A 242,701-nucleotide genomic window follows, 5' to 3' on the forward strand; every position below is an offset into this window, starting at 1 on the left:
ACTTTTCTTGGTATTTAGAATGTGTTTAGTGAGAAGGATCATCTGTCAAAAGCGGTAACCTAGCTGTTAGTCAAAGAATGCGCTCTCTCCATGTCTTTACCATTTCAGTGGGAATCATCAAACTATTCTTGCAAATTTGAAAGGGAGTTTCGATATCTCAGAGGCACAAACCATACCCTACACATGCTACATTATTAAAATGCTGTAAAGTTCTGCATAGCAGCAATAAATGGCTAAAATAATAATAATAAAAAAAAACTGAAACTACTTTCTTTTTATTATTATTATTAAAAGTACTTTCTTTGGGATAAAAAAAAAATATTAATATGAATGATTATAAATTATATATTCAAGTTTTATAAAATAGTTTAAATTTTTAGGTTGAGATAATTATTTAATTAATATAATATTAGTGTTTTATTAATTAATGGTTATGAGTTTGAATTTCATTGTCATATTCTATTTTATAGCCTTTACTATAAGATAGTGATAAATTTATATATATAAATTTTAAATTTAAATAATTTTTTTTTAAGATATGTATTAAAAAATAATATAAATTATATTTTAAAATTTTATCTAATAATTTAAATTTTTAAATTAAAATAATTTTTTGAAAGGAATCAAGTTATTTTGTATTGACCATTCGGTGCTGGGTTTAAACATGCCTCAAAGAAAAGTCAATGTAGCTAAATGTAATTTTATTAAAAATAAAGAAAAGAAAATTTTCTCCTCAACGTCAAGGTGCTGAATTAATTGGGTGGCATGATTCCGATTTTTTATAAAGCAAACGTTACCGTCAAACTTGATAAAAACTGAGCTCATATCATTTTCCAGAAAATCATTTCGTCTGGGACTTGATGACAGGACAGACAACTGTTTCGATGAGGATAAACTACTTGGGACCTCAAAAATTGATAATTGAGCTACTTCCATTTCTATGAATTCATTCCAACTTTTAAGCCATCTCTAGGAATTTGAATATGAAAAATCACAAAATATATTGCGATCTTAAATCTTAGTTTTCATAATTTTCTATGTATACCAATAGTGGAGATTTGTAATTCTTTTTGTGTCATACAACTAGTTATTGAGGTCACGTTTGATTAGTATTTTAAGATAGATAAGGAAATGATAAAAACATATATGGTTAGAGGGTTAAATACAAAGATAAAAATAAAATTCTTGAAACAAAAATGTTTTGTAAAAAAAATTATGAAGTTGTAATTATATTTATGAGATTCATATGGCATCAAAGAATTGTTCCTAGAATGTCAATAGTTAATGCTCTATTAAGACTAAATATTAATTAGAGCTATTGAAACTAATACATATTATGTTCTTTTCTTTATGAAATTAACAATTGTTCTCATAAGCTGAGATATAGAGGATACCTAGAACTAATATGTAAATGTTTGTCAGATGACATTTACACTGAACCGACCCGCATTATTGGAATTTCATATGACGGGATCATCTGTGTCTATGCAAAGGCTCATGTGATGGTTGTGTAAGTGATCATTAGACTTGAGATCACTAAATTATCTTATATATGATGTGTTATGTTTTGATTCTACTATATGTTGTCTTAATTAAGGGCAACACATAAGCAGTTATTCAGTATAACATGAACTATATGAAAGTATTTAAGTAATCAAGAGATGATTCATCACCTTAGGTGTATTAGAAAAAATATTTTATCTGTTCTCAAATAACATTGATTTTAAATTATTGCGTAAGGCAGAATGAAATATAAAGAGTTTCAAATATTATTAAAATAATTAATGACTATGATGTTGAGAACAAACATGATTTGATAGAGTAGATACATTTTATGCTATAATGTCTAAATCAGAACATTATTGATGAATGAATAATAATTATACTGAGAAACTAGTTATTGAAAGGTTAACTCAAACTATTTATGACTTTTCTAATATTTAGAGAATCATGACAGGTTGCTAGATATTATACTTGATCTTCAAATATAAATCAATTAATTATTAAATTGATAATAAAATATTTTGTTTAATTTATTTAATCTTATTTTATTTAGAATTGTGATTTATATTTGGGTCAACTTATTAGAAAATCTAATGGGTCATACACATAAGAACCATTGATCAAAAATCAAAATAGAAAGATTAATCAAGTGTTACTTGATTATAAATAAGTTTTAGAATTTGAGAATTAGAAAGTAATTTATACAGGGAATTGCAATTTTAGACATAGAAAAATCAAGTAGGGACTTGATTAAATAAATTTCTAAAAATTATTCTAAAATAATATATGTGATATTATTCAGGAGAAAATCGATATTTTACCAATTATAGGGTTTTAAGATTTCTCTATAAATAAAATATTATGCCTCTTATTTTTTGCACTTTTGAACAAAGAGAAAAACTACATAAGTTACAAAACACCTAAAAAACAAACACAAAAAAAAACTAGCACTCAAAGGCATAACAATCCCTCTATCCTAAAAGGGTTTAAGAGATTTTTCAATGGTGCTTTGTGTGAATTACTGTTAGAGGTCGGACACTTAAACAACTTGTGGTTTACGACAACCTACTCATGAAGCAATTATTTAAAGTCAAAAAAAACATCTAATCTTCAAGTAATCTTCGTATAAACCTTAAACAATTTTAGATTTGTCTAACGAGATCTTTGAAACTTTTTAAAAAAATTAAATTTACAATTTCCGCTACATAAATATATTTCGGGAAATCAACAACAATGACACATTAGCAGGTGTCAATTTTTTTTTTAAAAGTTATCCAACAAAAGGAGTGAGCCTAGACAACAAAGGCAATAATGTTGCATGGCTTTGCTTGAATGATAAGCGGGAAGCAAGGCAACACGAGAACTTCACATGGGTAGTTTCATGTGCTATTCTAGAGAATAATGGCCAAGAAGTGGCTATCATTTGAAGTTACAAAGGCCATGAACATTGTGAAGTATAAATGAATAATTCAGTTTCTGGCAGATATCCATAGCAATCACAAACAGAATCACAACATCAATGAAGGCAGAAAAATTATATAGGATCCTCGATATCCATTCAAAATGCTCCCCAAGAAAGCTATAAAATATGTTCACGTTATAGTTTTATGCATTCATTGTGCTGCCTATACATTTGTGGTTGAAATTTCAATATTTATGGATTTTACACAAGCAGTTTAGTTTCTAGTTACTGTATTTGGATAATAGAGATAATAATAATGAGAATAAAAAGGATATATTTTCTTTTTGTTTTGAAAATATATAAATTTATTTTAAAATTATTTAAGTGACGAATTTATTTAATTTCTTGCCTCAATCTGTTTTTATAACTAAAAATGTTTCTTTCATTTTATATATAATTAGGCTGTGGAGTTGGTTTTTGAATATATATATATATATATATATATATATATATATATATATTAAATTTACCAGGCTTGTCATAGTAAATTATTTATCCAAATATTAAGAAGTTTATGAAAATCTAACTTCCTATGTATATTTGTATTATAATAATGATAAAAAAAACAAATATTTTAACCATTTTTTTCCATTAAAAGGTTAAAAAAACAAAAAACATAGCAATGGATGTCAACAACAAAAACGATGCAATATATCGTACTAATGGGTTTCTTATTCAAAATCTCTCCTCTTAAATCTCTCATTTCTAGATTCCATCCTAATGTTTTGAAACAATATAAAAATTGCTTTCAATAAATTAATTGTGTTAGATTAATTACTCCTAGAGGAAAATTATCCATGATCAAATTGCAATTATAATACTAATTCATTTTTCATGGCCTATGGTAGGCACGTGAAGCTGTCGGAGGATTAGTGGTCTCTATTATAGTTGTAATCTCTTAATATAATCTAGTTACAAGCCTCCTAATCTTGATCTTATATGGTCGGCTGTGCATGATATATTTATTATCCATTTAGTTTATAGGTAGAAAGAGATGGCCAGATTGAGGTCACAATCCCAAGATACTTTCACCAGGTTGCAGCCACAAATCATGCATTATTGTAAGGAAAACTATGTCTTCTTCTGTTGGCAGGGCGTGGATTTTTTAATTTAAACCCTAATAGAATGCATGTGGAGAGGAGGCGATCCACCTGAAGCCTGAAACCATTCAATTTTCTATTACCAATTAATGAAAGAAATAAGAGGAAAGCAATGAACAATATGAATAGCAGCTTGCTAGGTCTTCAAAACGAGGGAGCAACAAAACTTGTGGTTCTTGCCAAAGAAACAATGAATGCATTCCACCATCACCCCCAGAGTCAATGGATTCTGTCATGACCTGTTATGTTTCTGTTCATATTGGTTGAAGAATCTAAACAATAAGTGTGTATACGATTGGACGTTGTGGTTCAATTATGTTTTTAAAAAAATTTAAATTTTTTTAGTTTTAAATTATTTTTTAATGTTTTTAAATTGTTTTTATATATTAATGTTAAAAATAAATTTCAAAAAAATAATATTATAATATATTTTAAAAACCAATATCTAAGATGATTTCAAATATAACATATAAAATGAAGAAGACAATAGTATCCACAGTCCTTCTGGAGCAGGGTCCCACTTTCACCAGGGGGCTAAATTTGCACCATAGAAGACTTAGAAGTGTTTGGCATGGATCTTTCCAACACCTGGTGATTCCATTCTGTAGTTGATTGAAAATCTAGAGCAATTTCTTGAAGGAAAACTAAACCATAACATCTTAATTTTAAATAAAACTTTAACATATAATTTAATTATTTTTAATATTATTTATAAGATTAGCACTGGTGATCAATTGATCAACAACACTCAGATATTATATTAAAAAAAATATCTTAATATAAAAATTTATATTACCATCTAAAAGTATTGTACATCTAAAATTTGACCATAGAATCTGAATTTCAATTCGGAGAAAGATATATGGATATGCCTTGTTACTGGAAATTGCAAAACATGAACTTATGACTAAATAGAAACTAATAAGGATCAATCAATATCACATTGAAGTTATGACAACATTTCTATTAAAGGAAAAATACATTCAGGTTATGTTGCAATAACAAGCAGATTAGCTATAGCCTAAGGGATTCTGATTCAGAAGAGAAAGTTCTTTCATTACATCTTCAACATTTTGTCAGGACTGGATGAAAGATTTTGATCATCAACAATAACATCAAATATAAAAGACTGGATGAGAATTACTAGCCGCAGGCGCAGTTCTGTGCCAGCATTTCGAAGAGAAAGCTGATCTTGTTGGAGATAATCCTCCATCACTGTCACAAAATCTGCTTGAACATTCTTCACTATTATTAGAAGAACTTGAAACAGGGAGGAGGTGGCGTAGAAGACCATGGAACTACTTGATTTTCTTCATCATCTTCGCTGCCATGATCATTACCACCATCACCATTTTCATTATCTTCACCACTATCATCTTCTCTATCATCATCATCATCATCATCATCTTCTCTATCATCATCATCATCATCATCATTGTCGACGTCTTTATCATCTTCGGTGCTTCTTTCTTCTCTACAACTTGAGTTGCTTACGCAGTTGTCACAGACAGAAAGCGTAGGGCCTAACTTGGGTCCGGTTCCGGTCCATGGCGTGAGGGATTGGCAAACATGACAAAGAAGTGTTCTTGAATGTTTAGCGACAAGAAAATTTGCACTATGAACATTAGCATCACAATCCCAACACAGGCTGGCTTGATCTGATTCACAGTACATCTTTGCTAAAGAATCACAGAGCTCACACCTTTTCATTTCTTTCCTCTCTATTTGGAGAACAGGCTAAATTAAGCTGCAATTTTCTGTGCATGCTCTGCTTCTATTTATGTCTTTGTTTAGGCCTAAAAAAACAGAACACATGGTTCAGGACAACTTGCAACTGTAGATATTTATAATAAAAAAGCTATCACATTAATACAAAAAATTATAAATTTAAAATATCAATAAGCTTATATAGTTCAGTGATACTCTCTTCCATAAAAGGGATGTGAGTTTCATATTTATGAAGTTAAATCTAATAAAATTGGATAACACTCATAAAAAAATGTTGATTAAATTTCAGGATAAACAAGATTCTGTAAGCCAAATCAAATCAATAATGTAGACTTGCTGGACAAAACCAAGCCTCAACCAACGGATCGTTCACATTATCGTACTATAGAAAGTAGAAACATGAGCCATTGTGAGGCAAAATTGTGAAAGAAATGAGAAAAAGATTGTGGACAGGGAAAGAAAGGGATCTTGCATGTTGTTTATTGCCTGGGAATTAGGTTAACTATCGGACAAATCAGTGCCCGCTAAGATCTCACAAAATCAAAATGCTAAGGTGGGGATTGAAGTGAAGCACTTGAGTTCAAGCACTAGACCTAACCTCTCTTCTCTCAGGCCCCTCCTCTTCTCGTGCTCTTGTGCATGCGTCAACTTATAATGCCCATGCTATGACAAATTGAATTGCAGATAAGTTTTCTTGCTGATTCATTAACAAATCTTGGTTTTAATATCGACAAGAAATTATATTTATTGTTCTTTCCAATCCTAACATGTAATGATGCAGCTCCAATTCCTGTAAACTAATATTATATACTTTGATCAGGTGGTGTGGTCTCAATAATGGTATAATAAGCTATGAGCTGAATCGTCAACGGAAACGAAATTCCTGACATGTATTTTACTAACAACATTATTTTGTCAGTAATTAAAATACTAATAAAAATCAAATATAAATACTAATGAAATATTTCATCTATGTTTAACAATTTTCTAGTGGTGTAAGTACAAGTTCAAAATCATTTTAATACACATTTATTGTAGGATTAATTAGGATGATATATAATTATAATTTGAATTGGTTAGATACTAATTTTTTTTAAGAAGGATCCCTTAGTTTTACGAGCTCTAAAATGTCACCTATCAATTATAAGTGTGATAAGGACTTTGATCTCATTTTCATGAGCATTGGTTTTATTAGATGAGAATATGATACTGGTTGTGATTTAAAATGTTTTTTAAAATATATTAAAATAAATATTAACATATTAAAATGATAAAAAAAATAATTTTAAACAACTTTTAAAAAAATATAATTTCAACCTCCTTCCAAACTCTTTCTTCTGATCATTTTGTCTCACCATTTTATTATAATGGAATACCATATGTAATGAGATCTTCTATTCCTCATCTTAGCCATGCATGCCACTCCCTAGAATAACAGATGTCTAAGTTCTACTGAATGATGAACTCTGTGGCTTTCCTACAATCTGAAGACCTCAAGTACTTGGAATTGATTTTGTGGCTGATCTCGACTCCAGATGGCACAACAAAACAATTAGCATTAGATGCAATTCCTAGCATGTGGCAAAGACCTATTATAGCCTGTCTAATCGTGTGGAAATTGCTGAGCACTAGCGTGGGTGTCGAAAGGAAACTGGGGCTGTCGATGTTCTTCCTGTAGCTGGCGAAGTAATAAATTGGGATCAAATTGGGGCCTCAAGAAATTTAGACGAGTAGTTGTTGCTTTATAAGACCTTAGGACATCTAACTAATATTCTATTGCAGATATTCATATACTGTGATGGTGTTGTCATGATATATAATAATTGCTGGTTAGATCTCTCTCGCAATAGTGAAGGTGTTAAATGAAAATAAAATAAAATTGGAGAAACAAAATAGCCAAATTCATTATGTGATAGTAGAGTAGGGTGTTAAAAGTTCCAGCATATGTCTCCATCCAATAGTAAGCTAATGTAGAAAATTAACTGTAGCCATCACACACACACACACATATTTTATTATTCACTGTTATAAAATAATCACTGTTATAAAATAATTACCATTTTGACTTTCAAAAAAAAAAATCAAATGCTTTTATCTTGGAGGTATTTTGATATTTTCACATAGCCAATTATTCATTAAATTCATTTAAAAATTGATCAGTGTCTTTTCCAAAATGAAGTTTACCCTTAAAATAAAAATAAAAAAACTAAATCACGCATCCATGGGTTTTTTGGTATTTTTTGCTATTACTAGGTTTATTGAGGGCATTTTGGTCATTTAAAAATAATTAATTATTATTTAAATGGAAAACTTTGTTGGCGTGTGGGAGGTGCTAGCATATCTGGCACCTCTCGGTTGCAAAAATACCTTTTTACCGTGTCATTGAAAGCATCACTATGTCATCTTCCTGTTGGTAAAGTGTGTGTCAGTAACGGTGGAACGATTTGATCATGGTGGGGCTTTTTTCCCTTCTTTTCTATTTTATCCATGAAAATTACATCATGATTTTCTTTGTTATTGGTATTTCAACTTCAAACCTTTTTCTTTTCATTTCTAATTTTTGTTCTTGATCCTTTTGTAAAAGTTTTATTTATTTAAATTTCATCCTTCAATCCTAATTTGTTATATATTATTTGTTTTTTCAATTTGATTCTTATTCTTTTGATTTTTATTTTTTTCCTTGCCCCTTTTATAAAGGTTTATTGGTTTTAAATTTCATCATTCAATCTAAATTTATGGTATATTATATTTTCTAATTTAGTCCTATTCTTTTGATTTATTTTTGTCCTTTTGTAGAAGTTATTTTTCTTTTTAATTTCACCCTCCAACCAAAATTTTATAGTTGTTTTCTAATTTATTTTTTATTCTTATTTTTATTCTCATTATTTTTATTGTTGTTTTTCCTGATTTCATTCTTTAATGTTTTATTTATTAGAGATTAAGCTTCATGATTTTTTCATGTACAGTGCTTCTGGGCTAGTAACCCGGGTCTCAGATTTGAAAGCTAAGGGAAGTTGACATCTTTTTTTAGCTTATTTTCTTTTCCAATTTAATCGTTTGATATTAGTTTTTTTCAAAAAAATAATTTTGTGATTTTCTTTGATTTATTTTCTATTGGGTCTCAATCTCATGATTTGAGACGAGATTTTGACGGGTTAATTCAGGCTAACTCGTCATTTATTATCAAGGGTACATATCTATCATGCTAACTTAGGTTGACTCATACTGGTTTTTTTATTTATGTTTTATTCAATTTCATCTTTTCATATTTAATTGGCTAAAAATTGAACAATATCACTTTTTTGCTTTTTAAAAAAGTTTTTTTTTCTTATAAAGTTATCGTTGTAGCTTTTTTTGTTTTGTTTACTATTGTTATATTTTTTTTATATGATTAAAATAAAATTAGCTTATTTAACTAGTGGGGCTATAACTCCAGTCGTGGAGTTTTCTTTTTTCTTTAAAATAAGCTTACAACACCTATACATTGGTTTTTACAGAAAAAAATAATGCGGATCTGCGCCGTAATGCTGACCCATTTCTAGTTATTGTTGAACTTGTTCTAATTTGGCTTATCATGTAGATCATTTACTATAACACATGTATAGTTTGATAAATATATATAAAATACAATCAAGAAGTTATAAAGTGGTTAGTGCATAATTTTAGAAAATAAAGGTATCATGGTCAAGCTTCAAAAGCTACAATTTTGTTTTTTTTAAGAACTTCAATACTTGACCCACTGGTCCAATCAGCTAGGTTTGATTGAAGTTGATAGGATTTGACCAGTTTCCACTATACTGTCGTTTATCTAGTTAGTGACATCCATCTTGGCGAATTAGGTGGCATTAATAATATTGGATTTTCAATCGACCCGCTTGTCCTTTTTAAATTTAGTAACATTAATTACTTGTATTGAATTTTCAAAACGAAAAATAAGAGAGAGAAATATAAAAAAAAAGACAGAAAGGACGCTATTGCGTGGACAAGGTATGATAAGAACAATGAAGATCACTGTTGCACCCATATTTCTATTATAACAAACAAAATAATGCATAATACTAACGGATTATTTCATCATTATTTAAACACTGATTTTGTTATAAAATAATTTATTGATGAAATCATCAACAGTAAATGGTTGTTGAAAAGCTTATCATTGATAATTTCTATTTAATGAATCATAGCATTAGTAATATAATCACAACAGATATATTTATAGATAAAAAAACGCATAAAAAAATTTATCGGTATCATTTCACCGATAATTCTATCTACAATGAAATTAACATGTTAGTAAATCAAATATTGTCAATGAAAATTCATGTAATTTTTTTCCAACTCTCTAGAAATTTTCGATGAGCTTAGTCCGTCTCTAATTCTGTCTGTATTTGTTAGTGGCAAAGTCTTTTAATTTTTTTTCTAACTCTCCGGAACTTTCCGAAAGACATAGTTCATTAGTCATAATCACCGATAAAATAAATCGATGGTAATTCCTTCTGTAATTGAATTCATATTACCGATGTAATTAACTCATTGGTGAATCACATATTGCCGGTGGCAATTCTTGGAATCTTTTTCCACTTCTCTGAAACTTTTTTAGGGACCTAGTCCATTGGTCATCTCATTAGTGATTTCTTTCGTATTTTTTATTTAAAAAAAAACAATTATAATAAACAAAACAAAAAAAATTAAGGAAATAAAACTAAAATAAAAAACCAAAATTTTATTATTAATTTAAAAAATATTATTAAAAACAATTTATCCAAAGGACATAAGCTGAATGAGGAAGAGGAGGAGGCAGAGGTGGAGGCGGAGACGGATCTTCACTGAGACGAAATGGGTGACGAGGTACATCATATGAACCACCGAGGCTTGACAACAGCTACTTGTATAATCGCCTAAGTTCAGTTGTCTTGAACCTAAGTTAGGTTGTCTTAACACTAAGCTAGGTCATCTAAGCTTTAACTTGTTCTCGTAAAATTGCTTGGACAACCAATCATTAAGAGCTTGAACCCGATTGCGAGAAACCAATAATCGATACGCTATGACCAACGATCGAACCTGATCGTAGTGTTTGAGATACCATAAAGTCGATTTCTATCAGTTCCACCATATATATAATCCAGCCTCCAACCACAAATCTAGATCAAGTTCTAGATGGGTTGAAGGATCGTCATTGTATCTCTCCTACAATCGGATGTTATATGTTTCATGGAAAAAAGAAAAAAAAAACAAATCAGCTCAAAAAAATAATAACTTAAGAAAAAAAATATTGAAATCCAACTTACAATGAACTTCTGAGCTCGGTTATCCACGAATTGCTGCTCACTTTTTCAATAGTTCTCATTCCGCATGTTAGTTTCAACAAAAAGCTCCATCGATCTTAGATTGTGTCCAAGAATCATAGCCTGTAAAAGAAAACTGTTCTTAGTTAAATATTTTCATATAAAACAATAATTTTTTAAAAAATATATGTAATTAAAAAGAATCTTAACTTCCGCTTCACATGTGAAACAAATGAAATAGATGCGCTGGTGTAAGTGATAATTGAACCATGGATCCCCCTATTTTAGTTCTCCGCACCGGACTAGAATCGCCACATGAAACGCTCAAACGTTATGTGTTGGATATAAGCTTCCTATATCACTTCCGAGATGTGCGGATGTCTGAAATCCCTTCACGCAACAATGTCTTCCCAGCCTTGAAGACCTTTTCCCTCCGAGATATAAGCGTACTCTTGTGTCGTCAATGTATTATTGTTCTTCATCTTTTCCCTTTCTCTAAAGATACCTAGTGTCCATCGTTACCACCTCTTAGGCACAAATTCTTCTGCACTAATGAATGTGAATTGCAATTGTGATACGTTCATAGAGCACATGTACATGCACGGCATGCATTTGATTTTTAGATGCACCTATAAGCTGATTCACTTGACGTTAACACATTCAGCTGATTATCTAGCATGAACAAGCAGCCTAGTCTATACGATCCTGCTTCAGAAGAGAAAGAATGAGTTCCATTACAATCTTCACTTTTTAGCTTCAAGTCTGACAGGCCTACAAGAAAGCTTTTGGTCATCAAAATTAACATCAATCTACTTGAGCAGTGGACTCACATCAATCTTCTTTCATATAATTAAGACTCACAGTCAGTAGACTCAGGAACAGTTCCACGCTTGCGTTTAGAAGAAAACACAGTTCTTGATTGAGATATTCCACCATCAGTATCAGACAATGGACTTTCTTCAGTATTTCTAGAGGAAGAGGAAGTTTGTTTGCGTGGTTGCTTCTGCGTTTGAAACAACCACAGCAAACATGATGTTTGGTTATATTAAAAACACAATTTAATTTTAGTGGGTTCCATACAATTTCACGTATTGGACGCGAATTTTACAAAGCAGCTCATAGCTGCTTTGTAAAATTCTGTGTTTACGTGCACAGTGCAATTCACTTGCACTGTTTGCGTACAGTGCAAGTGAATTGCACTGTTTGCGTGAACAGTGCAAGTGAATTGCACTATGCACGCGAACAGTGCAAGTAAATTGCACTATTTGCGTGAACAGTGCAATTCACTTGCACTGTTCGAGTGAATTTTTTTTTTTAGTGTGTTTAGTTTTTGTATTTTTTTTAAAAAAACTAGTTTAGAATGAATTAAATTTACTCGCATTGTCATGTAAATAATATTTTTTTCCCGAAAAACTAGTGTAGAGTGAATTAAATTCACTCGCACTGTAATATCAAATCAATTTTATTCCTAATAATATTTTATCTAATTTTATTGCACGCTCAAAAAATAATAGAAACTGTAATTCTTGTCGAATGAATTTTGTACGTAATGGAATTGTAGATGGTTTAATGGCATAATAAAAAATATTTTATATAAAGTATTATTTATTTCATGAAGTAATAACAATAGTTAAATCTATAATATTTAAATTAAAAACCATCAATATTAATATATATTTTTTAAAATTATTTTATAACCTCAATTTCAAAAGCATTCTTAACCAAACACTTTAAACTACTTTTTGTTCAACCTCAATTTCAACCACAGTTTTAACCAAACATCTATTTTTTCAAACCAACCTCAACTAAAAGTACTTTTTATAAAAAAACTTTTTTCAAACCACAACCACAACAGCTACCACAATACCAAACACACTCGAAGTCGCAACTGGCGGCCGCGTAGAAGACCATGGAACTACCTTTTCTTCCGTATTTGTTTGGCAGTGTGGTTGCGGTTGCTTTTCGTGCCAAAATGAATGCCAATGATGTTTTTTTATTTTTTAAAAATTATTTTTGATATCAGCACATCAAAATGATTTGAAAACACTAAAAACATATTAATTTGAAATTAATAAAAAAAAAATTAAATTTTATTAAAAGCGCTTTTGAAACGCAGAAACAAATAGGCTGCATCAGCCATCAATATTATCGCCGACTTGATCACCTTCACTGCTTCTTTCTTCTTTACAACTCAAGTTGCTTACGCAGCTGTTGCAACCAGAAACGGTAGGAACTAGCTTGGGTCCAGTACCAGTCCAGGGCGTGAGAGATTGACAAACATGGCAAAGAAGCGTTCTTGAATGTTTTGCAGCAAGAAGATTTGCACTATGAACATATGTATCACATTGCCAACAATGGTTGGCTTCATATGATTCACAGTATAGTTTTGCTAAACAATCACAGAGCTCACCCCTCTTCATTTCTTTCTTCTCTTCATTTCTTTCTTCTGTCTTAGAGTTGGACGAAGTTAAGAAAGATATTTTGTTCGTTCTGCTTTTATTTATGTTTCTGTTCAGTCCATTCTCGGCCTAAAAAAACATAACACATGGTGTAGCACAACTTGCAACAGTTCATATTTAAACCTGCTTTGCTTTTATTTCTTAAAATGAAAATGAAAAAAACAAACAAACAAACAAAGTGGTGTAGGAGGATTGAAACAGTCGTCTATGAATCTGTTATAATTAGATGATGTGAAAAGTCTAGAACAAATGGATAACTCTGGAGGTTTAGTCGCGTCTATGAACTTGTCAGATAATAAAAACAAGAAAACTTTTGATCTAATTATTATTAGATCATGTTTAAATTTGCTCAATTTTATATAAGATCGGTTGGCTATAACTAGTGTTAATTGAGAAAGCTTTCAAACTACAATAATATCTAAATTGTGTGGGGGAATCACTGTTCTCCCCCACACAATTCACTGTGAATTACAACAGTAATTCACCGTGTTTTTCCTCTTTTTCTTTTTTTTTTCTAACTTTCCCTTTTTTTTTGTTTTTTTTTCTAAATTATTTTTTTTCAAAATTATTTTTTTTTCAACTTTCCTATTTTTTCTTTTTTTTTCATTTATTTTTTTTTAAATTATTTTTATTAATTTTACTTTTTAAATGTTGACTTGGTTAAAATTTTTGCTTTGTAATTTTTTTCTTTAAAATATTGTGGATTGCTGCGATGTTTTTCCACATATTTTTTCTATTTTATATCTTTATTTTTTAAAATTATATTTGTCGATTTTTTTTAACTGATTGAGAATTTTTTTTGTTATTTTTTTTCTTTAAAACATTGTTGATTGCTATAGTGTTTCTCCGCATGGTTTTTTTTTATGATTTTCTCTGAAATTATCTTTTTCTATTTTATTTTTTAATATTGAGCTGGTTAAAAATTACAGTTACAATATGTGAGGAAAACACTGTAACTTTCCTCGAAAATTACTGTTGATTGCTACAGTATTTTTTCCCACATGGTTTTTTTTTTTCTGTTTTTGTTATGTTTTTCCTTAAAATTATCTTTGTCAATTTTATTTTTTAAATATTAAGCTGGTTAAGAATTGCAATTACAAGTAAATGCAAGTTTTTTCTCACAAAACACTATGGATTGATACAGTTTTTCCTCACATGGTTTTTTTCCAGTTTCTTTTGTGTTTTTTTTTGTAATATTTTTTTTCAAAATTATCTTCGTCGATTTTATTTTTTTTAATATTGAGTTGGTTAAAATTTAACTTTGTAATAAAGCTTAATCATGTGGGGAAAGCATTGTAGTTTTGCTCATAAAACATTGTGGATTGCTGCAGTGTCTCTCCGCATAGTTTTTTTTTGTTATAATTTTTTTCAAATTATCTTTTTCAATTTTATTTTTTTAATATTGAGTTATTTGTGAATTACAATTACAAGTCATTACAAATAAGGCTAAATCATGTGGGGAAACACTGTAGCTTTCATCACAAAACACTGTGAATTGCTACAATGTTTCCAACATGATTTTTTTTCCTTTTTTTGGTGTTTGTTTTTTTTTTTCTAAAATTGTCTCTGTCGATTTTTTTTTTAATATTGAGCTAATTAAGAATTTAGCTTTGTTATTTTTTTTCTTTAAAACACTGTGAATTGTTGCAGTGTTTTTCCATGTGATTTTTTTTATGATTTTTTTCAAAATTATCTTTGTCGATTGTTTTTTGAATATTGAGTTGGTTAAAAATTATAATTACAATAAAGTTAAATCATATGAGGAAAGCGTTGTAGTTTTTCTCACAAAACACTGTGGATTGCTACAATATTTTTCTAAATGGTTTTTTAGTTTATTTTATTGGGAAAAGCTCTATAGTTTTCCTCACAAAACATTGTCAATTACTGCAACATTTTTTCTCATGGGTTTTTTTCCTTCCAAAATTATCTTTGTTGGTTTTTTTTTTAATATTAAGTTGGTAGAGAATTTAGCTTTGTAATTTTTTTTGTTTTTTATTAATTGAAAAGCTAAATCATGTGACGAAAACACTGTATCTTTCCTCACAAAACACTGTAAATTGCTACAAATCATTTTGTTCAGTCTCTAAGTTTTTGATCACCAACACAATTTTTTTTTCCGTCATGAAATATTTATTCCATCATACCTTTAATTTCTATTACTTATCTAGCGCTGGTTCACAATTATAACACTATCAAGTACATTTATTTTATAAGCTCGCGGCAGCGCGCGGGATGTCATCTCGTTATACCTAAAAGATATATAATATTTTTTCCTTAAATTTTAGCGTTTCCAATTTAATTTTGTATTTTGGCTTTTAATTTTCATATTTGTCTAGTATTTTTTTTCCTTTCTGATTTAGGTCAGAGATAGACCTATTCAAGCATTTGCAAAACCTTTTGACGAGGACAAAGCTCCAGCAAATAATAAAAAACTTTATTTTTTTTTAGTTTAATATGGGTGTCTGAGCTAACTTGCGTGCACCTCGACTAATTCCACGGGCCTTGAAGTTAACGACCATGTAAGCCTCCAGTGGCATTATATGAGCAACCACAGGGCTCGATCGAACCTGAAACCACAGAGGAAACAAACCTCTTAGTCCCAAGTTTTTATCATTGGACCACCACCTAGATGGTTAATAAAAAACTTAAATTTGATCCTATACATGGTATCTATCATTTCATGGTAATTGAGTATTCAGTTTTATCGGGGGAGAATTAGGTTAACCGTTGGACAAGTCAATGCCCACCAAAAGCTTACCAAATCAAAAAGCTAACGTGGGGATTGAAGTCAGGCACATGGCATCAGGAATTGAAATTAACCCTCCAGGTCCTATCATATATCTAAGTTCTTGTCAAGGATTCCTAACTTTTATGTAGAGCCTTTCACGTAATTAATATCATTCTAAAGTGCCATCCTTTCACATGATAATATGATTTCATCACATGCTCTCACAGTTTTGCTTTACAGGAATACTCATGTGGTGGAACATGATTCAGAGATGACAAACGTGAATCCATTAATGAATTAGGTTTTTATCGTGTTCACTATTTTTTTTTTATTTTCAGATATTTATTATTTAATTTTTTTTATCATTCGATATAAAACAAAAAAAACTAACATTTTTATTTAGTGTATATTAGTTATGGACCTGCGCTAAGCTGCAGGGTAAAATATGTTTTTTTATGTAAAAATAATATTTAAATATCACAAATACGTTTTAGAAAGGAAAAAAAGTCTGGAACTTGAACATGTCAAATAAGTTGTTTTATTCTAATTAAACGATAAAACATAGACAATAACATTAGATGGACCAAATAAAAAAAATGATTACAATAACCTAAAAAAAAAAAAATTCTTAAAAAGACAAATGATGTAATTCAATTCACACCAATTATATATGAAATAAAAAAATTAAATAAAAAAAACCTAAAAAATTAGTCTGGGTTAACTTAGGCTAACATGACAAACATGTAACCTCTGTAATTAAAGTCAAGTTAACCTGAATTATTCCATCAATTGGATAATTTAATAAAGAGAAAAATAAAAATAAAATCATAAAATCCATTTTTAAAGATGGAAAAATTTTATCTATAGTTCAAAGTGGTTCCATAGCTTCAATTGTTTTTGCCAATTCTGGCGAATATTCGTCCGTTTTGGTTCAAATTTTTATAGGTATTATTTAATATATTATCTGAGTGTATGTTTAGTGTTACGGTGGCTGTTATAATTTTTATTTTAAAAAAATATATTTTTATAAATTACAGTGATAAACTCTGTGGCCTTCGTATCTTAACAAGATCTTCAAGTACTTGGAAGAGACTTTGAGTAGGAGCTGGATTCGAAGAAAACGAAAAGCATCAGACGTAGTTCCTAGCATGTGGCAAAGATTAGTCAAGACGGTCAAGTCATGTAGACCTCAAGTACCATGGGCCCTTTTTTTTCATCTAGCATTGTGACACTAAATTTTGTCCTGTTATGAGCTTATGCATTTTGTGGTTCATCTTGCTCTATGATTCTGTATAGGAATACCATTTAAGTATCTAAAATAAAAATTAAATTAGTTTTGATGTATCTTAAAACTATAATTGAAATATTCTAAAAATAAATATTAATTAATTTTTTTATAAATAATTTTTATTTTTTAAAACAAAACATTTAAACTATTTTTAAAATATTCCAAACGAAAATCATAATTAATGTTTTTATAATTTTTTTTGATTTTTTTATATAAAACAAATTAAACTACCCTTAAAGTATCTTAAACAGAAATGCTAATTAATTTTTTAATATTTTTTATTTATTTGAAAAAACATTTAAACTATCTTTGATGTATCGTAAATTATTTTTTTATAAATATTTTCTTTTTTTAAAAAAATTAAACTATCCTTGAAGTATTATAAACTGAAATCCTAATTAAATTTTTTTTATCAATTGTTTTTATTTTTTATAAAAAAAACAAACATTTAAACTATCATTGAAGTAACCTAAATAGAAATCTTAATTTATTTTTGTAATTTATTTTATTTTTTTATTTTTATAGGTTGTTAGGTCTGACGGCCATGTCAAACTCGTGAGACTTGGGTTAGGTGGTCATTCTTTGACCCAACATGTACCAACAGCTTTTGAAATAAATTTTTTTTGAAAAGACAGCGCCCCCTAATGGTTCTTTGAACATTTATAATATGGTCTATAGTGCAAACACTCTATGTATATGGTACCAGCTTAATGTACAACATGAATGAATAGTTGCTTATGGTAGTTCAAGGCTGCGGATGTGGTTTAGTTTTTTTTTTTTTTTTAATCTATGGCTGATGTGAGTAATAGAGATGAAAGAGAATAAGACGATAAGACAAAAGAAAAAGAAAAAGAAAAAGAAGCTATTTTCAAAGAGAGAGTGGCAGTGTTGATTGGTGTGCTAGGGTTGAGAAAAGAAATTTAATTTGGAAGAATTTATACTTTTTATAAACTCTAAATTCAGATGCAAAATCATGACTTTGCATTATTTTAATTGAGTTTACTAATTTTGTTAAGTAGAATCTCCTCAATTTCAGCAGGTAAAGGTTTAATTACATCAATAATACCTGCCCCTTTTTCTTCTTCTTTGTCATCCACAAAGCCTTCAAAATTAATGTATAAACCTGTCTAGTCTTTTGAACTCTATTTATATCTCATGTTATAATTATGATAAGTAAAACCTTCTTTAAAAGCTTTTTAAAGATACAAGTATATAATTCACAACAATTTTATTAATCTTATATAAATTATGAATGTCTATAAGATATAAGTTAAGTGCATTCATTTTTACTATATTATAATATATCATCCCTATAATGTTTTTATGAAAAAAGACATGCACTCTGTGTTATCCTTAAAACACCTAATCTTGTATGGTTAAGGATATGATTCTAATGAAAATTTCAATTTATTAACATTATTTCTTCTTATAATATTTTTGTAACTACCGCCATCAACTTCAATTTATCATGAAATAACTTGTTTTGTTGTGAATCATCAGGAATCTTTAGCATTAACATCTTCTTATCCATGTTGGTCTGACCTTCATAATCATAATTATAAAATTATTCCTCATTATCTTTGTTAGGCTTGCACAACTCGACTTAATCTTTGATTGTTCTTGCTCGTACTATAGAAGAAAAGTATGATATATATATTCTAAAAAATCATTAATATATTAAACTCTCTTGAAAAATAATATGCATGTCAACTATTTACATATCAGTTCAGATTAACCTAGCCTATATAGAAAAATAAAAAACTGAAACTATGAAAAATAAGTAAAATCCAAAAATAACATTAAAATAATAATGAAAAAATCAGAAACATTTTATAGGTCTAATTTTAGAGCTTCTCGACCTTGTCTGGCTCTAGTAGGCTAACTCCATAGGAAAAAAGTTCTATAGAACCTCCTTGTTAAATCTCAACTATATATTTCTAAAGTTATGGTTATTTCTGTTAAAATAGCATTTGACGCGTAGAGACTTCTTGACGATCTTTGCCTTGTTTAACTAATCCATAAACACATCTGCAAAATATTCCACGTCAAATTTAAATACACACACAGAGGAAGGATGGCATTCTTCACTAATATCATTAGAAGAAGTCAAACTGGCAGGGGCGGCATAAAGAAAACCATGGAACTACTTGATTTTCTTCATCGTCTTCATCGCCGTCTTAACCACCATCATCGTTTTCATCATGTTCGCAATTATCTCATCATCATTATTGGCGATTTGATCATTCTCACTGCCTTTTCCATCAGTACAACTCGAGTTGTTTATGCAGCTGTTGCAAACCGAAAGAGTAGCACCTAACACGGGTCCGGTGCCAATCCAGGGCGTGTGAGATTGACAAACATGGCAAAGAAGCGTTCTTGAATGTTTTGCAGCAAGAAAATTTGCACTGTGAACATATGCATCACAGGCTGAACACAGGATAGCTTGATCCGATTCACAGTGCATTTGTGCTAAAGAATCACAGAGCTCACACTTTTTCATTTCTTTGCTCTCTGTTTGGAGTTGGGAGTAGATTAAGATAGATATTTTCTACGTGCACGTTCTGCTTTTATACAAGTTTCTGTTTATTTAGCCCTTTCTCGGCCTAAAAAACAGAACACATGGTGCACAGCAACTTGCAGCTGTTCATATTTAAAACCTGCTTCTGATTTTTTTTTAAATTAGAAAAAAAATTAAATTAAGTTTTCTTTTAAAAATTGGGGAATTTCCACATATTATTGTTTTTAGACAGATTTGATGTATTATGTTTGTATGCTGATTTTGATGGATAGAATGAAAACGTACTGAGACAAATTGTTAGGCATCTGTAATGATATTTTTGGATTTTGAAATTGAGTTACGTCCTAGCTAGGGCCATCTTTTTTTCGAACATAATTTAAAATTCAAATGCTTTACAATTAACAACAGATCACTAGGTGTTAGATCAAACCAGGGGCCGGCGGGATTAGAAAAACAAAATAGAGTAAATACAAAAATGAAATAATAAAGGAATATAATATATAATTAATTTTCTTGTATTTAATTACATTGTGAAAAACTAAATAAAATTTACTTTTTGATAAAAAAAAGTATAAATTTTAGATGGAGAAAAGTGTCCGGTTTAAAAGATTGGAAAGTATTTTCTATGAAGGCCCTTAAAAGTGGCACAATACTTCATTATATAAATATATATACAATAATATATTTATAAAATACTTTCAAATATAATATTATTAGGAAATAATAAATTACTAATATATTTATATGGGAAATAATACATTGGGATATGTTAATATCCAATATAAAAGTATAATAATTTGATATATTAGTGCATATACTTTAATTTAGATAATTTAATTGGCTAAAAAATGCATTTGAATACAGAACAAGTTATATTATATAATAATTATAAATTTTAAATCATATAAATTGTATTATAAAAATAGTATACCATAGAAAACAAAATTATTTTTAATGTTCTCCAAACACCAAAAATGTATATAGTTATATTTTATAAACTAAACTATATATATAAATATATGATATAATAAAATTTTCTTTTCACAATTACACTTTTTATATCTCATTTTTTTTTATAAGTGTTAAATAGTTACATTTAATATTCTATATATGCTAAATAAACTTGAAAGAAAAAAACTACAATATTAATAAGTGATTTTCAAGCTTATTTTTTATGGAATAACTAAATATTAAAAAGTATTTTTTTAATTTATTTTTTATAATATCGTCAAACATAAAAAAATTATTTATTTTATAAAAAACTATTTTTTAACAAACAAACTAAATATAAAAACCATTAGGGAAGGAGAACCATCATACATGGAGCAGGGGCCAACTAAAACATGTATTTAGGGATATTGGAGGGCATGACACTAAAGTTTTAAAATCTTTTAATTTGATCCTTAAATTTAATTTCTTTTTTGTCATAGTAGTTGTGCATTTGGTTATTCTAAAAACAACATATTTGCTCTCTAATTATCTCTTTAATTTGCCTCGTGTTAAAAGTTGTCCTTGTAATATTTATGATGGCACCCCACTCTTCTGCCCCTACCTTCAAGATTTTAGAACAAAATTTTGGATGCAGCAAGAATTTGTCTGTAATTAAGCATCTTTTTAAGTGATCACTTGGTGCAAAGCATGGTCTACAAATATATTAGGAATGCGTTTTCCGTTTCCATTTCTCTCGACACAAAAGGTTGACCAGCTAAGTCTCCTGTGCCGCCCAAGTAGTATTGTTCCTCATCTTTTCCCTTTATCTAAAGATAACTAGTGTCCATCTTTACCACCTCTCAGGCACAAATCCTTTTGCATTAACGAATGTGAATTGCAACGAAGGATACAGGCTAGCGGCTCATCGGGTAGCAGTCAAGGGCTAAAAAATTAATTAGAAGAAGAGAACATTTCTGATTCAAATCCTACTAATTACATTTTCAATTCATATGTAAATATATAATTGTTGGGGATCTCGAGTTTATAGTTTTTGAAAGCGATAACTCACCAGAGTTAATGTGTATGGCATACATTTTCATTGTTTGAGGCTGCATCGTTTTAGAATGAACCTCCTGGAAGTGCATTTTGAAGCTGCCCTTTAATCCAATTCAGACCTGTACAGGCCCATCAAGTATTTTTGCATAGAAATAAGTTCAGCTGAGCTGATAAGAAAACCCATCCCATTAATTAGCTCCTTGAACTTGTAAGCTGGCCTAATATACTTCGGCCCAGCAATTCTTTGGACTTATAAGTTGGCTTAAAAGGACTCCACAATTTAGCTAGCTAGATTCCTTTCTCTGTGAATATTTTGTTTTTTCCTTCTGAAATATTCTAGGAAATGAACTATTAGGTTATGTGTTTATATATATATATGCACTTAAAATCAATGGAGTCTTCACTCTATGGCAATTTAGAATCCAAAATGATGACCTGATCAAACAGGAGCCCAAGCCAGATTGTAGTAGATGGAGTATATACTGAAAATGGAAGAGAGAAATAAAATGGGTGGATTGCAAAACGTTAAATGGAAGCTACAAGATATTTAGAAAGAAAGAAGAAGAAAAATGATAAGAAAAAGGCCCTAGCTACACCTCACTAACAATGGCCTCTACCAGCCATTTTTTTGAATTCATCATCAAGCCAGGACTCAACCTAAACATAAGGGTACAAAACTCCATCTCATTCAAAGCTCCATCTCCATCTAAATCACCTTCTCTCAGCATGCACCTTGCTTCATCATCAGTCATATCTTGGAATCCAAGCAATTTTGAATTCCTCTTCAAGCTCTCAAAGGTGATCAAACCCTTGTCTTCATCAACCAACAACTGAAATCCATTAGACAACTCCTTCATAAACCCTTCAGCTCCCAACTTATCCACCATGGAAGGAAAGAAATCCTCAAACACAATCCCACTTCGCGACGCCATTAATTCGAAGCCAAGATAAGATGGAGAAACTCTACAAGTTGTTACAATGGAAATGGGACTGGGCAAGGGTCCATATTTATAGCTTGTAAAGTGAATATTATAAAGGCTTTGGAGCAAAGGAAAAGAAGTATTCGAGGAAAGATCAGTGGATGCATGTTAATGACAAAGAAAGTACAGATAATAGAGGTTAGATGTGAAGGAAGGTTGTTCTTACCGGCTTTTTTGCAGCGTATGATCCGTGGCCATTTCTGCCGTGAATTGTTCTCCTTCCTCGAAGTTGCATGGGAAGGTGCCCACTTTAATTTTTGGTCATGGGCATTTTCCTGACCACAAGTTCAACTTGTCTTGCTCAGGATTATTTACAAAAAAACGCCACGCAATTAACATTATGAACAGTTCTTTTTTGTTTTTGTTTTTTTTTTGTTTTGACCCCCCGGCGCCAATGGTGAAGAGTCGAAGGGGTTTGCTTTTGCTACGAAACAATGGATGGAGACACGTATGCAAGGATGAATATATATATATATATATATATATATATATATATATATATATATATATATTATTTTAATATATTTTCAAATGATAAATATATTAAAAATTAATCATTATTATATATACTCTTAAATACTCTATACACTATTACAAATCTTATTATTAATTAATGTGACAGGTGATGTATGGTATCATGTTAATATCTTACTTATATGTAAATAATTAATTTATTCTTTGTGTTAATAAAGTTTTTCCTTATAGTTTCTTCATTTTTACTTTAGTCTTGCTCCACATATATATTTACGTACTCATTCATTTACTTGAAACTTTTAAGAGAATATATAGTTAGAGTTTTTTTAATTATCTTGAAAATTAAATCACAACTTCTTTTTTAACTTTTATATATCTTTAGTCTATCTAGCTAGATGTTTGATGTGCTAACAAATATATAAAAAATTTGTAAAATTGAAAATGTAATACGTAATTAAAAACTTATTATTGATGTGGCGTGGCAGGTGAGGACTGATATAATATATATCAATAATTTTACTTTCTATGTAAGTGATTGATAAAAGTCTTCCATATAGTTTTTTTTTTTTTTTTTTAAGACCTGCTCCACAAACATGTATAATTGAAGTTTTCATGGCATCACCTCCTGACGTATTCATTTAGAGGTCTGACCAATCAATGATAAAGGAATTGTTTTAGAGCAAAACAATTCACAGCTCGACATTATAAAATAAAAATAATGAGTGTCAATCCCCAGAAATTACAAAGAAAATAATTTAAATTTGTTATTACAAGGGCAAAAACATTAAAAAAGAATAACATGACCAATCACTGATTCATTCGACCTTTCACTGTACTGTAGTTGGATGGTTTCCATGTTGGGGATTTTTGGCTAATTGCGGTTTTGAGAATTTAATTTCCCACCCAAACCTTTCATTTTCCTGTCAACATTACATGGAAATAATCAATGGATAGCACATATTTTGACATTTATAGGGTAGTGATCGGTAAGCTTCAGGTATTTTCTATAAATTCCAAGAGAGGAAAGACATGGCCTAGTGAGCCTGACATGCAGTGGACTTGGTAGATTTTTTAGCAGCTTGCAGCAGGAAATGACAAGTAGCAAGAACAAAGCCAAAAAAGGGCGTTCCTTCTCTGAAGTTGGGTTTTCGACGTCTTCATATCTTTAACCTGCGTAGTGAAGGAGTTGGCAGCAAGGGATCGACAACAACTCCAAAATGCCCGTTGCTTCGGTGAAGATGGCTTGAGTATCATCTTTACAGCTTATGCAGTGACAGGTACTTCTTAAGAACTGCTGGTGGAGGCTGGAAACGAATCTGGGATAGGTCAGTCAACCGTACAGGGAAAAAAAACAAAAACAAAAGACAAACAATCCAATTAAACATTGGCGAATTGGTTGTTACACGCCTAAACTATTGGTTAAAGTTAATTAAGATTTCTTGACTCTTGATTTTCTAATTTTAATCCTTCATGCTTTAAGATTAAGACAATAAAAGCTTGAACTTCCGTGAGTTAAGTTGAGTTGGCAGGTAATGTTACGTTACAAGTTGAAACACACATAGTTATAAAATTCAAACCAAACCAATTTGAAAGATGGACTCGAGACACATTCTGGATTTGAACCAGTTTATATTACAAAATAATTAATTTAGTTTAATTTATTTAAAAAATTAAATTGGCCTACAACATGATTAATCCAATCAAGATTTAGTCCCAACAAATGACAAATTTCTTTAAAAAAAAAACATTTGATTTACCAGCATATTAAAATGAGCGGGGATAAAGATTAAAAAAAAATAGAATGAGAATAAATCAAAATGAGCATAGATAAAACTTATCAAAACTAGCGGAGATGAAGAAAGATTAAAATCACAAATAAAGAAGAAGAAGAAATAATAGATGAACTAGCGTAAGCGAAAGCAGAGAGGGAACTATAGAGTCGGCTTCCTAGCTATGTTTTTGTTAGTGATAGTTTTGTTTGGGCTTTTTGTTATAGAGTCCAGCAGGATATAAATGGGTTGACATTATAAGCCCAATTTCAGCCCATAAGCTTTTAGTTTATAATAATATTTTTTATGTTTCAATACAAGTCGACTCTCTTGATCCGGTCTTGATCCGGTTTAGATTTAATAGCTTTGAAAGCACATGATAAATCAATAGCAAGAAAAAAATACAAGAAAGAAAATAGAAAAAAAAGAAAAGAAAAACTAACTCTCTCTCTCTCTTATGATACTTTTCAAAATCACAAACACCAAAATCTACAAACAATTACCACGATAAAAACAACTTCATATTATTTGTTTTTTTTTTTGTTTTTTTAAGCTGACACAATGATAGTGATAAATTAAAGACCTTATTTGTTTTTTAAGAAAATACTTTTCTAATACTATTTTCCTTACTTTTTTATGTTTAATGAGTATAAGAAAAGTTAGTAAAAAAAAAAAATTTTAATTAAAAAAAAAAAGTTAAGTTTTCATTCTAGAAAAGTTTTCCTTTTCTTATCTTTGGAAAACACTTTTTTTTTTAAAAAAAAAAAACACATCATAAGAGGAAATTGTGGTTGTTGCAAGTATCTAGTTAACAAGGTTATATATCTATAATATTATATTTAAAATATTTATATTATATATATATATATAATAAAAGAAAATCACTATTATTCTTTTTATATCTCATTTTTTTATTACATGTGGTCAAATATTTATATTTAATATTCTATATATGTTATACAAACTTGAAAAAAAAAACATTAATAAGTTATTTTACAATTTATTTTATATAATATACCCAAACATTAAAAATTATTTTTTATGATATTATTAAATATGATAAAAAAAATCACTTTAAAAAAATACTTTCCGACTAATAAACATGATTAAAAAAAACAAAAGAGAGAGAGATTTCAAGTTTGTCTTCCAAGGAGGAATCCTTGCATTGGCCATTACTTTCATGCCATATTAACACCTATACTAATCCTCTATGATCCACTACTATAATCAGAATAAGAGAATGATCCGGGATAGTGTAGACCCATGGTATAAGAGATTGTGTTGAGATATTCCAGTCCCACAATTTCAACTTTCTCACTCCTAGTAAAAAACCAATTATTATAAATTGATCCACAATTAAGGAGAACTATGAAAAAATATAGCTTAAAGTTATTTCTTTAATTACAAAATGGTTATGACATATGAAAGCTTTTGTTTTTTTGTTTTTTTTCTTTTTATTAAAGTACTATTTCGGCAGAGTTTTATTAATTAACTTACCCTTCTCTCTCTCTCTCTCTCTATATATATATATATATATATATATGTGTGTGTGTGTGTGTGTGTGTGTGAGAGAGAGAATGTATACTACTCCCAATATCATTTTTTATTTCTATAACACACTTTGAATATTTTTAAGACGATTACACTTTTTCTCGATATAATGTAGGATTTTTTTTATTACATCAATTTTTTTTTTCAAAATTTTCAATCAAATATTTCATCTAGTTTTTAGGAATTGCTTTGTTATCTAATGACTTTATAATAGAAAATACTATTTTTTAAAACCAAATAATATTGTTTAATAGTTTTTTAATACCTAAATTATGTAATCAATTTTATGGACAAAAGTGACTTGTTAACCAAGCTATAAGTCTCAAACAGATAAATAACGAGAGGGTGAATTCAACAACTCAGTGAGTAGATAACGTCAATTTACACATACAAAGTATTAAGGCAAAGAAAAACATATACAAATTTGACTTTAGGCTTTTACAAGAAAGTTTCACAAACAAGCCATAACATGGGATATCATAAAGTAATGTTCGTCAAAAAATCAAAATGCAATGACCATGTGGCTCCAGACTATGGGATGATCAGTCACCACAGGTTGGTGACTCCTCTAATCAACTAGGGTTGAAATACAATGTGCACAAAGACTAATACTACCCTGTTAGCATGATTATTCTGACTGGTATACCAAGGGTTTATACCGTAATCAAACAAATAGAATTATATCCCAAGGCTCAATTCATGACATCAATCAAATAAGGAGTTATCATATCAATCGTACACATATCTCATATCCATAACTAGATTCAACAAATTATCATCTTTTATCATACCAAAAGATAACACATACACACACATACACTACCAAAAAGCATGATCCATTTCATTTTAACAATTCAAATATTTATACTATTTCTCATGTATATAGAATATTATCCATTCACTTGACTCAAAAGCAGAAGAACACAAAAGCAGATCTCGAAGGAAATCTTACTAACATCTTGCAGGTAGACCATTAAGATTATCTTAATACAAAAGAAGACATACTAAAAAAACAATTAAAAAAACATACAATATATATAATGCACTTAGCTTAGGGTATAACCCATAACACTATACGTTTATGAACTAAAACGTAATTATAAACTGGAATCGATCCACCTGATCGATCCCAACCTTATCATAAACTGATCGAACCTAAAAGAATTGATTATACCTTATTGCACAGTCAATCGGTCTACTAGATCAACCCAACCGGTCGATTGATTGGTCAGGAATCCCAAACCAATCTAACCTAAAATGGTAGATCCAAAATCTCAACCCAAAACCTCAAAACCCCAACATAATCAACCTATAAAAATTCAACCTACCACGCTATAATCAATTAATCCATCATATATAATCAATTCATCAATTAATCTCCTAAAATACAACTCCAAACCTTAAACCTTAACAAAACCAAAAATCAAAACTAAGAACCATAATTATACACATTAAAGCATAAACTTTACCTTAAAAACTTAGTTTCTAAAATCCTCTTCCCTTTCATCTTCTTCTTTCTTCATTCTTCTCCTTCCTTTCTCTCTTTCTGGTTCTTTCTCTCTAATTTTAGATTTCTCTCTTTCTTTTTTCTTTTTAGTTTTCTTCCTTTTATATATATCAAGTTCTTTGTTCAAATACTACAATACCCTTCAAGAGCATTGTTGCCTTTTCTTATTAAATCTTTTTTTCTTTCAAAACATCACATTGGCCAGAGAGGAATGAGTTTTGAAAAGAATTTTAAAATCTTATTCAAAAAATCAATAACTATAATGTTGAGAACTAACATGATTTGATAAAATAGACATACTTTATGCTATAATCTCTAAATCAAAACATTCATGATGAAGTAATAATAATTACATTGAGAACTAGTCACTGAAAGGTTAAGTCAAATCATTTGACTTTCTTAATATTTGAGTGATCATAACAGGTTGCTATACATTGTACTTGATCTTCAAATATAAGTCAATCAATTATTGAATTAATAATAAATTAAACCATTTAATTTATTTAATCTTATTTTATTTAGGATTTGGATCAACTTATTAGGGAACCTAATTAATGGGTCACACATATAAGAACTATTGGTCAAAAATTAAAATAGATGATTAATCATATGTGACTTGATTGTAAATAAATTTTAGAAATTAAGGACTATAGTTTAATTAATAAAAGGGATTGCAATTAGAAACCTAAAAAAATCAAGTAAGGACTTGATTGAATAAATTTATAAAATTATCCTAAAATAATATATGTGATATTATTCAGGGGAAAAATTAATATTTTTCTATTTATAGGATTTTTTGGTTTTTCTATAAATAGAGTGCTATGTCTTTTATTTTTGAAGAGAAGGGTAAGAAAAGTACAATATAAAAACACATAAAATACAAAAAGAAAGCTAGCAGTACTCTAAGGTATAACAATCTCTCTCTTCTAAAAGAGTTCATGAGATTTCTCACTGGTAATTTATATGGATTACCCTTAGAAGTTGAATATCTGGAAACCTTGTGGTTGACAACAACTTAGCTTTAAAGCAAATATTTAAAGTCGAAAAAACATATAATATTCAGATAATTATTTTGTATAACTCTAAATAATTCTAAATCTGTTTAATAAAATCCTTAAAATTTTAAAAAATATTTAAATTTATTATTTTTACGGCATGTATATATTTAAAAAAACCCAACTTTACACTGATAACGGGAAGTCAAGGAAGCTAGCTAACTTAGCTGATGATCCAACAGGCAAAGACAGTTTCTTGACGATTAAGAAAACGGTAAAGCATTAAAATTACATATTCTAGTGCTTATTCATACCATTCTCTTTGTTCAGGGCAAATGATATATCATTTACTGCCTTGCCATCCACATGCAATTTGACAAAATGGTACAAGAAATAATACATGTCATGTCACTAAACTGAAAATTCAGAAAAACTAATCAACAAACAAAATAAATAACGAACAACCATTGTCCTACTTGCGTTGACTTTCCTGCAAAGCTAGATAGATTGGAAAATTCTGAAGTGGGGTTGTCGGATCTGAAAAACTGATTGTCCAGTTCCATATGCATAGAGATTCTCCAATTCTTAACCTCTTGAGAATCTTTCTGAACAACAACATAGGGTCATTGGGAGAGACTGCAGTCTTGAGTTATACAATAGAAATGCGTTTTCTTTTCAAGTTGCGTCAAATGATTGAATCAAATAAGCTAGCAAGCAGGTACTTTTGCTAAGAAGAAAGGATTACATGGGATTGGATAGGTCAGGACTCAGGAACAAACTTTTGGGGGAAGGTAGGTAGAAATTTGGATATGGGAAGGAACTAAAGAATTTTAATTTTTTTTAATCATATATGCACATACCAAACACTACCTATTAGGGGAAAAAAAGAGAGAAAAAATGGCGATGAAATTGGAACAGAAGATAGGTTTATCACCTACCACTGGAAAAGAAGTATCTATATCTGTTACTGCTTTTAGAATTTTTTTGTGAACAAAAGAGCCAGACTTTTCTGATGATTGGTCAAGTTTCATGAAATGAAAGATGACTGCTAAGAGCCAATGCTTTGGTTGAAAGTTGTTCCTGTAGAGGTTGTATTTTGTCTGGTGGAAACTCAGAAGTATCTGATTTAACAATGTCACAGTTTCAGATCTTAAAGGCCGTTAGATTGAGGTCATGATGCAGTTACTTCTCTGCTACATTTAACTCTATGTGATGATCCTGTATTCTGGGATAAAATATTTCTATACTCAACGGGAAAAAAAGTGCGTTGTTTATGTCTTTATCAACTGCATGTCCTTTCACAACACTGAAGAATAATCACTAGATGTTTAATGGAACTTTACAGTTCATGTGTGTTTGTTTGTGTTGCATTTTCTAGTTTTAATGGAACTTTAATACAGAAACTAGAAAGTGTTTTTCGAATGACAGATTATCAAAAAGTTACAATTTCCATCAGCTCCTGGATGACTAATGTCCAGCATAGGGAATAATTTCCTGCCAACAGGATTACAGGAAGTTTTTACTACCTGGAAATCTTTTGTCTTCCTGACCGCGTCGTCTTGTACAATGTTGAGGATAATGGAATAGGTGGTTATCTGGCTGTTGTTTCTCTTGACTCATAGGGAAAATTGGCAGATGGGCTAGAAGTTAACAGGAAGAAGACTGTACTGATCATCATATCTCTAAACTAGAAGTAAGAAGATACATCATTTTCATTTTATTTGTTTATTGACTTTACTGATCATAGACTACAATTTCCTGACCATGTCCGTTGATGTTACAAGTTTTAAATATTAATTTAATAATTTTATTTATAATGCATTTTATTTTAAAAATATTTAAGGAAAAAACTGAAGTGGCATTTAAATTGAGGCCAAGGGCATGAGTTTGGAAGGATGGATCCCTTGTCTGGCTCAAATTAAAATACCTAGGTGTGCTTGACTGTTTTTTTTTTTTAATAGAATACTATTTTTTTTTTTTAATAAAAACAACAACACATCATCCTAGATAAATGACTTGTCGTTTATTTGTGCATTCTTTAGACATCTTTAATGACTAAAAAATCATTGTCTAAGTTTTGAGATCCCAAAAATATAATTCCCAACAAAAAAAACACTTAAAAAAAAGTCTTAAAAATATAAGCAAACTCATTTCTAACCCAACAAAACCTTTTAATCAATCTAAAAATCCAAAATTAAACCAAAAGAAAAAACCTAGCTGAGCGCCTATATTTGTTTTTTTATAGCAGGATTAAAGTTCCAATACTCCTCCATAAAACTTTCCTTTGCAATGCAAACCCATTAACTCCAGGATTGTCTTTTTTTTTTTGGACAGGATGTGGCAATAACCTTTCTCTATTCTTCTTATTTTTAAGCAATTTTGTTTCTCTTTTTTAATTTATCATGGACTGAAATATAAAATAGATAAAATTTAAGACTGAAATGTAAAATTTTAAAATTATAGGGACCAACTGAAGTTTGCCACGCGAAAATAAAAAAAAATAGTATTTTTTTATTCTGGTACTTGTTATTTCAATTTATTTTTTATTTATAATTTTAAATTTAATTTTATAAACTAATCTTTAGTTAAATATAAGAATTTAATTTCTCACACACTTTGTATATGCGAGAGTATGCAAAGAGAAACAAATCCCAACATATAAAATGACATGACATAACATGAGAGGATGAAAATTAAAAAATAAAATGATGACCAGCATTAAAAACAAAAAGTTTAATAGTAAATAGCAGGCTATTGTAATGCACATTTCACATTTTCTTTAATTTATTAGTACTATTAATAAATGCAAATTCATAAATAAATAAATTGAATCTCTCTCTCTCTCTCTTCTAAATCTAGTTCCGATTATTTTTATTTGTTTTTTTATCAGTATTTTTATTTTCACCCCTAATTTAATAAAAAAAAATTTGAATAAAAATTTAATAATCATACATATTAATTTTTTAAAAATTAGTTTATATAAATATGAGATCTTTGATCTGTGAAGTTTAGTGATGCAGGTTCTAAGATTGATTTATGGTGATTTGATACTTTTCTTGATACATAATGCAACAACGGTCTAATTTTTGAAAGCTACTTAAGAAAAATTATAGCTGGTGAATTTAGAAAATAACTATATATTTTGATCCTTATTTGATTCAATGAAACTATCATATTCCACAAAAATAAAAGAAGAAAAGTCAAGCTTACATTCATAGTATATTCTGAGTTTGATAGTGAAAACAAATTTAAAAATACTCTTGGAAGGAATATTTTCCATCTTGAGAAAAATAGGACACGAAGAAAAGTTCAATTAATTCCGTGGTGGGCGTTCATTTGATAAGTCATTCGCTATTGATCTAAACTATTTCACTCTCGTCAAGGGCAGGTGATAGACAAGATATGGGGTTTGTCTACTGCAAATTTGTAGCAATTCTTCTTCTTCTCTTCGTGCTCCTTTTCTGTTTCGATTTTGGGGTTGCGGTAGATATCATTACATCATCTCAGTTTATCAAAGATCCTGAAGCTATAGTATCTGCTAGAAACATCTTCAAACTGGGATTTTTCAGTCCTGTTAATTCCACAAATCGTTATGTTGGAATATGGTACAATGATATGCCTACAGTGACTACAGTATGGGTAGCTAATAGAAACGAGCCACTCAATGATTCATCTGGGGTCCTGAAAATATTCCAGGATGGAAATCTTGTAGTTTTGAATGGTCAGCAAGAGATTCTTTGGTCATCAAATGTTTTAGCTGGAGTTAAAGACTCAAGAGCACAGCTTACAGATGAGGGAAACCTTGTCTTGCTCGGTAAAAACAATGGAAATGTCATATGGGAGAGTTTTCAGCAGCCTTGTAATACACTCTTGCCAAATATGAGAGTTAGTGCTAATGCAAGAACTGGCGAGTCGACAGTACTAACATCATGGATAAGCCCTTCTGATCCATCCGTCGGACGCTTCTCTGTTTCCATGGATCCCTTAAGAATTCCCGAAGTATTTGTGTGGAACTATAAGAGTCCATATTGGCGGAGTGGTCCATGGAATGGTCAGATCTTTATTGGGATTCCTGAGATGAACTCTGTTTATCTGGATGGATTTAATCTTGCAAAAACTGCAGATGGAGCCGTGTCTCTAAGTTTCACTTATGTAAATCAGCCTAATAGCAATTTTGTTTTGCGTTCTGATGGAAAATTGATAGAAAGAGCCTGGAAAGTGGAGAACCAGGATTGGTTCAATATCTGGAATAGGCCAGAAACAGAGTGTGACATTTATGGAAAGTGTGGAGCATTTGGAAGCTGTAATGCTGTGAATTCACCAATCTGCAGCTGTTTGAGAGGGTTTGTTCCAAAAAATCCAGATGAATGGAATAAAGGAAACTGGACAAGTGGTTGCCTTAGGAGGACACCACTAGAATGCACAGAAACACAAAATATAAGAGAAGTGAACCCAAAAGATGGGTTCTTGAAGCTTGAGATGATCAAAGTACCAGACTTTTCAGAGTGGTCATCTCTGTATTCAGAACTAGAATGCAGAAATGAATGCTTAAGTAATTGTTCCTGTATAGCTTATTCATATTACAAGGGTATTGGTTGCATGTTGTGGACCAGAAGCTTAATTGATATACAGAAGTTTTCCGTTGGTGGGGCAGATCTTTACCTTCGCTTAGCATATTCAGAACTTGGTAATTGTTTCATTTTCTCTTTGATTTTCATTAAAAATAATGCTTCATATTTTCTTCTTTTGTGCTACTGCTAATGTTTTGTGTACCAGTATTCATGTTAGAAGTTGCAGCCGATCCCTTCGAGTAGTTTGTTTTGTCAAATAAAAGTAGCAATTTTATTTGCAGATACAAAGAAAAGCGTGAAGATAGTTATCAGTATAACAGTGATTTTCGGAACTATTGCCTTTTCAATCTGTGCATTTCTTTCATGGAGGTGGATGGTTAAACATGGAGGTAAAAGCTTTTCAGTATTAGCTTATTGGGTATTTAGAGTTTTGCAATTTCAATGATGCTTAGCCTCTGAATCTTAATCAGAAAGGAAGAGGAAGAGCAAGGAGATATCATTATCCAAAAGCGAGGAGCCATGTCGGTCATCTTCGTATGGAAATATGATTAGGAACAGTGGGGGCAAAGTTAAACTCCAGGAACTACCAGCTGTATTCAGTTTACAGGAGTTGGAAAATGCAACGAATAGCTTTGAAATATCCAAGAAGCTTGGAGAGGGAGGTTTTGGTCCAGTATACAGGGTAAATTTTCTGCTCTACTGGAGTTCTATTGTTAGTTAAACCGAATAGGTAGTTTACTTGTTTAATGGACTTTCCAGGGGAAATTACCAGATGGGCAGGAAATAGCTGTGAAGAGACTTTCAAGAGCATCTCAGCAAGGGCTTGAAGAATTTATGAATGAGGTTTCTGTGATATCCAAACTCCAACACCGAAATCTTGTGAAACTCCTAGCTTACTGCGTTGAAGGTGAAGAAAAGATGTTGGTCTACGAGTACATGCCAAATAAAAGCTTGGATGCATTTCTGTTTGGTTAGAACTGTCGCCCTTTCTATACATCTGTAGCTGTAGCATCAAGCAACATTCAGTTTAATACACTTAGAAGCTGATTCTTTCATTTGTCAAGTCAGTTTGATTCATATATTCATGTTTTTATTTTATATTTGCATGCAATTTATTCAGATCCAGCCAAGCAAGAACTTCTAGACTGGAAGAAGCGCTTCAATATTATCGAAGGAGTTTGTCGAGGTCTCCTGTATCTTCACAGAGATTCTAGACTAAGAATTATTCATAGAGATCTGAAGGCGAGTAATATTCTGCTGGATCAAGAACTTAATGCTAAAATATCAGACTTCGGAATGGCCAGGACTTTTGGAGGCAGTGAAGATCAAGCCGATACGACAAGGGTTGTTGGAACCTAGTAAGTACACATTGCGTTTTCCAGTTATAATCATTGCAATGTATTGCTTTTTGAGCTCAGAAATGTTTTCTATGCTTTGTGACAACATGCAGTGGCTATATGGCCCCTGAATATGCAATGGAAGGGCGTTTTTCAGAGAAATCCGATGTCTATAGCTTTGGAGTTTTGCTGTTAGAGATAATAAGTGGTAGAAGAAACAGTAGTTTTTACGACAATGAGAAGGATTTGAGTTTCTTGGGATTTGTATGTCCATCCAACTCAATACCTCTGTAGTGCAAAGCTCCAATTTCCCCAACCGTAAGGTTAAACAGGCAAAATTCTTACTTGCCTTTTTCTTCTTTTACTTTTCAGGCATGGAAATTGTGGACTGAAGGCAAGCTTTCAGCTCTAGCAGATCGAGTACTATCTGATCCATGTTTTCAAGATGAAATTTATAGAAGCATACATGTAGGTCTTTTGTGTGTTCAAGAGTTTGCAAGAGATAGGCCAGCTGTGCCTACAATCATTTCAATGCTTCATAGCGAAATTGTGGATCTTCCTGCTCCCAAGAAACCTGCACTTGGTTTCGATATGGACTCCCTTCAACGGAGCCAAACGATATGTTCTAATGACATAACAATTACTGTTATTGGAGGGCGATAGGGAACGAGTTTGAGGCAATATTTTTCTGTTACATGTAAATCTAGAGGTATACTTGTAGCATATTAGCATGTCATCAGGCTTCTGAATCCGACACTCAAAATACCAGTGAAGGAATTAGAACGTCTGATGTCAATATGCCATTGTAGCCAAAACTAGTTACTTTCTCTCTTCTCTTCTGTATGTTGATTGATAGACATAGTTATTCATCACAAATGGCTAGATAAAATCCCATGTTGTCACGCACTTTTTTCCCCTCCAATTTGAGATGATGGAGAGGCTTGGTGTTATGATCAGTATATGTCTATGTGTTACATGTGCAAACTCTAAACACCTCTGACAATGAGTCATGAACAAGGCAGGGGAATGATTTTGAACATAGCCATAGCGAGAAACTTCAAAATCACCAAACACACCGTTTCATTTGTTTAATTAGTAATGTGTCAATAGACACGTGTAAGAAACCTGTCACTCCTACTATTCAGGATGAGCACCTTGCATGCATATAATGCACTGAAACAGAATGAAGCAGGTAGAGAAAAAGAATACGCATTGTGTGTGTGAAGAGAGAAATTCGGGTGAATTTGCTCCCATCCTATCCAAGTCCAATTTCAATTTCTGTTTTCCATCATTAAGACTAGTTTTGAATTCCAAATATGTTCTTGAATTACTCTTTCTGGTTCTTAAGTTTCTGTAATAGTGACAGTATTCACTTTGAATAAAATTTAGTGTTCTTAGTTTTGTTGAATCGTCACAAGTGGTATCAGAGCTCTCCTTCCTTGGACTGGGAACATGGCACCTGATACAAGAACCGCAGAGATCAAAAGACTTGAAGATTCTATTGAATCAGCAAAAAGAGAGGCCAACACCAAGTATGATCAGCTAGTTAATCTTATGAAGGACCAAGGTCAAAGGTGGGATCACATTACCAATAATCATGAAGCTCAAATCGGGGGAATTAAAGATCTGTTCCACGGGTTGACACAACAACTGGAATCAGTTATGCAAAGGTTTCCTTCCCCCTCAGGGGAATCCAGTCAAAGCAAAGATAAGCATGCTGCTTATCAAAATGAATCTTCATTCAGGCCTAGCTACTCAACTGAAGGAAGGTCAGCGGCTTACAAGGTACACCGACCTAAACATCATTTTCCAGAGTTTGAGGGTGAAGATGTGCATAAATGGTTGTACAAATGCAACCAATACTTTGATATAGAGGACATTGATGAATCAGATAAACTGAAACTAGCTTCCTATTACCTAGACGGCATAGCCCTTTACTGGCACCAAAATTTTATGAAGAACCAAAACAATCAGAAAGTGAGCTGGGGGGAGTATATAGAAGCTCTCTGTTATAGGTTCGGGGGGCAAAAGGATCCAATGGAAGACCTGATAGATTTGAAACAGGTAGGGACACTGGAGGATTATATCCATGATTTTGATGTTCTATGGAATAAGACTGGCATTGGGGAGAGGCAAGCCTTAATTATTTTTTTAGGTGGGTTGGAGCTGGAAATTAAGAATACTGTAAAAATATTTGAACCAAAAGACCTTAGGCAAGCCTTCAATCTTGCTAGGTTGCAGGCAAACACTCTAACTCACAGACAAAATCTGGGATATATACCAAAACACTCATTGTCCACAACATCTCATAGCCTTCCATCAAAACCCATACACCAGCCAAATCTTACTACAACTACCTTTTCCACAGCAAGCAACATACCACCAGTTAAAAGCCCTTCCTGGCAAAACAGTTTCCAAAACTCATTTAATAGAACTACCAATAAGCCCACCAAATCTATAAAGAACCAGGAGTTTGAAGAACGTAGGCTGAAAGGATTATGTTTTTGGTGTGATGACAAATTCGTGCCGGGCCATAGGTGCAAGAATAAACGATTATATTCCCGGAGTATTCTAGAGGAGGAGGAAGAAACTAACGGGGAGGAGGTCCAGGAAGAGGAAATCATACCCCACATCTCATTGAATGCCTCAAACACAAGAATTGCAACCACAAGCTATAATGGAGAGAAGAATTGCACGAAGGAAAAATCAAGCAGTCACCCAAGTTTTAATTCATTGGAAAGGGCTCCCACCTGCCGATGCCACATGGGAAATTGTGGATGAAATCGCAGCACGCTTTCCTGATTTCCACCTTGAGGACAAGGTGGTTTTGATGGGGGAAGATTTGTTACATGTGCAAACTCTAAACACCTCTAACAATGAGTCATGAACAAGGCAGGGGAATGATTTTGAACATAGCCATAGCGACAAACTTCAAAATCACCAAACGCACCGTTTCATTTGTTTAATTAGTAATGTGTCAATAGACACGTGTAAGAAACCTGTCACTCCTACTACTCAGGACGAGCACCTTGCATGCATATAATGCACTGAAACAGAATGAAGCAGGTAGAGAAGAAGAATACGCATTGTGTGTGTGAAGAGAGAAATTCGGGTGAATTTGCTCCCATCCTATCCAAGTCCAATTTCAATTTCTGTTTTTCATCATTAAAACTAGTTTTGAATTCCAAATACGTTCTTGAATTACTCTTTCTGGTTCTTAAGTTTCTGTAATAGTGACAGTATTCACTTTGAATAAAATTCAGTGTTCTTAGTTTTGTTGAATCTTCACACTATGCTGCCACTAATCAGGACATTGGCCCCGAGTTGGCTGTAACACATGGGTTCAGGCCTGGTGTTATGATTAATCTTTTTTTTGGCTGTAACACATGGGTTTAGGCCTGCGTTTTCCAGTTTTATTGATTTTGAGTAATATTTAAAAGATTATAAATAAATTTTTTATATATTTGTTTTATGATAGGTATATTTTAAAGTTTAGTGTAAGAGTGGTGTTTTTATGAAATAGCTTCTACGTTGCCGATCACCGATCATGGTCCCAAAATTCATGGTACGAAAATCCAGATTGTGACATTACTGTTGCCAAATTTGATTTTTTTTCTCAAGTTGAAGTCAATCAATGAAACAAAGTAAATATCGATGGCTTGCATGGAATCTTCCTGCCTTGGTAAATAAGCAATAATCACACAATTTGGTCCCTCCATAATTTCATGTGACTATCACATAAGCCGGGGCCGACCTGTCAGTGAACTGAAGAAGAAAAAGAAGAAGAAGAGGAAGAGTAATAAGCCATGCTTGTCTTTTCTTCTTCTTATTCTTCTAAACCGCTTATCAATTTTTTGAATACCTATCAATTGAATCATTTTTTGAGGGAAAAAAATGATAAATAACAAGAAATTAAAAAAATTCAAGAAAATCGTGTAGCATTAGATTATAATTCTAATATGAAACTTAATGATAGGTCCCACAAACCTAATAACTCAAATGTGTTCTAAAAAAAATCTTTTTGTTTTTTTAATTATTAATGTGTATCATCATTTTCATAAAAAAAAGTCTTAAGTATCTAAGTCATATAACTAGCTTGAGAAATTTATTCATCGATAAGAAGAGGAAAACACATCAATAGCTAGTCTAGTACTAATTTCATGAGATAATTAATCTTAAGAGATAGACAAATTATATATGTCTCATTATTTGACTTTTAAGATTTACAATTTATGGTTAATATTTATTTTTTTAATTAAATTTCTTTAAATATACTAAACTGAGCTCTTAAAATTACCTCGTCGTGAAGTACTGTTGTATAAATTAACTAAAAAAACACTCTTATCATGGAATAATAAAACAAAAAAAACTAATGTCCCATGATTAAGTTCTTACTCAAACTAATTTATGTACGAAAAAAATATTATTGTTATTATTATTACTAATAATTTTTTACCGTCTAGACTAGTGCATCGATCTATCGGTTAAAAAGTGTTTTTAAAATACAAAAACAAATAGATCCTTAAAATTAACTATTGGCTTGGTCTCCAATTTGTAAGAGAAAAAAATGATTAGAAAATGAAATTTGATTTTTCTAAAATTAAGAATGATTAAGAAACAAAATTATATAGTGGATGTTAAATAAACAATGTAAAATATTTATTAAATAGAAAATTGAATTGAATATGCAACACATGTGTCAGTATGAGATGCCCATTGTTATCTAACAATAAATACAATGTCTTTCAATGGTCAAAAATTCCTTTTTCACTTTGTTGTTAGAATCATCATGGTATCTTCTCCTAGTAGAGCAGTGTGTAACCCATAAAAAGACATGAATGTAATAGTGGGAATAAGTTTAGCCTCTAATACATGAATCTCTGTGTGTTACACTTAGTAAGCAATCACCAAAATCAAACAATGCACAGTGTGTGCCTATTTTTCCATCCTTTTTGTCTCATTTCATGTTTTTTCTCTCGTCCTTTTCTTCCCAACTCTTTTTCATGCAATAATCTCCCAAAAAAGATCTTAGAAACAAAAGAACTCCGAAAGGTGATGTGCAAATGTGCTCACTGTTAGCTTAATTTCATCAAGAATTATCGACATGAGGTTATATTGGAATTCTTGAAAACTATAGGACTGATGTTGGAAAGTCTTAAATTACGGAAACCAAAATCCTGCTAAATTAAATTTTAGCATTTTAACATAGTCTACCTCTCACCATCCAACTGAACAACTCAAAAATGATGAGCAGATTACAGGGTCATCCAAGGCTCAACTTCCAGGTTTACTAGTTTAATTCAAGTTAAATAAAACTATTTTAAATAAAGAAAAAATTTAGAGCTGACCCAGCCAAGTCTCACCAGGATTCTACCGTTTATGCCTTCGAAATAAAACCTAATTCAGACCGAGCTTTGAGTCAGTAGCTTATCAGATCAACTTGTAAGGCCATACTAGGTTTAATAGAATGGAACTATAAAAAATATTTAGCATTTGCACATTTTAGCTTTGATAATCCATTGTCTACTAGTACATGTTACAAGAAAAATAATCTTGAACGGGAACTCATTATCTGGCATCAACAACTGTGACTGTCACGTAATTGATGGAACACTTTTCTTCGTTTTGATGGGGTCTTTCTTCATTGAAGTGGTATTTCCTTTCAGCAAATGGCGGTTGCTTTGGAGTTGCAAGATAAGAAATTTCACTATTCAGCATTGAAACGACAGTAGAAGCTGTTGGCCTATCTTCTGGAAATTCTTGAACACACAATAGGCCCACATGTATGCATCTAAATATTTCCACCTGCGAACTCGGATCAGATATTGCTGGATCTACTAGAGCTGAAATGTTGCCTTCATTCCACAGTTTCCATGCCTGCGAAGTGAAAGTAGTAGCACAAATAAGAAAATAGCAATTTAAATGTTGTCAGAAATGAAATCCAAGCATTACATATGACTGCTGCGTTGAGTTTTATGGACATACAAATCCTAAAAGACTCAAAGCTTGCTCATTCCCATAGAAACTAGTATTTCTTCTCCCGCTTACAATCTCTAACAGCAAAACTCCAAAGCTGTAGACATCTGATTTCTCAGAAAATCTACCTTCCATTGCATATTCAGGGGATATATAGCCACTGCATATCAGCAACATTGAAATATGAGAGACATTTTTGAGATAATAATGTGATTCTGTAAAATGACTGGAATTTCAGAAAGGTAAGGATGCTTACTAGGTTCCAACAACTCTTATGGTATTGGCTTGATCTTCATCTCCTCCAAATATCCTGGCCGCTCCGAAATCTGAGATTTTTGGCTTAAGTTCTGGGTCCAACAAAATGTTGCTTGCCTTTAGATCTCGATGAATAATTCTTAGTCTAGAATCCCTGTGGAGATAAAGGAGACCTCGGCAGATTCCTTCGATAATGTTGAAGCGCTTTTTCCAATCCAGAAGTTGTTTTCTGAGAGGATCTAGACAAATTGCAGACCAGAAAAAAAGTGTGAGAGGGTAAATAAATGACTAGATCAAAGACAGAAATCTCTTATTTATATTTACTTGAGATAGGGCAATCAGCTCTAACCATAGAGAAATGCATCCAAGCTTTTGTTTGGCATGTACTCATAGACCAACAGCTTTTCTTCTCCTTCAACACAGCAACCAAGAAGTCTTACAAGATTCCTATGTTGCAGTTTAGAAATCACCTCAACCTCATTCATAAATTCTTTGAGCCCTTGCCCAGATGCTCTTGAGAGTCTTTTCACTGCTATTTCCTTTCCATCTGACAATTTTCCCTTGATAATCACATCATATTTTATCAAGTTGTTCAATTTTATTCAATAACCATAAAAACTCCACTAGAGGAACAGCATTACCTTGTACACTGGACCGAAACCACCCTGGCCAAGCTTATTTGAAAGATCAAAACCGTCTGTTGCAGCTGTCAGACTCTCTAAACTGAATAGTGGTAGCTCCTGCAGTTTAACATGGTCCATGCTGTCTCCAGCCATGTCTCTATCCAAAAATGATGGATGTTTTTCATTCGTATCAGAATGCAACTTCTCTCCTCCTTCCTTTCTCGCTGAGTTAGATTCAAGACACAAGTCTTAGTTCAAATTGCATGTTTTTCCAATCTATTAATTTGATTTATGAGAATTTGTATATTACCTCTATGTTTAGACATGAACCTCCATGTCAAAAGAGCACAGATCATGGCACTGGTGATTGTTCCTATAACGGCACTTACGATGACAATCACTTTTTTCCTATGGTTTCCATCTGCAAGTCAGAAATCTTTCAATTAACTAAATACTTTTAAACCATTGTAAGATTGCTAGGAAATCAGGAAGACAACAAAAAGATCTACCTAATTCGGAATACGCCATTCGAATGTAAAGATCTGCACCACCTGTGGGAAACTCCTGTACATCAATTAGATCTCCAATCCATGACATGCAACCAATACCAGAGTCATACGCATATGCTATGCAAGAACAATTTGTCAAGCACTTGTCTTTGCATTCAATTTCAGTCAAACGAGACCATTGTGCTAAGTCAGGCACCTTCATATTACCTAGCTTCAAAAAGACATCATTTTTTCCTGCAGCTTCACTCTCGCTCTTTACTCTCTCACACTGCAATGATTTCCTCCTGATACAACCACCAGTCCAGTTTCCTACGTACCATTCCTCTGGATTGTTTGGCTCAAACCCTCTTAAACAGCTGCAGATAGGCGATGCCTGTGCATTACAGCTTCCAAAAAGGCCACATCTGCCGTAAAATTCACAATCAAACATTGGAACACTCCATAGAACAATCCGATCCTCCATGCCATGCTCCCAACGTGTTTGTTCTAGTTGTCCTTGTGAGGTCAAAACAAAGCTCGACATAATAGACTGATTAGCATAAGAGAAAGTTAGATCAATAGTACCTTCTCCATCATCTACAAGATTGAGCCCATCAACAGCAGCAGAATTCATATAAGGAACTCCAATAAAGACAAGACGGTTCCATGGACCACTCCGAAAATACGGATAATTATCCTTCCATATGAATATCTCAGGTATGTCTAGGTGATTAAGACCCGCAGAGAAGCTTCCAATGGATGGATCAGTAGCACTTTTCCATGATGTTATAAGTGTCTTCCCACCTGTTCTTTTATTGGCGCTTAATTTCATATTCGAAAAGAATGTATCGGAAGGATATTGGAAGCTCTCCCACATGATTTCTTCGTTGTTGTTATCTCGCAAAACAAGGTTTCCGGTGTCCGAGAGCTGTGCACTTGAATTTGAAACAAAATTCGACACATTAGTTGACCAAAGAATCTCTTGCTGCCCATTCAAAACTACAAGAGCGCCATCTTTCGATATGGCCAGAATCCCAGATGAGTCATTTAGAGGGTTGTTTCTATTAGCTACCCATATGGCTGTCACTACAGGAACTTCATTAAACCAAATTCCTACATATCGATCGGTGGAATTAACAGGGCTGAAAAATCCCAGTGTGTATATATTTCCATTAGAGACTATAGCCTCTGGATCCTTCAGGAATTGGGTTGATGTGATGGTATCTATGGCAGTGATAATCTCTACGCAAAAAGAAGATGTTAAGAGAAGCAGAGCTACTGAAATTTTGCCTCTGCCAAGTCCCATAATTTCTAATTGCTAATTCTCGATGAGCATGGGATACATTACACTACTAGGCTTTAATATTAACTTTTCTCAATTAGCAGCAATGGGAAAAGAAAACCTTCCCTTGTGCTTGGGCCTAGCTCAAGCGTCAAGGACTTCCCTCACCGGCGTTTGGGTCAGACCTTGGGGGAGACTTCGCCCCTAGTTTAGTCCAACAATTAGGCTGAATCCCACGCTGGCACATAAAACAAATGTACAAATTCTAACAACACCGTATGAACACAGCACCATCTCTTTTTATAGACTGGCCTATGAAAAAACAATCACCTCCAAGAAAACAAATCTTACTGGGTTAATTAACACTGCCATTCTCTCAAGCTAGTTAGTACGTTTTCTCCTCGGATGAACTAATCCTTTTGGTGAGCTACTCTTTCTCTTCCTAAGGTAAGCCTTGTGATCCTATAAAAAAAAAAAAAAGTTTGAGGTTAGTAATTCTTTATTATTTTAGAAGTCAGTGAAAAAGAAATTATTTGTTAATTAATGTTTTTTTATGTAAAATTTAACGTGAAAGAGATTAAAAGTGAAAGAGATTAAAATTAATATTTAAAATTATTATACATTTGAAGTGAATATTTGAACTCAAGGACTACTAGTTTTTTGCAACTTGAGGTGAGAAGAGTTATTTTTAGGGGAAAATTATTATTTTTATTTAGTTTTAAAAAATAATTTTTTATGGTGTTTTTATTCTTCCTATTTAGTTTAGGCTTAAAATTAATGTAAATAGTGTTTTTTAGTGTTGATTTTAGCAAATTATTTGAAGATATATTTGGTAATAAAATTTTAAGTTAGTGTTTTTGTGTAATAATCCTATTTAATAAAATTCTATATTAGTTGTTTTTTTCTGTTACTTTCCTTGTTAAACAGTGGAAAAAAAAGTCTCTCTTTCCACCATTTGACATAATTTATTTTTCTAGTTATTTTTAAATTAATTTTTTTTAATTCAGTTTTTTAATTTTATTTTATTTAGATTTAATTTAAATCGATTTGAGAAGATATGCTCTCCACGGCTGCCTAGTTATCGAAATCTAAAGATACATTCATTAACTGGGCCAGCTTTAACTACTATTTAAATAATTTTATATGATATTCTTTTTAGAATAAAGTTAAGAATTATTTCCATTTAAAATTTATTAAATCAAAGTTTTCTCAACAAATTAGCATACCAGAATCTAAATTAATAGTATCAATCATAGCCCAACTTGTCTAGAGAACGCAGCAAAGAGTCAATTTTTCCATCAGCTGTCAATCATGATGATAATAATGCGTGCAAAAACCAAGAAATTATCATGTTTTTGAACTTAGGTCAATACCAGGGCACCACTGAACAGAAAATTATAGGAAAGAACCAAGGCAGGGGTCATCGATAAAACAGCATTGCTTATTTACCAAGGCAGGAAGATTCCTTGCAAGCCATCGATATTTACTTTGTTTCATTGATTGACTTCAACTTGAGAAAAAAATCAAATTTGGCAACAGTAATGTCGCAATCTGGATTTTCGTACCATGAATTTTGGGACCTGATCGGTGATCGGTAACGTAGAAGCTATTTCATAAAAACACCATTTTGGTGATTGGTAACGTAGAAGCTATTTCATAAAAACACCATTTTTATGCTAAACTTTAAAATATATCTATCATCTAGTAGGTGGTCCAGTGATAAGAGTTTGGAACTAAGAGATTTGCTCCTCCTGTAGTTTTAGGTTCGAGCCTTGTGGTTGCTAATATGATGGCTACTGGAGATTTACGTGGTCGTTAACTTCATGGTCCATGAGATTAGTTAAGGTACGTGCAAGCTGACATATAAAAAAATTATTTATAATCTTTTAAATATTGCTGAAAATCAATAAAATTGGAAAACGCAGGCCTAAACCCATGTGTTACAGTAAAAAAAAAAAAAGATTAATCATAACACCAGGCCTGAACCCATGTGTTACAGCCAACTCGGGGCCAATGTCCTGATTAGTGGCAGCATAGACATATACTGATCATAACGCCAAGCCTCTCCATCATCTCAAATTGGAGGGGAAAAAAGTGCATGACAACATGGTATTTTATCTAGCCATTTGTGATGAATAACTATGTCTATCAATCAACATACAGAAGAGAAGAGAGAAAGTAACTAGTTTTGGCTACAATGGTATATTGACATCAGACGTTCTAATTCCTTCACTGGTATTTTGAGTGTCGGATTCAGAAGCCTGATGGCATGCTAATATGCTACAAGTATACCTCTAGATTTACATGTAATTTATACAACATTCATCCACGAGGTAATTTATACAACATTCATCCACGAGGTAATTTTAAGAACTCATTTTTTATATGAATTTAGGATATTCAAAGAAATTTAATAAAAAAAAATAAATAGTATTGTAAATCTTAAAAGTCAAATAATGAGACATAATTTGTCTCTCTTAAGATTAATTATCTCATGAAATTAGTACTAGACTAGCTATTGATGTGTTTTCCATGAATAAATTTCTCTAGCTATATGACTTAGATACTTGAGACTTTTTTTTTTATGAAAATGATGATACACATTAATAATTAAAAAAAAATACAAGATTTTTTTTAGAACACATTTGAGTTATTATGTTTGTGGGACCTATCATTAAGTTTCATATTAAAATTATAATCATATTAATATTAAATTATAAAAAATAAGATTTTCTTGAATTTTTTTTCTTTGTATTTATCATTTTTTTCCCTCAAAAAATGATTCAATTGATAGGTATTTAAAAAATTGAAAAGTGGTTTAGAAGAAAAGAGAAGCGTGGCTTATTATACTCTTCTTCTTCTTCTTCTTCTTCTTCTTCAGTTCACAGACAGGTCGGCCCTGGCTTAAGTGATAGTCACATGAAATCATGGAGGATTTGGGATTGATGGCAACGTGGTAGCTTTAACAACTTGTCGCGTTGCATCACACCATGGCCGTCCTCATCTACTAGTTTATCCTCTTCTGTATATAATATAGCGACTAGCGATCTTTCTTTTTGGGAGATGCGTAGTTGGTAACGCAAAGTGTTTTTTTATTAGAAATAATATTTTTTTTTTATTTTTTTATATGATTATATTAAAATTATTAAAAAAATAATTTAAAATTATTTTTAAAGAAAAAACAATTTAAAAAAAGATTTGGCCAGACAGCCTAAATTTGTGTGTTTTTCTGGTGGTTTCACCGTGTGCATCTTCCCCCCTCTAAAACTTTAAAATATATCTATCATCTAGTAGGTGGTCCAGTGGTAAGAGCTTGAAACTAAGAGATTTGCTCCTCTTGTAATCTTAGATTCGAGCCCTGTGGTTGCTAATATGATGGCTACTGGAGATTTACGTGGTCGTTAACTTTATGGTCCATGAGATTAGTCAAGGTACGCGCAAGCTGACATATAAAAAAATTATTTATAATCTTTTAAATATTGCTGAAAATCAATAAAACTGGAAAATGCAGGCCTAAACCCATGTGTTACAGCAAAAAAAAAAGATTAATCATAACACCAGGCCTGAACCCATGTGTTACAGCCAACTCGGGGCCAATGTCCTGGTTAGTGGCAGCATAGACATATACTGATCATAACACCAAGCCTCTCCATCATCTCAAATTGAAGGGAAAAAAAGTGCATGATAACATGGGATTTTATCTAGCCATTTGTGATCAATAACTATGTCTATCGATAAACATACATAAGAGAAGAGAGAAAGTAACTAGTTTTGGCTACAATGGCATATTGACATCAGACGTTCTAATTCCTTCACTGGTATTTTGAGTGTCGGATTCAGAAGCCTTATGACATGCTAATATGCTACAAGTATACTACTAGGTGCTACCTCTCAGAAATCACAGTAGACAGAACAAGTGCAAGCTAAGTCCTTTACTCAAATTGTGTAAGATCCTATCAATCTACTACAGTGTTTATCCTTCTTTATTCAACAACTATGATAATGTATGAACTAAGGAACTCAAGTTTTGATCCGGAACTCCAGTCTATTGGCCTTCTGTAATGTTAACAGCAAGTTTTTAATGTTTCTTATATTGAATGGTCTATTTATCGACGAATTTGCCTCTCAGTAAATGCAGGCTTCATCGTAGTAGAAGATCAAGTCAATTAACTCATCAGTGGATGCTCAAACTGATCCATAAGGGAAGCATTTAACATTTTGAAATTTTACATAAGTGATCTAGATTTACATGTAACAGAAAAATATTGCCTCAAACTCGTTACCTATCGCCCTCCAATAACAGTAAATGATATGTCATTAGAACATATCGTTTGGCTCCATTGAAGGGAGTCCATTTCGAAACCAAGTGCAGGTTTCTTGGGAGCAGGAAGATCCACAATTTCGCTGTGAAGCATTGAAGTGATTGTAGGCACAGCTGGCCTATCTTTTGCAAACTCTTGAACACACAAAAGACCTACATGCATGCTTCTATAAACTTCATCTTGAAAACATGGATCAGATAGTACGTACTCGTGTTAGGATATTGCCACTTATGTGGCAGCATATGGAGCCCATCCTCTAGAAGAAGATGACTGTCATTGTTAAAGAAATAGACTACAATGATGGGTTATTGGTGGCAGCTTGGGATTATCAAAGAATTTGCACCAACCATTGATAAAGAATGGCCACCATTGTTGACAAAAAAACAGGAAATGCTGCCATTGAAGTCTATAAATAAAAGCAGAATTGAGAGAAATATGTGAGAAGAGAGAAAGAAAAAAGGGCTGCCAAGGGCAGCAGCCCGGCTGCCTTGTGCAGCAGCTGCAAGTGCAGCAATGGGTAATGGGAGTTGAGTTGAGTGAATGTGATCTTCCTCCTCCATATATGTGTGTATTGTAACCTTTTTCTATTTTTAATAACATGGACTGCTCCGGTGGATGTAAACTGAATACAGCTGGTAGTTCCCGGAGTTTAACTTTGCCCCCACTGTTCCTTTTGCTCTTCCTCTTCCTTTCTGATTAAGATTCAGAGAGTAAGCATCATTGAAATTGCAAAACTCTAAATATCCAAAACAAACTAGTACTGAAAAGCTTTTACCTCCATGTTTAACCATGCACCTCCATGAAAGAAATGCACAGATTGAAAAGGCAATTGTTCGAAAATCACTGTTATTCTGATAACTATCTTCATGCTTTTCCTTTTATCTGTAAATAAAATTGCTACATTTATTTGACAAAATAAACAACTCGAGGAGATCGGCTGCATCAACTTCTAACATGAATACTGGTACACAAAACATTAGCAGTAGGACAAAAGAAGAAAATATGAAGCATTACCAAGTTCTGAATATGCTAAGCGAAGGTAAAGATCTGCCCCACCATAGGAAAACTTCTGTATATCAATTAAGCTTCTGGTCCACAACATGCAGCCAATACCCTTGTAATATGAATAAGCTATTCAGGAACAATTACTTAAGCATTCATTTCTGCATTCTAGTTCTGAATACAGAGATGACCACTCTGCAAAGTCTGGTACTTTGATCATCTCAAGCTTCAAGAACCCATCTTTTGGGTTCACTTCTCATATATTTTGTGTTTCTGTGCATTCTAGTGGTGTCCTCCTAATGCAACCACTTGTCCAGTTTCCTTTATTCCATTCATCTGGATTTTTTGGAACAAACCCTCTCAAACAGCTGCAGATTGGTGAATTCACAGCATTACAGCTTCCAAATGCTCCACACTTTCCATAATTTATTCCAATCCTGGTTCCCACTTTCCAGGCTCTTTCTATCAATTTTCCATCGGAACGCAAAACAAAATTGCTATTAGGCTGATTTACATAAGTGAAACTTAGAGACACGGCTCCATCTGCAGTTTTTGCAAGATTAAATCCATCCAGATAAACAGAGTTCATCTCAGGAATCCCAATAAAGATCTGACCATTCCATGGACCACTCCGCCAAAATGGACTCTTATAGTTCCACACAAATACTTCGGGAATTCTTAAGGGATCCATGGAAACAGAGAAGCGTCCGACGGATGGATTAGAAGGGCTTATACATGATGTTAGTACTGTCGACTCGCCAGTTCTAGCATTAGCACCAAGTCTCATATTTGGCAAGAGTGTATTACAAGGCCGCTGAAAACTCTCCCATATAACATTTCCATTGTTTTTACCGAGCAAGACAAGGTTTCCATCATCCGTAAGCTGTGCAATTGAGTCTTTAACTCCAGCTGAAACATTTGATGACCAAAGAATCTCTTGCTGACCATTCAAAACTACGAGTCTCCCATATGACATTTGATGTTTTTGTGGGCATAGAATCGAATACTGCATTTGCATTTCTGTAAAAATTCACAGATTAAATATTCAATGAAATTCCTAAAATAAGACGAAAACCTATAAAAAAATTTAAAAAAATCTATAAATTTTTTGAAATTTTCTGATATTAAAAAGGAAATCATTTAATCAAATATCATAATAAAAAGAACTAAAATAAAAAGGAGTTGGGCCTGAGCTCAGTACAGTTGTTTTTCTATTTTTTTTGGATGGATCTAGCTCAGCTCGTATGGGTTGAACTAAATCTAACCGGTCCAACCTAGTCATTAGTCAAGCCAATAACCCGGCTGAGCACTGTTCCAAGCATGCTTGAATTATTAACGCTTGCAACAGTAACAAGATAATTATATTACCTTGCACAGTAACAAATGAAATGATTTTGCTAAGTGGGGAAGAGGAAGAACTTACCTGGTGGCTAGAGGCGAAGGCGTGCGGTTGCTGATCGACTAGCCTCTTCTTGCTTTCCCTTCCTCTAGTCTTTTCTTTCTTGTTCTCTGGCTTTCTTTTGATTTTGTTGCTGGTGTGGTTCATCTGTCTGTTCTCCTTGATTCCCTGTCTCCCTCTGTTTTATGTTCCTCTGTGTTTTCTGGTTTTTCTCCCCTGTGTTTGTTCCTTCGCGTCTGTGTGTGTTTTGTTCTCGGTCTTATGCTCTCCCCAGTTCTCTCTGTCTTCTTCCTCCTCTGGTTTTCCGGTCTAAATTCTCTGTTTTTTTTCGTCCTCTGTCCCTTGATCTTCTCTTCTGGCGTTTGCGTCCTTTTTTCTTTGCCCCCCTCTGGTTTGTGGCCTTTCTCTGTATAAGGCCAGAGAATGCCATGCGGTCGTGGCTTGGTAACGGTATGCATTGTGGGGGCGAGGGATAGCAGCCAGGAGACGTGCGCCATGACTGAAACGGTTTTAGTGCCTTTACTGCTGAAACGGTTCCTGAAAAAGAAGGCGATGAATAGTTTTTTGAAACGGCTCCGTTTGTGTCCTGGAAATGGCTAGTTTCAATTTACCTCTGAAATTCTGACATTTAACGATTAAACTTTAATTTTTCAATTAAACTCTGGTTTTATTAATTTAACTAATCCAAAATTTAATTAAGTTTCTAAACTTATAAATTCTTTTAATTTTTAACCAATTGGCTATCATATTTATAATTCAATTCTTATTAGTCTTTAAATTTTTTATTTGTGTTGTCTTAAATCAATTTTTAAATTATTTTTATTTATTTATTTTTTTTGTTATTTTTTTTATATATGTTTGTTTTTGAAAAATTTAAAAATTGAATTATAACATTAATCATTTTTAATTATAAAAAAAATCAAATTTCATTTTCTAAGCATTTTTTTCTCTAACAAATTGGAGACCAAGCCAATAGTCAATATGGACACATGTCATGCATAAACATGAAAACAAATTAGTGCTAACACATAATGATGGAGAGTCTTGATTATAGCTTTCTGTCTAAGCGTTGAAACTCCAGTTCAACCGCATAAAAAATATCAATGGTAAACCAATGATGCTTTAAGAGTGTATTTGACAGTGTGATTATAAGTATTTTTTAAATAATTTTTCATGTTAAAATACATGTTAATAATATTTTTTTATTTTTTAAAAATTATTTTTGACATCAGCACATCAAAACGATCCAAAACATACAAACCATATTAAATTTTAGTAAAAATAAAATTTTAATTTTTTGAGAACGCAGCCGCAGCCGCGTTCCCAAACGTTCCCTTAGTGGTAAAACGCGGTTGAGTCAGTCAAATCAAATTTGTAGTGGAGGGACTCATTTAATCAAACTAGCATAATGCAGGGACCAAATGAGTGATTAGCCTCACTCTTTTCTCATCGGCAGACTTGGCTGGCACATTAGTCCTCTCTTTTCTACAGAATGTTCAAACTGTGCTCGTGATAGTCCTGCCCTCAAACCCATTTATCACATTTATATTTTGGCAAAACGTTTTCTGAACTTGCAAGTTTTTATAAGCTTTTGAGTATTCTGTTCAAAATTTCCCACCTCTTAAGATGTTTTTGCCTCAAGCTTTATTACTAGTGATAGGAGCCGCTAGCCCTCCCTCATGCATGCATCACGTTAGTGTCTGCCAAGATTTTCTCAATTTTGAAATTCTAAATAGGGTTTTGAGTGTCTTAGTTTCCAAATTTCCAACTGATTTGACACGGAAAATGTAGCTTGAAATTTGGGCAAGGGATGTATATATACCCACTGAAAAAATAGTGCCAAAATCGTCTTCCAAAGTAGAAATGATAGTTGGTGCATTCCATACAGGTAGCTGTGCCAAAATCATCTTCCAAAGTAGAAATGATAGTTGGTGCATTCCATACAGGTAGCTGTGCCAAAATCATCTGATTTTGGACTTGAAGTGGATGCCATGATCAAGTCATGAAGAGGATATAGAGAAGATAGGACTGGTGAGTGTTCATTCGCCATATCTACAGAAACTATGCTCTGTTCTGGCTATGGAATGTTGAGTATATGGACAGCAATCATGCAGACAATTTTAATTTCTGTGGCCTGTTGGTTTTTGTTTCACATTCATTCATATTATTGGCAGTAGGTCAAAGGTTCGATTGTGGTGACTTGAAAACAGAATTTTGATTATACCACTCTTTGTTTTGGCCGGTGGATCGATGCACTAGTCTGGACGGTAATTAAGAAATTAATAATAATAATAATATTTTTGGTAAATAAACTGGTTTGAGTAAGAACTTAATCATGGGACATTATATATATATATATTCCACAATAAGAGTATTTTTTTAGTTAATTTATACAACATTCATCCACGAGGTAATTTTAAGAACTCATTTTTTATATGAATTTAGGATATTCAAAGAAATTTAATAAAAAAAAATAAATAGTATTGTAAATCTTAAAAGTCAAATAATGAGACATAATTTGTCTCTCTTAAGATTAATTATCTCATGAAATTAGTACTAGACTAGCTATTGATGTGTTTTCCATGAATAAATTTCTCTAGCTATATGACTTAGATACTTGAGACTTTTTTTTTTATGAAAATGATGATACACATTAATAATTAAAAAAAAATACAAGATTTTTTTTAGAACACATTTGAGTTATTATGTTTGTGGGACCTATCATTAAGTTTCATATTAAAATTATAATCATATTAATATTAAATTATAAAAAATAAGATTTTCTTGAATTTTTTTTCTTTGTATTTATCATTTTTTTCCCTCAAAAAATGATTCAATTGATAGGTATTTAAAAAATTGAAAAGTGGTTTAGAAGAAAAGAGAAGCGTGGCTTATTATACTCTTCTTCTTCTTCTTCTTCTTCTTCTTCAGTTCACAGACAGGTCGGCCCTGGCTTAAGTGATAGTCACATGAAATCATGGAGGATTTGGGATTGATGGCAACGTGGTAGCTTTAACAACTTGTCGCGTTGCATCACACCATGGCCGTCCTCATCTACTAGTTTATCCTCTTCTGTATATAATATAGCGACTAGCGATCTTTCTTTTTGGGAGATGCGTAGTTGGTAACGCAAAGTGTTTTTTTATTAGAAATAATATTTTTTTTTTATTTTTTTATATGATTATATTAAAATTATTAAAAAAATAATTTAAAATTATTTTTAAAGAAAAAACAATTTAAAAAAAGATTTGGCCAGACAGCCTAAATTTGTGTGTTTTTCTGGTGGTTTCACCGTGTGCATCTTCCCCCCTCTAAAACTTTAAAATATATCTATCATCTAGTAGGTGGTCCAGTGGTAAGAGCTTGAAACTAAGAGATTTGCTCCTCTTGTAATCTTAGATTCGAGCCCTGTGGTTGCTAATATGATGGCTACTGGAGATTTACGTGGTCGTTAACTTTATGGTCCATGAGATTAGTCAAGGTACGCGCAAGCTGACATATAAAAAAATTATTTATAATCTTTTAAATATTGCTGAAAATCAATAAAACTGGAAAATGCAGGCCTAAACCCATGTGTTACAGCAAAAAAAAAGATTAATCATAACACCAGGCCTGAACCCATGTGTTACAGCCAACTCGGGGCCAATGTCCTGGTTAGTGGCAGCATAGACATATACTGATCATAACACCAAGCCTCTCCATCATCTCAAATTGAAGGGAAAAAAAGTGCATGATAACATGGGATTTTATCTAGCCATTTGTGATCAATAACTATGTCTATCGATAAACATACATAAGAGAAGAGAGAAAGTAACTAGTTTTGGCTACAATGGCATATTGACATCAGACGTTCTAATTCCTTCACTGGTATTTTGAGTGTCGGATTCAGAAGCCTTATGACATGCTAATATGCTACAAGTATACTACTAGGTGCTACCTCTCAGAAATCACAGTAGACAGAACAAGTGCAAGCTAAGTCCTTTACTCAAATTGTGTAAGATCCTATCAATCTACTACAGTGTTTATCCTTCTTTATTCAACAACTATGATAATGTATGAACTAAGGAACTCAAGTTTTGATCCGGAACTCCAGTCTATTGGCCTTCTGTAATGTTAACAGCAAGTTTTTAATGTTTCTTATATTGAATGGTCTATTTATCGACGAATTTGCCTCTCAGTAAATGCAGGCTTCATCGTAGTAGAAGATCAAGTCAATTAACTCATCAGTGGATGCTCAAACTGATCCATAAGGGAAGCATTTAACATTTTGAAATTTTACATAAGTGATCTAGATTTACATGTAACAGAAAAATATTGCCTCAAACTCGTTACCTATCGCCCTCCAATAACAGTAAATGATATGTCATTAGAACATATCGTTTGGCTCCATTGAAGGGAGTCCATTTCGAAACCAAGTGCAGGTTTCTTGGGAGCAGGAAGATCCACAATTTCGCTGTGAAGCATTGAAGTGATTGTAGGCACAGCTGGCCTATCTTTTGCAAACTCTTGAACACACAAAAGACCTACATGCATGCTTCTATAAACTTCATCTTGAAAACATGGATCAGATAGTACGTACTCGTGTTAGGATATTGCCACTTATGTGGCAGCATATGGAGCCCATCCTCTAGAAGAAGATGACTGTCATTGTTAAAGAAATAGACTACAATGATGGGTTATTGGTGGCAGCTTGGGATTATCAAAGAATTTGCACCAACCATTGATAAAGAATGGCCACCATTGTTGACAAAAAAACAGGAAATGCTGCCATTGAAGTCTATAAATAAAAGCAGAATTGAGAGAAATATGTGAGAAGAGAGAAAGAAAAAAGGGCTGCCAAGGGCAGCAGCCCGGCTGCCTTGTGCAGCAGCTGCAAGTGCAGCAATGGGTAATGGGAGTTGAGTTGAGTGAATGTGATCTTCCTCCTCCATATATGTGTGTATTGTAACCTTTTTCTATTTTTAATAACATGGACTGCTCCGGTGGATGTAAACTGAATACAGCTGGTAGTTCCCGGAGTTTAACTTTGCCCCCACTGTTCCTTTTGCTCTTCCTCTTCCTTTCTGATTAAGATTCAGAGAGTAAGCATCATTGAAATTGCAAAACTCTAAATATCCAAAACAAACTAGTACTGAAAAGCTTTTACCTCCATGTTTAACCATGCACCTCCATGAAAGAAATGCACAGATTGAAAAGGCAATTGTTCGAAAATCACTGTTATTCTGATAACTATCTTCATGCTTTTCCTTTTATCTGTAAATAAAATTGCTACATTTATTTGACAAAATAAACAACTCGAGGAGATCGGCTGCATCAACTTCTAACATGAATACTGGTACACAAAACATTAGCAGTAGGACAAAAGAAGAAAATATGAAGCATTACCAAGTTCTGAATATGCTAAGCGAAGGTAAAGATCTGCCCCACCATAGGAAAACTTCTGTATATCAATTAAGCTTCTGGTCCACAACATGCAGCCAATACCCTTGTAATATGAATAAGCTATTCAGGAACAATTACTTAAGCATTCATTTCTGCATTCTAGTTCTGAATACAGAGATGACCACTCTGCAAAGTCTGGTACTTTGATCATCTCAAGCTTCAAGAACCCATCTTTTGGGTTCACTTCTCATATATTTTGTGTTTCTGTGCATTCTAGTGGTGTCCTCCTAATGCAACCACTTGTCCAGTTTCCTTTATTCCATTCATCTGGATTTTTTGGAACAAACCCTCTCAAACAGCTGCAGATTGGTGAATTCACAGCATTACAGCTTCCAAATGCTCCACACTTTCCATAATTTATTCCAATCCTGGTTCCCACTTTCCAGGCTCTTTCTATCAATTTTCCATCGGAACGCAAAACAAAATTGCTATTAGGCTGATTTACATAAGTGAAACTTAGAGACACGGCTCCATCTGCAGTTTTTGCAAGATTAAATCCATCCAGATAAACAGAGTTCATCTCAGGAATCCCAATAAAGATCTGACCATTCCATGGACCACTCCGCCAAAATGGACTCTTATAGTTCCACACAAATACTTCGGGAATTCTTAAGGGATCCATGGAAACAGAGAAGCGTCCGACGGATGGATTAGAAGGGCTTATACATGATGTTAGTACTGTCGACTCGCCAGTTCTAGCATTAGCACCAAGTCTCATATTTGGCAAGAGTGTATTACAAGGCCGCTGAAAACTCTCCCATATAACATTTCCATTGTTTTTACCGAGCAAGACAAGGTTTCCATCATCCGTAAGCTGTGCAATTGAGTCTTTAACTCCAGCTGAAACATTTGATGACCAAAGAATCTCTTGCTGACCATTCAAAACTACGAGTCTCCCATATGACATTTGATGTTTTTGTGGGCATAGAATCGAATACTGCATTTGCATTTCTGTAAAAATTCACAGATTAAATATTCAATGAAATTCCTAAAATAAGACGAAAACCTATAAAAAAATTTAAAAAAATCTATAAATTTTTTGAAATTTTCTGATATTAAAAAGGAAATCATTTAATCAAATATCATAATAAAAAGAACTAAAATAAAAAGGAGTTGGGCCTGAGCTCAGTACAGTTGTTTTTCTATTTTTTTTGGATGGATCTAGCTCAGCTCGTATGGGTTGAACTAAATCTAACCGGTCCAACCTAGTCATTAGTCAAGCCAATAACCCGGCTGAGCACTGTTCCAAGCATGCTTGAATTATTAACGCTTGCAACAGTAACAAGATAATTATATTACCTTGCACAGTAACAAATGAAATGATTTTGCTAAGTGGGGAAGAGGAAGAACTTACCTGGTGGCTAGAGGCGAAGGCGTGCGGTTGCTGATCGACTAGCCTCTTCTTGCTTTCCCTTCCTCTAGTCTTTTCTTTCTTGTTCTCTGGCTTTCTTTTGATTTTGTTGCTGGTGTGGTTCATCTGTCTGTTCTCCTTGATTCCCTGTCTCCCTCTGTTTTATGTTCCTCTGTGTTTTCTGGTTTTTCTCCCCTGTGTTTGTTCCTTCGCGTCTGTGTGTGTTTTGTTCTCGGTCTTATGCTCTCCCCAGTTCTCTCTGTCTTCTTCCTCCTCTGGTTTTCCGGTCTAAATTCTCTGTTTTTTTTCGTCCTCTGTCCCTTGATCTTCTCTTCTGGCGTTTGCGTCCTTTTTTCTTTGCCCCCCTCTGGTTTGTGGCCTTTCTCTGTATAAGGCCAGAGAATGCCATGCGGTCGTGGCTTGGTAACGGTATGCATTGTGGGGGCGAGGGATAGCAGCCAGGAGACGTGCGCCATGACTGAAACGGTTTTAGTGCCTTTACTGCTGAAACGGTTCCTGAAAAAGAAGGCGATGAATAGTTTTTTGAAACGGCTCCGTTTGTGTCCTGGAAATGGCTAGTTTCAATTTACCTCTGAAATTCTGACATTTAACGATTAAACTTTAATTTTTCAATTAAACTCTGGTTTTATTAATTTAACTAATCCAAAATTTAATTAAGTTTCTAAACTTATAAATTCTTTTAATTTTTAACCAATTGGCTATCATATTTATAATTCAATTCTTATTAGTCTTTAAATTTTTTATTTGTGTTGTCTTAAATCAATTTTTAAATTATTTTTATTTATTTATTTTTTTTGTTATTTTTTTTATATATGTTTGTTTTTGAAAAATTTAAAAATTGAATTATAACATTAATCATTTTTAATTATAAAAAAAATCAAATTTCATTTTCTAAGCATTTTTTTCTCTAACAAATTGGAGACCAAGCCAATAGTCAATATGGACACATGTCATGCATAAACATGAAAACAAATTAGTGCTAACACATAATGATGGAGAGTCTTGATTATAGCTTTCTGTCTAAGCGTTGAAACTCCAGTTCAACCGCATAAAAAATATCAATGGTAAACCAATGATGCTTTAAGAGTGTATTTGACAGTGTGATTATAAGTATTTTTTAAATAATTTTTCATGTTAAAATACATGTTAATAATATTTTTTTATTTTTTAAAAATTATTTTTGACATCAGCACATCAAAACGATCCAAAACATACAAACCATATTAAATTTTAGTAAAAATAAAATTTTAATTTTTTGAGAACGCAGCCGCAGCCGCGTTCCCAAACGTTCCCTTAGTGGTAAAACGCGGTTGAGTCAGTCAAATCAAATTTGTAGTGGAGGGACTCATTTAATCAAACTAGCATAATGCAGGGACCAAATGAGTGATTAGCCTCACTCTTTTCTCATCGGCAGACTTGGCTGGCACATTAGTCCTCTCTTTTCTACAGAATGTTCAAACTGTGCTCGTGATAGTCCTGCCCTCAAACCCATTTATCACATTTATATTTTGGCAAAACGTTTTCTGAACTTGCAAGTTTTTATAAGCTTTTGAGTATTCTGTTCAAAATTTCCCACCTCTTAAGATGTTTTTGCCTCAAGCTTTATTACTAGTGATAGGAGCCGCTAGCCCTCCCTCATGCATGCATCACGTTAGTGTCTGCCAAGATTTTCTCAATTTTGAAATTCTAAATAGGGTTTTGAGTGTCTTAGTTTCCAAATTTCCAACTGATTTGACACGGAAAATGTAGCTTGAAATTTGGGCAAGGGATGTATATATACCCACTGAAAAAATAGTGCCAAAATCGTCTTCCAAAGTAGAAATGATAGTTGGTGCATTCCATACAGGTAGCTGTGCCAAAATCATCTTCCAAAGTAGAAATGATAGTTGGTGCATTCCATACAGGTAGCTGTGCCAAAATCATCTGATTTTGGACTTGAAGTGGATGCCATGATCAAGTCATGAAGAGGATATAGAGAAGATAGGACTGGTGAGTGTTCATTCGCCATATCTACAGAAACTATGCTCTGTTCTGGCTATGGAATGTTGAGTATATGGACAGCAATCATGCAGACAATTTTAATTTCTGTGGCCTGTTGGTTTTTGTTTCACATTCATTCATATTATTGGCAGTAGGTCAAAGGTTCGATTGTGGTGACTTGAAAACAGAATTTTGATTATACCACTCTTTGTTTTGGCCGGTGGATCGATGCACTAGTCTGGACGGTAATTAAGAAATTAATAATAATAATAATATTTTTGGTAAATAAACTGGTTTGAGTAAGAACTTAATCATGGGACATTATATATATATATATTCCACAATAAGAGTATTTTTTTAGTTAATTTATACAACATTCATCCACGAGGTAATTTTAAGAACTCATTTTTTATATGAATTTAGGATATTCAAAGAAATTTAATAAAAAAAAATAAATAGTATTGTAAATCTTAAAAGTCAAATAATGAGACATAATTTGTCTCTCTTAAGATTAATTATCTCATGAAATTAGTACTAGACTAGCTATTGATGTGTTTTCCATGAATAAATTTCTCTAGCTATATGACTTAGATACTTGAGACTTTTTTTTTTATGAAAATGATGATACACATTAATAATTAAAAAAAAATACAAGATTTTTTTTAGAACACATTTGAGTTATTATGTTTGTGGGACCTATCATTAAGTTTCATATTAAAATTATAATCATATTAATATTAAATTATAAAAAATAAGATTTTCTTGAATTTTTTTTCTTTGTATTTATCATTTTTTTCCCTCAAAAAATGATTCAATTGATAGGTATTTAAAAAATTGAAAAGTGGTTTAGAAGAAAAGAGAAGCGTGGCTTATTATACTCTTCTTCTTCTTCTTCAGTTCACAGACAGGTCGGCCCTGGCTTAAGTGATAGTCACATGAAATCATGGAGGATTTGGGATTGATGGCAACGTGGTAGCTTTAACAACTTGTCGCGTTGCATCACACCATGGCCGTCCTCATCTACTAGTTTATCCTCTTCTGTATATAATATAGCGACTAGCGATCTTTCTTTTTGGGAGATGCGTAGTTGGTAACGCAAAGTGTTTTTTTATTAGAAATAATATTTATTTATTTATTTTTTTATATGAGTATATTAAAATTATTTTAAAAAAAATTTAATATTATTTTTAAAGAAAAAACAATTTAAAAAAAGATTTGGCCAGACAGCCTAAATTTGTGTGTTTTTCTGGTGGTTTCACCGTGTGCATCCCCCCCCCCCCCCCCTAAAAGTTGGAGACCACAAGCTGTTCATATTTGACTGTCTTTTCAAGTTGTGCTTTTTAAATCCATTGAATAGCTGCCTTGTGATTAAACTAAGCCTTGTTGCATCCGGGGGCTCAAGTTGAAGACCTTCTAGGATTAAACTAGCCTTGGTAAGCTGCGGACCAGACTATTTTTTTCTCCCAAAAAAATAATAGTTATCTACTTGCAAGTGTATTCAAGTGTATTTTAGAAAAGAAAGAAAAATATTTGATTTAGGCTATAGATGCAATTGAAATAAATTAGTTGATTTTAATTTAATTAAGGTAAGTTCTAGTTAGTTTTTTTTCTTAATCTTTTCTAATTGGATCTTAAGTATTCAAATAATTTTTATTTTTTTTAGACTGAAGTAGACCATTTATATTCAAATTAGTAAATTCATTGAGAATTTTTACCTAAACAGCGAATCGTAGACCATTTATATTCAAATTAGCAAATTCATTGAGAATTTTTACCTAAACAGCGAATCATGTATTTTATCTTCCATCTTCCACTTTAGCTATCTTGGTTTTTTATTTTTATTTTTGCAAAAGCAAGAGTGTTAGGTATTTCGAGGAAGCATCATCCACAGATGAAGATTGACCCACATATTCTCTTCCATGCATTACAGTCCAAATAAAGGGCCATCAGTTTATTCTCAGGCCTTAGCCGCCATAGAAACATTTTCTTGTTCTTTAATCATTACAGCAACTTCACTTTAGAGAAGGAACCCGAGAAGAGGAAGAAACCGTCTATTTTGATGCCTCTGGCAGCTATGCTTCGATGGCTAAAGCACTAAATTATTGACGATCTTTTCTTTTTCCCAAATAATTTTTGAAATGTTTTAGTGGAGCTGAAGGAATTTCTTCTTTATTAGGTACAATCCCTGTTATGATTTCTCCTTTTCTTGCCCACTTTTTTTTTTTTTTTTTTTTTTGCAATTCTCAATTTAATATTCATTTATCATTGTAGTTTAAACTGTGGATTGTATGAAAAAAATAATTTGAAATGTACCTTAAATGTAATGTGAAACAATATTATTATATTTTTAAATGAAAAATATTTTAAAACATAAGATTTCAAAAAACACACTGCATCTAATTTAACATATATCAACTTGGGCACAAATTCCTATGTTCTCGATGGAAAGCTAAGAAGAAAAAGAAATGTGAACTTGGGAAATAAAAAATGTTCTCTCATGTTTTATAGTTTTACCACATTTTCATTTGTATTAGGTAGCCAGAAACAAAAAATGGTGTCCTTGTAATAAGAAGTCAATCTCTACCAATGTCAATGTCATTGAACTTTCATTGACTATTACCTATCAAAACTCTCCTCCATTTCATTTTAAAGATTTATGGGTCAAAGATTAGAACAAATTTTGAAATCAAGCTACATTGTTTATGTAAGGTTGAAGGATCTACAAGTACTATATGTCAAAGAAGCTTTTCAAGTCTAACTTGTCTTCCTATCTAGCTAAACACTGTCGTCAGCTTCCACCAAAACCACTACCAAGATGTCGAGCCATTTTGGGAAGCTCCTTCTTTGAATGTAAAAGCTTTGACAAAATCTGTTTATTTTTCATCTTTTCTGCCTATCTAGTTCTTTATTTCCTCTGAATCTTTTTCATTCTCAGAGGTTGTGAAGAATGATCAGCAAGAGCATAAACCCAGTTCTTGTTTTTCTCTTGTCGGTCTCTTATTCCTTGTTGTTCCTAGCTCCCTTTTGCCATGCTGCGAATAATACACTCACAATAGGCCAATCACTAAAAGATGGTGAGTCCTTGATATCAGTTGATGAGAACTTTGAACTGGGATTCTTTAGCCCTGGAAACTCTAGTTTAAGATATTGTGGTATAAGGTATTACAAGATTCGGGATCAGGCTGCCATCTGGGTGGCTAATAGAGAAAAACCAATCTCCGGTAGCAATGGAGTCTTGAGGATAGGTGAAGATGGGAATTTGTTGGTTACAGATGGAAATGGAAGTCCAGTTTGGTCAAGTAATGCTTCAGTAGTGTCTAATAACACAGCAGCGATGCTTGATACAACAGGTAATCTAATTCTCTCGAGCAATGATAGTATTGGTGAGACAGATAAAGCCTATTGGCAAAGCTTCAATAATCCAACCGACACCTATTTGCCACACATGAAAGTTCTTATAAGTTCTGCAGAGATTCATGCCTTCACTTCATGGAAATCTGCAAATGATCCTTCACCAGGAAACTTCACCATGGGAGTTGATCCTCGCGGAGCACCACAGATAGTGATTTGGGAGCGATCGAGGAGAAGGTGGAGAAGTGGGCACTGGAATGGACTAATATTCTCAGGTGTTCCATATATGACAGCTTTAACCACTTACCGATATGGATTTAAGGTCACTCGTGAAAGCGATGGAAATTTTTATTTAACATACAATCCATCAGATAGTTCTGAATTGATGAGGTTTCAGATAACATGGAATGGATTTGAAGAGCAGAAAAGGTGGAATGAAAGTGCAAAGACGTGGCAAGTAATGCAATCACAGCCTTCTGAAGAATGTGAGAATTACAATTATTGTGGCAATTTTGGAGTCTGTACTTCATCAGGATCTCCAAAATGCAGATGTATGGAAGGGTTTGAGCCAAGGCATCCAGATCAGTGGAGACTAGGAAATTGGTCAGGCGGATGTGGAAGAAGGTCTCCTTTACAGTGCCAGAGGAACACTAGTAGTGGTGGAGAGGATGGGTTCAAAACATTAAGGGGCTCGAAGTTGCCTGATTTTGCAGATGTGGAGTCGATCTCCTTGGATGCTTGCAGAGAAATGTGTCTAAATAACTGTTCATGTAAGGCATATGCGCACGTCAGTCAGATTCAATGCATGATATGGAATGGGGACTTGATTGATGTCCAGCATTTTGTCGAAGGTGGGAACACTCTGTATGTACGTCTCGCAGATTCTGAATTAGGTAAACTTTCTCCCAATGTTGTTTTCATTGTTTGAAATGATTTAGTAGTTTGTAATTAGAATTTATAGAGAACTTGATAGAATTACAACTTCAAGTTTATTGCTATCATCATTGAAAATAAAAAGGCCTGTTGAATTAGTCTTTGATCCAGTGGTTCTTTCTGGGATTAGTAAAACTGTAATGGCTTCATGACCGCTCCAAATTGCAACACATAATCCAAGTTTCTTTACTTCTTGTGATCGTCATTTTTACTGTAAAAAAAATCCCAAAACGTGCAGAACATGATCATGAAAAGGTTAAGATGCAGAGGCATGTTTCTACTTAGTAAATTCGGTTTGTCATGATAATGGACTCGGTGAATTAGATGAAGAAAAAGATATGAAATCTTGCAACAGTTTATTCAAGTTACATTTTATGTTGGATATCTTCTGATTTGTTTCTCGTATAGGTCGCAACAGGATGCCTACGTATGTGATAATACTAATAGTTTTGGCTGGACTGGCCTTCCTAGCTATATCTATATGGCTTCTGTGGATGCTCAAAAAAAGACTCAAAGGTAAGAATCTCAGTTTCATTCTCGGTTAAGAGATGTCTTCCGTCTTGATCAAGAAATGACATCTTACCTTCTGAATTTTTATCTTCAGTTTTGCCAGCGGCTACCTCAGCTTGCACGTCGTCAAAATGTGAATTGCCAGTTTATGATCTGAGTAAAAGTAAAGAGTACTCAACCGATGCTTCTGGATCTGCTGACCTTCTTAAAGAAGGGAGCCAAGTAAATGGTTCAGATTTGCCAATGTTCAATTTCAACTGTTTAGCAGCTGCAACAGACAATTTTTCTGAAGAAAACAAGCTTGGGCAGGGAGGATTTGGCCTCGTCTACAAGGTGAGTAATTATGTTATACATGTATCAGAATATAACAGAAGCTGAATTAAAGTACTAAAGCTTAGTATTCTTCATATTGATTAATAGGGAACGCTTCCTGGAGGAGAGGAAATAGCTGTAAAGAGGCTTTCAAAGATCTCTGGCCAAGGTTTACAGGAGTTCAAGAATGAAATTATTCTGATTGCCAAATTGCAGCACAGGAATCTTGTTCGATTGTTAGGATGCAGCATTCAGGGTGATGAGAAGATGCTCATTTATGAATATATGCCAAATAAAAGCCTGGATTACTTCCTTTTTGGTGAGTTCATCCTTATATTTAGTGCTTAATAGAAAAGGATTGTTAAAGCTCAAAACAATGATTCGTACCAGGCTTGTTAATTGTTTCTGATTCCTGTGATCGAAATGGCAGATCCCGAGAAGCAAGCTCTATTAGACTGGAGTAAACGTTTCGCAATTATTGAGGGGATTGCCAGAGGTCTTCTTTATCTCCATAGGGATTCAAGACTAAGAATCATTCATCGGGACCTAAAGGCTAGTAACATTTTGTTGGATGAAGAAATGAACCCAAAGATTTCCGACTTCGGCATGGCCAGAATATTTGGGGGAAACCAAAGTGAAATAAACACAAACCGAGTTGTAGGAACATAGTAAGTTTGATATCTATGAGATTGCTCGTGTTAAACTCTAATCAACAATATGATTTTTCTGACTGTCACTTGTATCTTGCAGTGGTTATATGGCACCTGAATATGCAATGGAAGGCCTATTTTCAGTGAAGTCTGATGTTTATAGCTTTGGAGTACTACTCCTAGAGATTGTGAGTGGCCGAAGGAATACTAGCTTCCGTCAAACAGAACGCATGATCCTCATTGCTTATGTAAGTACATGCAAAATGTCACCAATTTAGGCTCTGGTTTGAGATACAACACAACGTTTTTTACTGCTATTTTTTCACTCACCTGATCCAATTTCTGACTGATTGCAGGCATGGGATCTTTGGAATGAAGGTAAAGCAATGGACATAGTTGATCTTTCCATCCGAGATTCATGTGATGAAAAGGAAGTTCTGAGATGCATACAAATCGGCATGTTGTGTGTGCAAGATTCTGCACTTCATAGACCAAACATGGCATCAGTTGTGGTAATGCTGGAGAGCAGCACAACAAGCATTCCATTGCCTAGGCAACCCACTTTCACTTCTGTCAGAGCCTCTATAGACCCTGAAATCTCTCTGGAAGTGCAAGAAGTAGCATCGTCAAGCGACTTGACAGTGAAAGTGGTAGCAGGCAGATGATTACAATCTTTCCTTTTCTGTTCCTCTGCATTCCTTGTTTTATATGTTCATATGTTAGTTTAGTTGGAAAACAGAGTATATTTGTAAAGGTCTTTTGTCAATCAATTTTTTACAAAAACAAAACTATTTTTTGTGCTCTATAAATTGATACTGTGGTTTCTTTTAATCAGCAATTACCAATGAGGTAATGGATTGAAAGCAGACTCATTACAGGTTTAGGCCAAAAGCACTCTCACAATCAGAAAAGAAACTGGCACCAAAAGCACTGTGGCCAATAATCATCTGTGCAAGCCAGCCAGCAATTCTGACCGCATTTCAATTGTAAAATGAGATTTCAATGCTTGTTGCAGGCCCAGCAAGAAATGTAATGCGGATGAACCTTGAGCGACACATGCTTAAAAACCGCATGCCCACCTATGTAAGAATGTTTGATCATAGAACATTAAAATTTGTGATCTAGAAAGAGTTGAAAATTCTACGAGATTGAATGTTTATTGGAGCTATAATAGACTGAGAAATGACTAGCAATTCAAGAATTCATCAAGCTAGTCATTGATGGGTGGCGGTTCCAACACCGGTCATTCCTTTGACTCTTTTGGTGAAAATAATTTATATCTCTTGACGTGCTCTACACTAATATTAAAAAGGACTATGAGATCAAAAGATAAAAGGAAAAAATTATTCATGTATATTTCTTCAATATTTACCTTCCATATTTAAAAAAAATATATATTTGAAGTGAAAGGATTTGTAAAAATTATAATGCTAAAATAATCATGTTTTCTACATAGTATTTTCTTAGAGTTTAATTTTTTGATTTTTTTTATTTCCTTAGAATTAATCTTAAAGCTTTTATAAAAACATTTATTGATAAACATACAGTGCTAAATATGTTAGTTTCTACTAGCTTATCGGTTTGTGCTTCGGGTGGGATATAAATTTCTTAAAATATAAAAAATATATTTAGATTATTAAAAATTTGCTAGCATTATTATTTAACTCGATATGATGTTTTAAATTTAAAAAAATATTTACCCAACTCTTAGATTGATATTTAATCAGTCTGACAACCTCGCGATCTAGATTATAAACTTCATTAGATTGAATTAATTTTTAATTTTGTTATATGATAAAAAAATAAAAAAATTGATTTACCATTAACTAAATACCAAATAATAAAATTGAAAAAAACTATACACTCAATAATAAAATTAAAAAAATATATAAACAAAATGGCCAAAAAATCCCAGCCTAACTTTTTTATTCATATTTAATTAAACATGTGATTTAAGTTATGGACTTCACTAGGTCAATTTCATTTCTATTTTATTTTATAATAAAAAAATCAAAAATTGATTTACTATCAATTAATACTCAAGGATAAAATTCAAGAAAAAACCTCAAACTAAATGACTTGAAAAAATAAAATATTAAAAAAAGATTAAAAAATCCCAACCCAACTTTTTAATTAATATTTAGTCAACTCATCAAACCCATAATCTCAATTATAAACTTTTTTTGATTTGATTTAATTATGTTTTATTATATAATAAAAAAACATAAAAAATGATTTACTAAGGATAAACTTAAATAAAATCCCCACACACATTAGACAATGAAATTATATATATATATATATATATATATATATAAACATGAAAAAAATGGTCAAGAAGGCCCATGTATATATAAAAAATACAAACAAAAAAAGACAACAGTTTATCTGTGTTTAATTCAACGAAATTAGAGCGTGCTCCCCAGCTCAAACCCATGACCTCGGACCTGCCGTACACGCTGATCACTCGAGCTAAGTCACAGAAGTGATTTAAAACGATGAAAAAACATATTTTAAGATGTAAGACCGATTCCACCCGTTTTAGTTGTTTTTATAATACAATAAGAGCACATGTCAGGGGTATATGCTAAGGAGTGCACTGTGCAAGAGATTGTTCATATGCAGAAGCAGTTCTGTATTGGCATCCCATCAATGTGAAGTTTCAGTGGAAGAGCTTCTCATATACTCTTACATATATATATATATATATAAATAGCATTTAACAATTAATTATCAGCATGTTTCTGACTTTCTGTTAAACAGAGGATGTATACGTCTCCTGAGAATGCACCAGGTGGGATATTCTCTGAAAAATCTGACATCTTAAGCTAAGGATCATGCTGGCAAAAGAAACATCGTTGTGTCGAAATTTATATTGGTCTTTGGTATTCTTGCATTAGTTCTGGTGTTCGTAAATAGCCTAAAGCCGTTTGATTGTTTGGTCCGTGTGATTTACATGCAGGAGACCCTTCTTTCATATTTCCCATGGATGTGGGATTTAGTGTCCATCACTTCATGCCTTATTGCTCGTGTAAGTGCCTCCCTATCATTATTGGCCTTGTTGTCTATGTTGGTTTCGGAGGCGGAGCAAGAAAAAATAATTAAAGAGGGTCAAATTAAAATAATTATTTTAAAAAAATTAAAATTTTAATTATTTTATACAAGAGAGGGGTTGGGAAAAATTTTCTTGCAGGGGCCGGGGCACGGAGGCTAACAACCCCTGCTTTCTCTCCTCTTCGAATTATACTAGTTAACAACCACATCTCCTTCAAGTCTAAAGGATGCTAAAATCACTGCACGATGATCCGTGCATCCTATGGCCTCACACCTCCTCCACACCGCATCCAAGAACTGTTTGGGTAATCAAAATCATTTACCCTTTTGAAGGTGGGAGGTGCCAGCTTCAAGAACTCAAATAGTGGCACCTTCACTTCATGCATTATCTATGAAGGCGCATTGTTGTTCCTTTCCCTCTCTTCCATGAGGTTGGTCGGGGTTTGTATAGCCTGACCAATCCTATCACCACTAGCAGGAGGTGCTTCCCTAGTGGATTCTTGATCCACAATCGGATTCCTGTCTTCACCTCCTCCTCCTACTAACAACACAATTCTTAGCCTCATCCTTCATAAACAGTGGTAGAGGTAGAGGGTTCCTGGCCTTACCCCTTATCTTGGGTTTCTAAGTTGAACCAAAAGAATCTCATCCGGATCATTGTGGCCTCAGCCTCGACCAACATTTCCTACATGTTTATCCCTCGGCATATTCCTAATAAGAACACACACGTATGACAACATAACAATAAAATGAGTTCAAGGAAGACATATAAAACATGGAATTGAAGCATTCAAAGAAGAATGATGGCAAGACAAGACAGATCCTAAGCTCTACAGTTTACAAAACAAAGTTTTAGTAAAAACAAATTTTTTTGATAAAAAGACAAGTTTTACAAACCAAGCTATTGATAACACCTTTGTCATAACCTGATTCCCACGCCCATGATCAGCAACGCAAACGTAGCACCTTAAGGTGTCCTGCCTATGCCAAGCCTTAAAATTTACACATTTGATATCATAAAAATCATAAACTAAAATATCCAAAAAAATGAGGAATTCTATTAATAAATTAATATTTGAGTCTTTCATAAATAATTCAAAACAAATTCAAAACATAATTAAAATTATTTTGTAGAGTATCTATGAATAACAAATAAAGAATAAATTATTGGCTTTGAGGAACAAATGAGGCATATCTACTCAAGAAGCGAAAAAAACATAGCCAAAAGATCCTGCTACTGAAATTGAACTAAGAACCTAAAAAATATGAATGGAGGGGTGAGTTCAAACACTCAGTGAAAGGTGATAACTATAATACATGCTAATATACATTTTAAGATAAGTGAATATACATAAATCAAGTACCGAACAAAAACATGTATATCAAATGTATCATATTAAATGGTATGTAAAAGAAGTATACATGTCAGAATTACATAACATATCATATTACTGACATCACATATATATATATATATATATATATATATATATATATATATATATATATATATATATATATATATATATTGTGGGAGGCCAAACGTACAGTATTGGCACCCTACTCGTCAGCTAGGAAACACAATACCATGTGTACATAGGTTAACTACTCTCTGTTAGTGTTAGGACCTCAATGCCGGGTCTATGACTGGCAAAACAGAAGCAGTGTCATGAGGACACCATACCTATGCTAAGCCTCAAAACTTACTTATCATAAAACAAATTATATAAAATACGTGTTATATTACAAAATACATTGCATTTCATAATAGATATATAGACTAACTACTAGGTGCACAAATTATATCACATCAGACTGTGGCCTCTCTCGTTAGCTAGGTATACAAAATATTATGTGCACATAGACTAAGTACTATCTATTAGCATGAAATTACTGACAAGTCTTATATCAAGGCATAATAGATATTCACATAATTATCAAATCAATGTATATCACATCGAATAGAATTTAGTTCAACAGAATGCGAGTGCAAATTCAATAATAAATGAGTACTCGGAAAATAAGCAACATATATAAATATTCAAGAAATTAACTAGTCGTATTCATCATAAAATCAACATACATATTTATTTATATTACATACATATTAAAGATTATCCCACTCACTCGAAAAATATAAAACTAAAATGAATATAAGATGAAAGACCCGAAAATACTATTAAGGATCGTTAGGAGAACCTACAACAAATATACGATATATAAATAAAAACAAAACAAATAAAAGATTCTGATGCATAAGAGAAAACCAGATTTAGTCGCCTAAGTTTAGGGACTAAAACAACAATCTTCCAAAAACAGGGACCAAAACATAATTTTACCAAAATTGGAGGACAAATTGTAAATACATGACCATATTGAAATTTCACCTGTAAACCACCCTTAATTCTGTCCAGAAATGAACCAGGGACCGAAATGTAATCTTTTTAAAGTTCAGGGACTAAAATGTAAATTTCCAAAATTGAGGGACCTAACTAAAAATATTCTAAATCAATTGTCAAACTAAGATTCATCATCCTTAACCTCATAATAATTCTACCCAGAATCCCAAAATACATTTAGGGGTCAAATTATATTTTTTTCAAAATTTAAGGACTAAATTGTATTTTTTTCACAAATTAAAGACCAAAATAAAATTTCATGATCTTTAACCTCAAGAAGTACTATCCAAATTTTCCAGAAAAGTTAAATAAATTTCTTAACTCATAACACATCAATTAATCTTAAGAACATAAACTTCAAATCTTAAATCAAACTTAACCAACATAATCAATCATAAAACATCAAAATCATACCTTCTTTCAAAACAAAATACTTCATCCCCCTATTGCAAGAATCTAGCCTTCAACAAAAAGTCCTCAACCTTTAAAAAGACCTCTCAACCTCCTGCACACAATCTTATATAGGCTTTGTGAGGGACAAGGATAGTTAGTTGAGCATGCTCCACTAACCAACACAATTAAATGCATCATTTTAGTGGAACACTTAATTTGCAAGACCTAAACTTTTGGCCCAAACCCAAGCTCAAATCAGCCCAAATCCAACTTAAATTAACCTAGATATATAAAGAAAAGTTACAAGAAAATTATTTTTCTCTCTTTTAATTCTCGTGGCTGTTGTGACCCTCCCCTCATCAAACCAAGAATTTCAGTTTTTGATCTTGAGTTTTTTAGGTTCAAGAAAGGTGAAAGTAACAAGTAAGTGGTTCTCTCTCATGTTACTTTCGATTATGATTTTTTTATAGAAGGATTAAAGAAGAGATTAGGGTTTATAAAGATTTGAAATTTATGTTGTTAAGATTGATTCATAATTATTATGGGTTTAAGGTTAAGTGATTGATTTTGGTAGAAATAAAAATTGTGAATTGATTTGTTTAATTGATTTATTATGGGTTAAGAAATTTGCTTCAACTTTGCTGGAAAAAATTACAATTTAGTCTCTGGAATGTAAATTGAGTTTCTGGATAGAATTGAAGATGAATTATGGATAAAATTTCAGTATAATTATGTATTTATGACATTTACAGTTTGGTCATCCATTTCTGGTAAAATTTTGCATTGGTTCCTAATTTTTAAAAATTGTCGTTTTAGTCCATAAACTTAGGAGACTAAACCTGGTTTCCTTTTATGCATTGGAGTCTTTTATTTGTGTTATTTTAAGTTATATATATATATATATATATTCGTTGTAGTTCTAATAATTCTCGATAGGATTTTTGAGTTTTTCATCTAATATTTTTTTTACTTTTATATTTTTTGGGTGAGTAAGATAATCTTTAATATACATGTAATATATAAAAAAATATGTATGTTGATTATATGATGAGTACGATTAGTTAATTTCTTGAATATTTATATATGTTGCTTTATTTTCCGAGTACTCATCTATTATTAAATTTGCACCCGCATTCTGTTGAACTAAATTTTATTCGATATGATATATATTGCTTTGATAATTATGTGAATATCTATTGTGCCTTGATATAGGACTTGTTAGTAACTCCATGCTAACAGAGAGTAGTTAGCCTATATGCACATAGTATTATGTATACTTAGCTGGTAAGAGAGGCACCAGCCTGTGGTGACTGATCCTCCCATAGTGATCACCTTCGGGTGTCAATGTAATGAGTTTATAGATTATTGTTTTTGTTCGATATCTTAGACGCTCTATTATTATATTGTTTTAATTAAGTTTGGATTTTGACAATGTAATGAGTATTATAGATTATTGTTTTTGTTTTAATTACTGATGAGAAGTTTTGAACTATCATTTGGTTTCATTAGTTTGGAATAATATAATATTTTAGAAGATTATGAAATGCTATATGTTCTTAAATAACTTGTTCTTTGACATATCCGTTTAAAGACATAACGTAGGTGGGGTGTCCTTACAATATTGCTCATGCGTTGCTGGTCATGGACCTGAGATTCAGGTCGTGATATAATTGTTTTAGTGCTCCACGTTAGTGGTGCACTAAATTGTGTGAGTGCTCTTGTTAAGTGGGGCACTCCATAATAATTAATTGTTTTCAGGTGTGTTATAACATAGAGTAACTAAGTATCCTCTGTTAGTTTGGAGTTTTTTACAACAGTCTAAATGGGGTAATAAGAATCATGAGCTCAAATAAACAAATAACATGGATATAGTGTTCATGGTTTATCATCAAGATTCAAAATGCAAGCATGATAACATTTGAACAAATATAAAGGATATATGGACCATGTTCAAATCAAACAAGCATATGATAAGTACTTAAGAAGAAAACAAAATAATAATAACAATAACTAATTAGCCTTATATAATCAACAATAGCAATAATACTCATCATTTCATGCCAATACACACACACACACACACATAATGCATAATAGAAATTATCTCACTCAATCGGAAAATAGAGCAAAAAGATAAACAAATACAAAACTGGAGATTACTGAGACTCGCTATGAGACACGTTAGCAAAACCTGTAACGGATATGAAAAAAACTAAAAAAAGACTCAAAGCAACATAACATAAAAGATTAAAACCCTAAACTTAGAGACCAAATTGTAATAATAAAGATGAGTTGATTCACTCGATAGATTTTGAATATAACCCAAACTGATTGAACCTAACAAACCCGATTAACCACCACTACAGGGTCAAGTAGTCGATCGGATTAACCAATGGGTCAACTAGTTGGTTGTGATTTTTAAGATCTTTGGTATTTTCAAGATCTCGACCTACAAGTCGAAAAATCTATAGAACCCAAAAATAATAGACATTATGTTTTCAACAAACCCATAATCTAGACATCAACCCAGTTTGTTTCAATCCAACTAATCACCCTAAAACATCAATTAATTTCCTTAATTTATTAAATCATCAAATCAATATAAAAATCCTAATTTCTTTATTGATCATTCTATAAACAACTCAAAAATAAAAAATAACATAAGAGGGAAACACTCGTTACTTTCACCTTTTTTGAACTCAAGAATTAGAAAAGAAAAAAACAATTTTCTTGCCACTTTTTCTTATATACCTACGTTACTTCGGTTGGATTTAAGTTGAATTTTAGACTTGGATGTGATGTGCCGAAACACGTGTCTTGTAACCTTGAGAATTGTTTGTGGATGCATAACATTATATGCATCTCCTATACAGCCTGCGATCAGGATATTCAACTTGTTCTATGGATTACAGTCTTGGATGCTCAAAATCTTTAATTTGGTCCCTACCAAAACCAATCCGATCGAACTCCTAAAGAGCGTCTCTTATCCCAAAAAGCAAGTGAAGTTGATTCATTGTAAGAGTACAATAAGGTTTGTAACTACGAGAAAAATACTGAAGTTGAATATTTCTTTCTTCTAGTTATTGCCGACTGAAATGGCAGGCGCCATACATCAAATTGGATTTCTTCATATCACATCAGCACATGATATGAATTCCAAAAATGAAAGGGAAATCAATGAGTATCCATGCCAGGAACCCTTAATATTTCCTTTTGTTATTGCTAGAAAGCTACTTAGTACTTGCATGAAAGCTTCATCATATGGTCCTACAGAATCTAATTCATCGAATGCTCTACAACTTTCCAAGGACATTTTTGTTGTCATAAACAAATCACGTGGAACAATCTTCACTCTTTTTTTCCAATTATTCCTTTTTAATTGACTTTGAATTTTTATTTTATTTTTATAAGACCACAAGATACATGCGCGATCAAGACTAAGTTTTTTTCTTAAACAATTTAAAAAATACACTCTCATATCGATTTAATGTATTAAAATAATAATAATAAAGTTCTCTGTCTATATACCGGCTTCTTCAAGATTCAAATTTAAAAGTAAGAAAATAAAATATATCTCTTTAACTATCATACCATTGAATTTATAGAAATTTATTCCTTGTTTATTGTAACTATTTAGTGAATTACTCGAGACAAATTTAAAAGACTTTGATTTCAAATATGGAGTCGTGGGATCTGTGCGTTGATAAATTAACAGTACAAATGAAATGAACAAGAATAAAAAATAAGAAGTTAGTCTCTACTAATGTCAATGTCATTGAACTTTCATTGACAATTTCCAACCAAAACTCTCCTCCATTCCATTTTAAAGCTTTATTGGTCAAAGATTGGAACAAATTTCGATATCTTTGTTTATGGAAGGTTGAAGGATCTACTAGAAACATATGTCAAAGAAGCTTTTCAAGTCTTAACTTGTCAGCCTAGCTCGGTAAACAGAGTAGTCAGCTTCCACCAAAACCACCGTTAGGGGAAGCTCCTTCTTTGAATGTACAAACCCCTGACAAAATCTGTTTATTTTACGTCTTTTCTGCCTTTCTAGTTCTTTATTCTCTGAATCTGTTTTTCTCAGAGGTTGTCAAGAATGGTCAGCATGAGCATGATCCCAGTTCTTGTTTTTCTCTTGTCGGTCTCTTATTCCCTGTTGTTTCTAGCTCCCTTTTGCCATGCTGCCACTAATACACTCACAATAGGCCAATCACTAAAAGATGGTGAGACCTTGATATCAGTTGATGAGAACTTTGAACTGGGATTCTTTAGCCCTGGAAATTCTAGTTTAAGATATGTTGGTATAAGGTATTACAAGATTCAGGATCAGGCTGTCATCTGGGTTGCTAATAGAGAAAAACCAATCTCCGGTAGCAATGGAGTCTTGAGGATAGGTGAAGATGGGAATTTGTTGGTTACAGATGGAAATGGAAGTCCAGTTTGGTCGAGCAATGCTTCAGTAGTTTCTAGTAACACAGCAGCGATGCTTGATGTTACAGGTAATCTTATTCTCTCGAGCAATGATAGTATTGGTGAGACAGATAAAGCCTATTGGCAAAGCTTCAATAATCCAACCGATACCTATTTGCCACACATGAAAGTTCTTGTAAGTACTGCAGAGATTCATGTCTTCACTTCATGGAAATCTGCAAATGATCCTTCACCAGGAAATTTCACCATGGGAGTTGATCCTCGCGGAACACCGCAGATAGTTGTTTGGGAGGGATCGAGGAGAAGGTGGAGAAGTGGGCACTGGAATGGAATAATATTCTCAGGTGTTCCGTATATGAAAGCTTTTACCACTTACCAATATGGATTTAAGTTTTCTCCTGAAAGCGATGGAAACTTTTATGTTACATACAATCCATCAGATAATTCTGAATTCTTGAGGTTTCAGATAACTTGGAATGGATTTGAAGAGACGAAAAAGTGGAATGAAAGTGCAAAGACGTGGCAAGTAATTCAAGCACAACCTTCTGAAGAGTGTGAGAATTACAATTACTGTGGCAATTTTGGAGTCTGTACTCCATCAGGATCTCCCAAATGCAGATGCATGGAAGGGTTTGAGCCAAGGCATCCAGATCAGTGGAGACTAGGAAATTGGTCAGGCGGATGTGGAAGAAGGTCTCCTTTACAGTGCCAGAGGAACACTAGTAGTGGTGGAGAAGATGGGTTCAAAACAGTAAGGTGCATGAAGTTGCCTGATTTTGCAGATGTGAAGTCGATCTCCTTGGATGCTTGCAGAGAAATGTGTCTAAATAACTGTTCATGTAAGGCATATGCGCACGTCAGTGAGATTCAATGCATGATATGGAATGGAGACTTGATTGATGTTCAGCATTCTGTCGAAGGTGGGGACACCCTGTACTTGCGTCTCGCAGATTCTGAATTAGGTAAACTCTCTCCCATTGTTGTATTCATATAGAAGTAGTTAGAATTACAACTTCAAGTTTATTGCTATCATCATTGAAAATAAAAAGGCCTGTTGAATTAGTCTTTGATCCAGCAGTCCTTTCTGGGTTTAGCAACTCAGTTATGGCCTCAGGAAAGCTCCAAATTGTAACACACAATCCAAGTTTCTTTACTTCTTCTGATCATCATTTTGTCTTAACAAAAATCCCAAAACGTGCAGACCATGATCATGAAAAGGTTAAGATGCAGAGTCAAGTTTCTAGTCAGTAAATCTGGTTTGTCGTGATAATGAACTAAGTGAATTAGATGAAGAAAAAGATATGAAATCCTGTAACAGTTTATTCAAGTTACCTTTTTATGTTGGATATCTTCTGATTTGTTTCTCGATATAGATCGCAGCAGGATGTCTATGTATGTGATAATACTAATAGTTTTGGCTGGACTGGCCTTCCTAGCCATATCTATATGGCTTCTGTGGATGCTCAAAAAAAGACTCAAAGGTAAGAATCTCAGTTTCATGCTTGGTTAAGAGATCTCTTCCGTCTTGATCAAGAAATGACATCTTACCTTCTTAATTTTTATCTTCAGTTTTGCCAGCGGCTACCTCAGCTTGCACGTCGTCAAAATGTGAATTGCCAGTTTATGATCTGAGTAAAAGTAAAGAGTACTCAACCGATGCTTCTGGATCTGCTGACCTTCTTAAAGAAGGGAGCCAAGTAAATGGTTCAGATTTGCCAATGTTCAATTTCAACTGTTTAGCAGCTGCAACAGACAATTTTTCTGAAGAAAACAAGCTTGGACAGGGAGGATTTGGCCTCGTCTACAAGGTGAGTATTTATGTTGTACATGTATCAGAATATAACAGAAGCTGAATTCAAGTACTAAAGCTTAGTATTGCTCATATTAATTAATAGGGAAAGCTTCCTGGAGGAGAGGAAATAGCTGTAAAGAGGCTTTCAAATATCTCTGGCCAAGGCTTACTGGAATTCAAGAATGAAATTATTCTGATTGCCAAATTGCAGCACAGAAATCTTGTTCGATTATTAGGATGCAGCATTCAGGGTGATGAGAAGATGCTCATTTATGAATATATGCCAAATAAAAGCCTGGATTACTTCCTTTTTGGTGAGTTCTTCCTTATATTTAGTGCTTAATAGAAAAGGATTGTCAAAGCTCAAAACAATGATTTGTACCAGGCTTGTTAATTGTTTCTGATTCCTGTGATCGCAATGGCAGATCCCGAGAAGCAAGCTCTATTAGACTGGAGTAAACGTTTCGCAATTATTGAGGGGATTGCCAGAGGTCTTCTTTATCTCCATAGGGATTCAAGACTAAGAATCATTCATCGGGACCTAAAGGCTAGTAACATTTTGTTGGATGAAGAAATGAACCCAAAGATTTCCGACTTCGGCATGGCCAGAATATTTGGGGGAAACCAAAGTGAAATAAACACAAACCGAGTTGTAGGAACATAGTAAGTTTGATATCTATGAGATTGCTCGTGTTAAACTCTAATCAACAATATGATTTTTCTGACTGTCACTTGTATCTTGCAGTGGTTATATGGCACCTGAATATGCAATGGAAGGCCTATTTTCAGTGAAGTCTGATGTTTATAGCTTTGGAGTACTACTCCTAGAGATTGTGAGTGGCCGAAGGAATACTAGCTTCCGTCAAACAGAACGCATGATCCTCATTGCTTATGTAAGTACATGCAAAATGTCACCAATTTAGGCTCTGGTTTGAGATACAACACAACGTTTTTTACTGCTATTTTTTCACTCACCTGATCCAATTTCCGACTGATTGCAGGCATGGGATCTTTGGAATGAAGGTAAGACAATGGAGATAGTTGATCCTTCCATCCGAGATTCATGTGATGAAAACGAAGTGCTGAGATGCATACAAATCGGCATGTTGTGTGTGCAAGATTCTGCACTTCATAGACCAAGCATGGCATCAGTTGTGGTAATGCTGGAGAGCTGCACAACAAACATTCCATTGCCTAGACAACCAAATTTCACTTCTGTCAGGGCCTCTATAGACCCTGAAATTTCTCTGGAAGTGCATGAAGTAGCATTGTCAAGCTAATAACACTCACAAAACACACTTCGACGTAGCATATCATTGCTGTAATTTTCTGGTACAAAACTCACACAAGGAAGGGCTTACAATGGAGGAAGACACACACAAACTGCTGCTGTTTCTTCTTCTCTGTTACTGCCCCGGTTTCTGCTCACTTTCGACTGCTACCCACTGCCCTTCTCTCAATAATTTCAGCTCCATGTAACCTACCACTTGGAAAAAATAATACACTTAACACACATTCAACTCTAGCTAACGTTAAGCTAACTCTAGCCAACTAGCCTTACAGCACAGTAACATTAACAGTTGGTCCTGTCGGAAAAAAAGAGATGATATTTGTATAGGTATTTTGTCAATCAATTTCTTACATAAACAAAAACAATTTTTTGTGGTCTATAAATTGATCCTATTGTTTGTTTTAATTTAACCTTTTAATGTGCTCTAAGGAGAAAATTCAGCGTTAACCATTGAGGTAGTGGATTGAGAGCAGACTCATCACAGGTTTAGGCCAAGAGCTCTTTCACAAGCAGAAACTGTTCCCAATCATCTGTGCAAACCAGCCACCATTGTTTACCACAATTTAATTGTAAAATGAGACTTCAATGCTTGTTGCAAGCTAAGGAAGAAATGTAATATGGATGTACCATGAGTGACACATGCTTAAAAACTGCATATCCTGTCGATAATCACCACCTGTAAGTATAAAACGATTACTATTATAAGTTGATAAGGGTCACGACCCGAATCCCGGATCCATGACCGGCACATAGGCAAGGTTCCCCTCAAAGGTTCCATACCTATGCGAACCCAAACATACACACAAACTTATCCTAACTCAATCAGAGTTCAACGCAACATTAATAACAAAATCAACTTCATAATATAATTGAATTGTCTTAATACAAGAGTTAATATAATGCAGAGTTTTGGAGCACTAATTTGACATAAAAGGAAGGTACAAATTACAACCAAAAAGCAGGTTTGGAAGGTTCAACAAAATGACCTGCTATCAAGCTATAAGCCTGAAAAGGATAAATAATGAGATGGTGAGTTCAACAACTCAGTGAATAGATAACGTTCAATATACACACACGAGGTAATAAAACAATGAGAAATATATATACAAGTATGGCTTTAGGTTCTTATGGAAATGTTTCTCAAATTGACCATAACAAGAATGTCATATGGTAAAACTCGTCAGAAAATCAAATGCAATGAGCATGAGGCTCCGTACTGTGGGATGATCAGTCCACACAGGTTGGTGACTCCCTCGACCAACTAGGGTTCAGATACAATGTGCACAAAGACTAACACTACCCTGTTAGCATGGGTATTCTGACTAACATACCATAGGTTCATAATCATAATCTAACAAACATATTCATATCTCAAAGCTCAACTCATGACATCAATAAAATGAGAAGCTATCAATTCAGAGGTCAATTCAAAATATATGTTGGTTCATATCAAGAATTCAGATTCAATAATTGATCATGCTTTATCATAACAAGGATAATAATCAACATATATATTATTAAGAAGCATGATTCAATTCATATTAACAAATCAAATATTTATATTATTTCTCATGCATATGGAAAATTATTCACTCATCTGACTCGAAAGCAACAAAACTCAAAGCTGATATTGAAGGAAATCCTACTGACATCCCGCCGGTAGAATATCAGGATTATCTGAATACAAATGAGACATGTTCAAGAATGACTCAAAAAAACATATAACCTATTTAATACACTTATCTAAGGGTGTATTCCATAACCCTATATGTTTTTGAACTAACTAGTCAATTTTCTCAAAAACCCAAAATTTAACGGTTTTCCCGAAATCTAATCCATAATAAAACAACTAATAAAATTGATAATAATTCACTAAATAACCCTCAATTATTCATCAAACCAATCTGCAAAAATTAATATTACAGCTAGGGACTAATCTGTAATTTATCCTATTTTTAAGGGTCAAATTGCAACTTTTGTCAAATTGAAGGACCAAACTGAAATTTGTCATAAATCCATTACTATACTGAATTTCTGACCATAATTAGTCCTCATTTCTGTCCAGATCATCTCATTATACTCCAAGGACCATTCTGGAATTTTACCAAATTTTTAGGGTCAAATTGTAATTTTTGTCAAATTGGAGGACTAAATTGAAAGTGTTAAAATTTCATAACTATACTGGAATTATGCCCTTAATTCATATATTATTCTGTTCAGAATCTCGGAATAGGCTCCAGGGACCAATCTGTAAATTTTCCAAAGTTTGGGGACTAAAATGTAATTTTCCAAAATTGAGGGACCAAACCGAAATTGTCATCTTCAACCTCAAACCCAGAATTCTCACAGATTACCTACTGTTCTTGCCAAATTTCTAACTCAACATTCACCATTTACACAATTCATAACTCAAAATCATCACAATCTTCCATAATCAACTCATTAATCAATTACCCATAACAATCAACCTTATAACATTCAATTTAATTCATCAATTAACCCAAAACACAAATTTTCAAAACCCTAACATTCATCAAAACTGAAATTAAAGCTTAATTAACACATATTTATACATAATCTTACCTTTAAACTTATTTCCTTCAACTCCTTTCTATTTCCCTTCTAATTTCCCTCTTTTCTCTTCTTCTTCTTCTTTCTCCCTTCTCTCTCACGGTTTGCTCTCTCAAATATTCAGATCTCTTTTTTTTTTTCTTCTTTCTATTTATATTTATCATCTCTTTATTCAATTACTACTATACCCCTCATTCATTTATTCCAACTTTTAAGCCTTCAAGGGATTTATTGTATTTTCCTAACTCTTTTAATTCAAAACATTACAAGAAGGTTGCCTGCCTATCGAAGAACGTTTGATCATAGAACATTAAATTTTGTGGTCTAGAAAAAGTTGACAACTCTCAGGTGCATATCATAGAACAAAAGATTTGTAAATAATTTGTTCTACCAGATAGAATGTTTATTGTATGCTTCTCCTATCTATACAGCCTGTGATCAGGATATATTCAACCTGTCCTATGGATTACAGTCTTGATGAATGCCCAAAATCTCTTAGACTCTACTAAAAACAATCCGATCGAACTCCTACGAGTGTCACCTATCCTAGATTGTATAGAAACTAGAAAGTGAAGTTGATTTATTGTAAGAGTACAGAAGGGATATTGCAGCAACTACAAGAAAAAACATGAAAGTTGAATATTTCTTTCTTCTAGTTGTTGCTGACTGAAATGGCAGCCGTGCATCATATTAGTTAACAGGTTGAGCTTTCTTCATTTCACACCAGCACATGATATAGAATTTTCCAAAAATGAAAGGGAAATCGATGTGTATGCATGCCAGGAATCCTAAAGATTTTCTTTTGTTTTTGCAAGGAAGCTTCACCATTTGGTCCTACAGATTCTATAATTCATCGAAAGAAGCTCATCAATTTGCCAAGGACAATATTTTCGTCGTCATAAACAAAGCATGTGGGACAAACTTAGCTTTATTCTTCCAATTATTCCTTTTCAGTTTGACTTCGAGTACGATATATGCTCGTATTAGTTTACGTTTAAATATATCTCTTCGATTTTCAGAACAGATCAACGGATTGACGTTTCACAAATTGATCACCTTGGATTTATGGATATATATTCCTTTCTACAGTAACGATATATTTAGTGAATTACTAGAGAGAAATGTACGCGAAAGACTTTGATTTCAAATATGGAGTCTTGGGGTCTGTAACTTGATAAATTAATATTCCAAATGAAGCGAACAAGAACAAAGAAGAAAATTCTCACATGGTTGGCATTTTGTTGAATATAATTTAGGTAGGTGGTAAGGCAAGAAGAGCCATACCAGTCCACTTGTTGGACTCTGAAAATATGAATATATGGCCCTTGGCTAAGCAGCAATCTAGCATTAATTAATGAATTTTTAGTATTTTTTAATTTTTTTAATATATTAATATAAAAAATATTTTAATATTTTTTTTTAAATATCATACAGTTACTCCCGTGATGACTGTATCTCTTTATTTCAATTATTTTTAGAGGCAGCACATGACTTGAGGTGATGTTTTAACCCTTTTAATTGACTTCTTGGCTTCAATGATTGCCATGTCGAATTTGATTATGAGCTAAGGGCATACATGTTTATGGCACTAACAAACAACTTGTTTATGAAATATTTCTAGGATTGGATTCATGTTTTTATGAAATTTCTCCAGTTTATCTGTATAACGAGATTTTCTGAGAAATCTAAAATAAGCCTTGAATACATTGCTCAATTCTCTGTTGAATCCTAAGATAAAAAGTTTTATCAATCTTGTCCCTAAGGTTGGGTCAATCCATCCATGTTTTTTACCTTTTCTTTCAAGTTCTCTTATAAAAGGACGCAATGAGAGAAATTGCAGGGACCCAGTTGATATAATATTTTGTTTCGGGACCTAAGGATTGAATTGAGATTTTCCAGATTTTTCTTATTGCTTGCAGCTTCAATTCCTTAGAATTGTCTTAAATAATCTAATCCACGATTTAATTAAGGAAATACAAGGTATGATTGCTGCCTATGTACAAATACAACGGTGTAGCTGCAGAAAGTTCACATCACCAAGTCATGATCATCAACACCTCAGGAAAAATAAATCACTTGTTCATCACCAAATTGGAGTAGACATGGCCGAAGTCACATTCAAAAGGGAGTTTTTATTTTTTATTTTACTAAATAAAGACAAGCTATAACTCGATCGAGATTTATATCAAATTATTGGCATTACATGGCAGTTTACAAGTCTATGAAGCCGTTGAATTGTCTCGCTAAATTCGGAAAATTAATTAATAATGAAAAGGATAGAAAAATACAATCCAAAAATAATAAAACAACATGACTTGCAGTCTCAACCACAAATTCTAATTCAAGAATTGGTCCAACCATTTGGTTTGGTAATTTAATGCTATCTTTGTCACCCCTTTCAAGGTCAATATCAACTCGAGCCTCGGGAAAACAAATTTTTCCTCTAAGTAAAGATGCAATGATATGAGAATTCTCGAGGCATAATTTTGAACCCAAACATATAATTTTTAAATTAAAGGGATCAAATGAAAATTGAAAAACAATCTCGAGGCATTTTTCACCAAAGGCTCTGAGTGAACAGTGCCAAGTTAAAAAGGGGCTCTATTTTCCCTCACTTTCAATTTTGTTCCACTTATTCTTAATGTTTTTGTAAATAAAAAAAACCGAATCCTTTTTTTACAAAATAAACATCAATCTAGTATCGAATTCATTTTTTTTTACAATGTAATAATTATCAAAGAATCATCCCAACTCAATAGCTTAAACTTTTAGGTGAAGTCCCAAAATATAATTTATATTATTCTCTAAAGCTTGAAACTTACACAGATCCACATTACCTTATACTTGATTTTTATCAAATAAATAGGAATTGTGAGATTTGAACTCGTGATCGTTTGGTCATTAAGGCTCTGATATCATGTTAAAGAACCATTTCAACCCAATTACTTAAACTTTTAGGTGAAGTCCCAATATATGATTTATATTATTCTCTAACAATAATCTAATAGAAAATAAATTAAAAAAAAATTATCATAATCTACCGTGATAATAAATTTTTCACCAGATCTTTTAGCTTTTTTATATATAAAAAAAATGAATTACACATGGAGGATGTATTAGGATTTAAGAAAGTAAAAAAAGGATCATCCAAGCTTTGTAATATTAACGAAGACCCTTTCACAGTCACAAGTCCAATGCCATTCATGCATAGTGTTTACTCTTCCACCAACAATATTCTACAGAAAGCAGAAGTTGAAAGTTAGGTCACCTCCTCCCATTCATCTCACTCGTTAAATCCTTGAAGAAGCCCTGATTAGGCCCAGACATACCACATGCATGTGTTTTATGCTCTCTCTCTTTCTCTCTTTTTTTTTTTTTTCATTTTAAATATTGATATGATTTAATGGACTGACTTGATGATTATGGTATGGGAATTTAAATTATAAGATTAAGTTATGAGAAATAAAATTCAGAAAAAACCGTCTAGTCCCAACATAAATAACTCACATTTAATTAAATCAGAATGATGAATTTACATAGAAACTATACTTGAAAGAAGAATATTTGATATTGTGGTGTGAGGTTTTTTTAAAAAATATTTTTTGTTTATTTAGATTTTTTTAAAATTTTTTATATTAATATATTAAATTATTAAAAAATATTAAAAAATATATAAATATAAAATAAGATAAATATATTTTTAAAATCACCGAAAAAAAAGAAAACTATCACTCTCAAAAACTATAATAAAAAGAAAGTTCAAAATTAAAATATTGGTGTAGCCTTTTCAAAGAAAAATAAAGCAGACCAATGCATTCAAAAAAGCAAAAGTGCCAACAATCAAAAACACATGCTTTCAAGAACAAGACAATTTCTCCTTTTTCTTCTCTACCTAGCAACCATCACCAAGTATCTTCGAGATGAAGAAAGCAAAATGCCTGTAAACACACACTAGAGACACAGAGAGAGACCAAATTAGTGAAGCATAAAATCTAAAACAATGAGGCACCATTATGGCACAACCACTCTGTTCTTCTTCATCACTTTCCTTTCTCTCTTCTCCTCAAAATTTGCCTCATCTTTAGACACCTTAACAGCAACACAATCTCTCATAAATGGCCAAACTCTCATCTCCACAAGCCAGGGCTTTGAGCTTGGATTCTTCACTCCTGGCAATTCAAGAAACTGGTATGTGGGGATATGGTACAAGAACATACCAAGAACTTATGTGTGGGTTGCTAACAGAGACAAACCTCTTTCAAACTCCTCTGGAACCTTCAAAATCTTCAATCAAAGCATTGCTCTATTTGATCTAGCTGGGAAAGTCGTATGGTCATCCAACCAAACCAATGCGAGAAACCCAGTTATGCAGTTGCTAGATTCAGGAAACCTTGTATTGAAAGAGCAAGTAAGTGAAAGTGGTCAGTTTTTGTGGCAAAGCTTTGACTATCCAACTGATACTTTATTACCTGACATGAAGTTAGGCTGGGATCTCAACACGGGTCTAGACAGGTACTTGAGTTCATGGAAAAGCAGTGAGGATCCTGGTACAGGTGATTTCTCTTTCAAGCTAGAGTATCATGGATTCCCTGAAGTATTCTTGTGGAAAGATAATGAAATTGAGTATAGAAGTGGGCCATGGAATGGACAAAGATTTAGTGGTGTACCAGAGATGAAGCCTGTTGATTACCTGAGTTTCAATTTTATCACTGAGCAAGATGAGGTATATTACTCGTTTCACATAGCAACCAAGAATTTATATTCAAGATTGACAGTTACTTCATCTGGGCTGCTCCAACGATTTGCATGGATTCCAGAGACACAACAATGGAATAAATTTTGGTACGCACCAAAAGATCAGTGTGACAACTACAAAGAATGTGGTGCATATGGTATTTGTGACTCGAATGCATCACCAGTTTGCAAGTGCTTGAAGGGTTTTCAGCCTAAGAATCATCAGGCATGGGATTTGAGAGATGGGTCAGGTGGGTGTGTTAGGAAGACAAATCTGGAGTGCTTGAAAGATAAATTTCTGCACATGAAGAACATGAAATTGCCACAGAGCACAACATCATTTGTGGACAGGAGTATGAGCCTTAAGAATTGTGAATTGTTGTGCTCAAGGAATTGTTCTTGTACTGCTTACGCTAACTCAAATATCAGCAATGGAGGGTCTGGCTGTGTGATTTGGACCGGAGAGCTCTTTGATTTGAGACAATATCCAGAAGGTGGACAAGATCTTTATGTTAGATTGGCAGCTTCCGATATAGGTATGTTCATAACTCTCTCCTTTTTCGTTTCTACTACTTTTTTTTTTAAAAAAAAAAAACTTTAATTTCTTATAAATAGTGGAAGTTGGATAGGAAATATATGATTGTCTAGGAGTTGATTCGCATAGTCGATTTTGAATTCCGTGTGATCCTTGCATAACTTGAGCACAAACAATTAACATATGATGATTATTAACTAGGAAGAAGAGGAAATAAATTGTAGGTCTGAGACATAAATGTGCTGGTGCAAGGAATGTACGATTACATTAATGGATCACTGAATTTGCATCTACCCACCTTGTGATTCACGAGTGGTGTTGTGCGTTGCTTGTTTTTGAAAACAAAAAGGCAAAAGCCATCTTATGCAAATTCCAAGTAAATATCATCAAGAAGAAACCAAATTGTTGGTGCCTTGATTTTCTACTGATTGCTATCGATGAACCTTCTTTTTTTGTTTTTTAATCCTGGCCGTCCATTGTTTGGATCCCACTCCTGAGTGGGCTCCAGGTGTTTGAATAGACCAATTACATCACCGGCCGACTGTGATGGTACCCTTGGGGTAGGGTCCCCGTAATCTTGGAAGCAAATAAAAGAAAGACAAAATTTATGCATCACATGGTTGGGTGGTCAAGACTCAAGTGTGTTACACGCGCATTTGTTTGTTTTAAATTATTAATTTTTTTTAAAAAATAATCGTTATTATACTCTTAAATATCTCAAAAGCTTGATAACAATAAAACCAAAAACTAGAAATTCAATAACTTAAACTTTTTAAATATCTTAAATTATTAAGGTTTTTAATAAATTGATTAATTTTATTTGAATATGGTCAGGTCAATATCAATAATTGTTTAAATAAAAAAAATATTATTTTAAAAAAAAAAAATTTCTTCTAGATATACTTAATGACTTATTAATCAATTCGATAACTTAAATTCAGTTTTTTTTTTCTAATAACTATAGTTATTTGACCATAGTTAGAATTCGAGGATTGCTTAAATAGGATGGTAATAAAGATGGCTGTGATGGTCATATGTTTGTATAATTGTGAGAATAGGCAATCGCCGTCCTCTTTATGAAAGTTGTCCCATCTCTAAATGATTTTTTTTTCTTTTTTTAAGGATTGTCAAGTAGGCCCCATTTGATTAAAAGTTGGGTCCAAATAATCCCAGCGGTGATGGGCCGACATTGTTGACTTGTAGGTTCCTATTGGGTTACAAACTTGGGAGTCCTTTTCATCCCTTTTCTTTACAAAATCAAGATCACTATTAATAATTATTCATTTGGACCCACTCTCTTTTTTTTTTTCAATTTAATCCTCTAAAGTCAGTTTTGGAACTTTCGAGAGATTAGAAAAATTGACAAAGAAATGCATGGGTTAGATTTGCTATCTTTTCTTAAATCCCATCAAGGCATTGAGATAATTTCCCCCCATTTCTTTATGGTATAAGATTAGGGTACTTTTTAACTTTTGAAATTCTCGAGGCATCAAGATGATTTCCCTCTATTTTTCTTTTGTCACTGTATCATGTGAGCTTCTACCTATTTTTTTTTAGTTATTTTTAAATTATTTTTTTCTAAAAAAAATATTAAACTATCTTTTTTAATGTTTTTTCCGGTTAATTTTGATATACTGATATAAAAAATATTATTTTAATATATTTTTAATTAAAAAGTATTTTTAAAAAACACTCTACACTGTATTACAAAACACTTAATAATATAAGATTAAAACTAGAGTTTTTTTAATTAATTTTACAGATTATATCTTTTATCAGGTCTTAATTAGATTCATGCATAATAAATGATGAGCTGGCCTCCAAGCATGTGGATGATTTTTTTCCACAACATTTCTCAAGTAAGATATGGTTATCAAGCAGCCATTTGGTTGATTCTTAGAGCTGAAAACTACATATAATAGTTTGCAGAAATCATGGCTAGAATGAAGACTCACTGTGAAAGAAAGCCACGGCAGAAAAGCAAGTAGGTGACCCACAAGGACACTTGTTTCCATGGCCATGCGCCGGACCTATAATGGCTACTTATTAGTCAATGTTAGGTCAAGTGTTCGCATTTCTAACATGGTCTTAACTAAACTGGAAAAAAAATTGAGGGTGATTGATTTAGAAAACGCAAGTGAATGAATATCTTAAGCCTCGTAGGATCTTCAAAGTCAAGGCAACAAACACCCTTGGCATAATGTAGTGGAATCAAGACATGAATTTGGACTAAAGAAGGATAACAATCATCCTCAAGCTCGTACATTTTGGTGAAATTGTGCCCAAATGACCAAGACTAATAACAAATCTGTTCTTGTCAGGTGATGGAGGGAGTGCAGACACTATAATTATTTGCATTGCTGTTGGCATTGGCATTTTAATATTATCACTAACTGGCTTTTCCATATGGAAGAGGAAGAGATTGCTGAGTGTATGTAATGGAACACAGCAGAAAGGTAATGTAAAATTGATTCAAGAACTCAGTAAGGCGATTTGTATGAAAAGAAAGTAGTTGCTGTATTATGTTTATCCATGATGAATTTGTCTTGCAATCTCTAAAACCAGGTCCTCAAGAGAGAAGCCAAGATTTATTGTTAAATGAGGTGGTTATAAATAAGAAAGACTACTCTGGTGAAAAAAGCACAGATGAACTAGAACTGCCACTGTTTGATTTTAGTACAATAGCAGCAGCTACCGGCAATTTCTGTGACGAAAATAAACTTGGAGAAGGTGGCTTTGGTTGTGTTCACAAGGTAAATTCTTTTGTTAAGATAATGTAGGGAAAGAATTTGGAACGATTATCAGTAGCTTTAATGCAGACCAAATGCGTGACCCTGACAGAAAGTATGTGACAATGCCAGGGTAGGCTAGTAGAAGGCCAAGAAGTAGCAGTCAAGAGGCTGTCAAAGAAGTCTGGTCAGGGAACAGAAGAATTCAAGAATGAGGTCAGGTTAATTGCAAGGCTTCAACACAGAAATCTTGTTCGACTGCTCGGTTGCTGCATTGAGATGGATGAGAAGATTCTTATTTATGAGTTCATGGAAAACAGAAGCCTGGATTCTGTTCTATTCAGTTAGTCCCTTTTAACATTTGGTTCTCTTGTGCATCTCATTGATTAGATTTGAATTCAAGCTACTTATTTTGGTAAAAATATTGTTACAGATAAGGCAAAAAGCTCTCTACTAAATTGGCAGAGGCGCTTCAACATCATCTGTGGGACTGCTAGAGGACTTCTGTATTTACATCAGGATTCCAGATTTAGAATTATCCACAGAGATCTCAAAGCAAGCAACATTCTGCTTGATGGGGAATGGACTCCAAAAATATCTGACTTTGGCATGGCTAGAATATTTGGTGGAGATCAAACACAAGCAAACACCAGGAGGATAGTAGGAACATAGTAAGTACTACAACTAGATTTCTTTACTGCCTTAAGGCTGCAAATCTCACTTTCCTCTTCTTATCTAACTGTCATATTGGTTACATATAGTGGTTATATGTCTCCGGAATATGCAATGGATGGGCTATTCTCAGTGAAATCAGACGTTTTCAGCTTCGGAGTTTTAGTTTTGGAGATTGTATGTGGGGAAAAGAACAGGGGGTTTTATCACTCAAACAGTGAACTTAACCTTCTTGGGAATGTAAGTATACAAGTGAATTTCAGTGGCTTCACTTCTCATTGAAAATGAGAAACTTATTGATCGACAAACATTGAACTTGAAATTTTGCAGGTGTGGAGGCAGTGGAAAGATGGGAATGGATTGGAAGTGTTAGATATATCAGTTGGCAGTTCATATAGCCCTAGTGAAGTTTTGAGATGTATACAAGTAGGCCTTTTATGTGTCCAAGAGCGAGCAGAAGATAGACCAACAATGGCTTCTGCGGTGTTGATGTTGAGCAGTGAAACTGCATCAATGCCCCAGCCTAAAACTCCTGGTTATTGCCTTGGAAGGAGTCCTTTTGAAACTGATTCCTCTTCAAGCAAACAAGATGAATCATTCACTGTAAACCAAGTTACAGTTACAGTGCTAGATGCTAGGTAAAAGAAACTGTATAACTCTTCTAGCATATTTGTATATTCATAGATTTTGTTATACCTCCCCAGCTGTTGTGATTTACAGTTTTTGTGTATTGGTGCATCTCCTTTTGATAACTAGTGTGGGATATCCATGTTTAATTTATAGTTTATACAAGCTATAAGCAACCTTGGATCGGTTGTTTTCTCACAAGTGCACATAAAAATTGAATCACAAACATGAAGTTATGAAATGCTGTAGTTTGCTCGACATGTAAATCAATAACACAAGGAATTCAGAAATATTAGATTCCATCTAGCATATTTGTGTGTCTCATCAGTTTTTGAATGCTACATCAAGGGCTGCAATTCGCTGTTCTTGAGTATTAACAAGTAGCCTGAGACTGAGAATTCAGGATGATTAGAGTGCCAACCGATGCAAAAATTAAAGCCCGTTTCTGATCGACATTACAGATTTAAGATTGCCGGCAGACACTCTTGGAATCTAGCGACAGGCCAGAAACATGTTTGGCGTCCGAAAAGGAACGTGTAAAAGAAATTACTGTTCATAACCAGGAAACAGAAGACAAGAATCTCAACAAGTACATTCAGGATCTATTTTCCATCTCTCTTTGCAGATTCTAACTTGACAGACTAATTTCCTATCCAATTTGGTAAAAACACAACGCACTCAGATGAAAAGCAATTCATCCAGAGAAAATTAGACTATAGAGTAAATGAATACTATCAACAATATCAATCAAAATCCAAATTATGACCTAAGAAGAATTATCACAGCATCAGAATCATAGCCTTGTCTACAAAATCATCCTGAAAAAATCTGAAACACAGAAGATTAGAACATGAATAAGAAACATAGAGACTATTGAGTGCAGCTTTGCAAGTATTATCAGTACCTGGAATCAGCCTTTTTAGGCGAATCAGCTGCACATTCTACATGATTTTGTAGTAACAGTTCCCTCCAGAGAGAAGGATCTGATATCGTTTGCCGCAGGGACACTTGAAATGAACGATGAAGCAATCCCCAGATTTCTCCACACAAACAGATTCTTCATAATCTTTCATTGAATCACTCTGCATCAAACATATTATTCACAATCTTTCATTAAGTAAAATCATAACACACTCCAATTTAACAAAAATCATCTAACAGTCGAAAAGAATCGACAACTCAGTAATGAAACACAAGAATCATAAGTTCATTTTCGTGTCAGGACAAACAGAGAAATTAAGGGTAACAGTTTTACCTTTTCAGTTGCATCAGTAGGGTTATCTTCAGGGCCTAATTTCTCAGCTTCTTCTTCAAAATCACATGGCTCAGCAAAAAAGTCATCAGTATCGGGCATAATTTCGTCCCACCATTGATTTATTTCCTTCATGCTGTCCCTCATCTTCTTCAGCCACTGTTAATCACCATAAATTCCCCAAACCCTCGATTATAATCATCTTAAAGCCACAAAATCCTCTCTATATCCCAAGAATCCAAAAACAAAATATCTAAAAGGAAAATTTCCAAGAATCACATTTCCAAGAATCTTTTTATCATCATTATCAAAACTTAATTAAAAGATGCAGATTAAGACAATTACAACAGAAACTAATCAAGAATTACTACCAACCTTGAAACTGGAACTTCCATTGGAACTTGAAGACCTTGAAAGGCTCTTGTTAGGAGACAGGTCTGACACTGATCTTCTCAACGGTGGCTTTGGAGGCAGAGACGCACTTCCCTTCTTAGAACTCCCCGGTGGCGATTGTGCGACCAAGTTGGCCACATTTGGCGGGGCAAAAGGGTCAGAAAGGCAGCGGCGGAGGACAGGGTCAGTACTGCAAATGGGTTGGAGAATCTTGGAGAAACCCGATACAGAATTAGGGACATTGTTGTTGTCGTTAGTAGTAGTGGTTTCATGGGGTTCAACAAACAGTTTCCTGGGTTTCTTTGTGAGTTGGTCTTGTGGGTTATGGTCAGGAGACCTGCGTTTGTTGGCAGAGGAAGAGGCAGAGCAGCCACAAGTAGTGCAAGGAGTACTGTGGTGGTGGTTGTTGGTAGAGGGGTCAAGGCGGAGAAGAGAGAAATCAATGGATTCATCTTCTAAGTTGTTGGCTGCGGGGATTTGGAATTCTTGAAGATTAAAGTCGCACATTTCTATGATCTTTCGGCGGCGTTTCTCTCTGATCTTTCTTTCTCTCTTGGAAGGCGAAGGAAAGAAATCAAGAATAGGAGGCGTAGCTCTAAGTGGGGGATCATATATAGATTGAGAAGGGACATTGGAATACCAATAGTAGGATGACACGTAGCGGTTTTTTGGGTTTAGTGATGAGGTGGCAGAAGAAGATTGGTGAAGGAGGTAGTTTGTTTTCGCGCCAAGTTGATAACTGTAAAATAGTTCAGTTATGTTAGGTGGGCCTTTATGGGATCTTTGAATCGGTATATAAGACTAGTCAATTAGAAGCATTAATTTATTTCCAATCAAATTGATGATCCTTACCGTTTAGTCGTGGATGCTTACAGAAAGTGACACTGATCATCTTCTCAGCATCAACAACCGCAGTGGTTCTTCTGTTGGTTTTAGTTGCCTTGTACGTTTTATGGAAGAGGAAGAGACAGGGAGGTAGAAGGAGAATATGCACAAGCAGAGGAGAGAGTTTGGAAAAAAAAGGTGTTCTTCTAAGGGGTTGAGAAATTATTAGAGTTGTCAGTGTTAAGCAAAAACTGTGGAAGGATTCGATCTTTAATGCGTTTGGTCTGGCAAATCTAAGCTATTTGGTTTTTACTTTGTTGATTCTGCTTTCTCACTTTTTTATGTGTTTCATGTACTTTGATGTTGATTCCTCTTTCTGCTGCATGATCTTAGGAGGTTTTTGAATGCTGTAAGGATCTCTTGCTTTCTCAATTCACTGTGTTTCGCTGCACTCTGTTTTTCTGCATCTGTACTGAGTTCGAGCATAGCCAGGATCACGTTGCCCTAGATACGGATATGCTATAGTTTCTGTTTTTTCTTTGCCATTCATCCATACATAGAAGTGATTCTTTCTCTGAATATTCCCATTGTAAAGAATCTGAACGTGAAACTGTTGAAAGGAAATTAGTTCAAACAGATATAGAGTTATTATGAATCCCATTTTGGCGGTTTCCTTGTACAGATGTTCAATCTTCTGTCATGTCTGCTATATATTTTGACATTAGTGCTTGCATTGTTGGAGATATAGTCAACAGTGCTGCTTAGTTGATGGATAAATTGGTTTCAAGCCGAATAATGGTTATCAGGAAATCACAATTCAATTGGTTGGTTTTCTGTTTTGGGGGGGGGGGGGGGGGGGGGGGGGGTCTTTGAACTTTGAAAAAATTATAAATCGATCCCTGGAGCATAATTCAAAATTCTAGATAGAATCGAGGATGAATTATGGGCAAAATTTCAGTATAATTATTAATTTATGATATTTTTAGTTTGGTCATCTAATTAGAAAAAAATACAATTTGACCCTTAAAAATCTGAGAAATTTTCAGAATGGTCCCTAGCTATAATCTTAGTTTTTCAGATTGATTTGATGAATAATTGAGGGTTATTTGGTGAATTATTATTAAGTTTTATGACTTGTTTTCTTTTGAATTAAATTTCAGGAAAACCATTTAATTTTTTTGGCTTTTGGAAAAAATAACTAATTTGATTGATAAACATATAGGGTTATGAATTAGACCCTTAGTTAAGTATATTAAATAGATTGTACATTCTTTTCGAGTTGTTTTGGAATATACCTCCTTTTATATTCAGATAATCTCCTGATATTCTACCTATAGGACATCAATAGGATTGCTTTCGGTATCTGCTTTCGAGTTTTGTTCGTTTTTAAGTCAGGTGAATAGCTAATTTTTCATATGCATAAGAAATAATATAAATATTTGAATTGTTAAGATGAATTAGATTGTGCTTCTTGATAATATATATGTTGATTATTAACCTTATTATGATAAAGTATGATCAATTGTTGAATCTAAATTCTTGATATAAGCCAACATGTACTTTTGAATTGACTTTTAAATTGATAGTTCTTCATTTAATTAATGTCACGAGTTGAGCCTTGAGATGTGAATATGTTTGTTTTATTATGATATGAACATATTGTATGCCGATCAGAATACATATGCTAACAGGGTAGTGTTAGTCTTTGTGCACATCGTATATGAAATCATAGTTGGTCAGGGGAGTCACTAACTTATGTGGACTGATTATCTCACAGTACAAAGCCACATGCTTATTGCATTTTGATTTTTTGATGAACTTTATCTTATGATATTCTTGTTATGACCTATTTGAGAAACTTTCCTAAAAGAATCTAAAACCATATTTGTATATATATTTCTTATTATTGTATTATCTCGTATATTTATATTGAACGTTATCTACTTAGTAAATTGTTGAACTCATCCTTTTATTATTTTTTTTCCAAGCTTATAACTTGTTAGCAAGTTATTTTTATTGAATCTTCAAAACCTGCTTTTTTGCTCTGATATAACAATTACAACGTTGCACGGAAGATAGGCGTATATGACTGCTTCCATTCTATCCTTCTATCTTAAAGCATTTGAATCTCTCTCTATTTCCCCCCTGATTTTTTTTATCTTCTTATTACGGTTTTACTTTGTGTTCGAAACTTACAAAATCCGTATAAAGCACTAGTAAGCTCCGAAGTTATTGTTGGCTAAATTATTAGCTTGTGTGTGGTCACAACAACATCAAAATGCAGGTTTTAAGGGAGAAAACAAGTCTGCAATTTTCTGCAGAATAGCATGAACAAGAGGAGATATACATTGTAGAAACTTATCACACTTTTCTTTCTTGTCTTCTTCCTTTTATTTTCTTCTTCATACATCTCCAGAACTTTCAGCCACATATATACACATAAAACCAACACACCTTAGCCTTACACTTGTTCATCTTAATCACCTTTTAATCTAACTATTACTCTCTTTCTAACACAATTTAACTAACTAAAATCAAGGTTAAATAATTGTCACATTAACTTTACTAGTTACAGCATACGAACCTTAACAGTTATGCCATGCCGTGATCATTTAACAACAGGCTTTTGCCCATGCAAGTGTTAACTTACCGCAGAACTTAATATTCATTGCATTCGACAGAAACCAATTGCGTCGGGTTTAGTTAAGGGAAAATATTGTCAATCTGACGAGAGTTTTTAACAGAAATGTGGAAAATGAAGTTGTTGAACAGTATTTACAGGACCAAGGAAGTTGACAGTTACCGTTGCAGACTGCAGAGTTGACAAATTATAATCTGCACAGAACAATCAGTAAACACCTGTTAATGGATCAAACAAATGCCAAGATATTCTCAAGTGGCAATGTAGAAAATTTTACCTATTAGATAACTTATAATCCACACCTGTAATCAGGAAACTGCATGTGCTTACTGCTAGTGTTGACATATTTCAAATGAAATAAATGTAATATTTTGTGAAGGCAGCCACGATATCATTTCTGCTATTGACCATATTTTCCATTTCTTGTTCAAGTTCTATCTAGCAAGACAAAATATGGACCTGCTTAGTCTAATATATTACAGTTCCTTTTCTACATCAACTAATCAAGAAGAGTGGAAGAACAAGCACTTGTTTTTGCCCAACATAATCAAAATTGACCGCAGAAATGGTGACTACTGGTTAGCAGATGAAATTTCATCAACGTTGAGAAATCATTTAAAGAATGCTATTTCTTCGTGTCAAGAAATCGAGAGTAAATGTATGGAAAAAAGACCACATAAATTTGAACTGAAGAGAGTGGAACTAAATCAATCATGGATACCAAGAAATCACTCCTGATCTTTTTTCTTATAGTCTTCTTGCCTTTATGTGATTCCATATATATAAATATATACCATAACCGTTAATCAATCCCTTACAGCTAGCAATGTTCTGATTTCAAAAGAAAGAACTTTTGCATTTGGATCTTTTAGCCCTGGTAAGTCAAGGTATAAATATCATGGCATCTGGTATCATAAGATAACAAGACAAACTCTTGTGTGGGTAGTAAACAAAAATGATCCCATTAGTGGTCCCTCAGGGGTCCTCGTGGTAAACCCTGAGATGGAAAACGTGTTCTGACATGAAGTTTCCTCCGTGGTCCACTATAAGATCATCAAGTGCTGGTGCAGCTCAGTTCCTGGATTCTGGAAATCTTGTTTCGGTCAAAAATGAAAGTAAAAGAATTGTTTGGCAAATATTTGATTATCCTACTGATACGATGCTTCCAGTGATGAAGATCACGTTGGACGGCGAGTTGGTCTTGATCGGTTCTTAACACTGTGGAGATCAATGATGACCCAGGTAGTGGGGACTACACATGCAAGCTCAGCCCTGCTGGGTCTCCACAGGTCTTTTTGTACAAGGGTTCTGTGAGGCCCGTAGTAACTTTTTTTTTTTATAAAAAAAGTCTTAGCCTAAATGGTTTTGTTTCCTTTGCTAGCCCATGTTAGTCCAATTTTTGCGGCCCAAAACGTGTGTGTGTGTGTGTCCAGCTGAGACCTAGACACGCACGTTTTCTTACTCTCCCGTTTCTCTACCCTTTTGCTGTAAATTCCTTTCTCTTCAAGCACGAAGTTAATTAATTAAGCAAGTTACTGTAAGTTTCCTTTTTTTTTTTTTAATTATTTCTATTTGTTTCATTGTATTATTTTGGGTTTATTTTTTTATAATTAGTTCCTTAGAATGTTAGAGTTTATGATAATTTAAGAGTTTGTTTGATTAATTTATGTATGTGTATACCATATATTTGTGAGCATGTATTTAAGTTGTATTAAGAATAATTAGCATGTGATTTTGATTAATAGATATATTTTGGGTAAAACCTAAAGAATTTGAATGCTTGAAAGAAATAGGGAATTGTTGCAGAATTATATAGAAAAATCATGTTAAAATTATGAAAAATCTGTTTCTAGGTTGAAAATGGTGAAATTTCTGTTTGGTCATTGAGTTTTGGTAAATTATGATTTTGCTCCTAGATTTTGAAAAATTACAATTTAATCCCTGTGCTTAAATAATAGTTTTAAGATAGATTTTGATAGAAAATTAAGTTTTATTTTTGGTTTATTATAAAAAATAAGTTTATTTTGAATTAAAATTTAATGTTATTTTACAATAAAATATGTTTAAGTACTTTAGAAGTCCCGCATAAAATAAAACATATTTGTATTTGTACTATGAGGGGATTTTAAAGTACCTAAATATGTTTTATTGTAAAATATAAGTAAAACTTAATTTTCTATCCAAATCTATCTTAAAAACAATTATTTATATATAGGAACTAAATTGTAATTTTTCAAAAACTAAAGGCAAAATCATAAGTTTTCAAACTCAAGGACCAAACTAAAACTTTGCCAACTTCAACCTCTAAACATGATTATTTCTATATAATTCTACAATAATTCCCTATTTTCTTTAAGCATTCAAATTCTTTAGGTTTTACCCAAATAATATATATATATATATATATATATATATATATATATATATATATCAAAATCAGATACTAATTATTCTTAATACATGTTTATAAGCATATATTGCTACACATATTCAAATCAATTCAATAAACCCCTAAATTATAATAAACCCCTAAATTATAATAAACCCTAACATTCCAACTAACTAATTATAAAAGAATAAACCCAAAATAATACGATGAAAAAAATAGAAAAGGATAAAGGAAACTTGTAATTTGCTTAAATAATTAGCTTATTGCTTGAAGAGAAAGGAATTTGCAGCAAAAGGAAAGAGAAACGGGACAGTAGCTCTCGGCCGAAGAAGAAAAAAACAAAAAGAGTAAGCTGGGCATGTGTGTGTGTGTGTGTATGGACACTTTTTGGGCCAAAGAAATTGGACTAACATGGGCTAGTGAAGGAAACAAAACCATTTGGGCTACCGTTTTTTTCACAGATGGAGTGTGAGCAGCTGTGCTTGAGGAATTGTTCATGTTCGGCGTTTGCAAGCTTAGGTTTTGAAAGGAATGGAGTTGGCTGCTTGACTTGGTATGGAAAATTAATGGAAATAACAGAGTTTGAAGATGGACGTGAAATGTATGTTCGAGTGGATGCAATTGAGCTAGGTATTCTTGTTCTTGCCTTGCCCTGCTACCAGTCTTGAATGGAACCATGCCGCATGCTAATGGTCAGGGTTAACTTGGCATTATGGTATGAAGGCCTCAGCATATATAGTTTTAACAGCCAGGTCCATGGCGGGTGGAAGTAACTGGGTCTATTCATCACAACAGTGGAAATCACAGTTCATGTCGAGGTCGACGAACTGCCAAACACCCTGCATACTAGATGGTAAAGCATTTCTATAGTTTATAGAATTTGCTGATCATAATTTCTTTATTGACGTGAACTCTTTTTATAAGGTAACGTACAAGGTGCATGTAATATAAATACAATGACTAAAAGTTTGTTTCAGCTGAAGTTGTATGTTGACAAGGAGTCTTCAGAGGATAGGTATACAACACACGTGAGTTTATTTATCTGCAGTGGATGATTATTGTTTGTGTTGTAGATAATCCTTAACATAGTTCTCTTGAAGTCCATAATTTGATTTCAAACCATTCTGAAAATACAGCAGCTGACATTATATACATGACTATTAAGAAATTGCTTATGTTAATGTATCCTACTTAGTAGTAGTGTGTCTGAGTCAAGAGCAAGAACAGCCAGCTGAAAAACTGTCCTGTTTTTGCTCTCGCTTTCAATTTCTCTTTGCGACTTGCATGTTTTAGCTCATCGCTATAGAAGAATCTGATAACCAAAAACTCTTTCTTGTAATCACAAAGATGAAAGATTTCTTCTTTATTTCAGTCTGTAAAGGAAAGAAATCATTGAAAGATACTAAATTGTAAAGACAAAAGGAGATGGCTAACAAACCGTGCATCAGAGGTTTGAACTTTGAATCTGGGTGTTGCCAGCATGCATGGCAGCAGTTCAGACCAGGCTAGGTGTTTCCCTTCCTATTTCTATCTGCATCTCCTTTTCATTTATGCCTAGGCTAAATTATCATCCCTGTTAGTTACGAGTTTCACCAATCATAATTAAGAACATTCTTTGATCATAGCTACAATTGTTTTTAGTTACCTCGAACCAAGTTAATAGTGCAGTGTACGATCAGTTAACGATTCTGAGAGAAACATCTTCAGGGAGTTGCAACCCAGTAATGGTCAGCCGTGTTTATTTATAGCTAATTCTACTCCACCACCACCACCATCATCATCTTCTTGTACCTCAATTAGGGTATGAGGCTTACTGCAAATTTCTCTAAAAATGAATGCAGGTTCTTTTGGAGAAGGAATAGCTGCTTCAGAACTACTCAACATGAAAACAACAGCTAACATGGAGGGTCTGTCCATAGCATTTTCTTGCACACACAAGAGCCCGATTTGAATGCATTTCAAGACTTCTTGAGGGTGATATAACTCCTGCAATGATGAATCAACTATCTCCAACGCTCTCTCTTCTCTCCATAGCTCCCACACCTGTGTGGTTCATAGCATTAACAAACAAGAGGAGATGATAGTCAACATCAAATTGTATCTATTGTAGTCAGTACTGCTAGAAGTCTCTTACATGCCCAATCAAGGTCAAGGAAGAATCCTGTAGATTATATCTGTTGTTCCTCTTGCCACTTACAATCTCTAATAACATAACCCCGAAACTAAACACATCTGATTTCACCGAAATTTTGCCAAACGCAGCATACTCTGGTGACATGTATCCACTGCAAAGGAAAAATAGGCAGATAGTCCTTGATGTTAACTAAATTTTATACTCATCATTCATGAATATTATGTCAATCTCTCTTTTCAGATGTGCTGCTGTACTTACAATGTTCCCATAACTCTACGTGTCTCGTCTTGTATTTGGTCCCTTCCAAATATTCTAGCCATTCCAAAATCTGAGATTTTTGGGGTCATCTCTGCATCTAATAGAATGTTGCTACATTTCAAGTCCCTGTGAATGATTCTCAACCTTGAGTCCTGGTGAAGATATAGAATCCCACGAGCGATGCCAACTATAATGACAAACCGTGTGCTCCAATCCAGGAACAGTTCTCTTGTTTCATCTGTAAAAGAAGTTTCAAGTTTTTCATTTGAACAAGCGTTAAGATGTAGTCAATATGAAAAGGCTTACCAAAAAGAAATGAGTCTAAGCTTTTGTTTGGCAAGTATTCGTAAATTAGCATCGGTTCTCCTCCCTGAATGCAACAGCCTACAAGTTTCACAAGATTCCTGTGTTGAAGCTTCCCAATTACCTTGACTTCATTTGTAAATTCTTCTATTCCTTGTCCTGAATTTTTTGAGAGTCTTTTGACAGCAATCTCCTCCCCATTAGGTAGCTGACCCTAACATCACTCTGGCTAATCAATCCAAAGTTCAAACACAATTGAAGAGAGAATCAACAACTAATTTCTGAGATGTTTCATAAAGAACTACCTTGTAAACTGAACCAAAACCACCTTCCCCAAGTTTGTTATCTGGGGAGAAGTTTTTTGTGGCAGCAGATAGTGTGCTGAGCTTGAAGAAATCCAAGTCTACATCATTGCCACTTCTCCGGAGCTCGTTTGCCACCCAAGTCTCTTAATTAGTAGAATTTTCAATGACGGGAAACAGTAAGTGAATGCCTTCCTCAAAACAATTCTTAGAACAAAAAGTGTTTAAAGCGGCTGAAAACAATAGGACAAATATAAGCAGAACTGCTAAAATCTCCAAGGTATTCGTTCTGTCGATTGTCAAAGAAGATACACTAACAGCATCACCATATGAAATACTATTGGGGTGGAGCTTATCAGCTATTATTTTTATGGATGGTTGCTTTATCAGTTTATCTACCTTGTGTTGCGAGGATTGCTTTGTCTTACCTTTTTCTCCTCTCTTCCTGAGCCACAAATAACCAAGCACGCTAATGATCAACGATGTTGATAAAACAGCTGGAATAAGAACGGTCAGCAACCCCTTTTCATGAGAACCTTTTGATTTCCTTGCATTCTCAGCTGCATGAGAGTGAGAAGAGTACAGAGAACTTGAAATTTTTGTTACGAATGGTAACCGAATAGATGGTAACTGAAACAGAACCAAAACAATTCTTTGCCCACTGATATTATTGTTTATGAGAAATGTTTCAGGAAAGTATTGCTTTTTATTTGAAAATTTAGAGCAAAGCAAGAAGTACCTAATTCAAGCGCATCAACACGAACATACAGATCATATCTGTCATTCCTATCATATGTTGTGTCCATTAATTCTCCATGCCATGTAATGCAGCCCTTTGCTATTCCTGGAGCATCTACAATTGCATACGCAGAGCATGAGCAATTCATCTGGCATTGCTTTTCGCAGTTTGCACGACTCATACTTGTGTTCACCCAAACTGCAAATGAAGAATCAGGAAGTAATACTTTGTCCACCTTCACAAACCCTTCTCCAGGATCGCACACTGAGGAGGATTCTAGTCCCTTGCTGACACAACCACCAGACCCATCTCTCAGATACCAGTTCCTTGCATCCTTGAGTTCATATCCAGGCAAACAAGCGCACTCATACCTGGTAATGTCAACAGGTTCACACGTGCTATAAGCACCACATTTTCCATACCAATCACATTGGTGCTTAGGTGCTGCCCAGAACTCCTTCCATTTGTGGTCACTTACATGCCATGTTACAACCTTCAAAAACCCTGTATGATCCACCATTATTCTAAGGATAATGGAATCATCAATAGGTGTGTAGACAAAGTATACTTCATCTTGAATGTTTACGAAGCTTTCCTTGTACAATTGCCACTGGCCTCTCCATGGCCACGAGGCTGTTCGCCAATAACGTTTTGTACCCCTGTAGAGAAAGAATTGTGGTAAGCTACTGGGAAAGAGCTTAAACGAGAAGTCCCCGGTTGCAGGGTCATCTGCTGATCTCCATGATGTCAGAAACAGTTCCTGACCTGTTTTCCTATTTAAACCAAGTTTCATTCCTGCTAGCATGGTATCAGTAGGATAATCAAAACTTTGCCACACAACTCCCTTACTTGTAGTCTGGACCAGAACCAGATTTCCTGAATCCAAAAGCTGAGCTTCACAAGTATATCCAACAGAACAATTTGCAGACCATACTGGAACCGTTCGGTCAGAGTCACCATAGAGGACGAGGTTTCCATATTGGTTGATGGAGAGAAACCCTGAGGAGCCATTGATTGGATGCCCTCTATTTGCCACCCACACAACAGTTTGTTCAGGTACCTTATGATACCAAATTCCAAGGTATCTAAAGCTTGAATTACCAAGGCTAAAAAATCCTAATGCAAAATTGTTTTCTTTGGAGATTACAAGGCTTCCATCTTTAACTGTCTGGTTTGTCTTTATGGCGTCCATGTAAGTACATGAAGTGAATTGGAGGGTTAGAAGAAACATAGAATGTAGAAAACGTTTTTTGGCAATCATTCCCTCACCTAAGTGGTGGAAATGTGAACAGAGTATGATAAATCTAATTTTGTGTGACTTCTGGGACTTCAGAATCTGGGGCAAGGTCACCTTGCGTGTTTCTTGGTGTTGACTTTGCTAACGAGCAATAAATATATAATGAAAATGATGCTTGGAGGAACTTAGATTGTAAAAGGGAACTCTGGCATGTGTGGATGTGTAGAAATAATCTAATAACAAAGTTTGCTTTCCACGTTCATATTCTTGACTTCACCTTAGCAGCCACTCAAGACAACCAGACAACCATTATACAAATGTGTTCAAGAGTTGTCTGTATCTCTCTGACATGGAAATTTCTTTTAAAAATCGTTAGCAGCCATTTTTTAAGTTATAATGCATCCTGCAAATATCTGTAAACCCCAAGTGATGAAGATCAAAATTTCCCTAGGCTGTATTCTATTTCAATGACTTTTAAAAGTTGACTTTGCGTACATGCATTTGATGACTTAAACATATAACCTTTTTATGTTGAAAATTGTCACAGCTCGATTCCCCTTCAAGTTCCTTACCTATGTGATCCAAAACATACACACCAACCTTTTCTTTTAATTTAATCAGAGTTCTTTGTAGCATTTTATGTCATAATTAATTTCATAACATGAATTAATTATCTTAATATGATCCTTAATACAACTCAATAAATGTGAAGCAATAACTAGACATAACTTAATAATATTAATTACAATAAAAAAGGGAGGTTTTGAAAGTCCAACAAAAACAATATGCTAACTAAGCTATAAGCTTTAAAAAAATAATAATAAGAGGATGAATTTAATAACTCAGTGAGTAAATAACATTTAATATACATCCATAATGTAATATAGCAATGAAGAATATATACAAGTTTGACTTCATGCTTTTACAGGTGAGTTTCATATGCAGACTATAACAAGAAATATCACAAGGTAAAGCTTGTCAGAAAATCAATATGCAGTGAGCATGACGCTTCAGAATGTGGGATGATTAGTCACCATAGGTTAGTAACTCCCCCAACTAACTAGGGTTTAGAATAATACTGTGCATAAAGGCTAACACTACTATATTAGTATGGGTATATAGATTGACATACCACAAGGTCATAATCAAACAGAACATAATCATTTCTTAAAAGCTCAGTTCATACAATCAATCAAATGAGGAGCTATCAATTTAGATATGCATAGTATCTCATATCAAGAAATCAGTTTTAATAAGTGATCATGATTCATCATAAACAAAGATAATGAGCAATATATATTTTACTAAGAAGCATGGTCTAAATCATATTAACAATTCAAATATCTATACCATGTCAAAGAACCAACTCAACCTAAAAGTTTAAATTGTTAGGTAAGACCCCGAGATATGATTTACATAATTCTTTAACACACTATCTCAAGTAAAAACGCTTTGGGCTTGAAACTTGCACATGTTCACACTACATTCTGTTTAATTATCAAATAAAATGAAAGTTGTGAGATTCGAACTCGTAACCACTTGTCCAACAATGCTTTGATACTATGTCAAAGAACCAACTCAACCTAAAAACTTAAGCTATAAGGTGATGTAAACCCCATATTCTTATCCCATCATACCCAAGCCCAAAGTTCATCCCAAACCCAACCCTACTAACCTAGGTATTTAAAGAAATGTTGATAAAGAATTATTTTTTTCTTTCTTTTCCTCTTTTCTTCTCTCTACCATAACTTCCTCCCATATATACCAAGGATTTCAGTTTTAGCTTAAGTTTTGATTCAAGAAAGTTTGAAGAAACAAGTAAGTGATTCCTTTTTTTGTTATTCTTGATTAAGAGATTGATTATGGAAGGATGTAAGAATTGTTTAGGGTTTTTAAATTGTTTAGATGATTAAAGGATTTAAGGATTTTAATTGATGTATTAGGATGTTAGTTGGCTTAAAACGAACTGATTTGATGTCTAGAATTATGAGTTGTTAATAAACAAATTATTATATTGTGGAAACTGCAGAATTGAATATTGGCAGATTAGGATTCTGGAAATCCCAATCAACCGGTTGACTGATTTTTGCTGGTCGAGCGGTTGGCTGAACCGGCTGACCAGTTGGTTTATACTGACCGACTAGTTGGCCTGTGATAGTGATTGACTAGTTGGTCATTTTGGTCGACTGATTGACCCAACATTAAAGTTTTATCGGGTTTGTTAGGTTTGATCAATTTGGGTTATGTTCGGGATCGATTGGGTGAAACAATTCGGCCTTATATTTACGTTTTGGTCTCTAAACTTAGAGTTTTTAATCTTTTATGTTACTTTTCTTCGAGTCGTTTCTGAGTGTTTTTTGTATCCGTTATAGGTTCTGCTGACGTCCCTCCTAATGATCTTTAGTAGTATTCGATTCTACATTCATTTGTCTTTTGCTTTTGTTTTCCAGGTGAAAAATATAACTTTAATATGCATGTAATATAAATTTATATGTATATTGATTATATGATGAGTACAACTAGTTAATTTCTTAAATATTTATATATGTTGTTTTATTTTTTGAGTACTCATCCATTCTTGAATATGCACTCATATTTTATATAACTAAATTCTATTCAATATGATATACATTACTTTGATAATTATGCAAGTTTATATTATATCTTGATATCAGTATACTTGTCAGTAACTTCTTGCTAATGGAGAGTAGTTAGTCCATGTGCACATGATATTCTACATAACTAGCTGGTGAGAGAGGCATCAGCTTGTGATGACTGATCCTCCCACAATGGTCACCTTCAAGTGTCATATGATTACATTCGAGTGTTATCTGATCTCTGACATGTATTCCATTACTTTATATTAATATGCTTAACATATATATTTATATCAAGATATATCGAGTTGCACACTATTAATATCTAAAATGTATGTTAAATGTTATTCTCTCACCGAGTTGGTTGAACTCACCCCTTTTTTTTTAATATTATTTCAGAGTTTTAGTTTCTGTTAGCAGGTGGACTTTGTTGAGTGTTCCTGTTTCTTTAGTTTTGGCCGGTATGTCTTGCTTGTTTCACAAGACTTTCCTATTATTTTTTGATTTGATGTCTTAAACGCTCAACTATTATATTGTTTTAATTATGTTTGGATTTTGATAATGTAATAAGTATTATGGATTATTGTTTTGCGTTATCTAACAATGAGAATTATTTTGAAGTGTTATTTGATTTATTTGGTTTTGAAGATAATAATATTTTGAAAAATAAAATATTACGAAATCTTCATATAATTTGTTTTATGATATGTACGTTCTAAGGCTTAGCGTAGGTGGGGTGTCTTTACGATACCACTCCTACGTTGCTGGTCATGGATTCTAGATTCAGGTCGTGATAAGTGAGATTCTAAGATATGATTTATGGAATATTATTTACTGACCTGTCTCAAAAATAGAAGAAACACATAAGCAGATATTGAATGAATCCTACTTATGCTCAACAAGTGGAATATCAGGAGTATCTGAATACAAAAAAAAAAAAGCATACTCAAAACAACTTGAAGCAGATAACATAAGAGATTACAACTCTAAGATTAAAGACCATAACGTATTTATAAAACTAAAACAGATCCACTTAATAGATATCAAACATTTCCTAAATTGATTAAATCTAAAAAAATCAATCAACCCGTACTACTCAGTCAACCGGTTGACCGAAACCATTAGGCCAACTAGTTTATCATGATTTTAGAATCTCAATATGACAGCTCTCCAAAACTATAGATTCTTAAAATTTCAACTTATAACTCAAAAACTCATTACAATTAATCCATCAACTAAACTAAAAATTAAAACACAAACTTCAAAATTTTAAAATCTCAACAAATTCAAAATCATAGTTAATAACAACAATCATACACATGGAAGTACAAATTTTACCTTAAAAACCTATATTCTCCTACTCCTCTTTCTTGTATCTTTCCCTCTTTTCTCATCTTTTTCTTTTTCTTTTTCTCCCTTTCAACATGCTCTCTTTTAATTTCTGGTCTTTTTTTTTCTATTAAATTTATGCAATTACCAAAGTATCTCTTACTCATAACTATTGTTTACTCCTTCAAAGGAGTTGTTGCCCTTTCCTATTTATTATTTTTTTAAAAAAAATTACAAAAATAGTGATGATTCAATGTGAAATTATGATGAATATCAACCACATAAATACACTATAATGTTAGTTCTATCTCCTGAACTCCCTTGTTCAATTTTTTTATTTTTTTTTGGTCTCAATGTAGGATTCATTTGGTCACCATTTTGTGATTTCTGTTAGCGGTCTTTTTTGTCTACTGTTGTTAGTCTCGGTACTTGAGGTCTAGGGACGTTTCTGTTCTGCTTTTGGAATTCTCTGTCACTTCTTGTATGCTGTCTTTTCTGTCTACTGTTGCTAGTCTCGGTGCTTGTTGTAAATGGTCTTGCTTTGGCTGAAAATTGTGGATAATTCTTGCTTTGTGGAGGTCAATCTTTAAACAAGATAATCGACCCTCGTTTCTCTGGCTGATAGCCACCCCTCCACTCTCCAGGATTCTTCCAAATTATGCCGTAAGCCATACACCAAGAATAAACAAATTCATGTCTACCTCCAACTATCCACCGTCATTTAAGGGCAAGTTTGAATTGTGAGTTCCACCAACTATCCACCATTGTTGTAAATCTACAAATTAGACAAATACTTTATCATTTAAGGGCTGATAATTACGTCTCCAATATTCTCCGGGTATCTTTGAATATAGTAAGTATTATTAAGAATAATTGACTAAATAATTTGAGTTTTGGAAATTAAAGATTTTATATAAACATAAAAATATTGATTTCCAAGAGTTAAAAAAAGAAAGAAGAAGTGGAAGTGTAAGAATACTCTAAAAGCCATCTAAACTAAATTGGTTTTTTTTACACCAATTAAAAGGATTTATTCTTGTATAAAAGAATTATTTATTTATTAATTCCAATATTATAATTGGAAAGGAATTTTTCCTTGGAAAAAAAATAGCCTCAATACTAAAGTCATTTAGTCAAGCTTATATGTCATTTATAAGCTTAAAAATATATTAAAATATATTTTTTAACTTTTTTAATATGAAAACATTAAAATTATTAAAATATATTAATTTAATATATTTTTCAAATTAAACATGTTTTTAAAACACAGTTATAAACACGAAAACAAACTTTCCAAAAATAGAGTTAACTTAACAGAAATCCAGTAAAATCACCCATCGAAAGCCAAACCACAAAGATCTTTTTATTAGATTATGCCCAGGTTAGCAAAAAAAAAAAGAAAATAAACATTCCAAAAACAATAACAAGTTTTCAAACTATATATATACACAGACACACACACAAAAATACACTTACAAACATTTTTTTGCTAATGTTACATTCAACTAAACAGTACAACATAACTTATATAACACAACACAGGCACAAAACCATATATCGAGTTTCAAAGCTATGATGGCTTCTGAGAGGACGGTACATATCGTGCTATAACTTCTGATATTTAATACGTTGTCACCATCTATGCAATGAAAATCATAACACACACAACCTTTTGAGAGTGTTTAATTAGTTAGGTCATAAGTTTGTTCTTTAAAAATCATCAATTCAATTCAAGTATCACAGACGTAAAATCACTAGACAATGGAGGAAATTGCAGTTAAGAGATTATCTAAAACTTCAGGGCAAGGGATGAAGGAGTTTATGAATGAAGTAAGGTTGATATCTAAACTCCAGCACAGAAATCTTGTCAAGCTTTTCGGTTGTTGCATTCATGAAGAGGAAAAGATGCTGATATATATATGAATATTTACCAAACAAAAGCTTGGATTTTTTCATCTTTGGTATGGCTCTCTTCATCCATATTTGTGTCTGTGTTCAAAGGGAAGAGTCCCCTGATTATGCAGCTTCACTTTGATCAAATCAAACAAATGATTTCTGGGCAAACCTTTAATGTTTAAGTGCAGACGAGACAAAAAGGGTGCTATTGGATTGGAGTAAGCGTTTTGAAATTGTTTCCGGGATTGCTCGAGGGGTTTTATACCTTCATCAAGATTCAAGACTAAAAATTATCCACAGGGATCTCAAAGCCAGCAATATTCTACTAGATGCTGCAATGAACCCAAAAATTTCAGATTTCGGTATGGCAAGAATGTTTATGGAAGACCAAGTCCAAGGAAAAACCACTCGTGTGGTCGGAACATAGTAAGTCACCTGATTATTTCCTCTCTCCAGTGATCCATCATGATCAAATACCAACAAGCTTCATCTTTTATGATTGTAGCGGCTACATGTCACCTGAGTACGCAATTCACGGACAGTATTCGATAAAGTCAGATGTCTTCAGCTATGGAGTCTTAACACTGGAGATCATAAGTGGCAGGAAAAATAGCGACTACGGTGAGAAAGAACCCTGGCTGAATCTTATCGGACATGTAAGTGGCATCGATAAATTTCTTGATAATATCTTAGGTGATTGTCTTCCTCTTAGATTCTTTTCTAAATTATCTTCTTCCTTGTTTCAGGTATGGGACTTATGGAGAGAAGAAAAGGCATTACCATCTAAATTATATATTTACACATGGTTTTTTTTTTTTGTTTTGAAGAGGAGAAATTTTCTATGTGTTGTGTTTTATTTTTTTATCTGCTTCCTACGCTGAATATTTTTTTATCTGCCCCTGGAAATCTTTGATCTGCCTCCCCTCTTTTTTTTTTTAATTGAAATGTATTTACAGTAAAGAGTTTAAAGTTTCAAACAAATTTTTTTTAAAAAAAAAGTTACTTAAAATTTAAAATTTAAAGAACTCAAAATATTTTAAAGCAAAAAATACTATAATTCCTGGGTTTTTTTTAAGTTGACCGAAATTAATTTTTAATTTTTAATTTTTAAAAAAATTAAATTAAAAGCAAAATAGATGAAAGTTTAAGTTATGACAATACAATAGAACTTATAGAATTTCTTATCAAAATTTGAGCAGGACAATTAGATTGAAAGTTATATTAATTTTAGTCATATAAATCATATGGCATGACTAGACGTGTTTTAGACTCGCACTAGTCCTTATAGTCCATAAATATTCTGCTACTGCTAGGCTATATATTCACATGATGTAATTTCAACAAATCCACACCTAGTATCAGAGAGTTTCAGTGCAGGCACTAGACTAGACCGCTGATCTCTCAATGATCAAGAAGCTTCATGCTCCGTTGAATCTCAATCTCTTAGATATTATCCATTTAACTTTCATTTAAAAATATTTGCCTTAAAATGACGTTAAATCTTAATGGTGGAGTTAATTAGATCCAATTGGAATTTTTTTTTTTGTGATACTGAACTTTTGAGCCAAGAAATTAAGGCGCTTACTAGCTAGTCAATTGAAAATGACAATACAAAATAAAAATCCCGACACTACTAGAGGTGGTTACTAATTCCCAAAAGAATAAGCTACCTTGATGTATTAACCTGATCACTAGCCATCACCATCCATCCCTGTCAAATATTTCTCATTTCATTGCTTGAATGCCTTCTTCTCCAAATTTTCCTGTCCACAGACAATGTTAAGTTTTAATGAGTCTCCAGAGGAGGAAACTTCCCTTTGGGATAATCCTATCAATGATACCTCTGGAGTGCTCTCAATCAATGGTCAAGATAACCTCGTCCTCTACGGCAAAAACACCAAATTCATTAGTCCTGTCTGGTTCACAAATGTTTCAGTAGTCTCATCAGCCAGCAACTCTATGGCTCAACTTTTAAATTCAGGAAACCTTGTTCTGACTCAATCCAACAGGCATCAGTCACATTGTGGATAATTCTTGCTTTGTGGAGGTCAACCTTTAAACAAGATAATCGACCCTCGTTTCTCTGGCTGATAGTCACGCCTCCACTCTCCAGGATTCTTCCAAATTATGCCGTAAGCCATACACCAAGAATAAACAAATTCATGTCTACCTCCAACTATCCACCGTCATTTAAGGGCAAGTTTGAATTGTGAGTTCCACCAACTATACACCATTGTTGTTTTTTTTTTTTTGATAAAATCAAGAATAGATATATAATAATAAATAAAAAAACATGAACAGTGTGAGCAGAGCTTAAGCTTTAGCTACATAGATTGTAGCCTAGACATCAGCCTAATTACAATAAATAAATACAAGAAAACCTATAACCCTACTATTTGGCCAAGCAAAAACAAACCCACACTAAATCAGGAATTAAGCAGACCATGCCGAAATGCATTCATGATTCCTGTATAGATCAGCACCAGTATACCAAAAGGAAGAGTTGAGGTTGCTGATCCATCCTGCAGCAAAGTAAAACAAAAGCCATAGGAGTATCTTTGAATATAGTAAGTATTATTAAGAATAATTAACTAAATAATTTGAGTTTTGGAAATTAAAGATTTTATATAAACATAAAAATATTGATTTCCAAGAGTAAAAAAAAGAAAGAAGAATTGTGGAAGTCTAAGAATACTCTAAAAGCCATCTAAACTAAATTGGTTTTTTTACACCAATTAAAAGGATTTATTCTTGTATAAAAGAATTATTTATTTATTAATTCCAATATTATAACTGGAAAGGAATTTTTCCTTAGAAAAAAAATAGCCTCAATACTAAAATCATTTAGTCAAGCTTATATGTCATTTATACGCTTAAAAATATATTAAAATATATTTTTTAATTTTTTTAATATGAAAACATTAAAATTATTAAAATATATTAATTTAATATTTTTTTTAAATTAAACATGTTTTTAAAACACAGTTATAAACACGAAAACAAACTTTCCAAAAATAGAGTTAACTTGCACATTAGAATGGATAAAAACTGATCCATGGCTAAACACTAAGAAACAGAAATCCAGTAAAATCACCCATCGAAAGCCAAACCACAAAGATCTTTTTATTAGATTATGCCCAGGTTAGCAAAAAAAAAAAGAAAATAAACATTCCAAAAACAATAACAAGTTTTCAAACTATATATATACACAGACACACACACAAAAATACACTTACAAACATTTTTTTGCTAATGTTACATTCAACTAAACAGTACAACATAACTTATATAACACAACACAGGCACAAAACCATATATCGAGTTTCAAAGCTATGATGGCTTCTGAGAGGACGGTACATATCGTGCTATAACTTCTGATATTTAATACGTTGTCACCATCTATGCAATGAAAATCATAACACACACAACCTTTTGAGAGTGTTTAATTAGTTAGGTCATAAGTTTGTTCTTTAAAAATCATCAATTCAATTCAAGTATCACAGACGTAAAATCCCTAGACAATGGAGGAAATTGCAGTTAAGAGATTATCTAAAACTTCAGGGCAAGGGATGAAGGAGTTTATGAATGAAGTAAGGTGGATATCTAAACTCCAGCACAGAAATCTTGTCAAGCTTTTCGGTTGTTGCATTCATGAAGAGGAAAAGATGCTGATATATATATGAATATTTACCAAACAAAAGCTTGGATTTTTTCATCTTTGGTATGGCTCTCTTCATCCATATTTGTGTCTGTGTTCAAAGGGAAGAGTCCCCTGATTATGCAGCTTCACTTTGATCAAATCAAACAAATGATTTCTGGGCAAACCTTTAATGTTTAAGTGCAGACGAGACAAAAAGGGTGCTATTGGATTGGAGTAAGCGTTTTGAAATTGTTTCCGGGATTGCTCGAGGGGTTTTATACCTTCATCAAGATTCAAGACTAAAAATTATCCACAGGGATCTCAAAGCCAGCAATATTCTACTAGATGCTGCAATGAACCCAAAAATTTCAGATTTCGGTATGGCAAGAAAGTTTATGGAAGACCAAGTCCAAGGAAAAACCACTCGTGTGGTCGGAACATAGTAAGTCACCTGATTCTTTCCTCTCTCCAGTGATCCATCATGATCAAATACCAACAACTTTATCTTTTATGATTGTAGTGGCTACATGTCACCTGAGTACGCAATTCACGGACAGTATTCGATAAAGTCAGATGTCTTCAGCTATGGTGTCTTAACACTGGAGATCATAAGTGGCAGGAAAAATAGCGACTACGGTGAGAAAGAACCCTGGCTGAATCTTATCGGACATGTAAGTGGATCGATAAATTTCTTGATAATATCTTAGGTGATTGTCTTCCTCTTAGATTCTTTTCTCAATTATCTTCTTCCTTGTTTCAGGTATGGGACTTATGGAGAGAAGAAAAGGCATTAGACATAGTTGATCCAATGCTGGAACAGGCATGCCCTCCTCATGAAGTTTTGAGATGCGTTCAGATTGGGTTACTGTGTGTGCAAGAATTTCCAGATGATCGACCTGCAATGTTAGAAGTTGTGTTCATGTTAGGTAATGAGATAACTCTTCCTTCCCCTAAGAAGCCAGCATTTGTTTTACGAACACGCAGTGGACAAGACTTGCCAGCAATGTCTAGACGAGCAGCTTGTTCTGTAAATGAAGTTACAGTTACTATGGTGGAAGCTCGCTGAAATCCCAGTCTCTTGTAATAAATTTTCTCTAACAGGCATTACATGGAAGAAAAAAAATGTTGTCCTGACAATCTAGTTTTCAGAGAGCATTTTTTCAGGTTACCTCACCTGCTAAAATGATTTTCTACTTAGGATAGAAAACTAAACAATTCCATTTATTAAATTTATTAGAGCAACTAGTACTCCCACAATAAAATAAACTCCATTGAAATGCTCAAGGGGCTGTCCACTCATTATTGCAAACTAGTTTCATGAGCATTTCTTTACAACTCTTCATACAAAAGCAGTGAAGAGTGGCAACCAAGCACCACCGTCACTGTCGGCGCTTGGCTTCATGCGCCGTCATCGATTGAAGAGCGAAAATTGGTGGATCTGAAGCCACTCTTTAACCTCTTCCTTTCCCTGCCGGCGGTGACTATCACCGCTACCTGCAAGACAAAGAAATCAACACTAGACAGTAGTTTTTATTCATTTGTATTTTTTTAGATCTACCTCTCTCTCTCTCTACTGTAATTTCTTCTTCGCTCTTCTGATTGTTATTATTGTGGATCTGCCGTGAAGAGTGCCTTGCGTTGTGGTTTAGGAGAAGGCATTGGGAGACTACGATGGGAGAAATTAAGAGAGGGGTTCTGGTTTGGCTTTCTGAAGATGATGAGGGGGTGCTGATCTTGGGTTTTCGAAGAAAGATGAAGAAGAAGCTGTTGCTGGTGGTTTGATATCACTGGTTTGGTTATGGTGGAGATGGTTGAGTCTGAGAAGGGAAATGGTGGAGGCTGGATTGCAGTGGGGTTAACACTGCTGAAAAGTTATGCACAGTGTTAGGGAAATGAAAACATGGGTTTTTTTTTTTTTTTTTTTTTTTGAAGAGGAGAAATTTTCAACGTGTTTTGTTTTATTTTTTTATCTGCCCCCGGAAATCTTTGATCTGCCTCCCCTCGCTTTTTTTTTTTTGTTTTTTCCTGTGAGGAATGTATTTATAGTAAAGAGTTTTAAAGTTTCAAATAAATATAATTTTTTAAAAAAATATATATTTAAAATTTAAAATTAAAAAAACTATGATTTTTTCAACTGAAAATTAGGGAAACAGAGCAAAAACATATTATAGTTCCTGATTTTCTTACAAGTTGTCAAATCATACCTTGAAATCAATCTCTAATTTTTTAATATTTATTTTTTAACCTTTTTGAAAATTAAATTAAAAGTAAATAGATAAAAATTTAAGTTATGAAAATATAATACAACTTGTAGAATTTCTCAGCAAAATTTAAGATTGAAAGTTATATTAATTTTAGTCATATAAATCATTTGGCATGACTATACCTGTTTTAGACTCGCACAAGTCCTTAGAGTCAATAAATATTCTGCTAGGCTTTTCATATGAACTAGTTTCAACAAATCCATCTCTAGTATTCAGAAGCTCATGCATCAGAGAGTTTCAGTGCAGGCTCTAGACTAGACCGCTGATCTCTCAATGATCAAGAAGCTTCATTCTCCGTTGAATCTCATTCTCTTAGATATTAATTATCCATTTAACTTTCATTTAAAAATATTTTCCTTAAAATGACGTTAAATCTTAATGGTGGAGTTAATTAGATCCAATTGGAATTTTTTTTTTTTTTGTGATACTGAACTTTTGAGCCAAGAAATTAAGGCGCTTGCTAGCTAGTCAATTGAAAATGACAATACAAAATAAAAATCCCGACACTACTAGAGGTGGTTACTAATTCCCAAAAGAATAAGCTACCTTGATGTATTAACCTGATCACTAGCCATCACCATGCATCCCTGTCAAATATTTCTCATTTCATTGCTTGAATGCCTTCTTCTCCAAATTTTCCTGTCCACAGACAATGTTAAGTTTTAATGAGTCTCCAGAGGAGGAAACCTCCCTTTGGGATAATCCTATCAATGATACCTCTGGAGTGCTCTCAATCAATGGTCAAGATAACCTCGTCCTCTACGGCAAAAAAAACCAAATTCATCAGTCCTCTCTGGTTCACAAATGTTTCAGTCTCATCAGCCAGCAACTCTATGGCTCAACTTTTAAATTCAGGAAACCTTGTTCTGACTCAATCCAACAGGCATCAGTCACATGGAAAAGTATTGATCATCCTACCATACCATGCTTCTTTTTGCAACACTTGGACGTTTGGATAGGAAAACTGGTCAACAGGTTTTTAACATCTTGGAAGTCCATGAATGATTTAGAAACTAGCGATTTTACGAGTGTTTATTTTTACTATCATATAATTAAGTAAGAAATAATGAAAAAAAACAAAGTTATTAAATCCAGTGGAGTCCATGACTCGATTCACGGGTTAAGCCGTGAATCCCGACTCGATTCAAGATGTTGGTGTCTCAAAAAAGATTAAAAAAAATGTCATCTTGAAATTTATTTTAAAATCAAACCACGTTTTTACGTTTGAGTTGCTTTTGGATACGCAAAGTGGACTAGGTCATGTCGGGGCAACTTCCACATAGTTTAATTTGAAACCCAAGCTAAAAGAAAAGTCGAATAAGAAGGTTTCATTGTTAACTCACTAAACTGGACTTAATATTGCCAGAAATTTTCATGAGGCTTGAATATATTTTTTACATTAAAAAAAATTGATCCAAGCAAGCTCAACTAAACATTCCTAGCTATTAAAATGAATCTTTTCATCATTTAAAGTTAAAATAAACAAAGATGCCTCAATAGTCTCCCAATTTAAATCCTCTTTATCAAAAAAGCTAAGTTCTTCACAAATCTACTCATTCAATAATTCAATGTTATCAAAGCTAATGAGATCTAAAGTATCTCTTTCTTTTTTTTCCCCTTAAATTCCTACAAATTACAAACATAAAAGAAAACAACATGATTGTTATAATATATATTAGTAATAAATTCAATTTTTTAAAATAATATATTTACAAAGTAGGTATAAAAGGTTTAGACAAGATCAACCAATCGAAGAACTTTAATTAGAGGATATGCTGGCTTAATACATATAGTGACATCATGCCAAAACCTACTATCCAAAACACAGTTTTGAATTCGTTTCCTTTCTTCTATTCTTGAAAACCTACATGACCTCCACTGTTTGGAAGTAAACATAATCATTAACTGTATTTTATGATCATTCAAACATCCTAGAGTCAAATATGCAGTAGCAAACCGAGTAGCAGCAGGCATAATAAAATATTATCCTTTTGTAAAGTGCCTTAGGATGGAAATAAGTATAGTTCTTGAATAAATATATGAGGTGACTCTCCTCCCCTTAGCAATAGTTACTTGATGAACCTCTAGCTTCTTCTCAAAATCTTTCAATATCAAGTCAATACAAGGGGTAGCACATGGTGTTCAAAACAACTTCTTTATTTTTGCCATCAATAATTGTCCTGCTGCCTTATAGTTTGCAGCGTTATTGGTCATTACTTGCACAAAATTTTCCTCCCCAATCCTCTCCATAATGGCATCTAACATCTTAAATACCTTATCAGCAATCTTGGATATATTAGAAGTATCCACCAATGACAAAAAAAAAATGTCCCTTTAGGACTACTAGCCAAAAAGTTATAAATACAACGTCTTTTTTATCTATCTATATCTATCAGACATTATTGAACAACCTTTTTTTTTTCATTCTAGCTTGTACTCTTTAAGCAATTTTATTGTTTGATCCACTTCTTGCTTTAAATACTTCTCTCTAATATCGTGATAAGATGGAGGCTTCAAACCTGGCCCATGCTTTGCAACCAATTCAAGTAACTTTAGAAACTCGTGGTTTTTTACACATTAAAATGGAATTACACTAGTGTAGAAAAACCTTTCGACATGCTTCTTCTCTAATATCCTTTTTTAGCAATTGATTCAGGGTTGTTTGTGTACTTCCACTCCCACTAGCTGATCTCTTTCCTTTGTCATTGGAGCTAATTTCTTTCATTTCATCATCATCATCTTTTCCAATATATCAACGAGCCTTTCTTTTCTTTTCAGTTGCTTCTAGATTTTTAACCAAAACACCCAAAATCATATGCTAAACATTTTATAGTACTTGTTGGCATGACTCAACATCCTTACAAGTGTAATCTAAATGATGTTTGAAACGAAAAATACCTCCACTGATAATTTTTTTACAATACTTGCACTGAACTTTTCTAGAATTTTTATCAATTTCTATATCATATTGCCATCCTACATCAAGCCTATTACCGGAAGAATTTTTTCTAGATGTTATATGTTTAACAATTCAAGAATCAACTCAAATAAGCTCTATAATCAATCCAAACATTATATGATTCTTATTATATTTTAGTTAAAAACAAAGGACCATAATACATGTGTTATACATAACAATTCATATAATCCAAAAGCATGCATAAGGAACTCACAAAACTAAAGTAATATGATGATAAGATTATATAATAGATAAGAGCACATATAATCCAGAAGAAAGAAAGTAAAACATGCATCCATATTATGTTGTAAAAGTGCTGGTTTTGTTGATTAGAAAGACCATAAAATTACTTGAAAATGAAAATAGTTGGTAAATTCAAAATTCATAACTTCTTTTATTTTGTTCTATTTTAATTTCTTTTAACCCATCTCTTACAAGAACAACAAAGTTCTTGACTTTGTGGTGAAAAAAAAAAAGAGAAATGGTTGAAAGTGAAACATAGGCAGATTGCATATTGCAGTGATGGTTTGTTTAAAATTTGGAACATTGGAAAGACTTTGAGAAAAAGAGGCTAGGATGCTAGGTTTTTGACTTTGTGGTGCAGTTACTGCATTATATATATATATATATATATAAACTCATAAAACTGGGTTTAAAATCATGATTTTACACGATTTCAAAGATTTAATATGATTTTATCACTTTTTGAATTTTAAAGTTGATTTGACATAATAACATATATTGACTCTTAAAATTATACGATTTTACGAGTCAATTTGTAATTTTAACAGCATCGTTTATGGCCTTTCAAGTAGTCATTTATTACATGGCTAGCTTAACTGAGCAAACCTAATAATCAGTCAAAAAAATTCTATGAAGCGTTAATAGTTGGCTTTTTGGCTCCACTCATTAAAATCCCAACTGCAAATCTAGACCTAATTGGTCAAAAATTAAAATGGAATTATTAATCAAATGTAACTTAATTATAAATAAATTTTAAAGATTGAGGACTAGAATGTAATTCATACAGGGGATTACAATTCTAGACCTATAAACAATCAAGTAAAGATTTAATTGATTAAATTTCTAAAACTAACCTAAAATAATATATGTGATATTATTTAACAGACAAATTTATATTTTGTCATTTATAGGGTTTTTAAGTTTCCATATAATTAGAAAGTTATGCCTTTTATATTTTGTGAGTAAAGTGGAGTACAGAACACCTTAAGCACAAAAGAAAAGAGTTAGCACTCAAAAGTATAACAATTTCTCTCTCTTAAAAGGATTTAGAAGATTTTTCACTAGTAAATTCATGTGAATTAATGTTAGAAGTCGGACAATTGGACGGCTAGCTTCTGGTTTGCGACAACTCAGCCTTAAGAAAATTATTCAAAACCAAAAAGAATATTTAATCTTCAGATAATTTTCATATAAAACCTAAACAACTCTATATCTATTTAACGGGAAGTTTGGACCTCCTAAAATTTTTTAAATTTATCATTTACGTACCACAACATTCACCATTTACTTGCTGTCTTTGCATGTCATTGTGTCATACATATTTGAAACGGTTATAGCAGGGAATTGAAAACAATTTTGGAATGTATAGAAGCCAACTAGAGTGCTATACGCGTCAGGATTGTCTTGCATCGAATTTTTTTTTCAAGAATAAGTAACATTTTCGTATCTCACTCGTGATTTAACGATATAAAAATTGATAAGATATTTCTTTTAATCAGCTCATGACAAGAGGTGTGCAAACTTGGGACCAAAAAAAATCTCACCAGAAACCAAACACTTATGGGTGTGGCCTTTCAAGTGGTCATTTAATACATGTCTGGCTCCACTCATTAAAACCCCAACTGCACTCCCAAGTCATCTACTCACCTCACCAACACACAATCATTGAAACAAATTATGAATCCTATAGAAACGTTTTTGAGTGCATTGTTTCTCTTCCTTGTTTTTCCTTCTTGCTTATCTATTGACATCATAGCTCCAAACCAATCAATCAAAGATGGAGATGTTCTGGTCTCTAGTGGACAAAGCTATGAACTCGGGTTCTTCAGCACAGGCATCGATTCTACTCGTCGTTATGTGGGAATTTGGTGCCGTAAGGTTTCAGAACGAACTGTTGTATGGGTGGCAAATAGAGACAATCCTATCAATGGTACCTCCGGAGTCCTAGCTATCAACAAACAAGGTAACCTTGTAATTTATGAAAATAACCGAAGTAGTGTTCCTGTTTGGTCTACAAATGTTGCAGCCTCATCAATGACAAATTGCACGGCTCAGCTCCAGGATTCAGGAAACTTGGTCTTGGTTCAACAGGATAGCAAAAGGGTCTTGTGGCAGAGTTTTGATCATGCTACAGACACTCTGCTTCCTGGTATGAAGCTTGGGCTGGACCTGAAAATCGGTTTCAACCGGTCTCTGTCATCTTGGAAGTCCAAAGATGACCCGGGAACCGGAACCATTGTCCTTGGTATTGATCCAAGTGGGTTTCCCCAGTTGTTCCTATACAAGGGTCAAACCCGAAGTTGGCGTGTCGGACCATGGACTGGACTAAGATGGAGCGGGGTACCCCAAATGGCCACGTCCTACATCTACGGTAATACTTTCGTTAGCAGTGTTGATGAGGTATCTTATTCCTATAGTATCAATAATCCCTCCTTGATTTCAAGAATGGTGGTGAACGAATCAGGAGTAGTGCAACGGCTGACATGGAACGATCCTGATAAACAATGGTTCGGAATTTGGTACGCCCCAAAAGAACCATGTGACACCTATGGCCAATGTGGTCCAAATACTAACTGTGACCCATATCAAACAAATACTTTCATGTGCAAATGTCTACCCGGATTCGAACCCAAGTCACCCCAAGAATGGTACCTGAGAGAGGGGTCAAGAGGTTGTGTCAGGAAACCTAACGTGTCCACGTGTCACGGCGGAGAAGGGTTCGTCAAGCTGGCTCGAGTGAAGGTGCCGGATACATCAATGGCGAGTGCGAACATGAGTTTGAGATTGAAAGAATGTGCGCGAGAGTGCTTGAGGAATTGTTCTTGTACAGCTTATGCTAGTGCTGACGAAAGAGGACTTGGATGCTTGAGATGGTATGGTGATCTGGTGGATACAAGAACGTTTTCAGATGTGGGGCAAGAGATTTACATCCGTGTGGATAGAGCTGAATTAGGTACATGTCCAATTCTACTACTACTAACTTATTTACTTTTCCTTTGTTCACTTGCTATGCCATGCACAAGTTTTGATTCTTGAAGAAATCTCATAGACCTGATAAATCACAAGGAATCAGTTTTCTTATAATTTATTAGAAGTAATTGACTAATTGTATGAGCAATGTTTTTTTTATTATTATTAATCAGCACGTAATTTTATGAATAGAATGTTTGATAAGGGTACGTAGGTCAATAAATGTGTTGACGCGAAATCCATTGATCATTAATCAGTTAAATTTCATCAACTCAATGAACTCGGAATTGATTGTTTTGGTTAAGTAATCATATTATTATTTACTAGTATAATGAATTGAGTAGTTTTGTAACACACACATGCCTATATTGCCACTCATAGAAATGACTAACATTTTTTTACTTTCCTTCTAATATATATTACAAATTAAACAATATACTAAAACCTTTTTCACAGTAATCATTATTTTTTTTTCTTTTCAATTATATCATTTTGTGGCCAAATTAACTATCAATTTCTTATAATTTTTTATGGAGAAACACAGTTGAAAGAAGGAGGCTCAAAGTATAAAACAAGAAAAAATTACATGTTTGGATTGAAACTCGCACAAGTGTGTTTTGGTACCCATACTTTTTTTTTCCAAACACAATCCCTTTATTTTCTTATGATTTGGTTTTAGTTGAAAACTTTATTTTTATTATTTTGAAGTCTCTTATTTTGAGAGATGAAAAAGAAAATTGCTGGAAAATAACGAAAGAGAGAAATTCGTTAATTGGCAATATTTCGGCCACTAAAAAGATGATTATTGATTTCAATTAGTTTTATTAGATGAGGAGAGTTTTATTTACGAGTATTTTCTTCTTTATTTTACTTAAAAAGTAGATTGGGGTTGAGAAATATTTTTTTCTTTTAATTTGATTTTGTATTTTTAGACGAATTTTCGGTGTTTTTAGTGGATTATTTGGTTTATTGATATCATAGAGATATTTATTAAGTTTTTTTAAGTGAAAATATTGAAAATTATATTTTTGAGTAAAAAAAACACCAACCTAATTTTTTAACTACCTATTTATTGGTTGGAAACTCATGTGGTTTGTCTTAAAAAAAAATTACCAACAAAAAAGAAATAGGCAAGAGCATAGCCGTGGCCATGCAGGCCTGTGCGTGCGTTTTTTTAGCTTTCGTTTCTTTTTATTTAAATATAAATTAATTAAAACAGATTAATCCAATATATGTGTGTGGGATGCCTGACCATTAGGTTTTAATTAAGATTAATTAAAATAAATAAATTAAATAAATATTTGTGATCTTTTGTAATAAAATATTATTTAATTTTTATTTGGTTTTCGAATAAAATTATAACATTTTTTTTATTAGTGAGCATTCTTTTTGTGCAACCCTACAAAAAAACTTCTTTCATTTTATTTAATTATTTTTATGTGCATGTCTAGCTATTGTTATTTTTTGCACTATTAAGTGTATTTTTTAAAAAAATTTACTTTGGTCCTTAAACTATTGTTTTTGCACTATTAAGTTTTTTTTAACTCAAATTAGGGTCTAACTGCATGTTTTATTTTTGGGTGAGGGTTGAATTGAAAATAAATGGCTAAAGTGAAAAAATCAGGTAAAATAGAAGGTAGATCTGCAACTGATTTAAAAAGTTCATTTGTGTTCCTTATCTTTTTAAGCTATTTGTTAATTGGCCCCTATAATTTTTTTAAAAATACATTTTGGTGCCAAACCTTTTTTTTCTTTTTTTCTTTTTGGAAGAGAGAGAGGGTTGCTAGATTCTAGTTTAGAGAGAAAAAGTTGGTGTTGGGAAAGATTTAGACCACTAAAATGATCAATTTTTGTGTCAAATGATTCCATATAATGATAACGGTTACTATTAGATGTTCTTTTACCTTAAAAACACCTAAAAAACATATGTAATCTCCGAAAGATTTTTTTGTTTCAAGTTGATTTTCGTGTTTTGGACCAGTTCTTTTGTGTTTTTAAAGGCTATGAATTGGTTTAACAAGGTTCTTATAGTGTTTTGTAGATGTTTTGGGTCAAAAAAACAAATAACCCTATTTTTCCGGCCACACCAGTGACCAGATTCTAGGATTTAAATATGATGTATCTTCTATTTTTTTTCATAGAAAAAGGGGCGGACAACTAAATAAAAAACATATAGGCTTGCGTGCAGACTTTTTCTTGATTAGACCATATGTTAAGCTTGGCTTACCAGACCTAGCATAGCCTTGCCTCATATCTTTATTTTTTTTATATGTGTTTTTTCAAATAATTTTTATAATTTTTAACTTTTAATTAATACCCCCTTCTTTATGATATTTTTTGGATTTTTTAGCCTTTCTTGAATAGTGATTATTGTTTTTAATTATATTGGGTGTGTTTAGTTTATTCAGAGGTTAGTATGATTCATCTGTGATTTTTTTATATATTTTATAAAGATTAAATATTTTTTTTATAATTATATTTTTAATATATGCAACCTTTCATAATATTTTTATTTTACTTTTATTTTATTCAATAAATTCTATGTGTGGGTCAATCTCTGTTACAAATTTATTTTCATAAACAAACTTATGAGACACAACCAAGTAAATGACCCATGTTGCGAGATTAAATATCTTTATTTACTTTGATATCTTAGTTTTTCCAATTATGTTTTTATTTATTGTTTATTAGTTTTTTTTTAATTTATTTACACAATGGTTAGTGTTGTATTTAATTAAATGCGTGCATAAATTTTTCGATTTATATTTACGATTTTGTTTTTGTGAAAATTTGCATTGAAAAATTTGACATGTTTCAAGTTTATTTGATCATGTACTGGTGATTTCAATTTTGATACTTATTCTTATGATTTTCTTTTCTTTTCCTTAACTTTTTTATAAGGGTTTTGTTCTTTTTAAATTCAATTTTCAATCCAAGTTGATAGTGTATTGTTTTTTTTCTTGTCCTCATTGATCAGGTTTTTATATCTATACTTTCCTATTTGCTATCATTATATATTTTTTTTCAATATAATTCAAATAAAACCAACTTATTTAGTTGGTTGAGATTAAAATGCAATTACAACACTCAAATATTTTACTAGAAAAATAATACAGACTTGCAGCATATCGCAAGCACCAAAAACTAGTGTTGACTAAATAATAAAATGCGCTTCAAAACTTGAGAGAAAAAATCAATACCCCTGAATTAAAAAACAAATATTGATTTTAACCTCTAAACAATATGATTTTTTTGAATTTTTCCTTTCTAATAGTATTTTTTTAAGAAGATTCGACGGAAAAGCTCTTAAAAACCTCTCAGTTCCTCTCTTTCTCTGCTAGTAAACATGTTTTCCTAAGTTTTTCCTCAATTTCTCAACAAAATCCTAACAAAAAGTGCACATTCAAAAAATTATATTGTTTAGAGCAAAATGTTTTTTTTTAAAAAAAAATAAGTTCAATTGTATTTTATTTTATTTTCACTAGAGTTAGGGGGTGATTTATAATTTAGCGATATTTTTGATTTCTACACCCTTTCCAGTTTCCTTGACACCATTCCTCTTTTCATTTGAATTTTTTGAAAACGCAGGTTGGCCTGCGTTTCTAAACTTTATTTTTATTAATTTTAAGTTTTTAATTTTGAGAGATAAGAAAGAAAGTTGCTATATTTCAGCTACTAAAAAGATGATTCTTGATGTCAACGAGTTTTATTAGACTATGAGAATTCCATTTATGTGTATTTTTCCCTTTATTTTACTTAAAGAAGTGGATTGGGGTTCAAATAATTTTTTCTTTTGATTTGATATGGTATTTTTGACAAATGTTTCGGTGCTTTGAGTGGATTAGTTGGTTTATTGATATTATAGGGATGTTTATTATGTTTTCTTAAGTGAAAATTGGTTGAAAAATATATTTTTGAATAAAAAAAAAAAAACCAACCGGATTTTTCAACTACTTGTTTGTTGATTGGAAACTCGTGTCAAAAAAACAAATAACTTGATCATTCCAGCTACACCAATGACTAGATTTTAGAATTTTCTTTCAAATAAAAAGGGTCGAATGACTAAATCCTTTCTAATAGGATTTTTTTTAAGAAGATTTAATTTTCAACTCATATCACTAAACATTTCTTATATTTTCAATTTCAGCTAAGTATGAAAAGTCAGGACCTCTTGCCAATAAAGGAATACAAGCAATCCTGATAGTGTCTGTTGATGTGCCATTGTTTCTGATCATCCTCCTTGTGTGTTGGTTTGTAAAGAAAAGGAGAAAAGGTAAGCAAATTCCCTTCAAATGTTGCTCCTGAGCAATATATATATTTTTCGTAACATTATTAAACTCAGGGTGTTGAGTCAGTAAAAATGGGATGTGATGCTGAGCTAGAGTTTCAATATTTCTGATAGTCTTGAGCTCAAAAAAATATACCTTGAGTTATAAGTTTTACCCGCTAGAAATAAGTTTGCATGTTGATGACAGCCAGGGACAGGAAAAGAAGAAACGAATTTCCGCTATCATTAACTTCAAGGTCAAATAGCTGGAGAGACTTACCAATTAAGGAATTTGAGGAAGGTACAACAAGTTCAGATTTACCACTTTTTGATCTTAGTGTCGTGGCTGCGGCAACAAATAATTTCTCAGGTGCCAACAAGCTTGGAGAGGGTGGTTTTGGCTCAGTGTATAAGGTAGCCTAGCCTGCCTTGAAGTCCCTTAAACACATAGCATCACTTCAGTTTACATGTTGAACTATGAGAGTGATGAATTTGGATTGCGATTTTCAGGGTCTGCTGCATGATGGAAAGGAAATTGCTGTCAAAAGACTAGCAAAGTATTCTGGACAAGGGATTAATGAGTTCAGAAATGAGGTCGAGCTCATTGCAAAACTTCAGCACAGGAATCTTGTAAGGATATTAGGTTGTTGCATCCAAGGAAGAGAGAAGATGTTGATCTATGAATACTTGCCAAATAAAAGTTTGGACTCTTTTATTTTCAGTATGTCATCATTCTGTCAAATTGTCCCTATATTGTGCATTTTTCAGTTTTTCTCATTCTATAAAACTGGAAAAATGAATACAAGTCTGCATTGATTAATTTGATGAGATTTATGCTTCTTCGGGTACAGATGAACCAAGAAGGTCACAGTTAGATTGGTCTACTCGCCACAACATTATTTGTGGGATTGCTCGAGGAATTTTGTATCTTCATGAGGACTCCAGATTACGAATCATCCACAGAGATCTTAAGGCAAGCAATGTTCTACTAGATGCCTCAATGAACCCAAAAATTTCAGATTTCGGCATGGCTAGAATATTTGGAGTAGACCAAATTGAAGCCAACACAAACCGTGTTGTTGGAACGTAGTAAGTTTATCCTTATTTAATGAGTTATATTGGAGAGTAATGTAAGATTATTTTTAGAATTTTATTTAATAATTTAAGTTTTTGAGATAAAATGGTTTTTTTTTACATAATATTATAATTTTAATTATTTTATATAATTAAATTAATAAAATTAAGAACTTATACAAGTTTCAAACTATGTCAGAAAATAATATAAAATTATTTTTAAAATCTCACCATAATTTTTATTTTTATTTTTCTGAATAGCTGACTCTATTAAGCTCTTCTTTTCCTATGTTATTGCAGTGGTTATATGTCACCAGAATATGCAATGCAAGGCCTATTTTCAGTAAAATCCGATGTATATAGTTTCGGGGTTTTGCTATTAGAGGTCATCACTGGGAGAAAAAACAGCCATTTTTATGATAAAAGTAACTCTTCGAACTTGGTTGGATATGTAAGTAGTAAGATCACATATACATATATTGCCGATTTTAAAATTTCAACTCCAACATAGCATATTGATGTGGAATTTCTTTAGGTTTGGGATCTATGGACAGAAGGCAGGGCCCTGGAACTAGTGGATACATTGATGGGCAACTCGTATCCTGAAGATCAAGTCTTAAGGTGCATCCAAATTGGTCTTTTATGTGTGCAAGAATCTGCGATGGACCGACCATCAATGTCTAGTGTTGTTTTCATGTTGAGTAATGACACAACTCTTCCATCTCCTAAGCAACCTGCGATTATTCTGAAGAAGAGTTACAACAGTGGAGATCCATCAACAAGTGAAGGATCGCATTCTATAAATGAAGTGACTATAACCATGCTTGGACCTCGGTAAAGGCCTACATATATCAGACGTGTTGCATTCATATGTTAACATATCTTTGATATTGTAATAGTTTTTATGATTATTGTTTAAAAAATTAGGTTTAAAGTGGAATTCAATAAAAATTATAGTGTATATTGATTAGCCAAATATTTTTAAAACTATAATTAAAGCAAAATACAACTTCAATAACAACATATTGTTATGCCAAGGGGATCCCAGTAGAGGTATCATGGTAGTGAAATATTATTTATTACATTTCTAAGCATGTGGAACAAAGTAGTGTAACAACAGTTATTATAGAATATAGATATATATAAAATATTATAGGCATACTCTTATGTTGTAATATCCACCATTACTATTGTATATTGCCCTATATATATATATAGAAAAGGTTGGCTAACCAATAGGTTAAGCCTCCTAATTATTCTCAACTTAGTATTAGAGCATTCTGTCGTCAGAACTCTTCTCTCCCTCTCCCTCTTACAGCCAGCCTTCTCTCTTCCTCTCCTAAATGAATTCTACTGCTGCTGCCGTCGACTTCTCCCTCACCATCGATGGTGCAGCCCAGTCGGCCAGCCATCTACAAGGTGCTGCCAGTGGTGTCGTTCCTCTACAATAGCAGCCTCCACTTACAGAGCATGTCAATGACTCCTTCTCACAAGTTTCTATCGTTCCTCTGCACATTATGAGAACACAAACTCCAGCTATCGTTGCTCTATCAAACACCCACCAAGTTGTTTCGTTGAAACTTACAAACACAAATTATCTTTATTGGCGAATGCAGATGAAGCCCTAACTCCTTGGTAAAGGTGTTTTTCACTTCGTTAACCTGAAGATCAAGTCTTAAGGTGCATCCAAATTGGTCTTTTATGTGTGCATGAATCTGCGATGGACCGACCATCAATGTCTAATGTTGTTTTCATGTTGAGTAATGACACAACTCTTCCATCTCCTAAGCAACCTGCGTTTATTCAGAAAAAGAGTTACAATAGCGGAGATCCATCAACTAGTGAAGGATCGCATTTTATAAATGAAGTGACTATCACCATGCTTGGACCTCAGTAGAGGCTTACATATATCAGACGTTCTGCATTTATATGTTAATGTGTGATTGATATTATGATAACTTTTATAATAGCTTTTATGATAACATTTTAAAAAATTAAGTTTAAAGTGAAATTCAAGAAAAATTATAATGTATGATAATTAACTAAATATTTTTAAAACTATAATAAAAGTAAAATATAGTTTCAATCACACCATACTATTATACCAAGTGGATCCTAGTAGAAGTATCATGGTAGTGAAATATTATTTATTACATTTCTAAGCATGTGGGACCAAGTAGTGTAGTTATTCTTTAATTCACCGACAACGTAGATAAAGATGCCTCAATAATTTCCCAATTTAAATCCTCTTCATTAAGAATGCTACGTTCTTCACAAATTTACTCATTCAATAATTCAATTTTATCAAGGCTAATGAGATTTTAAGTATCCTTTGTTTTGTTCAAATTTCTATGAAGTACAAACATAAAAGAAAACAATATGATTGTTATCATATATATTAGTGATAAATTTAATTTTTGAAAATAATATATTTACAAAGTAGTTATAAAAGGTTTAGACAGATCTATTTGCAATACTAGGTCCGTAATCTTGTCAATCGTAATATATTCTTGCGCAAGAACCTGCATGAAGACCAAAAACATTCATTTTCCATGGAGGAACAAGATGAGGTAAAGAGATTAGATAGTAGGTACAAAATGCTTGTATAGAAAATTATAAAGTTGTTATTGTTAAATAATATTTATGTAGTCTTATTTTTTAAGGGTAGAATAGTACTTTCGGTTTGACCTATATATACTTTATTTGTATTTAGGTTAAGACTAAGCATTCATAATATACAGATTATTCAGAATTCTAGCCTCCTTTCTTTCTTTGATCTCAATTAATTTAACATGGTATCAGAGCTGGTTTTATGGAACGAGACTTAATCCCAAACACAAGTTCGCGAATCCAACTATTTGGTATTTCGTCAGTTTTTGCAATTATTTTGGTATTTCGTCTTCCCTTCAGCTTTTGCAATTTGGTATTTCCGTTCAGTTTCTGCAAATTTGTTTTGTGTTTTGGAGTAATCGTATAATTTTGAGAAGATGTTTGTTTAGTTTCTACAATCTTTGTTCAGTTTTTGCAATTTGGTATTTTGTTTTCCGTTGCTTTTGCATTCTGGTTCTCTGTGATTGTTGATTATGGCTACTGAAAGAGATGATTCGCTTCAGTCTGTGAGTGTGAGGTTGGATGGAAAGAACTATTCGTATTGGAGCTATGTAATGAGAAATTTTCTTAAGGGTAAGAAGATGTGGGGATATGTTAGTGGAACTTATGTGGTACCTAAGAATACTGAAGAAGGAGATACTGCTTCGATAGATGCATGGGAAGCAAACAATGCAAAGATCATTACTTGGATCAACAATTCTGTTGAGCATTCTATAGGTACACAGTTGGCAAAGTATGAGACAACAAAGGAGGTTTGGGATCATCTGCAACGGTTATTCACGCAATCAAATTTTGCAAAACAGTATCAGTTAGAGAATGATATACGAGCTCTTCACCAGAAGAATATGAGTATTCAGGAGTTCTATTCTGCCATGACAGATCTTTAGGATCAATTGGCTCTTACAAAATCGGTAGAATTAAAAACATGTGGTGCTTATATTGAACGTAGAGAGCAGCAACGATTGGTACAGTTTTTAACAACACTTCGCAGTGATTTCGAAGGACTTAGAGGTTCAATTCTGCATCGTTCTCCACTGCCTTCTATTGACTCTGTTGTCAATGAGTTATTGGCTGAAGAAATACGTCTTCAGTCTTATTCTGAAAAGGGAATTCTTTCTGCTTCAAATCCTTCTGTACTAGCAGTACCTTCTAAGCCATTCTCTAATCATCAGAACAAGCCTTACACAAGGGTTGGCTTCGATGAGTGCAGTTTCTGTAAGCAGAAAGGTCATTGGAAGGCTAAGTGTCCTAAGTTAAGACAACAGAATCAAGCTTGGAAGTCTGGCAGTCAGTCACAATCTAATGGTCATCGATCACCTCAGGGTTATAAACCACCACAACACAATACTGCAGCAGTAGCTTCCCCATGCTCTATTACCGATCCTAATACTTTGGCTGAGCAATTTCAGAAGTTTCTCTCCTTGCAGCCACAAGCAATGTCCGCTTCTTCCATAGGTCAGTTGCCTCATAGTTCCTCAGGTATGTCACACTCTGAATGGGTCTTGGATTCTGGTGCTTCCCATCATATGTCTTCAGATTCCTCATCTTTTACCTCAGTGTCCCCTTTGTCCTCCATTCCTGTTATGACTGCTGATGGCACTCCTATGCCCTTAGCAGGTGTTGGTTATGTTGTCACACCTCACTTGTCTCTCCCTAATGTTTATCTTATTCCAAAACTCAAATTGAATCTTGCGTCTGTTGGTCAAATATGTGATTCTGGTGATTATTTAGTCATGTTTTCTGGTTCTTTTTGTTGTGTACATGATCTGCAGTCTCAGAAGCTGATTGGGACAGGTCGTAGGGAGAATGGACTATATATTTTGGATGAGTTAAAAGTGTCAGTTGCTGCTGATGCTGCTACTACTGCTGATTTGTCTTCCTTTCGTTTGAGTCTTTCATCTTCTAGTTTTTATTTATGGCATTCCCGTCTAAGTCATGTTTCGTCTTCTCGTTTGAGATTTTTGGCATCCACAGGAGCTTTAGGAAATTTGAAAACTTGTGACATTTCTGATTGTAGTGGATGTAAACTAGCAAAATTTTCTGCTTTACCTTTTAATCGAAGTATTTCTATTTCATCTTCACCATTTGATTTGATTCATTCTGATGTATGGGGACCTTCTCCTGTTTCCATAAAAGGAGGATCTCGATATTATGTCTTTTTTATTGATGATCATACTCGTTATTGTTGGGTTTATTTAATGAAACATGGTTCTGAATTCTTTGAGATATATGCAGCTTTTCGAGCTCTTATCAAAACTCAACATTCTGCTGTGATCAAATGCTTTAGGTGTGATTTGGGTGGGGAATACACCTCTAATAAATTTTGTCAAATGCTTGCCTTAGATGGAACCATCCACCAAACTTCATGTACAGATACCCCTGAACAAAATGGTGTAGCTGAAAGAAAACATAGGCATATTGTCGAAACTGCTCGTTCTCTCTTGTTGTCTGCTTTTGTTCCTAGTGAGTTTTTGGGAGAAGCTGTTCTTACTGCTGTAAGTTTAATTAATACAATTCCATCTTCTCATAGTTTGGGTCTATCTCCTTTTGAAAAGTTATATGGGTATGTCCCTGATTATTCCTCATTTAGAGTCTTTGGTTGTACTTGTTTCGTTCTTCGTCCTCATGTAGAACGCAGTAAGCTATCCTCTCGATCCACTATTTATGTCTTTCTGGGTTATGGTGAAGGTAAAAAGGGGTATCGTTGTTTTGATCCAATAACTCAGAAACTTTATGTGTCTCGTCATGTTGTCTTCCTTGAGCATATACCTTTCTTTTCTATTCCTTCCACTACTCATAGCCTAACAAAATCTGATCTTATTCATATAGATCCTTTTTTTGAGGATTCTGGTAATGATACCTCTCCCTATGTTCGATCAATTTGTACTCATAACTCTGTAGGTACTGATACTTTACTCTCTGGCACACCTGAAGCTCCATTCTCATCTATAGCCCCTCAAGCTTCATCTGAGATTGTGGATCCACCTCCACGTCAGTCCATCCACATTCGTAAGTCCACAAAACTACCAGATTTTTCTTATTCTTGTTATTCTTCATCATTTACTTCCTTTTTAACTTCTATTCATTGTCTCTTTGAGCCCTCTTCCTATAAAGAGTCAATTCTTGATCCGCTTTGGCAGCAAGCTATGGATAAGGAACTTTCTGCTTTGCATAAGACAGATACTTGGGATCTGGTTCCTCTACCTCCTGGTAAGAGTGTTGTTGGTTGTCGTTGGGTGTATAAGATCAAGACTAATTCTGATGGGTCTATTGAGCGATACAAAGCTAGGCTGGTTGCAAAAGGATACTCTCAACAGTATGGTATGGACTATGAGGAGACATTTGCCCCGGTTGCAAAAATGACTACTATTCGTACTCTTATTGTCGTAGCTTCGATTCGTCAGTGGCATATTTCTCAGCTTGATGTTAAAAATGCATTCTTGAATGGAGATCTTCAAGAAGAAGTTTATATGGCACCCCCTCCTGGTACTTCACATGACTCTGGATATGTTTGTAAGCTTAAGAAAGCATTATATGGTCTCAAACAAGCACCTCGTGCTTGGTTTGAGAAATTCTCTATTGTGATCTCGTCTCTTGGCTTTGTTTCTAGCAGTCATGATTCTGCTCTTTTTATTAAGTGCATTGATGCAGGGCGTATCATTCTGTCTTTATATGTTGATGACATGATTATTACTGGTGATGATATTGATGGTATTTCATTTTTGAAGACAGAGTTGGCTAGACGATTTGAAATGAAGGATTTGGGTTATCTTCGATATTTCCTAGGTATTGAGGTAGCATACTCACCTAAAGGTTACCTTCTTTCTCAGTCGAAATATGTCACAGATATTCTTGAACGGGCTAGACTTACTGATAACAAGATTGTAGATACTCCTATTGAGGTTAACGCAAGGTACTCTTCTTCTGATGGTTTACCTTTGATAGATCCTACTTTATACCGCACTATTGTTGGGAGTTTGGTATATCTCACCATTACTCGTCCAGATATTGCATATGTTGTTCATGTTGTTAGTTAGTTTGTTGCTTCTCCTACTACTGTTCACTGGGCAGCTGTTCTTCGTATTTTGCGATATCTTCGGGGTACAGTTTTTCAAAGTCTTTTACTTTCATCCACCTCTTCCTTCGAGTTGCGTGCATACTCTGATGTTGATCATGGTAGTGATCCCACAGATCGCAAGTCTATTACCGAGTTCTGTATCTTTTTAGGTGATTCTCTTATTTCTTGGAAGAGCAAGAAACAATCTGTTGTTTCTCAATCATCCACCGAAGCAGAATATCGTGCCATGGCATCTACTACCAAAGAGATTGTTTGGTTACGTTGGTTACTTGCTGATATGGGAATTTCCTTTTCTCATCCTACTCCTATGTATTGTGACAACCAGAGTTTTATTCAGATTGCTCATAACTCGGTTTTTCATGAGCGCACTAAGCACATTGAGATCGATTGTCATCTTACTCGTCATCATCTCAAACATGGCACCATTGCTTTGCCTTTTGTTCCTTCTTCCTTGCAGATTGCAGATTTCTTTACCAAGGCGCATTCCATCTCTCGTTTTCGTTTTCTGGTTGGCAAACTCTCGATGCTTGTAGCTGCCGCATCGTGAGTTTGAGGGGAGATGTTAAATAATATTTATGTAGTCTTATTTATTAAGGGTAGAATAGTACTTTCAGTTTGACCTATATATACTTTATTTGTATTTAGGTTAAGACTAAACATTCATAATATACAGATTATTCAGAATTCTAGCCTCCTTTCTTTCTTTGATCTCAATTAATTTAACAGTTATAATTATGAGAAACCTATTGCATTAAAGCATTATTCCTAAATGTCCTAGTTAATATTTTGATATTAATTAGAGTTGTTGAGACCGATGCATATTATGTTCTTTTATTTATGAAAGAAAGCAATTACTCTTATAAATTGAGGTATAAGAGATATCCAGAAGTAATATACACTGCTTGTATACCTAACAGTGCTTGTATACCTAACAATAGCTGAAAATTTGATTTCATACAAGACAAACACAAAGTCTATGACATTTTCTTTTACCACAAATAAAAAATTCCAGTTATGTGACTTCAATGACAGATTCCTGGGACAAAAATCTATTCAGTCACCAATCATAAGAAAAGGTCCGATATTTTAACACCAATGTCAAACTAGGAAAACAAGATTCTTGGTACTGGTAGTTGGTCTTTTCGGCTCAATCCTAATGGGTCTCTACAGTTGTTCTTGTACAAGGGGCAGATTCCAAGGTGGAGGTCCGGTCAATGGAATGGACTTAGATGGACTGGTGTACCCATATTGCAGGTTCGCATTAACTTCAACATCAGCTTTGTGAATAATGATGATGAGTTAACCTGCATAATGTGGGGTGTTCGCAACAGATCAATCTTCTCGCGATTAGTTGTAGACGAGCCTGGATCAGTCCAACGGTTCACTTGGCATGAAAAAATTGCTAAATGGGATGTATTTTGGTGTGCACCTACTGACCAGTGTGACATTAATTATGGACGATGTGAAGCTTATGGTAAGTGTGATCCTTATGATGCTTATAACTTTGAGTGTACATGCCTCCCTGGCTACCAGCCCAAATCAATTAGTGAAGAGTTTGTTCCTGCACAGCCTACGCAATTTGGATCTGAAAGCTTGCATGGAGCAATGCCTGAGGAATTGTTCCTGCACAGCCTACGCAAGTTCAGTTGTGACAAGTAAGAGTGGGTGCTTCTCATGGTATGGCAATTTGCTTGATACAAGAGTGTTCGCTGAGGGAGGACAGGATTTATATGTCCGTGTGGATGCGTTTGAGTTAGGTACCTTCAAATCTTATTGTCATTATATATCTTAATTTGCTTCATTTTTCAACAACAGCTTAATCTTCATTATGTCTTAGATACAGGATTTTCAGAACAAAAATATAGACATCTGAAATGAAAATTACGGGTACAAGTACAACGGAAATACCAGAGACATTTCTAGTATGGCTAAGCCCTCCCCTGCACTCACCTACTATCTTTCTGCAATATGCACCATTACTGATAATCCTTATGATTTGGTATCAAGCTAATGTGGATTTCTTTCTTTCTCCAGCTCAATATGACAAGAACTCTAGAGGTTTTCTTTCAAAGAAAGGGATGTTAGCCGGTTTGGTACTCTCTATAGCTGCTGGGGTTTTCTTTGTCATTATGTTCTCATTCTGGTTGATAAAAAGGAAGAAGACGGGTAAGAGATTATTTTTTCAACATTGTTACCAATATAAGTGACACCAAATTAGTTGAACTAAAGAATTCCAACTTGAATTCTATGCATATAGGAGATGATAGTCTGCAAAATGCAGTGTGTAATCAATATTAGCACTTGTTAGTACTTTTAAAAGCTGATTATTGAGTTCTTTCAACGATAAACACAGCTAAGGGCAGACAACTCAAATTTCCCTTCAATATCCCTACAAGCCTCAATGGCTCTCTAAGTGGAAAGGAAGTTGGTGGAAGTACAACAAGTCAATACCTACCGGTATTCGACATAAACATCATATTAGTAGCCACAGAGAATTTCTCCAACGAGCTTGGATATGGCGGTTTTGGCTCAGTTTACAAGTTACTTTTCCTTGGACATGAAATTATTTCAGAATTCTATGTACTTGTATCAAATGTTAATATGCATTAAATAAAATTTTAATGTTGCATGATTAGACCATGATACTGGAAAATCGCAGAGGCTGTTGCCAAAGAAATTCTAACCAGGGAAAGATGATGGAAATGGATGGAATTATGGATAGATGATGGAAATGGAGAGGTGGAGATGGATAGATGTAGGACAGATGATGTTCAATCCTGTACAGACACAGAAATCACCACTCTAAAGTGAATGAACAAAGATTAAACTCACAATTGTCAATAATACAGTCACGCCCCAAAGAGATTAGAGTTTAGGATAGCTCACCACTCCGTGCATTCCACCGAAGAGATACAGAACTAAACATAAACCTAACAAGCTCACTTTGATTTTGGCTTCAACAATTCTCTATATCTATTCTAGATTGTTGAACACTCTTATTTATACTTCGGACAATACGTGCAAGTTAGGAAAACATCAAACAAGAAATTCTAAATCCAGACACTTTTTCCATCTAGCTGAAGTTGTTTGAGACGCGGGACACATATCGAGCATAAGAAAAAGTCCAGAGTCAAACGTTACGGCGTCAGCCCAAATTAATCTAGAAGATGATATTTCAGATTATTTTTATTTATTCTTCTATTTGTTTTCAGATTCCTTTCTACTTGTATTCGTGATTTTTATTTGACCTGATTTTAAAAGTATACTGGTCGATTTAGCTGTAATTTTACAGTCTTTCTCTACGGTTTAGGATTATATTTTTTAAAGTTTAAGAAACCTTAATTTTCTATCTTTGCTACACACTAAATCAGTAGGTAAGGCTGATGACATTTAAGAGAGTTGGAGGGAAGATTGTCAAGGCTTCATTGAATGTTTATTGACAAAAACAGGGGCGGCATTGCATGTTGTAAAATATCGTAGAAAGATCACGGTTCTGTTGACAGCATGCACACTTGCCAGTAAAACAACCATAACTCTTGCTACAAAGCTCTGAATCTTTCACTGTTTGATGTGTTTGAAACTAGACACGTATATCTTTCTAGGGATACATGGCTTGCTCAGTATTTTTCTTTGTGTTGATGCAGTTTTACGTTTGAATTTGAAACTGAAATCTGGCCCTGTTGCGAGCATTTTTGGCTTTGTTGATTTCTTTGGGTTAAGATCAGGCTCTTTTAGGCTTTGTTCAAAATCATCTAGTCCAAATTTATTAGTGGATTTTAATATGGGCCAATTTTGGCAGAATGTGATTAGCTTAAGTTGTATTAACTTGTGAGTTAAACATGGAATGTAATTTCAGGGCAACCTAGGCAATGGACAGGAAATTGCAGTTAAGAGATTATCTAAAACTTCAGGGCAAGGGATGAAGGAGTTTATGAATGAAGTAAGGTTGATATCTAAACTCCAGCACAGAAATCTTGTCAAGCTTTTTGGTTGTTGCATTCATGAAGAGGAAAAGATGCTGATATATGAGTATTTACCAAACAAAAGCTTGGATTTTTTCATCTTTGGTATGGCTCTCTTCATCCATTTTTGTGTCTGTGTTCAGAAGGAAGAGTCCCCTGATTATGCAGCTTCACTTTGATCAAATCAAAACAAATGATTTCTGGGCAAACATTTAATGTTTAAGTGCAGACGAGATAAAAAGGGTGCTATTGGACTGGAGAAAGCGTTTCGAAATTGTTTCCGGGATTGCTCGAGGGGTTTTATACCTTCATCAAGATTCAAGACTAAAAATTATCCACAGGGATCTCAAAGCCAGCAATATTCTACTAGATGCTGCAATGAACCCAAAAATTTCAGATTTCGGTATGGCAAGAATGTTTATGGAAGACCAAGTCCAAGGAAAAACCACTCGTGTGGTCGGAACATAGTAAGTCACCTGATTCTTTCCTCTCTCCAGTGATCCATCATGATCAAATACCAACAACCTTCATCTTTCATGATTGTAGTGGCTATATGTCACCTGAGTACGCAATTCACGGACAGTATTCGATAAAGTCAGATGTCTTCAGCTATGGTGTCTTAACACTGGAGATCATAAGTGGCAGGAAAAATAGCGACTACGGTGAGAAAGAACCCTGGCTGAATCTTATCGGACATGTAAGTGGATCGATAAATTTCTTGATAATATCTTAGGTGATTGTCTTCCTCTTAGATTCTTTTCTAAATTATCTTCTTCCTTGTTTCAGGTATGGGACTTATGGAGAGAAGAAAAGGCATTAGACATAGTTGATCCAATGCTGGAACAGTCATGCCCTCCTCATGAAGTTTTGAGATGCGTTCAGATTGGGTTACTGTGTGTGCAAGAATTTCCAGATGATCGACCTACAATGTTAGAAGTTGTGTTCATGTTAGGTAATGAGATAGCTCTTCCTTCTCCTAAGAAGCCAGCATTTGTTTTACGAACACGAAGTGGACAAGACTTGCCAGCAATGTCTAGAAGAGCAGCTTGTTCTGTAAATGAAGTTACAGTTACTATGGTGGAAGCTCGCTAAAATCCCAGTCTCTTGTAATAAATTTTCTCTAACAGGCATTACATAGAAGAAAAAAAATGTTGTCCTGACAATCTAGTTTTCAGAGAGCATTTTTTCAGGTTACCTCACCTGCTAAAATGATTTTCTACTTAGGATAGAAAACTAAACAATTCCATTTATTAAATTTATTAGAGCAACTAGTACTCCCACAATAAAATAAACTCCATTGAAATGCTCAAGGGGCTGTCCACTCATTATTGCAAACTAGTTTCATGAGCATTTCTTTACAACTCTTCATACAAAAGCAGTGAAGAGTGGCAACCAAGCACCACCGTCACTGTCGGCGCTTGGCTTCATGCGCCGTCATCGATTGAAGAGCGAAAATTGGTGGATCTGAAGCCACTCTTTAACCTCTTCCTTTCCCTGCCGGCGGTGACTATCACCGCTACCTGCAAGACAAAGAAATCAACACTAGACAGTAGTTTTTATTCATTTGTATTTTTTAGATCTACCTCTCTCTCTCTCTACTGTAATTTCTTCTTCGCTCTTCTGATTGTTATTATTGTGGATCTGCCGTGAAGAGTGCCTTGCGTTGTGGTTTAGGAGAAGGCATTGGGAGACTACGATGGGAGAAACTAAGAGAGAGAGGGGTTCTGGTTTGGCTTTCTGAAGATGATGAGGGGGTGCTGATCTTGGGTTTTCGAAGAAAGATGAAGAAGAAGCTGTTGCTGGTGGTTTGATATCACTGGTTTGGTTATGGTGGAGATGGTTGAGTCTGAGAAGGGAAATGGTGGAGGCTGGATTGCAGTGGGGTTAACACTGCTGAAAAGTTATGCACAGTGTTAGGGAAATGAAAACATGGGTTTTTTTTTTTTTTTTTTTTTTTTTGAAGAGGAGAAATTTTCAATATGATAATCAAAATCAGAAAAGTTATGACAATATGATAGAACTTATAGAATTTCTTAGCAAAATTTGAGATTGAAAGTTATATTAATTTTAGTCATATAAATCATTTGGCATGACTAGACCTGTTTTAGACTCGCACAAGTCCTTAGAGTCAATAAATATTCTGCTAGGCTTTTCATATGAACTAGTTTCAACAAATCCATCTCTAGTATTCAGAAGCTCATGCATCAGAGAGTTTCAGTGCAGGCTCTAGACTAGACCGCTGATCTCTCAATGATCAAGAAGCTTCATTCTCCGTTGAATCTCATTCTCTTAGATATTAATTATCCATTTAACTTTCATTTAAAAATATTTTCCTTAAAATGACGTTAAATCTTAATGGTGGAGTTAATTAGATCCAATTGGAATTTTTTTTTTTTGTGATACTGAACTTTTGAGCCAAGAAATTAAGGCGCTTGCTAGCTAGTCAATTGAAAATGACAATACAAAATAAAAATCCCAACACTACTAGAGGTGGTTACTAATTCCCAAAAGAATAAGCTACCTTGATGTATTAACCTGATCACTAGCCATCACCATGCATCCCTGTCAAATATTTCTCATTTCATTGCTTGAATGCCTTCTTCTCCAAATTTTCCTGTCCACAGACAATGTTAAGTTTTAATGAGTCTCCAGAGGAGGAAACTTCCCTTTGGGATAATCCTATCAATGATACCTCTGGAGTGCTCTCAATCAATGGTCAAGATAACCTCGTCCTCTACGGCAAAAAAAACCAAATTCATCAGTCCTCTCTGGTTCACAAATGTTTCGGTCTCATCAGCCAGCAACTCTATGGCTCAACTTTTAAATTCAGGAAACCTTGTTCTGACTCAATCCAACAGGCATCAGTCACATGGAAAAGTATTGATCATCCTACCAATACCATGCTTCTTTTTGCAACACTTGGACGTTTGGATAGGAAAACTGGTCAACAGGTTTTTAACATCTTGGAAGTCCCTGAATGATTTAGGAACTAGCGATTTTACGAGTGTTTATTTTTACTATCATATAATTAAGTAAGAAATAATTAAAAAAACAAAGTTATTAAATCCAGTGGAGTCCATGACTCGATTCACGGGTTAAGCCGTGAATCCCGACTCGATTCAAGATGTTGGTGTCTCAAAAAAAATTAAAAAAATGTCATCTTGAAATTTATTTTAAAGTCAAACCACGTTTTTACGTTTGAGTTGCTTTTGGATACGCAAAGTCGACTAGGTCATGTTGGGACAACTTCCACACAGTTTAAATTGAAACCCCAACTAAAAGAAAAGTCGAATCAGAAGGTTTTATTATTGACTCAATAAACTAGATTTAATAATATTGCCAGAAATTTTCATGATGCTTGAATATATTTTTTACATTAAAAAAAATTGATCCAAGCAAGCTCAACTAAACATTCCTAGCTATTAAAATGAATCTTTTCATCATTTAAAGTTAAAATAAACAAAGATGCCTCAATAGTCTCCCAATTTAAATCCTCTTTATCAAAAAAGCTAAGTTCTTCACAAATCTACTCATTCAATAATTCAATGTTATCAAAGCTAATGAGATCTAAAGTATCTCTTTCTTTTTTTTTCCCTTAAATTCCTACAAATTACAAACATAAAAGAAAACAACATGATTGTTATAATATATATTAGTAATAAATTCAATTTTTTAAAATAATATATTTACAAAGTAGGTATAAAAGGTTTAGACAAGATCAACCAATCGAAGAACTTTAATTAGAGGATATGCTGGCTTAATACATATAGTGACATCATGCCAAAACCTACTATCCAAAACACAGTTTTGAATTCGTTTCCTTTCTTCTATTCTTGAAAACCTACATGACCTCCACTGTTTAGAAGTAAACATAATCATTAACTGTATTTTATGATCATTCAAACATCCTCTAGTCAAATATGCAGTAGCAAACCGAGTAGCAGCAAACCTAATCAAATATTATCCTTTTGTAAAGTGTTTTAGGATGGAAATAAGTATAGTTCTTGAATAAATATATGAGGTGACTCTCCTCTCCTTAGCAATAATTACTTGTTGAACCTCTAGCTTCTTCTCAAAATCTTTCAATATCAAGTTAATACAAGGGGTAGCACATGGTGTCCAAAACAACTTCTTTATTTTTGCCATCAATAATTGTACTGCTGCCTTATAATTTACAGCGTTATTAGTCATTACTTGCACAAAATTTTCCTCCCCAATCCTCTCCATAATGGCATCCATCTTAAATACCTTATCAGCAATCTTGGACATATTAGAAGTATCCACCAATGACAAAAAAAAAAAAAATTGTCCCTTTAGGACTACTAGCCAAAAAATTACAAATACAACGTCTTTTTTTTTTATCTATCCATATCTATCAGACATTATTGAACAACATTTTTTTTTCATTCTAGCTTGTACTCCTTAAGCAAGTTTATTGTTTGATCCACTTCTTGCTTCAAATACTTCTCTCTAATATCATGATAAGATGGAGGCTTCAAACCTGGTCCATGCTTTGCAACCAATTCAAGTAACTTAAGAAACTCATGGTTTTTTACACATTAAAATGGAATTGAACTAGTATAGAAAAACCTTTCGACATGCTTCTTTTTTAATATCCTTTTTTAGTAATTGATTTAAGGTTGTTTATGTACTTCCACTCCCACTAGCTGATCTCTTTCCTTTGTCTTTGGAGCTAATTTCTTTCATTTCATCATCATCATCTTTTCCAATATATCAACGAGCCTTTCTTTTCTTTTCAGTTGCTTCTAGATTTGTCACCAAAACACCCAAAATCATATGCTTAATATTTTATGGTACTTGTTGGCATGAATCAACATCCATACGAGTGCAAGTTAAATAATGTTTGAAACGAAAAATACCTCCACTGATAATTTTTTTACAATACTTGCAATGAACTTTTCTAGAATTTTTATCAATTTCTATATCATATTGCCATCCATATCAAGCCTATTACCGGAAGAATTTTTTCTAGATGTTATATGTTTAACAATTCAAGAATCAACTCAAATCAGCTCTGTAATCAATCCAAACATTATATGATTCTAATTAGATTTTAGTTAAAAAAAGAAGGACCATAATACATGTGTTATACATAACAATTCATATAATCCAGAAGCATGCATAAGGAACTCACAAAACTAAAGCAATAAGATGATAAGATTATATAATAGATAAGAGCGCATATAATCCAGAAGAAAGAAAGTAAAACATGCATTCATATTGTGTTGTAAATGTGCTGGTTTTCTTGATTAGAAAGACCATAAAATTACTTGAAAATGGAAATAGTTGGTAAATTCAAAATTCATGACTCCTTTGATTTTGTTCTATTTTAATTTCTTTTAACCCATCTCTTACAAGAACAACAAAGTTCTTGACTTTGTGGTGAAAAAAAAAAGAAGTGAAATGGTTGAAAGTAAACAGAGACAGATTGCATATTACATATTGCAGCGATGGTTTGTTTAAAATTTGAAACATTGGAAAGACTTTGAGAAAGAGAGGCTAGGATGCTAGGTTTTTGACTTTGTGGTGCAGTTACTGTATTCCTTATAAACTCATAAAACTGGGTTCAAAATCGTGATTTTACACGATTTCAAATATTTTATATGATTTTATAACTTTTTGAATTTTAAAATTGATTTGATTTAATAACATATATTAACTCATAAAATCATACGAGTTCATGATTTTAACAGCATTATTTATGACCTTTCAAGTGGTCATTTATTACATGGCTGGCTCCACTGAGCAGTCAAAAACAATTCTATGAAGCGTACGTTATTGGCTTTTTGGCTCCACTCATTAAAATCCCAACTGCAAATCTAAACCTAATTGGTTAAAAATTAAAATAAAATTATTAATTATTAAATGTAACTTAATTATAAATAAATTTTAAAGATGAAGGACTAGAATATAATTGATACAGAGAATTACAATTCTAGACCTATAAACAATCAAGTAAGGATTTAATTGAATAAATTTCTAAAATTAACCTAAAATAATATATGTGATATTATTTAACAGACAAATTTAAATTTTGCCATTTATAGGGTTTTTAAGTTTCCATATAATTAGAAAGTTATGTCTTTTATATTTTGTGAGTAAAGTGGAGTACAGAAACACTGTAAGCACAAAAAAAAAAAGAGTTAGAACTTAAAAGTATAATAATTTTTTTCTCTTAAAAGGGTTTAGAAGATTTCTCACTAGTAAATTCATGTGAATTAATATTAGAGGTCGGATAATTAGACGACTTCTGGTTTGCGACAACCCAGCCCTAAGAAAATTATTCAAAACCAAAAATAATATTTGAACTTCAGGTAATCTTCGTATAAAACATAAACAACTCTATATCTATTTAACAGGAAGTTTGAACCTCCTAAAAAATTTTAAATTTATCATTTACGTTACATGTATGCGTCTCGAGATATCCAAAACATTCACCATTTAGTTGTTGTCTTTGCATGTCATTGTGTCATACATATTTGAAACGGTTATAGCAGGGAATTGAAAACTGTTTTGGAATGTATAGAAGCCAACTAGGGTGCTATATATACGAGTCAGGATTGTCTTGCATCGAATTTTTTTTCAAGAATCAGTAACATTTTCGTATCTCACTCGTGATATAACGATCTAAAAATTGACAAGATAGTTCTTTTAATCAGCTCATGACAAGAGTTGTGCAAACTTGGGACCAAAAAAAATCTCACTAGAAACGAAACACTTATGGCCTTTCAAGTGGTCATTTAATACATGTCTGGCTCCACTCATTAAAACCCCAACTCCACTACCAAATCATCTACTCACTTTTCTTTATCACCTCTCAAATTAGCTCAAGTTCACAGATAAATGTTTTATGGCTACTGACACTACTTTAATTATGGGATCTGAAGGTATTATAGATTGATCTAACACCAAATCAAAACTTTAAGCATGGCGTATCATCTTTTTCAATTTTGATGTACTTTTTCAGTTACGTATCTGTTGATTTTCTTTTTCTTTTTTTTGTGTTTGTTTTTTGTTTTTGTGATTCTCTTTTCTTTTTTTTTATGTTTTTCTTTTATGTTTCTTGTTTTTGGCTACCTTCTGATTAGCCCTTTCAATATATCGACTTATTCCAAAAACAATTTACTCACCTCACCAACACACAATCATTGAAACAAGTTATGAATCCTATAGAAAGGTTTTTGAGTGCATTGTTTCTCTTCCTTGTTTTTTCTTCTTGCTTATCTATTGACATCATAGCTCCAAACCAATCAATCAAAGATGGAGATGTTCTGGTCTCTAGTGGATCACAAAGCTATGAACTCGGGTTCTTTAGCTCAGGCATCGATTCTACTCGTCGTTATGTGGGAATTTGGTACCGTAAGGTTTCAGAACGAACTGTTGTATGGGTGGCAAATAGAGATAATCCTATCAATGGTACCTCCGGAGTCCTAGCTATCAACAAACAAGGTAACCTTGTAATTTATGAAAATAACCGAAGTAGTGTTCCTGTTTGGTCTACAAATGTTGCAGCCTCATCAATGACAAATTGCACGGCTCAGCTCCAGGATTCAGGAAACTTGGTCTTGGTTCAACAGGATAGCAAAAGGGTCTTGTGGCAGAGTTTTGATCATGCTACAGACACTCTGCTTCCTGGTATGAAGCTTGGGCTGGACCTGAAAATCGGTTTGAACCGGTCTCTGTCATCTTGGAAGTCCAAAGATGACCCGGGAACCGGAACCATTGTCCTTGGTATTGATCCAAGTGGGTTTCCCCAGTTGTTCCTATACAAGAGTCAAACCCGAAGGTGGCGTGTCGGACCATGGACTGGACTAAGATGGAGCGGAGTGCCCCAAATGGCCACTACCTACATCTTCGGTAATACTTTCGTTAGCAGTGTTGATGAGGTATCTTATTCCTATAGTATCAATAATCCCTCCTTGATTTCAAGAATGGTGGTGAACGAATCAGGAGTAGTGCAACGGCTGACATGGAACGATCCTGATAAACAATGGTTCGGAATTTGGTACGCCCCAAAAGAACCATGTGACACCTATGGCCAATGTGGTCCAAATAGTAACTGTGACCCATATCAAACAAATAATTTCATGTGCAAATGTCTACGCGGATTCGAACCCAAGTCACCCCAAGAATGGTACCTGAGAGACGGGTCAAGAGGTTGTGTCAGGAAACCTAACGTGTCCACGTGTCACGGCGGAGAAGGGTTCGTCAAGCTGGCTCGAGTGAAGGTGCCGGATACATCAATGGCGAGTGCGAACATGAGTTTGAGATTGAAAGAATGTGCGCGAGAGTGCTTGAGGAATTGTTCTTGTACAGCTTATGCTAGTGCTGACGAAAGAGGACTTGGATGCTTGAGATGGTATGGTGATCTGGTTGATACAAGAACGTTTTCAGATGTGGGGCAAGAGATTTACATCCGTGTGGATAGAGCTGAATTAGGTACATGTCCAATTCTACTACTACTAACTCATTTACTTTTCCTTTGTTCACTTGCTATGCCATGCACAAGTTTTGATTCTTGAAGAAATCTCATAGACCTGATAAATCACAAGGAATCAGTTTTCTTATAATTTATTAGAAGTAATTGACTAATTGTATGAGCAATGTTTTTTTTTTTATTATTAATCAGCACGTAATTTTATGAATAGAATGTTTGATAAGGGTACGTAGGTCAATAAATGTGTTGACGCGAAATCCATTGATCATTAATCAGTTAAATTTCATCAACTCAATGAACTCGGAATTGATTGTTTTGGTTAAGTAATCATATTATTATTTACTAGTATAATGAATTAATTGAGTAGTTTTGTAACACACACATGCCTATATTGCCACTCATAGAAAATGACTAACATTTTTTTACTTTCCTTCTAAGAATATATATTACAAATTAAACAATATACTAAAACCTTTTTCACAGTAATCCATTGTGAATTTCTTTTCTAATCATTAATTTTTTTTCTTTTCAATTATATCATTTTGTGGCCAAATTAACTATCAATTTCTTATAATTTGTTATGGAGAAACACAGTTGAAAGAAGGAGGCTCAAACTATAAAACAAGAAAAAATTACAGTTTTGATTGAAACTCGCACAAACACAATCTCTTGAAAAAATTACATATTTTGGTCCCCATACTTTTTTTTTCCAAACACAATCCCTTTATTTTCTTATGATTTGGTTTTAGTTGAAAACTTTTTTTTTATTTTTTTGAAGTCTCTCATTTTGAGAGATAAGAAAGAAAATTGCTGGAAAACAACGAGAAAAAAAAATTCATTAGTTGGCAATATTTCGGCCACTAAAAAGATGATTATTGATTTCAATAAATTTTATTAGATGAGGAGATTTTTATTTACGAGTTTTTCTTCTTTATCTTACTTAAAAAGTAGATTGGGGTTGAGAAATATTTTTTTCTTTCAATTTAATTTTGTATTTTTAAACGAATTTTCGGTGTTTTTAGTGGATTATTTGGTTTATTGATATCATAGAGATATTTATTAAGTTTTTTAAGTGAAAATATTGAAAATTATATTTTTGAGTCAAAAAAACACCAACCTAATTTTTTAACTACCTATTTATTGGTTGGAAACTCACGTGGTTTGTCTTAAAAAACAATTACCAACAAAAAAGAAATAGGCAAGAGCACAGCCGTGGCCATGCAGGCCTGTGCGTGCGTTTTTTTAGATTTTGTTTCTTTTTATTTAAATATAAATTAATTAAAACAGATTAATCCAATATATGTGTGGGGGATGCCTGACCATTAGGTTTTAATTAAGATTAATTAAAATAAATAAATTAAATAAATATTTGTGATCTTTTGTAATAAAATATTATTTAATTTTTATTTGGTTTTCGAATAAAATTATAACATTTTTTTTATATTAGGCGGCGTTCTTTTTCTACAACCCTACAAAAAAAATTCTTTGGTTTTATTTAATTATTTTTATATGCGTGTCTATTATTATTATCATTTGACTAAATAAAAAATCAATTCAAAGAAACAAAGTTATTGAAACAACAAGATCCATAGTCCAGATCAAGTATATATCTTAAATTACAGTTATATTTCAAGTTTTCAATTTAATTTTTAATTAAATATTATTTGATTTTTTGCTCGGTTTTCAAATAAAATTATAACATTTTTTCAATAATAGTAGTATTTTATTGTGTAACCCTTGAAAGCATTTTTTTTTTCTTAGATGGTATTCAATCGTTTTTAAGTGTATATTTATTTTTATTATCATTTGATGAAATAAAAAATTAATTTTAAAAAATAAAATTATTAAACATACTCAAATTAATGGACTATAATATAAGATCATATATTTTTATCTACTTTCATCTTTTAATTTTCTAGTTCGGTCTTTAGTTTTTGTTAATGATTTGTTTTTTTGTATTTATTAGCACAAATAATTCTTAATTTATTTAATTAAATACATGTATAAACTTTTCAATTTACAATTAAAAATCTTTTATATCAAAAATATGTTTAAAACGTCTATATATTCATGTTTGTTTATAAAAAAAAAATATAATCTGACCATGGCAAAGCAAGTCAAGTGGCTAGTTTCCCACAAATTGTACTTGTCTTCAAAATCCATGCACTGCATCGGCGACCATGTTTATCATAATTTTGTGACATGGCCATAAAGCATCACTAGTTAAGTATTAAGTATAATTTTAAAATTCCAATTCTTCATCTTATATATCATTATGGACTCCAATTGTGTATTTTTTAAAAAAATTTACTTTAGTCCTTAAACTATTGTTTTTGCACTATTGAGTTTTTTTAACTCAAATTAGAGTCTAACTGCATGTTTTATTTTTGGGTGGGTTGAATTGAAAAATAAATGGCTAAAGTGAAAAAATGTAAAATAGATGGTAGATCTGCAACTAATTTAAAAAGTTCATTTGTGTTCCTTATCTTTTTAAGCTATTTGTTAATTGGCCCTATAATTTTTTAAAAAATACATTTTGGTGCTAAACCTTATTTTTCTTTTTTCTTTTTGGAGGAGAGAGAGGGTTGCTAAATTCTAGTTTAGAGAGAAAAAGTTGGTGTTGAGAAAGATTTAAACCACTAAAATGATCAATTTTTGTGTCAAATGATTCCATATAATGATAACGGTTACTATTAGATGTTCTTTTACCTTAAAAACACCTAAAAAACATATGTAATCTCCGAAAGATTTTTTTGTTTCAAGTTGATTTTCGTGTTTTGGACCAGTTCTTTTGTGTTTTTAAAGGCTATGAATTGGTTTAACAAGGTTCTTATAGTGTTTTGTAGATGTTTTGGGTCAAAAAAACAAATAACCCTATTTTTCCGGCCACACCAGTGACCAGATTCTAGGATTTAAATATGATGTATCTTCTATTTTTTTTCATAGAAAAAGGGGCGGACAACTAAATAAAAAACATATAGGCTTGCGTGCAGACTTTTTCTTGATTAGACCATATGTTAAGCTTGGCTTACCAGACCTAGCATAGCCTTGCCTCATATCTTTATTTTTTTTATATGTGTTTTTTCAAATAATTTTTATAATTTTTAACTTTTAATTAATACCCCCTTCTTTATGATATTTTTTGGATTTTTTAGCCTTTCTTGAATAGTGATTATTGTTTTTAATTATATTGGGTGTGTTTAGTTTATTCAGAGGTTAGTATGATTCATCTGTGATTTTTTTATATATTTTATAAAGATTAAATATTTTTTTTATAATTATATTTTTAATATATGCAACCTTTCATAATATTTTTATTTTACTTTTATTTTATTCAATAAATTCTATGTGTGGGTCAATCTCTGTTACAAATTTATTTTCATAAACAAACTTATGAGACACAACCAAGTAAATGACCCATGTTGCGAGATTAAATATCTTTATTTACTTTGATATCTTAGTTTTTCCAATTATGTTTTTATTTATTGTTTATTAGTTTTTTTTAATTTATTTACACAATGGTTAGTGTTGTATTTAATTAAATGCGTGCATAAATTTTTCGATTTATATTTACGATTTTGTTTTTGTGAAAATTTGCATTGAAAAATTTGACATGTTTCAAGTTTATTTGATCATGTACTGGTAATTTCAATTTTGATACTTATTCTTATGATTTTCTTTTCTTTTCCTTAACTTTTTTATAAGGGTTTTGTTCTTTTTAAATTCAATTTTCAATCCAAGTTGATAGTGTATTGTTTTTTTTCTTGTCCTCATTGATCAGGTTTTTTATATCTATACTTTCCTATTTGCTATCATTATATATTTTTTTTCAATATAATTCAAATAAAACCAACTTATTTAGTTGGTTGAGATTAAAATGCAATTACAACACTCAAATATTTTACTAGAAAAATAATACAGACTTGCAGCATATCGCAAGCACCAAAAACTAGTGTTGACTAAATAATAAAATGCGCTTCAAAACTTGAGAGAAAAAATCAATACCCCTGAATTAAAAAACAAATATTGATTTTAACCTCTAAACAATATGATTTTTTTGAATTTTTCCTTTCTAATAGTATTTTTTTAAGAAGATTCGACGGAAAAGCTCTTAAAAACCTCTCAGTTCCTCTCTTTCTCTGCTAGTAAACATGTTTTCCTAAGTTTTTCCTCAATTTCTCAACAAAATCCTAACAAAAAGTGCACATTCAAAAAATTATATTGTTTAGAGCAAAATGTTTTTTTTAAAAAAAAAATAAGTTCAATTGTATTTTATTTTATTTTCACTAGAGTTAGGGGGTGATTTATAATTTAGCGATATTTTTTATTTCTACACCCTTTCCAGTTTCCTTGACACCATTCCTCTTTTCATTTGAATTTTTTGGAAACGCAGGTTGGCCTGCGTTTCTAAACTTTATTTTTATTATTTTTAAGTTTTTAATTTTGAGAGATAAGAAAGAAAGTTGCTATATTTCAGCTACTAAAAAGATGAATCTTGATGTCAACGAGTTTTATTAGACTATGAGAGTTCCATTTATGTGTATTTTTCCCTTTATTTTACTTAAAGAAGTGGATTGGGGTTCAAATAATTTTTTCTTTTGATTTGATATGGTATTTTTGACAAATGTTTCGGTGCTTTGAGTGGATTAGTTGGTTTATTGATATTATAGGGATGTTTATTATGTTTTCTTAAGTGAAAATTGGTTGAAAAATATATTTTTGAATAAAAAAAAAAAACCAACCGGATTTTTCAACTACTTGTTTGTTGATTGGAAACTCGTGTCAAAAAAACAAATAACTTGATCATTCCAGCTACACCAATGACTAGATTTTAGAATTTTCTTTCAAATAAAAAGGGTCGAATGACTAAATCCTTTCTAATAGGATTTTTTTTAAGAAGATTTAATTTTCAACTCATATCACTAAACATTTCTTATATTTTCAATTTCAGCTAAGTATGAAAAGTCAGGACCTCTTGCCAATAAAGGAATACAAGCAATCCTGATAGTGTCTGTTGATGTGCCATTGTTTCTGATCATCCTCCTTGTGTGTTGGTTTGTAAAGAAAAGGAGAAAAGGTAAGCAAATTCCCTTCAAATGTTGCTCCTGAGCAATATATATATTTTTCGTAACATTATTAAACTCAGGGTGTTGAGTCAGTAAAAATGGGATGTGATGCTGAGCTAGAGTTTCAATATTTCTGATAGTCTTGAGCTCAAAAAAATATACCTTGAGTTATAAGTTTTACCCGCTAGAAATAAGTTTGCATGTTGATGACAGCCAGGGACAGGAAAAGAAGAAACGAATTTCCGCTATCATTAACTTCAAGGTCAAATAGCTGGAGAGACTTACCAATTAAGGAATTTGAGGAAGGTACAACAAGTTCAGATTTACCACTTTTTGATCTTAGTGTCGTGGCTGCGGCAACAAATAATTTCTCAGGTGCCAACAAGCTTGGAGAGGGTGGTTTTGGCTCAGTGTATAAGGTAGTCTAGCCTGCCTTGAAGTCCCTTAAACACATAGCATCACTTCAGTTTACATGTTGAACTATGAGAGTGATGAATTTGGATTGCGATTTTCAGGGTCTGCTGCATGATGGAAAGGAAATTGCGGTCAAAAGACTAGCAAAGTATTCTGGACAAGGGATTAATGAGTTCAGAAATGAGGTCGAGCTCATTGCAAAACTTCAGCACAGGAATCTTGTAAGGATATTAGGTTGTTGCATCCAAGGAAGAGAGAAGATGTTGATCTATGAATACTTGCCAAATAAAAGTTTGGACTCTTTTATTTTCAGTATGTCATCATTCTGTCAAATTGTCCCTATATTGTGCATTTTTCAGTTTTTCTCATTCTATAAAACTTGAAAAATGAATACAAGTCTGCATTGATTTGATGAGATTTATGCTTCTTCGGGTACAGATGAACCAAGAAGGTCACAGTTAGATTGGTCTACTCGCCACAACATTATTTGTGGGATTGCTCGAGGAATTTTGTATCTTCATGAGGACTCCAGATTACGAATCATCCACAGAGATCTCAAGGCAAGCAATGTTCTACTAGATGCCTCAATGAACCCAAAAATTTCAGATTTCGGCATGGCTAGAATATTTGGAGTAGACCAAATTGAAGCCAACACAAACCGTGTTGTTGGAACGTAGTAAGTTTATCCTTATTTAATGAGTTATATTGGAGTGTAATATAAGATTATTTTTAAAATTTTATTGAATAATTTAAGTTTTTGAGATAAAATAGTTTTTTTTTACATAATATCATAATTTTAATTATTTTATATAATTAAATAATAAAATTAAAAACTTATACAAGTTTCAAACTAAGTCAGAAAATAATATAAAATTATTTTTAAAATCTCACCATATATATTTTTTTTCTGAATAGCTGACTCTATTAAGCTCTTCTTTTCCTATGTTATTGCAGTGGTTATATGTCACCAGAATATGCAATGCAAGGCCTATTTTCAGTAAAATCCGATGTATATAGTTTCGGAGTTTTGCTATTAGAGGTCATCACTGGGAGAAAAAACATCAATTTTTATGATGAAAGTAACTCTTCGAACTTGGTTGGATATGTAAGTAGTAAGATCACATATACATATTTTATTGAACTTGGTTGGATATGTAAGTAGTATGATGAAAGTAACTCTTCGAACTTGATTTTAAAATTTCAACTCCAACATAGCATATTGATGTGGAATTTCTTTAGGTCTGGGATCTATGGAGTGAAGGCAGGGCCCTGGAACTAGTGGATACATTGATGGGCGACTCGTATCCTGAAGATCAAGTCTTAAGGTGCATCCAAATTGGTCTTTTATGTGTGCAAGAATCTGCGATGGACCGACCATCAATGTCTAATGTTGTTTTCATGTTGAGTAATGACACAACTCTTCCATCTCCTAAGCAACCTGCGTTTATTCTGAAGAAGAGTTACAATAGTGGAGATCCATCAACTAGTGAAGGATCGCATTCTATAAATGAAGTGACTATCACCATGCTTAGACCTCGGTAGAGGCTTACATATATCAGACGTACTGCATTCATATGTTAATTAATGTTTGATACTGTAATAGTTTTTATGATTATGGTTTAAAATATTAAGTTTAAAGTGGAATTCAAGAAAAATTAATTATAATGTATGTTAATTAACTAAATATTTATAAAACTTTAATAAAAGTAAAATATAGTTTCGATCGCACCATACTATTATACCAAATGGATCCTAGTAGAAGTATCATGGTAGTGAAATATTATTTATTACATTTCTAAGCATGTGGAACCAAGTAATGTAGTTATTCTTTCATTAACCAACAATGTAGATAAAAATGTCTCAATAGTCTCTCAATTTAAATCCTCTTCATTAAGAATGCTACGTTCTTCACAAATCTACTCATTCAACAATTCAATTTTATCAAGGTTAATGAGATTTTAAGTATCTTTTATTTCGCTTAAATTCCTACAAAGTACAAACATAAAAGAAAACAACATGATTGTCATATATATTAATGATAAATTCAATTTTTGAAAATAATATATTTACAAAGTAGTTATAAAAGGTTTAGACAAGATCTATTTGCAATACTAGGTCAGTAATCCTGCCGATCGTAATATATTCTTGCGCAAGAACCTGCATGAAGACCAAAAACATTTATTTTTCATGGAGGGACAAGATGAGGTAAGGAGATTAGATAGTAAGCACAAAATGATTGCATGAAAAATTATAAAGTTGTTATAATTATGAGAAACTTATTGCATTAAAGCATTATTCTTAAATGTCTTAGTCAATGTTCATTGAGACTTGACATTAATTAGAGTTATTGAGATCGATGCATATTATGTTTCTTTCTTTATGAAAGGAAGCAGTTGCTCTCATAAACTAAGGTATGAAAGATGCCTATAACTAATATATAAGTGTTTATCACATGACATGTACAATGAACTGACTTGTAAGAGAATTTTATATGGGGAGATCACTTATGCCTATGGAAAGGTTCACGTGATAATTATGTAAGTGATCTCTAGACTAGAGATCATTAATTTATCATATATTGAGAGTGTTATGCTTTGATCCTGACCACATATTATCCTAATCAAGGATAACAGATAGGCAAATATTATGTATGACATAAAATACTATATGAAGGTATTTAAATAATAAAGAGAAGATTCACCACTCTAGGTGAATTAGAGAAAATAATATATATGTTCTCAAATAGTATTAATTGTGAAATCCTTGATCAAGATGGAATGAGTTTTGAAAAAAAATTCAAAATTTTACTCAAATAATTAATGACTATAATGTTGAGAACTAATATGATTTAACAAAGCAGAATAGTTCATGTTATAATATCTAAATCGAAACATTCATGATAAATTAATAATAATTACACTGAGAAACTAATCACTGAAATGTTAAGTCAAACCACTTATGATTTTTTTTAACATTTGATAGATCATTATAGGTTATTAAACATTGTATTTGATTTTTAAATATAACTCAATTAATTTTTAAAGTGATAATAAATTAAATTGTATAATTTAATTAATCTTGTTTTATTTTGGTCTGCACCTACTGACCAGTGTGACAATTATGGACGATGTGGAGCTTATGGTAAGTGTGATCCTTATGATGCTTATGACTTTGAGTGTACGTGCCTCCCTGGCTAACAGCCCAAATCAATTACTGATTGGTACCTCAGAGATGGGTCAGGTGGATGCATCCAGAAGAATCTCACAGGAATGTGCAACAATGGTGAAGGGTTCGTCAAGGTGGAAAACGTGAAGGTACCAGATCCTTCAACTGCCCGTGTGGATAACAATTTGGATCTGAAAGCTTGCATGGAGCAATGCTTGAGGAATTGTTCCTGCACAGCCTACGCAAGTTCAGTTGTGACAAGTAAGAGTGGGTGCTTCTCATGGTATGGCAATTTGCTTGATACAAGAGCGTTCGCTGAGTGAGGACAGGATTTATATGTCCGTGTGGATGCGTTTGAGTTAGGTACCTTCAAATCTTGTTGTCATTATATATCTTTGCTGCATTTTTCAACAACAGCTTAATCTTCAATAGGTCTTAGATACAGGATTTTCAGAACAAAAATATAGACATCTGAAATAAAAATTACGGGTACAAGTACAACGGAAGTACCAGAGACGTTTCTAATATGGCTAAGCCCTCCCCTGCACTCACCTACTATCTTTCTGCGATATGCACCATTACTGATAATCCTGATGATTTGGTATCAAGCTAATGTGGATTTCTTTCTTTCTCCAGCTCAATATGACAAGAAGCCTAGAGGTTTTCTTTCAAAGAAAGGGATGTTAGCCGGTTTGGTACTCTCTATAGCTGCTGCGGTTTTCTTTGTCATTATGTTCTCATTCTGGTTGATAAAAAGGAAGAAGACGGGTAAGAGATTATTTTTTCAACTTTGTTACCAATATAAGTGACACCAAATTAGTTGAACTAAAGAATTCCAACTTTAAGTCTATGCATATAGGAGATGATAGTCTGCAAAATGCAGTGTGTAATCAACATTAGCACTTGTTAGTACTTTTAAAAGCTGATTATTGAGTTCTTTCAACGATAAACACAGCTAAGGGCAGACAACTCAAATTTCCCTTCAATATCCCTACAAGCCTCAATGGCTCTCTAAGTGGAAAGGAAGTTGGTGGAAGTACAACAAGTCAATACCTACCAGTCTTCGACATAGACATCATATTAGCAGTCATCGTATTAGCAGCCACAGAGAATTTCTCCAACGAGCTTGGATATGATGGTTTTGGCTCAGTTTACAAGATAACTTTTCCTGGGACATGAAATTATTTCAGAATTCTATGTACTTGTATCAAAAGTTAATGTGCATTAAATAACATTTTAATGTTGCATGATTAGACCATGATACTGGAAAATCGCAGAGGCTGGTGCCAAAGAAATTCTAACCAGGGAAAGATGATGGAAATGGATGGAATTATGGATAGATGATGGAAATGGAGAGGTGGAGATGGATAGATGTAGGACAGATGATGTTCAATCCTGTACAGATACAGAAATCACCACTCTAAAGTGAATGAACAAAGATTAAACTCACAATTGTCAATAATATAGTCACGCCCCAAAGAGATTAGAGTTTAGGATAGCTCACCACTCCGTGCATTCCACCGAAGAGATACAGAACTAAACATAAACCTAACAAGCTCACTTTGATTTTGGCTTCAACAATTCTCTATATCTATTCTAGATTGTTGAACACTCTTATTTATACTTCGGACAATACGTGCAACAGTGCAAGTTAGGAAAACATCAAACAAGAAATTCTAAATCCAGACACTTTTTCCATCTAGCTGAAGTTGTAGGAGACGCGGGACACAAATCGAGCGTAAGAAAAAGTCTGGAAGAGTCAAACGTTACGGCGTCAGCCCAAATCAATCTAGAAGATGACATTTCAGATTATTTTTATTTATTCTTCTATTTGTTTTCAGATTCCTTTCTACTTGTATTCGTGATTTTTATTTGACTTGATTTTAAAAGTATACTGGTCGATTTAGCTACTATTTAAATAGTTCTCTTTATAGTTTAGCTGTAATTTTACAGTCTTTCTGTACGGTTTAGGATTATATTTTTTAAACTTTAAGAAACCTTAATTTTCTATCTTTGCTACACACTAAATCAGTAGGTTAGGCTGAAAAGATATAAAGCGAAAGGTTTTTCAACACAAAATCGGTCACCATGTGCAGGCCCCTCTAGATAGCCTATGTTGCTGTTTTTTTTTTATAAAAAGGCTGATGACATTTAAGAGAGTTGGAGGGAAGATTGTCAAGGTTTCATTGAATGTTTATTGACAAAAACAGGGGCGGCATTGCATGTTGTAAAATATCGTAGAAAGTCACGGTTTTGTTGACAGCATGCACACTTGTCAGTAAAACAACCATAACTCTTGCTAGAAAGCTCCGAATCTTTGACTGTTTGATGTGTTTGAAACTAGACACGTATATCTTTCTAGGGATATATGGCATGCTCAGTATTTTGCTTTGTGTTGATGCAGTTTTACGTTTGAATTTGAAACTGAAATCTGGCCCTGCTGCGAGCATTTTTGGCTTTGTTGATTTCTTTGGGTTAAGCTCAGGCTCTTTTAGGCTTTGTTCAAAATCATCTAGTCCAAATTTATTAGTGGATGTAAATATTGGATTTACTAGGAATTCTCCCGCATCAGACCAACTTTGGCAGAATGTGATTAGCTTAAGTTGTGTATTAACTTGTGAGTTAAACATGGAATGTAATTTCAGGGCAAACTAGGCAATGGACAGGAAATTGCAGTTAAGAGATTATCTAAAACTTCAGGGCAAGGGATGAAGGAGTTTAAGAATGAAGTAAGGTTGATATCTAAACTCCAGCACAGAAATCTTGTCAAGCTTTTTGGTTGTTGCATTCATGAAGAGGAAAAGATGCTGATATATGAATATTTACCAAACAAAAGCTTGGATTTTTTCATCTTTGGTATGGCTCTCTTCATCCATTTTTGTGTCTGTGTTCAAAGGGAAGAGTCCCCTGATTATGCACCTTCACTTTGATCAAATAAAAACAAATGATTTCTGGGCAAACCTTTAATGTTTCTGGGCAAACATTGTGGTTTGCGACAACTCAGCTTTAAGAAAACTATTTAAAACCAAAAAAAATATTTAATATTCAAGTAATTTTCGTATAAAACCTAAAAAATGCTATATTTATCAAACAAAAACTGTAGAATTATCGAAAAATCTTAAATTTATCATTTACGTTGCGTGTATGCGTTTTGGGAAACCCAACACATTCACCATTTACTTATTGTCTTTGTATGTCATTGTGTCATACATATTTAAGGAATTGAAAACTATTTGGGAATGTATTGAAGCCAACTAGGGTGCTATATATGTTAGGATTGTCTTACATCGAAATGTTTTTCAAGAATCTATAACATTTTTGTATCTCACTAGTTATTTAACAAACTAAAAATCAACAAGGTTTTTCTTTTAATCCGCAATCAGCTCACAAGAGTTGTGCAAACTTGGGACCAAAAAAAATCTCACCAGAAAAAAACAACTAGCAAGATAGATATCTTTTTGTCACAGAATCAAAATTAACTTGTATCTTCACTTTTGCTTAATCCATTGCTTTATATATCAAACTCATAGCTGGTTTCTCATCTGAATCAACTAATCAAAGAACTTTAATTAGAGGATATGTTGTCTTAATACATATAGTGACATCATGCCAAAACCTACTATCCAAAACACAGTTTTCAATTCGTTTCCTTTCTTCTCTTCTTGAAAACCTACATGACCTCCACTGTTTGGAAGTAAATATAGTCATTAGCTGTATTTTATGATCATTCAAACATCCTAGAGTCAAATATGCAGTAGCAAATCGAGTAGCAGCAGGCCTAATCAAATATTATCCTTTTGTAAAGTGCCTTAGGATGGAAATAAGTATAGTTCTTGAATAAATATATGAGGTGACTCTCCTCCCCTTAGCAATAGTTACTTGATGAACCTCTAGCTTCTTCTCAAAATCTTTCAATATCAAGTCAATACAAGGGGTAGCATATGGTGTCCAAAACAACTTTATTTTTGCCATCAATAATTGTCCTGCTGCCTTATAATTTGCAGCGTTATTGGTCATTACTTGCACAACATTTTCCTCCCCAATCCTCTCCATAATGGCATCCAACATCTTAAATACCTTATCAGCAATCTTGGACATATTAGAAGTATCAACCAATGACAAAAAAAAAAATTGTCCCTTTAGAACTACTAGCCAAAAAGTTACAAATACAACGTCTTTTTTTTTATTTATCCATATGTATCAGACATTATTGAACAACATTTTTTTTTTCATTATAGCTTGTACTCCTTAAGCAAGTTTATTGTTTGATCCACTTCTTGCTTCAAATACTTCTCTCTAATATCATGATAAGATGGAGGCTTCAAACCTGGCCCATACTTTGCAACCAATTCAAGTAACTTAAGAAACTCATGGTTTTTTACACATTAAAATGGAATTGCACTAGTGTAGAAAAACCTTTCGACATGCTTCTTCTTTAATATCTTTTTTTAGCAATTGATTCAGGGTTGTTTGTGTACTTTCACTCTCACTAGCTGATCTCTTTCCTTTGTCTTTGGAGCTAATTTCTTTCATTTCATCATCATCATCTTTTCCAATATATCAACGAGCCTTTCTTTTCTTTTCAGTTGCTTCTAGATTTTTCACCAAAACACACAAAATCATATGCTTAATATTTTATGGTACTTGTTGGCATGACTCAACATCCTTACGAGTGCAAGTTAAATGATGTTTGAAACGAAAAATACCTCCACTAATAATTTTTTTACAATACTTGCACAAAACTTTTCTAGAATTTTTATCAATTTCTATATCATATTGCCATCCCACATCAAGCCTATTACCGGAAGAATTTTTTCTAGATGTCATATGTTTAACAATTCAAGAATCAACTCAAATCAGCTTTGTAATCAATCCAAACATTATATGATTGTAATTATGTTAGTTAAAAAAGAAGGACCATAATACATGTGTTATACATAACAATTCATATAATCCAGAAGCATGCATAAGGAACTCACAAAACTAAAGCAATAAGATGATAAGATTATATAATAGATAAGAGCGCATATAATCCAGAAGAAAGAAAGTAAAACATGCACCCATATTGTGTTGTAAACGTGCTGGTTTTGTTGATTAGAAAGACCATAAAATTACTTGAAAATGGAAATAGTTGGTAAATTCAAAATTCATGACTCCTTTGATTTTGTTTTATTTTAATTTCTTTTAACCCATCTCTTACAAGACCAAAAAAGTTCTTGACTTTGTGGTGAAAACAAAAGAGAGAAATGGTTGAAAGTGAAACAGAGACAGATTGCATATTGCATATTGCAGTGATGGTTTGTTTAAAATTTGGAACATTGGAAAGACTTTGAGAAAGAGAGGCTAGGATGTTAGGTTTTTTACTTTGTGGTGCAGTTACTGCATTTTATAGCATATATATATATATATATATATTCCGTATAAACTCATAAAACTAGGTTCAAAATCGTGATTTTACACGATTTTAAATATCTAATATGATTTTATTATTTTTTAAATTTTAAAGTTGATTTGACATAATAATATATATTTACTTATAAAATCATATAATTTTAATAGCATCATTTATGCCTTTCAAGTGGTCATTTATTACATGGCTGGCTCCACTGAGCAAACCTAATAATTAGTCTAAAAATTTCTATAAAGCGTTAGTAGTTGGCTTTTTGGCTCCACTCATTAAATTCCCAACTGCAAATCTACAACTAATTGATCAAAAATTAAAATGAAATTCTTAATTATCAAATATAACTTAATTTTAAAATGGAATTATTAATTATCAAATATAACTTAATTATAAATAAATTTTAAAGATTAAGGACTAGAATGTAATTGATACATGAGATTACAATTCTAGACTTATAAACAATCAAGTAAGGATTTAATTGAATAAATTTCTAAAACTAACCTAAAATAATATATGTGATATTATTTAACAGACAAATTTATATTTTGTTATTTATAGGGTTTTTAAGTTTCCATATAATTAGAAATTTATGCCTTTTATATTTTGTGAGTAAAGTGAAGTACAGAAACACCTTAAGCACAAAAAAAAAATTAGCACTTAAAAGTATAACAATTTCTCTCTCTTAAAAGGGTTTAGAAGATTTCTCACTAGTAAATTCATGTGAATTAATGTTAGAGGTCGGACAATTGGACGACTTCTGGTTTGCGACAACCTAGCCTGAAAAAAATTATTCAAAACCAAAAATAATATTTGAACTTCAGGTAATTTTCGTATAAAACCTAAACAACTCTATATCTATTTAACAGGAAGTTTGTACCTCCTAAAAAATTTTAAATTTATCATTTACATTAAGTATATGCGTTTCGAGATATCCAAAACATTCACCATTTACTTGTTGTCTTTGCATGTCATTGTGTCATACATATTTGAAACGGTTATAGCAGGGAATTGAAAACTATTTTGGAATGTATAGAAGCCAACTAGGGTGCTATATATACGCGTCAGGATTGTCTTGCATCGAATTTTTTTTTCAAGAATCAGTAACATTTTCGTATCTCACTCGTGATTTAACGATCTAAAAATTGACAAGATATTTCTTTTAATCAGCTCATGACAAGAGTGGTGCAAACTTGGGACCAAAATAAATCTCACCAGAAACTAAACACTTATGCCTTTCAAGTGGTCATTTAATACATGGCTGGCTCCACTCATTAAAACCCCAACTGCACTACCAAATCATCTACTCACCGCACTCCTTAATTCTTTATCGCTTCTCTGGCACTACTTTAATTATAGGTCCCAAAGGTATTATAGGTTGGTTTAACATCAAATCAAGGCTTTAAATATGTCATACCATCTTCTTCAATCCTGATGTATTTTTTCAGTTATGTATCTGTTGACTTTTTTTTTCTTTTTTTTTGTGTTTGTTTTTTATTTTTTTTTATTTTTTTTTTATAATCATCGAGAGTATATTGAGAAGGCCATAAAGTGAATAGCTAAAAAGAAATACAAGAGATATAAAAAAAAAAAAAAACTGATCTACTACAGCAAACAACAAGAAGACTACCTAAGATTTCTTATTACACCATAATTTGATGCCATAATTTGATGCTTTTTATTTTTGTGATTCTCTTTTCTTTTCTTTTATGTTTTTCTCTCGTGTTTCTTGTTTTTGGCTACCTTGTGGTTAGCCCTTTCAATCAATATATCGTCTTATTCCAAAAAAAATCTACTCACCTCACCAACACACAATCATTGAACCAAATTATGAATCCTATAGAAAGGTTTTTGAGTGCATTGTTTTTCTTCCTTGTTTTTCCTTCTTGCTTATCTATTGACATCATAGCTCCAAACCAATCAATCAAAGATGGAGATGTTCTGGTCTCTAGTGGACAAAGCTATGAACTCGGGTTCTTTAGCTCAGGCATCGATTCTACTCGTCGTTATGTGGGAATTTGGTACCATAAGGTTTCAGAACGAACTGTTGTATGGGTGGCAAATAGAGATAATCCTATCAATGGTACCTCCGGATTCCTAGCTATCAACAAACAAGGTAACCTTGTAATTTATGAAAATAACCGAAGTAGTGTTCCTGTTTGGTCTACAAATGTTGCAGCCTCATCAATGACAAATTGCACGGCTCAGCTCAAGGATTCAGGAAACTTGGTCTTGGTTCAACAGGATAGCAAAAGGGTCTTGTGGCAGAGTTTTGATCATGGTACAGATACTCTGCTTCCTGGTATGAAGCTTGGGCTGGACCTGAAAATCGGTTTGAACCGGTTTCTGTCATCTTGGAAGTCCAAAGATGACCCGGGAACCGGAAACATTCTCTATGGTTTGGATCCAAGTGGGTTTCCCCAGTTCTTCCTATACAAGGGTCAAACCCCATTGTGGCGTGGCGGACCATGGACTGGACTAAGATGGAGCGGAATACCCGAAATGATCGCTACCTACATCTTCAATGCTACTTTCGTTAACAGCATTGATGAGGTATCTATATTCTATACTATGAATAATCCCTCCATCATTTCAAGAGTGGTGGTGAACGAATCAGGAGGAGTGCAGCGGCTGTCGTGGGACGATCGTGGTAAAAAATGGATCGGAATATGGTCCGCCCCAAAAGAACCATGTGACACCTATCGCCAATGTGGTCCAAATAGTAACTGTGACCCATATCAAACAAATAAGTTCATGTGCAAATGTCTACCCGGATTCGAACCCAAGTCACCCCAAGAATGGTACCTGAGAGATTGGTCAGGAGGTTGTGTCAGGAAACCTAAAGTGTCCACGTGTCACGGCGGAGAAGGGTTCGTCGAGGTGGCTCGAGTGAAGTTGCCGGATACATCAATAGCGAGTGCGAACATGAGTTTGAGATTGAAAGAATGTGAGCAAGAGTGCTTGAGGAATTGTTCTTGTACAGCTTATGCTAGTGCTGACGAAAGAGGACTTGGATGCTTGAGATGGTATGGTGATCTGGTTGATACAAGAACGTTTTCAGATGTGGGGCAAGAGATTTACATCCGTGTGGATAGAGCTGAATTAGGTACATGTCCAATTCTACTACTACTAACTTGTTTACTTTGCCTTAATTTGTTCACTTGCTATGCCACAAGTTTTGATTCTTGAAGAAATCTCATAGACCTGATAAATCACAAGCAATCAGTTTTCTTATAATTTATTAGAAGAAATTGACTATTTGTATGAGCAATGTTTTTTTTTTTAATTAATCAGCACGCAATTTTATGAATAGAATGTTTGATAAGGGTACGTAGGTCAATAAATGTGTTGACGCGAAATCCATTGATCATTAATCAGTTAAATTTCATCAACTCAATGAACTCGGAATTGATTGTTTTGGTTAAGTAATCATATTATTATTTACTAGTATAATGAATTGAGTAGTTTTGTAACACACACATGCCTATATTGCCACTCATAGAAATGACTAACATTTTTTTTACTTTCCTTCTAAGAATATATATTACAAATTAAACAATATACTAAAACCTTTTTCACAGTAATCCATTGTGAATTTCTTTTCTAATCATTAATTTTTTTTCTTTTCAATTATATCATTTCATGGCCAAATTAACTATCAATTTCTTATAATTTGTTATGGAGAAACACAGTTGAAAAAAGGAGGCCCAAAGTATAAAACAAGAAACAATTACATGTTTGGATTGAATCTCGAACAATTGTGTTTTGGTCCCCATACTTTTTTTTTCCAAACACAATCCCTTTATTTTCTTATGATTTGATTTTAGTTGAAAACTTTATTTTTATTATTTTGAATTCTCTCATTTTAAGAGATGAGAAAGAAAATTGCTGAAAACAATGAAAGAGAAAGAAATTTGTTAGTTGGCAATTTTTTGACCACTAAAAAATGACTATTGATTTCAATGAGTCTTATTAGATGAGGAGAGTTTTATTTACGAGTATTTTCTTCTTTATCTTACTTAAAAAGTAAATTGGAGTTGAGAAATAATTTTTTTTTCCAATTTGATTTTGTATTTTTAAACGAACTTTTCGATGTTTTTAGTAGATTATTTGGTTTATTGATATCATAGAGATGTTTATTATGTTTTTTTAAGTGAAAATATTGAAAATTATATTTTTGAGTCAAAAAACACTAACCTAATTTTTTAACTACCTATTTATTGGTTGGAAACTCACGTCGTGGTTTGTCTTAAAACAAAATTACCAACAAAAAAGAAAAAAGAAATAGGCAAGAGCACAGCCTTGGCCATGCAGGCCTGTGCGTGCGTTATTTTAGCTTTAGTATCTTTTTTATTTAAATATAAATTAATTAAAACAGATTAATCCAATATATGTGTGGGATGCCTGACCATATGGTTTTAATTAAGATTAATTAAAATAAATAAATTAAATAAATATTTGTGATATTATGTAATAAAATATTATTTAATTTTTACTTGGTTTTCGAATAAAATTATAACATTTTTTATATATTAGTGGGTGTTCTTTTTGTGCAACCATACAAAAAAATTTCTTTGGTTTTATTTAATTATTTTTATGTGCGTGTCTATTATTATTATCGTTTGACTAAATAAAAAATCAATTCAAAGAAACAAAGTTATTGAAGCTACAAGATGGTATGTGTTTTGAAATCAAATATCTTAAATTACATTTGTATTTCAAGTTTTCAATTTAATCTTTGATTAAATATTATTTGATTTTTTGCTCGGTTTTTAAATAAAATTATAACATTTTTTCAATATTAGTAGTTTTTTTTTTGTGTAACCATGCAAAGGATTTTTTTCTTAAATAGTATTCAATAGCTTTCAAGTGCATATTTATTTTTATTATCATTTGATTAAATAAAAAATTAATTTTAAAAAATAAAATTATTAAACATAATCAAATTGATAGACTATAATATAAGATCATATATCTTTATCTATTTCTATCTTTTAATTTTCCAGTTCGATCTTTAGTTTTTGTTAATGATTTGTTTGTTTGGTATTTATTAGCATAAATAATTCATAATTTATTTAATTAAATACATGTATAAACTTTTCAATTTACAATTAAAAATCTTTTATATCAAAAATATGTTTAAAACGTCTAAATATTCGTGTTTTTTCATCAAAAAAATATAATCTGACCATGGCAAAGCAAGTCAAGTGGCTAGTTTCCCACAAATTGTACTTGTCTTCAAAATCCATGCACTGCATCGGCGACCATGTTTATCATAATTTTGTGACATGGCCATAAAGCATCACTAGTTAAGTTTTAAGTATAATTTTACAATACATGGCCTTTTCACTGTTCATAAAATTACAATTCTTCATCTTATATATCATTATGGATTACAATGGTGTATTTTTTAAAAAAATTTACTTTGATCCTTAAATTATTTTTTTCGCACAATTGAGTTTCATTTTACTCAAATTAGAGCCTAACTGCATGTTTTATTTTTAGGTGAGGGTTGAATTGAAAAATAAATGGCTAAAGTGAAAACATCAGGTAAAATAGATGGTAGATCTGCAGTTGATTTAAAAAGTTCATTTGTGTCCCTTGTCTTTTTAAGCTATTTGTTAATTGGCCCCTATAATTTTTTTAAAAATACATTTTGGTGCCAAACCTTATTTTCCTTTATTTTTGGAGGGGAGAGAGAGTTGCTAGATTCTGGTTTAGAGAGAGAAAGTTGATGTTGGGAAAGATTTAGACCATTAAAATGATCGATTTTTGTGTCAAATGATTCTATATAATGACAACGATTACTATTATATGTTCTTTTACCTTAAAAACACCTAAAAAACATATCTAATCTCTGAAAGATTTTTTATTTCAGGTTGATTTTCATGTTTTGGACCAGTTGTTTTGTGTTTTTTAAAGGCTATGAATTGGTTTAACAAGGTTCTTGTGGTGTTTTGTAAATGTTTTGGATCAAAAAAACAAATAGCCCTATTTTTCCGGCCACACCAGTGACCGGATTCTAGGATTTACAAACGACGCATTGTTTATTTTTTTCAAAGAAAAAGGGGTAGACGACTAAATAAAAAAAATATAGGCTTGTGTGCGAACTTTTTCTTGATTGAGCCATATGCTAAGCTTGGCTTACCAAATCTAGCGGCGCCTTGCCTCATTCCTTTATGTTTTTTATATTGATAGCTTTTTTATATGTGTTTTTTCAAATAATTTTTATAATTTAATTAATACCCATTCTCTATGATTTTTTTGGGATTTTTTAGCCTTTCTTGAATAGAGATTATTGTTTTTAATTATATTGGGTGTGCTTAGTTTATTCAGAAGTTAACATGATTTATCTGTGATTTTTTTATATTTTTTATATAGATTAAATATTTTTTTATAATTATATTTTTAATATGTGCAACCTTTCATAATATTTTTATTTTACTTTTATTTTATTCAATAAATTCTATGTGTGGGTCAATCTCTATTACAAATTTATTTTCATAAACAAACTTATGAGACACAACCAAGTAAATGACCCGTGTTGCGAGATTAAATATCTTTATTTACTTTGATATCTTAGTTTTTCCAATTATGTTTTTATTTATTATTTATTATTTATTAGTTTTTTTAATTTATTTAAATAATAGTTAGTGTTTTATTTAATCAAATGCGTGCATAAGTTTTTTTATTTATATTTACAATTTTTTTTGTGAAAAACTGCATTGAAAAATTCAACATGTTCAAGTTTATTTGATTATGTATTGGTGATTTTAATTTTGATACTTATTTTTATGATTTTATTTTCTTTTCCTTAACTTTTTTATAAAGGTTTTGTTCTTTTTAATTTCAACTTTCGATCTAAGTTGATAGTGTATTGTTTTTTTTCTTGTCCTCATTGATCGATTTTTTTATATCTATACTTTCCTGTTTGCTATCATTACATTTTTTTTCCAATATGATCCAAATATAACCAACTTATTTGGTTGGTCAAGATTAAAATGCAATTACGATGCTAAAATATTTTACTAGAAAAATAATATAAACTTGCAGCATATCACAAACACCAATAACTAGTGTTACTAAATCATAAAATGCTCTTCAAAACTTGAGTGAAAAAATCAATACCCCTAAATTGAAAAAAAATATTGATTTTAACCTCTAAACAGTATGATTATTTTGAATTTGTCCTTTCTAATAGTATTTTTTTTAAGAAGATTCGACGGAAAAGCTCTTAAAAACCTCTCCGTTCCTCTCTTTCTCTGCTAGTAAACATGTTTTCCTAAGTTTTTCCTCAATTTCTCAACAAAATCCTAACAAAAAGGGCACATTCAAAAAATTATATTGTTTAGAGCAAAATGTTTTTTTTAAAAAAAAAGTTCAATTGTATTTGTTTTTTTTTTTTTCCACAAGAGTTAGGGGGTAATTTATAATTTAGCGATATTTTCTGATTTCCACACCCTTTCCAGCTTCCTTGACACCATTCCTCTTCTCTCTTTATAATATTATTGTTATTACAATACTTCTCTCTTTGGCAATTGGTATATCGACGGTGTATTTTATAATTTAGCCATATATTTTTCTTGCTTTATGTTATAAAACATTCATGTCTTGTATAGTATCGTCCAGTCTCATCTGCTCAGACAAACATAAAAAATAAATTTAGTTTACTTGAGTCTCAAGCTCGTATGATCCTACGAAGGAGATAGAAACAACAAATCACAGTTAATAAAGTTTTTGGGGCAAGCAAATTAGGTGATGAAAATTATTCAATACTTGTAGTTAATTTACTCTTTTGTTTTTTTCTCACATTTATATGGTATTCAATTATAAAAAAAATTAGAATAGAGAGTAATTAAATATAAATTTACAGTACTGAATAATTCCTAATTTAACAACTTGAAAGATTTAATTTTCAACTCATATCACTAAACGTTTCTTATATTTTCAGTTCCAGCTAAATATGAAAAGTCAGGACCTCTTGCCAATAAAGGAATACAAGCAATCCTGATAGTGTCTGTTGGTGTGACATTGTTTCTGATCATCTTCCTTGTGTGTTGGTTTGTAAAGAAAAGGAGAAAAGGTAAGCAAATTCCCTTCAAATGTTGCTCCTGAGCAATATATTTTTCGTAACATTATTAAACTCAGGGTGTTGAGTCAGTAAAAATGCGATGTGATGCTGAGCTAGAGTTTCAATATTTCTGATAGTCTTGAGCTCAAAAAAATATACCTTGAGTTGTAAGTTTTACCAGCTAGAAATAAGTTTGCATGTTGATGACAGCCAGGGACAGGAAAAGAAGAAACGAATTTCCGCTATCATTAACTTCAAGGTCAAATAGCTGGAGAGACTTACCAATTAAGGAATTTGAGGAAGGTACAACAAGTTCAGATTTACCACTTTTTGATCTTAGTGTCATGGCTGCGGCAACAAATAATTTCTCAGATGCCAACAAGCTTGGAGAGGGTGGTTTTGGCTCGGTGTATAAGGTAGCCTAGCCTGCCTTGAAGTCCCTTAAACACATAGCATCACTTCAGTTTACATGTTGAACTATGAGAGTGATGAATTTGGATTGCGATTTTCAGGGTCTGCTGCATGATGGAAAGGAAATTGCTGTCAAAAGACTAGCAAAGTATTCTGGACAAGGGATTAATGAGTTCAGAAATGAAGTCGAGCTCATTGCAAAACTTCAGCACAGGAATCTTGTAAGGATATTAGGTTGTTGCATCCAAGGAAGAGAGAAGATGTTGATCTATGAATACTTGCCAAATAAAAGTTTGGACTCTTTTATTTTCAGTATGTCATCATTCTGTCAAATTGTCCCTATATTGTGCATTTTTCAGTTTTTCTCATTCTATAAAACTTGAAAAATGAATACAAGTCTGCATTGATTTGATGAGATTTATGCTTCTTTGAGTACAGATGAACCAAGAAGGTCACAGTTAGATTGGTCTACTCGCCACAACATTATTTGTGGGATTGCTCGAGGAATTTTGTATCTTCATGAGGACTCCAGATTACGAATCATCCACAGAGATCTTAAGGCAAGCAATGTTCTACTAGATGCCTCAATGAACCCAAAAATTTCAGATTTCGGCATGGCTAGAATATTTGGAGTAGACCAAATTGAAGCCAACACAAACCGTGTTGTAGGAACGTAGTAAGTTTATCCTTATTTAATAAGTTATATTGGAGTGTAATATAAGATTATTTTTAAAATTTTATTGAATAATTTAAGTTTTTGACATAAAATAGTTTTTTATATATAATATCAGAATTTTAATTATTTTATCTAATTAAATTAATAAAATTCAGCTTATGAAATAGTTTTTTAATATCATAATTTTAATTATTTTATCTAATTAAATTAATAAAATTTAGAACTTATGAAAGTTTCAAACTGTATTAGAAAATAATATAAAATTATTTTTAAAATCTCATCATAATTTATTTATTTTCTGAATAGCTGACTCTATTAAGCTCTTCTATTCCTATGTTATTGCAGTGGTTATATGTCACCAGAATATGCAATGCAAGGCCTATTTTCAGTAAAATCCGATGTATATAGTTTCGGGATTTTGCTATTAGAGGTCATCACTGGAAGAAAAAACAGCAATTTTTATGATGAAAGTAACTTTTCGAGCTTGGTTGGATATGTAAGTCTCTCTCTCTCTCTCTCTCTCTCTCACACACACACACACACACACACACACATATATATATTGCCGACTTTAAAATTTCAACTCCAACATAGCATATTGATGTGGAATTTCTTTAGGTTTGGGATCTATGGAGAGAAGGCAGGGCCCTGGAACTAGTGGATACATTGATGGGCGACTCGTATCCTGAAGATCAAGTCTTAAGGTGCATCCAAATTGGTCTTTTATGTGTGCAAGAATCTGCGATGGACCGACCATCAATGTCTAATGTTGTTTTCATGTTGAGTAATGACACAACTCTTCCATCTCCTAAGCAACCTGCGTTTATTCTGAAGAAGAGTTACAATAGTGGAGATCCATCAACAAGTGAAGGATCGCATTCTATAAATGAAGTGACTATCACCATGCTTGGACCTCGGTAGAGGCTTACATATATCAGACGTGCTGCATTCATATGTTAATTAATGTTTGATACTGTAATAGTTTTTATGATTATGGTTTAAAATATTAAGTTTAAAGTGGAATTCAAGAAAAATTAATTATAATGTATGTTAATTAACTAAATAATTATAAAACTTTAATAAAAATAAAATACAGTTTCAATCACACCATACTTTTATACCAAGTGGATCCTAGTAGAAGTATCATGGCAGTGAAATATTTTTTATTATATTTCTAAGCATGTGGAACCAAGTAGTGTAGTTATTCTTTAATTAACCGACAATGTAGATAAAGATGTCTCAATAGTCTCTCAATTTAAATCCTCTTCGTTAAGAATGCTAGTTCTTCACAAATCTACTCATTCAACAATTCAATTTTATCAAGGCTAATGAGATTTTAAGCTCAAATTCCTACAAAGTACAAACATAAAAAAAAACATGATTGTCATATATATTAATGATAAATTCAATTTTTTAAAATAATATATTTACAAAGTAGTTATAAAAGGTTTAGACAAGATCTATTTGTAATACTAGGTCAGTAATCCTGCCGATCGTAATATATTCTTGCGCAAGAACCTGCATGAAGACGTGTTGCATTCATAGTGCTGCATTCATATGTTAATTTGATATTGTAATAGTTTTTATGATTATGGTTTAAAAAATTAGGTTTAAAGTGGAATTCTAGAAAAATTATAGTGTATATTGATTAACTAAATATTTTTAAAACTATAATTAAAACAAAATACAATTTCAATAACAGCACAATGTTATGCTAAGGGGATCCCAGTAGAGGTATCATGGTAGTGAAATATTATTTATTACATTTCTAAGCATGTGGAACAAAGTAGTGTAATAGCAATTATTATAGAATATACCTATATAAGAAATATTATAGGCATACTCGTATGTTGTAATCCTTATCATTACTATTGTATATTGCCCTACACACACACACACACACACACACACACACACATATATATATATATATATATATATATATATATATATATATATATATATATATAAAATGTTGACTAACCAATAGGTTAAGCCTCCTAATTATTCTCAACTTAGTATCAGAGTCTTCTGCCGTCAGAACTCCTCTCCCTCTCTCCCTTGCAGCCTGCCTTCTCTCTCTCTCCTAAATGAATTCTACTATTGTTGTTGTTGACTTCTCCCTCACCACTAATGGTGCAGCCCAGCCGGCTAGCCATCTACAAGCTGCAGTCGGTGGTGTCCTTCCTCCACAACAACAGCCTCCACTTACAGAGCACATCAATGACTCCTTCTCGCAAGTTTCTGTCGTTCCTCTACACATTATGGGAACACAAACTCCAACTATCATTGCTCTATCAAACACCCACCAAGTTGTTTCATGGAAACTTATGAACATAAATTATCTCTATTGGTGAATGCAGATGAAGCCTTATCTCCTTGGTCAAGGTTGTTTTTCACTTCGTTGATGGCTCAGTGTTGTGTCCTCCGTCTCATATTTCTGACAGTTCTACTGGTTCTTCCTCTAAATCAGCCCTTCTTTTCTTCGTTGGAAGCAACAGGATCAACTTATTTTGAGTGTATTTCTCTCCTCTCTCTCTCTTTGTGGATGTGTTGCATCTCGTGGTAGATTGTCATACCTCGCAATGTGTTTGGCGCACTCTTGAGAAAGCTCTTGCATCTCCATCTAATTCTCGCATCATGCAACTCCATGATTCCTTCCAAGATCTTCAGCAAGGTGACTCATCGGTAAGTATATACATACAGCAAGCCAAATCGTTATTGACGAATTGGTTGTTGTTGGTCGCCCCATATCCTTTGAAGATTCAATCTATATGTGTTTCGTGGCCTTCGTAGTGAGTTCAAAGACTTGGTAACGAGTCTTATAATCAAGGCAGAATCGTTGTCGTATGCTGATCTTCATAACCACCTTCTTACCCATAAATTTATGCACAAGAACTCTTTTCAGTCCATGGACGCCACTCCCTCTCTGTTGTCTTCATCTCTGCTGTCGCAATCACCACTGCTGCCAACACCACAGCCCTCTGCTCATCTTGCTATGTCCCATCATAGCTTAAACTTCAGTCGTAGCAAAGGTTGTTCTCGTGGCAACTAGCGTCCCAATAGCAACCTCTACACTCATCAGAATATGGGCCAATAAACTGCAGACTGGAGGCCGAACAATTAGCAGCAAAACAAGCGCAATGCAGGGGCTGGCTAGTGGTTTGGATAGTAGCATGCTCGCTTACGGGTAGCAACTCTCTTCTACTTCAACACCTCATATAGCTACTGAGCTCAGAATTTAAGCTTCGCGACTTGGGTACTGTTCATTATTTTTTGGGTATTGAGGTTAAACCTACTGGTATGGGTCTTATGCTCTAACAGTATAAATATGTACTGGTATGGGTCTTATGCTCTGACAACATAAATATACATTTAACATCTTTACTCGGGCTGGTATAATATCTTGCAAACCTGTTGATACTTCTATCTCTACATCTAAAGCTACCATACTACCAAATCCTTTGTTTTCTGATGCTATACGCTTTCGTCAAATTATGGGTGCTCTTCAAAATCTCACTTTTACAAGACCAGATATTTGCTTTGCTGTTAACAGAGTCTGTCAGTTTATGCATGCTCCTACAAATTCTCATTGGACTGTTGTTAAACGCATCTTGCGTTATCTTAAGGGTACGACAACATATGGACTACATATTACTCGTAGTTCTTCCTTTTCCTTACATGGCTTTACAGATGCAGATTGGGCAGGTAGTATTGATGATAGAAAATCTACGATGGTTATCTTGTGTTCTTTGGTTAGACGTCAATTTCATGCAAATTAGGTAAGCAACGTACAATTGCTTGCTCTTCTACTGAAACTGAGTACAAAGCCTTAGCCGATAGTACTGCTGAGGTTATCTAACTTTAGTATTTATTAACAGATCTTCAGATTCCGTCTGTTTCTGCTCCTATCATTTGGTGTGATAACCTTGGTGCCACTTATTTGTCTGTTAATCCTGTTTTTCATGCTAGCACAAAACATGTTGAGGTTGATTATTATTTTTCCCGAGATAGAGTTGCAAAGAAAGAGATTCAGATTCGTTTTATTTCCTCTTAGGATCAACTTGCAAATGTCTTTACTAAGCCACTTCCTACTGCTTCGTTTACTGATTTTTGTTTCAAGTTTCGGGTTGATCCTCCACCCTCAGCTTGAGGGAGCATATTATAGAATGTACATATATAGAAAATATTATAGGCATACTCTTATGTTGTAATCTCCACCATTACTATTGTATATTGTCCTACACATATATAAAAAAAAAGGTTTGTTAACCAATAGGTTAAGTCTCCTAATTATTCTCATTTGCAGTGATGTTATTGATCAATTGTGCCATGGAAAGCTTTTTAATCAAGTTTGATTAGATGATTAGTTATTGATCATGCTATTAATCTCATATTGTTTAGGAGATGAAAAGCTTAGTTACTCGTAAACACAAAAAACATCTTTTTAAAAAAAAAAATCCTTTTAAAAAGATAAAACTTATTATATAGTTCTAGTAGGATAATATTTCTTGGGTGACCTACCATGTGCATATATAAACACACATCATCATTAACGTTGTTTATGAAAACTCCAGTCATGCATAACTATCCAAGCTTCTCGCTTGAGGGCTATGATAATGTTATTAATCCCACATCGATGAGAAAATAATAGCATTAATTTCTTAATAAAACTAAAGGCACCTCTTTTCTTAAAAAAAAATACTTTTATAAAAAAACAAAACTCACTTTATGGTTACAATATAATAATATCTCTTATAAAGTTTATCATATGCGAGTGTCTACATCATCAGTTATTTCTTTGTATCCAGGAGCTTTCACTAGCCAAGACTAAATTCATCTCTCCTGACATACGAGGTAGTGCTGCAATATTATAAGAAATTTCAGATTTCATAGGAACCTTCACATTTTGTAGGAACCCTCACATTATGGAAACTTTATGCTTTCATCTTGGTGGGCATAGGTGGCTCTTCTTAGAGAGAGCTTTTAATTATTATTATTTTTTATCATGGTCAATGATAGGTGGTTATTTATAAAAGGGTAAATTTGAGTTTTCATGTTTTGATATTTTTTAATTATTTTTCCATTTATTATATATTCAGAACTTAAGAAAATATTATTTTCATTCAACAATTTTTTATTCATATCCATATTGAATATATGTCACACAACTAGACAACTTTAGCAATCTAAAGGATCTCAATATTAATAAAATATACAGTAAGAAAAAACTCAATTAATCATAATGGGAATAGAGTAATAAATAGAGATATTCACACACAATTAATCTGCATTTCAATATTAATAGAATATAGAGTAAAAAAAGCTCAATTAATCCTATCAATCATCACAATCCCATTGCTCAAATTTAGTTATTCGAAACTATGTATCTTTGTATTGAGTTTTAAATAGTTTAATATTTTCATTAGTTCTTATATTCGCAGACATCAAAGTACTTTAATTTTGTATCCATAGAAGGATCCATACACTAATGCCACACCGAATTCACATAGAACATTGCGTAGAGTGCACTTTGCTTTTATTTTTGGGCGTGTTTGCTTTAAAAAGTATAAAATTGATATTATTTTTAGTATTGTTTTAATTTTTTTAATATGTTGATGTTGAAAAAAATATTAATATATTTTTTAATAAAAAAATATTTTTAAAAAACATTAAAAAAAAAGAATTGACTAAGTTTATTTTGCTTTTGTTGTTGGGGTTACAGGCCTTCTATTAATGGCCCTTGTATGTTTCAGTAGTCGTTGGTGGTTCTCTTAACTATAAATTGCGTCAGCTGTTGGAATTTTTTTTTGTTGATATTTTTTTTGGTTGGTTATCTTTAGCACCTGCTGGATCCTAGATTTCTTAGCTAACCGATATGATACTTTTGGTTTTCTTTTTAGGTAGTTGTCTTCCTGTATTTTTTTTAATTAATGAATGAGAGCATATTTCTTTTTATTTCTGATTTGTACATGTGTATATATGAATTGCGAGCTTACTGAGCTGTTTCATTTGATCTATTATATTTTTACATTTGAATATATATATATATATATATATATATATATATATATATAAACGGCGAAGGAATTGTTAAAATTAGCCACAATATGAACAGGTGACAAAACTCATGAACCACGTTGGTTCTTTTTTTTATTATTGATTGTCCTTTTTTAATAATGAAAAAGATAAGAATATAATACTTGTAATTTCTCTTTCAAGCATGTCGGCTGCAATTTTTCAACTTGTTATCATCAATTTCCCACCATCACTTAATTTCTTTATCCAGATCAATCTAAGCCATTAATTTCTGTACATCTGTGACAAGATAGCACATGCCCCATTACCTTTCCCTTTCTCTCTTCGTGTTTTAGTTTTTTTTTCCATGATTATAGGGCCGCGTCAAAGAATGTTGTTTTGTTGATTTTAAAAATTGAAATAAACCTAGTTTTGAATAAACAAAATTAGAATTAATCAGGTGAGATTCTACTCAAGTTTACCAACTTAATCAAGAATTGACAACTAGATAATTTGAATTTTACCGAGTCAAAGTTCAATTATTTAAAAACTAGGTTATAGTGATTTTTGTGCAAATTTTTTAATAAAGTTTAATAATTATATTTTTTTATTATAGTGATTAACAATATTAAAAGAAAAATAAAATAATGATGGTTAAGCAAGGGTGAAAGATCATTTTTGTGCAATTTTTTGTTTGAAAATTGTATATTATTTAAAATATTTTAATATTCATGTGAAATTAATGGCATTTGATATTCTTGGGGTTGTACTACCAAGTGCATTGAATTGGAGGGGAAATAACAAATGATTGGTTTTTTAGGGGAAAATTAATGGGCTATATAATAATTATTATTTTTGTCTTAATGATATTTACATATAAGTCTGTCAACAAAAATTGAGTAGTATTATTTATTTTATTTTTTTTTCAAATGTGTTTGTGATTAAAAATAAAATGAAGTCCATGGTTTGTTCACCAAGTTTGAATACATTTAAATTTGTCTCAAGCTATTGTGAACATAAATATTTGTATAAAATTGAGATTAATTGTAAAAATATATAAGTTTATTTTATATTTTGTTGAGTAATCAACATAAATGCATTGAAAAACTTTTTCACAAACATTTTTAACCAGCTTATTACTAAGATATATATATATATATATATATATATATATATATATATATATATATATAATGATATTGTTGATAAGAAAATTCATGCCAAAACTGTATATAATCGCCCTATTAGTTTATATCATGATGAGCTTGAACTTGTAAAAAATCTTGAGCTATTTTTAAACTTTGATAAAAATGAGTATTTTCATTAAAACAACAGAAAAAAGTGAGATTAAAAAATAAAATACTATACTTATTAAGTTTTTCATTACATATTAAGAAATATATTATTGTGAATTGTAATAGTAAAAATGATAATTTTGCTCTTTCAAAAAAAAAACTATCAAACTTGCCCTTAAAGATAATATGATTTTTTTTCATAACTCATTAGTTATTTATGAATTGAGCAAGGGAAATAAATTTTTTTTATTTTTAGTACAGTAAAATGATTTAAATATCTTTAAAAGCAAAAAAATAAATTAATTAAACTAGTATTTAAGGGCTTTTCAGATATTTTAACTCTTCTAAACACAATAAAATAATTCAATTAACCTTAAAAGCAAAGAAATATGAACTAGTTTCCATGAGCTTTATCATATTTTCATCATGGTTTAGGATTTAACAGGTTGTAAGTTTGGAAGATTAACTCAACTTTGAGAAATTCACCCGAGTTTGCTTTTTTTTTTTTTCTATTTTTAAGCTTATGTGTTTTAAGTCTCATGCTTTAACATTTATTTAATCGGAGATTGAACTTTTTTTTTTTATATGATTTTTCATTATTTTTTAAAACAACTTATGTTATCTCAAGTTTTTTAATTTATCGTTTTTTATTAAATTTATTTTTTTAAAATAATATTTTAATTAAATTAAGTCAATTGATTAAATATAAGTTTTAGAAGCTAACTTCAAGATATTTTAATTGATTTGCTAAGGATATGTATGGTTAAAATTATTACGTGCTTATCCAAAACAAACTAATTAGGATAATAGCTTTATTATTTACTAATTTGGATTTGAAGTAATTATATTTATTATATTATCTATAAACAAACTAAATTAACTTTAAGTGAACAAAGATACAAACGAAAATTCAATAAGGATTAAGATGGTGTTCATCCATTCGACAACAACGTTAAGTTATTCAATAAGGCCTTAAATTTTAACAAATTATTCAACAAGTTTAGTATAATAATTATAGTTATTAAACTCAATTTAGATATTAATAATCACAAGATCTAAGTTACATCCAAGTCATATGATATGAGTTGGATTAGTTCATAAAAAAAAATCAAAACCACATAGATTTTTCTAAAAAAAAGTCACACCAAATTTTTTTTTTAAAAAAAAAACATTTCACATAAGATCAATAATTAACTCATTTTTGACCTCTCAGTTTTTATTATAACAAAAACTAAAAATACTTAGAGTTTTATTATATATTTTTCACAATAAAACTACTATTTTGTCTTTAGCAGACACAATTATTTAGCTTTGTTTTAGAGGAGACAAGTCTTTATTACATTAATCATTACAAGAATGAATAAAGTTAAATAATCTTTTAGTATTTTTATTGCATAATATAATTACTTTATTATATTTAACAGTAAAAAAAACATTAAACTTTGATCAATAAGCTTTTTAGTTTTTGACTTAATTTTAAAATAATTAAATTACATCTTTATCATTAGAATTTAAAAAGTTTTGCCTTTAATTTAAGAATTGTTTTATCTTTTACATTTGTTATTCGATAGTTATTAGAAGTTATTGGAAACAACATAATAAATTTGTAAATATAAAAAAAAACTAGAAGTATATAAACAATGTTCATTGAGTTTAAATAACCGATGTAACATTATATTGTGGCTAAAACCTAGTTTTCAAGACGACGCCTGAGTTTACAAGATTCATTTAAGTTTGCTTGAGTTTTTTTTTATGATTTTTTTAATATTTTTTTATTTATTTAATGTGAATATTGATTTCAATTTAAAACCTATATTATTAGATTGTATTTGATTAATATTTTAAGATAAGATATAATTATCTATTATACCGTGACATAAATTTTTAATCTCTCACACGTTTTCTTCTGTTTCCTCTTTAATTATCAGCCATTAGTAAAAGGCAATGGACCGTTTAACAAAGGAGAAAAATGATGTACCTTCCTAAACTGCCCCCAAAATCCCCATTCCACCTTGTTTCCTGATAACTAAACGACAAACCACATAAGATTGCAAAAGAACTTAACCCCATGCTGAATCCCTAATTTGCCCCTCCATGTCCAGAAATATTATTTGCCTTTTCTAAGTTGGAAGATAATTACAAAAAGTTCATGTTCGCTATAGAAACTGTTTTTTTTTTTAAATTTTTTTTTAAATTTTTTATATATATTAATATTAAAAATAAATTTTAAAAAATAAAAATAAATATTATTTTAATATATTTTTAAGCAACATCACTTTAAAAATTAATCATTACTATAATGCTAAACAATCACAAAATCTTCATGATTAATTAACATATATAATTTTATATATGCTAGTTATATTGAAGATAATATATATATATATATATTTTAAATTGATTTGTTCAACTTATTTAATTACTTGCATTTAAAAATGTTGTTTATTGTAAATGAATTTATTTATTTACTGTAAATGAGAAATATCCATCTAAATATATTTTATATGAAAAGGTAAATAAATTGTAAGAAATTCTTACCTTCGTATGATTATAAATAAAAGAAGAAAAAAATAAAGTAAATAAAAAACACCAAAACCCTCGTGAAAGTTTGGATAAGCTACAAGGGCATTAGAGTCATTCAACAAACCTCACCTTACTCAAGAACCTAAACCTCCAAACCCCCCCTTCCCTCTCTTCTTTATAAAGAGAAACTCACTGAGTCAACATTTCTAGTGGGAGAAACTAACTCAAAAACCCAACCAAACACAAACAAAACAAAACCCAGTTTTTTTAGAGACACGAAAACATGGCTACACACATCCCTGATGATTTCAAGTGTCCAATTTCACTAGAAATCATGTCCGACCCGGTTATTCTCTCTTCGGGTCATACCTTTGACCGCTCCTCAATTCAACGGTGGCTCGACTCCGGCCACCGTAGTTGTCCAATCACCAAACTCCCCTTACCTGAACACCCTCGTCTTATACCCAACCACGCCTTGAGAAGCCTGATTTCCAGCTTTACAATCCAAAAATCACAACCAGACCCGAACCCGTATCGGAATCCGAACCCATCGAAGAAACACCAAACCCAGTTCTTAATCTCCGCTCTCGTTTCCCCATCTTCGACTCTGGAGTCCAGTCTTCACTCACTGAGTCAACTCACTAGACTCACCAAGCTAGACCCGTGTCTCCGCCGCCAAATCACCGAGTCTGGTGCAGTCTCAACGATTCTAAACTGTGTCGACTCGACCGAGTCAGAGATCCAAGAGAAAGCACTGGCCCTCCTCCTTAATCTTTCTCTTGATGATGATAACAAGGTGGGCCTTGTAGCTGAAGGTGTAATTGGTCGGGTCATTAATGTTATCCGGGTCGGGTCGCCAAGTTCTCGGGCCATTGGTTGCACAATGTTGACAAGTTTGGCTGTTGTGGAAGTCAACAAAGCCACAATTGGAGCGTACCCGAATGGGATAAAAACGCTTATTTGGGTTCTATATAATGGAAAAGGGCGTGAAGTGAGAGAAGCAGCCACTGCGTTGTATGCGATTTGTTCATTTGTTGATAATAGAAAGCGTGCTGTGGAGTGTGGAGCTGTGCCAATTTTGATGAAAATTGGTGGGATGGGGCTTGAAAGAGCGGTGGAAGTGTTGAGTTTGTTGGTGAAATGTAAGGAAGGGAGGGAGGAAATAAGGAAGGTTAATGGGTGTTTGGAAGTTTTGGTTAAGGTTATTAGGAATGGGAGCGAAAGAGGGGTGCAATGTGCGCTTTTTACATTGAACTGTTTGTGTAGTTTCGCAGAGGAAATGCGTGTAGAGGCCAAAAAAGATGGGGTGTTGGAGATTTGTGTTGGGTTTTTGGATGATGAGAATGAAAAAATTAGAAGGAATGCAGCTAATTTGGTGCAAAATTTAAGTTGTAGGGGGTAGCATGAAGAGATTATAGATGGAGGGTGAAGAGTGTTGGAGGGATGGAGGTGAATTTTGGGGTTTGTTTTGGGGGCATGGATTTATTTGGGTTGTTGGATAGTTTTGTGTACAAAGAAAAGGATCAGAGATTTGATAGGGAATATGATATATGTTTTTTTTTTTAATAAGTCAAATCTCTGAAATTTAATGGTTGTAGTTGCAAAGGTTTCAAATTGGAAATTTTTTGTCTCCAATCCGCTTTTAATTTTTAACCTTTTTTCTTTCGCTGAAAGGTTTTTTTTTTTGGAAAAGGAGTATCTGATTCGGTATTGATATGGCAACTGTTTCTGTTCTGTCAAATACTGGGATTGAAGATAGTTGGAATGCGAAAGGAAACAATGGAATACTGTTAGTTTGTTCTAATGTATTTCCTTTTATCTTGAATGAGTATTTTAGATGGTAGCTATGCTGGTTGTTCGTTATAATATGTTAAATCGGATCCTTTTAAGCTTGAATGAGTGATTTAGATGGTAGCTATTCTGGTTCAGTTCAATGTTAATCGGATTTATTTAATCTTGAATGGTTGATTTAGATGGTATTAGTTAGTATATAAAACCTTGAACTCGTTGACCATGTTCAACAATTCGCCTCATCATTGCTGTCATTCCTTCCTACTGTGTCTCCTATTACTTGCTCTATTTTCCTGATTTTACGCTTCAATTTATTCTCTTCTCTGACGTTGCTTGGGTTGCTATTGGTTTTTCACTGAGACTGCAAGTTTATGGGATTGGGATGAACACTAGCTTATATGATAAAATTATTCATTCATGTAGAAAATGACATGCGTTGGTATACTAAGAGTTTGCTCAATACCATAGGTCTTGTGTTACTTTGTTTAATGTATTGTGTAGGTATGAATCTATAGAAAGATTTGATAAGTTGTGATAAAGTTTTAGCTGTGATGTTCGATGTCTTGATTTACAATAGCTCTCTTAGTGATTTTGTTGATTTCTAAGATAGATGTTAAAGTTTTCATGCATTTTTCTTGTGTTCCTAAAGATTTCTGGTTGTTGTAACTTGGTTTTCTCTTAGTCCAAATGTTTTGGTAGAAATGCGGTTATCTGTTGCTCTGTTGTTCACTGATCACTGCCATGCTGTGTTCTAAAGGTGGTTGCTCCAGCATTTCATTCTAGAATTGCTTGCGCCGGGGGAAGTAGTGTTGTGCTTTTCTCTAATATTGGTTAGCAACTGTTCTTGAATGTTCTTTTTTGTCTCACAACTGGTGGTTTAGTTTCCCAGAGCTTGTTTCTTAAGAGTTGCATGCTTTACTCTCCTTATAATGTGCGATGTACCCTGTTATCTTGGCCAATCAATCCTGTTATCTTGGCCAATCAAAGCTATGTATATATATACTCTTGCATTCACGAGGGAGATGAAGGATCGACAGGCTATCTTAGTGTAGTCAGCCTGAAAGTAAAAAAATTATGGTTGAAAGTGCATTCAACACCAAAATTAAACCGCGGAAGGTGGTCTGGCTGGATCATCTCTGTCGGTTCTGGGATTTATTCTTTCTCAGGTCGGGAGTCAGGATAGCATTTGGCAGTATATGGTCTACTAGGCTCAAATGCAGATGAACTCAAGGACCTGTATGTTCTCTTCCCATGTTCAATGCAGAAAGCTATGGTATTTTGGCTGGTAAGTCGCAGTTTTGTTTGTGAATCAGACCTGAAACGTTTTGGTGAAGTTGGTATTAGTAGGCTGATTGCGGTTTTGATTCCGTTCAAGTCATAAGAAGAAGCAGTAAAGCATCTTAAACTTTTACATTTATGAAACCTAGGAAACTTCTTGGTAGCCAATTTTGACTTGTTTTGGCAATATGTTGCAGTGACAGCCGGCATAGAACATTGAACAAGTGATTTGTGTCTTTGCGTGTGAAAAGCTGATGGTGGATTGGATTTCTTTTTGAATACAAGATGAGAAGCTTTTCTTGTTTTCGTGGTTAATATTTAGGCATGCGTGGATTAAAGTAATTGGTAAAAGAAGCATCAAGCCGAAGTGAATGTCTCCTCCAACAAGTGAAGTTTAATGCTTTTACTTTGTTTATCTCTCTCCATTGGTGGAATATAAGATAAGGGCCATGGTGTGCTAATCAAAAAAACTCCGAATACTATTGTTTTGTCCTAACTTTTCTCTGTCATTGTTAATCTTCTCTTTTTTATCTGCCTTGTTCTTGTCCTTACCTGACAAAGACATTCCCCTGACAAAGACATTCCCCAACGAACTACACTGTTAAGACCGATGAAAAAAATAGCAGATTGGATCACAGAAGGGCTTCCCATGGGATTGGAGATTTGACTGGTCGGTGTCCCCTCAACAGGATGAACTACATGATGGTTAAGTGTTTACTGCCCTTTTTGTGTCAGGAGACATAGGACACATGTCCTACAGTGAGGATCTGCTGAACTGACACATTGTTTGTGATCTGGAGAATACTAATTAATATGTTGGTATTACTTCTTCAAATATTATAACTTGAAGGGTGTTTGTTTCCAGAAAAATAATCCGCATTTTGAAAAATATTTTATTGAAAAAAATATTTTCCTAAATAATGAGTTTTTCTTTCAATGTTTGGCTATTTTAACTTAAAATCATTTACTAGTGGTTGATATGCGACATCCTCGTAAAATGATAGATCATTTTCCTCTCTCCTTCTTGACAAACAGTGAAAAACTTCTGATCTCTCTAATAAAATCACGATATTTCTCTAACAAAATTACTATTTAAACTGATTTCTTGCATGGATTCGTGTTTGAGCATGGTTGTTTATACTAGGTCACATGTTATGTCCTCAAAGCAACCAATAGCAAATTAGTTATGAACCTCCTCCTCATGTCCTTGCTTGTTCTCCCTTCTTTTGGTATCCACCTGATAAATTAACCCCATAAATTAATTAAACCACACAAACCCTAATTACATTTCCACTGATCACATCACAAAAAACCATTTTTTACCTCCTGATACTCATAAATATCAGATGCCTATGGTGCGCACACATTTGGGATCTTCAGGTCTCCCATCAATATCCCCTTTGAAAATACCCTCTTTCCTTCAATTTTTCAAAGTTTAAAGAATGTTTTAAGTTTTCTTGGAAGTTGTTTTACTTGACCAATATTTTCAAAACTCACCAAACAGAGAGGAAAATAATTTTTGGAAGGCAAAAAAGTCCAACTTTCTCTCTGTCTCAAACCGATTTCTCTTCAAAGAAAGGAAGGAAAAAGATGGGCTAAAGAGCTTACTGTTAGTAAGCATATCCACATTAAATAAATAAAAAAAGAGAACTGAAAGGTATAAAGTTGAGAAAGATATGAAATTTAATATAATAGCCAAGCTTTTAGGCCCACCAATCTTGTAAAGTTCTTAACAACTCTGAAAAGCACCATGTTAAAAAACTCGAGTTGTTAATCCTTTAGCAGCAAATAGCATTTATCAGAAAGTGACCCCGGCAAGGTTGACAGCCGTGAGCTTACCATACAGTGACGTTCTTGGTTCTAGGATTACTCTGTTCTGGCCTAGAGTTATGTTTTTCTTTTTTCTTCTCTCTGGTGCTTTAGGCATTAGATCCGTGCATAATATCAAAAAAAAAATATAATTAAACATAACAAAAAAGATAGGTAAAAGAAAATTATATAACATTGTTATTAAATCCAGTATAACAAGTCAATTTTAAAACGTTCTGATCTAACTCGTTGCTTAGTTTAAGTTTAAAATTAAACATGTAGGAGTTGCCTTGAAATGACTCAGTCAACTTGAACAGTCCAAAAACAACCCAATCGATTGGTAAAATAAGTATGAAGAGAAAATTGAAAAAAATAATAAGAATGACAAAAAACCTCTCGATCCAACTTCTTGCCTAACCCAAGTTCAAAATTAAACTATGTAAGAGTTCACTTGATGTTACCTAGCCAACTTGACCAATTCAAAGATAACCCAAACGATTGTTAAAAAAAATATAAAAATTAAATTGAGAAAAAAATAAAATTAAAAGAAAAAAATGAAAAATGAAAAGAAAAGAAGGGACTTAATTAAAAAAAGAAGAAGCTTTATTGTTAATATAAAACAGTGAAGCTCCGAGATGTATTCCAAGTTTTTTAGTTGTTTTAGGTAATAGCTCTTGATCTAATTGGTTATGCTATTGGGGTTTGTCCAACACTTTTAGGCACCTGTTGACCATTACCTCTTCTTTTAATAAAAATACGCTAATTATAAAAACCAAAAAGGCTATACTTTGGTGATCTTACTATTTTCTAGTGTTATAAGATTTGGTCGACTCGATAAATAAACCTTATAATCTGTCGGTTCAAATCAATAAAATAACTTGGGTTTTTTTTTATTAAAACAATATTGTTTTGAGTTGTTTTTGTTTTTGTTTTTGTTTTTATTTTTTAAAGTTTACATCAACTCGGGTCTACTCACTTATCCATGACTCGGATCTTGAGCCGATTGACCTCCTAATCAATTCTTATAACTATGATATTTTGTTCTTTCAAGTCTTGCAAATTTTCACCAATTTGTTTTGCTGGCTGTTCGTTCTTTTTAGATAGTTTTTCCTGCACACGTTTTCTGTTGCAAAATTGCAGCTCACCAACAACGATGGGCTACTTTTAATACGGCCTGGAATCAGATGCCCAATGCCCATCCATTCTCTTTGGACCTCTGTTAACTTTAGTCATCTGCATGAGTCGTAACCAGCGGCTTTACAAGAATTTGTTTTTGCAAAGTTCCAAATTTAACAAAAAGAGGTATGGACGTCATGGCAAATCCAGAGAGAAAAAAAGCTTTACATAGTTGTTGGACATGGTCCAGTTACAGGTTGTGGGTTAGTTTGGTAAACCCAAAACAACTAAAAACAAGTTTTTTTAATTTTTTAAAATTAAAATAATTTTATTTTGGACAAAAAAAATAAAGAAATTCTTGAAATTAACTCGATAAAATCTCACTCAAATTTATCAGGTCAATCAAATTATGAGTTGACTTGCTGAGTTATAGAGATTAATTTTATCTGTTTAATTCACAATCTGATTTCAAAAATAAATTCAATCCGAACTAAAATTTAAATTTACATGTTATTATTAGATGGATCCATTTATTTAGGTTTACTTTGATAATTGGAAAAATAAAAATTAGACAATCGTAGAACTATCTTTTGATTATTTATCAAGATTATGGTTTTCTTCAGGCTTATAATAAATACTCTTATTGCAGCATTCACTTTTTATTAGAACTTAGAAGTGATATAACAATTTGGAGAACGAATCCACTTCTTACATAAACCAACATCTCATTATGTCGTAATATCGTACATGGGGATTCAAATGATTATACAGTTCATGCAAATATGCAAAGAAACTGAGAATTTGAACCGAGATTTGCTTTTCAAATATCAATTTACGGGGAAAGATCTTAAAATTAAACCCTAACTCCTCGTTTTTTGGCACATAGAGCTAAACTTGGATGAGTATATGCCACCTTGTATCTTCGATCATCAATTGGGTAAAAAAATATGCCACCTTCTTTCCTCCACCTTGACTGTGCCATACTCGGATACTCCCCTGTTTGATGGATCCTTGAAAAGGGTAAAGAGAGTTCCACATGAAGTTCTAGGTGACAATATCATTCCTTGACTAGGCCATTTTTTTTAATTTCTTGGAAGAAGAGGAGGATCGATCAGCATGGCCAGAGCATGCAAACCAACTATGGTGTGTGTGAGTGGTGAATCCAAAAAAGGGCAAGAAAACTTCCATGATGCTATGCTCTCAAAGGCCAACAAATGCAATTACAGCCACCCAAAAAAGCTACATTTAAAGCCATGATGGTGGAGTAGAAGGCTCAAGGTTTTTTAAGATAAAAGACATTTGGTCCCCCCTCCCCCGTTGAAGTAAGCAAATGCTCGAGTGGATATGATGGGAGGGGCCATGCTTTTGAGGCATTCGTGGAGCTAAAGCCATTTCTCTTTACTCAATCCGGGAGTGGGTCCAAACTAAAACAAGCTGTGCATTACAAAAAGTTACTTGTGGATGAACGTGTCGCAGGATTGACATGGTAAAGCGGTTGAAAGTTTTTTTTTTTTTTTACTCAAAGTTCTTTCAATTGAAAAGTCACTAAAAAGATTTTTGAGTGTTTTTTTAAAATTAAAATATCAAAAAAACTGAAAACTGAAACTATTTATTTTGAAATAAAGAATAAAAAAATCTAATACATTATATTTTTTATACAATATATTAAAAGAGATCAACTTTTGTTTACTGTTCACTCGCAAAACACTATGGATTGGAGCAGTATTTTTTTTTTAATTTTTAATTTGATCCTTAAACTTTTATCTTGCGTGATTTAGTATTTTTGAGCCAAAATTAATAGCCCCTAATTGCATATCTTTTAAGGAGGAGGGTTTAATTGAAAGTAAGGGGACTAAAGTGAAAAATGCAGGTAGAACAGGGGGCGTGCTTGAAGTTTTTTGTGGAAGTTCATTTTCATTTCCCATCCTTTTGAGATGCTAGGTTATTGGTCTTGTAGTTTTTACAAATTCTATTTTGATACTAAACTTCATTTTTGTTATTTTTCAGTTTTTTTTTGTTGGAAAAGAGAGAGGGAGTCGCCGGATTCCCCAATAGAAAGAGAAAGTTGTCATTGATGATGATTCCAACCACCAAAATAGTCGTTTTTATGTCAGATGGTTCCATATGATAAGGGGGGTTACAATTAAGTTTTGTTTTTACATTGAAAACATCTAAAAAAAATCTAGACTTGACAGGTTGATCCGAGAAATCTGGGATCCAAAGCTTGATTAGAAGTAGGATTTTAGTTAAATTAAACCAAATATCGACTTGGTAAAATCTAATATACCTCACCAAGATTTAGTATTTTGGTTGACCCAATCAAACCCATTATGGTAAACCCTAAAATTCTAAAATTACATCTAAAAGGTAGAAACATTTTTGATTTGATAAATTTGAATGTTAAAAATTCTTAACTTCATGAATAATCTCTTCTGGAAATAATCTAAACAAACTTATTTATACTAGTTTTAAACCTAAATCCTTATAATAAAATGAATCTTTATAGCTAGAATATTTCAATTATCATTAGGATTTATAAACTAAATAAGAAAAATGAATAAATGAATAAAAACTTTTAAACCTAATTTAAACATAATCTTGATCTCAATTGATGTTAGCTTGCTAATCCAAAAAAACTAAGTCTATAAAACATATTTATAAAATTTCATTCCAACAAAAATCACATAATAACTGTCCCACATTAAATTAAAGAAAAAACTAAAAGAGATTAATGTTTTATTGTGGCTAAGAAATATTATAATTATGATTTTTCCCTCCATGATAACAACTAATGAAGTGAATATTGAGGGGTAAAATGATCTTTTTACAAGATTTATTTGATATTATTAAATAGGATGAGATAAATCGGTTTTTTAATATTTTTTCACAGTAAAATAACTTATTTATCTTTGAAAAAAAAATTTAACTGACATATATGAGGTCTTTAGTTTTTTTATTTTTAAAAAACAATACAAGGACTTAATACCTCTAGAAGCAAATTTTGTTGAAACTGGTTTTCAAAGGTTTTTTCATATTTCATCATAATTCCTTTTGTTATAATCAAGTACATTGTGTCAATGTTGGGCTCCGTTCGTTTCTTCAATGCTTTCCCAAGAATTAGATAGTTGAGTTGATGTCCATCCTATCTCCATTCTTCCATGGACCTAATTTATTTCTCTAGCACTATCGTCCCTTGGAAATTGGAATACATCATGGTAGAATATGTGATAGGAGAGAAAAAGATTTGTACTCTATATATTAACCATCGAATTTATTAATAACCAATCATGATTTTTTTTTCTTTTGATTTCAAGACCTTGGGGGGTTGCTATCGTACGTGCAAGATAATGTTCAAATTAAATAAAATGGATTTTAAAGAGTGAATACTAAGGAGCCATGTAGACAAAAGATGACATAATTAAAGTGTTTTTTTTTTTTTTTGCTTTATAGTTATAATCACAATGGATGGATTGAGTAAAAGGGATGAAATTGAGGGGGTAATGGAGTGGCATTAATTAAGAAGAGAAGCACGCTTGAAGACAAAGGGCATTGATGATGCTATGCTTAGTAAAAGGGATGAACATTGTTTCAACTGCTAGTAGCATGATCCCATGTGCCCTCTCACTAAAACAACATTATCTAATGTTATTTAATCATGTTAAGTCATCTTATGTTTAATTAATTAGTGTTACTTAACCACGTTGTTAAGGATTTGAGATCTTCCATGCATTAATGAACATTTGCCAATCGGCAGATTGTTTTGAGCAAGAAATCTTCATTCAAAAATGTTTGATTTTGTCTTGGCTACCGCCAAAATTTGGCATACCTACCGCCTCTTGGTTCTAGAGATCAACTAAGTTAAGGATTTCGTTAATCATATCAGTAACAGAAGAAAATAAAGTAATTAAGAACTAATAATAGAAAGACACCAAACATAATAAATCAATACAGTGCAGATGGTAATAAGAGGTTATGCCTATCTCATGAAGTTGATAGTTTAGTTGACCTTTTGCCCTTTTACATTGTTCGGTGCCCTAAATTTCTTAGCTAATGAGTTCTCAAAGGGTAGGATACTCGTTAATTAATGAAAATAAGCTTTGTTTCCACCAATACTATCAAGCATGCCCTTGATCGATCACCCTACCTATAACACCCTGATTATTATCAACTTCTACACTTAGTTTTTTTTTCCTTCAAGAAAAGGGAATGGAGGTTTTCAGTTTATCTTATAATACAAGTCGATTTGGTAGCAGATTCCTTTTAGAAATCAAACCAAACCAAGTTGTGTTAGTTAATGATCATCTTGTTTTTTTTTTATTTCTTGGTGTTTGTACCTCATAACCACACCACTACCTGCATGTTTAAATCATGACCCTCTATCACATGATATGAAATGCCATCCTTTTTAATTACATGCAAATAAATATCATTTTTTAATTCAATTTAAACTAGACTCTAGATCTTATATTATGAGGGTAAACCTGCTGGGTTTACCACTATTTTATATTTTTATAAAATAATAGTACTAATTACCTGTCCAGTTGACTACTCTTATGCAATTGTATGGATAAGCGTGATTAATTATATATGGAACAATGAACTAATGTCTCGTATAAAGAGACTGCACGTGACCATTCGTCACAACAACCACATTCTGTCTTGGATTATTACAATAATAATAATAAAAAAAAAAAACCCCACAGCTATATGTACCAAAATATCAACCACGTTTCTCAATTGCATTTTTCATCAACTTTTGTCAAAATTGTCCGTGTAATGTGCATATTCTAGGAAATAAAATGATATTGCTTTGAAGGAAAAATGTTAATTATTAACATTAACGAAAGGATCGGGTTGAACTATAAAGATGAAATTAAAAATTTATGATTAGAGGTTTCGTTATGAAAAAAAGGATAAATTTGCAAATATAATAACAAATAGAAAACCACATAGATATATAATGCATGATTTTTGAAGATATATATATTCAATAAACTGAGGATGAAATTAAAAATTTATGAGTAGGTTCAAAACATATATTTTCTGTTAATAAACCTTAAAATAAAAAGTATAATTAAAAACCTTTCAAAGTTTTAAGGTTAAAATATAAATTTTTTCCACAATGAGAAATGTCCCACCTCATCTTACAATGTAGTTCTTGTTTGGTTTTTCATAACACAAATAAAAATAATAATATTTTTTAGGAATCTCAAGAAATCTTATTAGACAATCTAGAGTTAATTAAGATTTGAGTGAAGATTGCATTAAAATCATATATCCTTTTTGAGGTTTGATCAACTCTTCAATTGTTTGGTCTTTAACAATAATTTACATGAATCACTAGATCATAAATCTTTTAAAACTTTTTTAGAAAAGAGGAAATGTTATGTCTTGAGTGATATATATATATATATATATATATATATATTCTGTTTGTAGGTGTTCTTGTATCGTATTTTTTGTAAGAAAAATTCTCTATTTATCTATAACAAATATAAGGGCATAACATTTTATTTATAGGAAAACCTAATAATTATGCTAGTGGCAAAATATCACTTTACCCATTTAATAATATCACATATATTATTTCAAGATAGTTTTAGAAACTTATGCAATCAAGTCTTTACTTAATTTTCTAGGTCTAGAATCACAATCTCATGTACAAATACATTATAGTCTTTAATTTCTAAAACTTATTTACAATCAAGTCTCACTTGATTAATTATCCTAGTTTAATATCTTACCATTGGTTCTTTATGTGTATAATCCATTAGGTTCTGTAATATATTAGTACAAATATAAATCACAATTATAAGATTAAATAAATTAAATAATTTAATTTATTATTAATATAACAATTCATTGAGTTATACTTGAAGATTAAGTGCACTATTTAGCTATGTGTCATGATTCCTAAGTGTATTATTTAACAATGTGTAATGATCCCTCAAATATTAGAAAAGTCATAAGTGATTTGACTTAACCTTTCAGTGATCAATTCTTTAATGTAATTATTATTCATTCATAAAAAATATTCCAATTCAGATATTTAAGTATGAAATATGTATGCTCTGTCAAATGATATTTATTATCAACATTATAGTCATTGATTATTTGTATAAGATTTGAAACTCTTTTCAAATCTTATTTTACCTTACGCAAATATTTTATAATCAATAGTATTTGAGAATATGTGAAACATTTTTCTTAATTCATATAGGGTGATAAATTATTTTTTGATCAATCAATTACTTTCATATAGTTCATGCTATACCTAATATTTGCTCTTTTTATTACCCTTGATTAAGACAATATGTTGTCAAGATCAAAACATAACATTTGTTATATAAGATAACTTAGTGATCTTAAGTGTAAAGATTACGTACACATGTCACGTGAGCCTTTACATAAACATATGTGATCTATCCATATACAATTCTCATGTAGGTTAGTTTAGTGTATATGTCGTATGACAATCACCTCCATATTAATTTCATGTATCCCTCATACCTCAATTTATAAAAATAATTATTTTATTTCATAAAAAAGAATATAATATATATAGGTCTTAATAGCTCTAATTAATATCAAAACTTAATAGAGTATCGACTAGAAATATTTATGAACAATACTTTGGTGTAATAAGAACCTTATAATTATAACCACTATATAATTTCCTTTTCAAATATTTTTGTCTTAAGGACTTGATTTTACTATAAACTCATTAATCAAACATCAATGAATATTAAAGATAAAGAAAGCCTTTATTAATAATAATTTTATCTTTACATAAATAAAGTTAATATCATGTGTAATCAATCAATTGACTACAAGTTATATACACTAACAATTATGTCCTTAAGGTTGAGAGTAATCAAAATGTCTGGAATCAAATAAATGAAATGTAAAGATTTTGGATATAACTTAGAACAAGTATATAAATTAAGGACCAAAAGGAGATTTCTTCTAAATAAGGGTTGAAAAATCATACTATAAACTGAAAGAGATGGCTTTTACCATACATCAATCAATAACTTACACACATTCATAAAATATCATTCACCATACTGTTATTTTTACACTTTTTTGCACTTTGATCCTTGTACTTCATAACATTTATGATTTGGTTATGAAATTTTATTTTTATCATATTTCTATTCTTGAAAGTTAAAAGAGGAGAGAGAGTCATTGAAAAGAGATAAAAAAGAAAAACTTTCAAACAGTCATATCCTAATGATTAAAAAAGGTTGATCTTTGTGTCACTAGGTTCATCTTGAAGAGAAGAGTTCAATTGAGGTTGTTTTAGCCTTTGATCATGTTAGAAAAAGCAAATTGGAATTTAGACTTTTTTTTTTAATTTGATTTGATCTTGAGTGTTTTGACTAATTGACGTGTGTTTACGGGTTGAAAATGGGGTTATGGAGGTTTCTATGATATTTTTCTTTAGTGTTTTTATGTTGAAATTTGAGTTTTAGAAGTAAAAAAACCATAATTTGAGTTTTTAATCACCAGAGGTGGTTGAAAATTATTGTAGAGGATGATACATTATCTTGCTAGGTAGATGATTTGTCGTCCACTATCTATTTTAAAGCCAGGTGTGCAAGCCTAAACTTTCAAACCTAGACGTGCATGAACTTTTAATTCTTATAAATATTTATTTTAATTATTATAAAATTAAATAAATGTAGAATTTGAAAATGAATCTATGACATTGATCGAGTATAATGGATATTAAAATTATTAAGAGAGAACCAAAGTCATATTTCCATAAGTTAGAAAGATTCTATTCAATTACATATTTTTGTGTTAGTTGAAAAGTTCACATGCTAACACACTTTCATGAAGTTTATGAAAAAAAAAAAAATTAAATTTATTTTCATCCAAAAAATCTAATAACTACCTTAAAAATATTTTTAAATCATCTACTAACTTTAAAATAACTCAAAATCACTATAGAAAACTAAAATCACTATAGAAAACTAAAATAAACTGTTGACTAGATCTTTTATGTTCATCTGATCAAGTCTAAATGAAAACCCACCATCAAAGTTATCTTGTTGAATGAAACCTGTTGACGTCAAGTTTGATAATTTTTGTTGCCGGTATTGTGACAACAAATAATTTTCTCTTTTTATTCATTGTTCTCCAACTGTCGCCTTTTTTTAATTTAAGGACTAAAAAATAAAAATAAATAAATAAATAAATAAATTTTTGGATTAAAATAAAATTATCGTGAATTTAAGGCGAGCTATGCTTTTTCTTCATGCTTTAATTGAAGCTTAATTTCATATAATTAGATTATAAAAAGAATATAATTAAAAAAAAAGATGAAAATTAAAAAAGAATAGAGTAAAAAAGAATGGAGTTGGAGGTTCATATGAACACCGGCTGAACTTCAACTTTTTATTAGGTTTATTGTTAACATCTTTGTGAACTATTTGAAATGGGTATTTTTTATATTATTTTAATGTATAAAGATGAATAAATTATTTTAATATTAACCCTAAAATTTGAATTTGAAAAATGAAAAAAAAATCATCCTTTCCTTCCTTTAAAAAAGCAAAATAAAAACTTCACTTTCTATATCATCACAAATAGTTGAAATAAAAACTTAAGATATATTCTAAAAATATAATTATTATAAAAAAAAGGTGGTATTTAAGATACCTTCTTCAATGGGAATAATAAATTATGAATATAGTGTTTCATTAATTGAGAAAATTACACACTGAAATTGTGATGTTGATTTCCTGTTACAAATTAATTAATCAGTTCATGAAGTACAAAAGGGAAATCAATACTAATAAAACAAAAATCTAATTATTTTGTAATTTGGAGATATGACTTTGACCAATGATAATAAATAACCCAAATCTCAAATTACAAGGTGGACTTAAAAAAAAATATAATGACATTTCTAACGATACAATTAGTGACCAATCAAAAGTGTCACCTAAGACAACAAATATAAATAAAGGATCCCTTCCAGCGATTCTCCATACCATTCCTTCCTGTCAACAACGCATTTCCTTCATACTTCAAGACAGAAAGACTCTATCAATGGCTGTAAAAATCTATATTATGTAAGCATTAACTATGATCTCTTCGTATCATCTTCTTTTTGGGTTCTTGTTTTTATTGTGTTTCTTTGTGTGTTTTATGATCATGATTCTTGCCGTGCATTAACGTCTGACTGATCATTTCTTGATTGCTGTCGTGATGTTCTTGTCTCTTTTCATTGTTTCTAATGAATCTCCGATTGTTAATGCTATAACCAGTTGTTTTTTTTTTTTCTTGATGTTATATGGCTCCTGGAAGGCAGTTTTCTTGAGTGTTTTAAGAGATCCAGAATTTTATCTTTGGTATCTGGGTTGAATGAAATTTGATGAAAGTTTGATCAGGGTATTAAATTTATTTCAAGAATCAAATTCATCCCTGGATGATGGCGTTTCTTGTAGGATAAGTTCATGGATTTGTTTTACATTTAGCACTAAATTACGGACGAGTCTCATACGCCATTATCACCTGTGTTTTGAAAATATCTTGTTGATCTTGGCTACAATGCTAAGAAGGTGTGATAGGCTATAAGACTTGATGATATGTGTTTCAAGTAGAGAGGCTCTGGCGTTCTTTCCTTTTCATCAATCTCAATCAATGAAACAAGAAATGTAAGCAATAAGACTGGTAAAACTGTGAATACATCAGTCATCATTAGGTATTAGCCAAGAAAAATAGTTCCTAAGCTGGACCTACCTTTTGAAATTATAATTCAGATCAGAGAGGAATTGTTGCCTTTTTCTTATAAAGAATTTGGTTACTTGATTCACTTATTGAAATTTGAATCTAGTTCTTGGCATTTAATTTTATATGCATAATTAACTAATACAAATGGGTTTCGTTTTCATGGCCTGGAAGACACTATATGAGCTCTTCAATGATCTTCTGCTTGAAATTTTATTTTGAAAAGATATGCTAGTACGATATGAGATTAAAATTAATAATAGGTTTAATAGTTTTGTTGATCTTATAAATTTATGCACTTAAAATTGTCCCCCTGGTGATGGTTCAGTCCTATCATCCACCGAAATTGATGTTTAATGGTTGGTCACACCACTCCTATGACCTAAGAGCTTTTTGGAATTTTTTTTTCTTTCTTGATGTAGGCCTCCGTATAGTGCATGCTATAGTTTCCCTACAAAGCTTCCTGTCTCCATCATGCATTGAGATAACTTCTCTATGAATTAATTGCCTTTACGCAAATCTCCTTTTCCCTTTAACCATCTTGTAGGGAAGATCATTTCAATGATGACTGAGAGAACTTTCTTTTATTTTGAAAAAAAAGAAAAGGGAAATGTACAGTTTGGTTCTGTTTGCTTTTCGTGTTCTTTAGAAGAGCCACACTGATCATGCAAAGTGTAATTTTTTTTATTTCTTCGGCAGTTACTACTCCATGTATGGACATGTTGCACGGTTAGCTGAAGAAATTAAGAAAGGAGCTGATTCTGTAGAAGGAGTAGAAGTTAAGCTATGGCAGGTATTTGTTTAATTTTGTTCAAAATATTGACCATTTGAACTCTCGAGTCTTAGGCTGAGATAAATAAATGTCATTGAGAAGCATATTTGACTTGTCATGTACCCCTTGACACTCTAGTTATCGTCAAACAAGTTAGCATCATTGCATTCGAGGGAAGACTTCTAGCAATTTCACAAAAAACGCATACTGAATAGGAGTATTTTTTTTCTGTTGAAGTGTTCTGACTGCAGTAATGTCATAAATCTTTTAGACAGACAGGCTTCCTTATATGTTACCTCCTTGCTAAGGTCATATGCTTCATTGGGCATAGCTGACCGTACGGCCATGGATCGGTCGAAAATGGGAGCTACAAACACTTAATTTTTTGAATTGTGCTCCGCGAAAGGGATATACAGAATTTTAATGTATCTAGTTTTCTACCCCAAAAGTTATAATTGAGTTCCTGATAATCTTGGCACATTGACAGGTACCTGAAACACTGCCAGAAGAAGTTCTTGGAAAGATGGGTGCACCACCAAAGAGTGATGTCCCAATTATTACACCCAGTGATCTTGCTGAGGCTGATGGGTTTCTTCTTGGTTTCCCCACTAGATTTGGAATGATGGCCGCACAATTTAAAGCTTTTATGGATTCAACTGGTGGCCTATGGGGCACACAACAGCTTGCAGGCAAGCCTGCTGGAATTTTTTACAGCACTGCATCGCAGGGAGGTGGACAGGAGACAACCGCGTAAGTTCCATTTGAAAACGTTGGACTTCGGTTCTGTTTTTCTTCCAAGTTCATAATTCTTGTTGTTTACTTTATGAATTCTGAAATACATGTATTTGTTTTTCTTTTCACTACGCAGTTTGACTGCTATCACCCAGCTCGTTCACCATGGAATGATCTTTGTGCCAATTGGATACACATTTGGAGCCGGCATGTTTGAAATTGAGAAAGTGAAGGGTGGCAGTCCATATGGTGCAGGTACCTATGCTGGGGATGGCACCAGACAGCCTACTGAGCTGGAGCTAGGACAAGCTCTCCACCAGGGGAAGTACTTTGCTGGCATTGCAAAGAAATTCAAGGGAACTGCTTAATTTAACTCCAGCAATTGTATTCCCTTCCTAGAAATTTCAGTCTTATGTTTACCTGATGAATAATGTGCTTCTTCTGGTTATATTTGGCGCAAACTTATGTTTTATTCCTTTATAACTAAGGCTTCTTGTAGCGATGAAAATTTTTTCATGCATTTAGTGTGAGAATTCATTTTGAAGCTTCACTTCCGTTGCTTATCTCTAATTACAGAAGAATTTCCATTGATCATAAGCAACAAGTAGGAGCTTACTCTACTACAAAAGGAAAAATTCTAATCAGATTACATAAAGTCACACCAATCCCCATTCTCTACATATGGTAGAAAGATTAGGATTCAAAAACAGCTTCTTGAAGATGCTTGGAATTGTACAGTCTACAATGGACTAACATCCAAATCCATTTCACTGATGCATGAAGAGAGATATCAGCAGTTCCATGGACCTTCACATTTCTCTGCTTCCATATACCATTTATGGTAGCATTCCAAGCTATTCTTGTAATCACAGACGTAAAGGTTCTCTTCTACAACAATTCTTTCGCCCACTGAAACTCTAATATCCAGTCACCAGTAGGCCTAGAAAACCCATATTTAAGCAAAATATAACCCCAAACTGATTTACAGTATAAGCTTTGAGAAAATAGGTGATCACGAACCTCATTAGCAGCACCACAAAGAAGGCAATCAGCAATAATATTTCTCCTCATAAGAAACTGTCACGCCCTTGTAGATAACTTGTTAAGAATAACAAGCCAAGATTAAAGCTTATACCAATTAACTTTTATACCTGATCAATTCCCAAGATTGTAAAAACACAATTAGAACACAGCCTGCCAAATCACACTATCATTAACAGAAGGATCAGGCTGCACAGCACTGCATATAGACATCTGGATTTCTATCATGCCATCAGATCCAGAATTGGGCCGACCAGTTACCATCTTTAATCACAGCTTCCAATAATCTTGCTGCAGAAGGAGTACCAGAAGTATGAATAAGTCTGGAGGGTGATGAATTTATTGGTCCAATCAAATCAAGTAGATTTCATGTGCTTCTAGAGGAGAGTGATGAATATATTAGGTGTGGTTGTAATTTCAATTCTCAAGTACAATACATTCACCATTGATGCTTGAGTTTAATGCACCTATAAAATATAAAAATAAAGAGTTGTCAAATTTATATTTCTAATTCAAAAATAGACCTCATAGGATATTGGTCAGAACATTTTTTCACTAGTGTTACACTTAATTTTATTTCATTAGACTATTGTAGAATGTCAGTGAGCTGAGTGGTTCAATCTGGTCTAGTCTCTGTAATGGCCTCACATTTATGAAGAAGATTATTAATTTCTTTCACTTCTAGATTTTCTTTGACAGTTTATTATCTATTATTACTGTGTGGTCTTTTCATTTGTTTTTGCCTTTCTGCAATTCTTTTGTTGTTTTGGGCCTTTATTCCTTATTTTTACACCAATTCTGTAATGGCCTCACATTTATGAAGAAGAGTTAATTTAGCTGGTTTTGTGGCTGGCTGGCTAAATAAAATCTCATTTGTAGCTGACTCCATCCATAAATGTGCTCGCCAAAACTATCCAACATAATGAACGTAACTGCTAGTATAAAAATTCAAAATTTAAAGTACAATACATCATTAATAATTGTCATATTCATTAATAAAGTACAATACAATTGAAAACGGTAGAATAAAACATGAAAAGGGGGAAATGACAAAATAGGTAGATACATTCTGATCAGAGTTTTAAAACCCGGCCCGGCCCGGCGGGTCGACCCGGGACCCGGCCGACCCGGGCCTGGGACCGGTCCGGGTGGAGGCAAAAACCCGCATGGGAATTGGCCCGGTGAAACTCGGTCGACTCGGGACCCGGTCAAACCCGTGTGAGACACGGCTGATTTATATATATATATATATATATATATATATATATATATATATATATAACGGCATCGTTTACGATTAAAACCACACTACAATCAAATTATCTTCAATGAAGATGAATCAAAGCATCATCAAAAATAGAGCCATAAAAAATCGCATCTTTAACACTAACTTTAGGAGATAAACCAAAAAAACAAAGGCTTTAAACTATTTTCAAGACTTTTTACATACTGGGCATCGTCTCTTTTGTTGTAAGTCAATAGAGATGAATCAGAGCCGTTGATTCGATTGTTGCCAATCAATATGAGCTGTGAGAGAGAATAAGAGGAGCTAGAGGTGACCTGACTCGGTTGAGAAAATCCAGTCTGGTTCACGGGTTTGAGAGACCAAGAGAGCCGCGATTTGAGGAGACTCGGTGAGTTGGATTGGAGAGTCGAGGACTGCAACTCGGAGGAGGTGAGTTGGTAGTACGAGGTTGGGGATTGTGAAAGAGAGGAAATAAGAGGGGATTATGGTTTCGAAAGTTTTTATGTCAAGGGCCATTGAGTCTGGCTTTAGAAGAAAAGGGGGAGAGGGAAAGAAAGGGAAATCAGGACAGGGGAAGGAAGGAAAAATAAGACGATGGAAGGTGAAGTTAATTTCTTCATTATTCAATTTGCTCAAAAAAGGCGCAGACAAAACTACTTGAAGTAAAGGTCACAATCTAAGCTTTTTTTTTAGGTTGACCCGGGTCAACCCATCTGACCCGTGACCCGGTCATTATACTGGGTCGACCACCAGGTCGGGTTTAAAAACTATGATTCTGATGTTGTATTTGCTCATATTCTTGCTTTGAAGAAGATCCTGATAGGAATAGGCATACTACTCATGATCGACCAGGTACTAATCAATTCATGATGAGCTAATGAAAAAGGTTAACATGTTGTTGATTTTACAAACTTTGTTTTTTAATTTATAGCGTACTTATTAAACTCGGCTTGACAAACCTAAAAGTTTAAGCTATTAGGTGAGGTGTAAATATATGATTTATATTATTTTTTTAACATAACTACTCAAGTGAAAGTCATTTTGACTTGAAACTTGCACAAACCTACACTATCTTGTGCTTAATTTTTATTAATTAGAATGAGAATGACGAGATTTGAACTCGTGATCGTTTGATTATCAATACTCTAATACCATGTCAAATAACCATTTCATCTCAAAAGTTTAAATTTTTAGATGAAATCTCAATATATAATTTATATTATTTTTTAAAACTAGCAACCTACTGACTTAAAGCTTGATCTGAGCCGAGTTTTTTTTAAACCAGTTTGGACAATGAGCCTGCTGACCGAACGAGTCAACCCAAGACTTGGTTAACCTGACCAAATTCAGGCTAGCCCCAATTGAGTGAACTTAATTTTTTTTTTTAATTTTTTTTTCATCAAAACAATGTAGCTTCTGAGGTTGATATTGATTGATCTACAAATCTAATGACCGGCACTTTAACCGAGTCAAGGTTGACGAGGTGTGACAACCATAATCTAGAGCTTTAAGATAGAGAAAATCTCATGGTGTTCAAGAAGTAATTATTGACATTCTATTAGTTACTTTTTGAGTCTACATTGAAGAAAGAGACAAATATATACAAAGGAGAAAATAAAATTCATGTCTTATTTACTCTAGGTGGTGGCCTAGTGGTAAGAGTTTGGGACCAAGAGTACGCTCTCTCTGTGGTCTCAGGTTCGAGCCCTGCGGTTGCTCATATGATGGTCACTGGAGGCTTACATGGTCGTTAATTTCAGGACCCGTGGGATTAGTCGAGGTGCGCGCAAGCTGGCCCGGATACCCAAGTTAAACTAAAAAAAAAAATTCATGTCTTATAAAAAAATAATAAGAACATCTTAACTTAAGTTTTTTTTCTCTTATATATATAAGATGAATCTACTTACTCTCTTATCGCTATAAAATTTTCCAACAGAAGCAATGTGCACTTCTCTCTTTCTCCCTCCCTCTTTTCCATTTTGTTTTTGCTTTGTTTTTTTTCTGGACTGTTGTGGAATGTCTCTAGCGAGTGTCCAATTTGATCTCGGACGAGAGATGTCCTCACATTTATGAAGAAAATTTTTGCAAAAGTTCTAGATTTTCCTTGTTAGTTTGTCACTTTATTGTCTATTTACTGTATGATCTTTCCAATTACTTTCTGCAATTTTTTTGATGTTTTGGACATCCGCTCCTTATTTCTAGATCACTGACCAAAGCCCCATGGCCAAGGTTTTTCGGTACCAGGACAGCAACAACACACATGGCATCACTTGTTTTTGGTCTTTGTGCTGTTCTTCGAAGTCTTAGCCATGGCCCAAATTTTCAGGTAGCCCAAGATCAATGGTAAGACCTAACTATAAGAGAATTGGCTGGGCCTCATCGCTTTCAAAGCGAACTCTTCCAACACCAGATATTACAGTGAAAAACAAAGGGCTAAAAATCATCATGGTCCCTGTGCTTTGAACATTTGGTTAAACAAAATCATGTAAAATACATTGGATCAAATTAATACCTCCATTTCCTATTAAAGGCGATTTGAGATCGTCTTCCCAGTTAATCTTAGCACATGAGAGTCATCTTGCCATGTAATTGGATGAAGGGGATGAAATGAAATCACTTGAATTGAAATAAAAATATTCACTTGTTCCAATTTAAAGTGAGAATTGTGGTTCTCCATGATTTCATTCTCTGAGTTTTGGATTGGCATGAGCTTATGAATATAATATATATATATTTTGAAATGCTAACAAAAGTTCCAATAAGGTCAAAGATTTTTATTTTATTTTTATAGTAGTCGAGATTTTATTTTAAAAAAAAACAAATTACCAATAAGTTAATAACAATCTAGTTGGTAGAGAAATAAGGTCAAAGAGATTGACAACTCGATCGAGGACCACACAGAAGTTATTATTAATGAGAAAGCTTACCATCTTGGCCAGTAAAGAACTTTTATATATATATGTATCATCTTTTCAAAGTCTCAAGCCATATGTTTTGATTATTTAACGGCTTGCAAGATTAGACTTAAAGTGGGAAGAAAAGAAATAACCCTTTTAAGCACGAAAGAAAACTTCTAGCATAAGACATCTTGAATTGCTTAAGTTTTCCATTGATTAGCCAAAACAAGAGAAAAGAAAAGCAATTAAAGTAAGAGATTGTAACTACAGCAGCAGCTGGGAGTCACATACTTTATTAACATCACAATGATGCCCTAGATGCTTTTCCTTTTTAGTATTCTCTTTATGTTTCTTCTTTTTATTAACCTCACATTAGGGGCCAAAAAAAAAAAATTCAATTCCATTGATGCTATATACCGATCCTAATGCTTGAAGGTATGCTATGATATACCCCATCAACAAACCGATTGATCAATTCCAAAGTCATGAAAAAAATCATAAAGCAAGTGTAGGAGATACCAATCAAGAAGATATATATTAGCCATTAAAGCACCTTTGTTTCTTATGATTAGTCACTTGTCATCACATGAATTCTTGAATTTCAAGCATATATGAATGTTGCACAGTTGATGATTAGGCTCTTCATGATCAATTTGTATTCCCTACTTATATTTCACAAGCTTTTGCTTTACGGGCTTGATATTTTTTTTTTATCATTCTATGAAGTTCTAGCATTAAAGATATGTATATATACAGCAATTACTAGTGTTTGAAATGTTGATGGCTTGTTTAGCTAGAGATTCTCATGCCATAAATGCAAAAAAAGGATGAGTGATAGGTAAATTACAAACTTTATAGGAATATTGATTGCTTTTCTTCATGAGCTACGAAGTGAGTAGTCATGACTTTATTGTATTTGCTTTATTTGGAAGTGCACAAAACTTTCACATACAGTAAAGATTATTTGCAAAGCCTTCCTATGAACATCAAGTACTAGCAAAAAGCTTCTTTGAAATGCAAGAACATGAATTTTGCAAAGACTGATCACCATGATAAAAAAAAAAAAACGAATAGCCTTACTAAAACTATTTGTTTGGTGTCAAAGAAATTGATGTGAAATGAAATAGCAGCTCCAACTTTATAAACACATATCTCGATAGTTGAGAATAATAGAAGGTTTAACCTATTAATTAGTCAACTTTTCTTACTTATATATATAAGAAATGTACAATAGTTAATGTAGAGATTACAACACAAGAACAATAAATCTTTTCAAAATATATACAAGCTTTTAATATGTTATATACTACAATACGCCCCTCAAGCTGAGGATGGAGGCTTAACTCGAAGGTTGAACCTAAGAGTAGTAAAAAAAGTACTGGAGTAATAATTAACCTCAATGTGCTTAGTACGAGCATAAAAGATAGGTTTGGCGAACAAATAAAGAAGCACCCAAATTATCACACCAAATCATAGGAACTTAAAAATAAGTAATATATAGATGTGATAATAAATATTGAAGTCATATGACCTTAGAAGTGTCATTGGCTAAGGCTTTATATTCAACCTCGGTAGAAGAACGAACCACGATGCGTTGTTTCCCTGACTTCCAAGATATCGGTGTATGTCCAAAGAAAACAAGATAGCTATCTGTAGATTTATGATTGTCAATGTTACTAGTCCAATCACCATCTACAAAACCATGCAATGAAAAGAAAGAGCTACAGGTAATATGAAGACTAAAGGAAACCATGCCCTTAAGATAATGCAGAATGCGTTTGTTGGCAACCCAATGTATATCTGCAGGAGCATGCATATACTGACAGACTTTGTTAATAACAAAACAAATGTTTGGTCTCGTAAAAGTGAGATATTGAAGAGCATCAATACATTTTTAAAAACATGTAGGATTAGAAAAAAAAGCAATCGGACACTTCAACAACCTTTGATGTTGAAATAGAAGTGTCAACAGGGCTGCAAGAAGACATATTTTCCAGGTGAAAGATGTCAAAAATATATTCATCTTGTCGTAGCATGATACTAATAGTAGTAGGATGAACCTTAATGCTCAAAAAATAATAAACAGCTCCTAAATCTCGAAGCTTAAACTCTAAGCTTAGTAATTGAATAAATTAGTGAAGCAAGACTGAATTGCTTTCAGTTAACAAAATATCATCACCCACATACAAAATGAATAATGACGTGTCAACCTTAAAAGCATGAAAGCTAATGGAGAAAAGATAATCATTAAGTTGAGTATACCATTCCTAAGGAGCTTGTTTCAAACCATATAAGGATTTATACAACCGACACACATAAGAAGAGAGATTAAAATCAACAAAACCTAGAGGTTGCTGCATCTAGACCTCTCCATCAAGTTTCCCATTAAGAAAAACATTATAAATATCAAGTTGATTAATTTTCCAACCACGCAACACAGCAACTGTAAAAATTAACCGAACAGTGACTTGCTTAACAACAAGACTGAAAGTCTCAACTAACCAATACCTTCTTGCTGACTAAAACCTCTAGCAACCAACTTAGCCTTATAGCGTTCAATGATGTCATCAGCACAATGCTTGATCTTGTACATCCAACGACAATCGATAACATTCATTGAATGATGAAAAGGAACCAAAGACCAAATGTCGTTGGAACACAACTCCTGAATTTCATCCTTCATAGCATCTTGCCAAGCCTCATATCTATCAGCATCAGAAAAAGTAAGTGGTTTATAGGCAGGACTATAGACTTTTAAAGATTTATGACTATCAAATGAGGCTGAAGAAGTTGTTAGATTGATCATTTTTTGTAGTCGTAGATGAAGAACCATATAATGTCAACGAACCATAGACATCAAGGCAATGAGAGTAGAAATCTGATGATGATGTAAGAGGAGAGGTCAACAACCAAATTTAATCTAGTAAAAGAGGCAGAGCTTGCAGCAGAGACATCACTATTAGACATTGGAGAACCAGTAGCGGGAGACTTGGGAGAATCAACAACAACAGACCTATCACGTTGCAATTCAGGAGGGGTCGAACATGCACCTGTGGTTTGATTATTAGAGAAACATGCATGTGGTGACATAAGAGCAGGACTAGTAGGCTGTTGTGAGGTGGCATTAATGAAAGATTGAGAGGCTGCAAACATAGGAGTATAAAAAATTGGTGAGGTGAGGAAATTAGATAAATTTGTAGAATTTTTAGAAGAGGAAGGGTTGGTTATTTAGATTTGTTAAAATGAAACATATGTTCATGAAAATGGACATGACCAGAAATATAAATTTATTGAGATGCAAGATCAAGACAACTATAACCAATATAAGAGGAGTTATAGCTTAAAAACACATGGAAAGGATAAAAAATCTAATTTATGATTATGATATGGATATAGAAATAGAAAACAAAAACACCCAAACATACATAAAAAATTATAATTAGGAGAACTTTGAAAAAGACAATCAAGGTTTGAAAAGCGTAATTCCAAAATTGTTATGGTGCTTTACACTGACCGAGAAGAGTAACACTAGTTTCTACAATATGCCTATACTAACATTCAATTTTGTCATTTTGTTCATAAGTATAAGGAAAAACTACATGATGATGAATACCAGTTGTCTAAAAGAAAGTATGTAACTTGTGGTATTCACCACCCCAATTAGTATGAACAAATTTAATTTTTAGTGAAAATTAGCACCCAACCAAAGTTTGAAATTGATAAAAAAAAAAAAAACAAAGAGGACATCAGACTTCGCAACAAGAGGATAATACCATATATATTTTGTATGCGCATCGACAAAAATAATAAAGTAACAAAAACTATCAGAAGAAAAAAGAGGAGCAAAACCTTAAACATCACTAAATATTATGTCAAGTGGAGCAAAACTTTTGTAGCCCATATGTCCCAACGACAGACGCGATGACTTTCCTAACAGACAAGCTTGACACTGAAATTGAAAATGTCTAGAGGTACAAGCAATTTTATTTTTGATATTAAAAAATTGAAAACACGGGAAGTAGGATGACCTAATCGATGATGTTATAGATCAATAAAAGCATATACACAAGGAGACCAATAAACTTAAAAAGTTGACATGGCAGAAGACTTGGGCAAAACATAGAGACCATATTTACTTTGACTAGAAAAAAGCAATGGCTTGGTGTTGAGATCCTTAAAATAAAACACAAATGGGTGAAATTAAAAAAATATATATTATTATCAAGATAAATTTTATGAACTAAAAGCAATGGCTTTTAAATATGTGGTACATGAAGAACATTAGATAAAGTGAAGGTCTGTTTTGGTGTATGTAACTTAGTATGCCTAATATTAAATATGGAAAAGCTCTTACCATTACCAATATGCAAGTGATCATTATCAAGATATGGTTAGGACCCCGTCAGATTTACAAGATCAGGTGTAACATGTTGATTCGCACCAGTGTCAGGAAACCAATCTATAAAATTTATTGAGGCAGCATTGTTGAGCGCAAGATTGGCATTAAGCTATTGTCCATAGCTTTGAAGTGAAGAATAGTAAAGGGTTAAATGACCAAAGGTTTGACACAGCTGGCACTTGACGTTAGACCATTGTGAAGAGCCATTATTTTGTTAGTTTTGTTGCAAATTACCCTGCCTCCAATTGCTATTTGAAGACCCATGAAAACCTCAAAAATCAGACTTGACATTAATGTTGTAACAATTATTGTTATAATTATTATATCAGCCTCCACAAGATTGTCCTCTGCCACGACTTAAATTATAATTGCTATTATACAAATCAAAGGGCTAACGTTGAGCACCATAAGTTGATGGTGGCTGAGCTGGCATGGGAAGTAAAGGAGCAGTGATAGCAGCACTCATAGAGTGAAGAGAACTCACGAGTAATAAGATGACTATGAAGCTCGACATACAAAAGAGGTTCTGCCTTGGTCACGAGGCTTGTTACCAAGTCCTTAAACTCACCTTAAAAATCAAAAAACACATACAAATTGAAATCCTTTAACAAAACTGGTAGGCCTGCAGTGCCTAATTCATAAAAAAAAAGTCTTTGTTTTTTTGCATAAATACAATGACCGAATCATCATCCTAACGAAGATCTTGAAAAGAATCATAAAGTTCCATAATACGAGAAATAGACAGAGAAGCGATGGTTTAAGAGTATGCCAAATACAGTGCAAGGTTCGACAATCGACAACAAGATATAGTATATCTATTAAAAGAAAAGAAAGTAGTGCACCGAGAATAAGTTGGTCTTATTGTTTCTAACAAAGAAAAGAATTATTAAATTGAAGAGAAGAACCATCAGCAACAATCATATGAAGAGGAGAAGACGATAAAAAGCCATCAACCAAGGGGAAAACAACTTGTCCAAGAAGATATGACTTCATTTGCATTTGCCAATAAATATAATTTGTGTTTATAAGCTTAAAAGAAATAACTTGATAAGTATTAAAAACAATGCTTGTAATTGAAGCCTTTATAGTGGCAAAAGTCATGGTAGCTGTAGTAGGGGAATTGGTTGCAAAGCAGTAGTAGCAAGGGAAGATTCCAAAGCACAGAGAGAATATGAAGACTGAGGATTCATGGCAATAGCAGGGAATCTTCCAAAGCAGAGGGAGAAGAAGAAGTTTGCATCGTAGGCTTAGACGAAGAGTCCATTGGAGAGAAGGAAAGAAAGATTTAAAGTGTAATAACTCTGGTACCAAGTTGAGAATAATAAGAGACTTATATATGTGTAGGGCAATGTACAATAATTAATGTAGAGATTACAACACAAAAATAATAAAAAATCTTTTCTAAATATATACAAGTCTTTAATAAGTAATATCGATATGTATATTTTGATTTGTCTGAAGATTTGTTAGAGAAGAGATCTAGTTTTGATTGATGAACAAACTAGTTATCAAGGAAAAAAAAAAAACTTTGTCTAGTGAAGTGTTTATTTTATTATTATAAAAAATAAACTCCAATTAATTATATGGGTTAGATAAATTGTGAAAATCAAAATTCCTATTCAACATTGTAATAGTTATTATTTTCTTATAGCCCGAACACAAGAAATGGATTAAGACAGCAGAAATTATAACAATATTGCATGCTGGATATTCATGTTGAATAAAGGTGTGCACAAGTACAATTATTACCCTAGAAGCAACACTTTTTACATAAATTAACAGTACAAAGCAGAAATGATTAGGGAGGGATTAACTTTTAATTAAGGGACAACCATTAAGAATGTTTAATAAGCTAGCTAGAGCTACCTGAAGTAAGGATATGATGAGATCAAGTCTTGCATTCTCTTTCTCGTTCTCATGTATATGTTCATTCATGTCCCAACAGAAAAAAGTGAATTTTAGTGCCCAATTCTTTCAAAACTATAATTTCCTTTTATATAAAACAATTTATAATAAAATTTCAAGTAACTATATTATTTTGTGTGTGTGCGCTTAATGATATTTATATTAAGTGTGTATTTGATAATATGGTGTAAAATATTTTTGTAAAAGAGTTTTTAAATTAAAAATATATCGAAATGATATTTTTTTCATATTTATTTTTCAAGTCTTGATATTAAAAAGTAATAATTTGATATTTTTTCAGATAAAAAATAATTTAAAAAACACTTTAAAAAATATGTTGAACTATATTATCACATTATCAAACGAGCTTAAATTTAGATAATTTACTGGATTCTAATGATGTTTTAATGACATTAAATATTTCTTATAGATATAACATAATTTTTACTAAACTAATATATTTTTCATCTAACTTAGTTAAATGTCGCAAAACATGTATTGTAAAGATAATTTTTTTTATATTGTTATATACATTTTATCAAAATGCCAAGGATTTCCACTGAGATTATTGTTATTGTTATGTATTTATAATTTATTTACATCTAATAAACATACTTCACGTATGTAAAATACTCAATTATTGAATTCAAAATTTACTCGTAGCAAAAAATTAGAATAATAAATTTTTTCAATCTTGAATTCTCGTGTGCCTTGTATCACAATTGAAAATGAGTGTGTAGGTGAGAATATAGACACCATCATCTCTAACAATCCCAAGGATTTAGCCTAAAAAATCTCATTATTAACAAGCTTTAATAATTCATACACAAGCGTGCATGCACATATATCTCTTCATCTGGAAAAAATAAACAAGAACCCTGAAAGCAGGAATAGTGGGCCGCCCTCTGACTTAGCACTATCATGCACAATCCAAACACATAAACAAAAGAAAAAGTTACAAACCAATCAAATAAGCTCCACTCACTCCTCTCTCTCTCTCTCTCTCTCTCTCTCTCTCTCTCTCTCTATATATATATATATATATATATATATATATATATATATGAATAAAAAAACAAGCCAATGAGTACAATGATCCCTTTATTTCTGTTTTTCTTTTTCTTTCATCAATAATAACAATGCCAATATATTGAAAAAGGTGGACTGGTGGTGCCATCCACAACAATCTTAGAGCAACAGGAACAAAAGGCCTTCTATCCCAATCTGCTAACTTCACCCCACTCATATATAACAATCAACAACATACAATTAATCTCTAATTTCACAAATATTGTTAAATTTAGCTGAATTTAGCAGTTGTTCCTGTGCCTAATCCCACCTTTAAACTACTAGTTAATTAACCAGCACTACAACTTGGATTAATTAATAATCCTTATAGATATTTATAATATTCTTGATCTCCAGAGGCTCCTAATGATCATTTGCTAGCCTAACATCATTAATTCTTCTTGCAGCTGGCCCAGCATTGTCTGTCCATCTATGAAGCTTGAGTTCCCTTTTCTCTTTTTTCATTTGTTTTCTTTCGCTTTTCGTTCAAGACTGATACAGCTAGCTAGCACGGCAATGCAGTAGCTCAGCTCCTAATATAATCTTCTCAATTCCTATATTGAAGTTCTGATCATTTCCTTCCATCTTGGTTGGATTGATACAACACTACAGATATTTAGAATCAGTACTTGATCATTGGATAGAAGCTGTACGTTTTGCTAGCTTTACTATATATCATCCTTCTACCTGAAAGTACCACCAAATGTTGGTGTCCAGAAATCAGCTGTGGTCTCATTAGCAACAGGAAATGTGCTGGAGACAGGCACAAGACATAGTCCTCTGCTTCTTAGATCTTGTTTTGGCCCTTCTAGGTCATTCAGTTTGTCAGCTGGAGCCTGTAAATATGAATATATATCAAATCAATTAATTATGCTTCAAAAGAGTCTTTTGATTCATCTAGTGGAAGTGTTGGCCAAAAGTAATCAACATGAAGAAATAAAGAATTGTTATACCTGCTGATGGTGAATGGGGTTGCCATTTTTCATATATGGAGTACTTAACACCTACATTAACAAAAACAAAAACATATATTAACAAATAATCCCTCAATTTAAGCACTTAAATATATTTTAATCCTGTCTGAATGAGGTATGGTTACCATTAATTAATGTATGTAAACATTTACACCGTTGTTAAGAGTAGGACTCGAACTTGTGATTTTTTTCTTTACCCTACTTAATTTGAATTAAGAAGTGAGAATCAATGGATTAAACACTCGAATATTGGTGTCAGGAAGATAAAAGAACATACACTGACTTGATCATGAAGGAACTTGATGTACTCGATAGCTTCATGGAGAACCGATGCAGTATCAGTCTGGACAGGTAGAGTACATGACTAAAGGGTGAGCTTTCAATTGAATCATAAAGCAAATACTTATTTTGGTATTTGTACTATTTGAAATAAAGTAGAAAAATCCAAAAGCTAACCTTTCCGAAAGGTGAAACCAATTGCTGGAGGGCAGTTATTCGGTCTCCTAGCTTCTCTTTCCGGACCTGATAACAAAGTAACATCTTCACATTCACTTCTTCAAAAGATGAAAAGATAATCAAGCAAGAAAAAAAATGAAAAAAATATGTCAAGTACATTCTAGTACTCATCAAGAGCTCGATACTTAGAGTTCTCTATACCTTGAAGGTTGGTAATGGAGATGGTGTTTCAATTCGAGGCCTTTTGAAAGCTGGTTCGCTTCCTTTCTTAACTACCGAAACCGAGTCTCGAACTTCTTTGCTAGGCTGAAATTTGTGAATACACAGAAAAAATGATGTTTAGTCCGAAACCCTAGTCACTAATTGATGAACAAGGCTAATTAAAGAATGGTTAATCATCATCTTTAATTACCTTTGTAGTGAGGTTGGAGCAATTGGATTTCTCTTCAAAAGCTGGCACAAGAAATTGAGACTGTGATGAGGGTAAAAGGTTTGCTCTAATATCGTTTATTCCAGTTGGCGAGGCATTCCAATAGGGTGTGTTGTTAGTAAAGTGCAAAGTGCTAGGCTGTTGCTTTGGCAAAGGTTTTATTAACGGAGATACTTTAGGCCAAGAAGGAGATGACAATTCAGTCATGTTGGTCCCATAATTTGGAGCTGTTGGCGACAAGTAATTCATGAACCTGTTGTTGAAAAGAGATTGTGCTTGTTGTGGTTGAGGATATTCAGGTTCAAATAAACTTTGTATCAATGTTGAAGGGTAGCCATAAGATGCTGATGGCTCCATTGAAAAGCCTGTAGAAAATCCCTGGCAAGTTGGTGGCGAATTGCCGGAACTGTTAACCGGATTTAGCCTTTGTTGATCCAAGGAAAAATCTTCAGCAGTGCTTGTATAGCTCTTTGGACTCCAATCTTTTTGGATTTGAGAAGAGTTTAGTCCTCCTGAATTCATCTCTTCTTGCATCATGGAGTTGTAACTCTCAGTTCTTCCATTCCCAGGACTGCAAGAAGATCAAGGATTCTTATCACTGATTTAAAATCTTTACCACTTGATAAAAAAATGATGATCATTTTGACTTGCTTTTTGTAACAGAAACAATAAACATAGCCATGTATTTTTTTTCTAACTTGTAGTTGAAATGAAATTCTTTGGAATTTAAGACCTTCAAGTTGGACTTCCACCATAATCTGAATTTAAGAAGGGAAAAAAGAAAAACAAAAACAAAAACAAAACAAAACAAAACAAAACAGGAAAAGGAACAACATGTTTACCAAACTTACAGTAAAGCTTGGTTCCAATCCGATGATGACGAAGATGACGACGAAAGGCCATACCCCATCATTTGCAAGGTGGAGTCAATCAAAATACTGCTACCACCACTATCTGAATCAGCCTGTTGAGGTTTCTGAGAATTTAGGAAAGGTATAGAGGCATCGGACACTGAGGTAGTAATATGATTAGACTCCTTGCATGATATTGACCTTGCCTTCAAGTCTACCATATCAGCCGTGGTCCATGATCCATAAGTTCCCATATGATCACTAGTGATGCTCACCGTAGAACATGGTGACAAGCCGCCCATGAACACGCTTTTCGACGAATTCATCCACCAGTTTTCGCCACAAATCCCGGCCTGAAACTCCTCCGCCATGGCCAAAAACTTGTTATATTAATAATCTTCGAGTTCTCTTTGTGGGTGTGTGTCTTCTTGCAACCTGTGACTTTGAGCTTAGCTTAGCTATGATCTCTCTTTATAGTGAAGCTATATATTATATGGTTGAGGGAATGTAATCTATGTAATATTATATATGAAACGGTTGAGGGGTACGGGCAAGGGAATTTACCAGAAATAATTGATAGTTGACATATCAACGGGGGATGATTGGACAAATGAGAGGAAGCATTTTGAATCGAATTTTTTTCTTTTTCTTTACTTTTGTTTCAATTATTTTTTGTTCTCACTTTTTCTTAATTATTTGGGGTACAATTTTTTTAAAAATAATTATTTTCCCTTATTATTATTATTATTTCTAAGACACCATTTGTTTTTAAGTTTGGAACTGCATATAGCTTAAAAAAAAAGCATGAAATTAATGTTTTTTTAATATTTTTTATTATTTAATTTGTTGGTATAAAAAAATATTAAAAAATTCTTATATATTTTCAAGTGAAAAAGCACCATGCGTCATAATACCAAACACATTCCAATATTCTCTATCTATATTTTATACAATATGATCATAAAATCATTTCTCATTAGATTTTGAATTAATTTATAGATTTTGATCAATCCATTGGGCTAATGTTATAAAACAATTATAGAAAATTACCACATGGCCACAAATTCAAATTGAATCAATTTTAATATCAAAATAAATAATAATTTTAATTGCCTAAAATTTCAATTTTTATTAACTCTAACTTACACAACAAAATTATTTAAATATTTTTTGGATGCAAGTTTTTGTTCTTTATGGGCATGGTTATGATTATGATGGGGATTGATCAAGATGACACGTCATAGTTTTCCGCGAATAATGTTCTTTCTCTATTAAATCCAACGGTTGGTATTCATTTGTTGATTAGTAAACAAAAAAAGAAGTAAAGATAAACCTGAGAAATAGGACCATATAGAACCGACGGTCCCAAATGCATGATGGTGGAGGGTATAGGAGGTTTGGTTTCTACCTGCCATGGATTCTAATCCTTGGCGCGTGAAAAAAAAAAAAAAAACCCCACTAAAGTGTTATATAAATCAACTAAAAAATGAGTTGATTTTATTAATTTTCCATAACACAAAAAAAAATTCTAAAATAATTAATAGTAGTTTCATTTTTATTAGAGAACTTTGTGAGATTTTCATAAATAATTAATTTTGCTTGGTGGTGTGAAATTAAGTTTTGCCTTCAACGTTAACTATATTGGAAAGTTGAATTTAAATAGCTTCAAGGATAAAGATATTACCTGATCATAAAACCAAATATAAATAAATATATACACCTTGATTAGTTCCTAATGTGTAATTCAACTAATATTAATTAATGTCAATTATCCTCATAAAAGATTTTAAGTTCCAACCTCTCTTCTACAATAAAAAAAATATTATATATGGTCTTTTTTTTTATTTTATATTATCCAAAAAATAGGAGTTCATATAAGATTGAAATTGAGTCCCATAAAATTATTTTAGAACAATGTAATCAGTCTTCTAAAACAATAGTAATTTCATTATTAGAACAAAACATTAATTTTTCATAAATCTTTCATCGCAGTTTTCATCTTCAACTTTTTTTTATCATTTCTAAGAGAACACACCGCGTTCCCTTAAAATTAAAAAAAAATTAATTCAATAAAAATTAATTTTTTTGGTATGTTTTGGATATTTTTTTTATGCATTGATTTCAAAAATAATTTTTAAAAAATAAAAAAAATATTATTTTAATGTATTTCGATATAAAAAAACACTTTAAAAAATAACCGTAACCACACTCCCAAATAGATTTTAGAAACGAGATTTCTACTTTTGGGAATGAAAAATATCAGTCCCCACAGGGCAATTTCTTTTCTAGATTCCATCACGGTACTCTCAATACATTAGACCAAAGTGAGGGGATGTATTTTTAAGATCGTATAAGAAAGAAATTTTGCTTTAATTGATGTGTAGAATATTGGTCTGAAAATAACTCTTGTCATCAAATAAAAAATGAAATTAAAATTTTTTTTCAACTAGATTAAAATGGTGATTTTAATTAGTTCTTAACAAATAAAAACTAACAAGAAAAAAAAAAAACACACCGTATCTAGTTCCCTCGGTGTACTTATTGCATTATCCTTTTAATTAATAAATTTATTTCATCAAGTGGAAGAAAAAAAAAACGAGAGTATAAATCTCAATTACAGGACTGATGCTCCTTTTTCGTGGAAATGAATCCCCGGATTGATTTTATTAGTTTAGTCATTTCATGTAAAGTGCTTTTTAAATTAATTTTTTGATTGAAATATATAAAAAGAATTTATTTTTTAATTTATTTTTTATTTTTGACATCAGTAAATCAAAATCTTAAAAAAATACTAAAAAAACATCAATTTAATATATTTTCAAATTAAAAATACTTTTAAAAACACCCAAAAATAAAAGCAGAAAATCGTCCAAGCACACCAAGAATCTATTACAGATAACCATCTAGGTGGTGGTCCAGTGGTAAAAGCTTGGGATCAAGAGGTTTGCTCCCTCTGTGGTCTCAGGTTCGAGCCTTGTGGTTGCTCATATGATAGCCACTGGAGGTTTACATGGTCGTTAACTTCAGGGCTCGTGGGATTAGTCGAGGTACATGCAAGCTGGCTCGGACACCCACGTTAAACTAAAAAAAAACAAACTATTACAGATTCTCTGAGAACTATTCATCTTGAAATAATTTCTAACAATTATCACAAAACAGTGAAGGGATATCTCAAAAATTATGATTCGTTGGGGGGTGTTCCTTAACAGTCTTAATTAAGAGTTATGCCATTGAATATAGAAATTCCTTGTCATTTCCACAGCCATCAACGCTATCATGTTTCCCATTTTCTCAAGACACAGCACATGGAAATTCATACAGTTGACGAACAGCTAGCACAGAAAGAAAACGTAGAAATGATTGAGCAAATCACCTCCCATATATGACTTAATTGCGTGAAGTCTTTATGCATTATCCAAATTGAATAGCACAAATTATTCAATTTGCCCATGCAGTAGACTTGTTCCAGGCCATACGGTGTGTCTATTTCTTGAAATTGGAAATATTCATTGATTTTCATTAATGTTGATGTTATAGCATTAATTCTTTTTACTTGTATATAGATTATATAGCAAGGTTGCTATAGCAAGGTTGCTTTCAGCAAAAAGAAAATGGAGGAAGACCTGCTAATAACTAGCCATTGTAGGCATTAGGCAAAGCTAAGAAAACAGTGGCACAGTTGATCAAACCATTTGCTGCTCCTAATTTCTTATGTAAAGAAATCAGCACATTGGAATCGATGATCTCATGGCAAAAATCAATTGAGAGTCAATGGGATAAGTCATCAAATTCGTCAATATATGATCCTTTAAATTAATGAATATTTAGATAAAAAAATCAGTGCAACTACTGTGTGTAGCAGGGGAGTCAGCTCCATTAACTTAATTAATTAACTACATATATGGACCACCTTACTTGTATATATCCTTTCTTATTATTCCTCGTTCCATTATTATTGGAATTCTTTTCTGAAAAACAATTATCTTAGGATAAAATTAACAGTCTTCACTTTAGCATGTTTATTTTTTTTCTTTCTATTTTTAAATAATCTCAACTTAATTGCGTGTATGTTTTAATTAAAAAATTTATAAATATTAAGGGACAAGATATATAAAACAAAATAGTTATAAAACTCAGACTTTCAAAAATAACAAAATTAATAAAATGGGACAACAAGAGATTAAAAAGAACCAATAAAAATAGGATGAAATAAAAAAAAAGGTTGAATTTATTAATTTAAAAATTTAAATTTATCCAAAATAGCTATTGAGAGTGGTTCAGCTGACATTATTGTCCTCTTTCTCTCTTCAAGAGGTAATTAAGGTCTCGAGTCTAAGCATCTTTGTAATGGACTTTTTTTAATAGCAAATTGATCATATATAACAGTTGACTTTGAAAAATTAAAATATCAAAACTCAAAAGACATTTGTTAGGTAAGATTCATATATATTGAGCTCTGATTTTCCCTGAAAACGCAAGAAATTAAAGACTCCAATTTCAACACTTGAAGCTCACTTGACACTGATATTTTATATTTGTATATATGAAGTCAATAGTCGGCCATTAGAATCAACTCAAAGAACTTTGTCAGCTACCACGAGTGAAATATACATAAAGGATGATTCTTATTGCTCATGTAAAGCTGTATGCATAGATCCATTGTAATTGATTGTCGCAATTTAATATGTGTACATAAGTTATGGACCACTGCCTAATAATGACTAATATACTATATATATATATCTAAGTGGTCACACACGGGTACTATATATATAAAAATATGTGTACATTTCACTTTCATAATTTAATATTGCTTATAATTATAGTATATTTAAGCGGAATTAATTTATTTCTCAAAGTAAGAAAAGGGGTAATGTTAATCTTACTCGCAAGCTTCTTTTCCATTATGATTTACATTATTTTTTTAGCTCCAAATAATTTGAAAAGAAAAGAAAAGTAAAAAAAAATGAGGAAAAATAATAAAAGCTTGACACTACCAAACCGTTGAAATTACTAATTAGGAAGGAAAAAAAGGAGGTCAAGCTTTTTCAATGGGAAGGAGCCATGTCCCTTTGATGTTAGTTGGAGTCAAAAGTAGGACCCACGCGGTGGCACGCGCGCTTGAGACGGCAGGTGGGTCCTCTTTTGCCATCGCAAGGAGTCAAAATCCCCTTGTATTCTGACCGTACCCTGATTTTCTCCAAAGGGCAATTGCCATGTAGCTTCAAAACATGCTTACCCTTCAATCTTCTTCCTTCTTTCTTGACCTTTCTCATAATTCTTCAATCCCCTAAAATGTCAAGAAGATCTAGAATCACAAGATCATGAATCCATATAATTTCACACTACTTTTTTTTTTTGTTATTCATTTTCTTAGCAATACATATAAATAATATAATTTTTTTTATTAACGTGGATGTCTGGGTCAGCTTGCGTGTATCTTGACTAATTTTATGGACACTGAAGTTAACGATCATGTAATTAACCTCCATTAACCCTGAGATTTGACTGTAATAAATTTTATTTTAATTACAGAAGTAAACATAATTGAATGATTGTATATTTGATATACAATTCATAATTTATTTGATGTTTATTATAAAATGAGAAAGGGCTTCATTATGTAGTTCAATCTCAAATGAATATGTTTTTATAAGCATATGCATAATGTTTATTAAAAATGAATAAAAAATATAGAATATAAAAACAGCATGTATCAAAATCATCGTAATTATAAATCATAAACTCATAAGGATATTCAAAACTGAACACACCATGGCATGAGATAATCAAATCCAAGTCATAAAGTCACCTTTTTTTTTAATAATCAAGTGGATTTAAAAATAAGACTAGAGGACCATTAAGCTATTAGAAATCTAGCAAAACAGAATACATGATTTGATTCTTCAAACACCTTATTTTATAAAATTATCAATTAAATGATTAGTCTCGTATAAAACATTATAGAAAAATAAAGAATTTAGATCACAGTATAAAATGTTCATTAAATCTCTATGGTTTAATAACTTGCTTATAAAAAAAAAATTGTTATCTCAAATAGATAAACTATAATTTAACTGATTTTCATATATGTTATGAATCATTAAAATTTGAATCTTTTATAATATAGTTACACTTAACCATAGAATTAATCTCAACATTCAAGACTTTAATTACTTGAGAATTATACTTTAACTAAAAAAAATATTTATTTTTCGAGATAATCCTTAAAGTTAAGGTTATACAATGTTTTAGTGTGGTTTTTCATCATCTTTACTATGCCATATATTGTACAATGGAATAAAACTCAATTCCGTCTCTCTTAAGTTCAATTCCTTAAGCTATAAAGAACATCATTAAGAGTAATTGGCACCCATTGTACTAATAATTGCACATCAAACTGCATCTTCTTCAAGCACACAACAAACCTAAATGAGTGTATGAATAGAATTAAGTTTTGTAGATTGGTGGTGGGAGCGTAAGCTTTTGAGCGGTAGAGTTTTTGAAATTAAGTAATATGGATCACTGCTAAACAGAGAAGACAGACATTTTGAAGTGTACAGCTCAAAACGCCAACCTCACCATATTGCCTCATGAGTACAGGCTGAGGCTCACAGACAACGTTTCCTTGCACAGACCTAGCCAGGTCAGGGAGGCAGCGCGTGGGAGAAAGAAGGCAGTGATCAGGGAAATGTGGCTCTCAAATATGTAAAGATAGACTGACCTCTTTGCCATGGCAGACTAGGACGCTATGGTGGTCACTTTCTAGTTCGTATAGACGAAAAATGATATTAGGTCACTCTCCCCATCCACCTCTTGGATTTTCTGCTTGTCTTCTTTCGTTGGAGGAATGTTCCTTCTTCCTTAGAAAATGACCATTTCGTATCCTTGTTGTTTGCTCATGTCATGGCTTATGACTCTTAACCGCGCACGCACACGCACGCACACGCACACACACGCACGCACACCCACCATGATAGTTGTTCATACATGGTCATTAATTAACTGCTTTCCCTTATATTTTAGTATTATTTACCACTCAAACGTTTTTCATTGCTTTAATTAATTAGACCCTACTTATTGCATTTTCTTAATGTTTGTTTGTTAATCTATCAATTATAACAGGAGCTTAGCACATGATCACCGTGCCTTTTTCAAGTCCTAAATACATGTTTTCTTGATTTTTCACGCGATCGAATATGCATAACTCATGGTTTAAAGAGAGCAATAACTAATATACAAATATTTTCATCATAAAAATAGATCAATTCCATAATACAAATGTGGTAGCAAATTTATTTAATTTTCAAATCTTAGCAGGGTTTTTAATTAAATTTTTTTTCTAAAACTGATCTATTAGGATTTGCAAGCAAATTAATAATGTTAAAAACAAATTTATTTACCGTTTGAATCAACATTTAAAAGATTAATATCAATTGATAATAATTACATTAATGTTGCCTCTCTTGGCATAATAAAATGGTGAAGAGGGAGGGAGGGAGAGATAACTACACGTTGCGACTAGACACATTATGGCCGGCCCATAATCATGATAATGATGGCTTTTTCAATAAAATTGCAATTAGCTTAGTGGCTAATGCTGTGTTCAAGCGTTAATGACATAAACAACCTAACACTTGGCTCCTTTTCATAGTAAGAGTTGAGGAGATAGGAAACTAATCCATGCATGCATTTGTGTAGCAAGCTCTAAACCAAATTGAATATCTCCATTAACAAATTAATTAAACCATCGAATACAAATACATGTATATTGTACTTAATTAAGAGTATCTATGTACGAATACACGTATATAGAAGTGGCTAGGCAAGTACTGATGTCATTGTGAGGTAACATTGAGGTGTATAAGACGACAAAACTAGGGCGCGCACATATACTTCTGGGGACGTTTTGGGAACACAGAGGGAATGGCCCAGGCCTGAGCACCAAGTGTTCGAGCAAGAGGAACGTGCTAAAGGACCCACATAAAAAAAATGTAAGGAAAGCCAAAAAAAAAAAACAATTTCTATGAAGAAAATGAAAATAACAAATGATGGAACCACGGAAAATAAATAAATAATAGAGTAGAGAATTTCTTGTGGGCAAGGGTTGACCATGTGTTTTGCCGATTCAACGTGTACCTAGCTATGCTTTTTTAGTCAAATGAGAGGCTTGGTGAAACACGCACAAGAAGGCCGCCCATTAGTGACCCTTTTTGTTACTTTATATTAGAGGAAACAAGATTTCATGGCTAATTTGTAATCCTTTTGTGGAAGACTAATAAAATTCTCTAATATGTTTTCTTTTCCTCACAAATTAATCATTCATGTTAATTGAGTTTTTTTTCATAAATCAACAGAAAAACAAAACATATTATTAAATTTAATTAATGAATAATTTAATTACTCGTTGATCTTATCAAATACAAATACACATATAATTCAGGAATTTTAATTTTGTCATTAAATATTTATATTTTTAGGCAATATTTTGATAAATATAGTCAAAAACAAATCATTCATACTTGAAAATTGAAAATTCATGATGTGAATTCCTCTTCATGCTATCAAGGGTTTGGTGTTAGTGACTCCATCCTTTTAATTTCTTTTTGAAAAGTCAGTGTACAATCATATGTTACTATATATATACCTATTCTAAATTGAATAACCATCGCATGAAATGTTCGCAAATAATATCTAATTATAACATGTAATTAATCAACTAAATTTTCCCTTCAATTTCTTTTCTTTAGCAATATTTTCTATTGCATCAACCAATTAATCTTTTTTATTTTATATAAACTAAGTCTACAAAAAAATTATTGAAACTTTGTCTCTCTCTTTCTCTATTATTCCGAGTAACCAATGGCACATTTTTTTAGTGTAACATTGCGATTATCTTAGGTATAGTGGGATATATAATTCTAAAAAGAATTAATTATCCTATCATCCTATATATATTTTTAAAGTCATTACACTTTGTATTCTATATTTTAAAGACCTAAATTTTTTACCCTTTTTGTTGCTTGTGATTAATTAGATTTCTCACTTTCCTTTTTTTATATAAATAATAATAATAATAATAATTTGTCGTTATAATTGAGTTGACTTTTAATCAAAATATCATAAAATAATCAAATAATATATGAGAAGATGACGGATGGTTGTAATAGACAACTAAAATGTTTATTTAATGTTAAAAAGATTCAGTTTGAAAAATCACTCATTTTAATCAATCTTATTAAATTTCAATGTTAGCAAGAAAAATCAAGCAAAATGTGTTGCTTCCACTAATAAATAAGCATGTCTTTTTTTTAATGACTAAATCATATTCATGCATAAATGACATGAATTTTCAAAAAAAAAAAAACGTAGTTTCTTCTTAAAAAAATTTTGAGACTTGGTTGCATGAGTTTAAAAGAAACTTAAAAAAGGAAAATTCTAAAAGGAAGAGTGAAATTGATAAAAGGAGAGTACAATATTTTTTTAAGGGTAATTTTGAATTTTTAAAAATTTCTGATAGAAAAGCTCACTTTTTAAATCATAGTGTCGAAACTGTAATTTTTCAAAATATAAAATAAAAAGTGTGTTTGATAATATGGTGTATGATATTTTTAAAAAAGTATTTTCTAATTAAACACATATTAAAATAATATTTTTATTATATCAGAATATTAAAATTATTTAAAAACATGTAAAAAATGTTAATTTAATGTTTTCAAGTTAAAAATAGTTTAAAAAAATATTTTAAAAAACAATAACTAGTACATTAGTACTAAAAGGACATGAAATAAAATGGTATCCAAAACAAACGATGGTTGATATAATAAACTCTTTCAAAATCCTCGAAACAAATACTGGGAAGAAAACTCACAAGTTCTATAAATTTGATTCAAAGAAAACTATGATCACAACAATAGAAAACTAAATTAAGAACTAAATTAAAAAATAAAATAAGCATCAAATTAAGCCTTTAAAACATACGAAGAGATAAATAAACAAATAAATAAGCTGGATAAAAAAAACAGGATAATATACACATGATTTGCACATCCAAACACTAAAAATGTATAGAAATAAGTAAATTTTAAGATCTGGAACAGTCTCCATCTACTCACCGGGTATCCTCATGGTTTAGAACTCTGGATCGGTTTTTTAAATTGGATTTATAAATCTCAATCATACATCTCATACTATTAAAGAATCAATTCAATCAAAAAACTTAAATTGTCAGATAAGGTTTCAAGAAATAATTTATATTATTCTTTAACACATCCCTTCAAGTGAAAGCTCTTCGGGCTTGAAACTTGTACAAGCTCATATTTTCTTGTGCTTGATTTTTATCAAATAAATGGAGGTGATGAGATTTGAACTCGTGACCACTTAGTCATCAAGGCTCTCTAATACCATGTCAAAAAACCAATTCAACCCAAAAGCATAATCTGTTAAATGAAATCTCAATATATAATTTATATTATTCTCTTACCCATATCAAAATGCATGCTCATCTACCCTTTCTTCTAAGTTCTTGAGTTTCTATTCATTAATCAATCCAAACCTTCTAGACATCTCACGTCACTACCTCAAGAAAGGCTAAATGTCACTTGCTAGACATCTCATGCCACTACCTAAAGATAGGATTTGTGTTCTTGAGGTTGATCAATACACGTTTTATTATTCAGATACTTCTCTTATGTTTTTGTTTTTTTTTCCCTTCTCTCCCCTCTTGAGATAATAATATCTATGCTATAATTTGTGTCCACGAGTTAAGGAGTTTTGCAAGACAATTTGCGCTCTGCAACTTGAAAACTTTTTGCATCAGACTTACTATACCAATCAGCTAATGGATTTTCTTTTTTCCCCTTTCTTATGACAAACTAAGAAACGGCAAAATTGAATCAGCTAACGATTAAAAGCTGAATGCGATCTGTCAAGAGTATGGGATTAAAAGCTTTGTTTATAACTTTGTAATTAATTGGTGGATTACGATCTGATTAAGAAGGCAACCCTGTTGCAATATTCTATCTTCTCTCATTGACCAAACAAGACCTTTCCATTATTTATTTCAAGATGTGATTAAGTCAACTCATTTGAAGAAGTTGAGCCATGTACTTAACTTGAAAACTATACACACAGTGGAACAAACAGGATAACAATTGCTAAGATAACTTATATAATTATTGTATTCTATTTGATCCGACATCCCAAATTCATTTGTCTAATCCATTATTGTAATAAAAAAATTAAAAAAAATTGTAGATATAATATATGAGTCTAACCAAATACAAAGATGGGATTTGCATGCCTGATCTACTGTTTGTTGCTTTTTCTCTTCTTTTTTTTTGTTTTTAACTACATAGTTAAGAAAAAGGAAGATAAGAATGAGCAAATTGTTTAATGAGAATAAAATCCAACTGGTTGGTGAAGGAGTTTAAAAATGGATGTGTGGATAGGGCAGGCTCAGTGGAAAAATGATTAAAGAGCAATGAACTTGCTTTCGGGTTGCCGTCCTATTGCTTGATTCTATCATTTAGGAGTTATAATTATTGTCTAGGCTTGTGCCATGGCTTACTTGTTCAAATTCTTGTAATTTTCACCTACCCTCTCATTCTCTTTTTCTCTCACACACACGTACACATTAAGCCAATTGCAATACTTTTTTTAAATTAGGGTTTCGCTCCCTCCATAGCCATCCCCTATCTAGTTTGACTTTTGAAAGCGTGGAATATTTAAATGCAATTAGTATTATTTCCACCAAAGAGAGAGTCCCTAAATTCCAAACAAAGACAACTACTTATCATTGGTTTTGTGAACTTTATGAAATGTCGCCAAATTAGTCTTCCCCTTTGTGGGGTTGACATGGATTAATTGACCCATGCTGAAACATTCCTTTTAGTCTCCATGGGGTCCCACATTTCATAACTCCTTCAAGATTATCAGAAAAATTATCGGGAGATAGGTTTAGGACATCGATATTTGAAAACATGGGTCATCGATCCTTTGTCATTTTATGTTATTAAGACAAGTCCTTGCTTACTTATCTCAACACTTGATTTTCGGGATTGTCTTATGTAAATGTATTCAATAACATTTTTGTTTTGTATTCTTATTTTCTTATGATTCTAGATTTTGAATACAATTTTGGTTGAAGATGCAGATCGATCCTAGGGGCGTGCATTATTCAGGTCACGAAGGTTTGCTTTTTATATAAATCATAAGTTAATTTAATTTTTTATTTAAAAAGCAGTTTTTATATATCAAATTAAATATTATTCACATCTGAACTAAAATGTGATTAAAAAAGAATTTAATCTCAATAAATAGATAAATCCAATTAACCGCTTAATTAAAAAATTAAGCAAGAGTTATAAGTGAATTTTGTGTTTGTCATTTCACAATCAAGCTTGTTAATTAGTACATGTCTGGAAATCACTAATTTAGCTGTGACTGTGATTTCTTTCAAGTGTTTGATTATAATTTGAAAATTAATTCAGCAGCCCCACTCCCATTTGCAACGTTTTTAAAAGCATCACTATAGTTTAGTTTCTCAAATGTACCCTAAAGTAGAGCTACACTTCCTCCATTTTTTTGTCCGTTTTAGTTTTTCCTCCATTTTTTTGTCCGTTTTAGTTTCTCAAATGTACCCTAAAGTAGAGCTACACTTCCTCCATTTTTTTGTCCGTTTTAGTTTCTCAAATGTACAAAGTTAATCAGCCAATGTATCAGTTAGAAATTAATGGACCTCAGTGTTTTATTTTTCTTTCTTTCTTGCTGATAAGCATATGAGCACATGGAAAACACCTATGGGAAGATTGCAAAATAGCAAACAGGGAGCTTGTAAACCAGAGAACAGAGAGCCAAGAAACACAAGAACAAAGGAGACAGGATGAACACCCATTCCATGTCATCTTTAGCGCAAGAATCTCCCATCAGTTAGAGATAGACATTAGTTCATGGGACATTTACCAAAGAATCAGCTAACGTTAATTTTCACTTGCACCATTGATGGTGTCTAGCTAATTCGAAATTCTCTGAGGTTATGATACGGGTCACTCCACAGGCGACCATGCCACAACACGAATCATCATTACAAAAAAGAGAAACAGAAACTGAAATGGGTCCATTTTGTTCTTATTAATCGAAGGACCCCAAAAGCTAGCCCAAGGAGTTAAAAATAAGGCTGTGTGTTGTATTGTTTCAGGTTTCAATTATGGTAGAGAGAAGTTGTCGAGATATGGATGGATGGGTTGGACCTACTCTTTTTCCTTCATTTTCTTTATTCTCATAATTACCAAACGAAGAATTCCCTTTCTCTCTTGTTTGTCCACGCAAATTTTATTTTATTTTCTTCTTTAATTTACTCTCATCCGTGTATAATTTTTATACCTCATATGATATCACACTTGGTACTCAAGTGGCAAGTCCAGAGTACATTGAAGGTTTTTGGGAAAATTGTTTGAGAGCCATTGGTATTTTGAAAAAAATATTCTATAATTTCTTACATACATACATACATACATATTTTAAAGTGATGAGCACAAAAATTCAAATTAGAAACCTTTGCTTTCACTCAATTTCTTAAAGGAAAGAAAGCCAGTGACTCTTTTTTTTTTATTTTTTAATCATGAAAAGCCACTGACTTGATTTAATATTCATTGATGACTTTTTGACAATTAAGTAGAAAGTGAGCACTTAAAGAGTTTGGTGAAGTTGGGATGGTTAAGTAACTTGCCCTATATGATAGTACAAACAAAGAGATATAGAAATATCGAAGAGAGAATCACATAGACAATAGCTTTTTGTATTTATTTGCTGACCAAATTCATAATTATAATTAAGCAAGGGAAACAAGATTAGATAATGTTGTCTCATCTATAACCAGTTTAAGCCAAACAAAACTAGACGTAACCTCTTGTCTTGTAAGAGTCAATATCGCTTTCGTCCAAACACTAAATTACGAAAGGAAAGTTAAGCTGCTCCTGATATTCAAGATAAAAATATCTTGTAAGAAATTTGATTATTATGTAGAGTTTAGAATGATGCAAACATTAGTACGCATCTTCTCTTTGTTTTTTTCTTTTATATAAAAAAGTGTTTTTATTTCTCTGAAAAAGTAGAATATGATCGATATTGTTTTCTGAATTATTCACACTAGAAACAAATGTTTGTCTGGTTTCCGGATCCTCTATTTTTTTTTTTGTTTTTTTTTTAAATTGCTTTTAAGTAAATTTGAGAACGATGCAAAAGCAAGTTTTATTATTTATTTTTGTTTAGAATTGCATCTGCCTAGTGGTGGAGCTTACCGCACATGGACACACAGCGTTGGGGGTCGTGGGGTCGTGGGGGTCGTCATCTAGTTATTTGATTCAGGGTCGTTAGAAAACTCAGATATACTGGTTTTATCAGAGATTCTAAGGGTAAGGGACTAGTTGTGGCTATGCAAGGTATTAACACCTCTAGCAACCCTACATGAGGTAAGTTGTATTGTGTGATCTGAATATGGTTTAAAGGTTTTGATGAGTTTCTAACTAGTAGTCTGTCTATGGCTTGAGGTAAAGATTTATTTGTGTGAATAAATTTGGCTTTTTCAATTTATTATGAGCTTGTGTACCCAAATGAATTCTTATAAAAAGGATCCATGTAGCTGTCTTGACAGGGTTCATCTATCCTGGAAGACATAAGAGTTTTTCACAACTCGTGCTTTGTGGTGAAAAATACTCCCAATTAAAATTATTGAATACTCAGAATAATTTTGATAATTTTTTAGTCAACTCCTGATAGTAGGTTTAACATTTATACCAGAATATTGATCATTAGTTCTCATGAATCAAAATTTTATCAGTTATTGAAATATTGGCCAAATCCTCATGGATTCGATAAATTGATTATTAAAACCAAAATGCATGCTAAAAAAAATTAAATATACCACATATTTTATTTTTTAAACAAGATATGATTTTTGTATTTTTGAGAAACTTGGATGTATGCAATTAAAACATTTAATTCTTTCTATCTTTTTAGTTTTTAAACATTCAAAAAACATAAAAGAAACTACAAACACACACATTCTTTTTTTTACTGTAGTTTTTACTCTCACACCCCCACAACTATATGCTTACAAACAATAACAATTTAAAATTTAAAAATAAATAAAACACACATTAAACTTTTAAAACTTGCAAAAATAAGCCACCTAAAATTCACAAAATAATATGAGAGAAGTTGTTGGAACTTAGGAACCACACTAGAAGATTCCGGGGCTAGAGGAAAAATGGCGGCGCGTGTATCCACGGGCCACCACTATTGGAAAACATAATGGATCTAAAGTAGATTCTTCTTCTCTTCCATCTTGTGCTGGCAGTGAGTGTCATTATGGCCTGCAAGCAAAGGAAATCACACAGGCAATTCATTTTCATCTTTTTTTAGTCTTTATTCACAGATCTGTTTCTCAGTTTCTTTCTTTTTTTTGGTTATTTCAACAATCAATAGGGGGTAAAGACGCGATAGAAGTTAGGTCTTGCTCATAGTTTTGAAACCCGGACCGGCCCGGCGGGTCGACCCGGGACCCGGCCGACCCGGGCCTGGGACCGGTCCGGGTCTAAGCAAAAACCCGGTGGGGAGTTGACCCGGCGAAACCCGGCCGACCCGGAACCCGGGTGACCAGGGCAAACCCGGCTGAAACCCGGTCTCTTTTTTTTTTTAATATAAAAAGCCTTGAAACGACGTTGTTTTGGCCTTTTAAAAGGCCAAAACGACGAAGATGAACAATTGAACATACATGATTGCAGAGAAAGAGAAAACCTAATTAAAGAAAAAACAATTTCAATCGTCTCCACCCCAAACACAGTGTCCCCTCCGTCAATGGGTTCTCTTGCTGACTGGCATCATAGATGGACCCATAAGTTTCTAGTTTCTAGGGGTAAAAATTCAGATTCCAACGAAAAGATGCTTGAGAGAAGATAAGTAGCTTCTTCACCTTGGCTTTTTTCTACTTGTAATGTTTGCAAGTCACCTGGTTTTGCTATAAAATTTTATTTTTAAGCCTTCTTAGGTTGCTAAAATGAGACCCTTTTGATGGGTTTTTGTTTCCAAAGAGATTTCTTTTCTTTTGGAGAAATGCTTTTGATCATTTTAGAAATGAACCCAATATCATAAATGGTCAGTTTAATCTGTCACTGTAACGTGATTAGCAACAAGTGGGATAGTTATTAGAGTTTTTCATTTTCTTTATTAATGATAATTTGATGGATTTGGGGTCTCTAACTAGCATATATGATAGGTAATTAGTTACCAAATGCTTGTGATTTAGGGGTTGTTAAAGGTTTCATTTTGGCAATATAATCTCTTTGATTTGGTTTCAATTTGAGCTCTTCTTTCTGGGTTTCAGGGCACGCGAGTTATTTTATTATTTGAAAGTTGGGCAAGTTGATTATGGAGAAGATCACAACAAGGCTTATGGACACTTGCAATTTGGACGGACTTATGAACAAGGTCAGAAGATCTTCCTTTTTGTTTTTATTTTTAAAGTTTGGATTTTTTAGCCATATCTCTGTTTTTGTTTTTTCTATTTGGTTATTATCTGTTTTTAAGTTTGAAATGTCTTTGTTTGTTGTTATTGGAATGTAGGGCATTATCCTGAATGGGATGAGGATCACCCTATTCACTTTGTTGGGCATTCTGCTGGAGCGCAGGTTGTTCGGGTGTTGCAGCAAATGCTTGCTGATAAGGTTAGTCTAGTTTATTGTTTGAACAGTCAGCAAATAATCTCTTAAAATTTCATGTTTTGATTGTATGCTTGTTCGTGATGATTTTGTAGGCATTTAATGGGTACGAGAACACTTCTGATAAATGGGTGTTAAGCATTACATCCCTTTCTGGAGCATTCAATGGGACTACAAGGACCTATTTAGATGGGATGCAGTGAGTGTTCTTTCCAAACTTGTTCTGCTATTTGAAACTTCACTCTATAAATGGTTTCTAGATATTGGACTCAATAATGATCGTAATTTGTATTTATCTTCAAGTTTTTTTCTTTGGCAGCCGGTATGAAAATAAATCACGTGGGGATCTTTTCTTATGTTGCATCATCTATTTTTATATCATTTCCTTAAGTTTTTTCAGCTACAGATTCTATTGTTATATGTTAGTGTTTATATCAAAATACTTTGCATATTTGATTTTTTTTTTTGTTGACCCGGGTCAACCCATCTGACCCGTGACCCGATCGTTAGACCGGGTTGACCACCGGGTTGGGTTTCAAAACTATGGTCTTGCTTGCATCGCTTGTTTGAGGGCTTGTTGATTTCAGGTTTTGTCTTATATGGAGGCAGTGAAGGCTAATTGATGGCTGATGTTTTGGTGAGTTAAAGAGAAAAGGCTAGATAAGGGGAAAGCTTCTCATGGTGTTGAGGTTGGCGGCTTGGTAGTGTTAATGGTGGGTCTTGGTAACTGGTTGAAGGTTGAAGATATAGTAGTTGAAGGCTATGGACATGTTAGAAGAGAGATGAAGCATACGGTGGCTCATGATAGGACCAAACGACTATTGGCATGATTGGGTTTATGTTGTTGTTGGTAGCAACAACAAGCTATGGTGTTGATGACCACCACTGCAATTAAAGGAGAGAGAAAGCTTGATCCACGAGTTTTTTTGTGTGGGTAAGGCTGTTGGTAATGGTTTGGCAAAGAGGTTGGTTGAGAAGAAAAAAACCATAGGGGAGGATGACAACCCATGATATCTCTCTAGTTAATGGTTGAAAGGATAGATGGCTATTATGGGTGATCTCACAGTGGTTGGCTGGAAATGGAGTTGATGGGTCGGTCACAATGTAAGAAGGTGAGGGATAGGGATCATATGGATGGCTTGGTTCTTTTTTTTTATCAGAGAAGATAGATGGTTTTGTTAAAAGTATGCATTTTTTAGCATATGCTGGTAACTGATGTGTATATAGATGGGTCTAGGTTTTTTGTGTTGTGTAAGTATGGGGACCTGGAGAGAGTTTTTTGGTATTTTTCTTTTCAATTTTTTTCTTTTTTTTAATAGTCTCCCCTTATCAACTTTCCCCTAAAATTCCTTCCATTTTTTTATGTGTCTTATAACCACATATTTATAGGTAAATAAGTTTGTTATTTTTAATTGCTTGGTCTCCAAGTAAACTTGGTGACCAAGAAAAACAAAAATAATATGGTCCCTCAACTTCTTTCTTTTCATTTTTAGTCCCTTGATTCACTTTGATTTTTTCTTATATTATTTTTTGTGTATTTTGATTTTTTTTTTTAAAAAGACCAACACAAACGTCGACTCCAAAGGCACGTTAACAACTGAACGCGTAGAAAAAGATGTTGAAAGTGATGTAAATACATCAAGAATGTATGGTTTTGGGTTTTTTTTTTATTGTTTTTTGGCTATTTTTGGTTTTTTATGAAAAGTTTCCAAAAATAGAGTAAAAACTAGATAGCAATAGATGTCATATCTTTATAATACTTACGGAGAAAAGACTTGTTAAGTGTTTTGCGTAGTAAGTTTGTAAAGACAAATGAACTGTTCTTTCATAACTAATCTTCTCAAAACTTCTAATTTGGTTGACCTGAAACTCTATTTTCACAGCAATCCCCTTCAGCCAGAACTATGATCAAATTGTGTTCAACTTGGTTATCCTGAAATCTCAATCTAACGATTCCCTTTAACTAAAACAAAAATCTTTATCTTTAGCTCGGTTAACTTGAAATCTCAATCTAGCAATCCCCCTTAACCAGAATCAAAATATGAAACAGCTCAACTAACCTGAAATCTCAATCTGGAAATTCTCTTTAATCAAAACCAAAATCTAAAAAATAGCTCAACTAATCTAAAATCTTAATCTCACGATTTTCTTTAACCAAAACTAAAATGTTGCCTGTGATTGGGTTAACCTGAAATCTCAATCTAGATACCTCTTTTAACTAGAACCTTGGTCTTTGTCTTTAGCTCGGTCAAACATTCTTTCTTTCATATACTTATTGACCTAAGCATTAGAAAATCCCCCGTGGCTCATAATCAAAGCCCACACATCTTAACCTAGGTTCGTAGCCTATGAAAAGCTCAATTTCCATGTGATGTTTTTCATTACTTCATTAGCGGCACTGTATGTGGGAACTAAATAAAAAGTCAGTTAATTCCCTTTCATTACTCGCCAAAAACTCTTTACATGGTTGATGAAACTCTAGGACAGGGAAAAATAACTTATCTACCACCACAGGGACTCCAGCTTCTCCAAGTTTTCAACAACTATCTTATTAGGTGCAGATGCTCAATAATGTTGTCATGACAATACAACTACATCTTCATTTTCTTTCTCTTACACAACAACAAGTTCTTATGCTTACACCACTAAGTATGCAATGATGAATCTAGTCTTAAAAAGACATGGCTAGATAACATGCAAGCAAGTAACTCCCGCACTCTTATGCTCAAAAGGAACTATACCAATTGTTCTCACATAAGATGCTCTAAATAAGGATCTAATCACCATCGATCTCCACATAAGTCTTACTTACACATCCCAAAACATTCTATGCATGAGACAAGATCCACTCTATGAGCTTTTAAACATAACCCCAAGATCCAAATGGGAGAATCTTACATTTAGCATAGAATACTATACACGCGAATCTTCAAAGATTGTGTCTCTGCAAAAGCTAGTTTAAAGAACTATTAAGGACTCATAAACCCCAAAAAACACATACAAAATATGAGAAACATTCTCGAGCTTGTCACATGAGAAAGTGATGTTATATGCAAAATTATTCAAATAATGTTTATGGGTCTCTACATGCATAGTACCATATCCTAAAATGTGGTTTTATTCTTTTTATTTTTATGATCTCGACTCTAAACTCATCTCTCGCTTTAGCATAAGCATTCCAACTAGAAAGTTCACCACTTAATTCTTTGTCATCACACAATATTATGAAGATGAGAGCACTAGGGCATATCTCCAAAGGTTTAATAAAAAAAAATACTCTACATGAAAAGACTCATTAAACTCATCACCATAGAAGATCTAATTAATGGAGTCTATAATTATTTCTTATAGAAAAAGTTGTATTCTCTCCTTAATAAAAGTTCCTTAAATTTAAACAAGCAATGAAAAATTATATTATGATGGAAGAAGCTAGTGTGACCAGATAAGGTCATCCATGTTTCCATTGAGTAAAGTCTCCTTAACACCACTAGTGTCCAACTAAAACATCTAAAAAGAGCATCAAAGACACATTTATGATAAAAGCATTAAAAAGAGCACCAAGAACACATTCTTGGTCATATGACATTCCTTAAGCTCTTGACCACCCCTTTTATAATCACAATGACTGAGGTGCAAGTTATTATCAGAGATAAAGAATTTATGCAATATCCTTCTCCCATGAAAAGTGAAGTGAATACAAGAAACCCTAATAAGTTCTACTTTTTTCATCATGACCATGAAAATGACACTAAGGAATGTCATGTCCTGAAAAAAAAATAGAAATATCGATAACCAAAGGTTACTTTTATTAGCTCATGAAAAAAGAAACAAAACCTAAACATGAAATAAAGGAAGTCTACACACATAATGGTATGCCTAAGATCATATAATCTCCAAATTAGATCTAAGAATTGTATCTCTATCTTTTGAACTTTTCAATAAAAGCAGTAATTTTTATTATATCTCCAATGTCTCAAAAAAATCTCCTAATATATCTATATTAAAATCTCCACGGCGAGATCTTATGAATCTAAATATATCTCTATTGAATCTCCATATGAGTCTCCAAGCTCTCTAAAAGGATTAGGGATATTTCTTTAGGTCTCTACAACCATTTATCTTCAAAAGAATCAGAAATCCTTCTTTAGGTCTTTATGACCATTTATTTCCAAAGGAATCAAGGATCTTTCTCTAAGTCTTTATAATCACTTGTCTTTAAATGGATTAGATCTTCTTCATTCTCTATGACTTAGATCTTCTTCATTCTCTATGACTACTTATGGAACATTTTCATGTGTCCTTAATGCATACACAAACCATATTACTTACTTTTACTCTTATTTCTTACTATTACACTCCTTTTTTAAAACAAAACAAGACAATTAAACTCTTCTTTTTCTTGTAGAAACATTGATAAAAATAAAAAGGCAACATCAATTGTATAAAACAAGTATTTTATTCTCCCTCTTTTGCTAGTTTAGTCTTTAATTTAAACACGTCTATTTAAAAGACTTAGGAGGGGGTAAATGATGGTGTGCATTTTTTATAAAAGAAGAAGAAGATTGGCAGTGTGTTTGGGTTGGTGCCCAAATAGACTACCTTTTCAAATTGTTTTGGTAGCAACTCAAATAGACTGCATTTTTTTTCTCTCTCTCATATGTTTTCACCCTCATGTCGTGTATGGGCACCACCCCATGTCTTCAATGGTCATAACCCAAATGTTGGGTCAAGACCTAAATGACCAAATGTTTTCCTCCTCCTCCTCCTCCTATCTTTTTCAAATACACTGTCTAATATGCACACATTGAACATTTTTCAAGTTATGAGTCAGAATGCGACATGGTGCACTGCCCACCCATACAAACTTTTTATGTTTTTAATAACAATTTTTTTGTCAGTACAAACTTTTATGCAAGTTGGCACTGCATTTTCTAACCAATGGTTGATAGTGAAACACGTACCATATTCTATACAATTAGACACCTCTTTTCTCAACCAATGGTTATTTCTAGCTAATATTCACCAACTACTCTACCAATAACATGTCAAATTCAAATCCATTAGTAGGCATCAACGTTTCCACCAATCAATTTTCATATAATTCCTTAGATGAGTTGATGTAACGAAGATCTATAAATATCTTGGATCACCAAACAGATCTATAGACAATTCTTCTATATCCTAACTATCTCTATTTGTTTTCTCAAGGCAGTAGCTAAATGCTACCTAGTTGTTTATTAATTTTATCAATATTCTTTTGTTTTCATAAGTTATTGATTAACTAAGCACAATCATAAAGTTTTAATTCGATTTTGCAGAGATTCCTGTTTCATAAGAAATTATAAAAAGAAAATTAAAAGAATAATCCTATAAAAATTACGAAAAGAAAATAAAAAGAATATTCCTACAAAACAGAAACCGAAAGAAATCAACAAACACATAATTCAAAGTCAATTGCTTCCACACGTTTTTTCAGGTTAATGAACACATCAAGGGCTAGACCTGCACCATTTACAAAAGTCAAGCATGTACAAAAGTCATGAGGAGTAAACTTATTGCAACCTAATTCAACACGACTTTTGAGATCAAATGAAAAAGTTAACTACAGAATTCAGTTCAATTTGTCAAAACTAAACTAAGTTTCTATTGGCTAGGAGGTTGATCCTCATCAAAGGAATGTTTATTTGATTACCATGAAACCAGCATGCCAAATTAGAATTGTTGGCATTATTTTATTTGGTAGGCACAAAAAACGTAATAATTATATATGTATGTGCTAGCAATTTAATTAATAATCTAGAATGACTTGTTATCTTGTAATTATTTTAGCAATCTCATAAATATATTCTAACATAATATACAAGTAAATATTGTGCATATAAGTACAAGGTTTGGTTTGCTTTGCTTTGCTTTTCTTCCTGTTTGCTAGTGTTACTTTCTTCCCTAATATCTGCACACCCTCTCTAAAATAAACAAGTTTTGTTGAACTACTGATGTAAGGAGAAGATTTGGTCAAATAATTATGAAAAAAATATACTTATCATGTATCTAGTTAGGGCTTTTTCTTCAACCGGATTTGATAGTGTTTGTGATGTAACATGCACCTAACCTTGTAACATACAGCAAGAGACTCAAATAGCAAATTTTCAATGCACCTGAACCCGATAGTCTTTGTACTTGAGACTTATTTCTTCTATTAAGATTCGTTGGATCGATTTTCAAAGGGTCTAAGTCAATTACAGAGAAGAACATGAGGATGCCAGGAAAAATGACTCGACGGGCTCCAAGCTGCTTAGCTGCATGTCACAATTATTATTGAAGACAGGCTGTGGCAAAAGGAAAAGGGACCTACTAGGATTCGCTAGCTAGGACGGCAAGTTCTAACCCAACCCTAATTTTGTTTGCTCAGCCTACCCATTGTGTGATTCACAAATGGTTTGACATCGAACTTATTGGGAACCAATGAACCATTTATAATTGGACCGGGCTAGGGTCTAAGAGGGTAGTCGACACAGCTTGGGTTAGAGTGAATTGGAATGTGTTTCAATCCATTAGTATTACACATATTGGGTTAGAGTGGACGATTGCATCAAATATTTTCTTGGATATTTAATCCAAGGTAAACAAAAGTTATCCGAGAGAGGGAAATTGAGGTTGCGTTTTAGTGTACCAAATATATATATATATATATATATATATATAAAAGATAGAATTATGTTTGATTGAAAAGATAAAGATAATAATATTAAATAATTTTTTTAAAAAAATAAGTTTTTATATTTTCAAAATAAAAAATGTAAGATGACATTTTTTTATTATTCTTGTAGAAAATAACTAAACATTACCTAATAAAAATTATACCCATCTCTACCAAGTCCCCCTCCATACCAAGTGAGTATGGAAAGACTTTTATATACGAAGGAGGAAGGGGTAACAATAATAGGTAATAATTAGATTGGAGTTCGTGCTATGCTGCATGTTTATATTATTTTTCTAGTAAAATATTTAGGCGTTCGAGCTTTTTTTTAAAAAAAAATCTAAAAACTCAAGTTATAGTCCTGATAAACTAAATGAGCTAGCTTTATTTGAATCATATAGGGAAAAAAAGAGGTGACGATAGCAAACGAGAATATATATATATATATATATATATATATATAAAAAAAAAAATTCACAATAACATGAGAAAAAAACTTTTATCCAAAAGAAAAAAATAATTAGTCATTTACCTAATTGTATTTAATAAATTTATTTATTAAAATTAATTTGTAATAGAAATCGATACACACATAAAATTTATTGAATAAAATAAAAGGAAAAAATTATTATGCCACATATTAAAAATATAATAAAAAACTATTTAATATATATAATGTATAAAACAATTATAGATGAATCATATTAACCTCGTAAAAAATTAATCACATCTAATATAATTAAAAAATAATTGCTATTTAAAAATGACTAAAAAATAACAAAGAAGAGGTATTAATTAAAGCATAATTTAAAAATTAATTTAAAAAAGACATATAAAAAAGGAATTAATAAAAAAATGAAAATTTTTTATAAAAAAAAAAGAAAGAAAAGAACCAAAATTAAAATAAAAAAAAACCATACACCGTCAACAAAGATTGAAAGGTGAAATTGAAAATAAGAAATCATAAGAATAAAGATTAAATTGAAAACACCAATACATGATAAGAAGTTGAACATGTATAATTTTTCAATGTGTTTTTTCACATAAAAAAAATCATAAATGAAAATCAAAAACTTATGCATCCATCTAATTATATAAATTACAAACCATTATGTAGATAAATGAAAACAAATCATCAATGATAAATAAAAACATAATTGAAAAAAATAAGAGACAAATGTAAATCAAGATATTTAATATTGCAACACGGGTCATTTACTTGGTTTTGTTCAATGAATTTGTTTATTAAAATCAATTTGTAATAGAAATAGACACACACATAAAACTTATTGAATAAACTAAAAGGAAAGAAATATTATGCAAGACTGCACACACTGAAAATATTATAAAAAATAAATATTTAATCTGTATAAAATATATAAAACAAATTACAAATGAATCATACTAACCTCCTAAAAAATTAAACACACCCAATATAATTAAAACATAATTCTTATTTAAAAAAAGCTACAACAGAAAAAAAAAATTACAAAGAAAGGGTATTAACTAAAACATTAATAAAAAATTATTTTTAAAAATTATAAAAAGTTATTAATTAAAAACAGAAATGAGACTAGGCGTTATTAGGCATGGTAAGTCAAGTCAAGTGCTTAGCCCATCAAGAAAAGGCCTACACGCACGGGTCTTTTTTTTCCTTTAATTTAATGGGGTGGACAATATGTCATATGCTCCAATTGAAGGGGGAAAAAAACGATGCGTTGTTCGCCTCAGTCAACGACGCGTCACATGAAACTCCTAGAATCTAGTAATTTTGAACCAATTTTTTCACTGAAAAACATATATTAATCTATTTTTTGACTTAAAACACTTAGAAAACATCTTAGGAGTCTGGTTAAACCAATTCATGGCATTCAAAAGCGCAAACAAACATCCCCAAACCCGAAATCAACCAGAAATAAAAAAATCTTTCCAAATTCAAATATGTTTGTCTAGTCGTTTTCAAGGTAAAAAAAAAACTAATCTTACCCCCTCATCATATAGAACTATTTAACATAAAAATCAATTATTTTGGTGGCCAAAATCATCGCCAACGACAATTTTCTCTCTAAGCTAAAATTCAGCAACCCCCCTCTCTCCTTCACCAAGAAAAAAGACTAAAAAATAAGAAAAATAAAATTTGATACCAAAATTTATTTTTAAAAAAATTATAGAGATCGGTCACCTAATAGCTAATAAAGATGAGAGATGAAAATAAAATTTGAAAAAAAAAACTCAAAGCCACCATCTATATTACCCGTGTTTTTTACTTTAATTTTGTTCTTTAAATTCAACCATTTCCCAATCATTAAAAAAAAAAAGTTTGAAGATCAAAATAAAATTTTTAAAGATATACTTTTACAATCGACAATTTAATTGTATGAGGAAGAACAATACAGTATTTTACCTACAAGCTTCGGTTTTTGTTAATTAATACTTCGGTATGGAAGTGTACATCCTCCGCTTTTATTTCATTCACATGAATAACATGTTCATATTCGTACTTTTATTTTATTTTTTAACGTGTCCTTTTGGATACCTCTGATGGGGGTGGATGAATTTTATTTTCTTTTTTTAATTATTTTAGTTTCATTTTATTAATAAAGGTCATTTTTCTCTTCTTTTTTTCAAAAAATTGCCTTGTGTCAATTTTTTTCAACGTGTCATACCATGTGTTATTTTTTAATGGCCCATAATTCCACCTGTCATATGTTGGAAAATTGAACTGAATCCTATAAAAGGGACCACATTAAGAAAATCTCGAGAGTATAGCAACCAAGTAAATAAAAAAAAATAGTAAAGGGGCTATATTTAATGTTTGTTTGGTGCAGCGGGTCGTTTTGTTATTTTTAAATTTTTTAAGTTTTTATGATGGTTTTGATAAACTAATATCAAAAATGAATTTTTTTTTAAAAAAATATTATTTAGAAGCATTTCCAAGCGAAAAACACTTTGAAAAACAATATTTACCTCTCTTAATCAAGCCCTTAATGTGTTTTTAGTAATGTGTTGCAGCGTATTTTACAAAAGTGCTTTCAATTAAAAATATATCAAAATATAAATTTTTTTATAATTATTTTTTATTTTTGATATCAACATATCAAAACTATAAAAAAAAAACCCTAAAAACATCAATTTAAAGATTTTTCAAGCGAAAAACAATTTAAAAAGCAAAAATCATCATAATATCAAACGGATACTAAAAAAATCTAAAAAGAAATGAAACAATACTAATAATTGTGTCTTGAAACCCAACTAGATTCGTAATTTAGCTCAAGGCTCGGATTACAAGTTTAGCACATCAATTTACATATTAATGAGTTGACTTGGATTAATTTTTTTAAAAAAAAAAATTGATTAGTTCTTATCCAAGTTTTGACAAGAATATCGATGTTACAAGTTGCTTTGTGAATCATTTAGTTTGAAGTCAACTACATATCTATTTGAAAAAAACTAGCCCAATCCAGTTTGTGGGTCGTGACCCACTGGACCGGTTAGGTTTTAGAACATTGCTATTAATCCTTAGTTCATCTATATTACTTCATATTTGGCGCAGAATTATATATTTCGTTACAGACATTAGCTTCTCTAATGTTGATAACAGTATGATTTAGATAATGGTGGCACCTTTTGTTTTAACTTGGATAGATTAAAAGTGATCTTATTACAGGAAACAATCAATCAGTTCCAAAGTACATGCACAAAGGAAAGCTGATACAGTAAAACCAGACAGTTGGAGGAAGAGCCAACAATGTAATGATGGCAGAGGTAAGCCTCGACAGCTTGACAAAGAGACATAAATACTAAACAATAGCAGAAACAAGTTGGAAGAGGTGGTCTTTTGTTTTTGTTAACACCACTTTTCAAGTAGTTGATAATAGTCCTGATGCAATTCATGATTCCCAGAAACTACTGCAGCTTCACTTGTATTTGTCCTATATTTTTCTCCTTGTTTAGACACCATAGCTAGACCATAGCATTGGCTATAGCATCCCTGCTAAAAGACCCATCTCCATTTCTGTCTACTTCCACAACCAAGTCTTTCTCAACTAGAAGCCTTGCATTAAGAGGTTGATCAATGATGAAAGGTAACACTACAAGACAATGTCCAAATTGCAAAGTCTCTATCACAGATCCCCAACCACTGTGAAACAGAGATCCCCTAATTGATGGGTGCCATAAAGTCTCCATCTGTGGTTCCCATCTCATACACACAATTCCTTTGTTACTCGTACGCTCAATAAAACCTGAAGGGAGAGCATCAACATCATTATTAACTCCACTAGGTTTCCTGAGAGTCCAGACAAACGGCAATGGCCTGATAGCTCGAGTCCATAAGCTATCTCATGTATCTGGTTTTTAATTATTTAGCTTAGTCTTGCTCCCAAAACCCACAAACACAACAGAATTTGGTTTCTGTTCACCAAGAAAAATGAAAATCTTCCTCCATGACTCATCATTAACCGTTCTCCTGTTTCCGGTCTCTCAGAGGGAGTAAACCTACTGGAATCCTGGTTTTCCTCATAGTTTCTCATAAAGATTAATGTACTCGCCTTCAAATTCATTGCAAGTACGTATGGCCAATGCTTGACCAACATTAAGAATCTTAGCAGTCCTTTCCGCATCTGATATTCCTGAAGCATTATCTCCATAGAACCCTGCCTGGAATCCAGTAGCCTCATGAAGCTTGAAAGCTATGGAGGAGGGAAAGTCAAACCATTCTGGTGGTTTTGTCAAACTTTCCGGTGAGGACTGGAACCTTTTCTGGCCATCTCCGACAAGATAATGTAGAGGCCACATGAATGCAGCTGTTGAAGCTGAGCATGGAGAAACTACCATAAGCGAGACATCATGTGCTTGGGCTATCTCCACCACCCAATGAACAATAACATCAGCTATGATCCAGTCTGCTGATCGATTGGATAAAATTGCTTGAAGGGTTGCTGCAAGAGATATGAAACTTTCAGGTACTGAATTTTCTCAGACGGAATGTCCAGCTTCTGCACCTTCTGGCAAGAGATCTTTGTCGTTTAAGTTCGGCAATGGAATTTCCACTAGGTCAATATATAAGGGGAATCAGGTTTGGAGGGATTTTGGGGAGACGTTGGATGCTTTTTGGCGTTGATATGAAGGATATTTTTGCTCCTGCTTTGGCTAAGGCAATGGAAAGTTGAAAGAATGGCATGATGTGGCTAAAGGCAGACCATGGAACCATCACTACATGAAGATCTACTACAGCCATTTTTTCTTTCGTTCTTCTTATTACTGTACTTGAGCTTGAGCTATAAGCCCTTGCCGCCCTCAAATTAAATGATATAATTCCATTACCTTGGTGTGTTTGAATAAATAAAAGATAGGGCCAACAATACAGCCATACTTGTCAAAATATAGAAATCAAGAGACTTTGACAACAATAAGTATGAGTCGTTTTATACCTTTTTTCCTTTCCTTTTTTATCACCATATCTTAGCTTCAGCTATATTCACTTGCTCGCCCTCAGATCATAGTTTTGAAACCCGACCCGGTCATCGACTCGGTCAAGTGATCGGGTCACAGGTCAGATGGATTGACCCGGGTCAAACCGGGTCAACCAAAAAAAAAATTGGAAAAACCATACAGTTTCTCTAACCAATAAGCTTAATACCATCATTTTCCTGCAGTTTCTTTGTTGTTATTATCGATTGCCATTGTCGTTCACTGATGGAGAAAAAATTATAGCAATTGTGATCAAATATATTCAGAGAGAGGTGGAAAGGGCATTTTCATTTGTTTTGCAAGCAAATTGGCAATCTATCCAAATATAGGCAAGGAAATCAAATTGACAATGAACACATCCAAGTCATCAGAGAATCAAACACGCTAACAATCAACTCCACATTTGACTGTCATTAATCATAACAAAATTTTGCTCAAACACATCCTCTAACTTAAAAGACTTCACTTCATCATTTTGAGGCCTGTTTTTCCTTTGCCTTCTGAATCTTCAAAACCTTCTTCACAATCTTTTGCTCCTCCACCAAGAAAGCCCGGATAATTCTCTCCCTAACAGCACTTCCAGACAAGACTCCACCATAGGCACGGTTCACAGTCCTGCGATTCCTTGACAGTCTAGACCTCTTGTATTTAGCAGGTCTCAAGTGAGGGATCCCTTGAATCCTCTTGCCAGTAACTGGGCACTTGGGTCCACTAGCCCTCTTCTTGGTGGTTTGGTAAACCAATTTCCCACAAGGGCTTATGACCACACGGTGTTGGTTAGATTTTGTGGCGTAGCTGTGACGTTTGGGGTGGACCAAAAGTTGGGATCCTCTTGCTGAAACAGGCTCTCGTGATTGTGATGGAGGTTAGAACCTGAGAAGCGGAAGCTTTTAAGCCCTTGATTAGTTGCCCATTTTGACCCCCTGTTCTCCATCTACGTGCTTCCATGATCAAATTTCTCTGTTCTAATTCTCCCAACTGGAATATTATTGTTATTATTTATTACATTAGGTGATGACCAGCCACCTGAGATGTAACTAATTCATCGAATTGGGGCCGCTGGTTGGAGCGGATCAATGACTTTGTTTCAATAATTATCACTCAGGCCAAGAATAAAGAAATCAGAGAGTGAAAGAAGGAGATTCAAACCTTTTTGCAGAGAAACAACAGTGATCAAGAGTCAAGACGTCTTCTGCTCCTCTGCTCCTCAGCTTTTGTTTCGTTAATTCAAATTGATTTCGTCTTTCATTAATTAGGTTTTCATCTGTCCCTAATTCTGCTTCATTTTCTCCAGTGTTTTGGCCTTTTAACGACGCTGTTTAATGGCTGCTAACATATAAAAAAAAATAGACCGGGTTTCACCCGGGTTTGACCAGGTCGACCGGGTTCTATCGGGCCAACTCCCAAGCGGGTTTTTGCCTTCACCCGGACCGGTCCCAGGCCCAGGTCGGCCGGGTCCCGGGTCGACCCGCCAGGCCGGTCCGGGTTTTAAAACACCGCCTCAAATACATAATTCGATACATATTATATATAGAAATATGAGAATTTGAAATTAATGGGCTATAGTGTTTTTCCAATGATAATTAGATCGATTCTTTTAATATGAACTTTTAAGCTGGTCTAATATGTGGTGTCCTATATATAATTTTGGAATTTCTTTTATAAATTAATGCAGTTTTATGCCTTGCTCTGAACTTAGAAACATGGGCCTTATATGATCACATTATCAAAAGCCAGGAATATAGCTTCTCTGTCTTCTTTGTCTTTTTTTATATTTTATTTATAAGCAATTTTTATTATTAAAAAAAACTAAAGAGTTAAGTAATTTAATATTTTTTTATAGGTGGTGATCTTTCTCAATTATATATATATATATATATATATATATATATATATAAAAGTCAACCTGAAATTTTTTAGAATTAACCATATTTTTACCAATTATATAAACTATTTTTGCACCCACCTAATCGATTGAATAACGTCGTAATAACTCATATATAGTTTAATGATATTGTCAAAGAGTTTATTATAGTTTGCTCATTTTAATGGTTTTTTAAAAAATAGTCTTTTTAAATAAAAAATTTATACAACATTGTTTTTTAAATATTTTTTGTTAGATCGAGTTTTGACTTGGTTAACTTAATATGTTATAAGTTTATACCTGTTGTTTTAAAAAACAAAATGCTCGCCAGAACATGATTAATATCTCAAATCAATAACTAGACTTCTATGACTTGGAAGTGGTTGTACCAGGTAGAGTCCATATGTGTGTTTATACATAAATGGACTTCTAAAGATACATAAAAACTATTTTTTGAAATTATCTATGATTTGATAGTGATTGATGGTTTTTTTTTTCCAGGTGTGGTCATTATGGGCAATAATTTTATTTTATTTTATTGTAAAAAAGGAATTTTTAATGCATAAGTTGGAGAAATTAGGGATGATAGCTGTGGATGAGAGGAGAATAATGAAAATGCAAGAGAATAATTTTATAGAAATATTTTATGTGTTTCGATCATTTAAGTTATGTCTTATACATAATGCATGATCTTGGGGTATTTATACACTCCCAAATAATTTAAATCATATGAATTTGCCATGAAAGGAGTAGGGTTGCAAGCATAAGAGAAATCAGTGAGTACATTTGCTTTGCCATGAAAACCGTGCATCACACCAATAAAATAAAATGAATTGCTTATGCAGCGAACTAACTAATGAGGCAGCCCCAACCTGTCTGGTATTTCTATCTTTTTTTAGGCCTTTTAGCTCGGCCCTCTCTCTTGAGCCTTGGGCCTTTTAGTTTGGCCCCAAAATATATGATTTGAGTTCAAGAGCTTTTCATGTCTGAAGTCAAGTGCTTACCAGTTACCACCATAGTTATCCATGGTTCTCAAACTCGTCTCGAGGTTAATTTGGTCAAAAAATCAGGTTTTGAGTTATATAGATTTATCCGGGTTAACTCGAATTAACCTGAAAAAATTAAAAGAAATATTTAAAATTTTAATATTTCATATAAAAAAATTATGAAATAATCTATATGAATATAGGATAGACATTTTATAAATAATGAAGT

General features: G+C 32.6%; 14 protein-coding genes, 7 long non-coding RNA genes and 1 pseudogene across 48 annotated transcripts; 10 read left to right on the top strand and 12 right to left on the bottom strand.

Moving 5' to 3' along the window:
- Positions 1-22,546: 22,546 nt before the first annotated feature.
- Positions 22,547-23,265, bottom strand: LOC7479105 (calcium-binding protein PBP1). Its single transcript, XM_002305588.4, has one exon. The coding sequence runs from the start codon at positions 22,987-22,989 to the stop codon at positions 22,648-22,650; it is 342 nt and encodes a 113-aa protein (XP_002305624.1). The 5' UTR covers positions 22,990-23,265; the 3' UTR covers positions 22,547-22,647.
- A 9,310-nt stretch (positions 23,266-32,575) lies between these two features.
- On the top strand, positions 32,576-36,130 carry LOC7479106 (G-type lectin S-receptor-like serine/threonine-protein kinase At1g11330). Its single transcript, XM_002304924.4, has 7 exons — positions 32,576-34,020; positions 34,186-34,293; positions 34,375-34,586; positions 34,664-34,874; positions 35,025-35,262; positions 35,355-35,505; positions 35,614-36,130. Exons 1-7 carry the CDS (start codon positions 32,736-32,738, stop codon positions 35,902-35,904), a joined length of 2,496 nt encoding a protein of 831 aa, XP_002304960.2. The 5' UTR covers positions 32,576-32,735; the 3' UTR covers positions 35,905-36,130.
- Positions 36,131-40,695: 4,565 nt separating this feature from the next.
- Positions 40,696-44,299, bottom strand: LOC7458582 (G-type lectin S-receptor-like serine/threonine-protein kinase At1g11330). Its single transcript, XM_024599359.2, has 7 exons — positions 42,605-44,299; positions 42,406-42,516; positions 42,114-42,319; positions 41,822-42,032; positions 41,474-41,711; positions 41,227-41,377; positions 40,696-41,118 (listed from the first exon to the last, which is right to left on the bottom strand). The coding sequence occupies exons 1-7, from the start codon at positions 43,887-43,889 to the stop codon at positions 40,810-40,812; spliced, it is 2,511 nt and encodes an 836-aa protein (XP_024455127.1). The 5' UTR covers positions 43,890-44,299; the 3' UTR covers positions 40,696-40,809.
- A 3,748-nt stretch (positions 44,300-48,047) lies between these two features.
- LOC7479107 (uncharacterized) lies at positions 48,048-51,190 on the bottom strand. Its single transcript, XR_002981362.2, has 4 exons — positions 50,613-51,190; positions 49,202-50,209; positions 48,963-49,069; positions 48,048-48,879 (listed from the first exon to the last, which is right to left on the bottom strand). It is a non-coding gene; the product is annotated as an uncharacterized LOC7479107 (long non-coding RNA).
- Positions 51,191-54,819: 3,629 nt separating this feature from the next.
- Positions 54,820-57,965, bottom strand: LOC127905165 (uncharacterized). The gene is made up of 4 exons (XR_008058916.1): positions 57,385-57,965; positions 55,974-56,981; positions 55,735-55,841; positions 54,820-55,651 (listed from the first exon to the last, which is right to left on the bottom strand). It is a non-coding gene; the product is annotated as an uncharacterized LOC127905165 (long non-coding RNA).
- Positions 57,966-62,329: 4,364 nt separating this feature from the next.
- LOC7458583 (G-type lectin S-receptor-like serine/threonine-protein kinase B120) lies at positions 62,330-78,878 on the top strand. Of its 7 annotated transcripts, none has more exons than XM_052451858.1 (7): positions 62,330-63,626; positions 64,075-64,182; positions 64,271-64,509; positions 64,597-64,807; positions 64,919-65,156; positions 65,239-65,386; positions 78,212-78,878. In XM_052451858.1, exons 1-7 carry the CDS (start codon positions 62,330-62,332, stop codon positions 78,488-78,490), a joined length of 2,520 nt encoding a protein of 839 aa, XP_052307818.1. In that variant the 3' UTR covers positions 78,491-78,878. The 7 variants fall into 7 exon arrangements, with proteins under 7 accessions (XP_052307818.1, XP_052307817.1, XP_052307814.1 ...); XM_052451857.1 differs by lacking the exon at positions 65,239-65,386 and adding an exon at positions 77,956-78,103; XM_052451854.1 differs by lacking the exons at positions 64,919-65,156; positions 65,239-65,386 and adding exons at positions 77,636-77,873; positions 77,956-78,103.
- On the bottom strand, positions 77,635-81,211 carry LOC127905163 (uncharacterized). Of its 3 annotated transcripts, none has more exons than XR_008058914.1 (3): positions 81,085-81,211; positions 79,129-79,506; positions 77,635-79,031 (listed from the first exon to the last, which is right to left on the bottom strand). It is a non-coding gene; the product is annotated as an uncharacterized LOC127905163 (long non-coding RNA). The 3 variants fall into 3 exon arrangements; XR_008058913.1 differs by having other exon boundaries at positions 79,129-79,177; positions 81,085-81,193; XR_008058912.1 differs by having other exon boundaries at positions 77,635-79,506.
- Positions 81,212-84,856: 3,645 nt separating this feature from the next.
- Positions 84,857-85,688, bottom strand: LOC127905164 (uncharacterized). The gene is made up of 2 exons (XR_008058915.1): positions 85,542-85,688; positions 84,857-85,462 (listed from the first exon to the last, which is right to left on the bottom strand). It is a non-coding gene; the product is annotated as an uncharacterized LOC127905164 (long non-coding RNA).
- LOC7458588 (receptor-like serine/threonine-protein kinase SD1-8) lies at positions 85,073-90,494 on the top strand. Its single transcript, XM_002304930.4, has 7 exons — positions 85,073-86,342; positions 88,663-88,797; positions 88,907-89,094; positions 89,203-89,413; positions 89,504-89,741; positions 89,832-89,982; positions 90,073-90,494. The coding sequence occupies exons 1-7, from the start codon at positions 85,073-85,075 to the stop codon at positions 90,382-90,384; spliced, it is 2,505 nt and encodes an 834-aa protein (XP_002304966.1). The 3' UTR covers positions 90,385-90,494.
- A 267-nt stretch (positions 90,495-90,761) lies between these two features.
- On the bottom strand, positions 90,762-92,595 carry LOC7458589 (uncharacterized). Its single transcript, XM_002305591.4, has 4 exons — positions 91,997-92,595; positions 91,625-91,780; positions 91,274-91,451; positions 90,762-91,197 (listed from the first exon to the last, which is right to left on the bottom strand). Exons 1-3 carry the CDS (start codon positions 92,519-92,521, stop codon positions 91,311-91,313), a joined length of 822 nt encoding a protein of 273 aa, XP_002305627.4. The 5' UTR covers positions 92,522-92,595; the 3' UTR covers positions 90,762-91,197; positions 91,274-91,310.
- A 6,603-nt stretch (positions 92,596-99,198) lies between these two features.
- LOC7494306 (G-type lectin S-receptor-like serine/threonine-protein kinase At1g11410) lies at positions 99,199-103,057 on the bottom strand. Of its 3 annotated transcripts, XR_002981359.2 has the most exons (8): positions 101,606-103,057; positions 101,295-101,426; positions 100,870-101,012; positions 100,568-100,778; positions 100,262-100,499; positions 100,004-100,154; positions 99,515-99,912; positions 99,199-99,428 (listed from the first exon to the last, which is right to left on the bottom strand). XR_002981359.2 is itself a non-coding variant. In XM_024599361.2 (7 exons), exons 1-7 carry the CDS (start codon positions 102,864-102,866, stop codon positions 99,598-99,600), a joined length of 2,445 nt encoding a protein of 814 aa, XP_024455129.2. In that variant the 5' UTR covers positions 102,867-103,057; the 3' UTR covers positions 99,199-99,597. The 3 variants fall into 3 exon arrangements, 2 of the variants coding, with proteins under 2 accessions (XP_024455129.2, XP_024455128.2); XM_024599361.2 differs by having other exon boundaries at positions 99,199-99,912; positions 100,568-100,772; XM_024599360.2 differs by having other exon boundaries at positions 99,199-99,912.
- A 5,535-nt stretch (positions 103,058-108,592) lies between these two features.
- Positions 108,593-113,727, top strand: LOC112327265 (cysteine-rich receptor-like protein kinase 6). Of its 4 annotated transcripts, XM_052451885.1 has the most exons (4): positions 108,593-108,729; positions 112,509-112,746; positions 112,825-112,975; positions 113,065-113,727. In XM_052451885.1, the coding sequence occupies exons 2-4, from the start codon at positions 112,658-112,660 to the stop codon at positions 113,368-113,370; spliced, it is 546 nt and encodes a 181-aa protein (XP_052307845.1). In that variant the 5' UTR covers positions 108,593-108,729; positions 112,509-112,657; the 3' UTR covers positions 113,371-113,727. The 4 variants fall into 4 exon arrangements, 3 of the variants coding, with proteins under 3 accessions (XP_052307845.1, XP_052307844.1, XP_024455145.1); XR_008058909.1 differs by lacking the exons at positions 108,593-108,729; positions 112,509-112,746; positions 112,825-112,975; positions 113,065-113,727 and adding exons at positions 108,943-109,090; positions 109,170-109,320; positions 109,411-109,570; XM_052451884.1 differs by lacking the exons at positions 108,593-108,729; positions 112,509-112,746; positions 112,825-112,975 and adding exons at positions 108,949-109,090; positions 109,170-109,320.
- On the bottom strand, positions 109,042-139,060 carry LOC127905162 (uncharacterized). 2 transcript variants are annotated; one of them, XR_008058911.1, is made up of 3 exons: positions 138,315-138,991; positions 112,839-113,866; positions 109,042-109,183 (listed from the first exon to the last, which is right to left on the bottom strand). It is a non-coding gene; the product is annotated as an uncharacterized LOC127905162 (long non-coding RNA). The 2 variants fall into 2 exon arrangements; XR_008058910.1 differs by lacking the exon at positions 109,042-109,183 and having other exon boundaries at positions 113,499-113,866; positions 138,315-139,060.
- On the top strand, positions 119,375-169,498 carry LOC18109217 (G-type lectin S-receptor-like serine/threonine-protein kinase RKS1). 12 transcript variants are annotated; one of them, XM_052451849.1, is made up of 8 exons: positions 119,375-120,723; positions 124,888-125,013; positions 125,216-125,421; positions 125,518-125,728; positions 125,859-126,096; positions 126,382-126,532; positions 126,617-126,815; positions 169,211-169,498. In XM_052451849.1, the coding sequence occupies exons 1-8, from the start codon at positions 119,448-119,450 to the stop codon at positions 169,312-169,314; spliced, it is 2,511 nt and encodes an 836-aa protein (XP_052307809.1). In that variant the 5' UTR covers positions 119,375-119,447; the 3' UTR covers positions 169,315-169,498. The 12 variants fall into 12 exon arrangements, with proteins under 12 accessions (XP_052307809.1, XP_052307806.1, XP_052307808.1 ...); XM_052451846.1 differs by lacking the exons at positions 124,888-125,013; positions 125,216-125,421; positions 125,518-125,728; ... (1 more) ...; positions 126,382-126,532; positions 126,617-126,815 and adding exons at positions 144,891-145,191; positions 167,187-167,318; positions 167,517-167,722; ... (1 more) ...; positions 168,156-168,393; positions 168,739-168,889 and having other exon boundaries at positions 119,375-120,422; positions 169,012-169,498; XM_052451848.1 differs by lacking the exon at positions 169,211-169,498 and adding an exon at positions 152,108-152,353.
- Positions 136,134-138,300, top strand: LOC18109371 (G-type lectin S-receptor-like serine/threonine-protein kinase RKS1). The gene is made up of 4 exons (XM_024593183.2): positions 136,134-136,836; positions 136,961-137,198; positions 137,278-137,428; positions 137,518-138,300. The coding sequence occupies exons 1-4, from the start codon at positions 136,689-136,691 to the stop codon at positions 137,821-137,823; spliced, it is 843 nt and encodes a 280-aa protein (XP_024448951.1). The 5' UTR covers positions 136,134-136,688; the 3' UTR covers positions 137,824-138,300.
- On the top strand, positions 153,777-154,924 carry LOC18097440 (uncharacterized). The gene is made up of 3 exons (XR_008058917.1): positions 153,777-154,197; positions 154,471-154,602; positions 154,790-154,924. It is a non-coding gene; the product is annotated as an uncharacterized LOC18097440 (long non-coding RNA).
- An 8,905-nt stretch (positions 169,499-178,403) lies between the features above and the next one.
- On the top strand, positions 178,404-181,794 carry LOC7494310 (U-box domain-containing protein 8). The gene has a single exon (XM_052452476.1). It carries the CDS (start codon positions 178,513-178,515, stop codon positions 179,629-179,631), a length of 1,119 nt encoding a protein of 372 aa, XP_052308436.1. The 5' UTR covers positions 178,404-178,512; the 3' UTR covers positions 179,632-181,794.
- An 11,344-nt stretch (positions 181,795-193,138) lies between these two features.
- Positions 193,139-196,018, top strand: LOC7494311 (probable NAD(P)H dehydrogenase (quinone) FQR1-like 1). The gene is made up of 4 exons (XM_002304938.4): positions 193,139-193,306; positions 194,664-194,757; positions 195,224-195,486; positions 195,605-196,018. Exons 1-4 carry the CDS (start codon positions 193,284-193,286, stop codon positions 195,834-195,836), a joined length of 612 nt encoding a protein of 203 aa, XP_002304974.3. The 5' UTR covers positions 193,139-193,283; the 3' UTR covers positions 195,837-196,018.
- Positions 196,019-208,040: 12,022 nt separating this feature from the next.
- On the bottom strand, positions 208,041-211,317 carry LOC18097442 (transcription factor bHLH112). 3 transcript variants are annotated; one of them, XM_006383923.3, is made up of 8 exons: positions 210,736-211,242; positions 209,867-210,455; positions 209,656-209,760; positions 209,455-209,520; positions 209,282-209,341; positions 208,978-209,028; positions 208,712-208,860; positions 208,041-208,630 (listed from the first exon to the last, which is right to left on the bottom strand). In XM_006383923.3, exons 1-8 carry the CDS (start codon positions 211,104-211,106, stop codon positions 208,579-208,581), a joined length of 1,443 nt encoding a protein of 480 aa, XP_006383985.1. In that variant the 5' UTR covers positions 211,107-211,242; the 3' UTR covers positions 208,041-208,578. The 3 variants fall into 3 exon arrangements, with proteins under 3 accessions (XP_006383985.1, XP_024455847.1, XP_024455849.1); XM_024600079.2 differs by having other exon boundaries at positions 209,276-209,341; positions 210,736-211,241; XM_024600081.2 differs by having other exon boundaries at positions 208,041-208,860; positions 209,276-209,341; positions 210,736-211,317.
- A 15,343-nt stretch (positions 211,318-226,660) lies between these two features.
- LOC112327131 (uncharacterized) lies at positions 226,661-227,712 on the top strand. Its single transcript, XR_002981171.2, has 3 exons — positions 226,661-227,223; positions 227,359-227,459; positions 227,549-227,712. It is a non-coding gene; the product is annotated as an uncharacterized LOC112327131 (long non-coding RNA).
- Positions 227,713-237,775: 10,063 nt separating this feature from the next.
- Positions 237,776-239,492, bottom strand: LOC7479111 (putative UDP-rhamnose:rhamnosyltransferase 1; annotated as a pseudogene).
- Positions 239,493-239,891: 399 nt separating this feature from the next.
- On the bottom strand, positions 239,892-240,488 carry LOC18097443 (60S ribosomal protein L34; the record flags this gene model as incomplete). Its single annotated transcript, XM_006383924.3, has 1 exon — positions 239,892-240,488. A coding segment is annotated over one exon (396 nt), but the record flags the coding sequence as incomplete, so codon positions are not given.
- Between the last annotated feature and the right edge of the window lie 2,213 nt (positions 240,489-242,701).

This window comes from Populus trichocarpa, chromosome 4, assembly GCF_000002775.5.
Source record: "Populus trichocarpa isolate Nisqually-1 chromosome 4, P.trichocarpa_v4.1, whole genome shotgun sequence".
In the NCBI taxonomy this organism is placed as follows: domain Eukaryota; kingdom Viridiplantae; phylum Streptophyta; class Magnoliopsida; order Malpighiales; family Salicaceae; genus Populus; species Populus trichocarpa.

Excerpts from the sequence above, each read along its gene's own strand:
- LOC7458588 (XM_002304930.4), top strand. The coding sequence starts at position 85,073 with ATGAGGCACCATTATGGCACAACCACTCTGTTCTTCTTCATCACTTTC. Across the intron at positions 89,095-89,202 it reads GCTTTGGTTGTGTTCACAAG|GGTAGGCTAGTAGAAGGCCA; the intron begins GTAAATTCTTTT and ends TGACAATGCCAG. Across the intron at positions 89,742-89,831 it reads AGGAGGATAGTAGGAACATA|TGGTTATATGTCTCCGGAAT; the intron begins GTAAGTACTACA and ends GGTTACATATAG.
- LOC7494311 (XM_002304938.4), top strand. The coding sequence starts at position 193,284 with ATGGCTGTAAAAATCTATATTAT. Across the intron at positions 193,307-194,663 it reads GCTGTAAAAATCTATATTAT|TTACTACTCCATGTATGGAC; the intron begins GTAAGCATTAAC and ends TTTCTTCGGCAG. Across the intron at positions 194,758-195,223 it reads TAGAAGTTAAGCTATGGCAG|GTACCTGAAACACTGCCAGA; the intron begins GTATTTGTTTAA and ends GCACATTGACAG.
- LOC7458582 (XM_024599359.2), bottom strand. The coding sequence starts at position 43,889 with ATGGGACTTGGCAGAGGCAAAATTTCAGTAGCTCTGCTTCTCTTAACA. Across the intron at positions 42,033-42,113 it reads GTTTCGGTCCAGTGTACAAG|GGAAAATTGTCAGATGGAAA; the intron begins GTAATGCTGTTC and ends GTGATTATCAAG. Across the intron at positions 41,378-41,473 it reads ATAAGAGTTGTTGGAACCTA|TGGCTATATATCCCCTGAAT; the intron begins GTAAGCATCCTT and ends GCTGATATGCAG.
- LOC18109217 (XM_052451842.1), top strand. The coding sequence starts at position 160,907 with ATGCTTTTTATTTTTGTGATTCTCTTTTCTTTTCTTTTATGTTTTTCT. Across the intron at positions 162,342-167,186 it reads TGTGGATAGAGCTGAATTAG|TTCCAGCTAAATATGAAAAG; the intron begins GTACATGTCCAA and ends TTATATTTTCAG. Across the intron at positions 167,319-167,516 it reads TGTAAAGAAAAGGAGAAAAG|CCAGGGACAGGAAAAGAAGA; the intron begins GTAAGCAAATTC and ends TGTTGATGACAG.
- LOC7458589 (XM_002305591.4), bottom strand. The coding sequence starts at position 92,521 with ATGTGCGACTTTAATCTTCAAGAATTCCAAATCCCCGCAGCCAACAAC. Across the intron at positions 91,781-91,996 it reads ATGGAAGTTCCAGTTTCAAG|TGGCTGAAGAAGATGAGGGA; the intron begins GTTGGTAGTAAT and ends GGTGATTAACAG. Across the intron at positions 91,452-91,624 it reads CTACTGATGCAACTGAAAAG|AGTGATTCAATGAAAGATTA; the intron begins GTAAAACTGTTA and ends TGTTTGATGCAG.
- LOC112327265 (XM_052451885.1), top strand. The coding sequence starts at position 112,658 with ATGAACCCAAAAATTTCAGATTTCGGTATGGCAAGAAAGTTTATGGAA. Across the intron at positions 112,747-112,824 it reads ACTCGTGTGGTCGGAACATA|TGGCTACATGTCACCTGAGT; the intron begins GTAAGTCACCTG and ends TTATGATTGTAG. Across the intron at positions 112,976-113,064 it reads GGCTGAATCTTATCGGACAT|GTATGGGACTTATGGAGAGA; the intron begins GTAAGTGGATCG and ends TCCTTGTTTCAG.
- LOC7494306 (XM_024599360.2), bottom strand. The coding sequence starts at position 102,866 with ATGATTGCCAAAAAACGTTTTCTACATTCTATGTTTCTTCTAACCCTC. Across the intron at positions 100,500-100,567 it reads CTTAGACTCATTTCTTTTTG|ATGAAACAAGAGAACTGTTC; the intron begins GTAAGCCTTTTC and ends CTTCTTTTACAG. Across the intron at positions 100,155-100,261 it reads CGTAGAGTTATGGGAACATT|TGGATACATGTCACCAGAGT; the intron begins GTAAGTACAGCA and ends TTTCCTTTGCAG.
- LOC7458583 (XM_024599357.2), top strand. The coding sequence starts at position 62,330 with ATGATCAGCAAGAGCATAAACCCAGTTCTTGTTTTTCTCTTGTCGGTC. Across the intron at positions 64,510-64,596 it reads GATTTGGCCTCGTCTACAAG|GGAACGCTTCCTGGAGGAGA; the intron begins GTGAGTAATTAT and ends ATTGATTAATAG. Across the intron at positions 64,808-64,918 it reads CCTGGATTACTTCCTTTTTG|ATCCCGAGAAGCAAGCTCTA; the intron begins GTGAGTTCATCC and ends TCGAAATGGCAG.
- LOC7479105 (XM_002305588.4), bottom strand. The coding sequence starts at position 22,989 with ATGGCGTCGCGAAGTGGGATTGTGTTTGAGGATTTCTTTCCTTCCATG.
- LOC7494310 (XM_052452476.1), top strand. The coding sequence starts at position 178,513 with ATGGCTACACACATCCCTGATGATTTCAAGTGTCCAATTTCACTAGAA.
- LOC7479106 (XM_002304924.4), top strand. The coding sequence starts at position 32,736 with ATGGGGTTTGTCTACTGCAAATTTGTAGCAATTCTTCTTCTTCTCTTC. Across the intron at positions 34,294-34,374 it reads GTGGATGGTTAAACATGGAG|AAAGGAAGAGGAAGAGCAAG; the intron begins GTAAAAGCTTTT and ends AATCTTAATCAG. Across the intron at positions 34,587-34,663 it reads GTTTTGGTCCAGTATACAGG|GGGAAATTACCAGATGGGCA; the intron begins GTAAATTTTCTG and ends TGGACTTTCCAG.
- LOC18097442 (XM_024600079.2), bottom strand. The coding sequence starts at position 211,106 with ATGGCGGAGGAGTTTCAGGCCGGGATTTGTGGCGAAAACTGGTGGATG. Across the intron at positions 209,029-209,275 it reads TCCTTCATGATCAAGTCAGT|GTGTTAAGTACTCCATATAT; the intron begins GTATGTTCTTTT and ends TTGTTAATGTAG. Across the intron at positions 208,861-208,977 it reads ACCCCATTCACCATCAGCAG|GCTCCAGCTGACAAACTGAA; the intron begins GTATAACAATTC and ends TCATATTTACAG.
- LOC18109371 (XM_024593183.2), top strand. The coding sequence starts at position 136,689 with ATGAAGGAGTTTATGAATGAAGTAAGGTTGATATCTAAACTCCAGCAC. Across the intron at positions 136,837-136,960 it reads CTTGGATTTTTTCATCTTTG|ACGAGATAAAAAGGGTGCTA; the intron begins GTATGGCTCTCT and ends GTTTAAGTGCAG. Across the intron at positions 137,429-137,517 it reads GGCTGAATCTTATCGGACAT|GTATGGGACTTATGGAGAGA; the intron begins GTAAGTGGATCG and ends TCCTTGTTTCAG.